The 288,358-nt window shown below is 43.8% G+C and overlaps 4 protein-coding genes and 1 pseudogene across 21 annotated transcripts; 1 reads left to right on the top strand and 4 right to left on the bottom strand.

The window, feature by feature from the left end:
* Positions 1 to 37,477: 37,477 nt before the first annotated feature.
* On the bottom strand, positions 37,478 to 102,289 carry TRMT11 (tRNA methyltransferase 11 homolog). Of its 7 annotated transcripts, none has more exons than XM_030556238.1 (15): positions 102,079 to 102,289; positions 97,949 to 98,014; positions 94,085 to 94,158; positions 90,739 to 90,820; positions 90,552 to 90,644; positions 89,232 to 89,366; positions 82,708 to 82,864; positions 79,463 to 79,543; positions 77,746 to 77,910; positions 74,816 to 74,888; positions 73,189 to 73,320; positions 57,283 to 57,403; positions 42,102 to 42,229; positions 38,072 to 38,201; positions 37,478 to 37,854 (listed from the first exon to the last, which is right to left on the bottom strand). In XM_030556238.1, exons 1-14 carry the CDS (start codon positions 102,187 to 102,189, stop codon positions 38,099 to 38,101), a joined length of 1,521 nt encoding a protein of 506 aa, XP_030412098.1. In that variant the 5' UTR covers positions 102,190 to 102,289; the 3' UTR covers positions 37,478 to 37,854; positions 38,072 to 38,098. The 7 variants fall into 7 exon arrangements, with proteins under 7 accessions (XP_030412098.1, XP_030412099.1, XP_030412100.1 ...); XM_030556239.1 differs by having other exon boundaries at positions 57,298 to 57,403; XM_030556240.1 differs by lacking the exon at positions 38,072 to 38,201.
* A 136-nt stretch (positions 102,290 to 102,425) lies between these two features.
* On the top strand, positions 102,426 to 107,802 carry LOC115648532 (actin-binding Rho-activating protein-like). 8 transcript variants are annotated; one of them, XR_003999586.1, is made up of 4 exons: positions 102,426 to 102,511; positions 103,787 to 104,002; positions 106,558 to 106,660; positions 107,201 to 107,802. XR_003999586.1 is itself a non-coding variant. In XM_030556247.1 (2 exons), the coding sequence occupies exon 2, from the start codon at positions 107,283 to 107,285 to the stop codon at positions 107,754 to 107,756; it is 474 nt and encodes a 157-aa protein (XP_030412107.1). In that variant the 5' UTR covers positions 106,555 to 106,660; positions 107,201 to 107,282; the 3' UTR covers positions 107,757 to 107,802. The 8 variants fall into 8 exon arrangements, 1 of the variants encoding a protein (XP_030412107.1); XR_003999583.1 differs by lacking the exon at positions 103,787 to 104,002; XR_003999589.1 differs by lacking the exon at positions 103,787 to 104,002 and having other exon boundaries at positions 102,457 to 102,542.
* A 14,791-nt stretch (positions 107,803 to 122,593) lies between these two features.
* Positions 122,594 to 134,945, bottom strand: HINT3 (histidine triad nucleotide binding protein 3). The gene is made up of 5 exons (XM_030556246.1): positions 134,475 to 134,945; positions 132,898 to 133,015; positions 130,263 to 130,332; positions 128,980 to 129,106; positions 122,594 to 122,679 (listed from the first exon to the last, which is right to left on the bottom strand). Exons 1-5 carry the CDS (start codon positions 134,625 to 134,627, stop codon positions 122,632 to 122,634), a joined length of 516 nt encoding a protein of 171 aa, XP_030412106.1. The 5' UTR covers positions 134,628 to 134,945; the 3' UTR covers positions 122,594 to 122,631.
* A 2,197-nt stretch (positions 134,946 to 137,142) lies between these two features.
* On the bottom strand, positions 137,143 to 142,217 carry LOC115649391 (annotated as a pseudogene).
* A 3,961-nt stretch (positions 142,218 to 146,178) lies between these two features.
* NCOA7 (nuclear receptor coactivator 7) lies at positions 146,179 to 272,994 on the bottom strand. Of its 5 annotated transcripts, none has more exons than XM_030556235.1 (15): positions 272,864 to 272,994; positions 230,810 to 231,063; positions 199,845 to 199,924; positions 198,473 to 198,580; positions 196,797 to 196,910; positions 194,458 to 194,583; positions 192,102 to 192,286; positions 188,748 to 189,793; positions 187,494 to 187,662; positions 173,665 to 173,812; positions 153,315 to 153,440; positions 152,873 to 153,025; positions 152,053 to 152,148; positions 151,229 to 151,302; positions 146,179 to 148,548 (listed from the first exon to the last, which is right to left on the bottom strand). In XM_030556235.1, exons 1-15 carry the CDS (start codon positions 272,911 to 272,913, stop codon positions 148,413 to 148,415), a joined length of 2,865 nt encoding a protein of 954 aa, XP_030412095.1. In that variant the 5' UTR covers positions 272,914 to 272,994; the 3' UTR covers positions 146,179 to 148,412. The 5 variants fall into 5 exon arrangements, with proteins under 5 accessions (XP_030412095.1, XP_030412096.1, XP_030412092.1 ...); XM_030556236.1 differs by having other exon boundaries at positions 188,748 to 189,760; XM_030556232.1 differs by lacking the exons at positions 230,810 to 231,063; positions 272,864 to 272,994 and adding an exon at positions 201,313 to 201,588.
* Between the last annotated feature and the right edge of the window lie 15,364 nt (positions 272,995 to 288,358).

Below are 288,358 nucleotides of genomic sequence, written 5' to 3'. Positions count from 1 at the left end.
CTGTTTTTAGTCCCTTAGATTCTGCTCGGTCACTCTAAAATGCTTGGAGCATATATTTGTAGTTATTTTATAAAGCATACCCTTTTATTGCACTCTCTGATTGGGAACAAGCTGCTTCTTGTTACAGGTTATTTAATATTTTCCAGTATAATATTTCTGCTTCCTCCAGTGGGTTTGTTTATAAGAGATGTTATGGTTATTTGTCGCTTTGATGATCAGAGCATTTATGCCAGAGAAGGGGGGGTTCATTGTACACAGAATCAGAGCAAATACAACAGGAGTGTGATTACTGAATTGCCTAAAAAACACCTTATTACTTAACAGACCTTGAAAAACATCAGAGAAGGAATGTGCTACCCAGCCAACAGAGACCTTCACTACTCTATCTGTAGTTGTTCACGAAAGCAATGGCCAAGATTTTCAAAAGCGATTCCAGTGCCTCCATTTTTGAGTGCCCAAGCTCAGTCACATTACAGGAGTCCAGGTTTCAGAAAATGCTGAGCATTCACCCTTTCAAAATCAGGCCCCTTTAAAGATGTCCCAAGATGGGTGCCTAAACATTGAGGTAATCAAATCACTTGTCACTTTTTAAAATCTTGGCCAAGCTGTACATCCTCCCATAAGCCATATGTATATCTTCACAACGGGAACCCAATCTGCTCTTTGAAATGCTTGGCTTCCTAAACCCAAGTAAATATATTAAGTAAGCTGCAGAATATGTACATGAGCATGCTTACATGGTAATAATGATGTTACAGTAGAATATTTGTATGATTTATTGTGCCTAGTGGGGAAAAAAGCAAGGCTAAATCTCTTCCCACCATGGGAAGAACCAACTCAGTAGAAAATGGAAACAAGGAAAAATGAACCACCACCCAGGCCCGGTTCAAACATGCAAACTTTCTAATAAAAAATCAAAACCAGATGCTGTTAAAGAAGAGTGATAATTAAAGAAGATAAATTCAAGAAATGTTTTCCAGAGAATGACTCTGCTGCACACAAATTGTTTCGGCATGGGAAAAAATTAACAAATTACTATGGCTCTCTGTTTTCAAAAGTTTCCATTAATAAGCCAGGACAGGTTCCCTGCTAATTCCCTCATGTCCAAGCTCCCTCTTTACCTCAAACAGGTTTATCTCAGCGTGCGTTAGCAGAGCAAGCCCAGGACTGAGAGCCAGGATCTCAGCTCTAATACAGATTTATGATATCGGTTTAAGTATGTCATTTAAAGGGCAATTCTGTCTTGAAAAATGACCCTGTAAAATGGCATTGTGGGGCTTCGCAGTTAGTGTCTCCTCAATGTCCCTATCAAAATGTGCCCAGCAAACTCATCTTGGGCTCTGACAGTCAAGCAGGGTTGTTTCCATCTTGTGCCTCATTGCCAATAATGAAGATGATGTAAGTCAAACTATGCCCTTGCAGATCCCTGTGCAAACTCACTTAAGGGGGAAAAAGTCCCCAGCTCCTCTGAGTGTATTGCAGGGCATATGGACTTTCTATGACCACACTGAAGCTCTAAGCTCCTGTATATAGATTCACCTGTGACCATGTTGCTCTTAAGTTTCATTTTGATTAATAAATGAGGTGATGTTTAAGTCCCTCAAACATTATTTTATTTAGTTTATTTAGATTTATTCCACACAGAAAAGTGCCTATCCAATTGCCAGAGGCATGTCCACAGCAATTACAAATATTAAATTATACTTCAAAAAAATACAGTTGAACCAGCTAGCCAAATAAATAAATGCCTTTCTTGCCTCTTAACTCCATGTTCCCCAAGCCCTTAACCCTCTGTAAATGCCTGGAAAAACAGATGGGATTTGTAGCGTGACTTAAAGGTCAATAAATCAGGGCTATTTCAGGCTGAGGAAAGTGAATTCCAAAGCTGAGGGGGCCTTCATGGAGAATATCCTATCAACAGCTCCCTCTCCTGAATGGGTACACATGCACACAGGCCCCAGATTCAGCATTGTCTCACAAGGAGAGACTGGTCTCTTGCATCTAAAGTTTTATAGATTGAAATCAGCATCTTAAACTCTACCCAGAACCCAAACAGGCAAAAACTGCAGATTGCAGACCACTGGTGTATTGTGTTTCCAGTACGATACTCAACACAATAATTTGTTAACTGCATTTTGCACTAGCTCCAATTTCCAAATAAATTTATGGCAAAGTCCCTTGTGCAGCACTTTGCAGTAGTTTAATCACAAGATGACAAAGCCATTGATGATACTAGTTAGAGTTGCAGCCAAAAAATGAATAAAAATAAAACCCACAACCTGCTAGCCAGAGACAGATGGAAAAAAGTAGTCCTGACCACAGTGTCTTCTCGATCATCTAAAGGCAGCTGTGCGTTTAATAAGACAGCCAGCCCCAAGTCATGAATTCAAAATCATGGGAGCACACGCTTTCTTATAGAGACTGACTGACTCTCTTCCAGCTCTTCTAGTTGGTTCCTCAACCTACCATTACCTCAGTCTTTTCTGACCTGATCCTGAGTCAGGTAGCTCTCATCTATCCCTAAATCTCAGCCAAAGACATTCAGCTGTAGCAGTTGGATAAGTCAAAAAAGACATCACTGTGGGTATGTAATTTATATATGAGGGAAAGCTGAGACCTAGTGTGACTGGCAAGAATGCAGTGTTACTGAAAGCCACAGACACACTAATTGGTGAGTCATTTAAAGTAAAGCCTCTTGATCATCTGACTATGCCAGCTTTTAATTTTCATATTGCTTGAAAACAACTCAGAAAATAAGACCGAACCAATAATCCATGATGGGTGATTTTTTTAAAATCCAATTTTTAGCAAATGTGGCACTCATGAAAGATGCACATATGACCTCCCTGGAGAAGGATGCTCTTATTTTATCCACAGAACAATTACAGCAAGCTTTCTCAATTCTGCCTTACTAACATGCCTCTCCCTCCCCTAGCCTGGAGCATGCACCCTTAGGACTGATGGCAGGTTAGCTTCAATGCTCATTCAGTTTGGGGCCTTTCAGCAGAGACTGCCAACCAAGATATTACTCCCTATGGTGATTTCTGCTATGTGCATACCTGTTTATTAGGATGTGGGGCAATTCATTTCAGATAGCCCATTAGCTTATTTAGATTTAGTCTATCATTGCTGAAATGAGATGGATTTGGACTAATGGATCTAGAGACCTATGGAAACTTTCCCCTGTTTCAAATCCAGTCCATGCCGGCAGTGATTGAACAGAAGCTGAACTGTCTAGCAGTTGTTCAAAGATCTTTTTGACATTTGCTCAGTGATGCTGTCAATTAGATTCCAGCTCCCAGTGGACAAGTGCTCATATCACACAATGCCATTGCAGTTAACACTAACTGGCTCCCTCATTGGGAGTCTCAGCATATAAGCCAAGAACTGAATGGACATGGAGACTGAAATATCTTCTTTACCTAGCTCTGAGCACCAGCAGCTCAGGGCTGAAGTACTTCCACAGAAATCCTACACTGACAGATTACTGGTTGCACCTCCTCTGTGTCTAAAACACAGGACTTGCAAAGAGCACTAATAAAAGTCATATTTAGAAAAAACATGTTCTCTCTCACATTTGGAAGCAGTCCTGCAAAATTGAACTGTTATGATATGGAGGAGAAAGGATCAGTAAAAGGACACAATCTTTTCCACTTTCATAAGCAAAATGTTTACTCTGAAAGTATTGAAACAAAAATCAGAAAAGCAAAGAATAAAGTTTCTTTTGACAATGTAAAATAGCATTAAGGCTTAGGTGAAAATTAGATGCACAGATATACACCGAGGTCTCAATTCACTGAGTATAGTAACATAAAAGAGCTGGAAAAAACCAACCACCAACACTAGTAAAGCTGGACCAGACTCAATTACAGACAGAAAATATAATTAAGCAAGTTATTATTAACCAGTATCTTAGCAGATGCTGACCACATTTATGATGATTTAGATAAGAATTCAACCGAGGTTCGATTTCACAGCTGTGTCCATAATGTCTTGGACCTGTTAAGCTGCCTCAGAAAAACTTCCCAGCATGTCAGAACTGGTGTCTAAATGTAGCGCTTACAGTTTCATATCCTTCTTGCTCAACTGATTGGAGAACTTTCCTTAGCTTCTTAGAAAACAGAAAACGAGTTGATCTAACTGCCAGATTTTACACTTGAAACCTGCATTTAATTATCTCTAAGGATCTTTAATATTCTGCTAACACACAAGGGAACAAAAAAAACCTCTGCTGCCAATGTGACAATGTTTTTTTCATGTGTGTATGGTTATGACTTAGCTATTGAAAACAATTCTTTGCTAGCATGAGAGAGAAGTTACCAAGGTGTCATAGACTCAGTAATTTGTACATAGAAATAAGTATTCGGGAGGCAACATGAACATCAGTGGCCCAAGCAGTTCATGATTAAAAAATGTCAACTTTTCATGATTTTTTACAGCTAATTAGCAAGATTTATATGTATCCAAAAGAAAATCCTCAGAGAAGACAAGGCTGCAGGCAGTGATTAATGATGCTCATTTTCCACTTGGAGCAGAAAACTACTGCATTTTTAGGCAATGGTACGTGGCGGAAAGGAGCAAACTCTTGCATCTCTCCATTTGTCTGTTATATAGCCTAGTCTTTTCACCCAACCCTTGAAAGAAAAAGAACCATCTTTCAACCCAGCATGGCCTTATCACAATCAATGGCACAACTCCTATAGCCTTCTGGGCCTGGATTTCACCCTAATTTTTTTATTCATCATGGTTTTGGACCAACACTATCTCCACTTCTAACCATAATGTGAACAGGGAAGGGGAGATTTGAAATCACTTTTATTAAAGGATAAAAAGACAGCTATACTAGTATAGTTCAGTTCCCAAAGATATCTTCCCTCTTTCACAAAAAAAAGTTAGACAAGACAAGACCATGACACTCCCTCAATAGATATCTATAGCACAGAAAGCCATGCTCTGCCAAAGCTGTTTCTCTTCAATAGGTGGTTGTCAACATATATATTTGAGGTGCAATCCTGGCCCCGTAGAAGTCAATGGGAGCTTTGCTATTGGTTTCAAGAGGCCAGGATTTCACCCTTTAAGTGTTAACATTAAGGGCTCAGCTGTGACTCTTAAGTATGCAGGGTTTGAAGGGGAGGAAACACAGGTCTAGAACAGTGGTATCACAATGCCTTCTGGGATGCTCAAGAGGGCATGTTCAGTAGAAGCCATTACTACACCATCTAAATACATCATGTGCTTCCCCCAACACTTGCCTCCTGGTCATAGGCCACTAGACAAGGTGATCCATGCTCCCAAATCTGAAACTCGTTTCCTCTGAGGTATGTAGTGTTTGCTGGCAGCATTAGTTGGTCTCCACCCTGTTCAGTTTTCAGTTCACCCAGGGTTCAACTGCTGCTGACAGGACCTTCCATGTTTGCAAAGGCAGCCATCATTTGGACTGTTGAGTGGAGTGGAATGTTTCAGGAGAAAAGATATTCCACTCGAGTTAATGTCCTTTCATTAAACACTGCCATTTGGTAATGGAATCAAACAACGTAACCAGCTAAATTCAGACTTGGCACACTGGTGCCACTTGGCTGAAGTCAGTGTCGTTGGTTACATTTATATCAGAGCTGACCTGGGAGCAAAATGTTTTGGTTTTCTTTTAGACTGTAAGCTGTTTGGGGCAGGGACTATGCCTCCCTCTGTGCATGGAAAGGGTCTAGAACATTTTTGATGGCACTGCAATCTAATAACCATTAATAATACATTATCTTAATATACAGGCTTAAAAAACATTTAATAGTCACAGCTGCAAAAGTCTGAATTTTCTAGCTCCACCTGTTAATATTGGAGATAATGGCAGCTCATTTTATCGATATACAGATACTGGTATCCTGGCATTATTAGCATCCTAGTACTTGTGTTGCTTTTTAATGAGCAAATGTCATCAACTCTTCTTGTCATGTTTTTTAATTCTTTCTTTGCTCCTTGACAGCGGGCTTAGCTTGGAGACGATGGGATAATTGCCACTGCAGCAATGGTTTGGCATTCAGGCTGAATACCATATAGCATTTGGTGCTTCCCTGATGCCTCAAGTATGGTCAAGTCATGGGAGACTCACATGAGAGCTGTGCCATACTATCCTATTTTCACCGGCAAAAGCTGTCCTGTTTGTTAGAGAGAATAAAAATCCCCATTCAAGGTGAAACCGTGCAACATTTCACTTTCCATGAAATAGGAATATTTTCCACAGAGCCCTAGATCTTGTCAAATGGTGGATAAAATAGTTTAGCAAATAGTCTAGGATTTTCCACCTCTAATTGTCACCCTGCTTTTCTCTGTCTCTGGTACTTCAAGTTATTGGCATGCAGCCCTGTTGTCTCTAGACCTGAAATGAGAGCAGGAGTAGCAGAGATTAATATCATCTCTCTGAACAGCCAGCTGTGACAATCATATCTGCGATAATGTGACGTATGGTAATGATATTACAGCTGCGCTGTAGAGAACCTGCAGGCTCACTACAGTGTCCTCTTGGCTCCCTCAGTGACTAGGGTGCCCAGAATTTCTAAGTGAAAAATAGGAGAGCTGTTACATAGAGGGAAGGGAGAGGAAGGTGCCCAGAAGATGGTCTTAATGGGCATCAAGGATGTGTGAATGGGAGGGTGAGAAAGGAAATGTTCAAACCCCCTTCACCTCAGATTTCTCCAGCTCTCCCCACCACTCACTTCTCTTTCCTCACCATTGCATGGATTTAACTGTGTGTGGAAAGTGGATGTTTCATTATCTTTTGCAAGAGGAGGGAAGCTCATTTGGAAGGACTGGAGATGGGCAGGGTATTGACATGGGACAGGCCTGATGAGGGGGAGGAGTTCTCTTTCAGGTGAACAGTCTTCAGCGGTTTACCAATATCCAGAACTACACACAGGGATGAGCTCTGTAAACAGGGCCACAAAAGGAAGGTGCAACCACTATTCAAGAGAGGAAACTGGACTAGAGGCCTAGGTGAGTGACCATCTTCAGAATATAGAGGCAGGCAGAACCCATCTGAGGTGCTGATGTCATGCACTCCAAAGCGGCTACTCCACCCTCCTGCAAGAATGCAGCATTCCCTGCTGCCAGTGACCACGTGCAGCTACTAGCCTATGTGAAGGGAGGGGGGGAAAGCAGAGCCTTTATAAAGGCCCTGCTTACATTACGACACCTGGGCCCACCGGCGGTGCTAGCACTCCCCCTCCAACTGGCACTCAAGGAGCTCAAACACCAGAAATCTGCTGGGCCTCCTTTACAGATGTGCAAGATATAGGAGGAATTAGATTCCCTGCACTTTCTGCTTGTTCACGTGCAATCCAGATGCCCCAGGAGCTGGACTTTAGCCCACAGGGAGTATTATTTGTAATAATATTAATAACATAAGAACATCTGGTAGCATTTCTTTTCCATACACCATTTGGCAAAAACAATAGAATTTTGGTGAAACTACAACATTTCTGTTTCCAATTCAGCTGCTGCTGACAGGACCTTCCAAGCCAACAATCCCAAGACCTAGCTTGCCCCAGCAGGTGTCACTGTCAGGCCAGGGAGCCAAAGCACAGAACAGAATAATTTAAAGTAACATGAGTTGGGTTTTTATTATCAATTATTATTTTTTTTACATAAGATTTAGAACAAAATGTTTTTTTTAAACTTGTATTGCTCTTTTCCATCCTGCACTGTAAGCAAATTACCAGATTAAGATGATGTACACTTTCTAGTTATCTCTGAGGAAAAGCAAACAAACCAACCAGCTATTTTAAAGTCAAGATAAAAATTACTGGGCCCCAAGTTTGGGAGTCTACTGAAAACGAATGTAACAAGGTCCACGTTTAAATCATTTTAGTGTGGTCCTTAATTCAAAGGCTTATCATTTGATAATGTGTCCCATAAATCTAACAACTCCAGCTACAAAGATTTTCATTTTTACACACACACACAATTAATGCAGAATATAAAAATAATTTAATATACCCAAAATATTATGTTCAGATTTTCCTTTTTGTGAAGATATGGTATGACTTAAACTGGCAAGATGTTAAAAATAAAGTTTTTGTACCAGGTGCACGTCATGTATCTAGCTGTACTGAAAGCCATTTCACAATATTGCTCATGGTTAATTTATGCCTGGCAAGTTTTTATGACATATCCACATTCATGGCAAGTCTTTCATTGCACAAGATCAATATGTGACAGTGATGAAAGCAGATAATATACTATCTACCAGACTGTTATCGGCTATAAATTTATACACCTTGATGATAAATGGACATTATTCATGAACATGTAGTTTTGATAGTGCACATTTTGAATATAAGTATTTGAGAGGTCTCCCTAATGCAAGTAAAGTCTGCACTTTATATATAGTAAATGCAAGGGGCCCTAATTGTGCCTTTGGGAGCACATATCCTGCTCCCTGGACTCAAGGTCAGGCAAAGCTGCACACCAGAACTTGTTATACTAGCAAAACAGTGCATAAAAATACAAAAAAGTTGCCTATACACTGCAACTCTAGGTCTCATACCCTGCACTTTTCCAATTACTAAAATCAGATGCTTAGAATCAAATTTAATTTTAAATGAATCCATTCCTTCTGATGCAGTTGAAACCCCTTGAACTCTATCCTGGGCCCCTCGTATTACATGTTAAATGAGACCTAAATTACACAGAAGGATCTCTTGTTTATGCAGCAGAGCTATACTGAGATATAGGGCAATGTTAATTAATTACAAAATGGTTCAATTGCCTTTGGTTTTAGTGAAGTATTTCTGAAAAAGCACAAAGTGAAAATGTCTATATTAAAGTAATATAAAAAGTCTCACTTATCCTGACAAAAGTCAGGAAATCCAGCTCGCTCTAAAATCTCCATCCTCATTCCAACCCCCAAGCCCTATCTCTTCCCAGTCCCAGAATACTTCATTTGATTTTTTTCTTTTTATTAAATGTTAGAAGTATTGTCATCTGAGAGAGGAAGCTCCATCACTTTTGTAAATATGAAACTAGAGAATTTTAAGAACATGCACTATACAGCTGATAGATTTTATGGCATTAATCATCATCAACCTGAGTAAATCAGCAAAGCTTCATTAATTTCAATGGAGCTATGCTAACTTACACCAGCTGGGAATCTGGCACTATATTCATTGGTCTTCCAAAGAAGCTGCGGAGTTCTATCATGCAAATTCCAGGCCAGATGCTGATCTCACTTGCACCTCAGGAGTAACTCCATAGGATCACTTGTGATTTTCACCATTGTAATTGAGATCAGAATCTGACTACCATATTTTGACACCCAGATTGTCCCATATTACCAGAGCAGGGCAGAATGTATGTATCACCAAACCCCTTAAGAAATAACTTTGAAAAGCTATTTGTGTTCAAGTAGAGCTTCCAAATGCAAAACGAGCTCACAGGGAAACACACACACACTTTGTAATCAGCCTGCTGCAACTTAAGAATCAGCTTTTTTTTATTCATAGAACAATGTTTGTTTCTGGTCCGAGTACATGTTTCTGAAGTGTCATCCCTGAATAAAACTGATGGTCATGAAAATGACAACAGAGCTATTGCTATAATGGAACGTTATTTATCATTTTTATGGATATGTTCTTTTAAATAATCATTAATTTTCTCTTTAATTAATGTAGAATTTTCAAACTTTTAGTTTTTGTTAAAAACTATTTCTTTAAAATATTTGTTGAGTGTGAAAACAAAACTGTTTTAATCAATCTCATTTGACTACTTCTGAGCTACAGTAATTGGCTTGTATGGCACAGAGGCCCATTGGTGGTTCAATCTTCTGAAACAACTCCTCCTATCAGGCCTTACAAACTCACTACACCTAACACATTGCTTTCATAGTAATCTATAAATCATGTCATGTAAGGTCTCAAATAAAAACTTATATCACATTGGTCATCATGAACCTTGTGAGATGTATATACAGATGCAGGTGCCGAGTATCAGGGTCATTTGTCAGGATCAAGTCCACTCACGATTTATAATATGTCCAGAGCCCTCATAGAGAACTGTAGCCATGCTTATCTGTTATAGGTGCAAAATGGCAAACAATAATATTGCCATTAACAATATAATCATTGTAAATGATTCTTACTGAAAAGGGAAGGGGATATTTCCCACCAGGAATAGTGCACCTGTCACTCGATAACTCACCAGCAGCCACCATCCTTTTGCCCTTCGACACTATGGACAGGACACACAACATGCCAGACAAGGGCATCTTTCTCTCAGGATGCTCTAGCTGATTAGATGTCAGCACTGCAATACTTAGGGCATGTTTGCGGTCTGGTCCTGCTAACAATATTCTGATGATTGTCTGGGCTTTCTACAGGCCTAACTCTCTGCCCCTTTTTCTCCACTGGATGCGGTCAGCAAAAAGATGCCTTTTTTCCTCCAAGAGGGCTAGAATTGCACCTGCTGGCATAGGCAGGTGCAATTCCACTCTACTCAGTGGAGTTGTGCCCACTTGTGCCAGCGATGAATTTGGCCCAGAATCTGAAAGCAAAAAAAAAGGAGGTTAGTTTGTGGTTATTTATAAATCTTTATTTGAATAGTTCAGCACAAAACAATTAATTTTGTTAACACAATGACCAGCGGAAAATGAGGAGGGGATAGTGTGGGAAGAAAGCAGACATGGGAAAAGAAAAGGAGTCAGAGAAACTGGGCATAAAAACCTATCTATATATATGAAAGCAGAAAGAATGAGGCAATACTGTGAACGTGCTAGGCATAACAATATCCTTAATCTTTGATGGGGCCCAGTACTGGCCAGGAAACAGTCCACTAAGTTGTTACTACTTATTCTACGACTAATGACAGTATTCAATAAATTTTACCTTATGTACTGTAAACAACTTGTAATTCCTAAAGTTCAGCTCTGGTCTCTTTAAACTTGGAATTCATCATCAGTCTCCTAGCCATATAGATTCTGGGAGCCCAGCTACCTACCTTGCCCTATTATTAGACTTTTACTGCCTGCAAAGCCAATAACTAAGCCAGCCATCCTTCAGAAGTCCTGAACTCCCTGCCTAACAGATGAATGCACACTCCTTCTACCTATTGGGTTTCTGGGAAGTGGGCGGGCAGAAGCCCGCCCACTGCTAAAGGATCCCCCCTCCCCCACCAGCCTAAGGGGAGGATCTACAGGATCTCAGAACCCAACTGATTTTGGGGGACAACTAATAAAAGAACAGAGACAGGAGTGCGGTCAAAGGGTCATAAGGGAGCCTGACGGGGACACCGAGCAGAGAACCCCCGACAGCGCCCACTGCTCCTAGAAGGTGTCAAGGGAGCCAGTGGAAGCCGCCCAGAGGAACTCTGCCCAGATGTGTGAACGCACATGCCTTCTAGTCAGGCAATCACCTTCCCCTACCCTACCTTACTGAGTAACATCTCCAGAGTCTATTGCTAAGGAACTCTGAACAAGTTCTGATAACACTGATTCTCCAACAGGCTTTTCTTTGATCTCCAGTATGTTAATATATGGTGAAAACCACCCCAAAGGTTATGTGCTGGCATTCACAAAGATGTGCAAGGTTATTGTGCAAAGACCCATATCACAAAAGCACTCTGTGTATGAAGGAAACCTTTTCACCAGGAACATACACAATTTGGCCTACACAGAACTAGCAGCATATGGAGGTTAATGCTAACATGTGCTATTACAATCTAATCAGTTTCCCAAGGTGCAGTGATTTTCTGACACAGGTACCTCAAGAATCAAAATGGAAAAGCTGATAAATATTGTACTTCCATGAATGCCTGGATCTTCATGATGTGAATTAGGTGGGGTGAATTAGGGAGTGAAATTTAAGAAAAGAAATAGAGCAGCATGCAATTGAAATTAAAACAATGGCTCCATTTGAAGATGGAGCAATCTGGTGATGCTAAATCAAACCAATAAGCCAGGTTCCTCTGCACAGAGAGCAGAACCAGAGGGATGGGGCAAAAGTAGTTTAAGTTACCTTTGACCCTGGTTTCTGGCACACCCTTGTGGTATCAGGGTTATGGGAGGAGGTTTGGCATGAAGCAATGACATCAGGTCAATGCCAGGCAGTGAATCTCCTCACCAGGAGAGAAGGATTCTGCAGGGGCTGTTTACACCAGAGCATCATAAAAGAGCTGCTGTTTGGGGTGGAATCTGGCCCAATATGTGCAAAGAGTACAGCACATTTCTATTGTCAGTGAGGCTACAGATTAAATAAAACACTGTTCAGTTTATGGCTCTGTAGCGAGATAGTCACCCCGCTCCTGCCCAGAGCGGTTAAAATAGCCCGGGGAGATGGCTGCTCCGAGAAGAGAAAAACTTAGGCTGATTGGGGAAGCAGCCTCAGCTGGGGCCATGCCCCAGTCAGGCCACAGCTGGCCCTATAAAAGGCTGTGGGCCAGGAGCTCAGTCAGAGTCTCTCTCTGGCAGTAGAGAGAGTCGGGCCTGGCTGCTTGGGAACAGAGCAAACTACCTAGAGTGGTGCAGGGCGGGGGAAGGCTAGAGGAGCTGGAAGAACTCCAGCCTGGAAAAACCCCAGGCTGAAGACCTTTGATGAAAGGCCAGGAAGGGTACTGAGGTTGAAGAGGTGCAGCCCAGGGTAGGCAGAGGCAGCAGGTCCAAACTCCACTTGCCAATGATGAGTGGCCTTTACAGACTGCAGTATTCCTCAGTGAACAGGAGGCTAGATGGTGACTGGCAGTAGCCACTGAGGTGAGATGAGGATAGGGGGTTAGGGGTTCCCTGAGGAGGGGAGACTGAGATCTGTGGGGGTACTGCCAGGGGGCAGCACCCAATATAAAAGGGCACTGGGGTCTGGGAAGGACATGGGGGCCAGCAGAGGGCACTCCAGAGCTGGAAAAGCTAATTCCCTTGGCAACCAGCAGGGGGCACCGCAGGGGTGAGTCTCACCCCATTACAGGCTCCAAAGTCAGAAGCCTGGAGAGAAGATTGGTGGTTCAATCTCAAAGTATTGCAGAATTTTTAGATACAGTCTCTGAAGGCCAGATGCATTTAATCCACAACCCCCATTTAGTGCAGAGAAATATATGATCAGTCTGAAATGGCAGGAAGGCACACACCACTTTCTGGCAGAAGTGGAAAAAACTAATAGTAAATGCTGTGATTTAGGTACCTTTTTGAAGAAGACATGAAAAACAGGTTTGCCTGTATGACCTTCAGTCAAAGGCAGCCTACACAAAAAGACTCACTAATAGAAAAGGACCTGAGGCATATAAAGGGACTCAGACCAACAACTGAAACAGGAAACATTTGAATTCTTCAGATGCTTCTGAGTACCAATGTACTGAAGTAAAATTGAAAATACAAGGTCAATTATGAATGACCTTTCTGAGCTAATTGTTGTGGTGACAGCTATCTTGCTGGTAGCTTTAACAGCTATAAGCCATGCCACATCTTGTGGTGCTCTGTCCCCCTCCAGTGGTGAGTAAGTCCCATAGAGGTTGATGAGCCTGCTAAGAAAATGGGTTCTTTCAGCTCAGGCTAGAGAGGCTCATACACGAATACCTGATGATCACTGGCGTAATTCCTGTTCATGAAGACTCACCCAAGGGCATCAGCATTACGTAGTCATAAAGAAAATGTTAGCAGGAATAGAGACATTAGTGAATGCAATTGGTAAACTCCAAGGAAAGAATAAACTCTTATTGTCTTTTGCGGTTTCATTGCCTTTGTTCTTTCAAAAATGAAGTAAAGATGCTCAAATCCTGTGCAGTTTAATGAACTATTGTCTGTTTTCTAACACTGTCAAGCAATCAAATTCTAGCCAGTGGAACAAGGGAGTTAAGTTTAATGAACAGCCAGTTATATGTCAATTCTCAATCCATTTATACAAATAAATGAGTCAATGCCAGTAGGCTGTTACAGCAGGCAATAATGCTCACAGGCCAAGCCTTGAACATTATAACTTGTTTTAACAGGAGAACAAAGGTGGACTGGAACATGTGGTACATTTAGATACCTATCAAGTATTCTGGCTGTATGAGTGTGTGTTTAAAAATCCCACCACTTCTTTTTGAAAAGGTGAGAGGTACCACATGTTCTAGTCCACCGGCGGGTGTCTGTTAATATTTATACCAAAGGGACCCTGGCTTAACACCTCCCCTAAAGTACAGCATCAAGAGTGCAGCTCCTACTGGATACTGGATTAGCATGACTGGATATGACTGGTTGCCCTCTTGTGCGGGGGAAGAATAGGGCAAAAGTCTTGGAATCTAGGCCCCACAAAAGGAGGGCCATGGACAGGGCAGTAAATCAGAGAGAATGTAGTAGGTAGCAGCTGGTGTACAGCTGATTGCTCCAGGCAAGTTATCTGGTGAGAAGGGCTTGTCTGTTTCACTTGAAAGGAATATCAAGGACACAGGAGCAATAGCAAAGATGGCCAAACTTACTGACCCTCCGATCCACATATGACAATCTTCAGAAATTTGAGAGCTGGGGCACACCCGCTGGAGGCTTCAGCTCTGCAGGAGGTGCCGGAGGACACTCGGGCTTCAGCCCTGCTGGGCAGAATCCCCTACCTCACCAACCCGCTGCAAGGCAGAAGTCCCAAACTTTCCCACCCCAAGGTGGAGAATGGGGGCGGGGGAGATGAGAGGATCCACAAGTTGCACTTTAATGGTAAAAGAGCTGCATGTGGCTCGCCAGCTGCAGTTTGGCCACCTCTGAGCTATAAGAAGATAAGAATCCTTCTGATCTAGTGAGAGAGGAGGGAAAAACCATCCCCAGAGTGGGAGAATGAGCCATCCCAGGAGGTGAAGCCCAAAATCTAGGGGATTGGGGATCTGAGTCCCATTTAACCCTAATCAGCTCTTGCTGATATGGGACCTGAAACCACATTCTTCTTACCCAGGAACAAGAGTGTTGCTGGCTGAGCTACAGTGAGAGTTGAGAAGATTGTGGAGTAGAAGAAAGAGGGAATGATACTGGATGAAATTAGCAGCACAGTGATTGGACACAGCTGATCACATAAAATTCATGTGGTGGGGGGGTTGTTAAAATAAATCTCATTTAAATAATACAAATGAAAAAGTGTGTGTGTGTGTCTTTGAATAAAGATGCATTAATATATTTTCATTAGTAAACTGATAGGCTTGTCTGCCAGTTATTGCCGTAGCAATCAGCAACCAATAGCTGAACTTTGGAAAAGTTGCCATGGAAAAGTTTCACAATTGGCTGTTTTGTCAGCACGTAACAGGAGAAGCAAGAGCTTCAGGTCAAACTGGCAGCATTGAGTCAGTCACTGTAACAAGTAACTGCTGAATACTGACAGATAAGCCATATTTCCCACCTTAACTTGTCATCGTCATCTTTCTTCATCAACATCACCTCAGTAGAGTCAGCAATTCCAAGCCAGGCTGTAACTGAGAAGGAGCAGTGCAGCTGTACCTACCTTTTGTAGTGGAAGCCACATTTGTTGAATCCTATCAGAGAGATTTACCTCCTCATTCTAATTTAGGCTTCCTCGTTGATATCACTGTGCTAGCCTTAAATATTACAATGAAACCTGCTGTAACAGCTACATGCCCGTTAATGCCCAAGCAGCTCCATGTGGTTTTATCATTATTCAGCATGCAGCAAGCTACCGTATCTCCAACAAGACCAGAGAACTATTTGAGGGCTTGTCTACGCAGAGAGTTTATGCCTGGCAAGCCAGCGTTTGACTCTCCAGGGCACTAGTTTGCCACGTGCTAACTGTATAGACCCTGCTACAGCACATGAAAAGTTCTTTAGTACCAAGTGTCATACTCCTGTTTGAAATGTGAGTACATCCATGCCCACTAGGGAACCTCTAGTGCACAGTAGCAGGGTCCCCGTTGCCAGTTAGTGAGCAGCAAGCTGGAACACTGTACAGTCACACCCTGGCTTGCTGCACACTAACGCTCCATGTAGACAAGCCCTTAGTCTAGAATTTTGTAGAAATATTCACCCAGCAACTGACCTATCTGGACAGTGATGGAATGACCCCAGGTAATTTTTTAATTGACTTCAATAGGCTTTGGGTCAGGCTTGAAAGCACTGAAGCATTTGGCTCTACAGCAAGTAAAAGGAAAGTTAGAATTACTATTTTAATAAAATCTTGTCAGAAATTCACAGAATCTCCCTAAAATAAACCCGTCTACAACCCTAGATGACTATTCTCAAACCACGTTAGCTAAGTATAGTTCAGACCTGTACTGTGGATTTTATTTATGAAATTTCAGGTTACCAAAATGCATACACCCTTCATACCAAGTTATTTTCATACTAGTGTTCTTATATTAAGTAATACTCTATTAGTATTCAGTCTTCAGCTAATTTCTCTGTGGTTATCAGTGAAATTTTGGCAAGTTTTAGAGTAGCAGCCATGTTAGTCTGTATTTGCAAAAAGAACAGGAGTACTTGTAGCGCCTTAGAGACTAACAAATTTATGCTCAAAAAAATTTGTTAGTCTCTAAGGTGCCACAAGTACTCCTGTTCTTTTTTAATGAAATTTTGTTCAGCCTTAAAGCCCATCTTTTCTGGGCAGCCAATTTTAGTTAGGTCCTTCCCTCGTCTCTATACATTATACCCTGTGCAACTCTGTTGTTACAATTAGGGTTGCACAAGGTGTTAATGGAGGTAGAATTTGGTCCAAGCAGTGGAGCTCATTTAAACGTAGACTGGACAAAACAATAGCAAATATACTGGATAAATAACAGTCCTGCACTACAGGGAAATGCACTGGATGATCTAATTGATCGTTTCCATCTTTGCCTTCTAATCTGTCACTGGCTAAGTGACTGGGAAAGGGCAGCAAAGAGACAACTAAGAGCAAGTAAAGAAAAATGGACAGGAAAAAATCATGTTTAAAAATAGGAGAAACAAAATACAGATGAATTACAATTGCCCAACATGCAAAGTACAGCCAGTCTCTATAGGCCGAAGTCAGAGATGTGTATTCTTAAGATGGCCTTACACTTGAGCTGCTTCAGGCTCCCTTCGAACCCATCTACTGATGTCATGCTGAGGATCTAGAAGGAGGCATTCATTAAAGCTATCCCAGCCCTATTTTACTTATATCTTCTTAATTCTTCTTCCAGCTTATCAGCAAGTAAGGGACACCAACTTAGACTCCCCTGTACAATTGATCGAGTGACTGTAAGCAGCTCAGAGAATCTGAGATCCCCCAAGTCTGGAAAGAGTCTGAGTTAGTGTAAGAGGGTCTAACCTACACATCACCTCTGAGTATGGGTCTGTGAATTCACCTCCTGAAGTTTGCACTAGACCCTCTTCCAACCATGTGCAGTGCAATTGTTGCCTGAAAAACCTCCATCCACACTGCCTCAGTTTCTGCTGACTTGCTATTGATGCACATGACTTCAAATTAGCCACATGATGCTTAGTGGCAACAATCTCTCTCTGAACAAATGCCAGTTTCCCCCATTAGGTAAGAGAGCCTGAAATTAGTTTGCTTCTCCCTTTTTCCTTTCTACTGATTTAGACATGCAATCCATAGGTGCTGGAACTGGAGGTGCTGCTGCACCCTCTGTCTTGAAGTGGTTCCTATCACATACAGGGTTTACAGTTTTGTTCAATGGCTCTCAGCACCCCAGGACAGTCTCTTTCGTTTCACTAGGAGACAGACTTTCTTCCCAACTTTGGCCGAGCTATAGCTATATTGCATCACTGATTTATCCAGCTAAACCCTGGCAGAAAGGATTTTATACAACAGTTTCCTTTCTGCTGTGAGAAAGGATTGCAGTGAGAGAATATGGCAGTGATTTAGAAGAGGGATAGTTATATACCACAAACAATTTAGGAAAGGTATCACATTCAAATATACGATACGCCCAGACATGCATGTCTTGCAACATTCTACTTGCCCAGGGCAAGTAATTAATTTTTTTTTGGGTGGGGGGGGAGAAGGGAGGGAAGGGAAGAGCAAGAGTTCTAGAGAAAAAGAAAGAATCATGCTCCTACTTTCCCCCAGCAACAACTCTGTTAACAAAGATCCCTACAAAAAATACACAAGGGAATTGCAAGAAACACTGTTCTCTGCCATATAATTCCCAGAGGTTTTCTTTTTCAGATCCAAGATACTTTTGGGCGGGGGGGACATAAAAAACCACCATAAATGCTGATTGCTGTTGGAAATGTAACTCCCTTGGAGCTACAATAGCTCATATCTTTTGGGAGTGCCCTCTACCAAAAGTTTCTGGTATGAGGTGGGTCAAAGGACCAGTCTGATATTAGATGTTGATTTGGAGCTCTGTGCCTCAAGTTTCATTCTTGGACATATTCCTGGTACCTGGAGGTTACCTGGTATCAGGGCGGTGTGGTTCCAACATGCAACTTTTGGGTCTAAAAAATTAATCCTGCAAAAATAGAAAAGGTGATCGCCATCAAATCACTGAATCATAGAAGAACAGAGTTGGAAGAGACCTCAGGAGGTCATCTAGTCCAACCCCCTGCTCAAAGCAGGACCAATCCCCAACTAAATCATCCCAGCCAGGGCTTTGTCAAGCCAGGCCTTAAAAACCTCTAAGGATGGAGATTACGCCACCTCCCTAGGTAACCCATTCCAGTGCTTCACCACCCTCCTAGTGAGATAGTTTTTCCTAATATCCAACCTAGACCTCCCCCCTGCAACTTGAGCCCATTGCTCCTTGTTCTGACATCTGCCACCACTGAGAACAGGCTAGCTCCATCCTCTTTGGAACCCCCCTTTAAGGTAGCTGAAGGCTGCTATCAAATCCCCCCTCACTCTTCTCTTCTGCAGACTAAATAAGACTTGTCTGCAGGGCCGGCTTTAGGCCTATTCCACCAATTCCCCCGAACTGGGTCCCGTGCCTAAGAGGGCCCCGAGCCCAATGAGAATCCTTTCCCTGGCTAGAGGCGCCTTTTTAAGTTTTACTCACCTGGAGGCGCTTTGGGTCTTCAGCGGCACTTCAGTGGTGGGTCCTTCACTCTCTCTGGGTCTTCGACGGCATTTCAGCGGTGGGTCCTTTGCTTACTCTGGGTCTTCGGCAACACTTGGGAAGTGGGTCCTTCAGTGCCGCTGAAGACTTGGAGCGAGTGAAGGACTCACCACCTAAGTGCCGTCAAAGACTCAGAAAACTGCCCCGTGAATACAAGCCCCACGAGTTTTTTCATATGTGAGTTTTTTTTAAGTCATCCCTGCAAGGGCCATGTTGAAATTGTTTGAATTGGGCCCCGCACTTCCTAAAGCCTGCCCTGCTTGTCTGGTTCCCTCATATCTCCTCAGAAGTCATGTGCTCCAGCCCCCTAATCATTTTTGTTGCCCTCTGCTGGATCCCTCCAATCTGTCCACAACCTTTCTGTAGGAGGGGGCCCCAAACTGAACACAATACTCCAGATGCGGCCTCACCCATGCCGAATATAGGGGAATAATTACTTCCCTTGATCTGCTGGCAACGCTCCTACTAATGCAGCCCAATATGCGGCTAGCCTTCTTGGCAACAAGGGCACACTGCTGACTCATATCCAGCGTCTTGTCCATGGTAATCACCAGGTCCATTTCTGCAGAATTGCCGCTTAGCCAGTCGGTCCCCAGCCTGTAGCAGTGCCTGGGATTCTTCCGTCCTAAGTGCAGGACTCTGCACTTGTATTGTTGAACCTCATCAGATTTCTTTTAGCCCTATCCTCCAATTTGTCTAGGTCATTCTGGATCCTATCCCTATCCTCAGTGTATCTACCTCTCCCCTCAGGTTAGTGTCATCTGCGAACTTGCTGAGGGTGCAATCCATCCCATCATCCAGATCATTAATGAAAATGCTGAACAAAACTGGCCCAAGGACATACTCCTGGGGCACTCCGCTTGATGCTGGCTGCCAACTAGACATTGAGCCATTGATCACTACCCAGTAAGCCCAATGATCTAGCCAGCTTTCTAGCCACCTTATAGTCCATTCATACAATCCATACTTTTTTAATTTGCTGGCAAGAATACTGTGGGAGACCATATCAAAAGCTTTGCTAAAGTCAAGATATATCACATTGACCACTTTATCCATATCCACAGAGCAAGTTATCTCATCATAGAAGGCAATCAGATTGGTCAGGCATGACTTGCCCTTGGTGAATCCATGCTTACTGTTCCTGATCACCTTCCTCTCCTCCAAGCGCTTCAGAATAGATTCCTTGGGGACCTGCTCCATGATTTTTCCAGGGACTGAGGTAGGCTGACTGGTCTGTAGTTCCCCAGATTCTTCTTCTTCCCCTTTTTAATGATAGTCACTATATTTGCATTTTTCCAACTGTTCGGGACCTCCTCCAATCGCCACGAGTTTTCAAAGATAATGGCCAGTGGCTCTGCAATCACATAAGCCAACTCCCTCAGCACTCTAGGATGCATTAGATCCAGCCCCATGGACTTGTGCTTTTTACACATCATCTGTCACTAGGTTGCCTCCCCCATTCAGTAAGGGTCCCACACTTTCCCTGACCTTCTTGTTGCTAATATGCCTGTAGAAACCTTTCTTGTAACCCTTAACATCTCTTGCTAGCTGCAATTCCAATTGTTCTTTGGCCTTTCTGATTACACTCCTGCATACTGAAACAATATTTTTATACTCTTCCTAGTCATCTATCCAAGTTTCCACTTCTTGTAAGCTTCCTTTTTGTGTTAAACCTCACCAAAGATTTCTCTGTTAAGCCAAGCTGGTTGCCTGCCATATTTGAACTTCTTTCTGCACATTGGGCTGGTTTGTTCCCGCGCCCTCAATAAGGCTTCTTTAAAATACAGCCAGCTCTCCTGGACTCCTTTCCCCCTCATATTAGCCTCCCAGGGGATCCTTCCCATTAGTTCCTCCAGGGAATCAAAGTCTGCTTTTCTGAAGCCCAGGGTCCGTATGCTGCTGCTCGCCTTTCTTCTTTTTGTCAGGATCCTGAACAGGATCACTGCTGCCCAGGTTGCCACCCATTTCTACTTCTGTCATAAACAGATAGTTAAGGGTTAATGCCTCTTTTACCTGTAAAGGGTTAAGAAGCTCAGTAAACCTGGCTGACACCTGACCAGAGGACCAATAAGGGGACAAGATACTTTCAAATCTTGGTGGGGGGGAAGTCTTTTGTTTGTGCTCTTTGTTTTAGGGGTTGTTTGTTCTTGGGCCTAAGAGGGACCAGACATCAATCCAGGCTCTCCAAATCTTTCTGAACCAGTCTCTCATGTTTCAAACTTGTAAGTAACAGCCACGGCAAGGCGTTGTTAGTCTTATTTTTTTTTTCTCAACTTGTAAATGTTCCTTTTGCTGAGAGGATTTTACCTCTGTTTGCTGTAACTTTGAAACCTAAGGCTAGAAGGGGTTCCTCTGGGCTTATGAATCTGATTACCCTGTAAAGTATTTTCCATCCTGATTTTACAGAGATGATTTTTACTTTCTTTTCTTTAATTAAAAGCCTTTTTTTTTCTTAATACCTGATTTGATTTCTCCTTGTTTTAAGATCCAAGGGGTTTGGATCTGTGTTCACCAGGGGATTGGTGAAGTCCCCACCAGGGAGGGGAAAGTTTTGGGGGGACAGGGAGTGATCCAGACACTGAAAATTCGGGTGGTGGCAGTGATGCTACCCGATCTAAGCTAGTAATTAAGCTTAGAAGTGTCCATGCAGGTCCCCACATCTGTACCCTAAAGTTCAGAGTGAGGAAGGAACCTGACACTTCCCCTACCAATTTTCCCTATTTGTGAGCAGCAGGGCAAGAGGAGCACAGCCCCTCATTGGTTTCTCCAGCACTTGCACCAGGAAGTTTTCCCCAACACTCTCCAAAAACTTTCTGATTGTCTGTGCATTGCTGTATTGCTCTCGCAGCACATGTCAGAGTAGTTGAAATACCTCATGAGAAACCAGGGCCTGTGATTCTGGAAACTTCTGTTAGTTGTCTGAAGAAAGCCTTGTCTACCTCATCTTCATGGTCTAGTAGTCTAAAGCGAGATGACCCACACACAACATCACCCTTGTTGCTCTCGCCTCTAAACTTAACCCAAAGACTCAACAGGCTTTTCTCCAGTTTCATACTGGAGCTCTGAGCAATCATACTGCTCCCTTACATACAGTGCAACTCCTCCACCTTTCTTCCCACCTGTTCTTCCTGAATAGTTTATACCCAATCCATGACAGTGCTCCAGTCTTGTGAGTTACCCCACCAAGTCTCTGTTGTTCCAATCACATCAAACTTCCTTGACTGTGCCAGGACTTCCAATTCTTCCTGCTTGTTTCCCAGGCTTGTTGCGTTCGTGTACAGGCACCTAAGACAACTAGCCAAATTGCCCTACTTTCTCAGTATGAATCAGGAGGCCTCCCCTGTTGCACTCTCCTCCTTTTGTTTCCTCACAGTATCCCCACTTCCCCCACTTACTATCAAATGTGGCTGGCTGGCTCAGTGACTCAAACCTGGCTGACCTCACAGCTAACGACCGATTGGCATTGCACAGAAGGGGAATTCCTGAAAATTCAAAGCCATTTGGCTGACCTTTTTAGAGGTCTATGATTAATGTAGACACTGAAGATAGATATGTGCTTCTGCTCCCCTCCTTTATTCTAATCCTCTTTACTTACTCTAGTATTATGGTGAATCTAACTATTTTGGTATATATATATAAACATTTAAACAGATGATCACCTTGTTACATAACCTGAGCTGCACTGGATTTGAAGACAGAGTCCATAAATCCCTTACCAATTACTTGTGACACTCATATCCCTCTAATTCTGCGGTTCTCAAAATTCCTTTCTTCAAAGAATAAGAACAAGCTATCATTATTAATAACTAGCTTTTCAGCAGTAGATCTCAAAGCACTTACAAAGAAGGTTCAGGATCGTTATCTCCATTTTACAGAACGGGAAATTGAGGCACAGAGCAGAAAGTGACTTGCCCAAGCCCAGAATAGAACTGAGGTCTCCCAAGCCTCAATGCAGTACTCTATCCACTAAGATATGCTTCCTCCCATTAGCAATACAAATGTATTTTCCTAGAGCTCTTCAGGACAAAATCTGTATCTTCTTATTAGGGATGTAAAAGGTTAAGCGGTAAGCATAGTCTTACCGGTTAACCACCTTAACCATTAACCCCCACACGTGCTGGCCGGTGGCCCCACACTGGCTGGAGTGGGCCCAGGCACACCGCCCGGCTGCAGCAGCACCGCCCGAGCAGCACTGCCTGGCCGAAGCAGGCCCAGACGCAGCACCTGTTCGGAGCAGCGTCACCCAGCAGAGTGGGCCCAACCGCACCATCTGGCTGGAGTGGTCCCAACCCAAGCCACACCAGCCAGATGGGCCCCAGCCACTTAAATGGTTAACAATTTTAAACAACATTTTTTAAATCATTTAAACAGTTAAACTTTTTAAACGGTATTACATCCCTACTTCCTATAATGTTTGTATAGCACCCAACAGGGCCCAACCCTCGTTAGGGTCTGTCATAAACAGATAGCTAAGGGTTAATGTCTCTTTCACCTGAAGCACCTGACCAGAGGACCAATCAGGAAACCAGATTTTTTCAACTTTGGGTGGAGGGAAGTTTGTGTCTGAGTCTTTGTTTTCTGTCTGCCTGCTTTCTCTGAGCTTTGGAGAAGTAGTTTCTACTTTTTAATCTTCTGTTTCTAAGTGTCAGGACAAAGATCAGATAGTAAGTTATATGGTTTCTTTTCTTTGGTATTTGCATGAATATAAGTGCTGGAGTGCTTTGATTGTATTCTTTTGAATAAGGCTGTTTATTCAATATTCTTTTAAGCAATTGACCTGTATTTCGTCACCTTAATACAGAGAGACCATTTGTATGTATTTTTTCTTTTTATATAAAGCTCTCTTTTAAGACCTGTTGGAGTTTTTCTTTACTTCAGGGAAATTGAGTCTATACTCACCAGGGAATTGGTGGGAGGAAGAAATCAGGGGGAGATCTATGTGTGTGTTGAATTTGCTAGCCTGATTTTGCATTTCCTCTGGGTGAAGAGGAAAGTGCTTTTTGTTTCCGGACTGGGAACGGAGAGGGGGAGTCACTCTGTTTGGATTCACAGAGCTTGTGTCTGTGTATCTCTCCAGGAGCACCTGGAGGGGGGAAGGGAAAAAGGATTATTTCCCTTTGTTGTGAGACTCAAGGGATTTGGGTCTTGGGGTCCCCAGGGAAGGCTTTTCAGGGGGACCAGAGTGCCCCAAAACACTCTAATTTTTTGGGTGGTGGCAGCAAGTACCAGGTCCAAGCTGGTAGCTAAGCTTGGAGGTTTTCATGCTAACCCCCATATTTTGGACGCTAAGGTCCAAATCTGGGACTAAGGTTATGATAGGGTCACTGAGTGCTACCACAGTAAAACCAATTACAGACTTCCATTGAACAATTTCTTTGCTAAATCAATTTCAAACAGCAATTTTCTTAGCCAAGGAACCAAGAATACGGTCAACAAAGAAAAAAATTATCCCAATTTTCATGCACACGCAACTGTAACAATATTCAAGCACATTTTTTATCATCAAGATCAGCTAATTCACTCTTTAAAAGTATTCTTTTTAACCAACCGTACAGCTCATGCCCCTTGGATCTGTCCAGTTGATTAGTCACATCTTAACCAATGATAACAGGCAAGACCATTTTCCATAATAAATAAAATAATTCTTTAATAGAATCCAGTTTTTATTCTGTGTATCCTTTTCTCGAATAGACACAGTATTACATACAGAGTGATGAATTAAAATTCATATGACAACCAACAGAGGATAGTAAAGAAGCTGAAGCTGGTGAGGCTCCTACCTTGTTTTGAGATTTTGCTTCTCGGACAGGAGTCAGGAAAATGAAAGGCCTTTGGGATAACTTCATTCTGTCCTTATTAATGAGCAAAAAAAAAGAGGTAGATGAACCCACAAAGAAACTAAACCAAGATGGGGCTCTGAGATTTCAAACTCTCCTTCAATTCATATAAATACAGCCCATTTCCTCTGGTTTCTCGTCCCCACTCTACCTTGCTGCTCTTTTGTACTTTATAAACAGAGATTTCACTAACCTTCTCCCACAAGAGGCATGACAATCATTAGGGCAACTGAGGTTGTCAAGGCCAGAATATGCCTAGCAGAGGCTTGGATCAGCTCTTGATGCTTACTTGGCTCCTGTAAGAGGGTGAATATTTAACTGGCTGCTTAAGGGTGTTTTTTTTTTTCTTTCCCCACTTCATCCCGTTCTCTCTGTTCTGGAGAAGAAATTATTTGGGAACTATATGGCAGAGAACAGAGTTTCTTGCAAATGCAATCCCTTTGTATATTTTTTGGGGGGATCACTGACAGCAGTAAAGCAAACCTCACACCCAGTCCCCTACAAGGCCATTGCCTCAGGGCACAATTTATTATCTGAACACAAAAGATATAAATAATGAAACTCAACTAACCAATGCTAGCTACAGTCCCCAAAGGCCAGTGGCAGATTATCGTATGGGCCAACAGGGCCTGTACCCAGGGGCCCTGGGAAATTTGGGGGCCCCACTGGCCTGGCCAGAACTCTAGTCTCGACCTCTGCTCCTCCTCTTCCCCGAGGCCCTGCCTCTAGTCCAGCCGGCAGCCTGTGGAGGTGGTATCTGGTGAGAAATGCATAGTCCCCCCAACCCCAGGCAGATCTGGCTGAGCGCTGCTCGCCCAAGCCGCATGCTGTGCTGGCCCGAGCCTCCCCACTTGCCGGACCAAGGACCACCCCAGCTGGCACTGGACTGAGGGCTCTCCACCATGCCCCGCACGGCACAGAGTTCACCCGAGCCCCTCACCCTTTCCACCTCCGTCATGGAACTGCTCTGAGACCTTTCCCCCTGAAGAGCAGCCACAGCTGGGCCTGTGGGCAGGGCTGAGATGGGCCAGAGCAGAGCTTGGGGTAGGGCTAGGCCTTGCTGCATTCCCCTGCATGTTTCTCCATGCACCCCTAGAGGGGTGTGCCCATAATTGGGTAGCACTAGCCTAGGCTGTGGTAAGAGGTGCCCAGGAAGACAGGCAGCTGTGGGGAACCCCAGACCCTGCATTTGACTTGGGCAGGGGCCAAGGTGCCCAAACGCAGTCCCCAGCCCTTGTCCCTGCCCCCAGGGCAGGTGGAGGGATCAGGGCTCCCCACAGTGGCCCAGGCTCCCTGGGTAGCTCTTACCATGGCCTGGCTTCTGGCCAGGCCAGGGGACAGGGCCTTGGGGGCAAGGGGAGAAGCAGGGGGCAAGGCCTAATGGTGGAGGGGGTGTTTTTTGTGCCCAGGACCCCAATATATCTTAATCTACCTCTGCCAAAGGCTTTTGCCTTGCCTCTGCCAGCCAGTAGAAAAGAGAATGCAGTGAAACCCCGCTATAACACGCTCCGTGATAACCTGAATTTGGATATAATAGGATCATAAGGTGGCTCTGGCCACCCCAAGCCAAAAAAAAAAAAAAAAGTGGCCAGAGTGCTGCCAAAGCAAAAAATGAAATGCGCCTTCCCCACTGCCTCTTCCCCCCGGCCCCTGATTCCCCTTTTGGCGAGAAGAGCCGTTCTCCTCCCCAGCTGCTCCTCGCACATCTCCCCTGCTCTCCCCAAGTGTTTCCCTCTCTCGCTGCATGGCTGAGAGCCCCCACTGCATGGCTGAGAGCCCCCACTGCATGGCTGAGAGCCCCCACTGCTGGAGCAGGTTGACAGCTGGGAGGGATGCTACAGAAACAGTGGCAACAACCTCTGCTCTGAATATCAGCAAGTCCTCAGTATCAAACGCTTGCAATCGGCTTTCCAGGTGGAGGGGAGTCAGCTGAGAGCCTTTGTACAGATCTCTCAAGAGCCAGCTCAGCCCAGTCTGCCAGGTCCCAAAATTCCTGTTTTCAAAGTCCAAACTCAGCCATTCTCAGGCTGGTTCTGGCTTGTTTAATAGGTTGATTAGCTTGTGCTGTCACTAATTATTGCTAACCCTTTCAGTTACTGTTATGGGCAGTTCACAACTGCAAGATGTTTTCTGCCAAGAGAAACTGAATGGCTTGAAAACTAAACTGGCTTGAAAATGGTCAATTTTCATAACCTCACTATAACACGACCCCGCATTATATCAATTGAATTTTCTTGGACCCCAATTATCCCATTATAGCGGGGTTTCACTGCTACTCCTCTGCTCTTTGGGGCCTTAGCTTCCATTTCCTTATATATCCCACCCAACATGTGAAGGCAGGGAATCCCCTTAATCCTTCTCCAGGCTACTGTTACTTCACTTTGGCACAAGTCCACGACTGTGGACCACATTTACCAAAGCCCCAGCTGAGCCAGAGCCTTGGGACTTTCAGAACACTATGCAAAACTCTTCTCTTGGTATGGTGTTTACATAACAGCTGAGGTGCTCCTCTGGAGCAGGGACTCTGAAACCAGAATGTAAGCTAATAATGGAAGGAGAATCAAGGCCTACACCTGGAAACTGAAAAGTTTATTTTTTGACATTTTCTTTATCAGTCAGAAAAGTGCAAGTAATAGTATTACAAAATCACTGAACACCAATAAAGTGATGAAGCTTACTGCTTTTTCCATACAGGGTAAATAATCCAGTGGAACATTTAGTTACTTCCATTGTTCCAGAACTGAAAGAAAGAAAAAATCCCCAGTGGTGGGAAAATGTGAAAAAATCCATTTCTGAATGTGCTTTATATACACACTTCATGAGTTCTGTGACCACATACTAGGATTTGAAGGGGATCAGGAATGTGAATGTAATTCTCAATTTGATAAAGAAATCAACAAGATAGTAAAAATTATGGGTGGTGGTGGCTGCACCTATGATTGTACAGGAGACCAAATGGAACCATTATGGACTCACTAATTATGGGGGCACCAGCCACAGCTCCCTAGTTGAGATTGAGCTGAGTTTTGCATTTGCATTTAAAGCAGTGTTACATTATGAAGAATACAGCCTATCCACCCTAAAATTACAGCACTACGTTGTTGCAAGTTCTAAATGAAGCTACATGTGGAATTGGGTATTTATGTATTAAACTCAACAAATATTCTTGACCCTGTGGTTAGTATCAGAACCTGGGCATGAACACTATTGTACACTGTAAAGTATTTTACAGTGCATTCCTCCATTCAAACTTCTTGCCTCCTCCAAATATATGACAGAACAAGCATCTGGTATCTAAAAAAAAAATTAGGGGTCCCAAACTGGCAAAATCTTAAGACAAGAAATGGTTACATTTCCTGCTCCCTGCCCAGACTGAGAAAGAGATGCAGTATTTCATAGTCCAAAAAGATTGCCATGGAGTATATTGCCTGCACTTTTTATATGGTCTATTTGGCCTTTACGGGGTATGGACTATTAAGTATTTTTCCATCTATAAGGTCTATTATTCTAACTTCATATAGCAACAGCAGATCAATAACCATTAACAGGAGTGAAGCACACACACAACACGCAAGCTACTGTAATAGCCAACGCAAGAGGTTGTCCAGATCCAGAAGTCAGTAATCTGATATTGCATTACCTCTCGTCTTTAAGATAGAAAATATCCATCATCATAGACTAGGAATTAATTTCTAGAGGAACCAAAAAAAAGGAAAACTTTGAAAATAATCTTCTATGCATATGCTGGAGATACCCTATTGGTTGTCCTCTCTTCTTGTGCTGATGAGCTGTATCCTGTGAGAAAGGCTAAGACAGACCGTCTGAAATGTTGTGACATGTTTATCTTCACCTTGTCACAGCTCTGCTGAGTGATGGAACAGGTTCTGAATGGCTTATTCTCTCTGCAGAAACTAGTGTCAACACTGCTCTAGATTTCAGAGTTGGCAAAACTTGCCCAAAGGTGATATGGAAGAGCAATAAGTCTCAAATGACATTTCAATTCTCACGTCATGCTTTCAGCAGGCGTGCCACCAATAAGGTTACGTTAAAAAATAAAAACCAATTTAGCAGACCGTTCAGAAAATTATTTTGCTCCGATCAGTGCAATGCGCTTGTAAGGTAAAAGAGGAACCCATTGTAGCCATTCACTGGAGTAATGAGAACTGTTTACCTACAAGTTCCAAAGAAATGCCATCTGCCCATTTTAGTTGCAATGTTTGTGGTGTTCAGAGGATACCTAAGCTCAGCAGATGAATTCATCTCTCCATTGTGCTTGTCTTTTTTGGGTGAGGAAGATCTTGAAGACAAGCTTTGAAGATAACCACTATAATAAAGGATTAATTCTCCTAGTCTCCTGAGTCTTGACCTGTTTGCTCTAGTTCTACACAAAACATGAGAGTAAAGAGTGTCTCCCATACCGACCACAGGTTTGAATGATGATACCAATGGTGCAGATTACAGCTTTTCAACTTTCCCTGGAGACAGTGGTTACTCATTGACCAGAAATATTTAAGTTACTTTCATTAAAAATTAGTTTGTGTGTTGCTTGTGTGACTCAATTTACATGACTTAAGAATGTGCAATATAGTGTGCATGTTTACAACATAGACCAGCATGAACTCTGCTAAATTACAGATCAGTCATTCATTCTTTCACCTGTGCTTAATACAGTCACAAGAGTCATCAGTTCCTCCCTATAAGAAGATGATTTGTACACATTACCTAATAGCATTAACTTTTGGATGAGTTTCTATAAAGCTGCTACTTTTAATGTTCACATAGCTAACATTTTGGTGAAAATTAACTACGTGAACATTAAAATGCCTCAATACAGCCAATATAAAAGGGTTTGTTTCATGCTTCTTTACAGATATGAAAGGTTGTGTTGCTCCAGTCTCTTGGCACAGAGAAAATTCTAATGGATAATGCCTGTTAGCTGGTTGTGGTCAAACCCAGAGAGGAAGGATGGTGCAGTGGTGTCATAAACAGATAAGTAAGAGTTAATAGAACAGAAGTACTTCATATCTCTTTTGCCTGTAAAGGGTTAACAAGATCAGTGAGCCTGGCTGTCACCTGACCAGAGGACCAATCAGGGGACAGGATACTTTCAAATCTTGAGGGAAGGAAGTTTTGTGTGTGCTGTTAGAATTTGATGGTTGTTCACTCTGGGGGCTCAGAGGGACCAGACGTGCAACCAGGTTTCTCTCCAGTCTCTCCGATACAGGCTCTTATAAATTCAGAATAGTAAGTGCTAGGTAGACAAGGCGAGTTAGGCTTATGTTTGTTTTCTTTAACTGCAAATGTGTATTTGGCTGGGAGGAGTTCAAATTGTATTTTGCTGAAAGGATTTTAATTTGTACTTGTATACTTAAGCTGGGAGGATGTTCCCAGTGTCTATAGCTGAAAGACCCTGTAACATATTCCATCTTAAATTTACAAAAATATTTTGTACTGTTTTTCTTTCTTTAATTAAAAGCTTTTCTTGTTTAAGAACCTGATTGGTTTTTTTTTATTCTGGTGAGATCCCAGAGGACTGGGTCTGGATCCACCAGGGAATTGGTGGGGAGAAAGGAGGGAAGGGGGAGAGAAAGGTTAATTTCTCTCTGTGTTAGGATTACTTTCTCTCTCAGGGAGAGTCTGGGAGGGGGAGAGAGAAGGAGGCGGGAAGGTGGATTTTCCTCTCTGTTTTAAGATTCAAGGAGTTTGAACCACAGTGATCTTCCAGGGTAACCCAGGGAGGGGAAGTCTGGGAGAGGCAATGGTGAGGGAAAGGGTTTACTTTCCTTGTGTTAAGATCCAGAGGGACTGGGTCTTGGGGGTCCCCGGACAAGCTTTTGGGGGGGGATCAGAGTGTACCAGGCACTGGAATTCCTGGTTGGTGGCAGCGTTACAAGTACTAAGCTGGTAATTGAGCTTAGAGGAATTCATGCTGGTACCCCATCTTTTGGACACTAAGGTTCAGAGAGGGGAATTATACCATGGCAAATCGTCTGGGCACTAGCCTGGGACCTGGAAGACCTTCAACCCTCTGCTCCACCACAGATGTCCTGCGGGGCTTTGGATGTCTCTCTGTGCCTCATTTTCCCAGCTATACAATGGGGATACCACCTCCCTCACAGGGATATTGTGAGAATAAATATATTAAAAAAGTGAGATGCTTAGATACTATTATAAGAGGGGCCATGTAAGTACATAAGATACATAGGTAAGCCCCGACACGCAATAGCATAAGGAGCTCTCTTCCACCATCTACTGGGGAAAGTTTGGCTGCAGAGAGAGCTTCATGTGCAAAAGTGACACTTTGGAAGCCACCATAACTGAACACAAACTCAGCATTGGTTGGACCAGACCCAGTGACTTAGGTGCCTTTTTGCTTTCATTGGGAGTTATGCATATCCTTCTAGGTGCCCATCTGCATTTTAGGAATCTAAATATCTTTGAAATCTGTCCCTTAAAAATTGTGGTTTAAAATTCTAAAACCACCAAATATTGTATGTGATTAAAAGAAAAAACCTGAAATTTTAGAAGTGTCACTTAGGGAAACACAAACATACCAGATCCCCATGAACCAAAAGTGTATACAGTATCATGGGAAACAATGCACCATTGTAGTCTGGGAAGGTGACAGCACTTGTGAACTAAATGGACAGCTCTCTTTCATTAGGTATACATTTCAAAGGGGCATGTGATTCTCTTGGGTGGATGAAGGAATAATCAAAAGGGAGGATTAAAAATTCTTCCATCTGTTATTCTTGTAGAGTCAAATGAACTTAAAATTCTTCATGATATTAAACTAAAATGACATAAGTAGTAAAGGCCTAGATATTTTTTTTAAACTTCACTGCTTTATCATGTAGTTCAGTTCAAGCCATCAGTACTATTACTTGTTGATTAGAATCTTATCTTGGACAAAGACCACTCAATATTGTCTTAAAGCTAAGTACAGTTCTCTGGTGGAACGGGAGTCGTGCATGCAGAACTGAATACCCTTAGTGTTTTGTGCTATATGTTCTTGTATCCTAATATGGCAATCTAGGTGTTACAAATTAGACAGACAGGTAAGGCAGCACTTTATGGCACATTTTCTATATTGGAGCCGATGGACTTCAGCCAAATCAACATGTATTACTCTTTGATTTTTCTAAGGCTGTTAAACAATGTACCTTTTAAAAAGCATGTACCGATGGGAAAGTGTTATGAAGTACTAAATGCCAAATTCAGACCTCATTATAGCCTAATAATGAAAACGCATGGGCTGTTGCAGGTGTACACAAAGATATAATCTGGCGATAATAGGGTTGCACGTCTCTCAGAATATCAGGGGTGGAAGGGACTTCAGGAGGTCATCTAGTCCACCTCCCTGCTCAAAGCAGGACCAATCCCCAACTATCTTATTGAGAGCACAATTTAGCTTAAAAAGTTCTTACAGCTGGTGATGAACCATGAGAGTGAAATAACCTAGCTGGACTGCCAGAGTCCCAGAGAGGTTGCAGAGCAAGCAGTTTGGGGAGGGGAGGAAATCTTTTAACTTGCAAACCCAGCACATTTGTTAAGGAAATTGGTGAGACAGTGACAACTATGAAGCCCCACTATGTTGAATCTCTTAAATGAGTTTCCTCTCTCCTGAAGTCATTGATTGCCCTCAGCACTGGCCTTTCCCTTTTTGTCTCCACAGTGCTACCCCCACCGCATGACACCATGGGTAGGGGAAGCAGGTCAGGCTCTCTATATTCCCCAGTCCCTTTACAGTTGCTGGGCCAGACAAAGAATGGGGAATCAGGCATCTGCTTCCTGCCTGCTCAACAGCCAGAGGAGAAAAACCACCTCTAGTGGTGGCCAGGAGAGACTCCTCCTTACAAACATATGTCCAGCAGGAAGAGAGTGTTCCAGGGAGCTGGAAAAGAGTTGCAAGGAGTCCATCTCCAGGTACAGGTTAGGCAGCTCTTCAAGCTTCCACCACTATCACTGAATGCAGTGAAGACAAAGGACATAACCTCCTATAAAGTTCCACCTGGAACGCTGAGGAGTCTTACACTAGGGTTTATTTCCTTTGCAAATATCCAAACTTCTCAACTACCACGTTTGTGAGCTGCTTTTATTTTTAATCCTTCTTGTGCACTCTAGGCAGCTCAGAAATTCTGGCTGAGCAGCTTGCAGTTCCTGCCCGTCTCTGAGAAGCTGCTCTTCTACCTTCCTGAACCTGTTTCTGTGTTCTGAGCAGCCGCAGAGCAGGGAATCCCTGCACAGACCCGCCCGGAGTAGAAGCCTTTCCCTTTCAACCGCCTTACAATTAGGTTGACCAGATAGCAAGTGTGAAAAATTGGGACAGAGGATAATAGGAGCCCATATTAAAAAGAAGTCCCAAATATCGGGACTGTCCCTATAAAATCAGGACATCTGGTCACCCTAATTACAGTGCACTGAGGTAGGGGAGGAATCTGCCTGGGAAGTGGCCAGGGTGCTGTGCCACCCTTTCCCAGGGACTAAGAGGCCCTTTCTCTGACAGAATAAGGGTCTGTGGGTTTGCATCACAGGCAGGACTTGCTGAGATTTATAGTAATGCATTTTCCCTGGCTCACCCACAGAGGACACTTAGCATGGATAAGGAATGCTGAAGAGAAACACTCTGAGCAGGGTCCTAATAAGCTTGAAAGCTTTCCTGAAAGCTCCCTTAGAGGGAAGGGGAAAGGATGTAGGCAACTTGCCAGAGGTTGATCTACCCAACTGAAAGAAATTAACTTAATCTCTGGTCACAGTACAAGTACTTGCAGCAGCTAACTCCAGAGGCAGAAAATCTGGACAGTAAGGGCAGAGGCAACAAAGCATCAGCTACCCCTGGAACTGCTGGAGGGAGCGAGGTACCCAACAGTAAGGCCTTGTTAAGATCCCTGTGGCTTAAAGAAATCATAATCCTAAAACCTCAGAGTTGCCACACTGCCTCTGGAAATTTCCACCACATGCATCTGATGAAGTGGGTATTCACCCACGAAAGCTTATGCTCCAATACATCTGTTAGTCTATAAGGTGCCACAGGACTCTGTCACTTTTTACACATTAAGAGAATCATTTTCAGAGAAGAACCATGCTTTAAAATGCAGCTTCCATGTTCATGCACACAGTAGGTAGCACAAGGTATCAAAACACCTCCCAGCATTACACAAGTTAAATCAACACCTCACCTTGCAAATCACAGGCACCATCTGCAAAGGGGGGCTAAGCAGAAGATTAAGGCTGTCCTCATTTTTGTAGTCCATGATCCTTCCACACATAGCTGGAATTCCCAAGCCTATGGAAAAGACAGAGCTAACTGTGTGATTACAAAATTATATTTTACTTATTTATTTTCCCTCTGAAGATAAGAACAATTGATGTCACTGTTGTGGGGCCTCAGCAATCTGCCGCCAAGATTTGCTGTTTGAAGCTTTCAACTATCCAGTTTAATCCAAATTAGTAGGAGCTTCAGAACAGGATTTTGGCAAAGTCACAACTGGAAAGATTTCTGTCATTAATTCTGCCAAGTATATAAGAAAATACAAAAAAGGGGGTGGGGAGAATAAAGATTCTTGGCACAAGTGTTTTCTTTTTAAATAAAAAAAACAAATGAAAATCCAGATTTAATTAAGAAATGTTTCATATTTTTGCCTACCCCATAATTATTATGAAATGGCACAAAATCTATTAGATGGTTATATAATTAAATTCAGAAAGGGAGAAATTTTCTAAATTTTAAATGGAGGAAAAATAGTTCAAGGTTTTTTTTCCCTCCAGTTCCTTTCCCCCAATAGTGATGTAGGTCTCGGTCATTTCTGGAAGGTCATTTCTTGCAGCAAACAGAAGCAGTTTATCAAGTTCAAACTGTGGCTTGTCGGGATTGCTTCCCAGAACTTCACTATTTGGAAACAAAACAACCATACAGAACTCCTAGAGCAGATAAAAACCCAACCACCTCATATCATTCAGGCAGACTCAACTGACCTACAAGTAGGCTTGGCAGATTTCCATTTCCATTTTTTAAATAATTTCAGTGGATAATAGCTATGTTTAACATAAGATCGTAAGAATGGCCATACTGGGTCAGACCAATGGTCCATCTAGCCAGTATCCTCTCTTCCAACTGTGGCCATGCTTCAGAGTAAACGAACGGAACAGGTAATCATCTAGTGATCCATCCCATCACCCATTCCCAGCTTCTGGCATACAAAGGCCAGGGACACCATCCCTGTGCATCCTGACTAATAGAGGTTAAGCATTTTTCTGCACTTATTAATTGAAATGTTTACAGTTGCACAAAATTATGGGTTTGAAGCTTTTTTCTAATTAATACTATTTTTAGTTATGGGAGATTGTGGGGAGGAAGTCAGACAATGGGAGAGGGGTTAGACAATTATTTAATGACAGTAGACATTGATCAAAAAATTAAAGCTTTATAGCCATTACAACGCAAATTGTCAACATTACATGTCAAAATATACAAACTAAATAGCCTTAAATCAGTTTAAGCATATTTCTTACTGTACCTATCTGTAAATTTCAATTAGCACCAATGGAAATATTTTTTCATCAGTGTATGTCTATGGCAAAAATTGATGTTTATCAACATTTACTGATAAAAAAATCTGATCCTTCCAAGACTATCTACAAGCCATTGTCATTATCAACTGCTTTAAAGTGACATGGCTGACCAGGTCCATTGTGTTAATAAACAAAAATGATTTATTTTCAAATAATTAATAGCAAGTTACTTTAATGCACCATAAATTTCACCAGCAGCTCTCCTTAGTGTGAGTCACCTTGAATCCTCATTGGCCAGTCATACTCCTGTCCCTCCATCTGAGACCTGTGAAGAGGGAAGACTTGAAAGGCAACACAATGCTCCCAGGCTCTTGAAATTACAGTGTTGAATTTCAGAGCTACTGGTTCAATTTCCCCTAGGAACAGGGATTGTTTAACACAAATGTCTTCTCCCTCTTTAAAAACACATGCACAAATTCCTTCATTTTGCAAACTATATTCTAGAATAAGCTAGGAGAGCAAGAGCCAAATTCAGGGAAGTATCTCCCCAAGCCTGTGAACATAGTAAGAAATAAATATAACAAGACCCAGTGGCCCAAGGAGAAGGGTTGTTTTTTTGTTTGTTTTGGGGGGAGGGAGAATGGATTTCTACCCTCTATTCCCAAACATGCAATGACAGCTTCCAATGGCAATAGGGACTACAGCAGGCTGAAGTTCTTCCAAATTCTGAGTTTGAGAATTAATTTTTTTTAATTTGATCCCTGTCTCCCCCAAATTTCATTTTTTTTTGGTCTGGCAAGGGGGATAGGGTGAGAGGTTGACCAGCTGTAGAACTTATCTAATATTATTGCCAGTTTTGAACAGCCATTAAATACTTTCAAAAACATCCTGGAATCTTTTTATCAGCTGTACTAGGGATAGATGTGGGTATCCTAAATTGTAGGGACCATGATGTTAGCTCTGACTGGGTGTATCCCCAGTCTGTGGTTTATTACCATATAGAGCGTATTGTACTTACCTAGCACCTCTCACCTCAGGATCTCAAGGCTTCTTTACAGATATTAAACCCTTACACACCCCTATGAAGTAGGCACTGAACCCAAATTACATATGAGTAAACTGGGGCCAGAGAAGTGACCTTGCTCAAGATCACACTGGTTCCTGTCAGACATAGGAACAGCACTCAGTAAAGGAGACTGCATAAATAAGGACATCTAAATGCCCTTCCAAATTACTTGGAATTACCCAAGTAATTCTGTACATGTACATAAAAGTTATTTTGATCTTTGCTAAGAATATGTAGTCACTCAAACCCACTACTCAAAGTATTCTGATAGCTGAATGAATGCATCTTGTGCTGAATTTATCCACCATATTTATTTCACAAATGCATCCACTAGATGAGGGTAGGGCAGCAAGTGCAGAAGCCTTTTGGTCCTTTTGATACAAATATCTACAGGCTTAATCCTGCTCCCAATTATGTCAATAGCAAAAACTCCATTGTCCTCAGAGGGAGCAGCATCTGACCCCATGTTTGCAATGAATCTCAGACAGAATGATGAGGAATTTGCTAAGGACAGTTACCATGGCACTGGGCAGCTGTCCTATTCTATTCAGAGAAAAAAACTTATTCTGGGACAGAATAGAATGGAAGATTATGATTGGTATTCCTATTCATTTGTCCTCAATTGCGCATTAATGGACATGTGCTTGCATTGCCATGGATACATTCCCACAGAAGTGAGGCATCAGTCCCACCAAAATACACATTTCTTAATGAAAACCAGAGATATGTTAAGTAACTCTAAGGTTGGGACACACACTAACGAAAATCAGCGTCACGCTGTTAGGAGTGGCTCATGGCCATGAGTGCATACTCAGGGCAGACTGTCAAAAACAGGGCAAACACCCCAAACTGGTGGTATGTTCTTAATTAGATTTCACCAAGCCAGTAATGAATGTGAACTCCTGGATCATTATGAGAGTCTTACCGTCTATCTTGCCCGCCAAACTGGATTTAGTGATAAATGGTCACTTACACCAAAAAAATCACACCAAATTCAGGTTGCTTCCAGTCCCAAGAGACCAAACATGCACTCCAAATCAACTAGTATCCTTGATCTTACATCAAAGACAATGCCTGTAGCCAATACTGCAATAAACCATCTAAAGGTTTATTAACAAGAAAAAAGGAATAAGTTTTTTACAGGTTTAAGCCAGCAAACATACACACAAATGAGTTACCATCTAAACCCTGAGAGTGATCTGTCAATTCAAAGTGTCTTTCAGGGTGGATCCAGGAGGCAGCCTCTCAGGATCTCCGGCTTAAGTTTACCATCTCTGGTACTTCAGAGTTCAAACAGCCAAAAAGATGGAAAAATTTCCTGTGGCTTTGCTTTATTTCCTTCATTCATTTTCCAATCCCACAGGACGAGCTTCCCTGCACATAGCATTTCCCAGGTGCAACAGAGCCATTAAGCAATCCTTTGTTTTGTGAAGTTCCTTGATGGCTCATCTGATTTTGATAGTCCTTCTAGATGGGGAGAGATGATTCCCATGCCTGAGTTCACAAGTTCAGAGCAGTTTCAAAGTTATAAAGCAAGAAACTTACATATTTTCTTATAGCATGCAATAGAGACATTACAAGTGAGATTAATGCATGCAGCAACTTACAAGCATTTCATAAAGTCTAAAGACTAAATACGTTCTTATAAGACTAATACTTATTTTGAGTAAAACTAACATACAGGTGAACAGGCTATAAATGTCAGTTCTTAGTTAATGCCTGCAGCCTGGGCAAGAACTGGCATCTGACCTGCCAGCATCACAGCCAGATCCATCTGAAGAATGGCAGATGGGCAACTCAGAGATGAACACCTACAACAGAGGAGGAGAGGAGAGGTGGTGCTCACATTACAAATACCCAAAGCTGAAGTTACCTCAAGCCACAAGTGCACTGTATCTGGGAAATGCTCAGCCCTGCCGTGGTTGGTTACGGTCAGAGCTGAGAACCACAAAAAATCCCCCCAAAGTTGTTAGCTTCAAACCAAAATGCATTTTTTTTCCAGTTTCATTTCATGTGGGGCAAGCTTTGGATGTTTTCACTCTTTTCTCTTTTTGGCTTCCAAGGGCTCCAAGTCTCATTCTCAGATTTGCTCTCATGACATGTTTACTGTCTCCACCCTCCCAAGCTCCCCAGTACTCATGTTCTTCTCCCTAAAATGCCCATCTTATGTCTTTTCCAAACCAGCCAACTCCCATGGACTTATCTCCAGCACGACAGAGGCAGGAAAAAAAAGAGCTACTACAGGTGATGTTCCTTGGCACCAGGTCAGTTCTGTTCCTGCTAGACTTGGCTCCTACTCCTCCCCAGCTGTCAGACACTCTGAGCTTCCCAGAAAGGAGGTGACAACATAGCTGTGAAGGGAACTAACCCAGCTGCAGTGTGGCCCTGCAGCCTTCTACCTGCCCAACAGAGGAGCCCTGCAGAGAGGAGACTGCTGCAGATGCCTGATGACTGAGTGCAGCAGCTGCTCACTTACTGGCAGGGGGAGGAAAGTTTGATGAGCACAACTGCATAAAAGCAATAGCCTCAGACTGAACACTTCCCCCTCCTGTCCCTCCACTGCCCTGGCAGGATCATTGTTGTTCTTGATAAGTGGTGGGGAGAGGGCATTATATAGGGTTTAGTATGTTCACTTGTGACACTCTCTCTCTCACACACACACACACATCCCTACCTCTAGCTCATAATCCACACATCACAAAAAAGTCCTGGACATAGAGGAAATAACCACCGAGGGCGTGGGGGAGTGGGGGAGAGAGACTAAGAACAGTAAGATTTCTTTCCATAATAGCTAGCACTCACTAGTTCTCTGTATGGGTCCATTCTGTGAGGACACTGGCACTTAGAGCAATGTTTCTGAACTTTTTCAGATTGGTGACCCCTTATTCAAAGGCAAAAGTTTTCACAATCCTCTTACATTTACTATAGGAGAGTTAAGAAACATGTGTCAATGATAAGGCAGGAAACTAATTGGAATCTGAGGAAGAGAGATGGGATAGAGTCAGCTTGAGTAGAGATGTCAAAAACCTCTGCTATTAATGGCTGATTCCTTCGAGGAAGGACAATCCATCCATCTATAATGGAGAGGAGACCCCAGTCCACAAACTTGAAAGGATCCCTCATTACAGAAAGCATGGCAGCTGCACCACAGCATTCACACTATCAAAACAGCAGCATCCACACATTGGGTACATAATTGGAGAGTCTACTATAGGGATGTCAGATCAGGAAAAAAATTGACCGAAGAGCTTAGATAATTGAAGCTGCTCCTAAGTGACATCAGGTAGTTGAGAGATGCTTCTTTAGCTGACTTTTTAAATTTGGTACTATTCTGAAACAGTGGATGTAACACCAGTGCCAAAATTCCACTTGTACTCTCAGTTGGAATGTGGTACTCTTCAACTACTCAAGAATGTGATGTGTGAACTGCTTGTCTAGTTCCAGGGCAACTGCACCTGTACTTCCCCTCAGTGGTCTAGCAGCACTCACTCTCAGGCCTCCAGCTCCCCAGCCATTGCCTTTCTTGGGTAGAGCCCCCATCTCACACCTTCTACCAGCATATTCCCAGGCTGCACAGTTCCCTTCACTGTGTATTCCCAGCAAGACAGGCTGCCCAAGGTGTAATTGCTACAGTTATAAGTTACCACCCAGTTTTCTCTGCAAGACTACTTTATTTTTAAGATAAAAGAACTACAGAGAAAAACGTTAAAAATAATAGAAGAACCTATGTACATGCTCATAAACTTACCAGACACCATCCCAACCCTAACATGGGGCTACTCTCTGGCAGAAGCAGTCCTTCAACACCCCACCCACAGGGTTTCCTTTGTGGTAACAAGTTCATCATAGCTTCTGCTCAGAATGAGCACCCAATCTTAGAGGGTCTCAGGACACGAGTGCTGGAACCAGCTTAAAACCAGGTTATTTATCCAAAAATCATCATCTTCTGTTAGTCCCTGGAGAATTCAATTTGAATTAGTATATGAAAACCTCTCCAGGCAGGTGGCTTTAACGGGCTGGTAACAGAGGAAGTACATTAGCAACCCCCTTCTATTAGAGAAGGCACATACTATGCAACAATAACACATACCAAATTGCATTTTAAATACAGTATCTCAAAGGTATTAACCCTAATTCAATAAGGTCTGATTTAACTCTTTATTGAGTTACCTTAATTCCATAAAATTTGCTCAGGATATTAGCAGTCTGTCACACACTAAATAGATGCTACATGTTATTCCCGAGGTAGCAGCATTCTGGGACAAGTGGAGGAGACACTAAATCAAAGCGCTCTCACATTTATGGGGCCTGATTCTCCACTGCCTCTCATCTTGTACAGCTATTTAGATCATGTCTGCCAGAAAAGCGGGGGCTGGTTGTGAATAAATCACCCCCTGTACAACACATGTTACACCAACTAAAGTGCCGGCATAGACAGTGCTAGGTCGGTCGGAGAGCTTCTGCCAGCATAACTACCGCAGATCACAGAGCGCGGGGCAGGAGTAGTTAAGCCGACAGGAGAGCTCAGTTGGAACTACATTAGACAGCTCATAGCAATGCAACTGCACTGTTGCAGCTGCACTGATGTAAAGTCTCTAATGTAGCAATGCCCTCCGAGTCAAACACAAGGGAAGGTGAATTAAGTCAATGAACCGAAGAGACGCAGACTTGTGTCTGCCTAGGTATCACTGGCTTTTTGAAGGTCACCACTATATGCAGACTATTATATGACCACAATAACCTGCAGTAAATTAAGAAATGGGGCTCTATCTAGCTGGAACAAATAGATATACCTCAGCAGGGCATTGATGAGTGTATTTGACCACCAAAAGCAAGTAAAGCCGTTAATATTCTTAATTAATGGGTCTGGTAGTTTTCAAGCAAGATATTTTAACGATGGACACAATGTAGGTTCAGCAAAGTTTTCCTGTTAAAAATACAACTTCAGTTTCAAAGAGCTGATCAGGCTTAATACCATTAAGAAACCATTACCAAATCTTTTGTTGTTGTTACTGCTTTAACTATCAGTTAGTTTCTGAACCAAAAATTGCAGACAGTTGGCTTGACCAGCAGTCAAAGTTTAGGAATGCAACAGCAAACCCAAGGTACAGATGAGCTTCAGATGCGGACAGGCTTTATGGGGTTTAATAGCCTCTCCAAGCCTTGTCAAGTCCTCAGCTCCTAGGGGTTTTTTTGTTTTTAAACATAGATGGCCCAGTACATGGCAGTAAGAATTCACATGAGAATCTGTTGCATGCAACACAATTTTAAAAAGTCACAACAAGCTCTGTTGGTTTTTATTGTGTATCAGTTACAAAAAACAAAACAAATGAAAGCAATATTGCTAATAAGCAAACCCTGATCTCTATTACGTGTTTCTAAAGCATCCAGATGTTCACAGTTTAAGAAGCCAAACAATACTACTATTTTCTGTAAAAGAATAATAATAATAATGGTTTTAGTCAATCATCATTAGTACTTGAAAGTACAAATATAAATTAAATAAGGCTCAAAACTTGTACAATAAATCTGCTATAAACAAAGCTAATTAAAAAGAACTGTTCTTAACCTATGTTGTGGTTTTCATTGTGACTTTTTTAAAATCGAAAACAGTATTTGCTTTCTGAAGCATCCAGATGTCTTTACAAAAGAAATACAATCTTCATACTTTCCTCATTTTTAATCTGTTTTATTTATTTTTTTTTTTTTACTTCTGGTTGTCTTTTTCTTCCTTGGCAATCCTCTTTGTCACACCACTGAAATACTTCTCACGAAAGGAATTGTGACCCTTGTATAGCAAAGACTGATAATCCAACAAGTGAGAATACTGGTCTTCGTCCTGTATAGCATTAAAATATAAAGATTAGTCCCAAAAGCTCATTCAAAAAATGGCAAATGAAAGTAAATAGTCAAACTAAAAGTCATTCTAAGGTTTGCTTTTTTGTTTCTTGTTCGTTTTTTAAATAGTCCAAAGATAACTCAAGTTTCAACCAGAATTTACAGGAATGTTGATATTCTTCTCCAAATTTCAATATTAAATAGAATTCAGAAATAATTTGCAATGAATAATTGATGTGAGTTTGCAGATATTCTTGGAACAGAAAAGCTAATAGATCATTTCAAGTGTATTCATTATTCAAATCTTCTTGCCCTTTTCCATTCTATTCATCAGTCTTGAACAATTTGCTATAAGTATTTGATACCCGATATTTGAAGAGTGAGCCATGCTGTTTAACTGCAATTTTTCAGATTGAAACAGCAGCACGCAGCTGTCTCCTGACCAGAGACGTGGACAGGCACTTCCACCATGATGATTACTCAGACAGCAATTTAAGGTTTGGTACCTCGAAATGTTGCTACCAGTAACACTTAATCACACAAATATTTGTGGAAAGTAAACAAAAAAGAGGCACAAGAATGGCCAGAGTGAATTTGTATAAAAATTACAGCTATTGATGGAAGGGTGGTTGGGTTTTTTGTTTCATTTTGTGCAGTATTCACTCAGCTATAATGTTAACATTTTGACTGATATCCTTATAAATTATATACATTTTATGTTAGCCAAGAATAGTTTAAGTTGGTATATATGTGTGTGTGTGTGTGTATAACAAAGCTGATGTGTTTTAATGTATAATATAGATACTTGACAGGGATTTTGAAACTTTATTACGTGCATTTTGAACAAAATCTCTTGGCCTTAAAAGCCAGTAAATGACTAAAATGCCATTTATTTTAATTTGTGTTAAAATTACACACACAGAGACACACACAAATAAATGTCATTTTAGTCATTTACTGGCTTTTAAGGCCAAGAGATTTTGTTCAAAATACACGTTATTAAGTTTCAAAATGCCTGTCAAACATTTACACTGTACATTAAAACACATCAACTTTGCTTGGGAATAAACTTGCTGGTTACTTTACACTAACCATAAATGCTAGACTGCCATTAAATTGATCATGATTGTCAGCAAGGCCTGAATTAGTAAAAGAAACCTCAAAAAAAAAAAAAAAAAAAAAGCCAAATAGTCCAGGAAAGTGTTTCTTCTGTATATACATATGAGGTTTGTGATTGTAGTTTACTTTAAAACAAAGCAGCAAGTTACACTTCTGCCCTGATCTAATATAGTATATGGAGATATACCTATTGCCTAGAACTGGAAGGGACCTTGAAAGGTCATTGAGTCCAGCCCCCTGCCTTCATTAGCAGGACTAAGTACTGATTTTTGCCCCAGATCCCTAAGTGGCCCCCTCAAGGACTGAACTCACAACCCTGGGTTTAGCAAGCCAATGCTCAAACCACTGAGCTATCCCTCCCACTGCCTTGATATAACACGAATTCGGATATAATGCGGTAAAGCAATGTTCCAGGTGGGGGGCAGGGCTGCACACTCGGGTGGATCAAAGCAAGTTCAATATAACACAGTTTCACCTATAACGCAGTAAGATTTTTTTGGCTCCCAAGGATAGCGTTACATCGAGGTAGAGGTGTATTCAGTTTATAATTTTCAGTAGAGGGTTTATCCCTCCTCCACCAGCGGCGGCTCCAGGCACTAGTGCTCCAAGCGTGTGCCTGGGGTGGCAAGCCGCAGGGGGCGCCCTGCCAGTCCCTGCGAGGGTGACAGTCAGGCAGCCTTCGGTGGCTTGCCTGAGGGAGGCCCACTGGTCCCGCGGATTTGGCAGCAGGTACACTGAAGCTGCAGGACGGATGGACCTCCCGCAGGCAAGCCACTGAAGGAAGCCTGACTGCCGTGCTTGGGGTGGCAAAAAAGCTAGAACTGCCCCTGTCCCCCACTGCTTTGAAATTAGGGTTTCTCAAGTAGATTTTGTCATATAAATGCAAACGGTAAGATGAAAATAATTTAAGGCAACATTTACACTCAACATAATAAGTCTCCAAACCTTAGTCAATACCATATGGTGACCATGATGTAGTAGATATTTGCTTTTATTAATATTAAATACCCTTATCGTAAAGTGGAACATTTTTCAACACTAGATTGTAACAAGGTTAAAATAGTCAAATTCAAAGGAGCTTCCCTCATTATGCAACTCTTTGAGATTCTAAGCCTACAAAGCAATCTGCACAATTGGAACTTTGCGATTGCAAAGAGTCCCATTGACTTCAGAGTGCATGACACTTAGAAAAACTACAATGTGTATTTTAAAAGACTGAAACTAAGATTTGTAATACTGGTTTGTGTGTATAAGTACAACTTCCCTAGTCTACTAGATACAATTAGATATAGTCCTGTATACGTGCATATAGTTTGTCTCTACCAGTAAATTCCATTAGCTCAAGCTACCAAAACCAAAAGGTATCTAAGGAAATGTAATGTGTAAAACCACAAATAGAACAGCATTAAACTCCAAGTGCTAACAAGTCTATTTAAATACAGAGAAGATAAAGAGACAGAGTAAGAGAAAGATGATATGGGTAAATCCATAACAGATTAAAGGAAGTGTCAACCCATTGATCAAACATTCGAATTATGGTTTGCTCTCTTCTTAAAGGAAAAAAAGTCAAACATTCAACTGTTCTGAATCCAATAATTTACCAATCACAATGGACATAATTCTGTAGAGAAGAACTAGAATTGGAATGATCAAAATCAAATTCATTCCTGATTTCAGACTGAGGCCATGGCTACACTTACAGCTGTACAGCGCTGGGAGTTACAGCTGTCTTCGTACAGCTGTGTAGGGAAAGAGCTGCAGTGTGGCCACATTGACAGCTACCAGTGCTGCAGTGTGGCCACATTTGCAGCGCTGTTGGGAGTGGTGCATTGTGGGCAGCTATCCCACAGAGCACCTTGTCCCATTTTGGCGCCCTGGGTTGTGGGAAGGGGACGGAAGGGTGCACGTCATTCCGCTTCCTGTCCCAACGCCCCGTGGTGCATCGCTTCACATCCCAGCAGTCACTGTTTTTTTCCGTCCACGTCTGGTGCCATTGTGAGTCTCCCAACGGTTTCTGTGCAGTGCAATTTCTGTGGGAAATGGAGCCTGAGCTGCTGAGGACTTTGCTGATGAGTGTCGCCAGCACACCATGTTTGGCAGTGGAGCTGTTCCTTCGGACTCCTCACTGTCACTTTGGAGCTGACGATGATATCGAGTCGCTTGACGTGTATGACACTAAATTGCTTGTGGCATTCACGGAAATGCTCAGCACTGTGGAATGCTGCTTTTGGGCTCGGGAAACAAGCACTGAGTGGTGGGATCACATCGTCATGGAAGTTTGGGATGACGAACAGCGGCTGCAGAACTTTCGGATGAGAAAAGCCACTTTCATGGGACTGTGTGAGGAGCTCGCCCCCACCCTGCAGCGCAAGGACGCGAGATTGAGAGCTGCCCTGCCAGTGGAGAAGCGGGTGGCTATTGCCATCTGGAAGCTGGCAACTCCAGACAGCTACCGATCGGTCGTGAATCAGTTTGGAGTGGGAAAGTCAACCGCTGGAATCGTGTTGATGCAAGTTTGCAGGGCCATTAATCGCACCCTGCTAAGAAGAACCGTGACTCTGAGGAACGTGCAGGACATTCTGGATGGCTCTGCACAAATGGGTTTCCCTAACTGTGGAGAGGCGATAGATGGGACGCATATTCCTATTCTGGCACCACCTTACCTAGCATCCGAGTACATTAATCGGAAAGGGTATTTCTCTATGGTTCTCCAGGCGCTTGTGGATCACTGTGGGCGTTTCATGACATTAACACAGGCTGGCCTGGAAAGGTGCATGATGCACGCATCTTTCGGAACAGTGGCCTGTTCAGTAAGATGCAGGCCAGGACTTTTTTCCCAGACCGCAAGATCACAGTAGGGGACATCAAAATGCCCATTGTGATCCTTGGAGACTCCGCTTACCCATTCATGCCTTGGCTCATGAAACCATATACAGGGAAGCTTGACAGGAGCAAGGACTGGTTCAATTACAGGCTGAGCCGGTGCAGAATGACTGTGCAGTGTGCTTTTGGCCGTTTAAAAGGGCGCTGGAGATCTCTGTACAGGAAGCTAGACTTGGGGGAAAGCAGCATCCCTGCGGTTATATCCGCGTGCTGTACCCTCCATAATACTTGTAAAGGGAAGGGTGAAACATTCAGTCGAATGGACCTCCGAGGTTCAACGTCTGGAGGCTGAATTTGCACAGCCAGAGAGCAGGGCTACTAGAGAGGCCCAGCACAGGGCTACAAGGATTAGGGATGCCTTGAGGGAGGAATTTGAGGCTGAAAACCAACAGTAATGTTTGGTGCCTTGCACGGGAGTGAAGTGCACTGGTTACAATGTTAGTAGGAATCCGTTTTTCCTAAAATGATTTGCATTGCCTGTTTCTTTCCTGGGCTACGGTATCTTTCACTTTCTGCAATAATAAAGACTGTTTTCAAAGCCAAGAATTCATTTATTGAAAAGAAAATAACTTTCTTGACAGACACAACAAGAGGGTGGGGTGGTGAACTGCAGTCAGAGGTTTGCATATGTCCTGTCTGGAGTGCTGTGCAATGACTGCTGTACTTCAGGAAGAAAATACTGCATGGTGATGGGGGTTGAGTGCAGAGGGTAAGGGTCGTAGTTCTCAGGGCTGGTTGGTGAACGTACAGGTGTTGGGGGCAGCTGGTGGTGGTAAGAACCTGGATGCTGGGGAAGGGGGTTTGGAGCTGACATTGAGGAACAAGGGAAAGAGCTCTGGGACCTGGGGGGGGGGGGGGACGGCATGGAAGTGCTCTGCCTGCATGGCTACGAGTGACTGGATAGAGTCCGCTTGGCGCGCCAGGATGCTTATCAGCTGCTTTGTGCTTTTCTTCTTAGCCACTCTGTTTCTCTGGCAGAGCCTGCTTTCCCTTTCTCTCCAGTCCTGCAGTTTTTTCCTCTCTCTGGCAGAGTGATCCATAACTGCGTTCAGCATGTTTTCTTTGCTTTTTTGCAGCTTCTTCCTGAGGTTTTGTAGCCTCTGGCCAGTGGATAAGGGCAGTCCAGTAGTCAAGGACACTGTTCGAAAGACAAAAATGGCAACAGTTAACACAGGCTGCACTGTTTATAATCGCACCCAGACAGTTATTCCCACACAGTGAAAGAGTTTACAGTCTTCACTTTAGCATACTTTTCCCATACCTAACAGAGCGCACCTAACCCACAGGAGGCAGGAAATGGTGAGTAAGGGGGAATGATTGCTTCAGGGATCTGCAGGGGTTTCTGTGCGTTGGGGAAAGCAAAGTACTGCAGGGGGCATCTACATTTTCCACAGGAGTTAATCCTGGAAGATATCTCGCTGCTGCGGGTCATCTGGGAAGAGCAGGAGGGTCTTCTATAGCAATGCGGATTCCCCCTGGCCCCTATGCAGCTTGCCTGTGTGCAGCAATGGTCCCCCTCCCCCTCGCGGCACAGTGGCGTGGACACGTTAGCCTTACTGGGACAAGGACCACAGTGGCTCTCCCTATAAACTTGCGCAAGTGCATTGCCCACACTCTGGCTGCAACTTTTGAAGAGATTATCGAGGCCAATTACCGCGACGTGATAGACCACATCAATGGGCTATTCCACATCTAGGCATGCATGCATGCAGCCCAACCCCCCCCCCCCCCCCACGAAACATTTCCATCCTGAAAATAAAAGCTGCGTACCAGGAACCCGTTTCTCTGCTTGTCCTTCACCAACAAGTTCCAGCTGCTGCGACTGGCTACCTTCCTCCTGGCTTGAGAAGAGCTCCTGGCGGCATGCCTCCTGGGTGTCTTCCCCCCACCACAGTACCTTCACTATCGGTTTCCTCAGCCCTTCTCCTCTCCCCCCCTTCCTCCCCCGCTCTGAAGTGTCCATCATGGTCGTCAGATTGGCAGTGGGGTCACCCCCAAGTATTGCATCCAGCTCCTTGTAAAAACGGCAGGTCGTGGGGGCAGCACCTGAGAGGCGGTTTTCCTCGCAGGCTTTGCAGCAATAGGCACTCTGCAGCTCCTTCACTTTAACCCTGCACTGCAGAGTGTCCCGGTCATGGCCCCTTTCCAGCATGGCCCTTGAGATCTGCCCATAGGTATCGTAATTCCTACGGCTGGAGCGCAGCTGTGACTGCACAGCTTCCTCATCCCAAACACTGATGAGGTCCAGCAACTCGCCATTGCTCCATGCTGGGGCTCGTTTGGCGCGTGGAGGCATGGTCACCTGGAAAGATTCACTGATTGCACTTCACACCTGGCTGAGCAAACAGGAAGGGGATTTTTAAAATTCTCGGGGCATTTAAAGGGCGAGTCACCTGAGGCCAGGGAAGTAGAGTGTGAACTGATGAGCAGAGTGGCTGAATAGGCATTCTGGGACACTTCTGAATACTCTGGAGGCCAATAACAGCGCTTTTGGTGGCCACACTGGTGGAGCAGTGCTGCATCACCAGCACTGCAATCGTTACACCCCAGGCAGAGCAGGAGTACAGCCAGCGCTGCAGCCAGGGAGATGCAGTGCTGTATGTGCCTTGGAAGTGTGGATGGTGAGTAAGTTGCAGCGCTGTAAACCCACCACCAATGCTGCAACTCTCCAGTGTAGCCAAGGCCTGAGATACTAATATTTAAAACCTATTTTAACATTTCCTTTGTTTTATTAAGACTCTAAATAGGTAGGTTGGTGCATTTAGGTTGTCTATTTCATTTTTGCCTAAAACACCACCGTGACTCTGTATAAAAAGAAAGATGACTATGTTTACACTAAGGCGCCACCACTGTTGCACAACTGTGATAAATCTTACATGAAGTATACCTTGTAAGGCAGGGGTAGGCAACCTGTGGCACACGAGCTGATTTTCAACAGCACTCACACTGCCAGGGTCCTGGCCACTGGTCCGGGGGGCTGTGCGTTTTAATTTAATTTTAAATGAAGCTTCTTAACCATTTTAAAAGCTGTATTTACTTTATATACAACAATAGTTTAGTTATATATTATAGACTTATAGAAAGAGACCTTCTAAAAACGTTAAAATGTATTACTGGCACGCAAAACCTTAAATCAGAGTGAAAAAATGAAGACTTGGCACAGCACTTCTGAAAGGCTGCCGATCCCTGTTGTAAGGTATAATTAAAAAAAGATGTAATCTGTTGAACAATGTTATCCTATTTATATCCATGTATTATCATTGTATACAAAGGTTAAGAATCTTTGCTATGTGTTTGTATCTCAAACATGTTGCGTCCCTTGGTAACACCCAGAAGACAGATTGACATCAAGACAAGCCAGCCATGTGTTGATGAGCCATTAAGGAGAATTAGCTGTTCCAGTGGGCCCCTCCTGAGGATGCCTCACAGACTGTATGAACAATGGAGGCCCAGTGACTCAACAAGACTTGTAGAGCATGTGGCTCCTGACTCCATGTTTGAGATAGTTTGTCTCCATCAGTAAATGAACTGGGGGTATAAACTGGAGACTGACCACTCCTGGCCTCTTTCCTGCTCCACATCTCTGGACTATGATTTCTAACAAAGGGAAGCTTTGAACAAGGGACTGAATACTCCCAGTCTTTTGGAAGATCCAGAGAAACTTATTGCAAGCTAACAGATTTAACATCACTGCTATTATCCTGATCTACAAACTCTGAAATCAATTGTAATGCATAGGATTAATTTTAATGTTTTAACAACTCTTCTCTTTTTTTTATTAATAAATCTTTACTTATTTTACTAAAGATTGGCAATCAGTGCTGCAGCCAACTTTCTAACAGCAGAAAACTGAACATTCTTGCCTCACTTTGCCCCTTCTCCGAGGCCCCACCCTAGCTTCACCCCTTCTTGGAGGCTCTGCCGTCCACTCACTGCATTCCCCCTCCATCCATCACTCGCTCACTTGCTCATTTTCACCAGGCTGGGGCAGGAGATTAGGGTATGGGAGGGAGTACAGGCTCTGGGCTGAGGGTGTGGGCTTTGGGGTAGTGCCAGGGAAGAGGGGGTTGGGGTGCAGGAGGAGGCTCTGGGTTGGGGCCAAGGGATTTGGAGTGTGAGAGGGGGCTTCAGGCTGGGGCAGGGGGTTGGGGTATGGCAAAGGGTGAGGGCTCCAGCTGGGGGTGTGGGCTTGGGATGAAGGGTTTGGGGTGCAGGAAGGGGCTCTGAGCTGGAATCAAGAGTTTTAGAGTGTGGGAGGGGGCTCTGAGCTGGGGTTTGGGGTATGGGCTCTGGCCTGGGGGTGCAGGCAAGGGGGTGGGTGCATGGGGGGGCTCAGGGCTGGGGAAGGTGGTTGGGGCATAGGAAGGGGCTCCAGGTGGCATTGACCGCAGGCAGCGCCCAGGAAGTTGCGACATGTCCCTCCGACTTCTAGGTGGAGAAGTGGCCAGAGAGTTCCATCCTCTGCACCTGCCTGCAGGTGCGGCCCCCACAGCTCTCATTGGCCACAGTTCTCGGCCAATGACAGCTGTGGAACCAACATTCGGGATGATGCCTGCAGGTGAGGGCAGTGCACAGAACCTCCCTGGCCACCCCTCTGCCTACGAGTTTGAGACACATGCAGGCCGCTTCCCAGGAACCACACGAAGCCTGCCTACCCCGCTGCAGCCAACTGGACTTTTAGCAGCCTGTCAACTATGCTGAGCAGAGCTGCCAGGGGTCCCTTTTCGACTGGGCGTTCTGGTCAAAAACCGGACGCCTGGCAAACCTAAATGCGGTATTTGGTAAGATCCTGAAGTACATATTGACCTGGGGTGAGTGTCTGGTTCACTAGAACTGGAAGAACCTAATAGATGTTATTTCTGGTTTTAAGAATCATTTATCACAGAAGTCTGGTTTGTCTGGATGGTGCATGAGAGGCTAGAGGGCCTGATGGGACAGTCTGTGGCTTCATAATAACTAGAATAGTAATTTGGAAGCACACATTTGTTACTGGCTTGGTGAAGTCTTATGATAGAATAAGCCACCAGTTTGGGGTGCATGCCCTGTTTTCTGGCAGTCTGACCTGAAATTGGCACCCATAGCTCTGTCCCATGCTAGGCATCATGACAACCTGTTACCTAATGACAAGCTGAATGGGTAGAATCTGAACAGTACTGATATTCTGACTTTAGCCATAAAAAAAAAAAAAAAAAAAGACAAATACATGCAAGATCTTTTGGAAATAATCTATTCTCTACTATTTTTGCTGGATGTTAGGTAATTACAATGAACAGAATATAATGGGTAACTAAAATATGCTTCTGAATAATGGCTGAAGTCAGCAGGTTTATACAAGCACTAATCCTGCAACAGTATCTCTGCCAAATCTCTAAGAGGCTCTCTCTTCATATATACCTTACAGTAAGTGCACGGGCCCCACTAGTTAATGAAATCTGCAGCACAGCAGATTTCACACAATTAAAGTGTTGGTGTCAAACCCTCTTGTACCACTGAATTGCCAGGTGCAGTTTCCAAATATTGTGCCTTTTCTTCCCCTAGCTCCCGCTCTTTAAGCAAAGCAACAGGTCAGGGACAAAAGTTGAACTTTATCATTTGAACTATCACCTTAAAGCTCCCCTTCCTCTCCCTAACATTACCTACTCCAATGCAATGACGTCTCCCATCCCTCTTTTTCCGTTTTGTTTCCCAGACCTGAAACTGAAGAGGAGGGGAAAGAATAGGAAAAGTTTTTTCATTTTATTTCCTTTGTAACCACTGCCTAAAGTTGGTATTAGAGGTAAAACATTTAACTGGTTACTCTGCACAAGCAGGTGAAGTTTGTCTAGAAGCCATTGCTTTGGGTCAGGCACCAAGAGTGGCCAATAATGAACTGTACACACTAACTTGATTAAATCTATCACTATTATATCAGTTCAGGAAAGCAAGTGATTTCCTCCTTTGTTTGTAAGAGTCAGGTTTCAACCATCCTTTAACCTACTGTCAGTTTCTGATAATGATTTCTTTCACATCGTTGGTATGGACCATGATATATTTATATTCTCCTCAGTGGCACCAATTTTCAACTAAACTGCTGTTTTTCATAAACGTTTACCCACATATGGCTTATGATGCATCCTACAATAAATGAAAGCCAGAAAGGCTGATATCAAAGTGAAAGCCACTTAGTGCTCACAATTTATTTATCATGCAACTTCACATTAGTTTTGCTTCTATAAAATAAGCTAAAAATGGTGCAATATATTTCTAGCATAACAACGCAGGTAGGGGAGGATGGAAAAGAACTGAAGTTTACAAACAGAGCTGTGTTTACATTAGATATCTGCACAGATGTTAAAGTAACGTACAAGCTTATGCTGAATCTAGTGGGCCTCAGTTCAGCCTCAGGGTAATTACTCATGTCTGTTTTTTGTTTTAAAAAATCCTCCTATCCTTATCACAGCTTCCCAGTGTTTTACATCTGGAACTGGACAGTAGCTAGAGAAACCCTTGTACAAATTTTAGACAGCTACAAACATGACTAAGTAGTTCAAACAGGACAACAGGGTCAAGTCTAGCAACTGATGCTGCTAAATACAGTAGAAAAAACTCAACTCCAATAAAGATGCCTAGAATGACCATGTGACAAGGAGGTGCTGGAAACCTTCAGCTTTGCAAATCTGTTAACACTTGGCTCCCAAGTCTTTTCATGGGCAGTCATTTGTTCAGAATGCACTTTCAGTTTAGTTCTCGTTCCCATCTTGACATGAAATTCATAGGCACATTTCTCAACTGTGGTCAACAGCCCCTCTCCTCTAGAACTCTACAGATATCAGTATTTTGTCAGGAGTGCAGATTAAAAGTTTCAGAATGAGAACAATCACCAGCAAAATAAATAGGAATTATTCTGTAAAGACACCAGACAGAATAATAGTGAAACAGAAAGTGGAAGAGAGTATATAGTCATAAAAATATTTTACAGGGTGACTCAACAAGCCCCACAAAACTAGAAGCTAGACAGTTTTATTTAAAAAGTGGAACAGACAAAAGATCCCTCCCCCTCCCCCCCCCCCCCCAAAAAAACCACCTAACTACAACAGGAATTTAAAAACAAGTCGATCTTTAAAGAATAGATATGGAGCCTCAAGAATACTTCCCGTAATAATGCTGGAAATTGTTCTGTCCCATATACATTTGTAGTTACACAGTTTCCATCTGATTCTACTTTGGAATTAGAAAAATACGAAGTATGCAACGTAAAACTGTTTGTTTCCTCCTTCCCTGTGTCACCTAAACAGTTTGCTTATGAAACTTGGAAACTAACTTGGTGCAACATCAAGCACAGTACACTTCAAATTGGCTCAACCTACAGCTAATATAAAACAAAAGACTGAACCAGTTTTATTGGACACCAACCAGATTATACACCACAAGCTTGACAGATTCTGCATCTGCTGAAGAAGCAGCCATTCATATGCCTCACCGTCAGACACACTATGGTGCTTCCAAATGCATGCCAAATTCTAAACTCTACCTCCTCATCAGCCTTGATGAGGACAGGCTCATATCCCCTATGTGGAAAAAGCTTGCTCTAATAGCGCTGGCCCTGAACAAAGAATATCACTGAGACACGAGAGGTATCCACGTCCAACTAAATCCCTCCTCAACCCTTGGAGAAACTACAAGACACTTTCATGCTGTAAAAGGTCCCCTTTATAATAATGGTTTTAGGTCCTTATCATCAAGAGTAGCAAACACGCACCTCAAAGCCCTCAAACTTTACTTCTCCCCCACTTCCTTTCCTTCTTGTTCTTTCACCTTCTTGGTTTTTGTTTCATACAGATTCATAAGATATTAACTAGCTATTATTAACCTACCTCCATTATGGCCATAACCATTTATTATGGGGAAGGAGTGAAGTAACTAATGACACCTTGGCCCAAAGTAAGCCTCAAAACGTTTCTTTTAAAATTTCCCACCCACTGTGTGCCATACTTGAGTACATTTTTGTATAGACTTTGTCCAGTTTGCTGTGTGTGTGTACATTACTGCACATTTATAAAAAAAGTCCCTTATCAGCTAAGCTATAAGAGGAATTCCTACTGACCTTAATGAGATAAAAACAATTCAAATTGTTTATTACTAGGAAGTTCTGTGGTCTTTATGCTTATGATAAAATTATGTATATGTCAATTAATATTTTTGGATAGGATTCTAGTCTACTTTGGTTTCTTAGATCACTAATTTCTTGAAATTATAAACACGACCAATTTTCAACACCCGTTCAATGGGACCCATTGCAGATGAGTGTTTTCAACAATAGGTCAATTTCTTTAGTAGAGTCAGAATTTTAGAGTGTTTATACTGTACATAAATATATACAATGTATTAATTACTGCTAGAACTTGTAACTCCTGGCAATACTGCTTGATGATTATGCAGTATAATTAAGGCTGCGAGTTTGTCACGGAGCTCACGGATTCCGTGAATTTCTGTGACCTCCATGACTTCTGCAGTGGCCGGTGCGATTGGCTCAGGGACAGCTCAGGCAGCCCCTGCGCCAGGCGCACCAGCCACTCCTGGAGCAGTCCCGGGCAGCCCCTCTCCCCTCCCAGCAGTGTTTGGGTGAGGTGGGCTCTGGGCAGCACTTACCTGGGGGCTCCCCGAAAGCCGTGACATCCCCCTCGCTCAGCTGCTAGGCAAAGGCATAGCCAGGCAGCTCTGCGCGCTGCCTCCATCCAGAATGCTGGTTCTGAAGCTTCCATTGGCCAGGAACTGTAGCCAATGGGAGCTGCAGGGTCGGTGCCTGGAAGCAGAGGCAGTGCGCAGAGCTACCTGGCCACACCTCCGCCTAGGACGGAACTGAAGTGTGGCCAGGTAGCTCTGCGCACTGCCTCTGCTTCCAGGCACCGACCCTGCAGCTCCCATTGGCTACAGTTCCTGGCCAATGGAAGCTTCAGAACCAGCATTCTGGATGGAGGCAGCGCGCAGAGCTGCCTGGCTATGCCTTTGCCTAGCAGCTGAGCGAGGGGGATGTCACTGCTTTCTGGGAGCCCCCAGATAAGTGCTACCCAGAGCCCGCCTAACCCTGTCCTGTGCCCAATCCCCTTCCCTCCCCTGACTCCAAATATGCTGCAGCTCCTGGGTGGAGGAAGGTGTGGAGGCAGGTAGAAGCCTGCAGATCCTTCCCACTCTCCCACCCCAGTGGGGGTCCTGGCTGCCCACAACAACCTGCCCACCCCCAGCACTCAGGCCCCCCCGCCTCCAACACTCGTGGAGGCTCCAGGCAGTCCACCTCCAAGTTTTAGTCATGAGTAATTTTAGTAAAAGTCAGGGACGGGTCATGGGCCATGAATTTTTGTTTACTGTCCATGACATGTCAATTTTTTTTACTAAAAATACCCGTGACTAAAACATAGCCTTAAGTATAATCTAAAAATCACAATCTTTATAAAAATGTATCATCATTCACGGACACTGTGCACTGTGGTTGAACTATCACACACACTAGAAAATTAGTTCCTAATTAAATGAAATTATACACTAGATGCTGGAGTATGAAAAAACCCTCACTTGCACAAAAGCAAGATAAATGGGCAGATCTCCAATTCTCCCTAACAACTTCTTTTCGTGTCACTTCTTTGCTTTTACTGGACACCATGTCTCTACAAAACATTTGTTTGATATGAAACAGAGTAGGAAGAATATCTAAGAGTTCCCTGTAAAAGGAACTAAACAATGTGATGCCAAACATACCCTCTATCAGGGGTCGGCAACCTCTGGCATGCCAGTTTGTTTACCTGCCACTTTGGCAGGTTTGGCCGACTGCGGCTCCCACTGGCTGTGGTTCGCCGTCCCAGGCCAATGGGGGCAGCGGGAAGTGGCGTGGGCCGAGGGATGTGCTGGCTGCACCCCCTCCCCCCACCCTCACTTGTCATTGAACTCACTTGTCACTTACTCTTCAGTATGTGATGTACAAAACACAATAGGGATAAATGACTGAAGCCTATACACAGAAGGGTGAAGAAGTGGTTTAAATTAGAACATGTAGTCCAATACTACTACTACTGTCAAACCTGTCAATATATAAAAAATAAAACTGGTATAGGGGAAGGGGAGAGAGATACATGTCCAAATTTTAAGTTATAAATGATGGTTTGTTACTGCCAAACTCAACAGCATCTGTTCTGAACAACTTATACAATTTGTTACACTATGTAAGTGCTATTTGACAATTTAAGTCATCACTTGCATTATGAAATCCAGACTGGAAGCCTGCTGGATTGCTAGTGTATACCATAATGCTGAAGCATTAATTTGCTTCAAACCATGTCCATTGTTTAAAATAATAGCTTTTTACAGCTAACTAAGAAAATACTGGAAGCGCTTGCTCACCTCCAAGACATTTTAGCTAAGAACAATGTCCTACTTACTGACATGCCTCTGCTTTCCTACCATGTCTAAGTATCTCTTCCGTAACGTTCCATTTCCAGACTGATTTTTTTGTTAGTCATCTTTAACAGTTTAAGCAACTGAAAACACATTACCTTTCCTGCATGAAGACCTGGAGATTAAATACCATTGTCAGGAGGCCCCCACATCATTGAACTAATGTCAGACTTTAGTACTGTTTATATAATGGCTTAGAACCCAATTTTCAGAGATAAGCACTCTCAATCCCCACTGAAGTCAACAGGAAATGCCCGCAGTCAGTACCTCTGAAACAATATCTTGTCCTCAAAGATCCTGCCTTCACTCATACTAACCAGTTTGCCCTGGGTGAAACATTTATCAAAGTGTTTTAAAAACAAAAAACTACCGTAAATCATTGCCGACTAAGTGAGCAACACAACAGGCTTGTGTTTTGTCTTTTAAGATGTGGCATTTTTCAAAGCCTCTAATTCATGTCATAAAAACATCTTAGCAGCAGCAGCAGCAGAATTGACAATCCAGTACTGGATACCAAAACTGGTGATGGTAATACAATAAATTCCCTTTTGCAGTTCAAACAGTAGAGCAAACCTTTCATATATTTGACAGTCGCCATTTCGCACAACACACCCAAGAACATTTTACCTCAAATTCTTTCACCTTTTCCATGGTTATCAAGCGTCTTGATGTGTGGCTGGAAAGCATCTGCTCACAGTTACTAATAAGTTTCAGGCAGGGGTGCCGGGGTATAATCTCTTCTGTATATCTGGAAGAAATAAGCAGTCAGAAAGCTGTAAACCTATGAACTGTACCATGTGCATCTGAAAAACGGTTATACAGATCTATTCGAACTGGCTTACCCTATAAGCTTCCACACATTTTATAGCCATACTAAGTTTCCAGAAACAACATTTTCACTTGTTTTCAGAAATCATAAGCATATATCCCATCTTTTTGGGACACAAATAAAAGACATGGTGCAGATGAACTAGCTGTAAATGGGAAGAATATTTCCCATAGGGCTCTCTACAAATGGGTAATTGAGCTCTTGAGGTTCTTTCCAGCTATAAATTTCCATATGTAGATACCTGCATTATGTCAAGTATCATGGGAAAATTCCTCCAAGCACCCAATCAGGAACTCTGCTTTTTAAAAGTATTTCAAAAAGCATCCAATTATAATCAACTGATTTGGGTGGTTGTATATTTACTGACGCACCCCAATAGGAGACTACTATACTTGGACTTCAATATATATTACAACACAACCTCTTTAATAACCATTGAAATCTTTCGGATTCAGAGACTGGTGTTATAAACAGAGTGGAGCATATTGGACTTCCTCTGTTAGACAGGGAAAGCCATTTTAAAAGAAAATCTGTTCTGATAGCCCTTTGACAGAGGGCAATAATACTGTCCGGCTGACAAAATGTACCAAAATTAACTCAGTTAAAAACCTCTGTACTGGTGGGTGAAGAGTAAGCTTCCACAATATTTTATGTAACTTCCATCTTGCAGAAAAACTACATTTACATCAGCCATATGAAGACTACTAATTTCCAAGAATCTACATCTCCGAAACTGCATTCCCCCCTCTTATTTTTCCAAGTGCTAAAAGCTGAATTAGGTTTTAAAGAGATTCAGGAAGCGGGTGGGGAAGAGTCATCGGACTCAATTAACAGCCTATAAATATATAATAAAGGAAAGCGTGAATATGAGGCATCTTCACTCTGCTGCTGAGTCAGTCTTTAAAAAACTAGCCCACACACATCCTTTGAAGGGCAAGGAGTACTTGGAGCACAAGGCAGATGCTCCATATTTTACCCATGACAAGGAGGCATTTCTGAACATCTACTGAAAAGTAAATAAAGGGAAAACAAAAAAATGCAAGAGCAGTTCCTACCTCCACCTACTGCCACCTATGATGGTACCTTCCCAAGTTTGTTTGTTTTACTTTTTCTATGTATCTATACACTTTCTGTGTGACTGTCAGTTAGTCTCCGTGCCTCAGTTTCCTCAACTGTAAAATGAAGATAATAGCAATCCCCTACTTCACAGGTTGTTGTAAGGATAACTACATTAAGAGACTACTCAGATACTACAGTAATGTGGCCACTCGAGACAGAATATAAGTGTATGGTTTGCATTGCTACCTGAAAAATTATGAACAATGTGACCAAAGTTGCAAGTCTTACTTCTTTCAACTGTATTAGAAAGCCTGCTACAACAGCCATAAACACTAACCTTTGCAATAATGCTAGTGCAGAGCTGGGGGCCATTAATACAGAACACTGTAGTATTTTTTAAATAAGGGGAGTTCCACCTCCTGCATAAACAAATAAGTCAAACCAAAATAGAACTAGAGTTTCTTAGGTCTATTCTAGGAATTTACATTAGTATAGCTATGTCTCTCAGGAGTTTGAAAAATCCACTCCGAGAGACAGCTACACCAACCTAACTCCTGATGTAGATGGCTCTAAGTCAACAGATGATTTCTTTTGTTGACCTAGCTACTGCTTCTGGGGAAGGTAGATTACCTATGTCAACGGGAGAAGCCTTCCTGTCAGCGTACAATGAAGTGCTACAGCAGGGAGGCTGCAACTGCTGTGGTGTTTTACACAGACATACCGAGCAGCTACAAGATTTCACAGGAAAGTGGATAATGGAACGTCAGTGACAGAAGTTCCAGGCTCCTAAATTCTTGTACTAACGCATGTCTCTTCAGCAAAGCTCAAACAGCAATAAACTTCTTGCCTCCTGAGCTGCATTTATTCTCCATTTTCTGCACTGGGCACTACTATGATGCCCAAGAACTCCTAAACTTGTTTAAATTTTTATCTGCTACCTAAACTAGCACTCCAGTACACTGTGCTTCAGTCAATTAATGGATAAAAGGGGATGGTTTTGACCTATATAAAACCCTAAATCGCTCAGGACCTTTTTATGAGACTGCCTCTCTCTTCTTGCTACACTACCACAGTTGCAATCAGCAAATGTGCTTGACCAAAAGCCCCCTTGATTTATAAAAAAGAGGGGGGCTGGCAATAGAGTTATCCGTGAGAGGCTCTAAGCTCTGAAACAAGTTTCTTCCTGGTCCAAGCTAGCTCTGATCTGTTGAACTTCAAGGCATGCTGAAAAGCACATTTATTTGTGCAGGCTGCTCCAGAGGATGGTGGGTTTGATGTATGTGGGGAAAGGGAGATGTGTTCTGTTGGCAGGTAAATGGCTATTTAGTTTTATCTTTGTTCTTTTGATTTGTGGCAGAATGCTGAGTCTTCGATAGGTGGCCTTTATTATTGTATAAATCCACAGAAAATTTTAAATTAAAAATTACAGCCAAAGTGACACTCCACGCCTTCTGGAGGACAGACAGCATGAAAAATAACTAGACTCAGAACACTTGAGCATAGGGGAAAGGGAGCTGGCAGTAGTCTCTCCCTTAGTTCCTTAAACAATGAAAGTTTCTTCTTTTTCTTGCTTCAGGAGTGGAGAACAGGCCACTTTCTCTCTTCCCCTATTGCTAGTCTGCTCATGGGAGATGGCTGCTGCAAGGCAGCAGCTTAAGCAAGCACAGTCATAGGCCAGTGTAAGAGACAGCAGTAGCCACCAACAAGATCACCCCTTCTGCGCTGCATGCAGCTCTCTGGTCAAAGCAGTGCAGGGTGCAGAGCATGCAAGACAAGGAGTGGGTGAGGCAATCTAGGCCTGAATGTCAGAAGCAGATGGCACAAAGGCAAATGCCCAGTTGGTTGATCCTAGCCTGGGTGGACAGCAACGCAGGGAGTGACAAAAATTGTGACTTTGGAAAACATAACCCCTATGAGATAGGTTTTGAGCTTGTCAAAAATAGCACTTGGGAGGTGTGATGCTAACAGACCAGCTCAAGTCAAAGGCCAATTCATTTGTTTATGAATTGTTAAAATAAGTGTTGTTAAAGAACTGTTAAAAGGTATTATAGTGTATTCAGGCCAATTTGCTTGTGTGTTAGTATAGATCAAAAGAGATGTTAATTGCATTGTTTTCAGTTGTCTATATCCTGTTTGGTATTAAACTGCATTTATATTATGTATGCCCCAGTAATTAAATGACCCTAGATCAAAGCTGTTTTAATGGAAGAGTGTATTCAGATGTTAAAATTTCATGAAAACTAATGGAATCTTACTTGTATTTTTTCACTTACCTATTTCTATCATAATGTAATGGCAGGCATTTACATTATATATCTATATATCACTATAATTAAATTACCCAAACGCAACTGGAGCCTTGGAAATGTAAATGAAGAAGAGTGCTAACTTCAAAGCGAGGGCCCTTGTGATCAACAATGGGAATTCACATATTCAGTCTGCATTTCCTACTCACTGTCAAAGGGTAAAACAACACTATTCAGATTGTTTTCTGCAGAAGAAACTATAAATATGGATTCAAGGAACAGTCCTGTGTCCATGGACTGTTTGGATTCTAACAGGGTGGAATAACTGAACAAGACAACAGACCCCAGAGTTATTCAGGAGACAGAGACATTTCGAAACTGGCAGTTTATTACACTTCTGCTATCATTTCAGACTTACAAACTTTGAGTCACCTGTTAATTTATGTTACCTACTTTAACCTCTCAGTACCTCTCATTTCTTTTTCCTAGCTAATAAGCCTGTAGATAGTTTACTATAGAATTAGCTGCCAGCATTGTCTTTGGTGTAAGACTTGCAGTACCAACTGATGGGGGGTAAGTGACTGGGCTCTCGGGATTGGTAGAAACCTGATGTGGTGTGATTTTTGGTTTTAATAACCTTTTATCATAAAGTTCAGTTTGTCTGGGTGGCAAGATGGACTGAGAGACTAAGGGGACTGTCTGTGACTCTGTGGTAAGACTGATATAATGATCCAGAGTTCACATGTGCTACTGGATTGGTGAAATCTAATTATAGAACATACCACCAGTTTGGCCCTTGTTTTCTGACAGCCTGCCCTGAGATAGGCACTCACAGTTGAGTGTCATTCCAGACAGCATGACAGGAGAAAAATATTGTTTTGATCCTTAGGAGACCTGATTACAGGAGGTAATAAATCTCATGTAACTTTTAGTCTGCAGAACGCAAATGATAAATCAGAGATTCACTTATGCACATATACCTGACAGGACACACTACCATTATTTGTACTGAAGTAGTGCGTAGAGGCTCCAGTTCTGGATCAGAACCTCATTGCACCAGGCATGGTACACATATACAACGGAGATGGGCCCTGCCTGAATAGTTTATAATTTAAGACAGACAACAGTCTTGAGGGTTTTGCTTTTTTAAGAAACAGGGAGTTTAGTAGCCTAGGCAAATATTACTACATTTCACATAATGAGACTGGCAGGGAGAGGGACGGACACTCTTGGCTAACACTGGCCCAAAGATACAAAACTAATATTTTCATCATTAATAAATTAATCTAGCTACCATGATTTATGACCACAAGCACAGAAAAGGGTCACAGACCAACTCAAACAGTAGCTGGAAGAGCAAACTCTACTACTGTTTTTCCCCACACTTCCTTTTAGTCACCCAGCTGATTGAGGTCTTTGTTACACATAATGTGATCTGAAACCCAGGTAACAACTGAAAGTACCCCATGCTCTTTAAGCTATTCCTCAGGTGCAACAAGTATTATTACCAGATCTTCATTTAAAAGCTCTATTCTAATCTTTATGTTCTCCATTTTAAATTCCTTGCCCAACCAAACTGCAGTTCTATTTCCCAAAACAGACATCAAACCAACCACTATCAGAGTTTCAGCCACAGTGTTACCAGGGTGGAGCACTTTGTGATTGTGAACAAACCAGTCCACAAAATCTGGATAATAGAAAGCTAAAGACAGATCCAAAGCACCTTCTACAATAGACTGCAACTTCAACCAACCATCTGAAAAAGCAGGAAGCTATAGGTGAGGAGGAAGATTTTGAAATTTCTTATTTAAAAAGAAAAGTGAGCTTTTATAAAATTAAGATGATACATCACAAGTCCTACCAAGTAAATGAGTTGGTTCTGAGGATCATTCCAGAGGCTCCAAATTCACTACCTCAAACTCCTCTCCCAATGCACCCTACAGCTTGAAATTTGGCAACGCCTTACAACAGGTAAAAATCAGGAAATGCATGACAGAAGAGGGCCAAAGAATTCTTAACAACTTACAAAGATAGGCACTCTGCCACACTTCTTTTAGAAGTTTCTCTTCATAACTGTGTAAAAGCCCGACAGCAAAGGAATTAAAAGAATTCAAGCCTAACAATGATTTCAATGTCAGATTGAAACAATAAACTACTTTGGAGTGTAATGTTATCTTTCAGAATGAGAGGTGTTATCACTCTGCTAGAACACCTTCTTGTCTTTTTAGCATTAATACAGACAGTTCTTTCTACAGGTAATGATTACCCTGTTAGGTAAACCCCAGAACCTTGTCAAATGAAGTATAGTAGCAATTGCTTTAACAAAAATCCATTTTACCCATTTTTCTTTTTAATTTAAAAGAAGGGGACATATGGTAACCATAAGTTATAGGTGGATAGAAAGGGAGACATTGTCAGTGAACGCCTGACAGCTCAACAGATTAGTCACTAGCTTCTCTCTCCTTGGCCCACAAATGTGCTAGCAAGTTTGTTAAAGTAAGAACCTGCACAGAGGATTAGAACAGAAAACTCAGTGTGTTAATATATTAATGTTTCACATTTCCATGGTGCATTTCGTCTGAAATTTTCACACTGCACGACAAAACATTCGTAACAGTAGGTAGTCAGCACCATTTTACACATGGGGAAACTGAGAAAGTGAGAGGTTGATTTGCTCAAGGCAAGTCAGTGGCACAGCTACAACAGAACACAGAATTCATAACTCCTAACCACCTGCTCTAACCTAAGCTTCCTGTAAGTTGTGCGGCCGTGAAGCAACCTATTTAGTACCATGAAGGAGCTCAGAAAACCCACCCAGAGACCTGCCGTGGCCGGAGAGGGGTGCCCTTCCTCCAGCCCCCACCTAGCCTGGCCCCTAACCTGCCACCAGAGAAAGGCCACTCCCCCAACCCAGCCTGAGGCCCAGACCAAGCCACAGCTGGATCGGGCCCAGCTGCACCTGGGGTAACGCAGTCCAACCCCAGAGCAGTCCAGACCCAGACAGGCCCTGGGGTGGCGCAGCCCAGACCAACCCCAGAGCGACATAGCTCTCCCACAGCCCGGACCTGCTGGGGCCAGGAGAGGGGCACCTAACCTGTAGCTCCAGCCCCAGAGCTGCCATGATGCAGAGAGGGTCCTCCCCTCCCCCCCAAGCCCAGGTGCTGCTGCATGAAGAGAGCACTGTGGGGAGTCCTCTCTCTTCACTGTAGCCCCAGAACCCCCCTGCACTCCAAACCACTCATCCGTGGCCTCACTTCAGAACCCACACCCCCAGCCATAGCCCTCCCCCCCTGCACCCCAAGCCTCTGTCCCAGCCCTGAGCCCTCTCCCACACTCCAAACCCCTCAGCCCTATCCACAGCATATGAACTTTGTTACGTGCATCAATATGACACATCACCTCCATATTGGTGCACATAACAAAATTCAGTAAGCACACTGGTGGGAAAAATTAAAGGGAACACTGACTCTATCAGTAAACACAGCTTCCATTGTTAGGGCAGCACTGCTGTTGCACAACTTCAGAAAAAGTAGGGAAAAAGTGATGCTGTGACAAACAGAATAGACATGACAATTTTAAGCAAACAGCACACTAGCACAAGCCATACATTTTAGCAATCCAGGAATTCACAAGCACACACAATGCCATCAGAGATGAGTAGTAGATATTCTGAATAATGAATTAAACACTTCCATTGGTTAAGGCATCTTTTTGTTTGCAAGAACCATATAATAAGTATACACAAAAATATTTATTCCATTATTCAAAAAGAGTGACATGCGAACTATGTGATACAGATCCACTAAGCTCACCTTTGAAGTACATTTTTGTACCACCATCACAAAGCAACTAGAGAGAGGTCGGATGTTAGACTATTTGTCTTTTCAAGTGTTAAAATTATATCTCATTGGTAATAATCACTTGACGCTGAGAGTTAGTGTTGAGATGTCACAACTTGACAAGCCACAGGGTTTTACCACTGTGGTGCAACCTTGGACAAATGTTAGTGGTTTCCAGTCCCACCACATGTGGTAGCCTGGAACTGGGGTGTCTGAAGAAAGACACTTGTGAAAATGTACAAGCTGTTGTTAGATACAAGATGTACTGATGCTGACCTAACATGTGTAAACATGCTGTATACTACCCCCTTCTATATACCTGTGAGGAACACCTCTTACAGGCTGACATGTTAGATTACATATCTGACACCTGTGAGCCCACGTATTCCATGGCTGCAAAACACACCCTTTGCCACAGATTGGCACTTAAAATATCTAAGCTCTCATATTAAAACACACACCACTTTTCCACTCCTAATTGCAAAGAAAACTTTTAAAATGTGAGCTAACGTATAATACAATACAATATTGTTCCTTGAGTTTGCAGACAGCCTGAAACAATACCTCTGAGAGACATATGATCCATTTCAGTCAACCTAAGGATGACAGCTTAAATGTCTATTTCTCCAATTAGCCATGTCATTGCTCACCATTTTAATCACAAACATTCAACTAATGTGCTTAGCCCACAATCCCAAACTGCTTCCCATATCCTCCTGGGGTTCCAAAAGCCTCAAATATCACCTACCCAGCTGCCAAACACATCCAGCTTCCACCTCCCTCCCAAACTAAATTTCCATGACACAATTCTATATTGCCCTCACAAAAAACTGAAACAAAGTGTGGGAGGGCATAAAATGAATTCCACTTAACATGGCCTATTATACTGGCAGCATTTTTGTTCATGTTGAATTCAATAAAAGACTCAATTTTTTAAATTTTAATAAGCTGGGCAAAATTTCCAGTTTGCTGCAACAGAATATCCCAGAAGTCAAAGGTTCTTTCATAAAATTTAGTTTCAGTTTGCTGTGGAGGATATAGGGCCTTGGCATTCAGAACGCAATCTCTGTTATCTTACTGACATAACAAGAGGTTTCCTTGACATACTGTAACTCCAGAGGCTCAGGAGTAACTCTGTCTAAGGCACTGGACTGACACTTAGGAGACTCACGTTCAATTCCCAGCTCTACCACATACTTCCAGTATTACCCTGGGCAAGTCAATCTCTGTTCCTCAGTTCCCATCTGAAAGTGAAGAAAATACTTCCTTTTTTCCCCACCTATGGTCTGTCCCACGGCCTGTAAAAGACGGTTACTCACCTTTGTAACTGTTGTTCTTCGAGATGTGTTGCTCACATCCATTCCAGTTAGGTGTGCGCGCCGCGCGTGCACGCTCGTCGGAAACTTTTTACCCTAGCAACTCCAGTGGGCCGGCAGGTCGCCCCCTAGAGTGGCGCCGCCATGGCGCTCGATATATACCCCTGCCGGCCCACCCGCTCCTCAGTTCCTTCTTGCCGGCTACTCCGACAGTGGGGAAGGAGGGCGGGTGTGGAATGGATGTGAGCAACACATCTCGAAGAACAACAGTTACAAAGGTGAGTAACCGTCTTTTCTTCTTCGAGTGATTGCTCACATCCATTCCAGTTAGGTGAATCCCAAGCCATACCTAGGCGGTGGGGTCGGAGTGAGAAGTCGCGGCATGGAGCACTGCAGATCCGAAGGCCGCATCCTCTCTTGACTGCTGGACCAGGGCGTAGTGGGAAGCAAAGGTGTGGACCGATGACCAGGTCGCTGCCCGACAGATTTCCTGGATGGGCACACGGGCGAGGAAAGCCAGCGACGACGCCTGCGCCCTGGTAGAATGCGCAGTCACACGGCCCGTAGGAACATGGGCCAGCTCATAGCAGGTCCTGATACAGGAAGTTACCCATGAGGATAACCTCTGCGAAGGAAGCCCCTTCATGCGGTCCGCTACTGCCACGAAAAGCTGGGGGGATTTGCGGAACGGTTTGGTCCTCTCCACATAGAACGCGAGAGCCCTACGGACGTCAAGCGAGTGGAGCTGTTGCTCCCTGCCTGAAGAGTGAGGTTTCGGGAAAAAAACCGGGAGGAATATCTCTTGGTTGACGTGGAAGGCTGAGACCACCTTAGGGAGAAAGGCAGGGTGTGGCCTCAGCTGCACCTTATTTTTATGGAAGACTGTATACGGGGTGTCTACCGTGAGAGCCCGGAGTTCCGACACCCATCTAGCTGAGGTGATAGCTACTAGAAAGGCAGTCTTCCAAGAAAGATAGAGTAGGGAGCAAGTAGCTAACGGCTCGAAGGGGGGCCCCATGAGCCAAGACAACACCAGGTTAAGATCCCAGGTCGGTGCAGGGAGTCGGACGTTAGGGTATAGACGTTCCAGCCCCTTCAGGAATCTAGTCACCGTCGGGTGAGAAAAAACGGAGCGGCCATCCCCACCCGGGTGAAAGGTGGAGATAGCCACCAGGTGGACCCGCAGGGACGATATCGCCAGGCCCTGATGTTTGAGGGACCAAATATAGTCCAAAATATTGGCCACCGAAACTTCCATCGGGCGGAGACCTTTCTCCACGCACCAACAGGAGAAACGCTTCCACTTGGCCGAATATGTCGCTCTAGTGGAAGGCTTCCTGCTGCCCAAGAGTACCTCCCGTACCGGGGTGGAGCAGCGCAACTCAGAACTGGTCAGCCACGCAGGAGCCACGCTGCTAGGTGCAGCGACTGGAGGTCCGGGTGACAGAGAGTTCCGTGTTCCTGGGTGATCAGATCCGGGTGAAGGGGCAGGGGAACTGGGTCGGCTATGGCCAGGTCCAGCAACATGGGGTACCAATGCTGTCTGGGCCACGCCAGGGCTACCATGATCACGCGGGCCCTATCACTGCGCACCTTCAGAAGGACCCTGTGGACCAGTGGGAACGGGGGGAACGCGTAGAACAAGTGGGTCATCCACGGAATAAGGAAGGCGTCCGCTATAGACCTGGGTTCCCGGCCCTGAAAAGAGCAGAACGCCTGGCATTTCCTGTTCCCCCTGGACGCGAAGAGGTCCACACGGGGACAACCCCACCTCTGGAAGATCGAGAGGGCGATGTCCGGGCGAAGGGACCACTCGTGTGAGAGGAAGGATCTGCTCAGGCGGTCCGCCAGCGTGTTCCGCACTCCGGGGAGGAAGGAAGCCGTAAGGTGAATGGAGTGGGCTATACAAAAGTCCCAGAGTCGCATCGCCTCGTGACATAGGGGAGAGGATCTGGTGCCGCCCTGCTTGTTGATATAGTACATGGTCGTCGTGTTGTCGGTAAATACCGCGACACAACGGCCCTGAAGCTGGTGATAGAACGTTTGACAAGCAAGGCGGACCGCTCTCAACTCCCGCATGTTGATGTGCAGCTTCACCTCCTGTGGGGACCACAGGCCCTGTGTTCTCAGGGTTCCCAGGTGGGCCCCCCAGCCAAGATCTGAGGCATCCATCGTTAGGGACACCGAGGGCTGGGGCGGGTGGAATGGGAGCCCCGCACACACTACGGACTGGTCTAGCCACCAGCTGAGAGAATCCAACACCCCCTGGGGGATAGTGATCAGCATGTCTAGTGGTTGCCTTGCCGGCCGGTAGTGTCCGATGAGCCACGACTGGAGGGGCCTCATGCGGAGCCGAGCGTAACCGGTCACAAATGTGCATGCTGCCATGTGGCCTAACAGGGTTAGACATGTCCGTATCGATGTCAAGGGGGCTGCCCGCAAGCGCTGAACGATCGCCGACAACGCCTGGAACCTTGGCAACGGCAGAAGGGCCCTGGCCACGGTGGAGTCCAGGGTGGCCCCAATGAACTCCACCCTCTGCGAGGGGAGCAGGGTGGACTTGCCCACGTTGATCATGAGGCCCAAGGTAGCAAACAGGCCGGTGATCCTGCGGACGTGGCTGCAAACCTGTAACTCCGACGTGCCCCGAATTAACCAATCGTCTAGGTAAGGGAACACGTGGATACGACTGCGCCGAAGATGTGCCACAACGACGGCCATGCATTTTGTGAATACCCTCGGAGCCGTAGAAAGGCCAAATGGGAGGACTGCAAATTGGTAGTGAAGTCGGCCTACCACGAATCGAAGGAATCGTCTGTGGTGTGGCCATATGGCAATATGAAAATAGGCGTCCTGCATGTCGAGGGCGGCATACCAGTCTCCCGGATCCAGGGATGGAATAATGGTCCCCAGGGACACCATGCAGAACTTCAACTTCGCTAGGTACTTGTTGAGCTCTCGCAGGTCAAGGATGGGCCTGAGGCCTCCCTTGGCCTTGGGGATCAGAAAGTAGCGGGAATAAAACCCCTTGCCTTTCTCGTTTTCCGGAACCGCCTCTATAGCTCCTTTGTCGAGGAGCGTCTGTACCTCCTGCCGAAGGAATTGCTCGTGAGAGGGGTCCCTGAAGAGGGACAAGGAAGGGGGGCGGGAGGGAGGAAATGATACAAACTGCAGGTGGTATCCCATATGCACCGTGCGTAAGACCCAGCGATCGGATGTTATTTGGGTCCACGCCTGGAGGAAAAACGAAAGGCGGTTGGAAAATGGGGGGGAAGGATCCGTGGGGGAAACTGGTACTGCGCCCTCGGGCGCACCTTCAAAACGAAGGTTTGGGCCCAGGCGGGGGCTTGGAGGAGCTTTGATTTTGCCCCCCTTGGTTCCCCGACTGTCTACGCCTTCCATTCCTGCCGCGGCGCCTATTAAGGTCCTGCCGCTGGCGGAACTGGGGGTATGGCCTACGCTGCTGCTGCTGCTGTTGCGGCCGGAAGAGTCTGCGCTGCGTCCCCGGCGTGTGCATCCCGAGGGAGCGCATACTGACCCGATTGTCTTTAAGACTTTTCAGTCTGGGGTCTGTCTTTTCTGAGAACAGGCCCTGGCCTTCGAACGGGAGGTCCTGGATGGTGTATTGGAGCTCCGGTGGAAGGCCAGAAACCTGAAGCCAGGAGATGCGGCGCATCGTTACCCCCGAGGCGAGGGTACGGGCAGCCGAGTCTGCAGCGTCCAAAGAGGCCTGTAACGAGGTTCGTGCAACCTTCTTGCCCTCGTCAAGAATCGCCGCGAATTCTTGACGAGCCTCTTGTGGCAGCAGCTCTTTAAACTTGTCCGCTGCCACCCATGAGTTAAAAGCGTAGCGGCTAAGAAGGGCTTGCTGATTTGAAACCCTGAGCTGAAGGGCCCCAGCCGAACAGACCTTGCAGCCGAGGAGGTCCATACGCCTGGCCTCCTTGGATTTGGGGGCTGGGGCTTCTTGTCCGTGGCGCTCCCTCTCGTTCACCGACTGCACCACCAGGGAACATGGTGCCGGGTGAACGTGGAGGTACTCATAGCCCTTGGAGGGGGCCATGTACTTCCTTTCGACGCCCCTCGCCGTAGGGGGGATGGAGGCCGGTGACTGCCAGATTGTATTGGCGTTGGCCTGGATCGTCCTAATGAAGGGTAGGGCGACCCTAGTGGTAGCATCGGAGGAGAGGATGCTGACGACGGGGTCCTCCATCTCAGAGACCTCCTCGGCTTGCAGGCTCAGATTCTGTGCTACTCGCCTAAGGAGGTCCTGGTGTGCCTTGAGATCTAGCGGAGGAGGGCTATTGGAGGAAGTGCCAGCCACCGCTTCGTCAGGAGAGGAGGATGAGGAGACCCCTGGCAAGAAAGTGTCCAGCGGGGGGTCCGCCTCAGCCCTCGCCTCTGGCTCAGGAGCAAGACCAGGGTCTTGCTGCTTCGATCCTTCCTCTCCATCCGGGGAGGGAGGGGGGCGAGACAACGACGCCTCTGGCACCCTGTGCTCCGCCGTTGCAGGCCTAGGAGGAAGCTGTTGGGGGCCCTGGGCTTGATGGTACGCCCAGGGTGTCCAAAACCCCCACTGCTGCGGACCCTGGTCCTGTTGCGGAGGGTCCTGGAATAGAGCCGCTTGTCTGTCGGTGCCCAGTGCATATACGCTGTCCGCTTGTGATGACACCGACGGCTGTCTAGAAGGCCATGGTGGGGCCGACCGCGGCTGGTAAGAGTCTCCGTGGTCCGGCACCGAAGATGTTCTCGGTGCCGGGGATCGGTACCGGGAGTCATACCGGCGCCGGGATCGGGACCGAGTTCTGTCTCGGTGCCGGGATCTGGACCGGTACCGGCCGCTGCTTCGGTGCCGGGATCGGGACCGGGACCTGCCACCGACGAGGTGCCGGGAGGTCGACCGGGACCTGCCACCAGCTCGGTGCCGGGAGGTCGACTGGTGCGCTGAACGACGGCGAGACTGGCTCCTAGAGTCACGGTGCCGGTATCGGCGGCTGGAACCAGACCGTGACCGTCTGGAGGTCGATCGGTGCCACGAGTACGACCGGTACCGCCGAGGGGAGCGGTGCCGGGACTGCGAGCGGCGTCGGGATCTCGAGCGACCTTGGCGTCGGGACCTCGATCGCGAGCGTGAGTCCCCAGACGGCGCCGTCATCATGGGCTTGCCCCTGGACGCTACCCGCACCGGAGGTACCGGGGGTGGCGGCTGAGTTGACTCAGTCAGGGCAATGAGATCCCGTGCCGAGGCGAAGGTCTCTGGAGTGGATGGGACCAATAGCTCAACCCCAGATCTTATGGGGGAGCTCGGCGGTACCGGAGTCGACGGACCCACCGGGCCCGGAGTCGACAGTGCCGGTAGCGCCGCGGCAGATGTCGATGCCGGGCGTTCCATTCGAGTCTGCCTGGCTGGAGTTGCAGACTTCGATGGTCTTGTTTCTACACCCGGTGCCGGGGAAGGTCGGTGCCGGGGAGTCTTTCCGGTGCCGGTGCGATCCGGTGCCGGCGTAGAGATCACGGCCTGCGAAGCTGCTGGGTCAAGTGCCGCTTCCATTAGGAGAGTCCTGAGTCTCTGGTCTCTCTCCTTCTTTGTTCTGGGCTTAAAAGCCTTGCAAATGCGGCACCTGTCCGACCTGTGCGATTCCCCCAGGCACTTTAGACACGCATCGTGAGGGTCGCTGGTTGGCATAGGCTTTTTACAGGCCGCACATTGCTTAAAGCCCAGCGAACCAGGCATGAGCCCGGTGCCGGGTGCGGCTACAGCCCAGACCGGCTAACAACTATGTACAATATTATTTACACTACAAACTAATTAACTAACTATACTTAACCACTAACTAACAACGGTAGTAACAACGGTAGTAACAAGGAGAGCTAGGGACGTGGAGGACAGCAATGCCGCGCTCCACAGTTCCAACGACCGACACGGCGGTAAGAAGGAACTGAGGAGCGGGTGGGCCGGCAGGGGTATATATCGAGCACCATGGCGGCGCCACTCTAGGGGGCGACCTGCCGGCCCACTGGAGTTGCTAGGGTAAAAAGTTTCCGACGAGCGTGCCCGTGCACACCTAAATGGAATGGATGTGAGCAATCACTCGAAGAAGAACAGAGTCCTTATTTCTCCTTGCATCTAGTCACATCCATGGCTCTGTTTCCCCCACTTTAGCAGCTGTCCCAGTCTTTCCCAGGTAGATGGACGGGGTGGAGTTTAACCCTTGGTCAATGCTTCCCCTTCCAAGAATCACCCAAGGCCAAAGCAAACTAATTTCTCTAGCTCTTCCCAGACTTAATAGTCCTTCTGCCCCGTTAGTGCAGGCTTGCTCTCCTGGGGGTACACAGTGCCTTCCTGCTGAACCGGCTACAGCTTTCAACCATGTTGATGCATGACTGCCCTTCCATACTCAGTTAAGTCATATACACTCCTCCAGGGCCCAATGATTCCTTGCCCTATTGGCAGAGGGTTCTCCGTTCTTCTCAGCCTTCTCCAGGCTTTGAGACATAACAGTCCTTTTCCTCTCATGGCAGGTTTGTCAGCTCACCCTCTCCTCGTAGTGCAGTGGAGGGACAAGAGAGGCTGGTCTTCTCCTGGGCCTCTCCCAGGCCTCATTAGCCAAGCCTCTCTGGCAGACTCCACCCCAGCTCACTCTCTTCACAGGGAACCACCTGACCCTTGGTAAGCTTGCCTAGTCCATCATAGTCATAACCCACACCTATGCAGCTGAACAGCCAGCATTTCCAGTTTCCTGCAAGTCTGCCTCTCCCCTAACTGAGCTACAGGTAGCTTCTTATAAAGCCTGGCAGTCATGATTCCTCTTGGTCACCTGACCTCTGGACTCTCCTGGAGAAGTTAATTGTCCAGAATTTCTCTCTTTAAAAGAGTCATGCCCCAATAAAAAGGCAAACTAATATTGCCTGCTCTTAAAGGGGTGTGCATTTAGCTTTGATGTTTACCTGGATTCCAGTACTCTGGTTTCCCATTCCTTTATCAGTAGCATACATTTTTGAAAAAAAAATAAAAGTTTTGATTTCTAACTGGCTGCACATGGTTCTCTCTCCTTTCAAAAACTGTTCCAAACTCTCCTCCCCTTCACCCACCCAGTTTTGATATATGAAAATCGTAGGAATCCCTCTTAAACCCCAGTAGGAAGTTCTAGAGACATCTCACCCTAGAAGAAATTATAGCTAGGTTATACTATAATTTTTATCTACTACAGACTAGATATCAAGGTATTTAGAAGAGTACATACTCAGGTTTGTAAACTGGTAGCCAGTACACCAATCTTCCTCCCATCACCAGGTACTCTGCCGCAGAGTTTAACAAGTCAAAAAAGATATCACTCAGATGATAGTTCGAGGAAATGGAGATGTGATTTTCTGTGCTAAACAATATTGAAAAAAAATACTGAACAAGTAATAGCCACAATTTTATTTTATTTTTTGAACACAGTCTGAGATTTGCAAAGCCAGGTAAGGGTATTAGATGACCAAATCCCACTTAAAATTAATGAGAAATCTGCATCCAAACTCTTTCACAGTGGCTTTTTAAATGTTAGGGATGGAATTTGCAAAGAAAACTACTCAACTAAAATCACTTTTGAAATATAAATATTTTGTACAGTGTCTTTCTTAAGCGTTATTGTAAGAATCAAAGGAGGATGAGACATTGACATGAAATCCGAAAACAGAAAATCAAGACCATGCAGCAGAAAAGGCTGTCATCCCAACAACGGAGAGATTGTCTGCCAGGACAGAGAATGCCTGCTGCAGGTGAGCACAAGAGGGGGGCAAGGGAAACTAAAAGACATGGGTAGGGCCCTACCAAATTCATGGCCATGAAAAACATGTCATGGACCGTGAAATCTGGTCTTGTGTGCGCTTTTACCCTATACTATACAGATTTCACAGGGAGATCAATGTTTCTCAAGTTGGGGATCCTGACCCAAAACGGAGTTGTGAGGGGTGGGGATGGGGGGGTCACAAGGTTATTTTAGAGGAGTTGCGGTATTGCCATCTTTACTTCTGCACTGCCTTCAGAGCTAGGAAGCCGGAGAGTGGCAGCTGTTAGCTGGGCACCTAGCTCTGAAGGCAACAGAAGCGCAGAAGTAAGGGTGGCATGCTATGGTATAGGGGTCCTGACTGAAAAAGGAGGTTGTGCTTGGGGGAGGGGTTGCAAGAGTATTGCAGGGGGGTTCCAGTACTGTTACCCTTACTTCTGTGCTGCTGCTGGTGGCAACGCTGCATTCAGAGCTGGGCAGCTGGAGAGCAGCAGCTGTTAGCCGAGAGACCAGATCTGAAGACAGAGCTGCTGCCACCAGCAGCAGCACAGAAGGATAACAGTACCGCAACCCCCTTACAATAACCTTGCAACCACCCGCCCCCCGCACACGCACAAACTCCTTTTTGGGTCAGGATCCCTATAATTACAACACCCTGAAATTTCAGATTTAAATAGCTGAAATCATGAAATTTACGATTTAAAAAATCCTATGACCATGAAATTGACCAAAATAGACCATGAATTTGGTAGGGCCCTAGACATGGTGGTTTAAAACAAAAGGTTAGCAACTTTGGACTGGATGCTGGAGCCTTCAGGGGATTAAGTAGAGCTGTTCAAGGACAGGCACGATGACGTGAAGCCATTTTGTAAATGTAAGAGAAGGAGTTTGGGACTTAGAAGCTAGAAAACTTGCTTGGCCAAAGAGGAGGATTATTTTAGGAAGACTGGCACTGACAGTCACTTTTGCAAGCTACGTAGTGACAGTGGTACTTTTTAAAATTGTTTGGTTAAAGGACAGCAATGAAGTAAGTTTCTAAAACTGTGGCTGGCCTTCCACTAACACATTGATATGTACAATGAATAAAAGGTTTACCTACCCTCTTTCTGTTGCTTTAAGTATTTCTTTTTGTGAACCAGTTCTTCTAGTAGCTTCTCGTATGCCATATGGAGCTATACAGAGTAAGTACATAATGTCGAGATCAGGAGTTCACCCTTTACACAAATAACGTCACGAAATTCTACAATAGCATACATGTGGTAGCAGTTGCAAAGAGTTTATAAGATTAACTTCTTCAAGATGTATCCATTAAAAGTTTATCTTGATCCTAAGGCTCACTTTTTTAAAGCTATTTCAAAAAGGTCTCATCAGTGAGACACTAAACAGTCAAGTGTAATAGAACACTAACCACATAAAAACTATTTAATATGGTGCTGAAGTGGGGTGGTTTGTTGTTTTTTTTAATGATTTTGTTGGCTAAAATATTTTCCTGACATTTCCAACACATGACACTGTTAATCCCCTTCCCTTGCTTCATCTTGTAATGGGGTTTAATGACCCTTTTAAGGTTAGTGGGGGCCAGAAGACCCTATACCAGGAAGTTGAACTGGAAAAGGCCCACGAAATGGCCTGGCTCTCCAGAGAGGCCAGGGGCTGATGTGGGACTGATAGAGCTCTCTCGTTGAGGTTCAGAGGTGACTGGAGGGGGAACTAGGAACCAGATGCCCTGGAATGAGAGTGAAATTGAAAACCTCAGAAAGGATTTGGGCCAATAAATTGAACCCCAGGAAGTGAAGTGTTACTCTAAGTACTCTCGACTGCAAGTATGTCATTGAGGGAACTGAGGGCAAGATACCTGCAGGGCCCCACTGTGCTGCGAAGGGGTATGCCCTGGGATGGGACCTGCCACACTGATGCTGCAGGGCAGCATTGGGAAATGGAGCTTCAGAAAAGAGATTGTTATTGTACTATAGTAGTGTCTAGGAGCCCCAGTTATAGACCAGGACCCCAGTGTGCTAGGCACTATACAAACAGAACAAAAACGTGGTCTCTGCTCCAAAGACTCTACCATCTAAGTATAAGACAATGTACGTAGCCACGGTTCTTCTTTTTATCCCTGGCTGAATGCCCAAGTAGACCCTAAAAGTCCAATTGCATTTTTCAGAAAGATATGGGTTATCTCTAGTGCCCTGGCCAACAGTCTCCTCTCTCAATCTCAGGGTAACAGGTCGTAAATGTCCAAGGTTATGTCTTAGCTCTTGCTATGGCTGTTAACTCATCTGTCTAGCTGTTTCACTACCACTATCTATTGCTTTGTAAAATACTTGGACTACTTTGGGATCAGGAGCCCTGTAGTGCAGATCGGGCCAGGCTCCCTTCTCTTTCAGCCCATTGGGAGCAGCTCTCTGGAGGAGGGTGGTATATACACTGGCTTTTCCCTCAAGACAAGGGGAAACAATGACAAGAGAAGAAAGCCAGGGCCAGAGCTCCAACCAGAAAGCTCTGGGACTGGCAGATTTGGTTAGCACAGACTTGGGTAGAGCAAAGCTTTGTGTGTGGCAGAAGAACCAGGGCTGAATATGAATTTTTGTGTCGTCATTATGAACTTTATTTTAGAGACTCTTTGATGATTGCTTGTTTGAACTATTTTGTTATTAAGGACTGAGGATTGTTTGAACTTTTCTATTATTAAACCAGCCGCAAGTGGGGATGCTGTTAGCCAGAAAAGAGAGACTTGCAGGGGGAGGAGGGGCTTAAGGGACCCACAAGAGGGGGGCTAAGAGAAGCAGGGTGTCTAAAGCGACACGTGGCCACAAGGGGGTGCTTAGTAAGCAGCCACCCCACTACAAAAGTCTGAAGAACAAACCCGTTAATGCACTTAGAAAATCTGTAACACATTTCAAAACGGTTGTAATCGTCTACATTTCAAAAAACATTTCCTAAAAATACTACACAAGTCTTTATTTTTTACACATCTCCACAAAGCTTTAAGAATGCTGTACAAACATTAATTCATCTTCAACACTTCTGTAAGCTTTCCTAATGCTCTTATTGCCATGGCATCGGGAAATGTCATCTCCATTTTACAGACATGGAAACTGAAGCACAGAGATTATGGGCTTGATTCTAATGCACATCGTGAGTAAGGGTATTACCTTGTTTGGTCAGCAGTCCTGATGAAATCAATGGAACTGGCTCCTGGAACAAGGTAATATTCCCCAGGAACAAGGACAACAGAATAGAGTCTCAACTGATTTGCTCATGATAACACAGCAAGTCAGGGCAGAGCCATAGCAGAGGTCAGGAGTTCCTGGCTCCCCATCCCATGTTTAGTCTAGTAGACTGTGCTGCCTTTTAGGTCTTCTGCTCATGACAAATAGTGTCTAATAAAGAGACTCAAAAGAGCAGAGAACCTTTTATATCTTTAACATTGCTGGTAGTCAAGTGTGCAGAAGATGCACTAGAGTTTGTCTGAAAGCATTTCAATGAGTATTTCAGGACCTTAACCGAAGGCATGATTAAAGTCGGTCAGACCCTTTCCATGGACTTCAATAATGTTTGAATCCAGGCTCAAGAGCAATGCAGCACAACTTAAAAATTGAACAGAAACGTCTATTAACATAGAAAGAAGTATGACTCAGTAAAGGTATAGGAGACGACAAGATTATTTCTGAATAGGAACCATAATACTCTTTCAGTGGAAATAAGTTAACGAATAGTTACAATGCTTTAATAAAGTGGCCCATATTTCATTAGGTATTTAACATACTCAGATTAAATGTAGTAGTAGTCAAAATGCAGCCCCAATTTCTACAATGCTGCCTATGATGTTCATCATTTCTAATGTGGAAATCACAGATTACAGCACACACTATTAGCAGAATTGTGGGCTCAGCAGGCCATTCTTATGTCAAGATGGTAGATGCAAACTTCTCCATTTTACACATATTAAGAGCCAGGTTTCAATCTTTTGGATACCACAGTTAGGCTGTTATGAATCATATATATTTAGGACATTAATCAACTTACGATCTGTAATAATTGCATCAAAAAGCATTTCCTTCCTCCATATAGGTTTTGATGCATCAGAAACAAGTGCATCAAGATAGTACTTCTCCAAACCATACTGCCGAAGGTTAGCTCTGATATTCTCATCTGGTCCTCTCCACTTCTGATTCTTCCTGCTAGCCTTGCCTGCAAGAAAATAAAAAAGGCATAGTCTAAGGCAGAGGTTTTCAACCTGTGGTCTGCAGACTATGTCTAAGATTTTCAAAGGGGTCCGCAAATGAAAAAAAGGTTGAAAACCACTGATCTAAGGCAAATCAGATGTGGCAAAAGTGTTCCGATTTTTCATTATTTATTTTAAGAGAATAATGATATCACCTAGCTCTTATATAATGCTTTTCACATTAATGCAGATCTCACAACACTTCACAGGATTCATATTTGAGTAGTTGCCTCAAATAAAAACAATTTAAGATCTCTTGTCACCGGACATGTTCTACTTATTGGGGAAAGTGGCTGTCAGATTCTTCGAAGTATCAGAAGTTATTCTAGTCAGGGCTTCTATTTCAGTTACGTTGTTCCATAATGCAAATGAGAGGGAGAATAGTTCAATTAAACTCCCCTACTTCAGAGATATTGTGAGGAAAGTTTATTAATGTTTACAAGGCACTCATGTTATGCTAACATATACCACACAAAACCCTATTCATACATCAAATTTAATCTACACAAGAATATTCCAGAATAGCAAAAATATTGTTAGAACTTTGGGTTTTGAAAGCTACTAAGAAAATAACTACTGTATGACAAAACAGGATGGTTCCACTAGTACTAGCAGTGGTCTATTTTTTTTTTAATCCCTATGGTAGACTAACAGTGGCTAACCTTTTATCCTAATTTAACACAGAAAACTAAAGGGATTCAATAAAGCCAATGGTCATTTCTTACCATGAAAGTACTTCTCCGCAATTTAACAGGAAGAGAGAACACATTGTATCTAACTTTAATATGAAGACAACTGTCTCTCATCTTGAATATTTGCAGGTTAAAAAATATACACCCGTGGCAAAGGCATAATATCTCAATGGGAACACATAGTTATAATATCGAATTCTACTCCTTCTAACTGCACTATCAATATAACTAGACAACTTTAAAAACCTCAAAAAAAGTTTAAAAGCTTTTAGTAACAAAAACTGCCAATACAAACTGGTATTAAAGCCAAAATACTTAAAATTGAGCACTAGGGAGTTCTAACCCACTGCAAAGAAAACACTCATCTCAAAGCCCAACTCTTCCTCACTCAGTCACATTTAATAAGTTTGGATGGAACCTCACTATGCTTGCCCCCACAACCCAATGACTCTGGGACATCACTGTTAGCCAAACCAATCTACCTGCTAATCTTACCACTAAACTGAACCATGTCAGGCACTGCCATGCCAGATGCCACCACTTAGTGTTGTTGGATTGGCAGTTAAACTAGTTATATGTATTAGAAAACTTTAAAATAAAATTTAAAAAATCCCATCTTTATATCTTACTGACCCTTAATATTCTGAGTACTGTCTAGCTAGACTATATCTGTAAATGAGTTAGTATATCACAGATGTTTCACAAAACAAACCCCGTGAAGAGGAATGCTCCTTTCATACCTGGATCTACTCATATCTGCTATAAAAGATACCTACATACTGAAGAGTTAGAATTATCTTGTTCAGAAAGAAAATATCCAACATACCTAATCCATGGACAGTATTATAATCTATATCAGTACCACACACATATGCTCCAAAACGTGCAGAGGATATAAGAAGGCCACCTGCAAAGAAAAGATAAGAGTCTGCTGTCATGGATATTGCTACCTGAGAGTCTGTACTGAGGAACATGAGAAATTTGAAAACACATGTGCCACTCTGGGTTACAATCAGATGGCAGTTGCCTCTTTCTATTAGAAATAATATTACTGTGAGGTCCCCTGTATGCCAACACTATTTTCCCTTTTATTCTCCTCACTGAACCTTCGTTTAACTTTGGAGGTTAATCGTATGCTCTGCTCACAAGGGTGCCCATTTCTGCAAGGCAGGCATCCACTCTCACGTACTAAAGTGCATTGCCTTAAAATGAGATGGAATGAAAACCATAAGATGTGGGCCACCTTCACAAGACGACACTGTGCAGTAGCCAAGATAATGATTTAGATAATGGAATGGAGGGTATGGTTATAAAACTTGCAGATGACACCGAGATGGGAGGGATTGCAAGCAATTTGGAGGACAGGATTAGAAATCCAAATGACCTTGACAAATTGGAGAACTGGTCTGAAATCAACAAGATTAAATGCAATATACACATGCAAAGTACTTCACATAGGAAGGAAAGAATCAAATGCACAATTACAAAATGGGAACTAACAGGCTTGGTGGTGGTACCTCTGAAAAGGATCTGGGGGTTATAATGGATCACAAAGTGAATAGGAGTCAACAATGTGATGCAACTGTGAAAAAGGCCAATATCATTCTGTGGTTTACTAACAAGAGTGTCAGGGAAGACACAGGAGGTACTTGTCCCTCTCTGCTTGACACTGGTGAGGCCTCAGCTGGAGTATTGAGTCCAATTCTGTGCACCCCACTTTAAGAAAGATATGGACAAATTTGTGAGAGTCCAGAGAAGAGAAACAAAAATGATAAAAGGTTTAGAAAACCTGAATTCTTAGGAAACAAACACTAGGCATATTTAGTCTTGCAAAAAGAAGACTGATGGGGGACCTGATAACAGTCTTCCAATATGTTAAGGGCTGCTATAAAGAGGACTGTGATCAATTGTTCCTCATGTCTACTGAAGGTAGGTCAAGAAATAACGAGCATAAACTCACCAATATGAGTAAGGGGTTCACAGTCTGATCCTTTGTGTTCATAATACAGATTTTTACTTTAACCGTAATCTGAAGAGGAGTTTCACACAGCTACATTAATCAAATGCTACCCATCACCATCTGTGTATTCTTAACACTCATTAAATATGTACGCTAAATACACCATTTCAGAGCATATAAAAAACCCTCTTACACTGATAAATTAATGAATTCAAATTAAGTAAAAATGAGGAGAAAACAAAAATTGTCCTCCACTTTTCTTTGTTAATTGGATCCGGGAAAAACAAGGTTACTCATCCTAAAGGAGTCACCCATTTCCCTTCTCGACTGTAATCCCTCAGAACAGATGGGCAGTGCCTCCAGAAAGTCAAGACAAATTTAGCTAACCCTGTTCCCAAGTGACATACCACCCAGTCCTATAAACAGAGCAAGAAAGCATACTTTGCTCATCTAATAAATTTTTTCTTGATTGCAGAAAAGGAAGAGTTAGGAAACATGAACTGACCACTCAATAAGTCTCTGGTTTTACCTCCCACCTATATCAAATAGTCACACTTTAAAACTGAATCATACAGAATACAAAATTGATGATAAAGAACGTATAATACTGTCTTCAATTTCTGTACTTCCACCATTACTACAATGAATTCTTCCCGTTCTGTCTAACCTTGCCCATCTCTCTCTCCAAGTTTGATTTCCTAAGAGAATGAATTCCCTTGCAAAGTTGCTTTATAAAACTTTATTTGTATTTAAATACAAATATTGTAATTAAATGAATCTGCCAAGAAAAGCAGAACAAAGTAAATTTCCTTGACATTCCAAAAAGCACTACCAATTGGGGGGGGAGGGGGCGGGAAGAGTAGAGACATAAGAAGTTTCTGAAGAGATTATAGTGTGGACTAAAAATCTCAGTTTGCACATGAACTATATTATATACAAAATGTGGAACCGACAAATGCTTTGTATCATTCGAAAAACACTGATGCCATAAAATCAGTGTATTTTCCAAGTCACATTTACACATAATAAAGAGAATCAGTCCCAGAACTGTGGGACCTGCTCCTCCTCATTTCTAACTTCTCAATGAGGACTTGCTGCCATTCATTCTCTGGACCCTTCCTGCCAACTAAACACTCCCTTCCCCTCCCCTCTACATTAGCAGAGATATCTTTAGATCATTTCTTGTTCCCCGAGTTCCTTCTGGATACCTGATCAAAGTTCACCTGGATTTCACTAAGTCACATCCACTGCCCTCCTTCATCTATATCCTTTGAAAAAATTGACGAAATTATCTTGACATAATCTACTTAAATGGTACATCCTGAAACATACGTTTTTCCATTTCGAATTTAAACAAAGTGCAGGAAAAGGTACTTGAATGTCTCACAAGTGATCCAAAAAATGGAATGAAAGCTCCCCCTACTGACTTGTCAGAAAAAGGAAAAAAAAACCTCAGCCAGAGAAAGAAGTGGACAATTTTGTCACTACATTTCCCCAGGACACAAGGAATTGCTCATTATTTCCACCCTTGAAGAATGTGTTCCCACAATTGCCATGCTAATGTGTACCTTCAAGGGTGCTCTCTGCTCTTCAATACCATCCTAACAACTCCCCTACAAAAATGTTTTAAGAATGTTGCTCCTTGTAAGTTCCTACAGTGACTTAGGAGTCTAACTTCAAATTTCACATCATTTTGGAACTTAAGTTCTATTGAAAGCCAGAGTGACTTTGGCTTCTAAACAGTTAAATAACTTCTGAAAATGGGACTTAGGCACTTTTAAAAATGTTACTCGAGGTAAATATAGAATTGGGAAGGTACTTTGTTCTACATTTTCAGCAAATCTACCCAGTCCTTCTGAAGTTATAACCACTTCCTCTACAGGACTCTGGGAAATAACCAAGCAGTTGATTTTATAATTATTCTTATTTGTACTGTGGCAGCACTCAGTCATGAACCAGGACCAGGAGCCTCAGTCGTGAACCAGGACTTCACTGTGCTAGGCACTGCACAAATAAACAAACAGTCCCTTCCCTAAAGAACTTACTTTTCACACACAATGTATATAAAGCAAGCAAAGCCCAATTTTTTTCAGCAGTAGAAAAAGAAATACCTGTTCCAACAAATGGATCAAACACAACATCATTTGCTTTTACTCTCCCATGGTTTGCCATGATGAAAGACAAGCAGGCATCCATGCTTGTGTTCCCAATAAAATGCCTCCTTTTTACACTGTATGACTCAATAAGCTCCCTTTGCCCATTCGCAATCTGTAGAAACATTTAGAAAAGGTCAATGTGATGGCCCTAGATATAATACGTAAGTAGACTAATAAACAGTCTTAATAATGTTACATCACAAACAGAATATCAGGCATTCTTCGTTGAATAGTATGCCACCTGGACTGAATCCACTGAAAATATAGAAATGAGACTTCTCTATAAAAGAACTGTCCTATTAGTAAAATTCTCAGACTTTAGGCTATTCATCAGTTACAGGGATGATGCAATTACGAACTGTTATAGTGTCAGCTGCCTTTGGGGTATCCTCTTGTGACCTGAGTTTGCTACGCAGGCCCCCACCTTCAACCTTCCTCCTTCCTTTTCAGGGCTACCCAAGGACACAAAAACTAGATCAGTCCCGCAGGTCCTTTTGGCTTTCCCTCCCCCACTCCCTCAAACAAATCAAAAAATAAAAATACAAAAACATCAAGCAATTATCTTGCTGGCCTTAGTCTCTGCCCTGAGGTATCTCCAAAAGCCATTGCCAGGCTTGCTTTCTCTGGCAGTCCCTGAAATTCTCTCAGCCCACCCCCTTCCATTTCCTGTTACTTTTTACAGGGAAATCAGCTGATCCCTGTTCAGATGTGCCTCCTTAGTAAGCAGGGTTGCCAACTTCCTACTCACACAAAACCGAACACCCTTGCCAAGGCCACACCCATGCCCGCCCCTCCTCTGAGGCCCTACCCTCACTCACTCCATCACTTCCCCCCGTTGCTCACTCTCACTTACTCTTTTTCACTGGGCTAGCTCAGGGGGTTGGGATGCGAGCGGGGGTGAGGGCTCCAACTGGGTCGTGTGGCCAGAGATGAGGGGTTTGAGTTGCAGGAGAGGGCTCTGGGCTGAGGGATGGAGCCAAGGGGTTTGGAGTATTGGGGGAGGGGTCTGGGCTGAGGCAGGGGGTTGGAGTGTAGGATGAGGCAGAGGAGATATGGGCTCTGGCCTGGGTGTGCAGGTTCTGGGGTGGGGCCAGAAATGAGGGGTTCAGGGTGTGGGAGGGGGCTCCGGGCTGGGGTTGGGATAAGGGGGATGGAGGGATAAGGGCTCCAGCTGGGGGTGCGGGCTCTGATGTGAGGCCACGGATGAGGGATTTGGGGTGCAGGGGCGGGGCCAGAGAGGTTTGGAGTGTGAGAGGGGGCTCTGGACTGGGATGGAGGTGTTTGGACGGCAGGAAGGGGATCAGGGCTCGGGTAGGGGCACTGGTGCAGGGAAGGGTTCAGGGGTGGCTCTGGGTGGCACTTACCTCAAGCAGCTCCCAGACACAGGAGCACGTCCCCCCTCCAGCACCTATGTGGAGGTGTGGACAGGCAGCTCTACATGCCGCTCTGTCCGCAGGCACCGCCCCTATAGCTCCCATTGGCCACAGTTCCCGGCCAATGCGAGCTGTGGGGGCAACACTTGAGGTGGGGGCAGTGTGCAGAGCCCCCTGGCTGCCCCTAAACATAGGAGCGAGGTGGACACATACCAGCTGCTTCCTGGGAGCCGCATGGTTCGGCGACTAGCAAAAAGCATGCCAGCCCCACTGGGTGGCGCCACCAACCAGACAGTCAACGGCCCAGTCAGCGCCAGGATTTCTTTTCAACCAGATGTCCCGATCAAAAACCGGACACTTGGTCACCTTATTAGTGAATAGGGTCAGCTGGACCCAGGCCTCTGTCCCATCACCGTACGCCTGCACTGCATCCAGGAGTGAGCCCCCAGGCTGGGTCCACTGACTTGTGCAGGTGGGGCTTGCGCTAGCACACTGCAAAATAGCTTTGTTTGGAGACCTTGCAGCTTGTGCTGAAGTCTGAGGAGGGCTCGAGAAGCCTAGCTCCAGCCCAAGTCACAATGTCTACACAGCTAATCTTCATGCCCTAGCTTGAGCACCACCAACACAAGACTGTAGATGTGGGCTGGGAGGCTTGCTCTCAGATGCAATGCAGACATATGCTATAGGGGCAAGCCATCCGGTTACACCCAGAAAATTCAGAATTAAAGCTAACCTTAAAAAAATTCAAATATATTAAAGTATTTATGTAAATGCATGGCTACACACACAAACCACTTACGGTCTACATTAAGGTCCTAGATATACTGGTTTTCTTTATAAGCTATGTTTAAGTGTTGTTAAAAGCAAACTGTCTTCAGACCAGAACTTGTTGAAAAAAATAGCATTTTAAATGAGAATTTCAACCATCATATTTCTAACACAGTTTGGACAGAACCAACCTAGGCAGAGTCAAACCACGTTAGAACACTAATCTGCCACCATAGTTTGATCTAATACAAACTGTCTGGCCAAACCATAGTAGAATCAAAAACAGGTTTCTATGTTTAAATATTCAAAGCTAGTACAGATGGGACAACAATGACTTTAGGTCTTTCACGGTGTTGCAGCATGATAGAATATGGACATGCCATTGTGACAGAACCATGGCCGTATTGTGAAAGACACTGCTGTATGAACACAAATCAAATCACTTTTAAATCACTTTTATTGTACATGGATCAGATGACCATGTCCCAGACAGTTTAAAAAACATGGCAGTACTTCCTATATAGTGTAGATAGTGACAAAGTCCGGCACTTCCAATATTCTGCTCTATGAACCTCAACTTCTGATTTATGCTGAGTCAACAACTTCTGAGATCCCAAGTTCATAGAATCATAGGACTGGAAGGGACCTCGAGAGGTCATCTATTCCAGTCCCTTGCACTACGTATTATCAGGAGTAAGAATTATCTTAAACCATCCCTGAGAGGTGTTTGGAGATTTTGAAGAGCAGGTTCAACAATGATGGAGATACCACAACTTCCCTAGGCAATTTATTCCAGAGCTTTACTTAACTGTCAGGGCAGTCAGGTAGATTTCCTAATGTCCAACCTAAACCTCCCTTGCTGCAATTTAAGCCCATTGCTTCTTGCCCTATCCTCAGAGGTTATGAAGAACATTTTTTCTCCTCCTCCTTGTAACAACCTTTTATGTACTTGAAAACTATTATGTCCCCTCTCAGTCTTTTCTTTTCCAGAACAAACCAACCCAGTTTTTTCAATCTTCCCTCACAGGTCATGTTTTCTAGACCTTTAATCATTTTTGTTGTACTTCTCTGGACTTTCTCCAATTTGTCTACATCTTTCCTGAAATGTGGCATCCAGAACTGGACAGAATACTCCAGTTGAAGACTAATCAGCGTCGAGTAGAGTGGAAGAATTACTTCCCGTGTCTTGTTTACAACACTCCTGCTAATACACCCCAGAATGATGTTTGTTTTTTTGCAACAGTGTTACACGGCTGACTCATATTTAGCTTGTGAAGTTGCAGGAATAGGACCCATGGGAAAAAGGTTGCAGGAAAACAAACTACATAGGTGTCATCCAGGGCCACTTACCAAGTCCCCGGGGCAGGTTACAACAGCCTCAGGGATGCCCTAATTTGGATCCAGCTGCCTATAGCTTCAGGAAATTGTTCAGAGATCCTGGAACAACTAGAGAGTGGTGCTTCAGCCACATACTTCCCTCCACACAACTTTACTCTGGGGGTAGTGTAGGGAGGCTGTGTAGTACTATTAAGCCAGTACTGTGCGTTGCAAAGACTTGCTCCTATGTTGGAGAACTGCCCAGTGGACAGGAGTATAGCTCCTCTGTGCTGGTAGAGCTGCCATAAAGAGGATATACAGTGGCACTAAAATTCACTGGGTCTCTCATATCTAATCTCTTCACAGAGAGTATGGCTACAATTGCATTTCAAAGCGCTGGAAGTTTCGAGTGTGGTCGCAGCGCCAGCACTGCGCGAGAGTTCTCCCAACGCTGCATGTACTCCACATCCTCTAAGGGCTTGTCTACATCAGAAAGTTGCAGCGCTGGTGAGGGAGTTACAGCGCTGCAACTTTGAGAGTGTCCACATCTGCAGGGCATCACCAGCGCTGCAACTCCCTGTTTGCAGCGCTGGCCGTACTCCCGTTTTGTCTCGGGTGTAGAGGATCCAGCGCTGGTGATCCAGCGCTGGTAATGCAATGTAGACACTCACCAGCGCTTTTCTTGACCTCCGTGGAAGGAGGAAGCCTCTGGTAATCAAGCTGGTTTCCTTTCCCGGTTTGCTCTCTCGGTCCCGGAGCCACCCAGCAAACCGCAGGGAAGGAGACCTGCTTGCTCGGGGTTCCGGGACCGAGAGAGCAAACCGGGAACCCCGCGGTTTGCTCTCTCGGTCCCGGAGCCAGCCAGCAAACCGCGGGGAAGGAGACCTGCTTGCTCGGGGTTCCGGGACCGAGAGAGCAAACCGGGAACGCCGCGGTTTGCTCTCTCGGTCCCGGAACCCCGAGCAAGCAGGTCTCCTTCCCCGCGGTTTGCTGGCTGGCTCCGGGACCGAGAGAGCAAACCGCGGCGTTCCCGGTTTGCTCTCTCGGTCCCGGAACCCCGAGCAAGCAGGTCTCCTTCCCCGCGGTTTGCTGGCTGGCTCCGGGACCGAGAGAGCAAACCGCGGGGTTCCCGGTTTGCTCTCTCGGTCCCGGAACCCCGAGCAAGCAGGTCTCCTTCCCCGCGGTTTGCTGGCTGGCTCCGGGACCGAGAGAGCAAACCGCGGCGTTCCCGGTTTGCTCTCTCGGTCCCGGAACCCCGAGCAAGCAGGTCTCCTTCCCCGCGGTTTGCTGGCTGGCTCCGGGACCGAGAGAGCAAACCGCGGCGTTCCCGGTTTGCTCTCTCGGTCCCGGAACCCCGAGCAAGCAGGTCTCCTTCCCCGCGGTTTGCTGGCTGGCTCCGGGACCGAGAGAGCAAACCGCGGCGTTCCCGGTTTGCTCTCTCGGTCCCGGAACCCCGAGCAAGCAGGTCTCCTTCCCCGCGGTTTGCTGGCTGGCTCCGGGACCGAGAGAGCAAACCGCGGCGAAGCTGGTTTCCTTTCCCGGTTTGCTCTCTCGGTCCCGGAACCCCCCTTGAAGCCGCCCAACAGCGCTGCAGTGTGGCCACATCTAACACCACTTGCAGCGCTGGTTGCTGTAAGTGTGGCCACTCTGCAGCGCTGGCCCTATACAGCTGTACTAATACAGCTGTAACAACCAGCGCTGCAAAATTTTAGATGTAGACATGGCCTAAGGGTGTAGCTTGCAGCGCTGGGAGCCGTGCTCCTAGCGCTGCAGCACTGTTTACACTGAGGGCTTGGCTACACTTGCAGGTGTGCAGCGCTGGGAGTTACAGCTGTCTTCGTACAGCTGTGTAGGGAAAGTGCTGGAGTGTGGCCACACTGACAGCTACCAGCGCTGCAGTGTGGCCACATTTGCAGCATTTACAGCGCTGTTGGGAGTGGTGCATTATGGGCAGCTATCCCAGTGTTCAAGTGGTTGCAACGTGCTTTTCAAAAGAGGGGGGTGGGGTGGAGTGTGACAGGAAGCGTGGGGGAGGGAGAGAGTGGATTTTTGGAGCAGACACTGTGACAGCTCCCTGCCTTGCAAATTCCGGCTATTTCCCCCACCCCTCTCTCAATCACTCAAATGCAGAAAGGCTTCAGATCAGATAAGCAGCTTCTCGGAGGGACTCCCTCCCCCTCCCCCTCCTCCCCTCCCCTCCCCACCCCGCTGTGCTGTTTCTCTCCTCAAGCAAACACTAGCAGCTGTAGACATTCCCCGCCTGCCTCTGCTGGGGCAAACAAGTGCTGTGTTTGTTTTTTAGATAAAATGCCACACCTGGCTGAGCAAACAAGAAGGGGATTTTTAAAATTCCTAGGGCATTTAAAGGGTGGGTCACCTGAGGCCAGGGCAGTAGAGTTCGAACTGATGAGCAGAGTGGCTGAGCAGGCATTCTGGGATACCTCCAAATACTCTGGAGGCCTACAACAGTGCTTTTGGTGGCCACACTTGACGAGCAGCGCTGCATCACCAGTGCTGCAACCGTTATACCCCAAGCAGACCAGGCGTACAGCCAGCGCTGCAGGGCTGGATGTGCCTTGCAATTGTGGATGGTTACTAAGGTGCAGCGCTGTAAACCCACCACCAGCGCTGCAACTCTCCAGTGAAGCCAAGCCCTGAGGCTTTACAGCGCTGTATCTTGCAGTGCTATGGGGGGTGTTTTTTTCACAGCCCTGAGCGCGAAAGTTGCTGAGCTGTAAAGCGCCAGTGTAGCCATGGCCAGACACCTTAATCTTTCCATTTTTGTTTGGACTGATGAATTAACCTGCCTTTTCTTACTCACAATAAGGATTCCAAAAATTCTGCATCATCATTGCATTATACTGTATATGGTGGCATGAACAACTAGTAAATTTTTAAAAAGCAGAGAATTTATCAATTTTTTTTTAAGCCTTAAATTTACTTACATTTAAGTAATGATGCTAGAATCTGGCTTTCCTGATTACCAAATTACTAAAATGTGATATAGTTTACACCACTCACCCATCTACCAAAATACAAATCAAGAGGGTCTTCTGGAACGTTGTTAGGGTCCATTCCATAATCTTCCAGAATCCAGAAGATATGTTCTGGGTTTTTTAAATTCACTTTCCCCTCAAATGGCAGAAATTCCAGAGCCTGTATAAATAGCAAAAACAAATTCCTCCTGGGGCAAATTTTTGAATAGCCAAGACAAGAAAAACAAAACATCTGTTAATAAGACATTAAAAGTTTCCAGAAAACCAGGAAGAGGACAAAGTAGACTGAGATTGCCCTCTTTAGCTTCTTTCTGATGTATAAAGATAGTTTGAATGGTTTTGGACTGAAGATAGGTCAGGAGCCATTGTGTTTATTATTACATGTGCATTGCTCACTTCTAAAAGAGATCTGCTCTGAATACTACATATGGACTTTTCAAAATAAAACATTTTCTTTGAGTCAAGCCAAAAGGTACCTGCTCTCAGTAAGGACTATAGCTACACCAAGGTCAACTTTAAAAATTCAGACATTTTTCATGTAGACACTTAATAAAAATATTCTAGCCATAAAGAGGGTGGGGAGTCATCCCAACTCCCCTGTAAGTGAGAAACAGCTGAAGGAATTTTGCTCAAAAGTTCCTTACTGCAACCCAACACCACAAAAATGAGAATCAACATTAATAGTGAAAATTTCAGCAAGATATATAAAATAGGTGGTTATAAACATTGCATAAGTACACTAGTCAGAATTTCTCTAAAAGACCATGAGAATATACAAAAATTACCATTCATTTACCAATGCTTCTTGATTAAAACACTATTCCAGTTAACGAGGAGACAGCATGGTCCAGCAGACTGGGCATAGGACCAAGAATCAGAAGACTATTTCCAGCTCTGCAGCTAACTCATTGTATCACGTTGGGCAAGCCACTTAAGTCAAAGTTTTCCAAACACAAATTCCTAAAGTAAAGGCACCTGAACATGGCCAGAGTTCCATGGGTGCTGTGTCCCGAAGTCCATTGCCTAACTTTAGCCATCCAACTTTGAACATTTTGGCCTTAAAACCTCCATGCCTCAGTTTCCCCATCTGTAAAATAGGTACACTGATACTTGTTTTTCTTCATAAAAAGGTTTTGGGTGAGATCTATTAGGAAAAGTACCAACTGTGGGATTTTCAATGGATTTAGAGTTAGGTACACAACTCCCATTCAATTTCAAACGAGATTAGGATGACTAACTCCCTTAAACCCTTTTGAAAATCCCAACATAAGCGTAAACATGTTAACACTGTAGTACTCATATGAATACATGAAGTTGAAAATAATTTTTTTTTAAATCCACTTACATCTATCCTTCTAATTTTTTTGTCTTGTGTCAGTGTTTTGTTAAATGCATGAATATGTATTTTGTATGTTGAGTTTGACTGTAGATACGGAACCTAAAATAAAGAAAAAACATCTTTTGGTTAGTACAAACTGCAGTGCTAGCCTGTGTGACTGTGAAATTAATCGCCTAGATTTTTATACACGTACCATCTTCTCCATTGGGTAGTTCTTCAGAGATGTGTACAGTTCCTCTGCAGATTTTCCCTGACCCCACAGTTCAAATACAGACCTGGAAATTCCATGATTATTAGATTGCGGTCAGTGAAGAAAATTATGCCTATAAAATAAACACCCTATTTCACACAGTCTTCTTGCTCAACATATTCAGGCCCTGATTCAGGAAATAGGGTTTGTTAATTGGGGTCTTAGTGATGCTTTCCCTCTCTTGCATCACATGCTGGAGATGCAAATTTTAGTTCCTATGTTATGGGATCCTTAAAAAATATCCTTCATTTAACATGTTAGCATGGTAGTAATTAATGCTACCAGGCATGATTCTCCAACAAAATTTCACTCACGCTTAAAATGTTCAAGAAAGAGCATTCAGGCTGAAAATCTGTTCTTTACCTATTCCAAAGTGTTTAGGTATCATTATACCTGAGCATTATACTGTGCTATAATGCCCAAGGTATAACAGGACCAGCTACCATTAGAGGTTCTGTCTCATTTTTAAGATGTTCTGTCTTATGCCATTTTGAGACAGATCCTTAGCATTACCACCAACAACTTTTTATGGATTTCCTTTGCCTTCTATACTGCTAGTTTTAAGAAAAAAAAATCTTCTTGGAAGCTATGAGAGTTGACCCCTTACCCTAACTCAGAGGTGGGCAAACTACAGCCCGCGGAACCATTCTGCCCAGCCCCTGAGCTCCTGTTCCGGGAGGCTAGCGCCGGGCTCCTCCCCTACTGTCCCTCCACCCCCGCAGCCTCAGCTCACTGCGCCGCCGGTGCAATGCTCTGGCCAGTGGGGCTGCAAGCTCCTGGGGGAGTGTAGCTCCAGATCCCGGCTTGACCCTGTGCTCTGTGCTGCACAGGCTTGGCTGGCTCCAGCAGGGCAGCACGGCTGTAGCGTTGCCAGTCACCAGTGTTCCAGGCAGTGCGGTAAGGGGGGAGCAGGGGAGAGCGTTTGGATAGAGGGCAGGGGAGTTCGGGGGGTGGTCAGGGGTGTGGATGAGGTGGGGCAGTCAGAGGGCAGGGAACAGGGGGGCTGAATGGGAGCGGGGCTTCTGGGGGCGGTCAGGGAGAAGGGGTGGTTGGATGGGGCAGGGTGGGGAGGGGATGGGACAGTCAGGAAGTAGTGGGGGTTGGATAGGGCGGTGGGGGGAAATCAGGGGCGGGAGTTCTGGGGTGGTCAGGGGACAGGGAGAAGGGGTGGTTGGATGGGGCAGTGGGCCTGGGAGGGGCAATCTGGAAGGAGAAGGGGGGTTGGATGGGCCGTGAGGGGGGCAGTTGAGGTGGAGGGTCTGGGAGCAGTCAGGGAGAAGAGGTGGTTGGATGGGGCACGGGTCCCAGGGGACAGTCAGGAAGGAGAGGGAGGGAGGGATGGGGCGGCAGGTGGCAGTTAGGGGTGGAGGGCGAGAAGCAGGGGGTTCGGATAGGGGGCAGGGGCCAGGCCACGCCTGGCTCTTAGGGGAGGCTGTGTCTCCCCAAATGGGCCCTCCATACAATTTCTGAAACCCGATACGGCCCTCAGGCCAAAAAGTTTGCCCGCCTCTGCCCTAACTCTTCCTTTTGAAGAGTTATATACACCATAGTTTGTCTTTTCTCCCATTCATATATCCTAATCCAATGGCCTCTTCATGTCAGAAAATCCCTTTTTCAGTACCAGAACTTTAATGGTACCATATATTGCTATACATTCTTATGATGCAGTTGCAGTCTATCATGTTAAGAACTCTGACAAAGTATCTAAGGATTAGTTACTGCGCAGCACCTTATTTTCAAAGATGACGGTCTAACTTCTTAAGGAAATTCTTCAAAATGCTCAAAGGTTCTAGTTTGCTCAAACTGACATGTAAATGAGCTATATTTTATTAAGCAACAACAAAAGCCACTCAGAATAAGTCATTTTATTAATATATTCAGTTCCTGAAAGTGTTATTTAAAGCTAAATTTATAATCAGCATTTTCCCTGGAAAATAAGACATTTTTGAACAGTCTGCTATTTCTTTTCACAGCATCTGTGTTTCTATCTACTGTGAAATTTTAAATTGCTCAGAGTAAGAGCTAAAGAAATGCTGACAGTATAAACAGCATTAAGCAGAACTGAATATTAATCTTTGTCTTTTGATTTAATGTTAGAGGGGTATTTTAAAAAAAGGTTTTAGGCCCACATCTCACCTATTTATCTATCTGTTGGCAAAGACCACATCATTCTTTTTTTTGTTGCTGGTGTTGGGTTTTTTTAATAGTGCTTCAGAGCATAGTACTTAATCACCTTCGCTACTAGCAACCTGGAAAACCATTAACAACCTTATACTAAAAGTAGTGTGTGGGCACAATGGGTGAAAAAAATACAATGAGCAGCTATGCCAGGTTCATTCTTTGTAAGGGATGTCCTTAATTATTCTTTTTTTCTTTCATATTAGAAATACATTTGTCGAAGGCACCCTTTATAAAAGATCACCACCACTTAGGTGAATTTTAAAAAACATTTTGCTGAGAATGCCATACCTTTCAGTTTCCTTTCCCATTGTTGTTTGAAGTAGAGCAGAATTTATCCCCAAAGGAAATACAACTATATTTTTCCATATAAAGGTGCATTTGCATGAGCACACTCATAGCCCAGCATAGATGAAAGTAAATATATGGCACAATCGACAGTCAAAAAGACATAAGGCTTTCTTTTCAGCCCCAAGACCATTGAATCTGGTCTGCAAAGTGCCATATAATGGTCACAGACTTCTGCAGTTTGAAAAGCATATAGGGCTGCATTCTCCAAAACAAGGAGACCTCATCTTAAGGGAGGATGGCACTAGCCCCCTGGAACACTTCCCCCTCCCTAGGATCCGCTGGGAAGGCTCTCTGCTGCAGCTCCACAGGCTGAGTACTCAGCATTCAGGAGTGGAAGAGTGAAGCCAAGAAGCAGCTACTCTGTACCTCTTCTTTTTTTAAATTCAGTGTACAACTCTTATCACTTACAACTGATGCAAAAATAAAAATATAGCCAAACAGATTAAAAAACTCTCTCCACTCACTCCTTCAAAAAAGTCACTAACTTAACATGACACAAAATGTCCAAACAACTTTGCTACAAGATTGTTAACGTGAAGAAATAAGTACTGTACTCTGTAATGAAGAACACAGGATAAGACTGCGAAAGAGACTTAAAATTAAAGAATAAAGACGGATTCTTTTCATAATTTCATTTCATTAATGAGTACACATTTTCGAAGTTTCAACAGTGAAATTAAAAAAAAAAATTCTATGTAAAAATATTTGCCACAGAATAGCTGAACATGTTGCATAGCTATACATGATTTGTAACTCTTACTTTGCACATACTGTCCTTTTCATTAGTCCTCTTGCCATCTCTTCTGAAGGAATATTGAGAATCCAAAATGGAGACTGAAATAAAAAGACAGTACGAGAAATCCGAGTGCTAAGAAGAGGACATCACAAGATACACTAAACAATTAAGATTACTTATCTAGAATTACAATACGCAGTGAAAGGTACAAGAACACCTTTTTCTGGTTCTGATATTAACTGCTGTATAAATACGAGGAGGTAATGTTTGAGGTCAAACAGGAGAAGCTGGAATGCACACACACACACGTGCTCTGTTTAGCATGTGTAGATAGTCCAAAATAGTCGACTGTCCACCTGTTTATTCATTCTTCCTCAAAGAATCCTGTAGAAGCATAACGTGACAGTTGTATTTACATTTAGTTATCCTTGCTTGATTTGTTTTGAGTAACTGCTAAGACTAAAATTTAATACCTTCACTTTTCTAGACACTCACACATTAGATTTAGAGAAAAAAACAAATCCAATCAGGACTCCAGCTACTGCAAAGACTAGCAATTCTCATGGCTCAACTGCTTTAGAAAGAAGCAACAGACTTCCAGTAGATGGCACTATTTCTTTTAAGATTATAGTCAGTAGCATGTATGGGAACTACCCTTCAACAGTTCTATTTTGAGTCATCACATGAAGAGGTAGAAAGCGGACATGGGTGGGCAAACTACGGCCCGCCTGCTAGCCATTTTAATCTGGCTCTCATGCTCATGCTGGGGAGTGGGGTCTGGAGTTTGCCCCGCTCCAGCCAGGGAGCAGGGATGGGGGCTGTTCCACGCGGCTCTCAGAAGTAGTGGCATGGCCTCTCTCCGTCTCCTATGAGTAGGGCAGCCAGGGGGCTCTGCTCTGCATGCTGTCCCTGCGGCTCCCATTGGCCGGGAACTACAGCCAATGGGATATGCCGGGGCAGTGCCTGCGGATGGAGCAGCATGCAAAACCGTCTGGCCACGTGTAGGAGCCAAAGAAGGGACATGCCGTTGCTTCTGGGAGCCACTTGAGGTAAGCATTACCCAGAGCCTGCACCCCGAGCCGCTCCTCATGCCCCAACCTCCTGCCACAGCACTGATCCCCCTCCCGCACTCCAAACCCCACAATACCAGCCCAGAGCACCCTTCTGTACCCTAAACCCCTCATCTCCAGTCTCCACCCCAAAGCCCGCACCCCCATCTGAAGCCTTCACCCCCCAAACACACCCCACTCCCTCGCCCCAGGTCGGAGCCTCCTCCTGCACTCTGAACTCCTCATTTCTGGCCCTACCCCGGAGCCCACACCCCCAACCAAAGCCCTCACTCCCTCCAACACCCCAACCCCAATTTTGTGAGCATTCATGGCCCACCATACAATTTCTATTACCCGAGATGCTGGCAGAACAGGCACCAACTCATGCCAAGGCCCAAGACCTCACTGAGTATTGACATATGCACAGCTGAAATCCAGTTCGGTTTACCAATGGGTTAGCATAGTTAAAATTGATATTCGTGTTACAAGAATGTGTTTAGAACTATGAAATACTTGTAGGATGTTGCATGTATTAATCCTTCTTATAATATATGTATCCCATGGTATAAAGTTATATTGAGACTTTGCAACGTAAACCTCTGTAATTATGTAACTCACCAAACAGGAAAAAAAAAAAGCATTAAATTAAAGTGCTTGCCCTGCACACAAGATGGCCCACTGAAGGCAAATGAGGTATTGTGTAACAAAGGACAGAGATTTTGTTGATTGCGTTCCTCATTCCCTCCAGGAAGGGGAGGCCTGTGTAGGAACTCATCCCATGTTTAGCTTGGATTCTAGGGTGAAAGAGGATAAAAATCCCTGACAAGGAGAAACAGGATTTCTTTATGCTGTCTTGACTCTGAGGGGCAAAGATTCCTAAACATAAGCAAGAGATCCCCATGCTGCTTGGCATGGGTCAGCCCTAAAGGATAAGCAGCTCTGTGTATTAAAAAGGTAATATAAGCTTCTGTAAGTCCAAGACTGTATCTCATTTGTGTGTGTATATTTCCTGTTTTAACCTTGTAAATAACTCATTTTTTTCCTAAGTTAATAAATCTTTAGTTAGTTTATCACAGGATTGACTACAGGTGTAGTCTTTGGTTTGAGATTTAGTACAACTGACGGGGGCAAGTGACTGGTCCTTTGGGATTGCAAGTAACCTAAATATTATTGTTATTTTTGGTTTAAAGTGACCATCTATCACGGGGCGGGCGAACATTTTGGCCCGAGAGCCACATATAGGTATGGAAATTGTATGGTGGGCAAAATTGGAGGTTGGGGTGCGGTACAGGGTGAGGGCTCTGGCTGGGGATGCGGGGTCTGGGGATGAGGGGTTGGGGCGCAGGAGGGGGTCAGGGCTGGGGAAGGGGTTTGGGGCACGGGAGGGGGTCAGAAGTGCAGGCTCTGTGCGGCACTTGCCTCAAGCTGCTCCCAGAAGCAGCGGCATGTCCTCCCTCCAGCTCCTACGCGGAAGCACGGCCAGACAGCTCTGTGTGCTGCCCCGTCCGCAGGTGCAGCCCCTGCAGTTCCCATTGGCCGCTGTTCCCAGCCAACAGGAGCTGCGGGGGTGGCCCTTGGGGCAGGGGCAGTCTGCAGAGCCCCCTGGCTGCCCCTATGCATAGGAGGCAGAGGGGAGACATGCTGCTGCTTCCAGGAGCCGCATGGAGCAGGGCAAGCCCCCAACCCCGCTCCCTGGCTGGAGCACCGGAGCGGGGCAAACCCTGGATCCTGCTCCCTGCCAGGAGCTTGAGGGCCAGATTAAAATGTCTAGAGGGCCAGATGCAGTCCCTGGGCCATAGTTTGCCCACCCCGGATCTATCACATAGCCCAGCTTGCTTGGGCGACAAGATAGACTGGAATGCCCAAGGGGACTGTCTGTGACTCCATCGTAAGTCTGTTAAAGTGCTTCAGAAGTTTACATTTATTACTGGGTTGGTGAAATCTAATTACAGAACGTACAACCACCTTAGGGTTTCTGCCCTGCTTTTTTAAAGTCTGCCCTGAGGTTGACACTCATGCTCGTAAGTCACTTCAGACTGTGTGACACCCACCATTTTCCCCCCCCGCCCAAGTCTCCTATAATACCCCACATTCAAAGCCAGAAACTCTGTGTGAACCTCCATACCTCCATGGCGGGGCTCCATGTATCCCATCTGCCAATATGAGGTACCCCCAATCTCCATCACTTGGAGATTCTGTGTGCCCCCACATAGCTCCTCCCCTTATTTCTGGGTCTCCTATTCTCCTTTTCCCTGCCAGGGGCTCTGTGTGCCCCCCACTCCTCCTATACCAGGGTCCCCCATTCTTCCCCCCATACCATTATTTTTCTGGGAAATAAGTCATTCAGAGTGTCAGCATTTAAAACTCTGTTGGGAGGATAAGTAGGAGTATTGTTATGCTGGACAGTGTTGATGGTTGCCATCAACCAGTTGTTTGATCTATAGACAATTGCAGAATGCTTGAAGCTGTGACCGTGCTAAACACAGCAGCAGCACATGCCCTCCATTTCCCCCCTTTTGGTCTTCCAAAATCAATAGGCTTCTGACAGCTGATGTTTAGAGTGTTCCCTAAAATTTTGGTATTGACTGGATGCAGATTTCAAAAGTTTTTGTGTTACATGCACACAAACACACACACAGAAATGTCATGAAATTGAACATAAGGCAGCCACAAACTCCAGCAATGACAGTTTTTGGAAAATTCTCTCTTCTCCCAAGCATCTTTGAAATTTGATCAGCTACTCACAATGAATAAAGATAATACAAAGAAAATACATGTCAAGTCAATCTATCACAAGTAGCCCACATATATATATTTCAAGTAAAATATTACAACTTACATTTATACGAATTTCTTGTTGACTGCTGAATTGTCCACCACAAAGTGAGAGCAAGGACTTTATCTCCTACAATGAAAACATTGTAGGACAAAACATTTTTTAGAAAACTGAAGTATTGTTTCCATACCATAATTTCACATACTACATCTACAATAACTTTATACTACAAACAAAATTTCAAAGAGACTTCTACAACGTTATAATAGTTCTTATGTCCAATATCAATTTATAGGAGGAGCCAACTATTGAAAATCTTAGGAGAGGAGAAAAATCTGACACTGTGGTAGCGAATGACTACTTAAATATTCCACTTTAAAAATGAGCCTTTTTTTTTTGTTTTGTTACTGCAGCCTACAAGTACCCTTTGATAGTAGTAATACATTGATCAGTAATCTAATGCACAGTGCCATTAGGTTAAAAATTATCCTAATCATTTTATCAAGCTCCAGTGTGCTTCATTTTTATACTTACCTCTCTCAGAAATTGCTAATATTTAACAAGGTCGTACACTCACTATAACTATAATTGAATTCTGGGTAATGGGTCTAGTCATAGAAAGATTCAAGTGTATTTTTAGCAAGGCAAGTCCCTCCTGAGGAAAACAACGGCAGGAGTCCACTGTTTCTGCTTCCTTCTCTGCTTACAGAGATCTTGATAACTTGCTCTGTTGGGTGCATTTTCCATAGTAACTGAAGTTAGAGACTATAAACTGAAGCAGGAAAATTATGAATCCCCAAGCAACCATTAAGTACTAAGGAACAAGAGAATACTGAACTAGAATAGGCTTTCAATCTCTGATGTCTCTGCTGTTTCTCAAGATACTTCTCTTGGAGATCTATCCATATCAATACATATCCTGAAATGATGAACTTCCCATTCATTTTCTAACAGATGACTACCTATTTCCTCACAAAATTATCCTTATAAATACATATGCCCACATTTTATTAAGGACTGAGAATTACATGGGGATGGAAGACAAAGGGAAGGAGTCATTCAGTATTACCAAATATCACTGGATAATGCTAGTCATCCACTATTTTAGTAAGTCTGCTATTATGACCCTTTTCCTCTTTTATTTTCTATAGAAAATAAGAGGATGCTAGAGTTTTCCAAAAGCAAGTTACTCGCCAGCTTGCACAAGGTGAATAAAATGCCATTAGTTGGTTCATTATGATCACTGTAGTCATGGGACCACATGGGTGCATGAGTAGATATTACATATGGGTTGGTGATGTTTCCTGACAATGTTAGGAAGGAGAGTTTATAATTACAGTAAAATCTTTGTTATCCAGCACGCTGGGGGAATAGGGGGTGCTGATAAGTCAAAAATTCCGGTTAACTTAGGGGAGGAGTTTGGGTGTCGGAGGAGGCTCAGGGCTGGAGCCCAGGAGGGCTTTTGGGGTGCCAGATCTGGGCAGTGCTCACCTCGGGCGGCTCCCCACAAGTAGCGACATGTCCCTGCTGCTCCTAGGCAGAGGCATGGCCCGCAGCTCTGTGCACTTCTCTGCCTGCAGGCGGAGCCAGAGGTCGGGATGGGGTGGGGGCAGCGCACAGTGCCTCCATGGCTGTTCCTCCACCTAGGAGCAGCAGGGACATGTCACCACTTGCAATGAACTGCCTGAGGTGAGCGCTGCCCAAATCTGGCACCCCAAAACCCCTCCCATGTCCCAAACCCCACCCCAAGCTCCCTCCTAACCCCAAACTCCCTCCCAGAGCCCACGCCCCGCAACCCCTCCCAAAATGCCAGTTTCTAGAGCTTTCCGGTTGGTAAAGTGCCGGATAACACATCTTTTACTGTATTTGTTTCCAATAGTGCCCACAGTGTGCTAGCTGCTTTCCAAACATAATTCCAAACTTAAAAGTGGCCTTCATCATCTCTGAAAATCCTACCTGGTACCGAAGTTTGAAGAGAAGAGAAGACAAGATACTCTGTGCCCTGAAACAGCCAATGAAGATATATTCAGTAGAGCTAAAAAATACACTCTTGTTTTTTCTCCTCGCTCTTTTTATATATATCTATGGGTGTGTCTACACAGGGATAAAAGACCTGTGGCATGGCCACAATGGGCCTGGATCAGCTGACTTAGGCTCGTGGGACTAAAAATCACTCTGTAAATGTCCACACTCAGGCTGGAGCCCAAGCTCTGGGACCCTCCAGCTCGAGTCTGAATTTCTACACAATGCTTTTTCAACCCCGGAATCTGAGCCCCACAAGCCTGAGTCAGCTGACACAGGCCAGCAACAGATTTTTTTATTCCTGTGTAGATACACCCTATGAGACAGTTGGGTTTGCTCTGCCTACTTAGCATGCCTAAAATTTGCCTATATAAATCTCCTTCCTTTCCCCGTCAATAATACCACCACAACCAACACCAATACAGAATTAAAATCTGCCATTCACTGAGCCCCCCTAGCCTCTCTCACACAGTCTCTCAGCCCAAGACTGTAGCAAGGACACATGGCTCTACATGGGGAAAAAAGGAGATAGAGTCACAGTCCTCCATTAAAACAAGACAGGAACTAAAGCAAAACCTCAGAAACTCAAACTTAAGAACTGACATAGTGCTGTAAACATCAGACAAAATATTGCAACACTAACAAAAATAGCCAGGAAACCCTTCAAATGGGAAGCTTAAAACAAATAACATAAGAACACTCCTTGAGACATAGCCAGGTACGCTAGTTAGCCCAACATGCACAAGTGGAGATGCCTTCAATCATACCAACTACGGAGATATTTGCAATGTCAATAACATTACCAAACTATCCTTTAGCATCCTTAATAAAAAACAGATATTGACAAAAACCAACATAATCCAGAATTAAACTGGATTCCTCATGGATTCTAATAAATGATCTAACCAGAACTTTACCCTATGGATACTTGTTAACAAACATGTAAAAAAGGCAAGTACGTTTGTTTGTTTCATATATTTGAAAGAACTTTTGACTCAACTGAGCAACCCGGACTGAAGTGTAAAGGCATATGTAAAGGTATCCATATTTCAGTCCCATCAAATGCCTGTGAAAAAATGAATATACAAACAGAAATCTTCATGCAAGCAAGGGGAATAAATAAGAGATGTAACCTTAACCCAATCATTTTCAATATATATATATTCATGACCTACCAACTCTAATGAAATAGTCCTAAACCACAGGACTACCATTAAACAACTAAGAAGTGCTTTTTTTAAAAAGCTATCTGGATGTCATACTATCAGCTATGCAAAATGGTCCCCAAAGGAACATACACCAGACAGAAAAATACTGCAAAGCATAGGATATTTGCTGACCAGCCTGTCAAAACAAAACTCTTGATTTCTGCAAAAGACTCAACACAAACTAATTTTTTATTAGAGAGAGAGAGAAAAATTGAGTATATACTAAATTATATATACTTGGGCCTCAAACTCCACTTTAGAGACTTTCAGAGTAGCCATAAAAACACCTGCTAAGACTATTCAGCAGGATAATTCAATCCAATTTACTAGATTTACTGAGCTTTTGCAACCAGTTATGCCTCTGGGGACAAGACCGCAACTGAAATGGTACATCTGTAATTCTGTAAATACTCTGTTAGTTAGAACATAAGAGCGGCCATACTGGATCAGACCAATGGTCCATCTAACCCAGTATCCATCCCCTGCCGGCCTGTCCCAGCACCTGGCAGTCAGAGGCTTAGAGACACTCAGAGCATGGGGCTGTTGTGTCCCTGATCATCTTGACTAATAGCCATTGCTGGACCTATCCTCTCCCTGTTGCTGGGTTCACGTCTACTGACTGCAGGGCAGAGCGGGGATGATTCCCTCCGCTAACCCACATACAGAAAATACACGCAAGGGCGCGGGGCCATCTCAGCCAATGGGGCACACATAGGCCAGCTCGGGGCCAGGCTAGGAAGGACGGCACAGTCCCCAAAGAGAGTCACAGCAACCCTCCTTCCCGCGACAGGGGGAAGCGAGAGCGGGGCAGGGGGAGCCGGCAATGCAGGGAGCGGGCCGGGCGGGCTGAGGTTCGCACTCCCCCTCCGCTCGCACACACCGACGGTGCTGCAGGGACGAGCTACCCCCCAGCTCCTGCCCGGCAGGAGGCACGTGCCCAGCGGGGGCGGCCCCGGCTCTCACCGGCAGCCGGAACTCCAGGTTCTCCTGCGCCAGCAGCAGCAGGTAGCTCGGCAGCAGCCCGCGCGCCATAGCCCCGCCAGAAGCCATGAAGCGCTCCGCCCAACCGCGCATGTGCCGCCCGGGGTGCGCAGGGGGGCGGGGGCTAGTGCAGGCCGAAGCGCCTCGAGGCGGGGGCGGGGCTCCTCGCTGCGGCCCGTTACGGGCTCATGTCTGCGGCCGCCGGCCGGCGTCACAACAACGGCCAGACGCGAGGGGAAGAGCCGCTCGCGCCACAACGGAAATCTGGCGGGAACTGGGGCCGCCTCCCCCTCCCGGGACGTGACGCGTCTCCTTTGACCCAACAAGGGCGCTACGGGAGCCGCGGGGGCGGGTGATAACCCGGGAGCCGCCCCCAGCTGAGGCTGCTAGGGAGCCCGGAGGCGCCGTGCAGCGGGTCTGTGACGGGGGCGGGGGGCTGTTTGCACGTGAGCGCAGCCGCGTTGGGGGGATCCCTTCTCTGGGGAGGAGCAGAGCCCGGGGGAGGGGTTGTGCGTCCCGTGCCCAGGGCAGCAGGAGGCCTGTGGAAGAGACTCTCCAGAGAGGCCGGGGGCTGCTGTGGGGTCTGACAGAGCTCGCTGGCTGGCTCGGGTGAAACGGGGAACCTCAGGAAGGAAGGGTTTGGGCCTGACGGGCCAAAGGAGGTGGCATTTCATAAGGACTCAGCTGAGCCCCAGGAAGAGGAGTGTTACTTTAAGTACTCTTGCCTGCAAGTATGTCACTGTGGGTAGGGTGTGTGCAGGGCCACGCTGTGCCATGCCCTGGGGTGGGACCCTGCCACATTGATGCTGCAGGGCAGTATTGGGAAAGGGAGCTTCAGAAAAGAGATTGTTATTGTATTGTGGTAGCATCTAGGAGCCCTAGTCATAGACCAGGACCCCAGCGTGCTAGGCACTGGACAAACAGAACAAAAAGATGCCCCACATCCTAGGGAGCCTACAATCTAAGTATAAGACAAATTATGTAGCTAAGACACCCCTTTTTTTATTCCTGGTTGGATGCCCAAGTAGGCCCTAAAGATCCAATTGCAATTTTCAAAAAAATATGGGTTATGCCTAGTGCCATGGCCAACAGCCTTCTCTCCCCATCTCAGGGAACCAGGTTGTAATGTCCAAAATGATGTTTGTGCCCCTGCTGTTAAGCTCGCCTGTGTAGTTATTTCACTACCACTATATATTGTTTTGTAAAATAGTGTAATATATTGAGTATGGAAGATGCTTTATACATATACATTGTTCTCCACTCCAGTACTGACCTACCAAGAAGGGGAAAAAAAAAGCCTGGGAATCAATTACAAGCAAGATGGTTTTGGCAGCATCTGTGGTCTATGGTAGTATTTTGGCAGTGCAGGAGACCTGACTTCCATTTCTGGTCCCGATTTCACATCCTGTGAAGTAATGTCTATCTCTCTTAAGCCCTATGTACTCTTCTGGAGAATTGTTACAAAAACTTCCCACCCATTTACCTAGCTTTCTGATTATGGTAGCTGTTTTCAGCACTAGGTGGAAGGGACTGTCTTTAAATGCTTTGGGCAGCACTACCAACTTTAATGGTATGACATACAAATGTTACAAAATAATACTACCTTAGAGTTTGGAAATGCTCTTGAGGCAAGAGGCTTTCCCCTCTGGAGGGCAGGAGTACTCATGTTGCTCACCATTGACCCCTCCAGCTGATTAAGGAGTGGCACAATCTAGATTCTATCTAGAAGATGGACTAGAAAGCATCAACTGTTTCTGAAGGGAGTTGCATCCATTTTTCCACACCAAAGAGGACAGTAGCCATTGCATAGAGTTGTGAGGATGGGAAGTGAATGGAGATGGAAAAAATGGAAAGATACTCAGGATTGTGACAGACATGAGACTTTCTTCCTGTATTTTTCTTGAAGGTTTGTTCTCCTTTGTTTTGGGTTCCCCCCTCCAATATCTAGGTGTGATTACTGTAATTCCCTACTGGCTGGTGTCCCTATTTTGCTGACTGAAAGGTTTAGCTTATCCAGATTTCACTAAGCCTTTTATTAGCACTAGACCAACTCAACACTTAACTCGTGTTTTACAGCTTTTTTTTGTTGTTGTCATATGATAGCTTTCCTTGTAGATTTTAAGATCTTGCTCATGACTTATAAGAGCTCCATGGACTGCATTCTTAATATATTTGTGTTCCGAGGTTGGAAAGAGCTGCTGTTGGCTGATGCATTACACTAGAACTTCTATGGTTACCTCGTTGGTTTCTGCAGAATTTACACTTTCACTTTAAAAATGTTTAGACCTTATAATCTCAAAGAAAATGTTCCAAATTTGAACAGAGGCAGTACTGCCTGAGTCTACAGACAAACAGCTTTGAGAGATGTCAGCTATCCCCCTTTTGTCTCAAATCTTAATGCTGAAACCTAATTTTGACACATTTTTTATCAACATTGTTAACAATTTCACTGCTAATGATTTCAGCAGAAACATCCAGCTAGTCTGGGGTTGTTGACAAAAGTTCAGGATTGCAGGAAGAGATTAGTGGAAGGTCACCACTTTTATTCAACCAATCTGACCCACTTGAATTTTTTTAGCCATTTAATCTCAGTCTTGGCATCTTGTAAGTAGGAGTCATCTGTTCCATTGCTTAAAATTAAGCTCTTTGACGAGATGATTTTCTCTTCACATGCTTTCTTTTGTCAGGAACTCTGAATACTTCACTGTATTCCAATCATACTGTTTTTCTAAACAGGGGTTAAGAGAGTGAACAAATAATCAATCTTGTTTGGGGGGGGGGGTGGATTTAAAATCTTAAACACCTCGTGCAAATAACACCAGATAAGCTTGTATATTTCTAGTGTATTTTAAAATATGAACCAACTACATGCACGTGAACACAGATACACGTCATGTTAGTATTATCTCAAAATTTTTTCACATTTTCACTGTGAATGCCAAACAAAAGCACAAGCTGAGTCTCTGTAATGAATGTGCTGCTCAATTCTGCTTGTGACTGCACATCTGATAGTTATGATTTATACATAATGTTTGATCCTGAAATAATCCAAACAATTTTACAGATTGTATAGTATATTTTTTTTATATAAACTATTTCTCTACAGTGCTATTGAAAAGTAACTGTTTTGAGGATGGAATATGACAGCCATATTAAACCAACAACATTACATAATTGATTTTAGGAGGGGAAAATAAAGAGCAATCCCTCGTTTCAGCCTATGGGGCGAATTTTAGGTAAACAGTATGTAATTATCCAAATTGGAATTTGACCAGTACACTGGAGCTAACACCCCCTTCTCCTGTAGCAAGTGCCATCGGATCTTATAATGATCATTTGAATAGGGGTGGGAGAAATCCTCAAAACACTTCTGATGAACAATGATTTAACTTATGCTGTTGTTTTTCTAAATAATTTCACAACCGTTGTGGTGTTTAAAAAAAAAAAATCCCCCACGCATAATTCCAAAACCATTTATAGTAAAAATGTTTAGTGAAGTCATTGTTTTTCCACCCAGAATTACTTCATTATGAGCATAAATTCATTATAATTGGTATTGAAGTTTACACATTACAATGCACTGGAGCAATTTGGGAATGCCATTCTTCTTTATTATTAATGGGATATTTCTATATCGGAATTCACTAGAAGCAGCACTGCAGTCTGCTCATAGACAAATTGCCACGAAATTTTAACTTTTAAGTTATAGGAGAACATACAAAACATCTTCCCATGCATTGTTATCAAACTGATCAGGTTTGTGTTACTGTAAATTAAAACAGTAATTAACCCATCCACCTGAACCCCATCTAGGGGGGAAACACCTACAGCTTTTTTTGTATTGGATGGACCTAGTATGTTAAAATTAACAGCCAAAGTATAAGGCTGGTATAAAGAAAAGACTCATACAAATGGATCCATCTCTAAGTGGGACAACTACACATGATCTTTCTATATATCAAATAATTATAGCTGCACATGAGCTGGTTCCATAGTTCTTATCCTTTTATTTTCAATGAGATCTAGGACAGCCCACGTATATAGTTTCCCACATGCAAAAGGTCTTCTGACTGCAGTGCTGCAATGCACATTTTCTTTAGCAGGCATCCCTGACTTTGCTGTACAGAACAAGCATATTAAGGGAGTGCCATCTACTATAGTCTTGCTTCAGTATTTGAAGTGCATAGTTGTAGATATCAAAATTTGTTGGAATTCCATTTCTTTTTCAGCCTGTGTAACCACTGAAATCCCTTTTAATACACTGCATCAGTGTATGGCATATCACAGATGAGGGGATAATGTTTTCTGTAAAGAATAACTAACATCAGCTTTGGGAATCTTCAAAGCATGGTTTGTGTGTCCACCTTAAGTGTATAAGTAGGAGAGAGAAAATCCCCACCCTTTAGCACTTATTGGTGGGCTGTTGCTTGATGACTGGTTTGTTTTGTTGTCTGTCAGCAGGCAGCTGCAATGACCAGGTCAACAAATATCAGAACAGATTATTTGGGTATGGTCTGTGCTACAAAGGGTGAACGCTTTATAAAAGATGCAATTGCCTGAAAAAGTAAGTAAATATTATAATGCATTTTTATTTCACAAAGGCTATACTGTATTGATTCCAAGCCTACTGGGCTATATGGTATATCTGTCTGGAAACTGAAGGAAATGTATGTCCTTAACAGACTCAAAGTTTAATTTGCTTAGTTTATAGACCTACATTATTTCAGTGACTTATTCTTTAATTAGGGTTATTTTATGTTTTTGATTGTTGTTGAGTTAGGAGCAGACATAATGACACACACAGATTTTTACTGTATACTTTGGTCTAAGCCTCCAGCCCTAACTCAGGCAAAACTCCCATAGAAATCACCAGGACTTTTGCCTGAGTAAGGACTGTTATTTTCAGTTCATGCAGTTGTACAATTGAAAGAAGTGGAGGTATGGGGGGCTTTGGATGCTACATCTGCTACAAGATGTGAATGGGTTTTTAAGAAGATGAAAAGACCCAGACACTATTTCATTTTTTATTATAATATTTTATATAAGCACTTAAGGATCTTTAGATACGTGCTATATAAATGTAAAGTGTTATTTTCCTCCACAGCTGTGAGTGCATACAGGAAGCTGCTGTTCCAGCAGTGCATTGCTTTGACTCCTGCTTGGATGTCACAAAACATTCTTGAGAAATGGAGGAAAACAAAGGGCAGAGTGCTGGAGCCACCAGAACCCAATTCACTGCTGTAGGTGACCTCAGGAGAAGCTGGCAGAGCTGGGCAGAAGATCACATTGATTATCAGAGACAGAATCCATTCAGCAATGATAGCAAGCCCGTGACTAAGTCTGTGCATCCCCAAAGAGGAGATCCCATCTATGGGAGACCGCCTGAAGGGTCTAAAACAGAGCAAAGAGGGAAAGATGCCCACACACATGTGGGAAAGGAAGTGGAAGAGCTATGCTTGATCATGAGAAATACTGGGGAGAAAGGAGATGATGGAAATGTAAGAGTGACATTCCGACAGCTGTTTGAAACATATGTGACTATTTCCAATAAATTAGTGGGAATCCTGCTGAGAGCAAGAAAATATGGGCTGGTTCAGTTTGAAGGTGAAATGCTTTGGCAAGGAAAAGACGACAATGTCATCATCACCTTACTTGAATAATACTGATGAATGTTTCCATTTAGGAAAATAAACCATCTAAATGTCAGCTTAATAAAGGTTTATACAGCACAGGGGTGGAATGGAAAACCAGTGAAGATGAAAAATATTTTGATAGGATCATAGAAGTTGGAGATAGATTAGTTGATCCATTGCATCATTTCTATCCGTGTGCCCTTTTCCTTCACAGCTTTGTCTTGTCTACTTCTAAATGTCTCAAGTGATGGCTTCTCTTACCGCTCTGCATAACTGAAGTTAAAATTCTTTACTAACTTATTACCAGTCTGCACTGGGTCTTGTAGCAGTGAGTTTAGAAATAAGCACAGAGTAAAATCTATCACTGAATGTTGTATCTTGCTAATGAACCACAGTTGAATGCTTGGAGATGAATTAATAAATTTTTTCACTTAAAAAACAAACAAACAACTGTACCTATGGTACAACTTTAATTATTTTCACATATTGAAATTGTAATAATACAGGCAGATTAGCCCTAACTTCACACAGTACTTGAAAAATTCAAAACCTACCAACTTAATGAAATACTCCTTACTTAAATGTTCTGTAATTCCAGCAATAGCATTTGGTGATTTCATAAGTTGTGTTCCACTTTATGTATTTTTGGAAGTCAAATTTTTTTGATGTGGTAGAAAAATGTCTTTGCTTTCTTTCCCACTACCTTTTTAAGTTTGTCTGCCTTTTTTTTCTTTTTTTTAAAAGTCCTGTTCTCATGCTTACTTCTGTCCCAAGAAGTTTACATGGCAGTCTCTGCTATGCCCTTTGCAGGAAATCTGGAAGGGCCCTTGTAAAGGGATTCTATCTAGGCCACCTCAGAAGGAAGGCTGCTGCCACATAACACAGGGCCTTTGAGGGCAGAAAATGTAAATTAGGCTAATGCTCATGGCACTGAATAAAGAGGATGAGTCCCTTGAAACAAAATACAGCAATGTTGTGCAACTTTTAGAAGGAAGAGCCTGGGGGGAGAGGAGATGACAGACCGTAGAGTGCCAAATAGACATCTAATCATGCAACACATAATCATATACCTCGTTTGGCAGATGCAGAAAGACAGAGTGGTTTAAACTCTATGGGTTTTCAGAATTCTTCAAAAAGGGAAAAAAGAATGGTCTTGTGGTTGAAAAATGGGAACTAATAGATATAGATTCTACTTCTGGTTCTGCTATGAAGTTTCTGGACTTTTCTACACTAGAAAAATTAGAATCTGTAATTCAAATTGATGCATGAATACCACTGGAACATGTAATATACTCAGGAGCCCTGTTTACACTACAGTTTCCCTCAATGCATTTGCATCCAGTGGTGATAACATATTCCATTTTTGACACTGTAGATTCAACTCTTTGTGTGATACTGACCAAGTGTCTTAACAGGTCTGGTGCCTCAGCTTCCTCACCTGTTAAATGAAGACTATTCCCCTGCTTTAGAGGGATGTAGAGGGTTAATTGAGTGCTTTGATAGACTCAGAAAGAGATTGGTAAGTTCAAACTACTATCATGCTATTAGAGATACTTGAAAATTTGTCAGCTTTCAAAATAGAAGTTTTGAAACAAAACTTCATTTCAGTTTGAGTTGATGCAAAGTTTGGTTTTCAATTTTCATTCCCCTTAACCCAGGGGTCCCCAACACGGTGTCCATGGGTGCCCGGAATCTAAATGCACCCACGTTCTGGCCAGCGGTCGAGCATCCACTGAAATACCACCGAATTTCTGGGGCATTTCGGCGGTGATGCCTCTCGATGATGCTGCTTGCCAAGCGATGTCAGCGAGAGGCGTCGCCGCCAAAATGCTGCAGAAATTCGGCGACATTTCGGCAGATGCTCCACTGCCGCCACGGTCCTTCATCTGGTGCCTGCCAGACGAAAAGGTTGGGGACCACTGCCCTAACATCTTCTCTCCTTTTACCACTGGAACAGGAGAGACAAAAAGCAAACTGAAAACTTTTCAGTTTCAGTTGAAACAATTGCTTGTTTTGATGAAAATCAAACTTCAAGCAATACAGAAAGCTTGAAAATTTTCATATTCGAACAGCCATTGGTCAAAACTTGTGCTTCTCAGTAGCTGTAATAGTGCATGTGTACTGTATGAAGATGAACATATAGTAGAATCAAGTTTTTTAAAATACATTTACAGCTAGTACACTTAAGTTTTAAATGCTGTAACCCCATTGATTTCTTATTACAGTAATGGATCATTCCTCCCAGGAACTGTTTTTTAGGTAGGACACGCCTTGATAGGTGACCAGTGGTACAGATCAGCATTGCTGGGGAAAAGCAAGTAACAGCCTGCCTCTTAGAAGTGGTACCCCAGTGCTCCAGCCCCATTGGGATGGCATAGAGACAGGCCAGTTAAAGTCCAATGAAATGAATGAGGAAAGGCTACTCTTGGGGAGATAGAGCGCAATTGGCTGGTCCTATCATACATACATAGGTTACTAGACAAAACTTAGTGAGGAGGTCACTGGGGATTCTAAGTGCAATAAGATGTTTCCCTGTTCACAAGTTATGTACATGAGTTCCCTAAAGCCTGGTAAATCCTTCTGAGTGATAGCAGGGGATAGTTAAGCATGTAAGAATCACCATACTAGATCAGACCATAGCTCTGAGTTCACCAGCCTGCAAAGGTGTGTGCAGGGGAGGTGGAGGTGGGGAGGACACAGAACTCGGGCACAGAACTCAAGAGGCTAGGGCAGGGAAAGTGAGCTCCTGGGCCGGAGATGACAACAACTCCGGCCCTGGGGCCACAGCAGGAGAGGCAGCTTCTCTAGCCTGGAGGGTGGAAGAGTGCCAGCTCCTCGGGCCCTGGGGGCACAGAAAGTGGCCTGCCAGAAGTGGACAAATTCTTATTCCCATACATGCCCCTGCTTGCTTGCTTTCAGTAATGGCTAATACCTTAAAAGAAGCTTGAAAGAATGGAGCTGTCCAATTTGTTCTCACGGGGTGAAAAATAAAATCCTGAGCTTGTCAGGAAACCATTAAGTATAGTGGGTAGAGCATGAGACTGGGGTGCAGACCTGGCTTCTAATCCCAGCTCTAATATTCACTAGTTGTATGTATGATGCAGACGAAATACTTAAATCTTTCTTGCCTTGGGTAACTCATCTTTGAAAAGCACTTTGAGATCTACAGCTGAAAAAGCACTACATAACTGCACATAATTCATTACCATCAGCTAAACTGATTACAACCACTCATAAGAGAGCATGTGGAATACATTAGTATACCAGGAAAATATTTACCATTTATTTTTATTGGGTTGGGTTCTGTTTTTTGATATTTTAAATTGCCACACATTCAGTAGCAAACCTTGGTTTTGATCATATTAAAATTCCTACTTTTGCTCTGCCAAGTCACTTTCTTTTCTTCCTTCCAATCCTTCCTAAAATATTAACTTTTTCTGGGTTCCCACAAGTAGTGAATAACTTAACATAAGCTACCAAAAGAAAAAAAATATTCCTTCATTTGTCTTCCAGTTGTGACCTGTCCACTCCTGTGTCTATTTAGCTGAGAGTGTAAGTTCTTTGGGACAGGCTTTATCTTGTGAAGCACTGAGCACAGAGCCAGCAGTTTAATAAATATCATCATGCAACAGCTGAACACGTGAGATGTTTTTCTTATGCAGCACCTTTTGTTAACACCAATTTAAAATAAGGTGGGCAAACTAGAAGTGTTGATCTATAATTAGCATGCTAGGAATACACCTCAAAATAACTTGAAGGATCATTGTCAACTTATATTACATTAGTGGAACTTTTTGTATTTATGATGCTAAACAGCCCTGTCACTAAGATGTGTAAGAAAATATTTCCTTTTTACTTGGTGCTATCAAATGCACTGTGTTTAAACCATATTACAGTTTAGTTGCTGGTACTTACTTTAGCATTAATCTCAAGCTCTGTTCTCAGTGCAGGGGAAAGGAAAATTTACATTAGAGCTTAAGGGTATGCCTAGACTGAAACTGGAATCTGTAAATTCCAGCTTGAGAACACAGCCATTCTAGCTATGATCAAGTTAACAGGTTAAAGCAAATAGCCACCGTGGGCTGAGGGGTTACTCTCCCAACTATGATCCAAAGAGACTGTAAGTGGGTACTCAGGCAGCTATCCCACCTGCCTCCCATTACACCTCCACCCTTTTTAGCACACTAGTTCAGTCAGAGCTAGCATTGGTATGTCATGTCAAGCTGAAATTTACACCTTCCAGCTCTAGTGTAAAATATGCTCGGTCACAGGACCTGCAAGAAAGTGGTGTTGCTGAATTGCTAGAAGAGCTTTTGATGTTCTGAGTTTGTGGCCAAAAGAGTGGTTTTATTCTCTTAGGAGCCAGGGCTAGGAAACCCCTTCACACCCTAGGCCCCTGCAGGCATTAGTAGAACTATAAACATGAGGAAAGCTGCTTCAGTCTCCAGGCTCCCACAGGGGTCCACAAAGGAACAGTGGCTGAGGCAGCTGAGACCACTTCCCAGGCTTCCATGGAGCATACCCATGAACAGAGGTAGCTAGAGTGGTGTTCATTTCTTAGGGGATGAGGGAAGCCTTTATTTCAGTGCTATTAAAGAGGGTTGGAGAAACAAGCAGGGGAGAAGAGAAGGAACAAGCCTATCCACTGTCTTACTAAAAATTAAACCCTTATAAATATCCACAAGGAGCAGGAAGCTTTAAGAAATCAGGAGACTAAAAGACTCTATCAGAAAAAAAATAATTACTTTTTTATTTGTTATTAACACTGACAATGCCCTTTTCAAGAAGCAAACTTACTACTTCCAACAGGTCCACCATGAACTTAGTCAGCCCCCAAAGGAAACAAAGTGAAAATCTACACTGAGAAGTACTTCTCCATGTCTACACTGGCAAGCTTACAGCAGCAGAGCTGTACCGATACAGCTGTGCCACTAAGATCACACGTGTAACCACATTATGCCAACAAGAGAGAGCTCTCCTGTCGACATAAAACCAGCTCAACGATTGGCGGTAGCTAGTCGACGGGAGATGCTGTCCCACCAACATACAGCTGTGCACATAAGTGCTTACACCAGCAAAACTCATGCTGCTTAGAATGTGTTTTTTCACACCCCGAGAGAGAAAAATTGTGCCGACGTGCTAGTGTAGACATGGCCTAAGAAAAGCAGTGTGAAGTTCTGTTTGTCTCAATTTCTGTAGCTCCATTTACAATTAAATGTTAACAGCCAGCCCTGTAAACAATCTAATCTCAGAATCAAGATGGCTTCTTTCATTCTTGCACATCACAAAAAGGTGTTTGCAGGCAAAATTATGCCCTTATTACACCCTTACAACCCTATTGTGTTGAGTGAGGTTTGCACACATATAACTGGCTAGAATTTACAAAATTCCATTGATGCTCAAGATGTAATAAAATCTAACTCTTGATATGAGGTGCTGATCTTTCAGGAGGTAAAAATTTATTAACTAAAATTGAATATGCAATTCTAAATATACACAGCTGAGTAAGGCTGTCCTGTTTATACATTGTCTCTTTCCAGAGTAGAGTCTCATTTTACAAGTACAGTTGGGCATACGCTGTACACTAAATTCCCAATTTAATTTTACCCTGGGAAGAATGACAGTATGGGCAAGGACACGTCTAACAGGGCAACAGTAGTGTCTCTACTGCCACACACAAACTTGACTATGACTCAGCTATAAAGGTTTAGTCTTTAGTTGGTGAAAAGGTCATTCAGTCTTTGACCTTAGTATCTACCAAAAACAGGGAGTAATTGTTAATTATGGTGTTCTTTGTGATGTAAATATCCATCCCCTATGAACTTGATTAAAACTAAATCTTGTTTGTGTAAGCCACTGAACAGCCATTAAATGGCAATGTGGTTTTGCCATACCAGCCTAGACTGAATTGGAACTAGCAACCCTGAAGTGAAACTTTCTGTGTCCCATTAACAGTTTCCAGCACCATCTGTCTCACTAGAGTTTCATTCTAAGCACTGAATGTGACCCTGTCTACATTTTCTATACCAGAGTTAAGATACTTTTCATTTTCACATTTTAGCAGCTCTGCAAAGGTATGAAACCTAAGAATAAAACAGTTAAATTCAACCATCTACCTCTGACAGAATTATAAAATATTCCAAGAAGCCTATATTAACATTTACTACTTCTGTTTTTTATTAAGCTTTTCCACAATATTTTAAAACTGGCTCATAAAAGTAGCTTGTAATGATGCATATCAGTTAAGTATAGTTACATAAATTAACTCACTACCACAATATTCATGAGCAGTATTTTTAACACTGTTTTAAAAAAAGATGTTAATATATTGGCATCCTAGTATTTTAATCAAGTCAGGATGTGTGAGTTGATTCCCTAATTATTGAAAGGAATGAGTCAAAGTCTTCCTAGCACCATTCTGAAATAAACCAGACTCCAAAGTACTGTAAGTTACAAGCCAATCCCCTGTAACAAGAGGATCAAGACACTAACACTGCATCTATATTTGGAGCTGAAGATGCATTTCCCAGCTCCGGTAGATGTACCTGTGCTAGCTTTGATCAATCTAGCATGCTAAAAATAGCAGTGTAGCCAGAGTCACACTGGCAGCAGCAAGTGGCAGCATGGGCTAGCTGCCTTGAGAAGGTAACGACTGGGTGGGATACAAGCAGGACAGCTAGCTCATGCCACAGCTCAGGCCTTCCCTCCTACCATAAATTACATTGCTATTTTTAGCATGCTAACTTAAGCAAAGCTAGCACAAGTATGTCCGGGAACCACACCCTCAGCTCCAACTGCAGAGATAGCCTAAGTGCAATGTCTCAGAGAAAAGATAGATAGAAGTAAGCTCTTTATGGCAGGGAACTTTGTTCTTTGGTCTGCATATTCTTAACACTTCAAGTACTATATACAAGTAAGGTGTTACATAAATAAACATTACAAAACATTGCATCAGTAAGGCAACAGGATCCGCGGCAAGCACTTCAAGACTTCTCAGAGAAACCTGCAGGTGCAATGGATAACCACTACCATGGCTGTTAACACGCAGATGCTAAGGGCACTGGTTTCAATTAGGTAAATGCAAAATGGTTTGGTAGAAACAAACAAGACACCAAACAAACACGGGATAAAATTATTGTCCTGAAATTTTATCTTCTTTTCAAATGATCTGAATTAATTTGGTGCTTATAAAAATGAGGGACCAACAGCACTGGCTAAAGCCAGACACAGTGCAGACAGGCCCTCTGAACACCTCCTGATGCAACTCTTTGACACCGCATCACATGAATATTTCAGATTTGGGCTTTGCCTGAGTCCCAGATATGCCAAAATCTATCAGATTATATGGTAGTTGTGTGTGGTGAGCTCAAGAACAACAAGACCCACCATCAGTGAACAATTTATCTTGTGACCTATAATAGTTAGGAGTCAAATTTAGCCATGGCATAAGTAAATCCAAGTGACATTCAGTAGAACCATATGTTAGGGCTTGTCTACCCAGTGTGTTTGTCTGCAGAGAAGGAAGTAAAATTCTAATGCACACTACCATATCGCAAACTAACTGGCCCATGTGAACCTCACTGGCACGCACTAAAACAGTGGTCCCCAACCTTTATCATCTGGCGGGTGCCGGACGACGAGACACCGAGGACCGTGGCCGGCAGACAAGCATCTGCCAAAATGCCACCGAGAAGCGGCAATGTCAAGAGGCGTCACCACTGAAATACCGCCGAAAATCAGCGTCAATGCCTCTTGATGATGCTGCTTTTCAGCAGCATTTTGGCAGCAACTCCTCTTGACGTTGCTGCTTTTCAGTGGATGCTTGTCCGTGGGCCAGTAGGCAAGCGCAGATAGATGCCCCAGCGGGAGACATGGCGCCCGCGGGCACCGCGTTGGGGACCACTGCATTAAAAGATCCCTAGTGTGTGTGAATGTAATACTGTTTGAAACAGGACTACATTCACACACACTAGGGATCTTTTAGTGCATTCCAGCAGGAGCCACACAGGCTAGTTAGTATGCAACAGAGTAATGTACACTATAATTTACCCCCCGCTCTTCTAGTGCTGACTAATGCACTGTGTAGACAAGTCCTTAATCTAGGTTCTAGTTTAAACTTGATTCCCAGAGGCAAGTGTGTTAATTCAATCCATCCAAACTCTTGACAAGACTTTTTAAATGTACAGTTAAATTATTTAGAGAATTAATATTCAAGACGATGTGAAAGTAGAATGAATTATATTGTGAAAATAGAAAGGATTAAAGAAATGCTGTCTGTATCTTTAAGACAAACTGTTGGAATGCTGCAATCCAGGTGTCAGGAATACAGACATTAACATAGAACAATTGCACCGTTTGAGGGCAATTGGTGAAGTATTAGCCTTAAATCGATAACAGTTAGTAAGGAAATAGGATATGCATGCTGTGCCCCAGGTGAATTTTCCTGTTTTGCTTTCTTTGTCCCTTTGTCTAATTCCCGCTCTTTTATCTGTATAAATAAGACTGTTTGGGCCTTGCATGGCCGCTCACATATTCTGAATGTTATTGGCAGAGCGCTGTGCTAATAAAACAGAGTGGTCTGACAAATTGTGAGTCCTGATTCTAACTTTGACAATTTGGAGGTTCCACCGAGATGGCAACCGTCTTCACTGGGGCTGTGTGATTCCTGACTGTTTTTGTAGGATGACTGTGGCAGCCGGCACCTGGGCATTTGGCCCAAGCGGTCCTCCACTAGAGCGGAAAGGCGCACAGCCAGTGAGGTCTACGCCATCGAACCTGTTGGTTCCCACTCTGTTCTGGTAGGGATCCCGGGATCTGACATCAGGAATCTGGTCAGGTAATTATTTCTGTGTTTTGTCCGGACTGAGGACTGTCCTGTCTCTGTGTCTATCTGTCCTCTTGTGGAGTGTTTGAGTCTGGGTGCCGTCTCTGTCTGGGGATCGGCCGACCAAGGGGTTCCTGTCCCCGCGGTCTGAGTGAGTGAAATCTGCACAATTGCAGCCGCACCACACCTTGGGTAAAACCCTTAGTGTGAAAGCAAGGGCAATTGAGGCAGTAGCCTGTGGGCTCCTTTTGTGTGTTGCAGCGGGCATCGCTCTGATGAACCCGAATTTCCTTCTTGTGTGATTGGTGTGTGAAAGTCCTCCTGTACTGGTAACCAGACGTCTAAGTCGGGACAGTTCCCTAAATGAACGCCGGCTCATTTTATGTATTTAGGATGGGTCCAGACTCCTGTAAAAAGGGTCAAGACTCCTGTAAATTTCTGGGAAAATGGTCTAGGCTAACTCAGGAGGATCCCAAAACTCAGTGGCCACTGTTAAAATCTTGGAACAAAGACTGAGTGGACGTCTTAAAGGACAAACTCGGCCAACCTAAAACTAAATTGGCTAAAGGAGAGGTTAATTGTTTCATGCAGTGGTGGGAAGAGGCAAATCATAGGTGGACAAAATCAAAACTGGGCTCTCTCACTTATTCAAATAATAAGTTAAAAGCTTTATTAAAAGCCTCCTCTCCCACCACTAGACCGAGCGCTCCCCTTTACCCCGTTCTCCAAACCCCGGATCGATCCAAACCCCTTCATACTCCCATCTCATTGTAAAAAGGACAAACAGTCCCTTGTTCTGTTCCCCTTTGTTGTCTGCCTCAGAAACTGATTCTTTATAGTGTCCCACTACCAATTCAGCAAGGCTGGGGGCGGGGGAGGCTCCTCAACTAGCCACCACCCTTTCTGGGCCCTTTCCTTGAACATTTCTTTCAAAATTGTGAAATGACCACAATATCATTCACAAACGGTTCATTGAAAAAAGCAGGATCGGGCCCAGACAAGCAGGCAAGCAACAGAAAAGAAACAGGTTGAAAGCCCTAAGGGAATAGTGTCAGAAGTAAAAAAAAGTAGTAAGTGCAGGCATGAACCCCTGGAACAATACTTAAAAGGGTGAAATCTAAGGTGATAAAGGTGTCATTTTGGAACATAAACAAGTGATTTAAGAAAAGAGAGTGAAAAGTTAACTATAGAGGCTGGAAAAAATTAAGCAGTTAAACTTTGTGGAAAATGTTAAAAAGGACCATGTTAGGTTTCTTTGCAGACATTCTGAAGGAAAATGGGCCCTTTTCCAGAAGAGTGCCTGTAAATAATCCATATATATATACAGCTATGTAAAAACAAAACAGTGTAAAGAAATGTTAAGAAAAAAAAATGTGTATGTATCTATGTCTGTGAAAATATGTAAAGTTCTAAGAATCTAAACCAGCACATCTGGTTTGTAAAACTACTGTTTTGTAGGTGTAAGATAAATTGATTTTGTTTTTGTTTTTAATGCCACTAAAAATTCATTTGACTCTTTAATTCAAAGTTGCAAAACTGACAGACCTTTTTGCAAGACACAGGTAATTAGTGTTGTTTGGCTTTGGAATTTAGCATTTAACCCTTAAGGGGTAACTTGATTCTTTACAAAAATTAAAATGTTTTTAAATAAAGACCAAGTCATGGCTGCAATAGGGCAGTCAAAATCAGGAGAATAGGTAAAGATTCTGGAGTCTGTTTGTTTTGTTTTTTTGTAACAATAGCAGATAAGAGTTGTAGTGAAAGAATAAGAAGTTAACAGTGACCCTCTGAAGCAACAGCAGAGGTGAGGTGCACAAAACAAAAAGAAGCAATGTTAAAAACACTGAGCCTTAAAATGACTATGTGTAATCAGACTGTCACTTTAATAAAAGTACATCAAAACTCTGAAAAAAAAACAAAACAAAGTTATACCTTATGTAAAAATTAATATGGCTAATGTTTTTGAAAAGTTATAGTATACAAAGAATGTGCATTTTCCGTAGGACATGTGCAGCGTATATTGTAAAAAAGGGATGTAAAAAAAAATGCAAATGAAACATGCTGCTGAATTAAAATCCTATTAGGGCTCCAAAAAGAGCCGCAATAGGCTGTTTTCTTTTTCAGATCCCTGTGTGTTAAAACAGAGTCTCTGAGCTCTGCTGATGGCTTTGAATCCAAAAGCCTAGCCTGTGTTTATGCAAATTACCTAACTGATAAACAAAGGTGAAAACTGCCAGCACAAACGAAGCTGCAAATAAAGAACATACCTGCTCAGCAAACAAACTGCCTACATAAAAGGCATGGTATAACAAGATACCTTTAATAAATTTGATGCTAATGTTACTGTTAATATTAAACATTAAAATAACTTTAATGTTAGTGAGTACCCCTGTAACAACTTGTAGTGTGTATGATTTTTGGAAAAATCCTTTAAAGTAATATGGTAATGATGCTTCTCAGCTATTACCTGTGAATAAACTTAAAGCTTAACACAGCAGGGAAAACATTGTTCTGCTATATAAGAGGCAAAACTTGAGGTACACCACCTCATGAATTTAATAACTAAAACAGTGAAATAATTTTTGCATAACCCTTAAAATGTAGAAGCCATTAAAACCTGGCCTGCCTATTAAAAAAAAAAAACACACAGGAAAATATGGGGGTAATTCCTCTGTTTTGCCTGCAGTCAGGAAGGGTATTTGTAAAAAAATGGAATCTTTAAGCAATAATCAATGCCACCCCAAAAGGGGCAGAAAAATGTTCTTTTTGTCTTTCATATAATCCAAAGTACTGTACAATGGGCTATGTGTATGTGTTAATTCTTGGGAAAAAGTGTTTAAAAAGTGTTAGCAACTTACCAGAAGACAAATGTAAATGTAATGTAAGTACTGTGTTTACCAATAATCACATTTACTATTTGCCACAACAACAACAACAAAAGAGTCTCCGCTTACTGTAAGCACTGATTTAGCTGAGTTCTCTATCAACCTTGGCATTAAATGGCAAACAGTTACCAATCATCTGTTAAAAGGTAAAAAGGTAACATGGCTCCTAAAAAAATAAAAACAAAAATGTGGAAAACTGAACTATTCATATTATACACGCAAATGGGGACATGTTAAAAATTGCCACTGCATAAAAGCATAACAGCTTACCATTGGTATAACATTTTCTGCATGGTCTCCCACAACTACTGGCATACTAATATTACTACCCTAATTGTTTTTGGTTTTACATTGTATGTGTTTAATTGAAATGTTTAAAATGTGCTGGTGGATAAAACAAATGTTTGCAAAGCTAAAGCCACAGGCCCAAATCATCTCCCAGTATTTTCTATTACGTGGACTAAATAAGAAGTGACATTGGCGATTAATAATCTTAGTGTCAAAAGGGGGATATGTAGGAGCAGGATTTTATAATGTCCCATAAGAATTACAGTGTCCCATAAAAATTACAGTATAATTTGATTTCATCCTGCTAGCCATCTTTTTTAAATACCAGAAAGAAATGACCCCCTGGGACTATAGGATTCTGTTTTCCCATATGCATTACAAATTGGGCCCTCTCTAACTCTTTGTTTTAAGATTTAGGTAGTAAGAGACAGGATTCTCTATTGTGTCTGTGTTAAGTAAATTAGAGAAACATTGAAGGCCTGGGTCTCAATGTAAATTGTCCTAGTTATCAATTGTAAAACTTAGCAAGGTTTAATTTGCAATGTTTTTTTTGTTCAATATAAAATACTACTGTTTGTATTCTCAAATCTATTTGTGTGAATGAGGAATGTATGCATCAGGAAAAGATAAGGTGTGAAGGCCATTGTTACAGCCAGAGTCAAGGGACGGCTGTTAAACTGTCTGGCATCTCAGAGTGGATACATGCTTCGCAGTGTAAGAATGCACAGACCCCAGTGAACCAACCACCACCTCAGGACCACGCAGAGTCAATTTTTTTTGACTCCAGAAGAAGACGTAGAGGAACAGCCTGCAATACCTTACAATCTACGCTCTCGTAAGGGTTGCCAGAAGCAGATGACTACATAAAGCAAGGCCCAAGAAGAAGCAGTAGTGAGCCGAGCGCCTGCTGCCTGGTGGACATAAAACTGTGAGTGCAGTTCCCTCAGTTGAGGTTGTCAGAACCAGAAGGGCCTTGCCTCCAACATGCAGCTCTGGTAGCGCCTGTTCTTCGGCTGCTGGTATCTTAAGGTCTGGGGTGCACACAATGACAATTCTTTTATCCAGCAGCAAGTGTGGATAGCTCAGACCCTTATTATTTCTAAATGCTGGGTCTGCAGCCACATCCCAGCCCACTCTCAAACTGGTGTTCCTGTCCTGGCTATCCCACTCAATTACCCAGACCTCACTGGAGTACCTTGTCTGTTTAACACAATATGGAACAGTAATGACACCTGGGAAGAGGCTATTGGCAGTTCCTTTACCCCACTTGGGGGAGCAATACACCAGGCAAAAAGGCTCCTAAGTAGTTAAATAATGGCAAATAAAACCAGAGAAAGTTTAAGAGCCCTGGCCAAGGAAACGGAGGCGATCGGACAGGTGGCCCTCCAGAACCGTCAGGCATTGGACATAGTGCTCGCGGCCAAAGGAGGGACCTGTGCTCTCACTGGAAAACAATGTTGTATGTTTATACAATACCAATAAGGTAATAGATCGCTATAGCCACTTAGAACAAATCGCATATCTTCCTCATGAAGAGCTGAGTTCTTTATGGAAGTGGCTAAGTAACCTGTTCAATTTCTCTGGCATAGGAAACTGGTTGTTTCAGGGAGCCCTAACTATCCTATTTGAAATCTTAGTGATTTTTGTATGCTTTCAGTTAATCTGTTGTATCCAGAATTGTGTCACCCAGATGGCTGCCCCAAAACAGAGTGCTAATATAATGATTTTGAATATCGCTGATGAACTAAGAAATAAGGAATGGTTAATTTGTGGAACTCAGTAAGGGTTGGTCATGGCGTACGCCTGACCAAAAGGAGGGATTGTGAAAGTAGAATGAATTATATTGTGAAAATAGAAAGGATTAAAGAAATGCTGTCTGTATCTTTAAGACAAACTGTTGGAATGCTGCAATCCAGGTGTCAGGAATACAGACATTAACATAGAACAATTGCACCGTTTGAGGGCAATTGGTGAAGTATTAGCCTTAAATCGATAACAGTTAGTAAGGAAATAGGATATGCATGCTGTGCCCCAGGTGAATTTTCCTGTTTTGCTTTCTTTGTCCCTTTGTCTAATTCCCGCTCTTTTATCTGTATAAATAAGACTGTTTGGGCCTTGCATGGCCGCTCACATATTCTGAATGTTATTGGCAGAGCGCTGTGCTAATAAAACAGAGTGGTCTGACAAATTGTGAGTCCTGATTCTAACTTTGACAATGAGTAACAATCTTAATCCAAGTCATATAAACATTCCTACACACATTTAAACTAAATTCTATGTTCTAAAGCATCATCATATTCTGGGCTCAATACATTATGTTTAGCACTTGCTACAGACCATTACCATGCAAGATACAGTGATGGTTTAGCACCAAAAAACAGTAGTGACTATCTTTAGCACTGTACCTACTAAGAACTAGACATCACCAGCAAGTACCACATGACTCATGCAAGTACTAAAGGAAACCTGTCCGTTTTAAACACTACTGCATTCCCCAATTTTTTTTTTAAATAAAAAAAGCTAGATTCCACTTTTAAGCATTCAACTTGGTACAGTGTACATGCTATTACTAGTTATTGTTGAAAACTTTCCCAGTTTTAATACATTCAGACCATTACTGTTTATACTCTGTTTTACTAGAACTAGTGTTTTATATATTACTCTATTTTCCAGTCAAATATTTTGCATCTATTATCAGAAAACTTGAGTATACATACATTAAGAATTAGGTAGACAATGAAAAGTTTCTTGCCCTGAAGGAACAGGCAATCAATTCAAGCTTTTCCTTTTCTTAAAAAAAAGAACAAAAACCTAACAAATAGTTGCACCAAACTGTATAATCTTAATCAGAGTTCAAAGAATAAAATCTAAATTGATTTGTGATCCAGAACTAGGCAAGGTGCTTTCAACTGGCAGCATTTTCAGTCTGCAGTCGTTCAATCAGCTGTTCAGCCTGCAGGAAAAAAGAAGCAAGATATTAACCCTATGACCGATCGATCTCCAGTTTAATAACTAGTCTTCCATAAATCCAGAATATCCCACTGAAAGAAACACATTTAGCCCTGGACTACACTTCGAGTTCAGGTCAAATTTAGCAGCATTAGATCAATTTAACCCTGCACCCATTCACATGAAGAAACCATTTTTGTTGATTTAAAGGGCTCTTAAAATCGGTTTCTGTACTCATCCCTAACAAGGGGATTAGCGCTGAAATCAACCCTGCTGGGTCGAATTTGGAGTAGTGTTGATACAATTCGATGGTATTGGCTGTCCCAGAGTGCTCCATTGTGACCGCTCTGGACACCCAATGACTGGAAGTTAGCTAATGTAATGCCAATATTTAAAAAAGGGCTCTAGAGGTGATCCCGGCAATTACAGGCCGATAAGTCTAATGTCGGTACCGGGCAAATTAGTCGAAACAATGGTTAAGAATAAAATTGTCAGACACATAGAAAAACAAACTGTTGAGCAACAGTCAACATGGTTTCTGTAAAGGGAAATTGTGTCTTAATAATCTACTAGAGTTCTTTGAAGGGGTCAACAAACATGTGGACAAGGGAGATCCAGTGGACATAGTGTACTTAGATTTCCAGAAAGCCTCTGACAAGGTCCCTCACCAAAGGCTCTTATGTAAATTAAGCTGTCATGGGATAAAAGGGAAGGTCCTTTCATGGATTCAGAGCTGGTTAAAAGACAGGGAACAAAGGGTAGGAATTAATTGTAAATTCTCAGAATGGAGAGGGGTAACTAGTGGTGTTCCCCAAGGGTCAATCCTAGGACCAATTCTATTCAATTTATTCATAAATGATCTGGAGAAAGGGGTAAACAGTGAGGTGGCAAAGTTTGCAGATGATACTAAACTACTCAATATAGTTAAGACCAAAGCAGATTGTGAAGAACTTCAAAAGATCTCACAAAACTAAGTGATTGGGCAACAAAATGGCAAATTAAATTTAATGTGGATAAATGTAAAGTAATGCACATTGGAAAAAATAACCCCAACTATACATACAATATGATGGGGGCTAATTTAGCTACAACGAGTCAGGAAAAAGATCTTGGCATCATCGTGGATAGTTCTCTGAAGATGTCCACGCAGTGCACAGAGGCAGTCAAAAAAGCAAACAGGATGTTAGGAATCATTAAAAAGAGGATAGAGAATAAGACTGAGAATATATTATTGCTCTTATATAAATCCATGGTATGCCCACATCTCGAATACTGTGTACAGATGTGGTCTCCTCACCTCAAAAAAGATATTCCAGCACTAGAAAAGGTTCAGAAAAGGGCAACTAAAATGATTAGGGGTTTGGAGAGGGTCTCATATGAGGAAAGATTAAAGAGGCTAGGCCTCTTCAGCTTGGAAAAGAGGAGACTAAGGGGGGATATGATAGAGGTATATAAAATCATGAGTAACGTGGAGAAAGTAGATAAGGAAAAGTTATTTACTTATTCCCATAATACAAGAACTAGGGGTCACCAAATGAAATTAATAGGTAGCAGGTTTAAAACAAATAAAAGGAAGTTCTTCTTCATGCAGCGCACAGTCAACTTGTGGAACTCCTTACCTGAGGAGGTTGTGAAGGCTGGGACTATAACAATGTTTAAAAGGGAACTGGATAAATTCATGGTGGATAAGTCCATAAATGGCTATTAGCCAGGAAGGGTAAAGAATGGTGTCCCTAGCCTCTGTTCATCAGAGGATGGAGAGGGATGGCAGGAGAGAGACCACTTGATTATTGCCTGTTAGCTTCACTCTCTCTGGGGCATCTGGCATTGGCCACTGTCGGTAGACAGATACTGGGCTAGATGGACCTTTGGTCTGACCCGGTACGGCTGTTCTTATGTTCTTAACTCAGATGCACTGGCCAGGTAGACAGGAAGAGCCCCACGAACTTCTGAATTTCATTTCCTGTTTGGCCAGCGTAGCGAGCTGATCAGCACAGGTGACCACGGAGTCCCAGAATCGCAAAAGAGCTCCAGCATGGACCAAATGGGAGGTACTGCATCTGATCGCTTTATGGAGAGACGAATCCATGCTATCTGAACTCCATTCCAAAAGATGAAATGCTCAAATATTTGAAAAAATCTCCAAGGGCATGAAGGACAAACGGGGACCCGCAACAGTGCCACATGAAGCCTACCAAAGAACCAGAGAGGCAAACGGCCACTCTGGGTCAGAACCCCAGACATGCCACTTCTATGAGGAGCTGCATGCCATTCTAGGAGGTGCCCCTACAACTACCCCACCGTTGTGCTTCCCTCCTTCCCCATCCACCCTCGGGCTACCTTGGCAGTTATCCCCCCATTTCTGTGATGAATTAATAAAGAATGCATGAATTTGAAATAATAATGACTTTATTGCCTCTGCAAACGGAGATCAAAGGCAGGAGGGGAGGATAGTTAGCTTACAGGGAAGTAGAGTGAACCAAGCGGGCAGGTTTTCATCAAGGAGAAACAAACAGAACTTTCACACTGTATCCTGGCCAGTCATGAAACTGGTTTTCAAAGCTTCTCTGATGCACAGCGCGTCCTGCTGTGCTCTTCTAACCACTCAGGTGTCTGGCTGCGCATAATCAGCAGCCAGGCGATTTGCCTCAACCTCCCACCCCACTATAAACATCTACCCCTTACTCTCACAGATATTGTGGAGCACACAGCAAGCAGTAATAATGATGGGAATACTGGTTTCGCTGAGGTCTAACCGAGTCAGTAAACTGCGCCAGCAAGCTTTTAAACGTCCAAAGGCACATTCTACCACCCTTATGCACTTGCTCAGCCTATAGTTGAACTGCTCCTTACTACTGTCCAGGCTTCATGAGCCATGGGAGCAAGGGATAGGTGCGACCGCATGGTGCTGCCGACTGGGAGAGCAGCCTGAGGCAGAAGCCTCCAGCTGGCATGATATTCCAGGCAGGACTGAATCTCCATTAGACGAAACTTAAAGAAGAGAATGACCTGGAGTCATTCCCATTTTTGTCCAGGTGCCCCCGACCGACCTCACCAAGGCTGGCCAGGAGCACCCACGGGACAAAGATGACGGCTAGCAGTCGTATTGTACCATTTGCCATCCGCAAGGCAAGGCAAGGGGATGCTGCTGTGTAGCACTGCAGTATCGTGTCTGCCAGCAGCACCCAGGAGACATACGTTGACAGTGAGTTGAGCGGGCTCCATGCTTGCCATGGTATGTCGTCTGCACGGGTAACCCAGGAAAAATGGCGAGAAACGATTTTTTGCCGTTGCTTTCACGGAGGGAGGGAGAGGGGCCTGATGACATGTACCTAGAACTACTTGCAACAATGTTTTTGCCCTATCAGGCGTTGGGAGCTCAAACCAGAATTCCAATGGGCGGCAGAGACTGTGGGAACTGTGGGATAGCTACCACAGTGCAATGCTTTGAAAGTCGACGCTAGCCTCGATACTGTGGACGTACCCCGCCAACTTAATGCGCTTAGTGGGGACACACACACAATTGACTGTATCAAATCAATTTCTAAAAAGATCAACTTCTATTAAATCGACCTAATTTCGTAGTGCAGACATACCCGTAGTTTAAGGTGAATATGTATCAGATACATTAAGCAGAACAGTGAGTGCTTCTTGCTTCACATGGCCAGGATGTAAACCAGAAGTTAAATCTGCTAGAGCAACAGATTCCCTAGTTTTCTCCCTCCACCACTGGAAGGTTAGTAGGTCAGCAGAAAAATGAGAAAGTTTTGAGACAATTGGGATGATGACTGGTCAAGTGTGGGTCACCCAGGCATGGTGTTTTGGAAACCTAAGAGGAGAAGTATACTTAGAAACAGCTGAGTTATGAAAGCTGGGGCACAAGGAGCTGGTACTGCTGTTGACTTCATACTTGGACACCTAGCCAAGCAAAGGTAGGGCAGCCTACGGGTGACTCATCAACATGGAAGGACAATGTGGAGGGGGCCCCAAGTGAGACATAATGTGGAATTTACTAAAGGATTTCTAGGGATATCCAAATTCCTTTAGCAGACTAAACTGGGGCACACTAGGTATTAGGCATGAGGAGCCCTAAACCTATTTTAGATGGCCCTTAAGAGCCAAGCTAGGAGCAACTCGGTTGACAATTGTAATTGGGAGCCTAGGGTATTTCTGACCTTTTCTGCCAGTCCTATTAAGTTATCCTTTTCATTTGAACATGCATCTGAGGTCTTACTGAGACTCGCTAGGTACCGGAACCTAAAAACGCAGGCCACTTAAGTGCCTCAACACTTGCCTTCAAGTCATTAATATACTTGCTAACTGTTATGGGACACCAGACCTCTAGCATGTTACCAAGCTCACCTGGTGAGGACAATTAAACAAGGTTAAATACCTATACAGTTCATTTGCTATTAAAGTTACGTAATTACATTTTGAGTTCTATAATGTAATTCTGAATCTTGATTTCCATTCTTTCAAAATCAAGTGTCAAACATTCAAGTATGTTTTCCATTTTATGTTATTTGTATTTATCTTTATAATGTCATCTCAGAAAATTAAAGGGGCCCTCTCTTGGCTTTTTATTCACCTTTACAGATCCTATGTCCCAGCAACACTCCCTTAAGCCAAAGGCAAGGCAGGGATTTTTCTAGTACTTATGTGGAGGGTCTGTCTCACTTAACAGGATAATGCTGCTGTACTAAAAGTGCAGATTTTTCTCTTTATTCAGCACAGCTGTAGCCCAGAAGCCTTCTCCACCCTGCCCTGCCAGCATGCCTCAATCCTTATAAGATAACTTCTCAAGATTAGTGAATTATTCAGTCTCCATGCTCTTACCCCTCTCAGTGGAGATTTGGCACTATTTGGTACTTTTGCTGCAACAGAAACATTTTTGTGAAGTGGACATTTGTGGACTGGACTGAGACCAGGAAAACAGCACATAAGCAATTGAACAGCAGCCATCAGATGGCAGTAACTTTTCACTCAAGCAGGACTGAACTGGTGAAATGCTATGTATCCCATTAACACCTGAGAGAGGGATAGCTCAGTGGTTTGAGCACTGGCCTGCTAAACCCAAGGTTGTGAGTTCAATCCTTGAGGGGGCCATTTAGGGATCTGAGGCAAAAATCTGTCTGGGGGTTGGTCCTGCTCTGAGCAGTGGGTTGGACTAGATGACCTCCTGAGGTCCCTGCCAATTCTGACATTCTATGAACAGTCTCTTAGGCTACCACACTGCTCACAAGTATTTTTTCTTGTTTCCAAGTTCTACTGTATTTGCATTTTTAATATAGGCCATATATTAGATCTAAAACTACACAGTAATTTGTACTACTCATATTTTAACACCACATTTGCCTTAAAAAGGAAAAGGCTGTAAACGATCAAGTAAAGCACACTGAGTTTTACCTTGACATTTGCTCAAGGAAGGTATAAGTAATCCTGAATTAAAAATTATACAAATGTCTCTCAAAATAACTGTTCAAACAGTAGTTTTAACATGGATAACTAAAGATTTTTGCATTGTATTATACATTTCAAACTAGAACCCTGCAATCCTTCCTCTGCAGTACAGGGCATTTGCGGGTTAACTAGAGTAAATAGTGGATTCTCTGTAATTTGAAGTCTTTTAATCATGATTTGAGGACTTCTGTAACTCACCCAGAGGCTACAGGTCTATTACTGGAGTGAGTGGCTGCAGTTCTGTGGCCTACAACAGGTAGGTCAGATCAGATGATCACAATGGTCCCTGATGGTCTTAAAATCTATAACCCAAACCCAGTGGGACCTGACTACAAGTGTTAGGTTAGATCTGAAAACAGTCGAAACATCTGAGGCTTGTGTTGAGTAGGCTCTAATCTCCTTCTCCCACCCATGGGGTCGGTGCACCAACAGCTGCTTGCCCTGTTCTTGCTGCCCACTGACACCTAGCTGTGCTGTGTATGAGGAGGATTGGGAATTTCTATGACTCGTTGGCACACTCACTCCACAGCACAGCAACTGTCCCAACTTCATCAGAGATGGATTGCAGGCATGGAGAAAAGCAGCGCTCACATATTGAGCCCCCAGGATGTGGGGGTAACAATAATTCAGGTTCAGAGGGAAGTGTTGGATTCAAGTTGGGCTGGGTCTGAAAGGAACTCTACCTCTGAGGCCTGGGTATGGTTTAGGTTGGCCATGGGGCACATCGGATTTGGATCAGACATTAAAATTAGGCCCGAGCAGATCACTGTTTCAAATCATTTGAAAGCTTTCACATTTTATTCTTGCAGCTGGAAACCTACCAAACCAACTGTGCTGCACTTACCGTGATAAACCAATAGGAATTGATTCTGTATATCATCCTGGACAAGAATCCCAACTGACTGGCTGGGGCCAGGACATGAAGATGTAAATGAGATATTGAGCAGAATGGAGGCCAGTGGAATCCCATCCTTGAGAAGAGTGGGGGAGGGGAAAAAATCAGCTGCATTAATTCAGACAGAGGCTAGAACATCTTGAAACTGTGTCATGGGCTGATTGTGCTGAACTGTAGATTTTTGTCTGGAATACCAGAATTACTTCACAGATCTAGCAGCAAACACAAATATTTATGTGACCAAACATTTTTATTTTTTTAATTTTCACCGCTTTTCCTGCCACAAAGTCATAAAATTGAAATGACAGAAGCTACAATGTGTGTTAAGGGGTATTTTTATTTGTTTAAGTCAAGGATTCATACAGTAACATTAATACCCCTTCCTTCACTCAGGCTGTCAAGACAACACCTCAATTTAGGGGATTATTTCTCACTTAATGTTGGCAGTTAAATTATTTTCCTATTAAGAAAAAGAAGATTTTAACATACTACCAAAAATGCATCACATCTAACAGTGAAATCAGTAATAAAGCTGTCTCCTAAATGAAAGGTACCCTCCAACTTCTTCAGCCACAAAAAGATGTGCCTATCCATTCTGGGAAACATGGTTCAAGCCCAAAGTATTTAAATATGGTTTTAATGCACTTATAATATTTGAAACACGGTTTTGCTTGCTAGCATGGCAGGGCCCCAACTCTTTTCAAATTCTTTAAAACAGCATTTGAGACTAGCATAAGCTCAACCACATTCAAACTCATCTCAAATAGAGACCCAGGGTTCCATATGGATAGGGCCAGGAAGTTCATCTCTACTTTGGACTCCAAAGCATGCTACTGGCACCTGGTCAGGGCAGCCTTTTGAAGTTAGTTTAAAGTTTTCCCCAAGGCCTGGCCATAGACAAACCTCAAACTGCAACACTATTTTGTTACATTCAACATGTTCTAGAAAACAAACAGGAAACTAATTTCATATAGAATCATGCTATATTTTACCAAACAGTCAAATCAAATTAACTCTGCACTAAAAATGTATCAGTGGAAGAACAGTTTATGGTCCCATGTTTGTGCATTCTACCAGAGAGCTCATGCTGTATTTCAAATTCTAATCAACTCCCAAGTCCATTTCTCTCAGACAATTAACAATGCCGCCCTTGCTACCACTATCAGACAAAGTACCGTTGTAAAAAAAAAGTCAGTTGTGTACTAGATATATCCAGAAAGCAAGTTATATACCTTATATCGTTCAGGTCAGTAAAATTATTTTGCTGAAGGATGTTCTTTCCAGCTTCCATCATTTTCTCCACTAAGTAGAAAAGAGGTTAAATTGAATGTAAACTCTAAATGTAATGCACTAAATGCCTCTAAATAACGAGAAATCTAAAAAAAATGGGTACTTCTCTGTAACAGCCCCAAACTCTTCCATAAAATTGTTTTGTAAAATACTGTTTTAAAATTTTAAACAATTTAGTAGCAGGGATAAATTGGAAAACTCATGGGATTGATAATTAAATACAAACCCTTCACTGATTTGTATCTAGTGCAGATTGCTAGATGTGGCTGTCTGATGATGAAAGTGAAATGCAAAGTTGGTGTCCATCCACTTTAGTGGTCAAACTTCCACCATCAAAAAACTTCCACCCATATTTTGGCACCATTTTTGGCAGCTTCAGCAAGGCCAAAAATGTATCTTCTCATGCCTAAAACCTCCAGGCCAATGCTGATGAATATTAGTGGGTCAGAATGAGGAAGTTTTCTCTGTTGCCCCCAGTGATTATCTGTTTTATAGATAGCTTCTGGACTTCAATCTCTAGGGCCTAGCATTTTTCTTAAAAGTCTGACAGCAGCAAACAGGACAAAGGCCAGCCTACCCTAGTACTCCAAGCTGCACTGGTGTTAGTGAAACAGTAAGAGATGTTAAGAAAAAATGCCAGAATACACAAGGACTAGGACTGTTAATCCAGAATCTTTCAGATTCATTTTTAAAATTCTTGGATTTTTTTTAACTTTCTTGAAGTTTTACTAGGTTGAATGAGAAACTCAGGACAAAAATTAATGTTCACGTTAACAAGAATAAACATTTCATAGTCTCTCTCTCTGATGCTTAACACACACAGCTAATCAGAACATTTCTTGAAGACTAAAGCAATCATGGAGCGTGGCCAGGATTTTTTAAACTAGAAAATCTTTGACATTTTATGAATACTACAAGCTGATTAAAAAAACCAAACCAAACTAAAAAGAGTAATCTGTTCTCACTGAAACTACACCTAGCTTTAGAAACTGTACTATCTTTCCAACATCATTAATAAACAATATCCCAATTTAGCCCAGGTAGTAAAGCTAATAATAAAATACCTTCCACATACTTATTTCTTCTCTCCATTCTCCAAAGGAAAAAAAGGTTTTATGAAAAGCACTAACAAAGATTCTCAAACAATTTAAACTACATCTGCAACTTCAAACAAGAATAGCTATATTCTTGGATTTTAGGGCTTGTATACACTGGCAAATTGACTGACATAGCTACAGTAGAATTATTAACCCAAAACAGAGTATCCACACAGAGGAGTTATATCACCATAGCCACAGCAGAATAATTATAACTATTCTGCTATAGCTATGCCTGTCAAATTCCCTGTGTAAACAAGCCCTAACATACTACTATCCAGTAATCCTCTGATACTGGGATGGAGGAAAACCAGTGATCTCTTAATAAAACAAAACAAAAAAAAATTACTTTTTAAATTTAAATCAGCCTTTTCAAATTTAATTTTTAAAGGGTTATTAAAATAATTAAATACACTTTGACAACGTATGTCAAGGCCTTTACCTAAACTTAATATAATCTTTTAAAATAACTGAAATAAATATTCAAGCAGTACATATTTGCTTCCATAGTTTTAAAGAAAAATCAAACCACTGAACTGGTGGAATACACTCATTAACTGCTAGAAGCAGGGTTTGAAAATGTTCTAAGCCAGCTTTTGACAGCATTTGACTCTTCTGCAGGTGCAGAGAGAATATTTTCTACATTTCAGTTTATTCAATTTGCTCAATTCAAGGATTAGTTCATTCAAAGTTGAGAAACCAACCAGAAGCCGAAAAAAAGCAGGAAAGCATGTTTTCTTCTTCCAATCTATGAATAAAAACTAGGCGTGAAAGGATGATACTTACTAGTTCTAAAATCCTGAAGGACATGGTGACCAGTGCCAATCAGTTCAATGCACTAACTGCAGATACTCGGTGTTTTGTTTAAGAAATCCATTTTAAATGCAAAGTTTGTTGTAATAGGCTTCTTTTAAACAAATGCAGCACAGTTAAGGTTGTTTTAGTTAAATAAAACTATTTTAAAATATTGCTTGTGCATTTTTATTGAATTTCAATTTCCTTCCAAATACAGTTTGACAAATCAGAAGTAAAATGTATCATCTAGTAAACAAGAAGTGAATCATTCACTAATTTCTAACAAAGAAATATAATAATTAAGAATCTGAATAAATGTGTGATGTCATATATTGAATAAATGTATAGATATAGTGTATCCTTCTGGTTACTATGAAGTACCAAATCATACCAATCTTTCTTTAGGAAAAGAATTCCCAAAAGTACACCTGCGAAACTAGATTTAAATCAATCACTTAAAATCAATGCTGTTTGCTGATTTAAGTCGTGATTAAAATCTGATTTAAAATCAATCTACCCTGACAGTGTTACCCATTCCCAGAATATATCTTTATCCACAAAATAAATAATGCTGAAAACTACAATGCAATTGACAATATACTGTGGCATGCATCTCTACAGGAATAAACAATGATTCACAACTGTTTTCTTTTGATTCATGCAATAGCCTTAGTTACAGTCTTACCTAGTGGTATGTGCTCTTTCTTTAGAGTCTTGCAGTTTCCCATATGCTCTATTGGCACTACTAGATAATGGTGTGGGGCCCCAGGTCTGATATCTCTAAAACAGACTAGGCCTTCAGACTAATGGAACAACAACAACATATTATTCTCTTATTAAAATTAACACATTAGAAAACAGAAGACAACATAAAATCACTTTTTCTGGACCAAGTGGCATTCACACAGTGGAGCACTCTATGGTTATTCAAATCACATTATAGTTCTATAAACTGTAGCATTAGCTTCACAAGTATTTATCTCAGTGATATACAAGATGTATATTGGAATTAGTCCACAAAAAGCAATAATGCTGGTAAATAGTTACATCATCAGCCACTCCCCATCCAGGCCTCCCCAAAGTTCAGATGCTCTCTTACTGTAAGGATACTGCTCAGAACAGTGAGAAATTTTGAGTGACTGCCTTTCTGATGAACATTTCACTAATATCTCCATCATATTAGTGTAGGAGATCTTCCAGCTTTTTAGCTATGCTGGCCCCAAACCCACAAGGAACTCTGTACAGGCAGACCCCTGTGTTTACTTAGAGTCCCATGCAGGTTCAGGACCTAAATTTGTGAATTATTGTATTAGTCCAGTACCACAACATTTAATCTACAGAATGATTATGGATAAAACTAAGAACCTGTCATTTACTGACATGGGGAAATTAAATTTTCCCTATAGAGTAAGTGAAATGATAAAGAATAAACCAGACATTTTAATTCAAATACACATTTTTAGCTACATTTACTGCCCCAAACCCCAGCCCTACCTCAAAGTTAAGATTGAAAAAAGTTTAGTTCTACCCTCATACTCTACTGTTGGACCCCACCCATCCCACTTTCTGGGCAAGGCAGGGAAGAATGATTTAAGCTAAACCAGTTTAAATATTGTTCCAAGCAGCAAGACACTAACAAGCAGCAGATGAAGATAGCCCCTGAACTGACTAGTCAGCTAGAAAAAACCGTAGATTAGGTGAGTTACAGATCATTCAACTAGAACTACTGAGATTTGGACAATCCCAGCACTGGCTCTGCAGCACAGACTGCACATCTTTATGTGCTTGTTACTGTTCAGTAATGAGGAGAATGGAGAATAATCTATAAAGTCATGAATCACCACACCTTTCGCAGTGTTTCTGCTCAGTCGAGTCTGGGGCACCCCTGCACTGCCCTTGGGAGCCCCTGGGCTCTGTTTCCCAGACCCATGAGAAAATTCTCCTTCTCTCAACTGCAGGATCAGCAGCTTCAACTGCTCTTCCCAGGGGACGGGTCAGCGAAAGAGGAGACAGACCCCAGGCTCTGCCACATTGCCCTAGCCAGGTCCCTGCCGCCCGCCCGGGCTCGCCGCCGGTTCACGCCCAAGCCCCGCGCTGTCACTGGCGGCTCTGCCGGGCGATGCCCGGACACCCCGGTTTAGACACGTTCAACTGTGTGGTTCCCAACTCCTCACAAGGCCTCCGGGCCGCAGGGCGCGGCGCGGCGCGCGGGGGCAGCGCTCAGAGGCCGGCAGGGAGGGGTCGGTGCTCGGCTCCCCTCACCTCGCAGGGCAGCAGCGCGGTGCCCGGCTCCTCCCGACGGCCGATCCTGCAGAAGACGCACTTGCCATCGTAGCCGCCGCCATCACTGCCAGGGCTCGGGTCCGCGGGGGGCTGCGCAGCCTCAGGGGCGGCGGCTCCGTCCTCCCCGGCCATCGCTCAGGGCTGCTACCGCCCGCGATCAGCACCTGCCGCCCGGAGCCCGGCGCAGCCGCCGTGTCGCCTACCACAGCGCCCCCTGCCGGCCCCAGAGAGACTCAGCCACCCCCCACCAGCAGGGCGCGGGGCACGTGACTCTGATTGTGCTCGTGAGCAGGCGGGGCAGCAGGCGCGCGCTGCTAACGGCACTGAGACCTAGAGGCGCGCGCGCGCGCGCTCAGCGGCTCCGGTCATCTCCCTCTCGTTCTCTGCGGGGGCGGGGCTACGGGCTCTCCGGGCTCGGCCGTTCTGCTCCAGCCTCGGGGGTGCTGATTCCTCTGCTGCGCGGAGCCCTGCTACCAGCGCGTCCCCCAGCCAGGCTCAGCCAAGGGCGGGCGGAGGCGAGACACTGGCAAGGAGCCTGTGCGTGGCTGGCGGCGCAGCGCTTGGGGGCGGAGAGGCGTCGCCGCGCGCGGATCCCAGCGCACGGGGAGGGCGCGCGTAGGAGCTGGAAGCTAGGGGCTGACGGGAGTGCGCTGGGCCCAGGGGTGTCTGGTAACCCCCCCCCAATGCTGTGGTTGCCGGGAGGGGGCCCCGCGCGAATGGCTCGCACAGCGCGCAGTGTCTGCGCTGTTGCAGGGCATGTTTCATACACGCGCAGGCAGCGTTTGGGAAAACCTGAGGAAGGCGGCGCCCGGGAGAGCTGGAAGGCAGGAGAGAAGGCACAACTGGAAGCGGTCCTGCGGCAAAGGAAAGGCAGAGGTAGCAGCAGGCCAGTAATGCTCTGAGCGCCAAACAATGAACCCTGCCAAACCTGGGGATTTAGACACACTGCTAAAGAGAGCAGAAGACGTGTCCACGTCCTCAGGGAAAACAGCAGAAAGGCTGAGGTACAAAGCAAGTTACAGCCTGCACGGGACGTAGCAAGGCAGTAAGAAGAGGTTCATTATATACACTAGGAATGAGAGAAAGATGAAGGAAAGTGGAGGTCTGTTACTTGGTGGGGAAGGAGAGTTAATAACTGATGCCATAAAAAAGGCTGAAGTACTTAAGGCCGATTGTGCTTCAGTCATTGCTGACAAGGGTTAATAGTGACCACATACAGAAGTGATGATCAATAAAGGGGAAGGCATGCAAGCCAAAATAAGGAAAGAACAGGCTGAATATTTAGATAAGTTAGCTGTATTCAGATCAGTAGAGCCTTTGATGAAATTCATTTTACATAAGGGAACTAAGGAAGCAATCTCAGAAACATTAGCAATAATCTTTGAGAATAGGTGAGGTCCTAGAGCAAGGGATCTCAGCAAAATTTTGGTGGCCTCAGAGTGTGGTCACCAACTCTTGCTGGTGTCCGCACTGACACTTTTTTCCTAAAATTTGTTTTTCCTAAAGTTAATAAAGTAATAAATACATCCAAATCATTGTAAATTATTTATGTAAGGTTTTGGGTTTTCTTCTGCGGACTCAAAAAAAATGTAGTTCTCTCACTTAATTACTGGACCTAACAGAATCGAAACAGAAATCAGGTTGTCATAAACAGACAGTTAAGGGTTAATGCCTCTTTTACCTGTAAAGGGGTTAAGAAGCTCAGTGAACCTGGCTGACGCCTGACCGGAGGACCAATAAGGGGACAAGATACTTTCAAATCTTGGTGGAGGGAAGTCTTTGTGCTCTTTGTTTTGGGGGTTGTTCACTCTTGGGACTAAGAGGGATCAGACATTAGTCCAGGCTCTCCAAATCTTTCTGAATCAGTCTCTCATGTTTCAAAATTGTAAGTAATAGCCCGGCAAGGCGGATTAGTTTTATTTTTGTTTTCTCAACCTGTAAATGTCTCTTTTTTTGCTGAGAGGATTTTACCTCTGCTTGCTGTAACTTTGAACCTAAGGCTAGAGGGGGTTCCTCTGGGCTATACGAATTTGATTACCCTGTAAAGTATTTTCCATCCTGATTTTACAGAGGTGATTTTTACCGTTCTTCTTTAATTAAAAGCTTTCTTTTTAAGAACCTGATGGATCTTAAAACAAGGAAAAATCAAAGGGGATTGGATCTGAATTCACCAGGGAATTGGTGAAGTCCCTCAAGGCCACCCAGGGAGGGGAGAGTTTTGAGGGGACAGGAAGTGCTCCAGACACTAAAATTTCTGGATGGTGGCAGAGTTACCAGACCTAAGCTAGTAAATAAGCTTAGAAGTGCCCATGCAGGTCCCCACATTTGTACCCTAACGTTCAGAGTGGGGAAGGAACCTTGACAAAGGTGCTTTGCACGTTCTTGTCTTTTTTATTATTCTTTTGCTTTTTTTGGTAAAAGTGGTTGTACAACAATTCTGATGTAAAATTAAAAATGTTTTGACATAATAGAAGTCCAAATAATAATAAAAAATCTGCAAATTGTTTCTGAAATAAAAAATTTCCACCTGACAAAAAAAGATTAATCCAATAATAATGACATTAACAACAAATATTATCCTATTATATTGTATGTTAGAAATACAGTGTGACAAAAGTTCTGGGTTTTACCACATTTGTTGTGTGGCTCAGATTACTTGCAATAACAACAGCTTTTTGAAAGGAACGTTTGCAGGATATTGGATCGCCTGTGAAATTAGAAGAGAAGCTTAGAAGTTAGCATCAGTGAGGCACTTTCAGTACTTGTTTATCAGGAAATGAAGTGCACTGAATGCCCTGTCACACAGCACCATAGTAGAAAACAGGGACAAGAAAAGCAAAGAAACTTTAGCTAGGGGCTTGTAGGTGTCCTCAAACAAGTACACGTTACTCCATAACTCCTGTACTGTAACATCAGGCTGACAGAAGTATGTTTTCATTCTTGAATCATTGCACATTTTCAGCGTGAGGAACTTGAGATTCCTTAAATCCAAGGAGTCAAAGGAAGCTAATCTATCTTGCAAGGCAGTTTGTAGCCAAAAAATCTGAACCAGAATTGCTGAATGGGCCAGTCACGAAGGTGTACAGCAACTCCTCACTTAACATTGTAGATATGTTCCTGAAAAATGTGATTTAAGCGAAACACTGTTGAGCAAATCCAATTTCCCCATAAGAATTAATGTAAATAGGGGGTTTAGGTTCCAGGGAAATTTTTTTCACCAGACAAAAGATTATATTATATATATATATATATATATACACACACACAGTATGTGTTTTAAACAAACAATTTAATACTGTTCACAGCTATGATGATTGTGAAGCTTGGTTGAGGTGGTGAAGTTAGAGGGTGGGATATTTCCCAGGGAATGCCTTGCTGCTAAATCAGTGGTTCTCAAACTTTTATACTGGTGACCCCTTTCACAAAGCAAGCCTCTGAGTGCGACCACCCCTCATATAAATTAAAAATACTTTTTTATATATTTAACACCATTATAAATGCTGCAGGCAAAGCAGGGTTTGGGGTAGAGGCTGACAGCTCGCGACCCCCCATGTAATAATCTCATGACCCCCTGAGAGGTCCCAACCCCCAGTTTGAGAACCCCTGAGCTAAATGATGAGCTAGCACTCAGCTGAGTCCTCAAGAGTTAACACGTTGTTAATGTAGCCCAGGGATCAGCAACCTTTCAGAAGTGGTGTGCTGAGTTTTCATTTGTTCACTCTAATTTAAGGTTCCGTGTGCCAGTAATGCATTTTTACGTTTTTAGAAGGTCTCTATAAGTCTATAATACATAAATAAATAAGTTTTTAAGAATGTTTAAGAAGCTTCATTTAAAATTAAATTAAAATGCAGAGCCCCCTGGACTGGTGGTCAGGACCTGGGCAGTGTGAGTGCCACTGAAAATCAGCTTGTGTGCCGCCTTCAGCACCCGTGCCATAGGTTGCCTACCACGATGTAGCCTCACACTCTACAAGGCATCAGGAATGGAGGGGAGGGGAGATAGCATAGCAGACAGAGACAGACAGACAGCTTGTGTACGGGAAAGAGAGAGAAATACACACTGCCCCTTTAAGTAAGCTGACCCACTCTTAAGTGCATTATCTTTTTAAGTGGATCAGGAAGTTGAGAGCAGCTGCTGCCCCAGGCTCTATCTCTCAGTCTGTTTTCCCACCCTGCTCTATATGGAGAAGGGGTAAGCAGAGGGCAGGAGCAGCACATGGCAGTGGGGGGAATGACAGCTGCAATTGCTATCCTGCTGGTAGCTGCTACACAGGGAGCTTAGGGGAACGGGGAGCTGATGGGGGGCTGCCGGTCCACCCTGGTTCCAAGCCCCCACCAGCTAGCTGCAACAGGCTGCTCTTCCTGCAAGCAGTGGACAAAGCAGGTGGCTACCAAACGGGACGTTAGAAGGGAGCATTGCACAACTTTAAAGGAGCATGTTCCCTAATTGATCAGCAACGTAACAATGAAACAATTTTAACTGGGATGACTTTAACTGAGGAGTTACTGTACTGATGGAAAAAGTTTCCCTCACTGAAACAATTTTCAAGAGGATGCTCAGGTATTTGGTTGTACCTAAGCGAACTTTTTGCTGTGTATTCCAACCGACTAAGCTCATAAAAAACTGAAAAGTCCATTCCTCTTGTAGGTGCTGGACTGTCAGTGACAGTATTGAAATAATTAATATATTTAGGATGACAATCAAATATTGTTAGCTGAGGTTTCTGAAGCTTCAGGTTCAAGGAAGCAAGCTTTGGTAAAAATTCTTTCAAAAAGAGCAGGCAACCATGCACTTCTGGATCTTGTAGTTTTCGGGACAGTTCCGGTGAAATTTTATTCAAAACCTCAACAAGCTCTTCCCAGAGCTCAAAGAGCCTCTATGCGCTGTCATTAAAACTAAGCCAGTGGACTGGGTTGTAATTCAGCAGCACTTTGTGTCTCTCTCAGCCCATTTCACACAGAGTTGCAAATCTTTATTGATACTGCTGGTGTTGACAGCATTGATCCATTTTTTCACTATGGATTCAATCTCATCCATACTTTCCATTGAAGCTTTGCTGGTAAATACTGCTTGGTAGACAAAACAAAGAAACAAAAAAAGTTTCTCAGTGCACCTTTCCTGGGAAACAGTTCAATACTCTACTCATGCAGTTGCATTGCTGCTGCCCCATCAGCTGTCGAACTGCAGAGATTGTCAAAGTTAACACGGCACTCCTACATTCTCACCTGAATACATTCAAAAATGTATTTGCCAGTAGGCCTATTTCTGAGGCAGCTGACATAAAACACCTTCAGAAAAACAATGGCAATCACAATCAAAAAGTGAATGCATATGATTAGCTCTGGATTCTTCATGACATCAAGGCTCTCATCCAAGCACAGACTATAGAAAGGACTTGCGACTTTTCCAGCTATTTCATTTTGTAGAAAATTCACCAGATCGCTTGTGCTCCTGTAATGTCTCATTGCTCAGTGGTGAGCGTTCATCAGGTTGATAAAAAACCCTGTATCCTTGATTCTCTTGCAGCACTTTGTCAAGTGCCATTAATTTTTCTTCTTTACTGCTGGTGGCAAACAACACATCATCGACATACCTTAGGACCCTCTCTCTGTCTTCCAAGAAGTCTCACATTTTTGTCACATGGCGATTGCAAATAGCTGGCACACTGTGGAATCCTTGTGGGATGGGGCAGAATGTATATTGCCAGTTCTTGAAGGTGAATGCAAATTTGTACCAGGTTGACTTGTGCAGTGGGATCAAAAAGAAAGCATTTGATGACAAGTCTAAAACTGAAAACCATCTGGCTCTGATGTTATGGTAGCCATTATTTTATTGAATTTAGCTACAACTGGAGTTAAGCGAGGGATTAATTTATTTAACTCCCTGTAATTTAAGTGAGCCTCCAGGTTTTCTGGTCAGCCTTTAAGACTGGCCATACAGGTGAACTGCAGATGCTTTCAGCATCCCTTGGTACACTAGCGCCTGGATGGTTTCAGTCAACCCTTCTGCTGCTGCTGCAGGATAGTGGTATTGGTGCTGAGGTTTCAGATTGGTGCCCTTCACGATGAGTTCAGCCTTAATTTTCGTTCATTGCAGCTTACTGCTAGCAAAGGCCTCTAAGTGTTGAATAGCCACTGCTTTAACTTCAGGTTCCCAATTTGGATTGACCAGCTTCTCCAGTGCCTTCAGTGCTGCTGCATGATGGGACACAGGTATGATTTGGCATCTTTTACCCTCTGGGTCTCGCATTAGTCATCTGTTTGGCAGATCCACTATCACCTTCATTTTTGAAAGGACATCCATTCCCAGGATGCCACTGCCATCCAGCTGTTGGATTCCAAATGTTGTCTTGATAACGAAAAGACTGATGTTGCATTCAATAGGTTCAGAGAAAGAAACTATGCTCTCTTTACCATTGAAACCTTGAAGGACCTTTACCTCCTTCACAGGTAAGTTCTTAGCTTTGGTTCAGATTGGATGCCCACTACTGAGATGGTGGCACCAGTATCATCGAGCATCCTCTGCTCAGATTATCCAAAATCTCCCCTTAGAACTACAGATGTTGTTGGTCTTCCCCATTGATCATTCCTGATTTGTGCCACCATCAGGGAAGAAAGGGGATCTTGGCCCCATCCCAGTAGACTGGGTTCTTCCTGCTGCTGCATCTGGGAGACTGCCTGGCCCTTTTTGTGCTTTACCAGACATTGTAGCAGCTCTCCAGTAGCAGCTTCTTCCACAAAAGCTTCCTTTTCTTGAGAGCTGCCCGTCTGGTCTCTTGTAACCAGAACTTTTCTTGGGAACCTCTTTCCTTTGACTACCTCTCTCAGTCACTACCACCACCTTTTTGTTGGTACCGTGCATGGGAAAAGCTTCCCGCTGAATTTTATAAGCCTTCTTTAGTTGATCTTCTATTTCCCTTAGGGAGATAGTTCTGTGGTTCCCATTGTGACCTTTAGTGCAGGGGTCAGTCCCTGCAGGCAGCACCGTCTCAATGAACTCCGGAGTGTCGCATGACGTAGCCCCAGCTATCCAGCCCAGCATTTTTTTTTTGGTTTAAGTATTTCTCAGGCCACTCGTGCTCTCTGCCTTTCGGAATAATACCGGCCTATCAGGTTCCGGTGTGGAAAACAGAACCTGAGCACACCCTCATGTAACTGGAGCGAGGTCTTCGTATCAGCAACCTGAATGTCAACAAGGAGGGAGCCAAAGTCTTCTCCTTGCATGCACTCCTTGATTAGAGCTGCTGCATCCTCCTACTTAATTCTGAGAAGGAAATTTACTTTAGTGAGCCAGTCAAGAGATATTTCTTTATTGAGGGGGCCTAAGGCTTTCCCCATTCCCCTTGCCTGCTCCAGGGTATATGGTTTTATTTCACGCCGCATTTCAGTCGACCGTGATGACTCTGGTCCATAACTGACTATGGTGGTGGTCACCAAGGCCAAAGGCAGGCTTCTTCCATCTTTGGGTCTCTCCATCTCCGGCGGTGCTGATGTCTCTGCATGACATACTGTTTTCCGAAGAACTTCTTCCTCTTGAGATTCGTCAGAGCGGCTGCTGTTTGAGCTTGACTTTTCTGGGTTCTTCCTTAGAGGGTCCTGACTCATAGCATTGAGAAGCCCCTTGGCTTGCTTTAGCTTGTGTTCAAACTTTCTGATCCTTTCTTGGCAGTAGTTGTGTTCTGCCTCCTGGTGCTGGTTTTGGCTCTGCTGGAGTTCTCTCATCAACTCTCGAATCGCTGCCTGCAATTCCTCTTGTTTAATTGTCAGTATAGAGATTTTTCCTTTCTCCTTCTTGGAGACGAGGATGCTTAATTCCTGAACTTGCAGATCTAGTCTGCCTATCTGGGTCACATACCCTTCATTCTGAGCCTCTAGCCATTCCACCCATTTTTCCAACTCAGCATCTCGGGCCTTAACCTGGTCTTTTAGCTAGGCTATTTCAATTTCCACAGTGCCCATTGAGCTCCCTACTAGCTACATATAGTCTGTATATCGAAGCGCTTTTTCTTTCCTTTTTTGTGGGCTTGGGCTTGTCCACTACAAAGCCCTCCCATTTACTACACAAGGTGGCATAAGTATCACCTCCCTTGAGCAAACTCACTGCCCAGGGGTTCTTTCCCTTTCCAAATAAATGCACACACGCATCCAGGGAATTTTTATTTATTTGTGGCAGCCATCCATTCTCCCAACATGTGTGAGTGCTCATCACTGCAGGCTGATGAAACCCCACAAGGCACTTAAGTCTTCTGCTGAAATTCCTAGGATGACAGCAGTTGCAGTACGCAGCAACGTCTGGCGTATTACCAAAAGCACAGTGCTTTTACCAATACCAGTTCAAATCCACTAAGCAGATGGGATCAGATTCTGCTCTAAGTGAGGCTTGCCTTTCAAAGCCTGCTTCAATCAACAAACAAATAACTGCTGCTTTCTGAGACTGCAGTGAATTTTCAGCTCCATCTCAGAGCTGGGCTCTTTGGCTGCAGTCCTTTTGTAGAGCTGAGTGCGTCGCTGGAGTCTACTTCACTTGCTCCAACACGTGTCCTCCTTTTAGCAGCGCACAGGACCACTCCCTGATAGCGCACAGGGTAAGTGCAATGGGGCACACAAGGCTCTACTCGAACAGTACCACTAGGCCTCTCCCCTGCAGCACACAGGCTCGCTCTCAAGGGGGTTGTAATGATGCACAAGGCCACACACACACAGCACAGAGGGCTGTCAGCACTCAAGGCTGCTTCACTGCTTCAGCACACAGGCCCGAAGCCACCCCTCCTGGACCCAAGCCAGGCAGAGGCTTGGTCCCAATAATCGAGACCTGCGACCAGTGTTCCCTCTAATTTTTCCCATACATGTGGCAATGAATTTTGTTATGTGCACCATTATAGAGGTGACAAGTGATATATCACCTCCATATTGGTGCACGTAACAAAATTAATGTGGTGGAGGTGGGGCTGAAGGGTTTGGAGTGTGGGCGGGGGCTCAGGGCTGGGGCAGACGTTTGGGGGGCGGAGCATGGGGAGTGAGCTCTAGGGTGGGTCCGGGGATGAGGGGCTTGGGGTGCAGGCTTGCCCCTGGGCTATAGCAGGGAAGAGAGGACTCACCCCAGCTCTCTCCCTGCAGCAGCATCTGGGCTAGGGGGTAGAGGCGCCTCGCCCCCGGCCACGGCCCGGCCAGGGCTGGGTTGGAGCCAGAGGAGGGGCGCCTTTCCCCCAGCCGTGGCAGGTCCAGGGCTGGGTGAGGGGCATCTCTTCACGCTGCAGCCGTAAGGGCCTGTGCGGTGCTTAATAGGCTGCTGCACGTCTGAGCAGCTTAGCAGGAACTTAGCCTGTGACCCCCTCCTAGACTCAGGCTAGGTAGAAGTCAATGGCACACAGGCCACCTCTCAGCAGGCTGTCACAGCACCCCGGCCCTACCCACTACCAATCACTACCGGTACTTGTGATCAGTGATCAAACACTGCCAGTACTTGTGGCCAGTGTTCCATCCACACAGCCTGGGCGCTGCAGTTAACAAACCGAGGAAATAAACTTAAAGCAAAATACTAAAAATCAAGCAAAGGGGGTCCTGCCACAGTCACCAAATTTATTAAAGACTTTTACTTGGACTAGACTAGATGACATAGAAGTGGGAGGGGGTACAAACCTGTGACGTCTATCATTGGTGCTTGACAGAAACCTGATGCACAGGTAAAGTGCAAACACAAACAGTTTATTTAAAACAAGGACACCAGTACTAATAACATACAAACAAACCACTCTGTCGTTAAACCAGAGGGCCTTAAGCCCAGGAACTGCAAAAGGTATACACATGGTGGGTAAAAGATGTAACAAAAGATTTAACATATCACCATATTTGCAAGAACAGAGACAGGAACATGGGATACCACAGAGGCAGGGATCGATGAGGGCACCAGGATATACCGAGATGGATCTTCAGATGGTACACTGGTAAGGCAATCTTCAGGTAAGCTGCTGTTCTCCTACACTTGTCATCTGGGTGGATGTATGTGGACACTAACCTGATAAGTGATGCCAGGTGAGTGGGAGCAATGCAATTGCAAATGGAAAACGGGCACTGGTCTGCCACTCTGATTGGCAGCAGCCGCAGGATAGGTGAACCAATTTAAATACTCTATTACAAGGCAGATTAGGATCATGTGATTTTACCTTTTCCCGCCTTGTGGAGAAAAAGGCACCAAACCTGGCAACAAGAAGGGCACCAAAAATGGAGGGACAACCACCACCCCTTGATTCCAAGATGGCTAAGTAGGGGAAAACAATAAAAACAGAAAAATTTCCTACAAAACCACCTTTGCGGCTTTCTGCTCCTGGAGCTGATGGATGCTGGCACAAGATAGAACAGCTTGGAAAATACAAGCCAATCTCTACAGAGAATCTTCCCACCAAAATCAGACAAGAAAGTAGTTTTAAAATTGAGACACTTTGAAAAAGTTCACCTCTGAAGATTATTCTAAGACATTTTCTTGCAAGATCCTAGCTTGAACAGAAACTGGGAGCTAATTTAAATGATTCCCAACACAAAAAACTGTGGTGTGCAACAGCTAAGTTTGCACAAGTACAACTAGCAACTCAAATATTAAACAACGTAGAAAATTCAGTTAAGAGGTAGCAAACACACTATATAGCAGCCAGCCAGCAAAAATGCATGGAAATTAAAATCTTAATCATCCATCACACACACTTAAGGAAACCAAAATAACCTTCAACTGTATTCCTGTAGTGATTAAAGCATACGATTCTGAAACAACTTTCCATCCATAACAGTTTCAGAATCCTAGTAACATAAAACACTTGACTATTTTACTTCTTGTTACAGTTCTGCAAATTCTGGTAACCATTAAGTTTATACAAAGATGTAAATTTATTAAAAGAGGGTATGCTCATTCTGAGACCTCTGAGTTTCTCCAGGCAGACCAATAATTTGACATGCCTGATCTTTCTGAAATTAAAGAAAAAAAATGCCCAAAAGTACCCCAAAACAACCAAAAATAAAACAGACATCGCAGAAGAGTTTCTCTAGTTTTAATTTCAGGCCTTCTTCATACACTATAAAGTAGCAAAAAAAAGCACAAGTTCCTTTGTAGATTACTTTCACGTTACTAATATTTTTAGCTTTATTTTAGTTATTTTTTGTCTGGAAATAAAAGTATTATATTTTGCAAAGTTAGATGGTAAGTTGTATGTGTGCTGCCATTTCATATCTTGAGATCTGTTGGGACTCAGGAATATCATGGCCCTTCTCAAAAACATGAAGTACTTGTAACATGGTATGTGGGCACATACAAAAGTACGAGTAAGCAATGCAGAATAAGGCTGATGAGATCCTTAAATTAACTGTTATACTATTTTCATTATTTTTTTTCCTAGCAAAAGGAAAAAGTGTTTTTTTCTTTTTTTGCACAGCTTTTCTTCTTGAAGTCCCTTCATGGGTACACTGAACCAACCCAAATTTAGAAAACAGCATACCAAAACAGATCAGCTTCCACCATCTACTCCTGTATTCTGCCTCTGCTACGATCTGTACCTTTGAAATTCTCTTCTCAAGGAGGATTCAGCTACTATTCTTACCTGAAGCATTTGTGCCTTAAGGAAGGGCTCATATTATTCCCTCATTTTTAGGAGTATTCAAGGTTTGTAAATAAATGTAAAAGGGAAAACATCCAAAATAAGCATCTGAATGCATAAACTCCTTTATTGAAATATTGTGATAGCACTGCATTACATATATTCAAGATTCATAGTTTAAAGTGTAAAGGGTCACAGAAGTTTGAATGAACAACACTGCTGAATATAGAACACAGCGTTTAGATATGCTCTGACAAATACAGAGTAATGGAATAAACTGTAGTTAAGTAAGAGAGATAGGTATGTAAAATGACAATTTTTTTGCTTGTTACTAGTAAGTGGTATGCAACTGGCCAAAATGGCAGACATTATTAGACATTCCTAGAATCTCTCAAAGCACTATGCTATTAGCAGTTTCTGAAATATCTTACAGCTAAATCCATCAGAACTTTTTTTTTTATGGATAGGCCAAGTGGAAGAAAACAGTGTTAATAGCGTATGTGCACTGTGTTACAGACTTCTTATTTTTACTGTGTCAGTTTCTAACTGCATGGATCCTCTGTGTGGACTTAAGACTGATTGATGCTTTTGGGAAAAAAAACAAAAACACAAAAAAACCCACACACTTAGCATCTAAGTTGTCCCCTTTTATTTCTGGGGGATGGGAGAAGAGGGTGAAGAGTAGTAACTAACTGGAGTTGTACTACTTCAGTGGAATATTCCGAATGTTTACAGTGCTTTTATAAGCTTGGAAGTGCAACATCAGTTCTAAAAGCTGTTTTCTTTTAAGATTAATTGGATTCAGTATGATGTAGTTACATTTTGCTTTGAACTCTAGAAACAGGACAGATTCCTTTCCTACCAGCAGAAATTACCATTTAAATAAATTTTTTTAAACAAAAACACCCACAAAGCTATGTTTTTTGACAAGGCAGAATTGGTCACATACCATAAAGAAAAAAGTATTTTATTTCCTTCAGTTACCTTTTGTATCTATCGATGTTTTCACAGCACTACCTGGATTAGAGTTCAGCTCTGCCTTTCACAAATGAAATGTCCCTCAAGAGAAAAAATTCTGGTCTGTATTTAAATGCCACTTCATTAAACCAAAAAAGAAATAATTAGTTACTTGTAAAAGCATAAGTTAGCCTGTTGGTTCAAGCCTTTTTCAGGAAGGAAACCAAATATCAAATGCCAAGAAAAACAGTTATTATATCAACATAATATGGCCTACTTGAGAAAGAACATTCCTTCCCACTTTTCACATTATATTTTCCCCCCTATTAAAGAACAAGATTTTTTTTTTTTTAAAAAAGGGTAGGGTAAGACTCATGAAACAGAGCCAGTTTTCTGTGCCACCAAACAAGTGGCTGAGAAAAACAACCCGTGTTTCTTTTCAGACATTTTCTTAGTGATGAGTATAAACATGCTGGGGCAGATCCTGAGCTGGTATGAACTGTCAAAGCTCTAATGAAGTCAATGAAGCTATGACAAGTTACACTAACTAAGAATGTGCCCTGCTGTTCCCTATACTGCCAGTAGAACACCCAATTAATAGGAAGATGGCAGCAGAGTCAATAATGAATGCCGACAGCACCCACCTCCCTCCCACCATCTGAAAGAAATCCAGAATTATGCACTCAGTGTTTCTGCCAGAAAACAAAAACCCTAAATTAGGGCAACAACAACAAAACAGAAACAAAGTTTCATTTACAAAATAAAAAAAATTATAAAACTAACGTTAGAAATCAAATGGATTTGTTGCCAACACATATGAAAACTACGTCAACAGTATTTTTCTGTCAAATTCTGAGGTTTTAAACATTAAAAGGAAAAAAAAAAACCTAATACATTTTAAACAAATGTACTATACAATAACAATAAATAAAAAAGATTTAAAAAAAAAGTTCCCTTTTAAGTGCTGTGTTCATCTATTATTTAAGATGATTATTGTTTTCATGGCAAACAGAAAGTATGTTGTAGAGTTTCTTTTTGGTTAGCACTTATATGTAATATAAATACACATGGAATGTACTATATATATTTTTTCCACAGTTACAGAAAATAAAAAAACCGTTTTAAACAAATTCATACACCATAAATGCCTTCATAAGCATCTTGTTTCCTTATTCAAGGACTGTTGGTGGGAAGAGAGTAAAAACACTAACACTTTTGTTTTCTCCATTTCTGCCTCTTAAAATTTGGTCTTAATGTTTTCGTGTAGTCGTGTTCTGCTACGATAGCAGAAAGAAAATGTTGCGTTGTGAGGCAGCCTGTGCTGGGGATTTAGCTTTCAGCATCCTCAGCGAACCCAGTCCGTAAGGCAAGCCGTATTTCACTCAAATGTCCATACTTCCACATCTTGTATTATGAAATCTTCTTTCTTGGATAAGATGTCATTATTGAAGGTGCTGCAGGAGTTGCTTCGCCCATGATACAAATCAACATCTAGCCATAAACCAAATCGACCACTAAAAAAAAAAGAAAAAAAATTGTTAAAGTTTGAGCTTTATCTGCAGCAGCTAAGCCCACATCCTTATAAGCTGGAAACAAAACAAAAACCCTGCAGCTTGGGCAAAACACAGTTACCTTTTTGTAACTGTTGTTCTTCAAGATGTGTTGTTCACATCCATTCCAATCAGGTGTGCGCACACTGAGTGCACAGTTGTCAGAAACTTTTACCTTAGCAGCTCCCACTGGGTCGGCTAGGGAGCCCCTTGGAGTGGCACCTTCATGGCGCTCAATATATGACCCTGCCAACCCAACGCCCCCTTGAGGTCCTTCTTGCCGGATACTCCAACAGACGGGAAAGAGGTGGGTATTGGAATGGATGTGAACAACACATCTCCAAGAAAAACAATTACAAGAAGATGAGTAACCGTTTTTTCTTCAAGTGCTTGTTCACGTCAATTCCAATCAGGTGACTCCCAAGCTCTCCCCCGAGGTGGGGTCGGAGGTTAAGAAATCACTGATTGGAGAACCTCCCTGCTGAAGGCGGTGTCCTCTCTAGCATGCTGGGTGATGGCATAGTGGGTGGTAAACGTGTGCACGAAAGACAAGGTTGCTGCTCTGCAGATCTGGATGGGCACCTGGGCCAGGAAAGCGGCAGATGAGGCTTGAGCTCGTGTCGAGTGGGCCGTATTAGCTGGAGCTGGGATCCTGACAAGGTTGTAGCAGGTATGGATGCAGTCCGTGATCCAGGAAGAAATGTGTTGTGAGAAGACGGGAAGTCTCTTCATCTGGTCTGCCTGAACCAACCTGCCTGCGCTGCTATGGGGCATAGCTCAGTGGTTTGAGCATTGGCTTGCTAAACCCAGGGTTGTGAGTTCAATCCTTGTGGGGGCCACTTAGGGATCTGGGGCAAAATCAGTACTTGTTCCTGCTAGTGAAGGCAGGGGGCTGGACTTGATGACCTTTCAAGGTCCCTTCCAGTTCTATGATAGTTATATCTCCATATTAAAAGAAAAAAAAAGTGGGACAGACGATTGAGGAAGTACAGAGAAGGATCTGGGATATTGATGGCGTCCCTTCAAAATCCTTGTTTGGAGCCCGACAATGGCTTGGTTGGGCCCTGACCCTGCCCTGAAGGGGGGTATGAAGGCTTGCACCTGTGATTTCTGCTCTTTCGCCTATAAAATCCTGCCTCGGTCAAGGAAGATATTGGCGTTGCAGTGGCTGGGGCTTAAAGTGCTTGCACTGGATTGCAGGGGTGTGCATCCCCAATGACTTCATGATCAACCTGGAATCTTTCAAACTGTGCAGCTTGAAGTCAGTCTGCTCCGAAAAAAAGCCCTGCGGCCTTGAAGGGAAGGTGCTGCAGGGTTTGCTGCACTTCCGGAGGTAGCTCGGACGCCTGGAGCTATGATATTCCTGAGGAATGGGTACAGGAAGCTAAATCTGTCGAGTCCGGGGACGCCTGCAGAGAGGTCCGTGCAACTGCCTTCCCTTCCTCGATGATAGCAGAGAATTCCATTCTGGAGTCCACCAGGCTCATGTCTTTGAACTTCAATATGGTGGTCCATGAACTGAAGTTGTACCTACTGAGGATAGCCTGCTGAGTGGCTATCCTCAGTTGTAGAGTGCCCGTGGCATAGACCTTTCTTCCGAAGAAGTCCATCCTTTTCGCCCCCTTGGATTTGAGGGCTGGCCCCTGCTTTCCTTCACGCTCCTTCTCATTGACTGCTGACACAACAATCAAGCATGGCTGTGCATGTGAGAATAAATACTCATATTCCTTGGAAGGGATGAAATATTTACGCTCGACACGTCTAGCAGTCGGCAGAATTGAGGCTGGGGTCCACCACAGAGTTTTTATATTGTTCTGCACCATCTTGATTAGGGATCAGCCTCCCGTGATGGACTTTCAGGAGCAAGAATGTACATCATGGGGTCCTCAGTCTCGACAACCTCCTCCACTTGCAATCCCACGTTGTGGGCGATTCGCCTGAGGAGGTCTTGGTGCACCGTGTGATCTATTGGAGGTGGCCCCAAAGTTGATGCCCTTGCTACAGTCCCTGCTCTTCCTAGCTGTGATCTTAAGGGCCAAACAGAAGGAACATTTCTGGGACATGTGGAACTCCCCCAGGCAACAGACACACTTGGGACTGCCTAGTGCTTACTGGTATAGCCTCCAAGCAAGAGAGGCAGCATCAGAAGCCTGGTGAACCAGGCATGCCCTGCCAAAAGAAGACAAGTCTCCCCCGAGGGAAAGGGGGAAAAACCACCCACAATCATCTCACCAAAACTAACTATGGTAAACACTAAGTACAACTATCTGTGCAAAACAAAGAGAAGGCCAATTACGCTCTAGATGGACATGCTAGGTGTTCCATAAGGCTGAGGCAGTAGAGAAGGAACTGAGGGTGGTTTGCATGTGCATCCCTCTATAGCCTTAGTCTCTGCCACCAGGAGGCATAGGGTGCATGCACAGGCCAAACGGACACCACTGACTAGAAATCTCTGATTATGGGCTCGGGAGGCGTATCTGCGCCTGAGGCGGAGCACCCATAGGGAAACTATTCAAAGAAGGATAAATTAATCTATTGGACTAACCAGTTTTAACTTAGCTTTCACACTTACGTGTAACAATATCCCTTCTCTCCCAAAGTGTAGTCAATTATAGGATTTCAAAACCAAAAACCACACACTTACCCTCCACCTCCAAGTTCTAGAGAGCCGATATCTCCATTGATAAAGTAGGTGTTTTCTCCAGACCACTTAAACACCTAGAAATGCAAGACCCAAATTTGATTATTGGGAATATAATAAACTAAAAAAAGTAGGCTGGGGAATTATTCTGGGTAATTTAATGTGTGCGTGTCAAGGAGAAAAAAAAATAAAGCAGCACGGTTCATATCTAAAAAAGGCACCAAATTGCTTTAAATTTGACATGTGTCCAATCAATACACCTTTCCTTTTCATAGACTTCTTTAATATCTTCAGTATTTAAAAATAAAACAGTCTATTTACATTTTAAGAGTGTCTCACAGTTGCCCCATTCTTTAGTTTCTTGTTACTATGGCCTAAGCACTATGTGAAATCGTAAACTGCTTCTGTAGTTGCCACCTCTCTGGTTTTATGAGTGTTCCATGGTTTATTCATTACATCTTCCCACACAATCAACCTAGAACCCTCTTCTTACTCTCTTGGAAGAGACTGGTCCAGCTTCTCCAGCCACTTTTGCTGAAAGTATTGCAGTTTGGTAGCACTGAATGAAGAGTTTAGTGATTAGCTGCATTCACAAGAAGTTTGTCACACACCTTCAAACTGATGCTTCTCTCTCTGACCAAGAGAGTTAGTCCAATAAAAGATATTACTCCTCCCACCTTGTCTCTCTAATATCCTGGAACCAACATGGCTACCTCAACACTGCAAAAGGTTCTCATGATAAACATGCTGTATCAGTAATGTTTTGTCAAGCATGTTTCACAAGTGGAGCTCCCCCTAGCCTTGGGTCCCCTCCCCCAACAAGTTACCTTGAAGTTTGGACTAAACGTGTAGAGGAAAGTTTCGCCTGTGCCGTAATAGTGGTCACTAAATCTGAAAGGATGTGTTGCATATGCTCCAAATATCTGTCAAAACAAAAATGGTTGTGTTATACTTGGAAGACAATTTGCAAAATTCAAAAGGAGAAAGGCCTTTCAAATATAGTTTCTGACAAATAACTGCACTGATGTTTTAGGTAATAAAGGCTAATTAGTAAAATCGGGGGGGGGGGGGCGGGGAGAGGGAAAGAATTGCTGATCTGGTGTCTGGGTTGTCCACACCCCTTTTTAGTTTTAAAAGCCACATGGCTCCAGATATGCGGATTCTAGAAGCTACTGGAGAACTTCACACCAGTCCCAAGGATGCTCTCTGCTATTTTATAGCAGATTGATAACTCTGAATTCTGCTAGTGACTGGGATGGATGCTTCGAGAACACTATTACAATTGCAAAGCATGCTCCATAGAAATTTTGAATTGCTATAGAGATTTTACCTCTTTTAGTACTAATATTTTCCTGGGTTTCAATTTAAAGATAAATATGCTAATTTAACAGTACTAAGCATAGTATAACATACATCTTGTCTTATTTTGACTCATGCTATTCCATATAATTGAATTTGGCTGAAAACTGCTGCTTTGCTAACAAGCGTATGCAACTCTTAAAATTGTATGGAATACCCATGTGAAGACTGCACTGCAAATGATAAAGATTGTAAATAGATTAAACATAATTATCATATGGTCTTCTTAAATGGGGTCACTCCAATCAAGAAGACCCCAAAATAAGTGCACTATACTCAAGTCCTAACCTGGTTGTCCATATCTTTGATGACAAGGAGGACTGGACTGTCAAGAGACGCTGATTTCCTGTACAGAGTTTTCAGGCTGGTTCCATGCTCCAATGTGCTATATGCAAGCCGCCATGGATATCCCTGCACTCTTGCTGGCAGACAGCGGGCAAGCTAGGAGCAAAGAAAAGAATGGTGTAAACATTTAATTATATAGGATTTCTCTCTCTTCATCTCAAGTCGACAGCCAGTCAAGTACTGCAATAAGCTGTGCCTGACACCTAGACACTACAGAGATAGGTATTTACAATACACTCAAAATAAAAAGCTGAAGCACTGTGGTTAGAAATTTAAATTTGCGAGTGTGTCAATATAATTTCAAATGTAATGGTTCCAGTGTCAGCAGGGAAGAAAATGAGAATGTGGGGAAGGGATCAAACCAAAACTTCATTACTAATTATACCTGTTCTATGTGCATATTCTCTAGGAGCGCACTGTGGTGCTTTAGGACAGGTAAAGAGTCATCATCATCTTCCTCATAGTAACTGCAAATGCTCTTTCGACGTTTTGCCTCTTCTACAGTGATAATCTGAGACAAGGGGACACAAGTATTATAAATTTGAGTCAACTTCTGGGTTTTCATTAACCTTAAACCTGAAAGAGTGAATTAAACTAATGAAAGTAAGTTAGTACCAGGCCCAGATCTTGTACACTGTGAAACAGCCCCAGAAAACTAGTATATCATATGCAGGACCACTCCAACGTAAGGGGATACCCCAGGGACAATGTTACATAGTGAATAAAGAAGTGTTGTTGACCCTGTCCCACAGTACCAAAATCAGGGGTCACCTGATGAAATTAAATAGGCAGAAGATTTAATACAAACAAGAGTAAGTACTTTTTCATACACCACAATTAATCTGTGGAACTCATTGCCATGGGATTTTGTGATGGCCAAAAGTATAACTGGGTTAAAAAAAAAGGAACTGGATAAATTCATGGAGGATAGGTCCACCAATGGAAATTAACCAAGATGGTCAGGGATGCAACCTCTTGCTTGGGGTAACCCTACACTCTGACTGCCATAAACTGAAAGATGGAGTAGATCACTCCAAAATTGCCCTGATCTGTACACTCTCCCTGAAGCTCTGGTACAGTCACTGTCAAAAGACAAGATACTGCTTCAGACCAATAGTCCATCTAATCCAGTATGGCAGCTCATATATTCTTATTCTATGGGTAGCACAGGAAGCATGGACATGTCTTCCTTATGGACTGACAATCCCCGGTTGCTGTATTATCCCCTTGAGGCCATTACTTGGTGGAGTAACTAAGCTATGTTGGGGAACTAGCCCGTTACATACTTAGTTGAACGTCAAAGGAGTGCAAATGCCACTTCCTCCCGAGAGGCACAATGCGCATCTGGGCCACGGGGCTTGGGATGTTCTCTCAAACATGAAGGACACAGAAGTTTCTTCATTTTCCTTCCTGCAGTTGTTCAAGCGCAGTGAACTCTTCTCAGATGCTAATACATAACACTAGTTTAAATAAAGCTTTAAGTTTCACTTCCCATTATTCAAGTATCAGAGGGGTAATGGTGTTAGTCTGGATCTGTAACAAGCGACAGAAAGTTCTGTGGCACCTTATAGACTAACAAGACGTACTGGAGCATGAGCTTTTGTGGATGAACACGCATGTGTCTGACGAAGTGGGTGTTGACCCACGAAAGCTTATGCTCCAATACGTCTGTTAGTCTGTAAGGTGCCAAAGGACTTTTTGTCATTTTTTACTTCCCATTTTTGCTAAACTAACAGCAGCCCTTTCTTGCTTATTTACCAAGAAATAAACATTTATTTATATAAACTGAAATAAAACACAACAAAGAACCAAAAAGAAAGTTACATTTGAGCAGAACCTGAAAGAAAAGCACATGCTCTGAAAGCTGCATCATACAGGCAAGCTCTCAATGAAACTGTGTGCTCAGTCAAGTATTTAGTCCCAAATTCTTTCTAGTGTAAGTTCTTTCTTGTCTATAAAATAGTCATTTTGGGAAACTGACGCTTATTTCAACAAATTTTAAGAATTTATTCCAAGGTCAAAGGTCTCATGGTATGATTTTTTTAAATACATTTTCAGTTGAAAAACTATCCAATAATTCTTTGGAAGTGTGGAGAGGGATGGGTTACTGATAGTTTTTAAATCTGAGTGTGCTACAACTTTAAAAACAACTTTGATCCATATAAAGACTCATTAGTCGGATCTGGATTCAAATGTTCTTCCTATAGTTAGAAGGAAAATACCATGCCCCCAGAACTCCATTGCCTGTTCCAATGGGGCTATAACTTTAGTGAGAACTGACTGCAGAGTCTGTGGCTTCAAATTTATCTAAACCACCCTCTCTATACAAACCTATTAGGCCATGTCTACATCTAAAATTTTGCAGCGCTGGTTGTTACAGCTGTATTAGTACAGCTGTATAGGGCCAGCGCTGCAGAGTGGCCACACTTACAGCAACCAGCGCTGCAAGTGGTGTTAGATGTGGCCACACTGCAGCGCTGTTGGGCGGCTTCAAGGGGGGTTCGGGGAACGCGAGAGCAAACCGGGAAAGGAGACCAGCTTCGCCGCGGTTTGCTCTCGCGTTCCCCGAACCACCCTGCAAACCGTAGGGAAGGAGACCTGCTTGTTCGGGGAACGCGATAGCAAACCGGGGAAGGAGACCAGCTTCGCCGCGGTTTGCTCTCGCGTTCCCGGAACCACCCAGCAAACCTCAGGGAAGGAGACCTGCTTGCTCGGGGTTCGACGAACGCGAGAGCAAGCTGGGGAAGGAGACCAGTTTGATTACCAGAGGCTTCCTCGGTGATGCTGGGATACCTGCTTATTCCACGGAGGTCAAGAAAAGCGCTGGTAAGTGTCTATACTTGATTACCAGCGCTGGATCACCAGCGCTGGATCCTCTACACCCGAGACAAAACGGGAGTACGGCCAGCGCTGCAAACAGGGAGTTGCAGCGCTGGTGGTGCCCTGCAGATGTGTACACCTCCTAAGTTGCAGCACTGTAACTCCCTCACCAGCGCTGCAACTTTCTGATGTAGACAAGCCCTCAGCCTACAATTCCCGCTCTGATGACCTGGAATAATGGCCCTAATCTTTGTGCTAAGTGCTCTACAGCCAACTCATAGGTGCAGCTTGAGGCTCTCTTTACAGTGCTATGCAAAGCCATTCCCCTCCAGCATCAATCCCCTCCCACACACACACACACACACAAAAGCTGTTGTAATTTGCAGAAGCTGCCAAGAATTTCCAAGAAGCCCTCTCCTCCTACTTTAGCCACAGGTAGAAGCTGCCGGGACAGCTATCTGCCACTAGAAGATCCCCCTATATTGGGGCAATTTTCCTCATGGCCAGCTTTGTACCAGTGTTACTCAAAGTGGCTGCATTGCAGTGTGGCATCTACTCTAATATGTTTAAAGCTGTTCAAGGCAGTGGTTCTCAACTAGGGGTATGTTCCAATCCCTGACGTTATGCAAGGGTCTTTAGGGGGTACATCAACTCATCAGGATATTTGCCTAGTTTTACAGTAGGCTACATTAAACGCACTAGCGAAGGCAGTACAGCAGAACCTCAAAAGATATGAACACCACAGTTACAGACTTACCGGTCAACTGCACACCACGTGGAACCAGAAGTAATCAATCAGGCAGCAGCAGAGACCAAAAAACAAAACAAAAAAAACCACACCACACCAGCAAATACTGTACTGCCTCAGGACTTCAGCCTTGGCTGCAGCCAAGGGGGAGTTGGGGGGTGAGGTCAAGGCTTCTGCCCCACAGGAGCATGAGGGCTCAGGGCTGCAGTCCGGTGGCTGTTCCCAGCTTCTGCCCCACGGGGTGTGTGCGTGTGTGTGTGCCAGGGCTCAGGGCTTTAGCTACAGGGGGAAGAACCTGTTTCAGCCCCAGCACTCCTCCCTCCTGTAGCTAAAGCCCCGAGCCCTGGTGCCTGCCCTCCCGGGCTGAAACTGGGAGTGGACCTGTGGGGAACCCCAAGCCCTGGCACTCTCTTGTGGGGCAGAAGCTTGGATGGGAGCTACAAAGCTGAAGCCCCAAGCCCCCAGAGAGGCTGAAACTGGGAGTGGAGCCGAAGGGCTTAAGCCCCGAGCCCCAGCACTCCTCCCAGATCTAAAGCCCTGAGCCCTGGTGCTCCCATGGGGCAGAAGTCCTGAGGGCCCCTCCCCTCTCCTCTCCTCCCCTCCTAAGCCCTGACCACCTCCCATCCCGCAGCTGCAGCCCCAACTCCCTCATGGCTGAAGTCCGTAACATTCGGTTGAGAGTTACAGAACATTTCAGATATATGAACAACCTCCATTCACGAGGTGTTCGTAACTGAGGTTCTACTGTACAAACTAAAATTTCATACAGACAATGACTTGTTAATACTGCTCTATATACACTGTACACTGAAATGTAAGTACAATATTTATATTCCAATTAGGGATGTCAAGCAATTAAAAAAATTAATCACAATTAAATCGCACTGTTAAACAGTAACAGAATACCATTTACTTAAATATTTTGGATGCTTTCTACATTTTCAAATATATTGATTTCATTTACAACATTGAGCACTGTACACTTTGTATTCTATTTATATTTATTTTTATTACAAATATTTGCACTGTAAAAAACCAAAGAAATAGTATTTTTCAATTCACCTAAGTACTGTAGTGCAATCTCTTTATAATAAAAGTTAATTCTACATTTCTAAGTTCATGTACAAAAAATAAGTGCATTCAAAAATAAAACAAATGTAAAACGTTAGCGTCTACAAGTCCACTCAGTCCTCCTCCTTGTTCAGCCAATCGCTCAGACAAACAAGTTTGTTTACATTTATGGGATGTAATGCTGTCTGCTTCTTGTTTACAAAGTGAGAACAGCTGTTTACATGGCATTGTTGTAGCTGGTGTCGCAAGAAATTTATGTGGCAGATGCGCTAAAGATTCGTACGTCCTTTCATGCTTCCACCACCATTCCAGAGGACATGTATCCATGCTGACGGGTTCTGCTCAACAATGATCCAAAGCAGTGAGGACCAATGCATGTTCATTTTCATCATCTGCGTCAGATGCCACCAGCAGAAGGTCAATTTTTTGTGTGTGTGTTCAGGTTCTGTAATTTCCGCATCTGAGTGTTGCTCTTTTAAGACTCCTAGCAGTATGCTCCACAACTCCTCTCTCTCAGATTTTGGAAGGCACTTCAGATTCTTAAATCTTGGGTTGAGTGCTGTAGCTATCCTGAGAAATCTCACACTGGTACCTTCTTTGCGTTTTGTCAAATCTGCTGTGAACGTGTTCTAACAATGAACATGTGCTCCTATAACTGCTATAACATGAAATATATGGCAGAACGAATGTAAAATAGAGCAGGGAACATAAAATTCTCCCCACCCTCTAGGAGTTCAGTCACAAATTTAATTAACACTTTTTTTTTTAAATGAGCATCATCAGCATGTCCTCTGGAATAGTGGCCGAAGCATGAAGGGGCATATCAATATTTAGCATATCTGGAATGTAAATACCTTGCAACACTGGCTACAAAAGTACCATGCGAATCCCTGTTCTCACTTTCAGGTGTCATTGTAAATAAGATGCAATAAGCAGTATCTCCTGTAAATGTAAATAACTTGTTTGTCTTAGCAATTGGCTGAAAAAGAAGTAGGACTTGTAGGCTCTGAAGTTTTACATTGTTTTGTTTTTGAGTGCAGTTATGTAACAAAATAATAAAAAAAAAAATCTATATTTGTAAGTTACACTTTCACTATAAAGAAATTGCACTACAGTACTTGTATGAGGTCAGTTGAAAAATACTATTTCTTTTGTTTGCCATTTTTACAGTGCAAATATTTGTAATAAAAAATAATATAAAAAGTGAGCACTGTACACTTTGTATTCTGTGTTGTAATAGAAATCAATATATTTGAAAATGTAGAAAAATATCCAAAAATATTTAATAAATTTCAATTGGTATTCTCTTGTTTAACAATGCGATTAATCACGATTAATTTTTTAATCAGTTTTTTTTCTTAGTTAATTGAGTGAGTTAACTGCGATTAATCATTAGCCCTAATTCCAATTGATTTATAATTATATGGTCAAACTGAGAATGGAAACAATTTATTAGTAATAATGTACTGGGACATTTTTGTATTTTTATGTCTGATTTTGTAAGCAAGTAGTTTTTAAGTGAGGTGAAACTTTGGGGTTTGGAAGACAAATCAGACTCCTGAAAGGGATACAGTAGTCTGGAAAGGTTGAGATTTACTGGTTTAAGGGATATGAATTTACTGCTTTGTCCTTTCTTCTCATTAATTGTAGTCTCCCCAGAACCAGTACTTTTTTACATTTTTATTTTTGAATATTATGAGTGACTCCTCTCCCGCTCACTGTAATCAAAGCAACCCCCCACTAAGCTTTCATAATGCCTCCAAGTTTCTCAAAGCTTTCATAATGCCTCCACGTTTCAAAAAGAAAGAACTCATACTAAGTCTACTGGACAAATATGTTTGTAGTGATGTATAACTGAATTTGCAGAGGCCAGCAGCGGCAGATATGTTTCTTCTTAACAAGTCCATCATCAATTCCTATCAGTCAGGAATAAAAGTCAAGCCTCTCCTACCACCCAAAAAAGGGACAGAAATCCAGTTCTTAAGAAGTTAAAACAGAAAGGCATTCAATAACCCTCCAAAAGTTCACCTAATTGTGTCACACGAGATTAATTAAATATCTCAATGCTGTAGTCCAGGGGTCGGCAAACTTTCAGAAGTGGTGTGCCGAATCTTCATTTATTCACTTAATTTAAGCTTTCGCATGCCAGTAATACATTTTAACTTTTTTAGAAGGTCTCTTTCTACAAGGCTATAATAAATAACTAAACTATTGTTCGGTATCAGAGGGGTAGCTGTGTTAGTCTGGATCTGTAAAAGCAGCAAAGAGTCCCATGGCACCTTATAGACTAACAGATGTATTGGAGCATGAGCTTTCGTGAGTGAATACCCATTACATACAACAACAGATGCATCCGACGAAAAGTAAATAAGGTTTTTTAAATGTTTAAGAAGCTTCATTTAACATTACATTAAAATACAGAACCCCCCAGACCGGTGGCCAGGACCCGGGCAGTGTGAGTGCCACTGAAAATCAGCTCAAGTCAGACCAAAACAGCAATGAAGAGGTCTGCATTACCAACCATTTACAGGTCAGTTCAGGTAGCATAAACATTAAAAACCACACAGAGATCTGAACTGCAAAAAGGTTTTTTAAGTACTGCCATTTTTAGGAACAAAGAAGCAAGCCCTAGCATGCAGAAATACCACGTAAAAATATATTTTAGTTTATCGGTACAGAGATAGAACATAGGACCACACCATTGTATGCAGTCCAACATACCTGCACAAAAGGCTCCTGGTCCGGTCTGACACAGTAAACAATCTGAATATCCAAAGGTATTTTTCGCACTCTCATTGTTATAGAATTTATTTTCACTATATCAAACTTCTCTTCTGTACTGCCAAAGCTGTTTCCTACACGCTAGACAAGGCAGCTACTGCTTCTGCCACGCTGTGATAATATTGCTTATACACTTCCCTGGTACAGTCTTACTTTCTGTTTCCCCAACATGAAGTATAAGTTTCACAAAGGATTATGACCAAATTAGGACTTCACTCAAAGCCATTTCCTGGTAGATCCACCTTCATGGGTAAAAGCTGTAAGGGTTTTTTTTTTTTTCTTTGAACCTTTGGAACCATTTCCAGCTATTTCCTTATTATCACCAGCACATATTTAAAATAGAACAATGAGAGTTCTTCATGACAGGAGCAGCGGTTTGTCTCCTGTGCCTTGTGGTAGGCGTTCTGCAGCTCCTTCACTTTGACTCTGCACTGCAGAGTGTCCTGGTCATGGCCCCTTTCTGTCATGCATCCTGAAATCTGTCCGTAGGTATCATAATTCCTATGGGTAGAGCGCAGCTGGGACTGAACAGCCTCCTCTCCTCAAATGCTGATGAGGTCCAGCAGCTTGGAATTGCTCTAAGCGGGGGATTGCCTGGTGCGTGGAGCAAGCATGGTCACCTGGAAAGATATGCTAAGACCACTGCACGCGTCACTGAGCAAACAGGAAGGGGACTTTCAAAATTCCCCAAGGAATATAAGGGGTAGGGCTCATGGCTGGTCACCGGAGGGCAAGGCAGTAGAGTTCAAACCGATGACCAGAGGCAAGAACAGACTGTAATTGACCAGTGTCTCTACACTGGCACCGCAGTGCGGTAGCCCTGGCACAGAAAGCTCTACGCCTCTCACTGCGGTGTTTCTTTTACAGCACTGCAACTGGGCAATTTTTGCACACTAAGTGGCTTGGCATAGCGTACGCATCTCGGGGTTACAGCACAGAAAGCTGCTTTACTGCACAGAAACTTGCCAGTGTAGAGAAGGTCTAAGTTATTCCATCATTTCCTCCTCTCTTCAGCTTCCCTCAACCTCTCTCTTTCTGTCCTTGGGTTTATTATCCCTCCCCATCACCTCTACTTACACATCATGTGCTTGAACTAACAACTTCACAGTGAAACTTACCGTATATACTTGTTCATAAGCCGAATATTTTTGGTAAAAAAATGACACATCAAAGAACGGTTGTCAGCTTATAAACGGGTCTACACCAACATTCGAGGAACTCTGTGGAATCACTGAATTGAATATCTAATGCAGGGATCGGCAACCTTTGGCATGCGGCCTGCCAGGGTAAGCACCCTGGCAGGCAGGGCTGGTTTGTTTACACCTGCCACATCCACAGGTTTGGCCAATCACGGCTCCCACTGGCTGTGGTTTGCCGCTCCAGGCCAATGGGGGCAGTGGGAAGCAGAAGCCAGGACATTCCTTGGCCCATGCTGCTTCCTGCCGCCCCCATTGGCCTGAAGCGGCAAACCGCAGCTACGGGATGCTGAGGGGACTCCATGCCTACAGATACTTCAGGTAAACAAAACATCCTGACCTGCCAGCGGCTTACCCTGATGGGCTGGGAGCCAAAGTTTTCCAACCCCTGAAATATAGGGTCAGCTTATGAAAGGGTCACACAGTTTTTGCTATTTTTACCTATCCATTTTGGGGGTCAGCTTATAAACGAACAGGCTAATGAATGAGTATACATAGTAAGAATGATTTGAAATCCACTGACTGTACACTCAGCCCTGTACAAGGCAGGGAACAAAGTCATAAGTTTCCCTTTGCAGAACTGAAATCTGTTTCTTTATACAGCATTTACGCTACAGATTATAAAGTGGAAGTTATCAACAATTACAGACAGGCGACAGTTTTCCAATATAAGCCCTACTTTCTATCCCTTTCTCTAACTTTTGAACAGAGCAACTCATTTGTTTGCAGATAGGAATGCTTAAAATAGGAAAGCTGTACAATTTTTCTAGACATGTTTGAAATTTTACTATTTAAATTCTTAAATACTAGATCAATTTTTTTTAAATTAAAATTAAAACTTGGTGCTGGAAGGCTAGCAGTTCTAAGTGCTAAACTGAGCTGTGTTCTGGAATTAACAGAAGCTGGGGATGGCAGACTTGGATAATCATGGAGGAACACTGAACAGGGGGTAGGTGTATTCTACAGGCTCCAAGGAGAAGAGGCTCCAGGCTCTGATATTCAGGGTATTTTGAAAACCAGCAGATCTCCTAAGCTCCAGTCAAGCAAGACTCCTCCTCTTACTCCTGGGGGAAGTCTGCACCAAAATATTAAAAATTCTGCACCATAAAATTAAAAATTCTGTGCACAAAATTTTAAAATTCTGCAAAATTCCATACATTTTGTCAAAATAATGCAATATAATCATGCCAGTTTCAATTACTTTGGTAATTTATTTAAACTACAATACAATGGATGGAGAATGGGAGTGGGGAGCACTGGAGGAAATCCCCAACCCCTCACCCCTTTGTCTAATAGTAATATAGCTAGGTTTGACCCTTTATTTCTAGCTATTAGTCAACAAATATATGCAGTCATATGCTCAGTGTTACATCACAGGCAACTGAAGAGCAAGTAAGGGCTGGGGCATCAAACTCACAATTTATATTGGCTACTGACCATCTCCAGAAAGGTAAGTACCAAACAGTTCATGGAGCACATTTTGATAGGAATTTTTTTCAGTCCAAAAATTTAGACCAGTTCTAATCACTAACGCACTATAAGCATTTATACAGCCATACTGTCCTTTACACCACTCGGGCAATGTGAAGGAACCTTAAAACTTTTACATCTGTTTTATGCTCCTGGGGGAATTCACAAAGACAGTGGGAACAATTCAGTAAGCAGGAAGGCTGCTACATTCTGCTCTGCCCCACACCTACCTCCTCAGAAACATCCCAAAGCCCTGCCTCTCCACGCCAAGCGTGCCACAATAGCGAGTAAGAGGGACAAAGTGTCTCTCTCCCTCTCACACACATGACTGCCCAGCCCCCAACCGCCACATCCCCTCCACTGTCCTAGTGGTGATTTACGTCTCTACCAGCTGCCCCAGGTGCCTGAACCCACCTGCCTGCGCTGCTGTGGGGGCACATAGCTCAGTGGTTTGAGCACTGACCTGCTAAACCCAGGGTTGTGAGTTCAATCCTTGAGGAGGCCACTTTGGGATCATAGGCAAAATCAGTAGTGAAGGCAGGGGGCTGGACTTGATGACCTTTCAGGGTCCCTTCCAGCTCTATGAGATAGGTATATCTCCATATATTAATGACTGCTCATGTGGGCTTCCATTTGCTTCCCCATCAGAAGTCATTTTTCTGCAGCGAAGCAAAGAAATCTGCAAGGAAAAGACGGTTACTCACCGTTATAACTGTTGTTCTTCGAGATGTGTTGCTCATATCCATTCCAGGTAGGTGTACGCGCCGCGCGTGCACGTTTGCCGGAAACTTTTTACCCTAGCAGCTCCAGTGGGCCGGCAGGTCGCCCCCTAGAGTGGCGCCACTATGGCACTAGATATATACCCCTGCCGGCCCGCCCGCTCCTCAGTTCCTTCTTGCCGGCTACTCCGACAGTGGGGAAGGAGGGCGGGTGTGGAATGGATATGAGCAACACATCTCGAAGAACAACAGTTACAACGGTGAGTAACCGTCTTTTCTTCTTCGAGTGATTGCTCATATCCATTCCATGTAGGTGATTCCCAAGCCTTACCTAGGCGGTGGGGTCGGAGTGAGAGGTCGCGGCCTGGAGCACTGCAGAGCCAAAGGCCGCATCATCTCTGGACTGCTGAACCAGGGCGTAATGGGAAGCGAATGTGTGGACCGATGACCAGGTCGCCGCCCTACAAATCTCTAGGATTGGGACGCGGGCAAGGAAAGCCAGCGATGATGCCTGTGCTCTGGTGGAGTGAGCAGTCACACGGTCCATCGGGACATGGGCCAGGTCGTAGCAGGTCCTGATGCAGGAGGTAACCCAGGAAGATATCCTCTGGGACGAAATCGGTAGCCCCCTGACCCGGTCCGCTACCGCCACGAATAACTGGGAGGACTTGCGGAATGGTTTGGTCTTGTCCACATAAAATGCTAGCGCCCGACGGACATCTAGCGAGTGGAGCTGTTGCTCCCTGCGGGACGAATGGGGCTTTGGGAAAAAGACTGGGAGGAAGATCTCTTGGTTAACGTGGAAAGCTGAGACCACCTTGGGAAGAAAGGCAGGGTGAGGCCTCAGCTGTACCTTGTCTTTATGGAAGACGGTATACGGTGGGTCCACTGTGAGGGCCCTCAGCTCTGACACTCGTCTAGCTGAGGTAATGGCCACTAGGAAGGCGGTCTTCCACGAGAGGTAGAGCAGGGAGCAAGTAGCTAATGGCTCGAATGGAGGGCCCATGAGACGAGTTAGGACCAGGCTGAGGTCCCATGAAGGGGCAGGAGGGCGGATTTGTGGATAGAGCCGCTCCAGTCCCTTCAGGAATCTCACCACCATAGGGTGGGAGAAAACAGAACATCCGTCCACTCCAGGATGAAACACGGAGATGGCCGCTAGGTGGACCCGGAGGAACGACAACGCCAGACCCCGGGTCTTGAGGGACCAGATGTAGTCTAAAATAGTGCTGACGGGAGCCTCCATAAGGCGAAGACCTTTCTCTGAACACGAGCAGGAGAAACGCTTCCACTTAGCTGAGTAAGTAGCCCTGGCGGAAGGCTTTCTACTGCCCAGAAGAACCTCCCGAACCAGGGTAGAACAGCGTAACTCGGAGCCTGTCAACCACGCAGGAGCCATGCCGTAAGGTGTAGAGACGGAAGGTCCGGGTGACAGAGCCTGCCGTGGTCCTGGGTGATCAGGTCCAGATTTAGGGGCAGGGCAACTGGGTTGGCTACTGAGAGGTCCGGCAACATGGGGTACCAATGCTGTCTGGCCCATGCTGGAGCTATGAGAATCACCCGAGCTCTGTCTCTGCGCACCTTGAGGAGAATCCTGTGTATCAGCGGAACGGGAGGGAATGCATAAAACAGGTGGGTTGTCCATGGGATCAGGAATGCATCTGCTAGAGACCCTGGCTCCCGACCCTGGAAGGAGCAGAATGCTCGACACTTCCTGTTCTGCCTGGACGCGAAGAGGTCCATCTGGGGACGACCCCACCTCTGGAAGAGTGAGAAGGCGACGTCTGGACGGAGGGACCACTCGTGCGAACGGAAGGATCTGCTCAGCCGATTCGCTAGAGTGTTCCACACTCCCGGGAGATAGGAGGCGGAAAGGTGAACCGAATGGGCTATGCAAAACTCCCAGAGGCGCATTGCCTCGAGACACAGAGGAGAGGACCTGGTGCCGCCCTGCTTGTTGATGTAAAACATGGTCGTCGTGTTGTCGGTGAACACCGCGACACAACGACCTTGAAGGAGATGGACAAACGCTTGACAAGCCAGACGGACTGCTCTCAACTCTCGTATGTTGATATGGAGGTTGATCTCTTGAGGTGTCCACAAGCCCTGAGTTCTCTGGGCACCGCAGTGTGCCCCCCAACCCAGATCTGAGGCGTCCGTAGTCAGGGATGCCGAGGGCTGGGGCGGATGGAACGGGAGCCCCGCACAGACTACGGACTGGTCCAGCCACCACCGAAGGGAGTCCAGTACCCTCTGAGGAACGGTGATGACTGTGTCCAACGAATGTCTGGCCGGCCGGTACTGCGCGATGAGCCAAGATTGAAGAGGCCTCATGCGGAGTCGGGCATATGCCGTCACGAACGTACAGGCCGCCATGTGGCCTAGAAGGGCCAGACGTGTTCGTAGAGAGGTCAGCGGGCCCGCCTGCAAGCGCAGAATGATGGCCGACAGCGACTGGAACCTGGGCAAGGGTAGCAAGGCCCTGGCCAGGGTAGACTCCAGAACGGCCCCGATGAACTCTATCCGCTGCGTGGGGAGCAGAGTAGACTTGTCCACATTGATGACGAGGCCCAAGGCAGCAAAGAGGGTGCTGATCCTGCAGAGGTGGTCGTGGACCTGCAGCTCCGATGTGCCTTGGATCAGCCAGTCGTCCAGATAGGGGAAGACGTGAATGGGGCAACGTCGAAGGTGTGCGACGATGACTGCCATGCATTTCATAAACACCCTCGGGGCCGTAGGGAGGCCAAACGGGAGGACCGCAAATTGAAAATGTTGGTGGTCGACCACAAAGCGGAGGAAACGTCTGTGCTGGGGGGCAATGGAGATGTGGAAATAAGCGTCCTGCATGTCGAGGGCGGCGTACCAGTCTCCGGGATCCAGGGATGGGATGATGGTTCCAAGGGATACCATACGGAACTTCAACTTCACCATATACTTGTTGAGTTCCCGCAGGTCGAGGATGGGCCTGAGGCCGCCCTTGGACTTGGGGATTAGAAAGTAGCGGGAATAAAACCCCTTGCCCTTCTCGTTTTCCGGAATCGCCTCTATGGCTCCCTTGACGAGGAGCGTGTGCACCTCCTGACGGAGGAATTGCTCGTGAGAGAGGTCTCTGAAGAGGGACGGGGATGGTGGGGGGGGGGAGAAAACTGCAGGCGATAACCGGCCTGCACCGTACGCAAGACCCAACAGTCCGATGTTATTCGGGTCCACGCCGGGAGGAAAAAAGAAAGACTGTTGGAAAACTGCGGGGAAGGATCCGGAAGGGAAACTGGTACTGCGCCCTCAGGTGCACCTTCAAAATGAAGGCTTAGGTCCTGGAGGGGCCTTGGCGGAGCCTTGGTTCTGCCCCGTTTGGCCACCGGACTGCCTGTGGCGGTTGTTCCTGCCGCGGCGCCTAGAGAGGTCCTGCCACGGGCGGAACTGAGGGTACGGCCGCCGCTGCTGCTGCTGGTTCTGCTGCCGGAATGGCCTGCGCTGTGTCGCAGGCGTATGCATTCCCAGCGACCGTATTATGACCCTGTTGTCCTTGAGGTCTTTTAGTCTGGGGTCTGTTTTATCGGAAAACAGGCCCTGGCCTTCAAAGGGGAGGTCCTGGATAGTATGTTGGAGCTCCGGTGGAAGGCCAGAGACCTGCAGCCAAGAAATTCGGCGCATCGTGAGCCCCGAGGCCAGGGTCCGAGCGGCCGAGTCTGCAGCATCAAGGGAGGCCTGTAGCGATGTCCTTGCTACTTTCTTGCCCTCATCCAGGATGGTGGAAAACTCCTGGCGGGTGTCCTGTGGCAAGAGCTCCACGAACTTCCCTGCCGCTACCCACGAGTTGAAGGAGTAGCAGCTGAGGAGGGCCTGCTGGTTTGAGACCCTGAGCTGTAGCGTCCCCGCCGAATAGACCTTGCGGCCCAGGAGGTCCATTCGTCTCACCTCCTTCGACTTTGGCGCTGGGGCCTCTTGACCGTGGCACTCCCTGACATTCACCGACTGGACCACCAATGAGCAGGGTGTCGGGTGAACGTAGAGGTATTCATAGCCCTTCGAGGGGGCCATGTACTTCCGTTCCACCCCTCGAGCGGTCGGAGGGATGGAGGCCGGTGACTGCCAGATGTTAGCGGCATTGGCCTGGATTGTTTTTATAAAGGGCAGGGCCACTCTGGTGGGCGCATCGGCGGAAAGGATGCTCACCACCGGGTCCTCAATTTCAGACACCTCCTCCGCTTGCAAGTCCAGGTTCTGAGCCACCCGGCGGAGGAGGTCTTGGTGCGCCCTAAGATCGAGCGGGGGAGGGCTGGAGGACGAGGTACCCGCCACTGCCTCATCCGGAGAAGACGACGAGGAAACCCCCGGCAACAGAGTGTCCATGGGGGGTTCCATGTGGGGCTGCACCTCCGTCTCTGGAGGGAGCTCTGGGTCCCAGTGACTGGACCTGCCATCTGCTTCCGGGGAGGGAGGGGGTCTAGATACCATTGCCTCCGGTGGTCTGTGTTCCCCCGTAGGGCGGGGGGTAATGTGTTGCGGACCCTGGGCTTGGGAATACGCCCATGGGGTCCAAAACCCCCACTGTTGAGGCCCTCGCTCTTGTGGTGGAGGGTCCTGGAACAGTGACGAGTGTCTGTCCTGGCCCATGGCATAGGCGCTGTCCGCCTGGGAAGACACCGAGGGCTCCCTAGAAGGCCACGGAGGCGCTGAGCCTGATTGGTATGCGTCTCTGTGCGCCGGGTCTGACGCTCCCCTCGGTGCCGAGGGTCGGTGCCGCGACCCACATCAGTGCCGGGATCGGGAACGGCGTGATGACCGGTGCCGGGATCCGGATCGGGATCGGGAGCGATGTTGGTGCCGGGAGCGGGACCGCGACCTTCGATGAGCGCGGTGCCGGGACGGCAGCGGAGACGGGACCTGCCACTGGCGCGGTGCCGGGAGGTCGAACGGGATTGGGACCTACCACCAGTTCGGTGCCGGGAGGTCGACCGAGGAGCCGAACGTCAGGGGGGAACGGCTCCTGGAGTCTCGGTGCCGGCGGTGAGAGGAGCCCGACCGGGACCGTGCAGATGGCGATCTGTGCCGCGAGTACGACTGGTACCGCCTGGGAGAACGGTGCCAGGACTCCAAGCGGCGCCCCAAGCGCGAGCGTTCACGCCTCCGGGGTGATCGGTGCCGGGACTCAGGAGACAGCGCTCGAAGCATCGGTTTACCCCTGGAGGTTACCCGTCCCGGGGGTGCCAGCTGAGGCTGCGATGGCTCCGTCATCGCGATCAAGTCCCGCACCGAGGCAAAGGTCTCCGGCGTAGACGGTACCAGTAGCTCGACCCCTGATCTTAAGGGGGAGCTAGGAGGGGCTGGACTCGACGGACCTTCCGGGCCCGGAGTCGACAGCAGCCCTGCAGGCGGTGCCGCGGCCAGGGTAGGTGCCGGGCGCTCCACTCGGGCCTGCCTCGATGGTGTTGCAGACGCCGAGGGATGTGAGTCTGCTCCTGGTGGCGGAGATGGTCGGTGCCGGGGAGTCTTGCCAGTGCCGGCGCGGTCTGGTGCCGGAATAGAATTGGCCGACTGCGCTGCCGGTGCCAGAGTCAGAGCCGCTTCCATGAGGAGAGCGCGGAGCCTCTGATCTCTCTCCTTTTTCGTGCGAGGCTTAAAGGCCTTGCAAATGCGGCACTTTTCGCTGATGTGCGATTCCCCCAGGCACTTATGGCACGCGTCGTGGGGATCGCTAGTCGGCATCGGCTTCTTGCATGCCGAGCACTGCTTGAAGCCTGGCGAGCCAGGCATGGGCCCGGTGCCGGGCGCCGGGGAGGGCAACAGCCCACCCGCGAGCGATGTTAAACAACTATATACAAGACTCTAATTAACTACTATACTAACAAACTATCTACGAATTATCTATGAACTATTTACAACTAAGACGACGAACAAGTACAGGAGAGCTAGGGACGTGGAGGACAGCAAGCTGCACTCCACAGTTCCAGCAACCGACACGGCGGTAAGAAGGAACTGAGGAGCTGGCGGGCCGGCAGGGGTATATATCTAGTGCCATAGTGGCGCCACTCTAGGGGGCGACCTGCCGGCACACTGGAGTTGCTAGGGTAAAACGTTTCCGGCAAACGTGCACACGCGGCGCGTACACCTACATGGAATGGATATGAGCAATCACTCGAAGAAGAACATGAATTCTGCGCATGCACAATGACGCAGAATTCCCACAGGAGTATCCTCTGTACACCTAGCAGTGGGAGAAGCGGGCACTAGGGATAGGGAAAGAAGCAAGTCAAGGAAAGGTGCTGGCTGGAGAATGGGAATGAGTCTGCAGTTTGGTAATGAGAACCAGCTGGAGTCTAGAATCAGACAGCTAGGAGTGGTTGGGAAACCAAGGCCAGGGACGATTTGTGGGATCTGGGAACGAGGTTATCTGAGAAGCAGAACCATATAGCTAGTGAGCAATCTCCTGGGGGGTGGGAAATCTTTGCATTCTCAGCAAAGCTTTCAGAAACATTCAAGTTTTCACTAGATCACTCACTCATGCCCGTCACCCAGTAGATAGTATACAGAAATTTTCTTGAAGCAGAAGCCTGAGATGAGATGAAATAAGAAATTAACAAAAAATAAATACAACGAATTCCAAACTAAACACTATGTTAATTTGCAAGTACATACCAGTTTATGAGATTCAATTCAGGATCAGCCCCTATGTAATATCACAGCCATGAGATATATTTATCATGAAAACTATCTTAAGTTCATCATCAAAAGCTAAGATTTAGGAGATGGTGAATGATGATAATGGAAACAAAGATTATATAAAAAACAAAATCCATACATGCTTTCTAGAGACTGAACTTGGTTAACCCGTTTAAGTTATCTGTCTAAAAGAAGTCTCTTCTCACCTAAAATGTCTTTTATAGTGCTCCCAACCAGGAAAGCTTGGGATCCTTTTTTCATGAATGTAATCATAGAATCATAGAAATGTAGGATTGGAAAGGACCTACTCCAGACCCCAGCACTAAGGCAGGACTTAGTATTATCCTTCCAGTCCAATCTCCAATGACAGAGATTCCACAGCCTCCCTAGGTAATTTAGTCCAGTGTCTAACTTCTCACAGTTAGGAAATTTTTCTTAATATCTAATGTAAGTCTCCCTTCCTGCAATTTAAGACCATTCCTGCTTGTCCTGTCCTCACTGGCTAAGGAGAACAATTTATCACCCTTCTCTTTAGAACAATCTTTTACATACTTGATGACTGTGCCCTCAGTCTTCTCTTCTCCAGACTATACAAACCCATTTTTTTTTCAATCTTTCCTTGTAGGTCATGTTTTCTAGACCTTTTATCATTTTTGTTGCCTCCTCTGGACTTTTTTCAATTTGTCCACGTCTTTCCTGAAGTTTGGTGCCCAGAACTGGACAAAGCTCTGCAGCTGAGGTCTTATTAGCACAGAGCAGAGTGGAAAAATTACTGCTTGGGTCTTGCTTACAACACTCCTGCTAATACATCTCAGAATGATGTCCCCCCCACCCAATAAATTAAAAAGGAGCAACAATTTTACATTGTTGACTCATATTTAGTTTGTGATCCACTGTAACCTCCAGATCCTTTTCTGAAGTACTCCTTCCTAGGCAGCCAATTCCCGTTCTGTACATGTGCAATTGATTATTCCTTCCTAAGTGGAGTACTTTGCATTTGTGCTTATTGGATCTCATCCTATTTATTTCAGGCCATTTCTCTAGTTAATCACATTGCCTGATTATTTCCTAAGGTGCAGGATAAGAAGACGTCCTTTTTGCCGCCTCCTTCTCATGTGCTCACATCCCATTTTTTGTACTTAGAATCAGGGTGATTCCCTGGTGTGACTTCATGCTGAATTCACATCTTTATGATGACTTCCATTGTGTTGGCTTGCAATGCTTAACTTACACACGAACTGAAGCAGGCAGGTAAATATACATCCCTCACCTGGCAGAAACACATTTTTAAGGCCTGCCTTGATTCACAGGCTTTTTTAGAAACAGAATTTTTTAAATACATATAAAACTTTTTATGTAGTATCTGTACATACATTTCACAATGATATTAATGATCAGTGGCTTTCATTAAAGATCCTACATGACATCATTTATGAATAAACAGATGAAAGCAGTGTACAAGATATAGTTTGTCAGGCTTGTTAGGTGTCATTGTTACAGTACAGTGAACTCTTTGTCAACTGATACTGAGGTGTTCTTACGGTTATAATGATGAGAATCCGAAACTAATATTACAACTTCTACCCTTAGCACAGAGGTGGGCAATCTACAGCCACCTCCATGGCGCCGCAGGCCCCGCGCCACCCCCGGAAGCAGCCAGCATGTCCTTGCGGCCCCTGGGAGAGAGGGGGGCAGGGGGTTGGGGTGGGAGGAGTGTGGCAGGAGGTTGGGGTGTGGGAGGGAGCTCAGGGCAGGGAGTTGGGCTGTGGGAGGGGACTCAGGGCAGGGGGTTGGGGTGTGGGGTGCAGGAGGGGTTCAGAGGTGCCAGCTCTGGCCTGGCACCGCTTACCTGAAGGAGCTCCGGGGTGGCAGCGAGGCTAAGACAGGCTCCCTGCCGGCCCTGGCCCCATACCACTCCTAGAAGCGGCCGGCACCACATCCCTGTGGTCCCTGGGAAGCGGGGGGCAGAGGGCTCTGTGTGCTGCCCTCGCCTGCAGGAACCTCCTCTGAAGCTCCCATTGGCCATGGTTCCCCGTTCCCGGCCAATGGAAGCTGCGGGGAGCGGTGCCTACAGCTGAGAGCAATGCACAGAGCCCTCTGCCCCCCGCTTCCCAGGGACCACAGGGATGTGGTGCCGGCCGCTTCTAGGAGTGGTATGGGGCCAGGGCCGGCAGGGAGCCTGTCTTAGCCTCGCTGCCACCCCGGAGCTCCTTCAGGTAAGCGGTGCCAGGCCAGAGCTGGCACCTCTGAACCCCTCCTGCACCCCACACCCCAACCTCCTGCCCTGAGTCCCCTCCCACAGCCCAACTCCCTGCCCTGAGCTCCCTCCCACACCCCAACCTCCTGCCACACTCCTCCCACCCCAACCCCCTGCCACACCCACACCCTTCCTGCACCGGGCCCCTTCCTGCACACCACATCCCCTTCCACAGCCCTACATTCATGGCCTTGTATGCAATTTCCCTACCCAGATGTGGCCCTCAGGCCAAAAAGTTTGCCCACCCCTGCCTTAGCACCAAATCCACAAAGTCTGTTGAACAAAAGCCATGTTCCAAAGACCAGCACTCAGACCTCCTTAACTCTGTTCCAGTAATAAAACACTCAAAATAAAGTTCACTTACGCTTCAGTTATCTGTTCAGCGCAAAGTCTTCGCCCAGAACACTAAAACTTTAATACTTTATCTTCCTTATTCTTTTTCATACAAACATTGTGAAATGTTTGGCCTTTCACACATGCATGTACAATCCACAGACCAGAGATACATCAGCAATGCTGTAAAAGTATTCATTAATGATTTAAAACAGATGCTCAAGCAAGCACTATACTAAATGATATTCTCCTCCTTGGAACTTCACTGAAGCTGACCTGTAAGTGCCTTTTTGCAACATTTGCAACTATTGTAACATTTGTAAAGTTTCAAATAAGTTCTCTCTAAAAGGCTATGAAATATGGTTTAAAAACTTGTTATGCAAATACTTCCTGCAACTATTATACATTCTATTCATTCTGCTGGAATCAGAAAGTTCCTTGCCTGGCCACTACCTTGACCACTAGAGGATGATAGGAAAGGAGAGCTGTAGGGATGAGAGTAGGTATGTTGGACAGCTACAAAGCCTGAGGACACCATAATACAAGGAGTAAGAGTCCTATCAGTAAATAAAGTACCAGAATGTTAGAAAAATTAAGAGTGTGTATTTAGATTCTCAATGGATGAGGCACATTCCCTATATCATTCTTGAATCTCTGAAAAAATAGAAGACACTTACCTCCCAGCTTTTAGTTGATGGCTCACTGAAGAAGTTGTCTATCATATCAAGCTCTTCCTTTTCCACCACTACAAAACCTTGCTCTTTGGCATCTTTTCCATATACTTCTGGTGACCACTGAACAAAAAATGTATACAGATGATCTACCCTGTGAAACAAAACAAGAGGAGACATGGTATTCAGTTTTCCACAGAACTGACATATGGTATGCAAATGTCACTCAATGGCAAAGAATGAACAACAATTCAAGTTTTTGTCTATATATTTCACACGCAAATTAATGCATTGCACATCTATAGCTCCGTACAGCATTTTGAAATTTCAGCTCATGTCACCTTTGTGTTTTTCCCACATTTTACACATGACGAAACTGAGGCATAGAGAAGCCAAGTGACTTGCCCAAAGTTACACAAAACTTGTGTGTCAGAGTCAAAGACAGAACTTCCACTTCCCAGTCTTCTTTATTCACAGAATTTAAGGCCAGAAGGAATCAATCATCATGATCATTCAGTATGACCTCCTATGTAAAACACTGGCCAAAGAACTTTTCACCCAATAATTCCCACATCAAGCTCCTTACTTATGGTTGAGCTATAGTGTTATTTTTTTCATTAGAAAGACTTCACAACAACACTGTCCTTCCTCCTTTTATCACAGTGGAAATGATCAGTTGTTGCTGGTTTTCTGAAACTGACAGTATAATAACAGCATCCCGAGGTAGGTAGAGAGCTAGCTCGTCACCGTCTTCCTTTGCTATTTATTAAACATGCCTGAAAAAATTATTGCAGTGTATAAAAATGAGCAAGTTATTCAGTGACCTATTTACACCAAAATTATTTTGTTGTGATGGTGCTAGAAATAATGCAATCAGAACACATCCTCTCACTAATACTTTCCTGTCAGTAGGGGTACCACTTGCCAGAGGCCTTTACTATTGGTGTAAGTTAAAGTCCTAACTAGAGAACATACCTATGAAGTTATAAATAATTATACTACATAGGAATATTGTCAACTAGCACGATATTTTACCAGCAGTTTTGATTACTCCTTGACAGACTGATAGTAAAATAAAAACCAAAGATGAAGGGCTCTATTTTTTCCTGGGAATTTATCAGAAGTTATTACTACAACAACAAAAATTGGTGAAAAAAATATTAATAATTCTTCTGGGTAAATATTGGGGTATATTTTTGTGGACGAAAGGACATGTGTGTGTGGGGGGAGTATTCAGTAGATTAATGCTTTAATGAATGGAACTCAATATGGTTTGCTACAGAACTAAAACAGAACTCAAAACTCAATGCCACCTCTGAGTTTAAGAAAATAGATTTCTAATCCCCAATTAAAAATTTTCATTAGAACGAACAATGTACTGTTGTAGACTTAATACTATTAGCCCTATAAATATTTACATTTAATAACTGGGCCACACCATTTGCAGTGCATACACCCAACTTCATGCTTTTCTCCTGTTTTTGATTTTCTTAAAACTTGATTACTTCCTGGTGTTCTGAAACATACTCTAAAATGGAAAGAAAATGAAAATCTTTATCAGCGTGTCAGATCTTTAAACCGTTACCTGCTAACCACTTAAAATGTGTCACGAGTGGGCATGAGATTCATTCAGATGTACATGCACTTCATATATATTATTTTGACAGATATTGATGTTTATTTTTAAGCTTTTTTTATTTTTATCAACTGAAATTTCACAGTTGCAGAGTTGTCAGACAATTATTTTATGACAGAGACATTGAGATTTAAAAACTTTAAAGTTTTATAGACAATTTGTGTATTAGCAGTTAACATCACGTGTCAAAAATATACAAAATAAATATCCTTCAAATCAATACTTTTTTACTAATCACTTGCTAAACCATTTATAACAAGCCTAATTAAATAGTCTAAATCACTGTTTTTCCCCCAACACAGTCTTACTTTGCCTAGCTATAAATTTCAATCATCATCAAAGGAAATATTTTTTCATCGATTTGTGTGTATGGTGAAATCAATATTTATCAACATTTACCAATACAAATCTCATCCATCCAAGCCTACCTAGAATTTTCTTTTTACATTACAAATCATTTTAGGATTTATGATGTATGCATGACTGATCTTGAACATTTTTATAAAACACCAAATAAGCAACATCATTAATTTCATCCTAAAGTGTGAACACTGCAATAAAACACCTGTGGTCAGGGTAGGTCAGTTGACTCAGGGGCTTAGGCTGCAGGGCTATAAAATTGCAGTGTAGATGTTTGAGCTCAGGCTGGAGCTTGGGCTCGGGGACCCTCCCCCCTTGTGGGGTCTCAGAGCGAAGGCCTGAGACCCTGTGAGAAGCGAGGCTCCCAGAGCCTGGGCTCCAGCCTGAACTTCTACACTGCAATTTTATAATCTCACTGTCTGAGCCAGCTGACCAGGGTCAGCGACAGGTGTTTAATTGCAGTGTAGACATTTTCTTAGGAGTCAGATTCTGCTGATGGCTACTCCAGTGTAAATCCAGAGTAACTGCATTTCAGATAGTGGAATTACACTGGTCAGAAGCTAGCCCTTAATCACTTAAATTATCAACTCCCAAAATCTAGACAGATTAGTCCCCAATTAGCATTTTGTGTTTAACCAAAAAATTATACCTATAAAAAGGGACACCAATAGTTGGCTGCAAATGGTCTCCCAGATCTCAGCTACATCTTGGGCCACTGGTTCACTTTGGACCCAGAGATTTGGCTGCAACTCCCCACACCCCCAAGCAGAATGAGGTGGGTTTTTGCTACATCACAGACACTTCCTTTCCCTATCTCCAGAGGGGGAACAAGCCTACTCCTCTCTTGTTCCCCCTGTCAGCACAGACACTAGCTGCACAAATCCATGTTCCACTGGCCTGTTTTTACTAAATTTAAGTTCTCATTTTAAAATTTTGTAAAAAGTGACTATGGTTGCAAAAAACAACATTCCAAAGGCAAGGCCAAATCCAGTGTAATCTTTCACAATCTGTGGACAGCCTGTAACAGTAGCCCAGAGATGTATGCAATGCATGGGGGCAGGAAAGAAGAGTGTGTGCTCATCACCACAGCAGAACTATTTAGCTAAGGTGCTTCTCCAAAGTGGTTGGATAACAGAAATTAGTGATGCAAAAAAGGGGGTGGAAAATAAAAGTTATGTGCACTACACAGACTGAGGGATGATCAACTGTAATCAGCGAGGGGAGCTTATGGAAGGCTTATTCTCTAGCTATTGAGGACTCTACTCTCTGCAAATCTGAAGCCACTTGACTAACTCAAACCGTTAACAAAATCTGCATGCTTATAAAAATATCAAGCTGTGGAGAGGAGCTTGTGACTGTCATAATGGCGGAGGAGGTAAGGCTTTTATTTCTAGTTGCAAGATTTTTTCCCATGGACAACTTCAGCAGAATGATCTTTCCCACTCCTGACTTACTCAAGAAACAGGAATGTAACAATGGTCTCTATGCTGAATGGATCAGAAAGTTTTCACATTCATTTGATCAACAGTTTTAAAATTTCTAAAGGGACAACAAAATGTCTAAGTTCCTTACAGACTCATTTTTAGCTTAACCTGTAGAAAACGGTCATAGTTGAGCTAGACATGTCCGACGTGCAATACTCTGATCCAAAGTTTGGGAAGCTAGCTAAATTTCTACTAATCCCTGTGAAGGGACTAATATGCAGAGAGCTACTGTTGTGAAAGCATGTTTGAAAGTATTTATGTTTGTGAAAAAAAATTCTATGAGAGCTAAACAAATTCACACACTGTAGACCCAAACCAGATTCTATAATGTATGTGATAACCTCAAAAACAAAGCCAGACAAGAGGATGGACTGAGAGAACCAGTACGAGCCATTAATACCAGTTTCTTAAAACATTATACTGTGCATGTACTGAAAAGTGCTTACAGCACTGTCTACTTATAAAACTATGTGGTTAGCTTTCGCTAAAATCCCATGTACATTTAATGTAAATTAGGTGCAGTCCTTCTACTAATGGTAGGCTGCACCCATGGTGCAAGAAAAGTTTTGCATCACTGACCTATTTAAGAGGCAGGCAACTGTGGAGAGGTTTTTTATTTTTTTTAATTATTATTTTGACTAAGGCCAGTTTTACTGTCTAATTCAGTCATCTCCTTTTCAAAGCAAGGTCCTTGTATTAGGCGGTCTCTACAAGAAAAGGAGATCAGTTGTTCAAAGGATGAAATGACGTCCCTTTTGAAGGTAACTGAAGAAGTGATATAAGACACATCACCTCTGCTTCAGTGCATTATAAATGTCAAAATGGAGGAATTTGCAGTTCTTACTTTCTAAAAATTATAACTGACAATTTCCTAACTCAAAAAGTGTGGCATCCAACATGGGGAAATCCTATCTTAGACCTAACTTTGCAGATAAAGAGGACGTGATCACAGAACTAAAAGTTAACGGTTGCCTAGATGCATGCAACTGTGACTGGATTACATTTGTATGTGCACAGAGATAGAGTCCGAGCCAGGAATATATATACTTAGTGCTTTACAAGGGCCACTTCACAAAAGATGAAAATTATAAGTCAGATCAGCTAGGAGAAAGAACAGAAAAATGTTAGTGATAATTGGGAACTGTTCAAGAATGTTTTACTAGATGTCCCAAAGGCAAAAAACCCAAGAAAGAAGGCTATGCTGGTTAAACAAAAAAAACCAAACCAACCCCCCGACCCATACCCTTGCTTAGAGGGGAACTGAACGCAGCAATAAAAATAAATACATAACAAATGGAAAAAAAAGGGAAACTGATAGCAGTGATTATACATTAGAGGTGAGAAACTGTAAGAAATTGACAGGGAAGCAAAAGGACACAAGACAAAATCCAGGGCCAGCAGAGTTAAGGACAACAAGGAGAGGCATACAGGAAAGAAAGGAATCCTGACAATGGTACTGGTCCATTATGTAGAACTGTCACTAATAATGCAGCAAGGTAGAAGTATTCAAAAATATCTGTGTTCTGTATTGGGTAAAAAAGCTAATGTTTTCATATCATATGAGGATGATTAAATAACTCTACATAAGTAACCTAAGGGCATGTTACACAGTAGCTACTGAAGTTAAACATCTTTAAATCAAGAGATCCAGATAACTTGCATCCAAGAGTTTTAAAAGAGCTGCCTGAGTAGTACTTTTTAAATAGGTCTTGGAACACTGGGGGAGGTTCCAGAAAACTGGAAGAAAAGCTTATGTTATGCTAATATTTAAAAGGGGGGAAACAGGACAACCCACGTAATATGCCCAACTTCAATCCTGGGAAAAATAGTGGAATGGCTGATATGGGACTCAATTAATAAAGAAGGGTAATTGAATTAATACGGAACAGCTTAGGTTTATAGAATAATATCTCAAACTAACTTGGTATAATTTTTATAAGATTTTTGATAATTAATTTAAATTAATAGCCTGATGTTATATACTTGGATTTCTCAACGGCATTTGACTTAGTACTGCACAACATGTTGTATCATTCTAGTTTCTTAATCAAAAATCAATAAGCACATATTCAATTAATTAAAAACTGGTTAATTGATAGGTCTCAAAATATAATTGTAAATAGGGACAGTCATTGAGCAGGAGCATTTATAATTGGTTCCTGCAGGAATCAATTCTTAGTCCTATGCTATTTAATATTTTAGCAATGATGTGGAAGTAAATATAAAATCTAGAGCTGGTTGAAATTCAGAAATGTGGGAAACGCCAACATTTTAAAAAAAAAAAAAGAAAAATTAGTTCAGAATCACAATGAAAATGAAATTATAAACTTTATTACAAAAAAATCAGTTGGGTTAATCAAAATGGCCTATTTTGATTTTTTAAAATATTTAACTTTCTTTTTATTATATTTTCTTTTATATTTTTATAACTTGGTAACTGGTTTTGAAATAAATAATTGGTATAAATTGGTTTGGTGGTATTCTAACTGACTATCTGTCATTTTTATTCTAACTATTTGGGAACTGGTACTGTAACTGATTAACTAAAAGGAGTTTTTAAATGAAAAATCAAAGTATTACATTTCACCTTTTTCAGAACAGAACGTTTTGGCCCTAACAAAACGCTTTGTTTCAATTTTTTTTTCCTGAAACCAAATTTCACTGACATCAACACATCCCCACAGAATGTTTAGTTTTCCATGAATCAGCACTTTCTAAGAAGAAAAACACTGTGTTGGAAAATTTTTGACCAGATCTAATAAAATCCGTCACTGATGAAATTTGTGAATGACAAAGATTGGGGAGCAGTAAATAAGGAAGAAGAGAGGTCACTGATACAGGGTGGTCCATCTTGCTTGGTAAGCTTGGCACAAGCAAATAATATGTATTACAGTACAACTAAGGCAATGTCTACACTAGAGAGCTTATAGTGGCACCGCTGTACCGATGCAGCTGCACCGCTGTAAAATCTCTGGTGTACCCGGTCTATGCTGACTGGGGAGAGCTTTCCTGTTAACATAATTAAACCATCCCCAATGAGTGGCAGTAACTATGTTGGCAGGAGAAGCTCTCCAGCCGACATAGCGCTGTGCACACTTTCTCTTATGTCAACATAACTTATACTGCCGGTTTGGGGGGGGGGGGGAGGGCTTCCATACCCCTTAGTGACATAAGTATTGCTGACGTAAGTGGTAGCGTAGTCATGGCCTAAAAGATGCAGACCATACTTGGGCCTTGTCTACACTGCAGAGTTTTGTCGGCATAAGGCAGCTTTTGGCAACAAAACAGTGGAGGCGTTCACACTGCAATGCCTGGTGACAAAATAAAACCACCTCGACAAGAGACAGAGCTTTTTGCGGCAAAGTTAATGCAACAAGATGTCAGTATAGACCAGTGATTCTCAACCTATTTATCATTGTGGGCCACACATGCAGCTTTTTATGTATTATATGGGCTGCATCCACACAATATATATACTACCTGTATGGCCTTGAGGCTGTCACGTGGGCCACATCTGTGCGCTGACTGGGCCACAAGTGGCTTGCAGGCTGCAGGTTAAGAACCACTGGTGTAGACACGGCCGTTTGTTATATCGCCAGAGCTGGCCTCCCCTAGTATCCCACAATGCCTGCCGAGCTGCCCTGCAGGCATATGCCCCTCTCAAAGCTCCAGGAAGTTCTGACAGCTGAGCATGCCTCCAGAATCCTCTCCCCCTGCACTAGGAACACAGCAGCAGGCAGTCTGCTGCTGGGGGAGGGGCGGCAGGGACTGCTGTGCTGTGCAGAGCCAGGGAGGGAGACAGGAGCTGATGGCTGCCCCCATCTAGCTATGCAGTCATGCAGCCCTCCCTTTTCAAAGCTCCAAGAAGCTTTGACATTCCTCAGTGTGGAGAGCTCACAGAGCTGCTGAGGATGTTGCTCCCAGCAGCTGGAGAATCACAGAACCATAGGCAGGCAGGCAGAGTGGGCTGCTGATGCGGGAGGGATGGTAGAAGAGACTGCTGAACTGTGCAAAGCCGGGGGCTGATATGTATGGGGGAGGTCTACACACTTGGTTTCTGTCTCTCCCCACACACACACTACCTGTCACATACTATTCCCCCCCCCCCTCCTTTGCCGCCCTTCCATTGAAAAGCAGCTGCAATCTACTAGGATGCCCTTGGAACAATGCAATTGAGAAAACCTGCATCATGTGACACTGTACCTGCCCCATGAGGCATTGCAAACCCTTCCCAAAGCACCCTGCAGCAAGTTGCACAGTGGGATAGCTTTCACAGTGCACTGCTCTCTGTGTCAATGCAAGAGCTATTAATGTGGATACGCTCTGCTGACACAAGAAGCATAGTGTGGACATGCAACAGTGGTTTAATTAAAGTGCTTTAATTAAAGCAGCATAACTTTTTCTACAAAACTCTGTCGTGAAGATGAGGCCTTACAGGATGGGCTACTCTATCATGGGAAGCAGTGACTGAAAAATACTTTAGTGTAATAGTGGATAATCAGCCGAATGCAAGCTTGCTGCGCAATGCTGTGGTTAAAAGGGCTAACATGATCATTTGGAATAGGAAATATTAAGTACAAGTAAGGATGTTATATTACCTCTGTATTTGGCACAGGTGTGATTGCTACTGGAATACTGTATTCAGTTCTGAAATCCACAATTCAAGGATTTTGAAATATTGGAGAGGGTTCAGAGAAGAACCACAAGAATGATTAAAAGGGTTAAAAAAAAAAATGCCGTATAGTGAGAGAGACTGAAGAAGTTCAATCTATTTAGCATATCAAAGAGAAGGTTAAAGCATGACTATAAGGGAACAGATCTTTGATAAAAGAGGGCTCTTTAATCTAGCAGACAAGATCCAGTATATAACAAGATCCAATGGCTGGAAACTGAAGCTAGATAAATTCAGACTAGAAATAAGGTAAAAAAAAAAAATTAACAGTGGAAGGACTTTAAGGGCTGTGGTAGATTCTCCATTACTGGAAATTTTAAAATCAAGATTGGATGTTTTCCTTGAAGATATTCTCCAGTTCCAACACGAGTTCATTCAGGGAAGTCTCATGGCTTGTGTTATAAAGGAGGTCAGACTAGACAATCACAGTGGTCCTTTCTGGCTTTAGCATCTATAAAGGATATATGAAAGTGAACATCCAAGGCACCCACTGGCTGCATAACTAGAACACACTGCAAACCTAATGTATCTTTTACTTGGTATCTTGCCTATCTGGAGTTCCAAAGGGCACTGGACATCGGTGCTGGGATCACCCAAGGAGTCCAATCCTTAACTTTATCCAGTCTGCTCCATTAATCATATGAATAATAGGAAAGGGAGGGAAATTTTGGGTCAGCCTCTCCAGAGGGCCCTAGCACCAATGTCCAGAGTCATGTCAAAATCCAAATGGATCCCTGTCACACCTCCCATGATGTACAGTCCTGGTGTATTTAACATGGGACCATGTATGATTCTAGACCATTGCTAGTTAGAATGGAATTCAACTTGTTTGAAATTATTGAAGTTGGATCTCTTGCAAGAAACCACTAATCTCCTCTCAACTGACAGAATGTCACAGTTTGTTTACAGCCAGGGTTCCCATGAACAAAAGACAAACCAGCTAGAATCTCATCTTTTAAAATCAACTGTGTTGGAAACAGAAATCGCCCGTATTCATCAAGCACCAAAACCTATCACCTCTCTTTCCTAAAGCTACGGTCTGCATCAAACATAACAAGCGAGTGCCAATGAGAGAGAGCCTGATTCCTGGATGCTGATAACAAAGCAAAAAATAAATCCATACATTTGCCTGGTGAAAGGCTACTGTAGGTAACTGACAAGGTTTACTTTTTAATATGGAAACTACTCTGAATATTGTAGTAATTAGAAAAAAAAATTAATGCAGCATGCACATGTCTGTTTTGAATTTGTAAGTGTATATTTGGCAGTTCTGGATTCAAGTCTGATATGTGCACTTTAGTCCCTGTAAAACAGAATTTAAAACAAAAATGAAGAAATTATTGAATAGTGTTTCACCTTGAATCATTTCATACTAGTCTTCCTTAATCTGTGTATCATTGTTTTTTCACCACTTTCCATACATACCTTAAACTAAAAACCATTCTACAGTTGTGTGTATTTTCCAGCACTAGATATTTTTCCTCTTAATGCCTTTAAATAAATAATTTTAAGAGTAGCTCACCAAACAGTGTAATATCCTCAAAACAACAACTGAGAATCAATTCAGAATTGTAATTCTACAGATTCACTTAGCTCCAGCAAAATATAAAGCCCTATAATACAAGCCCACTTATACTTACTCTCCAACGCTGTAAGCAACACCCATTGTGAGGTCTACCAGCAAGCGAATTAGTTACTCTCAGTCACTGTCCAAAAGCATTAGAGCTACTCTGCCAGCCAGCAGCACAAGAAGTTCCCTTATGTAGTGCAGCTGAGACTTCTTTAATGATTACATCTTCCCAGTTACATGCTGGAGACAAGGACTGCTGCGATTTTGCAATCAAAGGAGCAGCCTTGGAGTCACCGATTAACTCAACTACATCATCAGGGATAAAGGGGAGACGTATTTTTGGGACTTTCTGTAACTTGTAAGTCATGTTTTGCACAAGAAGAAATGCACTAGAAGAATTAAGACAGAAGACAAGGTGGATACATGATTCGTTACAGTTTTGTGACCCCACAGGAAGCAAATACTGGGTTCTGCATATATTTTTTTTAAAAGTTGTATTAAAAGCTATTAAAACAGTTAAAACTAAGGAATAAATTTTGTTGTGTCTCCACGACTGATGTTTCAGGTGGCTTACAGAAAACACTGAAAAACAGATTAATTCAGACAGGTATATGATGGCATGATACCAAATTTGAAAATCATGAAATAACTTTTTGCATGTGACTTTAGCACTCACGAAAAGTACCAGACTGAAAGACCCGGGTGCCTGCACTAGATATGCACACAGCAAGTACCACACTAGGAGGGGCAGTTTAAGTCCCCACTATCTCTGCAGCACTGAAATGAAGGCACCTGTGGAGCTAATTACAACAGTGGTTTAACGCACACAGCAACACTATATGGAAGTTTAGGATGGGGTGAACTCAAAGTTGAAACAATGGGGGAATTTAACTAGACAGAATGCCTGGGAGCATGGATACTGGTTTCACCACATTCTGGCTACAGTTGCTTTGTTTTTTTGTTTTTTTTTAAAGATACACTAAGATGTCACACAGGTTACTACAAGGGTGGCCAACCTATGGCTCCGGAGCCACATGCGGCTCTTTAGTAGTTAGTTGTGGCTCCTTGTATAGGCACCAACTCCAGGGCTTGAGCTACAGGCGCCAAATTTCCAATGTGCCGGAGGTGCTCACTGCTCAACCCCTGGCTCTGCCATAGGCCCTGCCCCACTCTACACCTTCCTGCGCCCTCCCCTGAGCCTGCCGTGCCCTTGCTCCTCCCCTCTCCCCCCAGCCTCCTGCACGCCACGAAACAGCTGATTGGGAGGTGCTGCAGCAGGGCTGCCAGTGGTTGGGAGGCGCAGGGAGCGGGGGGCGAGAGCTGGTGGGGGCTGCTGACGTATCACTGTGGCTCTCTGGCAATGTACATTGGTAAATTCTGGCTCCTTCTCAGGTTCAGGCTGACCACCTCTGGGTTACTATGACTGGGTTGCATGGGGGAGAATTTGGTTTCACTGGTGGCAGGTTGAGAGGGTTTGTATGTGGCTATTGAGCCTATACAGGTTGGGTTTGGGGTTTTTTTGTACATTTGGAATAAATAATTTCATCAGCACCTGAAGTTTTATAACTAGACAATGCTTTTTTTTGATCTATGGAAAGAAACAAAAACAGCCCTACATGATCTGCTGTTCACAGCTTTCCCAAGGAACCGCACAGTGAAACAGACCTGATTATGGACAGCAGTGAAACTGTCAAGGTTTTGAATAGCAGCTCTGAAAGTCACCAATCTTGTTGATTTCACTGTGAGGATCTTTGACAAAGACCAGCAGCAGAGGTATTGGAGCTGTCAGCCTGCAGACTCAGTGGCAGCAGTTCACATTTAGAATGATTTCTTTGTAATCACAAGGGCTAGAAAATTAGTTTAAAAAAATAGCTTAAATAATACATGGCCACTTCACTCACCAGAAGAGTTTTCTACTCCTCAGTGACAAGGATGCAAGTTATTTTTCTGGTCATCCTACTCAGCGTACAGACCTAGGAATATGGCCTTACACAAAATAAGCACCCACCACCTTAAAAGCAATACTGGCCTTGCATTAAGTTACAGTATCACTCAACCTCTGAAGTACTGGCTCACATTTTAATCTAGAATTTTCTTAATCTACAATTTTGTGACCCCACTGGAAGCAAGTACTGGGTTCTGCACATAGCCAGTGAATTAAAAGCTATCTTCAACTACAGCTCAAACCACTATAAATTTAACTACTACCAACATTCCAGCTGGATTAAACCTTTATCTCTGAGTCAGCAAGTTCCACACCACTGCTCTGCTTAACTAACTCTTTTCTAAAATGCACCCAGGGATCAGACATAGCTAATTTTATCTTTGTTTTTTGTATTCTGAAACTACTGGAAGATTAGGAAAATATGATCTTTAAAAAATGACTACAGCTTAAACCCCCTGACTGATATTTGCAACAGTGTGATAATTCTCTTTCCTTAATTTTTCAATCATCAATAGAACTAACTGAGCAGCTCTGCATATTATGCGAGTCCATTATAGCAATACAATTGCAGAATACTAGGGGGTGAGGGGAGGAAGAGGGTAGGAGGGTTGTATGTGGAAAGCGGCAGCAGCTGGAAAAAAGCCCTCTCAAAATATAAGTCTGAAAAAGGCCTACCATTGCAAAGATCATTTAGCAATAAGAAATGAGACTTTAGGTCACTGACTGAATTAAAGCCTTATTTCAACAAGTCTGATGAGCAAATACAGCCAGTTATGTTCTTTTGTCCATCAGTGAAAGCTAGATGTTAGTGATACAGTGAAATGCAGGTAAGCAGTTTTAGCAAACTGGTCCACATCTGTCAAGAAGAAGAAAAATTAAGAGCATGGCTTAACGGGTGATTTACTTTGAAAAATGACCTTTACAATAACTGGCATTTCGGGGTTCTGCATTTATTGCTGCTCACTGACCTACTAGCAAACTACGCTAACTTGCTGCATAAGAAGATAATTTGTGCCAACCCCACAAACTCAATCTGGGGAGTTTAAAAAAAAAAACAAAAAACAACAACACGTTGGCTTCCTTTTGGCTTGTACATCATTGTAGTTGTTAGAGATCCTGCAAACCCAATTCTGCCCTAATTTACACCAAAGAAGCCCCATTGACTTCCATCCATATTTTGACATCTACGTAACTTGTAACTGCTCAAATGGAACTGACAGGTAGAGCTTGAAATTGAACTGAAAAAATTCTATGTGTAAGCCTAAATAGATCCAGCTCATTCTCTCATATAATTGTGTTGGCTCCATGCTGCTAACAAAACTTTGGTTGGATGACACTGCCCACCTTCTAAAGCATTTGACAGACAATCAGTCTCCAAGTAGAAACTGGGAACAGATGTGAGTAAGAAGATGGCATTTTTACATAACCGCATTGAAATGCAGACCTCAGTATTGCACTCTTGAGCTCTGATGGAAGCAATACCCTTTGAAATGCCCACTTTTGACAGGATTTCTCGGCAGCTGCCACATGACTATCTTCACAAGCTACAAATTCCAGTGGAATAAATAATATTTTAACAGGTTAGAAATTCAAGTGAATCATGATGCTCTAATGAAGTCTCTGGAACTTATTCTATGGCTCTTAGAATAAGTTTAAGCAAGAAATTATTCAACTACTATACACAATATATCCTTCCAGCAGAGTAAGTTGTTCTTTTCACAGTGGTCTCCTTCAATTCAGAATACAACAAAGGCTCAGTGAAAAAGAAAAAAAATAAATCTAATTCCTGTACACAGGAATCCAACCCTCCTTTGTTGAACATTGTTTATTACAATTTATACTCTTTTAAACAACGGAAGCAGAAATAACTGAACTTCTTTGACTGTCACTCCTTCATCCCCACCTCCCAAACACCTCTCTGCTCATATGCTGCTAAGGAGGAGTACGCTTTCCTCTGCGCTTCCAGTCCCTCTTCACCCCATATACTTCCCCTGCATCCTCAAGAACATCACACAGAATCTTTACCTCCTAGCATTCCTGCTGTATTTGGGCTCTTGGGCAAACTTTGGTGTGGGATATAGGATGTCAGGATTTGCCCCTAAAATTGCTGATGTGGTTGATAATTAATGAAGAGACAAATGCGTTTTGTATCATGCACTGCAGCCTACCTTTCCCGAGGAACAGCAAACCAGTACTCCGGCTGTTTTCTCCTTTTACCATACTGCTGTGCCATGGTAGTGCTTTGAGTAACAAAGGACTTTCTCATGGGCTTGCCCACTTTGATACACAGGAACATTGGAGGGGTCTTGCTTTTCTCCTCTTTTGAAGGAAGCATATCTGAATCAGAAACAAAAGGAATGATAGGCTTCCAGTACAGTACTGGTAGCTTAGATACAGACACAAAGATCAATCTCCTTCTGGGAAGGAATATTCAACACTCTGAGTTTACCACATTCACCCTTGGAAGGCTTGAAGGCCACCGTTTCCATAAGACAGATGCCCAAGAATGGTCAGTGGCACACAGCTCTTTTCCAAAAAGGGGAGATTTAATTTCCCTCCTCTTCCCCCCACAGACACAATTTGTGACCTAGACTATGATTCTCCTCTCACCTTCAAGAGAATTCCACATTTTCCAATGTTCTCCTATATTTCATCTATAGTCACATAATAGTAGAACAAACAGAATGGTGACTCAGCAAGACTGTGCTTATACTCCTGCTCAGCAGCACATCTTGGGTGGTCCAGCAGCACAAAAAGGACTAAGAAACAGTATAAACATGTGCACGCCTGTATGCACGCACGCACACTCACTCTTTTGAGTCATTATGTTGCTATGTATCACTCTGGATTTTTACACATTAGAAGTACATTGGCAGTCTTCAGTGAAACTGCAGATCATGTCAATACATAGCAAAATAATAGTAATCTTTCAGCCACTGCGTGTCAGTCAAAACTATACATGGATGACATTTTATTGCACTTCTGGCTAAAATGTTACGAAAAATAGTTACTAAACATGGACAAAGCACGCTAGCCATATGTCAAACTTAGGAGGGTGGTGAAGCACTGGAATGGGGTACCTAGAGAGGTGGTGGAATCTCCTTCCTTGACAAAGCCCTGGCTGGGAATTGGTCCTGCTCTGAGCAGGGGGTTGGACTAGACAACCTCCAGAGGTCCCTTCCAACCCTGATATTCTATGATTCTTTGAAACTCAGTAGCCCAAACTATTAGAAGAGATTCTTTTTCTCATACATTACTTCTGGATTGAGAATTTGTATGGTCAAGTTATCGCCTGAAGATTTATATTGTAAAATACCAAACTACACTGAAAAGGAAATAAATAGGAAGATCATCCTAGCGAGCACTGAATTGATGCTGCCCAGCTCCCACAATTAACAGAATAAGCATAGACAGAGACCCACCTTCAATTGGTACTTGAATTCTCTGTAACAGCCACAATCTGATTTCTGAATTATTGTCCAATTGTGTTTCTTGACACACATTGTCCAAAGATGGTACTGATGAAGATTTCACAGACTCTTTAAGATCCTTTTCCTCTACTGCATCCAAACAGACTTCCAGTGAAGGCTCTTTCCTTTCAATGCAGCTTGAATCCCCACTTTTAACTTTAAGAAGTTTGTTAACTTGGGACTCTGAACAGCTAAGTGTGAGGTCTACGCCTGCTGCTTTATTATTTTCACCTTCACCAATTCCAGCCTCATGCAGGTTTTCAGAAGACTGTGACCCATCTTTATCTTTACTGAGGTAAAACTCAATAAGTTTGTTTTTATCTAGCTCCTTCTGAATGTCCAGTGTAGTCTCCACCTTACCTGTCGGGGAACTGGGACACTTGTTTACTTCTGGCATGACATCTTGCTTCTCGCATGATTCTGAGTCTAGATCAGCTTTGGGTTCAACATCATTCTTTGTGCCCAAGGAATCAAATGCCAGTAGGTCCTGGACTTCTGAAACAGATTTGGTTACCTGCGACCTGGCTTTCCCCAACTCCTTGGGGTCAAAAGAAAAACTCTCTGTTACTGCATCTGTTCTGTCTAATCTGGTATTTGTAAGAGATGCAGTCTCTTGGAGTTCAATGAAGTCATCATCTCCTCCTTCTATAAGGGAACGTTCTTTGGTTTTGGAGTCTGAAGCAGCTTTTTCCCCAGAAGGTTCCTTGGTATGTGCCCCTACAGCGGACCTTCCAGATGCTTCAGCAGAGGCCATGCCATTGGGAGGTTCCAGTGACTTAGCCTCCATTGAAATCGTGCTGTCAAAAGGCTTAAGAAGTTCAAAATCTGCAGATTTCTCCTTGTCCAAAGGTTTCATTGATTTGGAATCATCCCCATTTTGCTGCCTCTTTTCCTTGCTCAGGGACTTGAATTTGCTGAAAGGGTTGATATCTTTCTCAGAGGAAAGGTCTTCCCACTCTCCCGGCCTGTACAAAGGACAAAGATCCTTTGGAATGTCACTGTCAGGAGAAATGGTGGATGTAGGTGGAATGTTAAAAACAAAATGGAAACGAAACAAAATGGCAAAGAAAACAACTTAAATATGTGAAAATGATTTTAAATGACAAAACCAAACCAAAAATGGCTTCCTTGAAAATAAAACATAAGCCAGCTGAAATACATGGTATGAAAATGAAGAAACTGTGGGAAGTATAACTTTTAAAAGAGGAGTAATTCTGCAGCATCTCTCTCTTGGGGGAAGAAATGGTACATATGTAACTAACATTGTATGCATCATCAAGTATTCATAAGGCCAGCTGGTGCAAAATGGCATTGCTTTACTGAAGTCAAAGGACCTGCACTGATTTGCACCAGCTACAGATCTAGCCTTGTTTATTCTTCTTTTATAAAGGATGAGAAGTGTCTGGGACAATGCTCCAGACTCCTGCAGCATTCCTGCTTCTTTAACTAGTAGAAGTTAATTATTGAAAGTACAGAAAACCACAGAGAGAATCTCCTCTACATTTTTTAAGCACTTACACGACTTTAGAGCTGTAAGTGCCTTAAAAAGCTTAAGTTACTTGTTACTCCCCCAATGCTAAACTTGATCATTTGACTGCAGAATTTCCCCAAAAACTCTAGGGATGGGTGGAGCAACCTATCAAAGAGCCTGAAATTAGGAAAATCTTGGAAATAAGGACATATAGCTCAAGATCTTTATTTACTTTGTTATTCACACAGGTCAAGTTTAAAGAGCCTGAGAACAGATAATGAAAGCTTATATATTTTCCCATGAAGATACACTGGGATGCAAAGTATGGTATAGAGGTCTAAACAGCTAAGACAGGAAACCCTATGACTAAGGATCACATTATGCCACAGATTCTGTAACATTCAGAGACCTTTGTGACATTTTCCACTTCAGCCCTAGGGCCCCGGAGATCTGAGTTGTCGTGGGCAGGCCCTGGAGCCCCAAGCTGCCCCATTATTTTTAGTAAAAGTCACTGACAGGTTGAGGACTTCTGTGAATTTTTCTTTATTGCCTGAGACCTGTCAGTGATTTTTACTAAAAATCACAGTGACAAAATCTTAGTCTTACCTATGACTATATCACCACTATACATCTCTCCAGGGCTAGCTGCCTTTGTTCTGCATGGCTGAGATGTTATGACTAATTTTTTTGTTGGGCGGGGAGGAGGGAAGATGACACGTTTACTTAAATGTGAAACCCGGTAATCTGCATTGAGAAGACAGGTTGTTTTCTAGAACAGACCTGTGGACAGTGTTCATCATCAAGGTATAACTGACATAGTGTAAGTGAAAATACCAGGTAAGTAAACACTGCTGTGTATTAGAAGTAATTAAATGGGTTACGATCTCTTATTCCTACATAAGACGACTGATATTTTGGAGGTTTGTGGGAGGTAGTGCTGCGAACAGAAATGTTTAAAAATACCTGTTCCATTCACCAATACAGTCACAATAGCAACAGCAAGCAATCTGAACGAAAACTAATCACTAACATTCTGTAGTCACCTCCCTTCCATTAAAATAGTGGAACACTTTCTGGGGGAGCCTCAATCAGCTGTAGAAACTAACCAGCAGAAATAAATATCACAAACCTAAACATTACATATGGTGTGTCATCTTTCTCTCTGCCTTTGGACATTTTCATTGTCCTCTGTCTGTTAGGTTTTGATACCGACTACATGTGTCTCCTTTTCTGCTGTTGAAAAGTTTATTTTCCTTCATCTTTTATAGCAGTGGCTCTCAACCTTTCCAGACTACGGTATCCCTTTCAGGAGTCTCATTTGTCTTGTGCACCCCCAAGTTTCACCTCACTGGAAAAATACTTGCTCACAAAATCAGACAGAAAAATGCAAACATGTCACAGCACAGCAGTACTGAAAAATTACTTACTTTCTCATTTTTACCATGGTATATAAATATTGTACCTACATTTCAATGTACAGTATATAGAGCGGTATAAACAAGTCATTGTCTGTATGAAATTTTAGTTTGTACTGACTCCACTACTGCGTTTTATGTAGCCTGTTGTAAAATTAGGCAAATATCTAGATGAGCTGATGTACCCCCTGGAAGACATCTAGGTACCCCCAGGGCTATATCTAAACCTGGCTGAGAACCACTGTTTTATAGGACATCATACCTTTCTGCCTTTCTCCAGCTCTCTTTCCTTTAAGGCACTGTTAATGGTCTCTTCCCATGAACTTTATTACCACTCCCACCAAACCTCTCTTTTCTTGTTCTGTTTTCCCCTCCCCAGCTGATAAGATGTAAACACAATCAGGAAAGAACACTCCTTACGATGGCAGGGCATCTTTAATCTTCATGTGTGAGATATCATTGTAGAGGGCTATTGAGACAACCTCCTCCATAGGGCAGATGAGCCCATACTCTTCACAGCCATTCTCAATTACCAGAGGATCCGACTTATGTGGGTCAAACATGATGTTGTTTGGAGTCACTATCATGACACCCCCAACTACACCCTAATAAAAACAAATAAAGAGAGAGTTAACACATCAAATCTAACCACTGACCAGAGGTCACTTTAATGAATAGCTCAGTGTCAACCTTTAAGTTATTTGCCTAGTATAATACTCTCTCTCTCATGTCTCTTTATATCCCTGTGGGGCAATATTTTCTAACAGAACTCTCTGGCCCCCAACTGCACTGGGCCAGGTATTATAAAGGAGGATAAATAAAAAGAGAACTCTTTGGAACACTCAAAATGCTTAGCTGACAAGGACAGTGTTATAAAGAGGATTCAAGGTACTTAACTTTTATCCCTGGCTGCTATAAACTGGAGCTGCAGCTTGTTAATTAACTAGAAGCAAGAAAAGATTATTTTTTTTAAACCCACCAGCAACTTTTTATTTTGGCTACACCTGCCTGGTAAATCTGTGCTAGCAACTCTACCTCAACCTGCTGGCATGGATTTCTGCACACATACAGGGCCTCCCAGTAACAGGTACATGGAGATGTTGCTGTACTGACAGCAGATGAATCTAGGGTTCCACATCCCCTTTCTTGAGAGAGCCGTCTGCTACATAGAAAATCTTTTCTTGACCTATTTTACAGGCATCTAACATGGTGATTCCATTCTCCACCCTCCAATGGGACCACTGGCCAAGCTGGCAATTTATACTGCTGTGGAAACAATTTTTAACTCTTGGAAATGACTAATCCTGGGTTGGAAGAATGACTGTCCCCCACAAACGGACATGGGACTCATGGATGGGGCCTTTTAGTAACCTACAATCATGACCAAAATTGTCAGTAATACTACATTTGATCAGAAGTCATTTGACAGACAGCTGTCATAGGGCCCAAATGACCACAAGCTTAGCCTGCATAACACTGCACGCATCACTAAGAAAAAGGCTAGTCAACCAGCAAGTCATGCCGGTGCAGGCTAGGAAGCCAGAGGAAGAGATACAACAACAGATCAATACTAGGGAGCACGTGTTGCCTTTTGTTTGTGGAGCAAAGGCAAGATATACTTTTCACATCCTTCTTCTGTGTGATCTGTGTGTATAGCAGGAGGTTCTGCCATTCAGATGCACAGGTATCAAAGTCACTGTTCTCAATACAGAGAGCAGAATGCCACATATATAGGCCAAGTTTTGTATTTGGGCCAAAGGGGAAACAGGAATAGCTCAGACTCTGCTTGAAGATATATTGCCAAGACCAAAGTCCACACTGGACTGCTGAGGTGTGAAGCTGGTTTTGGCTCGTAAAGCATACGTAGGCGTCAGAGAAACTGACAATTATATAATTTGAAATGGAATCCAGTATCAAAAAAGCTTTACACAAGAAAGCACTGTGTTGTACAAGTTTCTGCACAAGACACACTAGTATTCTGCTACTTTCTACAAAAACTCCAAGTTGGTTAAATGCATATTCCACATCTGTTCAGAAATAGAAAAAGTGAGAGCCCTGAATGTAAATCATATACAAAACAATAGGACAAAAGAGAAAAAAGCTAAGTTGAAACAATTAGTATCTCAGGTGTCTCCTGTTGGCTCCAAAGAACAAGAAAACTCAAGTGTATAGACATCTTTTATAGGAGACGTAAATGAGAAACAACGAGAGTAGATAAGAAAATAAATAAGTGTAGGAAAACAGTTTTCAAACTTCAGGAGTAAGAGAACTAAGATCTGCCCTGATCTTGTGCATTTACCCCTAGAGAGAGTTCAAAGCCAGTTCAGGTCACACATATACCACAACAAACATTTGTCCATTTTATAAAGTGATCCTGTAATTTGATGGATCTTGGCAGTCTCTGTTCAGGCATTTTGTACATCGTGATTAGTGGAACTATGAAGTGCAATACTGTCTGTACAGGTGTCTTGCAAGCAGATGGGTGGGGCCCCTAAGATATCTTCAAAGGAGACCTTTCTAGTAAAAGGCTGTAAAGGACGAGGAGATGGGTGGGAAGGAAGAGCTATTCTTCCATCAAGCAGTCACTGAAATAGGTAAATGGACGTAAAGAGCAAATATGTCAGTATAGTGTGGAGTTAACAAATATAATGTCCAGAGCACTTTCTTACGTTATGCTTGGCTCCCAAACCCGCTGTTAGCCTCTGACTTACACTAACAACAAAGTTCACCCTCTAAAAGGATCTCAAATCAGACACAAGGCCCAAGCTCCACTTACCTTACCGTCTGTGAAGTAACGGCAGTTCATTTTTAAAAATTTGACAACTATTGGTTCATCTTCCTCCGAGGTAGATGACAGGACTCGCTCAATTGGTTTGAAGGCCTTTCTTGCCAAGTCAGCATCCTTTAAAAAGCAAACGCCTCAGTGCAAAACATCAGGACCAGTTTCACAGACATTTTCCTTCTCAGATTTTGAAAAGTTAAAAGACCAAGGTGCATTAACAATTTTCCTTTTGGTTTAAAGGAAGAACACAGCCAGATTTATATTTCATACTCCACCAGCATGTCTCCACATTTTGTTTATAACATTATATAAAAAAAAAATCTCCAAGTAAATGAGAGACAGGAAATTAAGATAAAAACAAAACCGCCCCCTACAAAAGTTTCTGATTAGACACCTAAGTTAACCACACTAAGGCCTAAGTTCCCTGTAAACTTCGCAGCCACGCAGTAGCCTATCTAGCGCCATGCAGGGGCTTAGGGAACCCACCTGGGAGCCTGCCTCAGCCCGGGGAGGGGCCAACTCACCCTGCAGCACAGACCTACCGCAGCCAGATCAAGCCCAGGTACAGCCCCAGGCGTGGCCGGGGTGGTGGTGTAGTTAAATCTCTGATAATTTTCACATGACTTTACATTGTGCCTCTTCATATAACCTTGCAGAGGGTCTACCCACGTGTGACCTCTGTTTCCATGAGACTTTGTACCAAAGCCTCATATAGAAATCTTGTATTAATGAGCCTTGGTACATGGAAACTTTGTATCAAAGCTTCATGTAGAAACTTTGCATTGCCCTTGGTATAATGTTATAGCCCCTAAGGATGGAATAAGATAGAACAAAAATGTCTTTTTGCTAGCAGAAGAACAAGATCTCCCTCCCCCACCAACTCCCTTAATCAATTGCCCTGTTGAATGAATGAGGTGTGAATGAGCAAGGCATAGAAGGCAGCACCTCCAAACATCCTCAACTGTTTGGGGTTGAGGGGCTGGGAGCCAGACCCAAGGGCAATAAAACCTGTCAAGTGGGCTCACTAAAGACAAACAGACATACTGAGGGCCTCGGGGGTTAGAAGCAAGCACCTTCTTTTGGAAACACCCTCTTTGCAGCATTGGAACAACACCCAGAAGAAAGCAGGACAAAGAACCAACGGACACAAACACAAATTTTGAATCCGGTATGGATTTGCATAAGAAGGAAGCTGCTATAAAGGTGAAATGTCTTGCAGAGGACCCCGGGTCTCGTCTTGTCAACATGGGAGCATGGATCTGGATCAGCAGAAGCCTGCCTCCACCCCCTCCCCCATCTAACTCACCTGGCCAGTGCAGTTAGGGGGAGCAACTAATTGGTAACAACAAGACGGAGTGTGCTTGTGTGTGTGTGAGTGCATAAGTGTGATATATATACGTATACATCATATGCATATGCTACAATGTTAATTAATACATGTATTACTAATAAATGTGGTGTTTTGCCTTATTCCCCCTGAAAAGATCCTGTGCAGTACTTTAAGTACAACAGTGTGGCCTGGGCCAGCCCCAGGCGCAGCACAGCCCGACCCTGGAGCATTCCAGTCCCAGCCGTGGCACAGCCAGCCTGCCAGGGCCGGGCACCTATCCTGCAGCCCCTGCCCCCTGAGCTCCCACAGCAGGGACAGGCACCTCTCCCCCCCAGCGCAGGTGCTGCTGTGGGGAGAGAGCACTGGGGGTGGGGACAGGAAGAGTCCTCTCCCCCCACAGTAGCCCCAGAGCACCCTCCTGCATCCTAAACCCATCATCCCCAGCTGAAGCACTCACCCCCTGCACCCAACCCTCTGTCCCCACCCAGAGCCCCTCATCTCCAGCCCCACCCCAGAGCCTTCACACCCCTTCACCTCAATCCTCTGCCTCAGCCCCCTCCCACAAAAACCGCCCGGTCCAACCCCCACCACATGGATGTTGTTATGTGCACCAATATGAATGTGATGTGTCACACCGCCATAATAACAAAATTCATTCCACACATGGGTGGGAAAAATTAGAGGGAACGCTGACTAAGGCCCAATTCTTCAATTTGATTGACATGGAAAGACCAATGAACACAGCCCCACTGACTTTAATGGGACTCCATTTTCATGGATCAGATCATAGGACTGAGGGGGGGAAAGGGGGGATTGGTTTAATTGTGTAAACACAGTACAGAAACATCTAAACTTCCAGGAACAACTGGCTCAAACCCATCAGCCGCTTTTAATGCCATTTTCTACAATGCCTCAATTGCAACCTCATCAAAAAATAACTATTTAATAGAATTTAGCCTGAGTTTCAAAGAAACAGTGTTCCGTAAACACAAGATTTACTTACAGGAAGTTTATCATATTCAGCATCTGATGATGAAGGAGAAACAGGTGCACCAGGACTGGAAGACGCTAACCTAGAAGCACTGGAATAGTGGTCAGTATCTGGGACATAGAGAACCTGCACAAAGATTACATTAAATATAAATAACTTATTTGAAAAGAGTTACATATAGAAGAAAAAGAGAGACATATGTAATATAAACATAAACACTATGGCCCTGATTCTGCAATGAGATCCATGCAGGAGTCCCAGCAAAGACAATCTGGTATTGACCACACACATCTCACTGCAAAACACATTCCGGAATAACTTCTATTTCTAAAATTCTATTTGTCAGTCAGCGGGGTTCCATATGAATCTCACTGCATGATCAGGGTCTATATTTTGTTTTTTGAGAAAGGCAGTAGCATACACCAGTTTTGAAAGAATGATAACCTCCCTTACCTTGTAAACTACAACCTAATTACAAGATGAACTAATACAGAAATCATCACAGTATAGTTTACAGAAGTTAATGCAGCAGATGCCTGTTATAAAGGCAAAAATTGGACCCAAAAAAAGAAGCCACTGGAGGAAGAAACAAATGTAAATTTTAGAGCTAGAAGTTACAGGAAATTATGTTTTACAATAAGATGTCTCTTTTCCAAACCATATTTATGTCAGAGGGAAAAACTCATCTGAATTAAAGAGAAAATATGTAATAGAACACTGTCAGGTACCTTGGAAACTTTTTATTAATAAAAATAAATCTAATGTCAACAATTTTTTTTAATAAAAAAATTAAGCCATGTTTTATTTGGATTTTCACTCTTACAGACTTTCAAGCGTTTAGTAGCATAAGACCCTAAAAATAAAGCTGCAGAGTCATTTGTCAATGTCAAAGCCCAAAGAAGTGCAGAAAGAAATACACTTCAATGGTCAAAAGGAAAAATTAAAACTACATAAACTTTTTAAACCCACAGTATTATTTATGAGTACAGACATTTACAAAAAACATTTATTTTTCTTTAAATAATAAAAACTTAAGGCGTCCCTGTACTTGAATTCACTCTGCTGCTGAGTGACCACAGGCAAATCACTTTACCTCTGTGCCTTGGTTTCCCCAAATGATACTTGCTTACTTTATAAGTTGCTTTGAGATCTACTAATGAAATGTACTTTATAAGAGCTAGATATTATCATCACTAGAGCTGGCCAAAACTCAGGATTTCTGGTTAGCGAGAAATTTCAGAATTTCGAGAACGGGCTTTGTTCTGACTCAGAATGAAATCAATTTTTCAAGATTTCTTGCAAATCAGAAATTCTGGTGTTTTCAAATCTAACTATGCTCCCAGGACAGCAGCTGCTCACTGTTAGCAGTGGTGAAGCTGACAAGGATGTCAATTTCACTCAGCAGCTGCTGGGGGTTCCCAGAATCTAGGGTTCTTGGGCAGACCTGCCATGCAGATTGCCTCTGGGACAAGGAACCCAGGGTTTCTTATTCCTGGGCCAGCTGGCTTCCTGGGCTGCCTGATTCTCAAGTAGACCTAGACTAATTCTTGCAACCATCTGAGCTATACTGCCCATCACCATCATATATGTCTGCCTAACAGACTCATTAAGTTGCAGGGGGAGGGGAGAGTCTTTAAACACATAGCAAAGAATCACAATTTCTCAGTATTTAAAACTTAAAAAATTACCTGCCCTGGAACAATTGTATGTGTGAACAGCCTATTGAGTTCCACAAGTCGGTTTGGAGTGATGTTAAATTTCAATGCTATGCTGTTTAGGGTGTCCTGACTTCCAGCCTGAAGAAAGAAAACTGGATGTTTAAGATATAGCAATAATCAAGTACAGAATCAGTATAATAGTTTATTTAAACTTTATCGGGTAGACCAGTTGCAGGGTATGGACTTGGTGATCTAAAATATTTTCTATCGGTCTACTTTTTGGGACATGACATAGTTAATTATAAGACAACATCTACTAAGTTAGCAGCACTTTTTCCACTCTATAAAACAGAGAAAAAAGAACAGTTACAAACCCTCTCTCACTGCTTCATCAAACTTAGTTAAATAATGTATCATTATAACTTAGCTCCTTCCAGTTATAACTGGTTAGGAGAGACGAGGAGGGGGGCACATTGTGCACACATTATATATATATTTGACATTCATTACTCTTTCATCCATTCTAGCAGTTAAGATTCAAGCCTATTCTCAGCAGGCCTGGTGGAAACACAGCATACTAGCACATGAGAGCGTCATGTTAAGAGTTCTTTCCCTTCCTGAATCTGTAGGGAAAAGGGATATCACAATATGTCCCTGGCACCTTTCAGAAAGCTTTCTCCCAAAACATAACTAATCACTTCTGATACAGAGGCAGTGTATATCAGTGGCATTCCAAAAAGGAAACACTGGCATCTCATGACCAGGGTACAAACATATTCCTGCTAGAGGGCCTAGGCAACACTTAACGGGACAGAACTATGAATATGTCTACACTACCTGCTGGATCGGCGGGTAGCGTTCAATCTATCGGGGATTGATTTATCGCATGTAGTGTAGACGCGATAAATCGATCCCCGATCACTCTCCCATCGCCTGCTGAACTCCAGCCAGAGGTGGAAGCAAAGTCGAGGGGGGAGCCATGGCCGTTGATCCAGCGCTGTGAGGACCAAAGTAAGTAATTTTAATTTGATGTAAGATACGTCAACTTCAGCTACGCTATTCTCATAGCTGAAGTTGTGTATCTTATATCGATTTCTTCCCTCTCCCCCACCAGTGTAGGCCAGGCCTATTTCTCAGAGGAAGAGGACAGGTATTACATGGCCACCCTATGGAAATGGAAATACACAAGACAGGCAGCTGGGAGAGGGTGGGTGATGCCTAAGTTGGACGATGGTTGTGGGGTTGAGACCAATTTCCCTTCCTACACGTAGAATATTTGGAGGATATTTTTTAAAATAATTAAAGGGTTTCTATATTAGTTTGGTTTCTTTAGATTCTCATTAACTTCGACAACCTCATTTTAAACATTAACAAACGACCTAACTGTGCACCCAGTACTTACAGTATATTCTATAGTTCCAAGGGGTTTCTGAGTAACCATTTTCTTCTCTTTCTTTTCATTGGTTTTGTTTTGATTGTCATCTGAGGAACAAACAAGTCATTTAAATTAACCAAGTATCAAACCGTTCACCTGTCAACATTTTTCAAGTGAGGATACTTACAGTACATATGGGACATAACTATGGTTTGATCACATACAACAGTGACACTGCAAAAAAGAGACACTGTAGTTGTCAAGCCCTGAAAAGTATTATATGGCCACCAAGACTAAATCAATACTGTACTAGGTTCTGATTACAATTGTAAAGCCTTTTAAAGTCAACTTATACTCTACTGTATCCCTGTAAAAAATCTTTGTGGATCCTTCCCTTAGTTAATGAAGAACAATTTACTTCTGGGGTAAAGCACATGACTACACGACTTGGGTGATCTCCAGATAAAAAGAGCTAGCACGTGGTCGTATTCAGTAACTCTTCATCAGCAGGTTTATGAAAAATCAGATTAAAATGGAGACCTAACCAATAATACTTAATATTTTAAATACTATTTTCATCCTCAAAATATTTTACAAGCTAAGGCGCTTGTAGACACGAGTTAATGGAGCTATTCAGGTGTGTGTATGTAAAACTTTGCAGGATAAGAGCTTAATTCATTAGAATTCTCAAATTCAGTGTTAGGTAGGTAGGTACAGCAAGTATTATTATCCTTAATTTTGCAGAGAGTTTAAGTACCATGCCCAAAATATGAGCGAGACAACAGGTATCTGTCAGTCAGTTGCATGCCCACAGCTCTTACTGACGACAAGGATAACTGAGTAAAGGTGCTGGAGGATAAATCAATGGGACTGACTAGGTTGATTGATCCCTTTGGAGGACTGAAATTTGATTTTGAAAACAAGTATTTTTTTCTTAACTACATGGTTTATTTCTTTGGAAAAATAAAGTTACTGCTCAATTACTTGGAAATAGTCATGCAAACACTGCAGCTACATAAGAGATAAACCACCGTTTTCTAAATATACACAGCTAAATGATTAGATAATTGTATTGATTGTAAAGGTACTGTCAGCAGCATGTCTTTTCTTGCTAATCTATACTCATGAGCAAGTGCTAAAACCAAAACATGGTAAACACAGCATGAATAAATCGGCCGCTAAAAAACAAAAAGACCGTAATGATTTATCTGATGCATCTGGGAGTTTTGGATGTGAAGAAACAAGCCACATCATCGGCACACAACATGGGTATTAATTTTCACATTATGCCATTACTACAAAATAATCTCTGTACATGCTTAATGGAAACCAGCAACACACATTTAGCAGCAAAGATACAATTATCTGCTATTAGAGATAGCAAATACACCCACTCACGTAAGATTTCAAATTGATTCAGCCCCTTAACCTCCTCCCCCATATTCTAACAAGTAAAGTGACCAGCGGAAGGAAACAGGAATCAAAGACTGCATACCTAGCAAAAGGTAAGGCTGTCTGTAGTCAACACACCAGGAGAAATGCTTGTGAACAGAAAGACTGTGCATAACCTCTAGCGGGTTGTTCAAACTGCTTGGATCACAGGCCACAACTTCAGGTAAGGACTCACAGCTGTCTCCATTTGCCGAATTGTACCCAGAAGACAAAGTCTCATCGCTTTCAACACTGCTGCATTCTTGCGGAAATTTGCATACAGCTCTTTTGTCTGTGGCAGCCGCAGCAGCGGGAGAAGGGCAGATGTTGCAACATTCACCTGGATCGTGGACACAACAACACTCCACTGCAAACATCTCCGGGCGGGGAATGAGGGCAAATTACCTAATCACACGCAATGTGTCTGATAAGAAACGTGGTGGCTCATACCCTGCGAAGAAACGGTGACTTCTGAAAAGCACAGGGATCCTGCTGTTCTGTTGCTTGTCCTGCAATCTTCTAGAAAGGACACGTCTCTTTTCTTTCCCCGCCTCCTCCTCCCAAGGCAGCTCGGTTGGCTCCAGGCGGGACAGGCAGATCCAGCAGAGCTTCTTGCTGCTCTGAGCTGTGGGGGTCTCTCCCTTGCAATGAACCCTCTCCCCTACAGACGGAGGCCTCTCTCCAGCAGTACGTGCTTGTTGCTCGAGGAACTAACGCCATGAAAAGAAGCTGCTGCTGCTGCCCACCCTCGTCCCTTCTCCGAGCAGCATGAGAAGCGCTGGCCGGGGGCAGGGCAGCTGAGCTCTCCCAGTGCTCACTGGGGAGGGGCTTGCTCTGCGCAGTCCAGTTTCAACCAGACTAGAGCAGGAGCAGAGCGAGTGCTGGCCTACACGTACCACCCCCAGCCCCAGGATTGCAGGTTCTGTCTCGAACAAAAGTAAAAGGGCCCTCCCTGGTCTTACACATGCAGCACGTACAGCCCCAGGCCCTGCAATAAAGCACAGGAAGGAGCAGGGTCAGTAGTGGGACATGGAGCACTTTGTCTCCCTCTCCACTCAGCAGCCACTTGTGCAGGTAGTCTGACACTATTCTTCACAAATCAGTTTTAACAACACTAGCAGCCGTTTTTACCAACCCACTAAAATAAATTCCTGCTTTGTGATCTAACCCCACAAAGAGGCCTAAACATTAAAAGTTTAAGCCTGTTTAACAATATCTTTAAGGTAATCAGTGGCTGATTTATTTGTTCCATCCTGCTTTGTGATTTGGAGAATAGGTAACCAAATACTGCAAAGCTGGACTTCTGGTACTTTATATTACTATTTTAGAAGGCTTGTGAAATTTAACCTTGTAGGAGGGAAAAGACCAAAGAAACGTAGCACAATAGCATTAACTTCAAAAAGAGAAACTATACAAAAAAGAGCAGGCTAGTTAAACAAATTAAAAGAAACACTCATAAGAGTTAAATGCCTGCAAGCTGCATAGAAACTCTTTAAAAACACCATAATAGAGGCTCCAGCTAAATATATCCCCCTCCGCTCCAAGTACCCAAAATGCATGGTAGCTTTGGCTTGTGTGACTGTTTATGTATTTACTTAGTAGGGTTCCAAACAGCTTTCTGATGCAATACAGAAAAGTGAGCTAGATACTTGTTTTTAATTTAAAAAGCCTAAATAATGCAAACAGTATGGAAGCTTTGCAAAAGTTCACAAAATCAGTTTAGGTTAAATATAAATTCTAACTGAGGCAAAAGAGAGACTGTCAAAATTAATTATACCCAATTTTTCAATAACTATTTTAATTGCATCTAGCACCTTTGCCAACACATATGTTCATCTTTCCAAGTGCAAGAGAAATAGCATACACGAAAATAGACCTTATATAAAATTATTTTATTTTAAATAAGTTTTAAATTTAATCACCTTTATAGTCACCTTTCTTCTATAAGATGGAAATTTCCAAAGAGATAAGTTGCATGACTTATATGACCCAGTACTTAAAATATAAAGATTGCCAAATAGTCTTGTTTACAAGAAATGATGGAACGTATGTTATAAACTGTCTGAGGCCTTGGCTACACTCACACTTTACAGCGCTGCAACTGGGGTGTGAAAAAACACCCCCCTGAGCGCTGCAAGATACAGCGCTGTAAAGCGTCAGTGTAATCAGGGCAGCAGCGCTGGGAGCGCGGCTCCCAGCACTGCACGCTACACCCGTAAGGGATGTGGTTTACATGCAGCGCTCTCCCCCAGCGCTGCCGCTCTGACTACACTCACACTTCAAAGTGCTGCCGCGGCAGCGCTTTGAAATTCCAAATGTAGCCATACCCTGAGTTTCTTCTTAATGTTGCTAGTGAATTCACATTGAGTTGCTGGTATGTGTTTGTTAGGGCTTTTGTAACCAGTTGTTTTTACAGAATTTGAGGATACACTCCCTAAGGTGATCATAGCATTTTAGGCCTGAAAGGGACTTTGAGAGGTCCTCTAGTCCAGTCCCCTGCACTCACGGCAGGACTAAGTATTATGACAGATACCTGTTGACTCTGTCATATTTTGGGCATGTTACTTAAACTCTCTGCAAAGAATAAGGATAATAATACTTGCCGTACCTACCTACCGAACACGGAAGTTCTAGGTCTTTGTTACCGAGGTAATTCCATGTTAACTTCCTCAAAAGTGGTCGTTTGTCTTTTTCATTTTGATATTTTCAGGGCATGTGGCATAGAACACTGAATATTTTTTTTAAAGCTGCTGGTTTGAGCAGGACTCTTCCAGAAAATGACATGAGCCCAGGATGACATAAAACAAATCTTATTGGGCCATGTTATCAGAATTGAAGGCAGGGCTGGCTCCAGGCACCAGCTCAGCAAGCAGGTGCTTGAGGTGGCCGAGGGGAAAGGGCGGCACATCGGGCTCTTTGGTGGCAATTCGGCGGAAGATCCCTCGGTCCCCCTCGGGGGGAAGGACCTGCCGCCGAAGGAGAAAGTGGCGCGGTGGAGCTGCTGCCAATTGCGATCACGGCTTTTTTTTTCTCTCTTTTTTTTCGCCGCTTGGGGTGGCAAAAACCCTCGAGCCAGCCCTGATTGAAGGTAGTTTTCACAACTGATGTGCCTGAAGACCCTCGGGGGAAGGTGCTGCATGGCAGAATAAGCTATAGTCACCACCCATCAAAATTAAGGAGAAAGCTGAGACCATCACTTTTTTGAGATAAATGAAGACTGATGGTTCAGAACCCCAGGACTAATTACCTCCAGGGAAAGAAATCATGACATCAATAAACGGGCTACACCAACTTTTGGCCAGTCTCCCAGCACCTGAAAAGCCCTCTACTGTGAAGTACTGTGCCAGCTATAACACCATCTACTTCCTTGACTGCAGCTATAGCTCCTGACCCCTGAAAGTCCAGAAGACTGCAAGTGCAGAAGAGTTTGCAAATTCCCTGTTATCTTTTTCCTTTTGTTTTCATTATCTGGGGGCATCCCAACCTTTTCATTAGTTTAGGATGTGAAGGTCTGGTTGTGTGTGGATGTGTGCCTGAGTGCCTGTAACGCCCTCACAGGGAAGGCATCAGAAAGAAAGATTCCCTCCTCCCCTGGTTCAAAACAACACTAACTGCTACCTCTTAAAAGATATTTAGTAATGTGTATTCCGTATTCCATGTAAGCATCCTAGGAAACTTAAGACTGTCAGCTGAAAATTGTTGAGTAAGATTTGTCAAACTTCTGCTTACCAGAGTGTTCTGCTAAAAGTCTATAATCCTGACTGGGCGATTGGAGGCAGGAGAGAAGTTTGGAAATCAGCTTAGACATTAAACAATAGTTTGGCTTAAATATTAAAATAGCCAACCCCCTCCAAGCCCTGATTTGAATAACAGCCTCCTCCTTAGACTGTCAGTAAGGATTGATTGTGAGCCCCAGCACTGTTAACTTTTTTGGGACACTTCTTGGGATCCAGAGAAGAGGGATGCCATGAAACAGAGAGCTATGACCGAGTTTTCTGAGGGCTTGTCTACATCACAAAGTTGCAGCGCTGGTGAGGGGGTTACAGCGCTGCAACTTAGGAGGTGTACACATCTGCAGGGCATCACCAGCGCTGCAACTCCCTGTTTGCAGTGCTGGCCGTACTCCCGTTTTGTCTCAGGTGTAGAGGATCCAGCGCTGGTGATCCAGCGCTGGTAATCAAGGGTAGACACTTACCAGCGCTTTTCTTGACCTCCGTGGAATAAGCAGGTATCCCAGCATACCTGAGGAAGCCTCTGGTAATCAAGCTGGTCTCCTTCCCCCGTTTGCTCTCGCGTTCCCCGAACCCCGAGCAAGCAGGTCTCCTTCCCTGCGGTTTGCAGGGTGGTTCGGGGAACGCGAGAGCAAACCGCGGCGAAGCTGGTCTCCTTCCCCGGTTTGCTCTTGCGTTCCCCGAGCAAGCAGGTCTCCTTCCCTACGGTTTGCAGGGTGGTTCGGGGAACGTGAGAGCAAACTGCGGCGAAGCTGGTCTCCTTCCCCGGTTTGCTCTCGCGTTCCCCGAACAAGCAGGTCTCCTTCCCTGCGGTTTGCAGGGGGGGTTCGGGGAACGCGAGAGCAAACCGCGGCGAAGCTGGTCTCCTTCCCCGGTTTGCTCTCGCGTTCCCCGAACCTCCGTGCAAGCAGGTCTCCATCCCTGCGGTTTGCAGGGAGGTTCGGGGAACGCGAGAGCAAACCGCGGCGAAGCTGGTCTCCTTCCCCGGTTTGCTCTCGCGTTCCCCGAACCCCCCTTGAAGCCGCCCAACAGCGCTGCAGTGTGGCCACATCTAACACCACTTGCAGCGCTGGTTGCTGTAAGTGTGGCCACTCTGCAGCGCTGGCCTTATACAGCTGTACTAATACAGCTGTAACAACCAGCGCTGCAAAATTTTAGATGTAGACATACCCTGAGTAGTGGAGGAGAGAGATAAACACAGCCATTCCCATCCAGGCATGGACTTGAAGGACACCATTCAGGTCATGGTCAGCCCTATTAACTAACAGATAGTAAATCTAATAAACACAGAAAATACTTTGTGTAACTATGACCAATAGTAACAGACCTCTTTTGTAATAGGCATATTTATTAGTCTTCACTGGTTGCCTGTCCATAGTATGTAATATGGAAATTTGGAATATGGACATTAAAAAAAATTGCTAGAAGAAAACCAGGATCCTTGCTTTTGAAGAATTCATTTGCTCCTGCTACTTATTCCCTACCTAAAATGACAATCCCTCAATTGTGATTTCATAATCAGTTTTGATGACAGAAAAAGTATTAAGACATCAGGTACGGAATTAAATAACAGGAACAGATGAACATTTAAAGATTCAGTTTTCATGCTACTGTCCTTAATAATAAAATTGGGAATTGGCAGAGAGAGCAAAGACTAGAAAGAAGAGTGAAGCTATCTAGGCAAAACAGTCTCTAAACAGATTTTCAAAGTTTTCCACCAGGCATCAACAGGGCTGCAAGTACTATATCGGGTGTGATGGAATGGGTGGGGAATTCTTCCTTATTGTGGGCTTCATGCATCTTCTCCCCTGTCTACCTGGGAAGGGGCTGGGCTAGCACAGCCAGAGGCACTGCAAACCCTAAAGAAGGCATGGCTGAGTGTGGTGGGGCCATGCTCATATCGCCCCTTGTACATCTGCTGGAGGTTCGTGGTGATGGGAGCCCATACTGCACCTCTAAAAGAGGTGTGAAAACTGCTTCTTACCAAAGGCATGATCCATGCCTCAGTGCCCTCATGCTGGCAGTGTGCCCTCCCGCAACTTCATCTATCATCTCAACTCTGGCTCTGAAAGCCATAAAAAAGGGGCCCATATCTTTGTGCTTCTAAACATATTTCAAAAACAAATGTGAAATCTTTAGCCATATTTTCTTTGTTTAGGGCTATTTATTTTTACCCTGCAAATACAGTAACTAAGTCGAGATAAAATCCTTAGAACAACGTCCCACCCACTTCATTTGACAGTTTTTTGCTATTTAATTATTGCACTTCCACTGGTGGAAAATATTGGTATGTAGGCATGAGCTATTACTGTACCTTGCGTACACAGCTTAAAAAAATTAACCTTTCATCTGAAAACCTGAGGTTGTTTTAAAGAAATCCAACTAACCTAAATCCCGGGGGGACCTACCAGTGTCACTTTAGTGCACTTGTAACCACACTTATATGTTTAACTTCACAGAGGTCACAAATTGAACTGTGCACAAAAATATTTTTATATATATGTTTTTCATTTCCCCCATCACCACTACCCTCATTTCTCCCTGAAGGAACCAAAGTTTTCTTCTCTGCGCATGAATTGAGGACAATAACACTTGTGTCCTGTTTGCTCCAGCAGAGGTCCCAGGCACCTAGTAAATATCAGATGGTGGAGTTCAGCCAGGCAGTTTCTAGGCAACTTCTTCATCCCATGGTAGTATGGGCAATCACTCTTTTTTGAGTCAAATAGTATTTCAGGCTCAAATAAAAAAGGCAACCAGCATCTGTCCTTTGAACTTGGACATTTGCTTAGTGCTGAGATGATACATTCATGTTCTCAGGTTTTTCTGTAGTGCCTATTTGCCCAAAAGCTGGTGGCTCAAACATCTGAGAATTCTAAGATGTTAATACCATTTGTTAATTTGTGGTATGTGCTGAATAGCATTTGCAGGAAGGGGGAAATTGGGCGTGGAGAGGGAGCCATCCACAAATCCAACACACATTGACAGTAGCAAAATAACAAGAAGCAAAATAAAAGTATATAGAAAATGATTATTAATAAAGAACAATGAGAATGAATGTTCAGAGGAAAAAAAAGCAGTAAGAGAGATCAGCTAAAAAAAAAAAAGATTGTAGCAAAGAACTACTGACTCCTTTATGCCTCTATCTCTGAATTTATACATAATTCCTGAGTTACCTGGAAGATTATTCTGTTTTTTCTTTTCTGTGCTGTGAGATCCTTAAAAATGTGCAAGGTCACTTTTTGATGGTATTTTGGTAAGTGAGAATGAGTGCTAAATGAAAATGATACTAAAAGAGCAACTATCATCCTGGTAGACTTGTGGAATTATAGTAGAATATTACTCCAGCAACTGAGTAAATATTTGTGTAAATGGAGAAAAAGCCAATAAAATGCTGAGCTGTATACACAGAAGTATCATATCTGGGTGCTGTAATGTACTATAAACAGTACTTTCTATGGGTCTGTTCCTGCTCCCAATGAGAGCTAGACCAGTTTCTATATAGCTTTGTCTGTACTCAGTTTTTCTGCAGAAAATCTCCCACCTTTGCTATCACCCATTCAACATTCTGGACAGTGGTACTTAGTGCTCAAAGCCTTCAAGGATTGATTTTAATCAAGAAAAGTTAAAGGCATTAGATAATGATAGCTTAGCTAAACTACAAATAAGGAATGGATGCATGATTGCAGTCCACAAGTATTTGAAGAGCATGAACACACAGGGGCAAGATGAAATGATCCAACTATAACACTAGAGGTAATGGGATAAAACAGAGTTAACAGCTGAATCTCAGGAAACATTCCTTATCAGTGAGCTCCTGTTTAGAATATGAAACTGCACAGTCTCCATGAGGATGTGGTACAATAGCCATCCTGTGAGTCATCCTAAAAGAGACTCAGAATTTAAGAATATAGAAAGTAGGGAGCAATCCTGCTTCAGCCAAGGTAAGCGTGTGGGAGACATGCGAAAGGGGGAAGATGCATAAGATGACATAACATGTCTTTTCTATCTCTAGGTTCTAGGATGTCATAGTAGGTTAAAGCGATACTGGCATGTGGAGGGGGTGATTTCATTGTATGTCTGTGGGGGTATCATCATACCTACTGTTGGCTGTTTCAAGTGGAAGTGGGAGGGTTTATTTATGAATTCTTTCAGCACCTTTATTTTTTTTTCTAGACCCCTGTAATTTAAGTGTCTTCTGCCGCCACTTCTCTCCCCCGCACCCTGTCCCCATCTTGATTCCTGTATGTTTCTTCTCTGTCACCTTGTTCTTTCCGCTCTCTCTTGCAGAGGGTAGCTGAGGCTGTGTGTGGGCTGGGGAGTAGATCAGGGTGCAGGCAGGGGTAGCTAGGGGCTATACACGGGCACAGGTTAGCTCAGGGTGCAGGCAGGAGGTAGCTAGAGGCTTTGTGCAGGCAGGGGGTAGCTATGGGTTATGTACAGGCAGGGGAGTAGCTAGGGAATGCATGGACAGGGGAGTAGCTCAGGGTGCAGGCAAGGGGGTACTCAGGTTGAAGGATAGTTAGGGGCTATGTGCCAGGAGGGTGTGTGGCAGCTGCTCCCGGAGGGCTCTGCTGGCTCTGGAGCAGGGTCCCCCCATCAGGGTGGCTCTTACTGGCAGAGCTGAGGAGCAGCCGCAACCCCAGCCACCAGCAGCAGATGTGGCAATGCCACAGCTGCCCACCCCATGGCACTACCAACCAGAGAAGCAGCTGGCCCACACTGCCTGGCTCTGGCTTCCCACCTACAATGTGGCCGGAGGGGGGCTGAGGGAGAGGAGGAGGTCTGTGGGGGTGGAGCTGTCCCTGGACTACCCCATTCTGGGTAAAGCAGTGCAGTTTGGGGGGCCAACACCCTTGTGCCTCCCCAACTCTGCCCATGGGCTCAGGGCTTCTGTCCATGGGGAGCGCTGGGGCTTGGGACTTCAGTCACACATGGCTCCCAGCTTCAGTGTGGGAGGACAGGCAGACTGGGGCTCCCGGCTTCAGCCCTGTGCTGCTCCCAGCTTCAGGGGGTGCTTCCAGAGCAGGGCTGCTGACTTCAGCCCCAAGCCACTCCCAGGGCTCCCGGTTTCAGCCCCATGGGGGGAACCAGGGCTTAGGGCACCTGGTTTCAGCCATAGGGCTCTGCAGTCCCCCTGAAAGAGCTCATGGCCCCTCAGGGGGCCACAGACCCCCGGTTGAGAACCACTGGACAGGGTCATTTGAGAAAGTACTTGGTTTTGAGGCAAAACCTTAGCAGAACATCTAATCCTATTTTAATAGCCTTTTACATCTAATGAAAGTATTTTTTCATTAGCAGAGCACTTTATAAAAATTGAAGTAATTAATCTTCTGCACTTCTCTGCGGGAGATAACTGAGGCCTGGTCTACACTACATGGTTATATCAATGCAAGGCACCCTAGTTGTGCATGTGTCTCCCACCGCTGTGAGCTCTGACATAGTAACATCACCTTCCCAAGCGGCGTAGAGCCATGGCCAATGTACTTAAGTCCATGATGTGCAAGTGTAAACACTGCTTTAGTTATGTCAAACCTAACTGTCCTCCAGCGTCTCCCACTAACGTACTCTGGTCACCATTTTGAACTCCACTGCCCAGTGGTCACGCAGACCAGAAGTCCCTGTCCACCCTTTAAAGCCTCACAACATTTTGAAATTCCTTTTCTTGATGGCCTGGCTTGATGGGCACACCTAGGTTGTGCAGAGGAAGAGGAGAGGCATGGGGGACAGACAATCAGGGGATCCAGCTGTGCCGCAAGCCAGGACCAGTTTTTGACTCCATTGCAGTCCAGGCAGTCGAACCTGATGCAGGGGAAGGAACCTTGGGTAAATGTGTAGATACATTTTCAGATGGCACTCCCAAAGCAGCAGGACACATCTTTTGACTTTTCATGACTTTACTCATGCTAGAAGAGGAAGTGGTACAATCAAGAAAGGCAGAGTTGCTATACCTCTACCCTGATATAACGCTGTCCTCGGGAGCCAAAAAATCTTACTGCGTTATAGGTGAAACCGTGTTATATCGAACTTGCTTTGATCCACTGGAGTGCGCAGCCCTGCCCCCCCGGAGCGCTGCTTTACTGCATTATAACCCAATTAGTGTTACATCAGGTCGCATTATATCAGGGTAGAGGTATACCTGCTTTTCATTCTCCTCTAGAGTTGGGCGGGGGGGGAACAAGCAGGTCAGTTTGTTTATGTACACAGGGATGTCCCTTGAATCTCCTGAGAGAACTTGATGAAACTTTCATGGAGATACTCTGCAGTCCTCTGCTGAAGGTGTCTACGGAGGTCTGCTTTCTTTCTTCCTCTGTGGTAGGACACTTTTCTGTGCCACTCAGTGATACTTGAAGCAGGTATCATTGCAGTAAACAAGTTAGTAACCTATGGCTCAGGCATTTTGGGATGCCAGCAGCTCCTGTGCTCTCCATGCCTTTGTGACCCTCAGGAGTGCGATATCAGCTAAAATCACCACCATATGTGGAAAACGGGGCCAGTATTCAGTGCCATTGCTCTCAATTATTAGACTCATACAATCAAGCAATTCCCTCCTCATTTCTCCTATCCTTGGTGGGCCATACTCACCATGGCTAATGCCATGACTGCCACCGTGCACAAGCAATCCCAAGCAGAAGTGAGACTGTAGTGCTTAATACTTGACGGGAGCGAGGGGAGTGACTTCAAAATCTTAAGTTTTACTTTCTGTAGTGAATGCACTGACAGTGATACCCCTTTGTTTCATCTTCAGCTGCTACCACTGCGGCCTTCACCACCACACAACGCCTGAGCCAGATAAGGAAGAAAAAGATGAGGACTTGGGAAAACCTCTTCAGCAAGATTCTGCAAGCCAGTGCTGCATCAGACCATGAGCATGAACACTGCAATCAGCATGAAGAAGGAAAGAGTGGTGAGGAGACAGGAGTCCCAGCAGGAAAAGGAGAGAGAGATGCACCAGGACACAATGGGGCTTCTCAAGCAATAAGCACAGATGCTGTAGACTCTGATGGACCTGCAGATTCAACAACCCAGTGCTTGCCTCCCTCTGCAGCCCACTGAGAACTGAATATTGGGATCTCTGTATACATTCCACATGGCATCAGGGGTCACTGCACTACCCCTACCACTCCACTCCAGGGAACATTAAAGACAATCACATCTTCACATACACTAACCTCTGAAAGCCATGATTGGTGTACATGTTACTAAAATGGACATAATGTTTTTTCCCCCTCATAAGTTCTGTTCTCTTAATTTATTAGGTTTTTAGGGTATTTGTTTGAAAAAAACCCTGTGATTTTAATTTATTTTGTTACAGAATAAAATTCTATTTGGAGCATAATCATTTTTATTAGTACACAACATACGCTGCTGAGCACTCAGCAGTTCTGAAAATACGTACCTCTTACTCCACAATGTCACACAGCTAATAGGATCATTCACAAACAAAATTAATAGGTGCATTGACAATGTTACATTCCTACATCTACAGCAATCACCACACAATTCCTACCAGGCTACAAAAGCGCAAGGCCAAGTAGAGTACACTACAACACACACTACTGTGGCTTGCTGTTAAAATGGTCTTTCAAAGCCTTCCTGAGCCTTTGAGTTCTTCTAATAGCCCTTGTTCAAATTCAGCAGACAGCCACTCCACCTCCACCCTGGTGGAAAGATTTCCCCCTTTGCTTTACATACATTATGACAGACACAGCAGGCAGCGATAACCATTGGGATATTTTTCCCACTGAGTTCCAATATTGTGAGTAAACAATTCCAGCAACCCTTCAAACAATCAAAAGCACATTCTTTGGTGCTGTCAAGATGGCTGGTACATGGCATCATGAGTAAAGGGTAGATTGGGTCCGCCAGGATCACTATTGGCATTTCAACATTCCCAATGGTAATCTGACAATTGGGAAATAAGACTCTGCTTGCAATTTTCTGAACAGTCCTGTGTTCTTAAAGATGCAAGTGTCATGCACCTTTCCTGAGCAGCCCACACTGATATCAGTGAAGCATCCCCAGTGATCCACCAATGCTTGCATAACCACAGAAAAGTAGCCCTTTCTGTTGATGTACTCTGTGGCAAGGTGGTCTAATGTGAAAATAGGTATATGCCCTCTATCGCTCCACCACAGTTTAGGTGCCCCTTTGCTGCAAATCCATCCACTACTTCCTGCACGTTGCTCAAATAACATCCAGCTGGATGTGATTAATGGCCCTGCACACTTGCATCACAACAGCCCCCACGGTGGATTTCCTGACTCCAAATTGATTCTTGACTGACCAGTAGCCATCTGGCGTTGAAAGAGTCTACAGTGCGATAGCCTTTTGCTTCTCCACTGTCAGAGCAGCTCTCATTTTGGTGTTCCTGCCCTGGAGGACTGGGGCAAACTTGGTGTTAGGGTGTCCAGATGTCCCGATTTTGGGGGCTTTTTCTTATATAGACTCCTATTACCCCCATCTCCTGTCCCGATTTTTCACACTTGCTATCTGGTCATCCTACTTGGCGTACAGATCTAGGAATATGGCCTTGCACATCTGAAAGTTCTGCAGCCACTTCTAGTCATCCCAAACCTGCATTATGGTGCGATCCCACCAGTCAGTGCTTGTTTTTCACCCAGGAGCGGTGCTCCACCACCTGCAGCTGCTCTGTGTATGCCACCAACAGCCATGAATTGGTTCTCGCTATGTCCAACAGCAATCTGTCCTCCAAGAATTGTCATGTTCCCCACTCATTCAGTTCTTGCAGCTCTTCAAATATTCCAGGAATGTGCGCCCTGTGCTTCCAACGCTCATAACAATAGTGCAGAGCTGTACAGGTTCCATGTTTCTGTCAGAGATGGTGGACAGTGAGGAGGGCAGAGTAGGTTTGTAGGATTTTGAAAAAAAAAAAAGTGAAAATTATAGGATACAGGTACCCTTATGGGATGGAGACAGTTGCAAACAGGGAAGTTGACCCCAGGTTTCCAGTCACCCCTGCATGACTTGTTTTGGCCCTATTATGTAAAAAACAGTGTGCTGGATGGTGATGAGTTGCACATCACATGGGATTCCTACCCATGGTGTATTGCACTCTATAAGCACTTATGGTGAGGAAATGCACTGCTAGTACAAGGAGCCAAGTATGCACATGCATAAATGATATATCAACTATGGCGGCTGTATGCCAACGTAACTTGTGTAGATATGTTTGTAGTGTAGACATGGCCTAAGTATGAACCCCATTTTACTGATCGGGAAGCTAAAGCAGGGAGTAAAAGTCTTGTCCACACCAGCCTACTTTTGGCAAACATTTCGCACCGTTGCTACAATTAGTACAGGTGAAAGCATGAGCACTAGCTGAAATAAGCTTTTGAAGATGTAGATGTTTAAGCCCACTTTATCGAACCTGCTCAGAGCAGGTGTAACTGAAATGGCATTGGGAATGCCAGTTGCTGTTGCATATTGGATAAAAATTTTAAAAGCACCTAGGCTCTTAAGTCACTTGAATGTCAGTAAAATTCAGGTTCCTAGGTGCCCAAGTTTCTTTTGAAAATGAAACTTAGGAGTCTAAGGCACTTAGGTGCTTTTGAAAATTGTACTCCTTTGTCTACTCTACCACTGGATGCAATGGTCGGAATACTCAAGATTCACTGGTGTGAACAATATTGGAAAATGTTTGTCAAAACCCAAGCATACAGAAGGTCTCAATCCTGCACTTGTGCATGTGCTTAATTTTAAGTGCCTGAATAGTGTCATCAAGATCATTAGGACAGCTCAGGTGCTTAAATTTAAGCAGGCTTAAGTGACTTGCCCAAAAACATAGAAATAAGAGCTGAGATTAGAACTCAAGATGGCTTTGTCTAACACTGTTTAAGATTCAAAGGTCTTACTTTGCTAACTAGGCAATGTAGAGAATTCGCTCACTAGCATCCACTCATGTCCCAGAGAGGAACCTTTTTATGAGACCACACACTGGAAGTCAGTTTCATACTGTGTGGTTTTCAGAGACAGCATTACTCCCAGAATACAGCAACCTTGAGGTGGGGAGGCAAAGGGGGAAAAAATACATGAACTAAAAGATTAATATTAGAAAATAATAGTTATAGAACAATAGAAAAACCTTGGCGTATAAAAGGGAAAACGAACAGGCAATTCTAAATTAAAGATATTTAAAGCATTTTTAAAGCAATTGTAAAAGTTAACCTAAAACTCTTGAGTTCAAAGGGACACATGAAAAAAGCATCTTAAGTAAAAGCCTGTTGAAGTGGAGGAAAACATTTACCGGATGAACCAAACCCAACTGTCCCCTACATGCAAATACCTCACAGAACAGGAAAGAAAACAGGCATCAAGAACTGCTCGGTTTGAGGTTGGGGGATTTAATGCAGTTTAAAAGCCATAGACAATTGACTGCATTGGGAAAGTACAATTTCATCCATTTTCCTATCCATTAGATCACAGAGCTAGTAAAGATGTAACTATATGGGCGTCTTACTAATGCAGAAAAGTATCATAGTGCAATTATGTAGGTATGCACAGCCTCTCAGCTTCAAATTACTCTGAACTCAGCCCTTGGGGAGATGTGTGGCATAGCTTTCTTGTGCTCTGGGTTTTCCTCATTCAATACTACTGTTCATACGCTTGCCAATTTCACTTTGGATCAATATAAAAAAACTGCAGTCACCACACACAGAGATAGTGCTATCTAGCTCCCACTTCAGCTACAAACTTCAAGTGAAAACCACCACCCATGTAAAGCAACTGAACAGATTGCTCCTGCTTACTCCTGCTGGCATACCAGGCTGAAAGGCTCAGAGAGAGAAATTTCAGATGGAACAGTCAGGAAATTCCAAAGTTAAAGTTTCTTGTGGCTGAGGTAACTTACTGTGTTGCCTCTGAGCGTATTTTATAGTGTACACATAAGAATAGGAACAGTAACATATGAAGTTATATAATCAAACACCACCAAAATAAGAATATCACATTTGTCCAACGAGGCTGAGTTTGTGAAGTTGTACAAAACAGTCATTTCCCAACTTCCTGCCTTTGGGGGCTTAATATTTTAGCCGTAGCTTTGCATTTAATTTCCCCTCTGTGGGACCCTCCCTGCAAAAAGCAGCTCTCTGGCTTTAGCTTCTGCCCTCCCCTTTGCTAGCCAATTCACTCCTGAGTCCTCTCCCTCCCTCCCTCCCGCTAGTTCAGAAGACAGTGGTCAACAAACGTGGACAAGGGGGATCCAGTGGATATAGTGTACTTGGTTTTTCAGAAAACTCTTAACAAAGTCCATCACCAAAAGGTCTTAACCAAAGTAAGCCATCATAGGATAAGAGGGAAGGTCCTCTCCTGGATCAGTAGTTGGTTGAAAGTCAGGAGACAAAGAATAGGAATAAATGGTCAGTTTTCAGAATGGAGAGAGATAAATAGCAGGGTCCCCCAAAGATCTATATGGAGACCAGTGCTATTCAAAATATTCATAAATGATCTCCAAAAAGGGGCAAACAGTGAGGTAGCAAAGTTTGCAGACGATACTAAGTTACCAAAAATAGTTAAGTCCAAAACTGACTGCAAAGGGTTACACAGGGATCTCACTACAGTGGGTGACTGGGGAACAAAATGGCAGATGAAATTCAAGGTTGATAAATGCAAAGTAATGCACATTGGAAAACATAATCCCAACTATTGGTACAAAATGAGGTTGTCTAAATTAGCTGTTACCACTCAAGAAAGATCTTGGAGTTACCATGAATAATTCTCTGAAAACATCTGCTCCATGTACAGCAGTCAGTCAAAAAAGCTAACAGAATGTTAAGAGTCATTAGGAAAGGGATAGTTAAGCAGACAGAAAATATCCCAGTGCCACTATTTAAATTCATTCTACACTCTCACCTTCTGGGAGCCCCATCTCAAAAAAGATGCATTAGAATTGAAAAAAGTACAAAGAAGGACAACAAAAACAATGAGGAGAGATTAAAAAGACTGTGACTGTCAGTTCAGAAAAGAGATGACTAAGGAGCAATGTGATAGAGGACTATAAAATCATGAATGGTGTGGAGAAAGTGAATAAGGAAGTATTTACCCCTTCACATAACACAAAAGCCAGAGGTCACCCAATGAAGTTAATAGACAGCAGTGTTAAAACAACCAAAAGGAACTACTTCTTCACATAATGCACAGTCAACCTATCAAACTCATTGTTCTGAAGGCCAAAGTACAACTGGGTTTAAAAAAGAATTAGATAAATTCATGGATGATAGGTCCCTCAGTGGCTATTAGCTAAGATGGTCAGGAACGCAATCCCATGCTCTGGGTGTCCCTAAACCTCAGATTGCCAGAAACTGGGACCAGACAACAGGGGATGGATCACTTGATAGTGCCCTGTTCTGTTCATTCCCTCTGAAGCATCTGGCACCAGTCACTGTCAGAAGGCAGATTACTGGCCTAGACCATTGGTCTGACCCAATATGGCCATGCTGATCTCTCTAGCTGGGTGAGACACATGTGAAAAGTAGGGCAGGCTTCTTTTCCCTCTGTGATTAAACACAAACTTCCTCTTGGTCCAGCCTTCATCTATCATCATTAAGGCTAAGATTTTGTCACGGACATTTTTAGTAAAAGTCAGCAACAGGTCAAAGTCAGGGACAGGTCACAGACAATGAAGAAAAATTCACGGAAGCCTGTGACCTGTCCCTGACTTTTACTAAAAATATCCTTGACAAAATGCAGAGCGTGGCTGCAGGGTCCCCAGACCACCTGCAGAGGTTGGGCAGCTGCAGGGGCTGCTCTAAGCTCTGGGGGCCCCCACCACCTGTGGGGGCTCAGAGTTCTGGGGTACTCCCACCACCCGCAGCAGCTGGGAGCTTTGAAGGACCTCCGGTGCCCGCGGCGGCTCAGAACTCCAGATGCCCCACTGCCCTTGGCAGCTCAGAGCTCTGGGGTACCCTCATCAGATTCGGGGTATCCCCGCCCCCTACAGTGGCCAGAAGCTGTGGCCCCACTACCCACGGCAGCTCGGAGCTGTAGAGGGCCCCACTGCCCGCAGTGGCTGGGAGCTGTGGGGGGGCCACTGCTGCCAGACACTATGGCCCCATCGCCCACAGTGGCTGAGAGCTCCAGGGGGCCCCTGGCTCCCATGGCCATGGGGAGCTGCAGGTTCCCCCCCCCACAACAGGCAGACCATGCAGCTTCTGGCCAACAAGGCTGAAATCATGGAGGTAGCTGGAAGTCACGGATTCTGTGACTTCAACGACCTCTGTGAAAAAATCATAGCCTTCATCATCATTTAAAAAACAGTATATTTGCAGTTCATAAAAGAATAATAAAGTGACCTCCTGCGGACTGTCAACAAGAATGCCATACATCAGCCCAATAGTTTGAAAGATTGGGTGATAAAAAGCATTTCACATTAAGGTGGAAGAAGGACTGATAGGACTCAAACTCTGCAGTCCCAAAATAGCTGGGTGCTTCTGCTAAAGTAATCAGCAGTCACATACTTAACAATGTTCGATATTTAAAATATTAGAATTTTAGGGGTCACGTTTCACTGAGCAGGGCCCATCCCCGCCTCTTAGAGCATTTGCTTCAGTTTGTCTCTCTGTAGATTTAGGAAGACATTGAACCACATTATTTTATACCTATTCTGACTTGCTGTGATTTACAGAATCAAAATGTTCTAAGCCTTGATCTGATGGACAGTACACTGATATTCTTTATTCGTTATATTTGTTATTTAAGTCTTGATGAGCTTAATTATGTACGTATAAAATATTAGGCTGCTTAACAAACCAGCCAAGAACCCAAGAAACCACCTAGAGTGAAGAAGTAATTAGTGTACTGAAAGACCTGCTGTTAGGGGACGTTTACCCAGACATCACAAAAGAAAGTGTATGCTTTTTGAAAGACAACAAGATGTTAACAGTATGTAAGATGAACTGGTTTTTATATAAAAGCTTATCTATATCTTAAAATAATTAGTTTTAAATAATTGTTTGAAATAGGCAGTTTTTTTGAAATGTTCATTGTAATCCTTGATTATTTGCAGGGAATTATGAGGTTGTGAATTAGAAACCTAAATATGATGTGAACAACGTGTGAATGAACAGATGATGTCAATGTCCAGTATATTGTTAAGGATTTTTAGCACTTCAGGATTTTCAGGAACTATAAAACAGAGACACTCAGGTTACGCAACACACTGATTCTGGATGCAACCTGATGTGAGTCACAGCACACTCACAAAGGCTAGGACTCTAGAAAACTGTCAGTTTAGGAGCTGGGAACAAAGCTTTTCCAGGATATAAAGCAATCTTCTTGCTTAACTTATACTGTAATTTCTACTTACTTTTATACTTATACTGATATTAATGTGAGTCCCATCACATCCATTTGTCACAGTACTTAAATATTAATTCCATCACCTCTATTTTTCACAGTATTTAGTCTAACTGCTTGTGAGTTCAATCCCTGAGGGGGCCATTTGGGGATTGGCCCTGCTTTGAGCAGGGGTTTGGACTAGATGATCTCCTGAGGTCCCTTCCAACACTAATAATCTATGATTGTGCTTGAAAGATGGGGCAAAGAAGCTGGCATAGGCTAGTGGGATCATAGGGTGAGATGCAAGGCCATGAGGGTGTTCAGTCTGTTTACACAGAGGAATGAAAATTATGCTTCAGTATCTTGTGGGTCAATGTTCTCTAAATCTTACGACATTTAGCATTGTTTGTGGTTTTGCCAATCTGAGAAAGAATGAGCGACTGTTGTAAGGGTTGCTTATGTTTTAAAATACTAAAACATTTACATCCAATCTGCTTTTAACAGAAAGCAAATCAGCCAAAACCATATGCAAATTCTTCAGTACATTTATATGTGCATGGAGCTTTTAGTTACATTTATTAATACTCATACCTGCAAATGTAAAAATCCATTCAACGAAGGGAAAACCCTAGACCTCTCCATAGGCATAGGGCCCCAGTAGGCAGCTGAACTGCTAGGGTTCCATTGTGCGGAGGAGGAGGTGTGACATAGAGAGACTTAGGCCTTGTCTACACTGCCACTTTACAGTGCTGAAACTGTCTCACTCAGGGGTGTGAAAAAACACATCCCTGAGCGCTGAAGTTTCAGTGCTGTAAAGCGCCAGTGTAGACAGTGCACCAGCTGTGGGAGCCGCATTCCCAGTGCTGGTAAATACTCCCCTGGTGGGGGGTGGATTTTTTGTAGTGCTGGTGCCGCAGCAGCACTTTAACATTGCTAGTGAAGACATACCCTTACACAGGATATGGATGTAAATCTCTTAGTGTTTTAAAACATAAGCAACCCTTACAACAGTCGCTCATTCTTTCTCAGATAGGCAAAACCACAAACAAAGCTAAATGTCATAAGATTTAGAGAACATTGATCCACAAGATACTGAAGCATAATTTCCATTCCTCTGTGTAAACAGACTGAGCACTCTCACGGCCTTGCATCTCACCCTATGATCACACTAGCCTATGCCAGCTTCTCTGCCTCATCTTTTAAGCACAATATGAACAGTTAGACTAAATACTGTGAAAAATAGAGGTGATGGAATTCATATTTAAGTACTGTGACAAATGGATGTGATGGGACTCACATTAATATCAGTATAAGTATAAAAGTAAATAGAAATTACAGTATAAGCTAGTGAAGACATACCCTTACACAGAGTATGCACGCATCCAGTGCCCAGTCCTGCCGGCTCCCAGAATGTTGTCACAGAGAGATCTGAGGGTGAGGCAGGAAGGCTAAGGATCTGCCTCTTTATGGATCCATCATTCCCTACATAATGAGGGTGTAGGATTGCAGTAGCAGCCACTGAACAGCTCTGTTGCTACACTGCAGCCTTGGGTGGAGGATGATTCCTTCATCTCCAGCCCCTTCTAGAAACCTCCGCTACCCCCAGTCCAGCTAGTTGGGCTACATGCTAGGGAACAATTTGCCCCACTAGGGCTTGATTTTCAGAGGTGCTGAGTATCTGCAACTTCCACTGGCTACAATTAAGGATGGTGAGTGCTCAGTACTTCAGAAAGTCAGGTAGTCAAGGGGTGGCATAAGGGTGGCAGAATCAAACCTTTTATGGTTAGATCTGCTGTAGAAAGCAGGTGCTATGCCAGGGGCAGTTTACTTGGGTTTTGTTTTTTTAAATGTACCTCACCTTTTTCAGGTCAAATTACGAGAAGCACTTTATTAAATTATGCCCTCAGCTTCTTATCGGTGTTAAATAAAATCATATATTTTAAACAAAGAGGTTTCGAATACCAAATGATACCACCACATTAGCACAGTAACGCTTCAGTTTTAGGTCTACTCTTGTGACAAATGAAGTAGGGGAGGAGCTCCCTTTTACAGACACCCAGCCAGCCAGTTAGCTAAAAAGTCCCTTTTGGTGGCTGCATGCTTTACCTGTAAAGGGTTAAAAAGCACCCAGGTAAAGAAAAGGGAATGGGCACCTGATCAAAAGAGCCAATGGGAAGGCTAGAACTTTTTAAAATGGGGAAAAAAGCTTTCCTTTTGTCTCTCTGTTGTTCTCTCTGGGCTCAAGGGATGGGGGAAGCTGGAATGCTGTGTAAAGATTGAACCAGGTATTAAAATTCATCGTTCATACCTAGAAGAATTCATACCTAGACGCGATTAGTGTTATTTCTTTTATTTTCTATAAGGCTTGTGGACTACTAAGCTGAACCCCCAAGAAAGCTAGTTTGGGCGCTTAATTTTTGGAATTGCTCTTTTAAAATCTAGCAAAAGCTTAAGTTCCAGATGTATTTTCTTTCTTTTCGTTTTTAATAAAATTTACCTTTTTTTAAGAACCTGATTGGTTTTTTGTCTTAAAAGGTGTGTGCATATGTGTTTCAATTAGCTGGTGGCAACAGCTGTGTTTCCCTTTTGTTGTTTTCTTTCTTGGCTTCCCCAAGGGAGGGGTAGAAAAGCCGAGGGGCCTCAGGGAAAACTTTCCAAGTGAGTTTTTCCAGGATTTGCAAGAGGCAGTTTTTCACTTGAGAGGTGACAGCATTTACCAAGCCAAGGTCAGAGAAAAGCTGTAACCTTGGGAGTTTAATATAAGCCTGGATTGGCCAGTATTAATTTTTAAAATCCTTGTGGGCCCCCACCTTCAGCACTAAAAGTGCCAGAGTGGGGAATCAGCCTTTACAACTCTAAATTGAAAATTCCACAATAAAATGTCATTTTTATCCTGAGCTCTGACATTACTATACATTTTTTTTTAATTTGCGCATCCCAGTTCAGAAGAGTGTCTTAATAGGATTATGTCTATTTAATAAGACTGTCACCAATAAAATACATATTTGAAGTGTATCCCCAATGTACCATGCAGTATTATCTATTATGTATTTAAGTTGTCTAACCTTTTCATTAACAAAATTATTCCAGATTATGAGTTTGACAGTGGGATAGTCTTGGTATTAGGGAGCTACCTTCTGCTGGTCCCATGTAATCAGTGCAGATTTGGCTGTGATATGAGCTATTGAACACTGTCATTTCCCTTCTGTGTTTTACTTACTACAGCTTGTTCTCGGCCTGCTGCCAAAAACTCTGAACATTCTATTAACACTGCACGTGCACTACCCTTCAGGTGGCCTCAGAGCACCTTTAGATACGAGGCAGACAAAATGAATCTTCCTCCTGTTTTCCCCCATTAAAATACCCTTTGGCTTAGGGGAATATACATGTGCATTACAATAAGATCTTTAATTACATGATCACACATAATTTTTCCCACAAGATCCTGCCTCATTCACTTTACTGGATGGACCTGCTATAGTGATGAATCAGGGTTGTGTAATGAAGGAGGCCCCTCTGGCATCTCGCCACATTTACTGAAAAAGATGGAAGGTGTGTAGTGAATGGGACAGGGGATTATAAGAAGAGAATGGATGGCCTTGTGGTTAAGGAAAGTTAAATGCCACCCTGCAGAATTGGATTTGATCCATGCCTTAGCATTCCTATCTGATGCTAAACCAAACTTTTGACAAAAGTTGGCCCCTAATTATGTGTTCCCCAGTTTCGGGGTGCCCAAATTAAGACACCTTATTTTCAGACATATGAAGCACTCATAACCAGCTTTAGTCAATGGTCAGCCTATCTGGTCATGAGACAGAATGTGGTGTGGAGGAATGAACACAGGGTGGTGAGTCAGGAGGTTCCGAGTCTGAATCCTGGCTTTTGCCGTCAACTCAGTGTATGGCTTCAGAAAATCATGTTACCTTTCTGTTTCAGTTTCCCCTCTGTAGAATGGGGCAGTACACTAAGGGTACCCTGAGGGTATACCTACACTGCACTTGGGAGCATGCTTGCCACTGCGGATAGACAGGCCTGTAGGAGCTCTGCTGGAATAGTGTTCTAAACATTGTCAGCATGTGTGTAGCACAGGCAGTGGATAGGGCTAGCTGCTCAAGTGTGTAGCCAGAGGATCCGGAAGGGTTTGTATGTAGGCAGCTGGCTCGAACTGCTGCCAGTGCTACCCTGGCTACAGTGTTATTTTTAGTGTGCTAGCCTGAAGTGGCACACTACTCCAGCTGGAAGTAGTGTGGGTCTACAGACACCAACTGGGAAGCGGAAGCACGCTCCCAGCTGCAGTGTAGATGTACTCCAGGGCTCCCGTCCTAGTGCCAGACTCTCCCCTTAGCAGATATGCCTGCCTGGACTCAAGGAGGCTGCTCGGGAAGATTACTCCTAGGGAGAATTCTGCGTGACTGTGAGCCCGCAGAAAACACCCTACCCCCTGAATTCCTGTGCTACCCTGCAGAAAACAGCAAGGTCTTCAATATACTAAGTATACTACTAAGTCACACAGACTAGGGCATGATCCTGAAGGGGCTGCTATGAGTAGCAGTCGCAGAAGCAGCCTTGGAAAAACCACCACTGAAAAAGACTATGGGGCAGCAAACGTAAATCATGCTGTCGAGCCATTGCAGAGCAAAGTAGTTAGCCACTGCTGAAGTCTACTGACTAAGGGACTACTGCTAAAAGGAGGCTTAGTAGTAGGAATTTCTAGAAGAGGTCACTGCCAGGAATCACAGCAGAGGAGGCAAGAAGGTACTGCATGAAGTCTAGAGGAGAGGGTGGATCCCAAAGGTCAAGGAGGGAAGGGGCAAAATCAGGAGCGAAGTGACAGTGTCTCCACTAACACTGAGAGCAGAGACAGACAGAAGTTGCCTAAAGGCTGAGATGCCAAGAAAATGGGGGTTGAAGATTCAAAGCAAGTTTTTATAGGGTTAGATTTCAATGTCAAAGAGAAAGATTTTATAAGTCTATTTCAGAGCTATAGGTCCAGATTGGAGGCTGCTAACTTGCATGAGAAATAGCAAGAGGAGGATAAATAATCAGGAAGGACTACCTGGCAGTGTAATCTATTAAACCAGGGGTGGCCAACCTGTGGCTCCAGAGCCACATGCGGCTCTTCAGAAGTTAACATGCGGCTCCTTGTATAGGCACCGCCTCCAGGGCTGGAGCTACAGGCACCAACCTTCCAATGAGCCAGGGGATGTTCACTGCTCAACCCCTGGCTCTGCCACAGGCCCTGCACCCACTCCTCCCCCTCCCCGATCCTGCCGTGCCCTCGCTCCTCATAAGAACATAAGTGATCTCTCTCCTGCCATCCATTACCACCCTCTAACAAACAGAGCCTAAGGTCATCGTTCCTTACCCATCCTGGCTAATAGCCATTAATGGACTTAACCTCCATTAATTTATCCAGTTCTCTTTTAAACCTTGTTATAGTCCTAGCCTTCACCACCTCCTCAGGCAAGGAGTTCCACAGGTTGTCTGTGCGCTGTGTGAAGAACTTCCTCTTATTTGTTGTAAACCTGCTGCCCATTAATTTCATTTGGTGGCCTCTAGTTCTTACATTATAGGAACAAGTAAATAATATTTCCTTATTCACTTTCTCCACATCACTCATGATTTTATATACCTCTATCATATCCCCCCTTAGTCTCCTCTTTTCTGAGCTGAAAAGTCCTAGCCTCTTTAATCTCTCCTCATATCAGACCCCTTCCAAACCCCTACTCACTTTAGTTGCCCTTCTCTGAATCTTTTCTAATGCCAGTATACCTTTTTTGAGATGAAGAGACCACATCTCTATGCAGTATTGAAGATGTGGGCCTACCATGGATTTATATAAGGGCTATAAGATATTCTCCATCTTATTCTCTATCCCCTTTTTAATGATTCCTAACATCCTGTTTGCTTTTTTGACTGCTCTGCACACTGTGTGGACATCTTCAGACAACTATCCACAATGACTCAAAGATCTTTTTCCTGATTAGTTGTAGCTAAATTAGTCCCCATCATATTGTATGTGTAGTTGGGATTATTTTTCCCAATGTGCATTACTTTGCATTTATCCACATGAAATTTCATTTGCCATTTTGTTCCCCAATCACTTAGTTTTGTGAGATCTTTTTGAAGTTCTTCACAGTCTGCTTTGGTCTTAACTATCTTGAGCAATTTAGTATCATTTGCAAATTTTCTTCCCTCCCCCCTTCCTGGCATGCCAGGAAACAGCTGATTGGGAGGTGCAGGAAGGGAGGGGGAGGCTCTGATCAATGCAGGTGGGCCAGACGTGCTGGGAGTGGGGGGAGGGGGGAGCTGATGGGAGGCTGCTGACATACTACTGTGGCTCTTTGGCAATGTACATTGGTAAATTCTGGCTCCTTCTCAGGCTCAGGTTGGCCACCCCTGTAATAAACTGAGCAATCTTCTTTCCAAGGATGTGGTGGCAGCTCCCTAGCCTGGGACATTTAATAATAAACCAATCAAAACACTAGAAAATGTACTGTGGGGAACAACCCTGCACTGGGAGAGGTCTTAGGTAAACTAAGAGAAACTTTTCATTTCCACTTTCTGATTCTTTCCTACAGAATCAAAAGGTGCAGCAGCTATTCCTTTTTGGTTCTGATACGTCACCTACTGGCCTCTAACAGTAACAACAATATAACATCATATATCTTCTTCATATATACTACTCTAAGATTTCTCATTCCCATGTCATATTTGGAACCTCTTCCGAAGATAGAAAATGTCAAAATCAATTCCTTCTAAGAACCATCTCCTCCTCGAAATCGAACAGAAAAAAAACAGTGCCTAGTTAATATGCATCTCCACTCCCTTAAAAAGCTGCATTATACTCATCCTAGTGTAAGAAGTGGCATTCGTTGAGACAGTGAAATTGTGCTGACTGAAAATATTACATATTACACAAATCTATTAAGGGGACTGACATACAAAGTGAAAGAATGAGAAAGTCACTGTCGGTATTTACAAATTAACATAAACATGCAGATTTACATGTTTGCAATGAAGATTCATGGAGTCTAAGTAATGATTTATAGTGAGATGTGGTGCTCCTCCCCCTTCTTCCCAATAGCAATAAATAAAGAAGGCTTTATGACCCTGTAAACCATGAAAGGGAGATTATTAAGAGGACAAATTTCTGATAGACTGACAGACTTGACCTTTCTAGACTCAAAGCACTTGTGATAAAACTTCCATTAAGCCATGTTATATATTATGCATCCACAATCATATTAGCACACAGATGAGGCAAACTGCAGTGCTGTTAATACATCTAATACATTTCTTTCTTTTCCACAGAAGCACAAAGGAGTACTGGAAAAACAAACTATTACTGAGAGAGAATCTCAGAAGTACCACTCAGAAACCATTAAATGTTAAAAGTCTAAAGTGTAGAGTTAAATTATACGGATATTCCTCAAGCTAGCAGCAACAACAAACAACCAACAACAAAACATACAAATGTACCCAACACTAGATATATGGATAGGCAGAAGAATAAGTGAGAGTGAGGTTATTGGGTTTAGTCAAAGCACTGCAGGGCCTGTCTAGAGAATACTGGTCAAAACTACTTTAGATTGAATGAAATATGGCACAAACACTCTCCATTAGCCTGCTTGTTAAGGAAGTCCTCTGATACTTCAAATAAGCATGTGAATTGTTTGCAGGATATGTTTGTACATATTATTGACTGGGCAGAAAGTATCCCCTTATTGGTAGGGCCCTGTGTATTCTGCCTCTGCAGAATTTCTGAATACACCCCTTTGTATAGAACTGCACTCTGGGATCTAATTAGCTTTTTAATTAATTAATTAAGGTTTATAGCCCTTATGGTTGTGGAGATTACTTTGAAAATGTTAACTAACGTAAGGGCATATCTACACTTAAAACGCTGCAGTGATGCATCTGCACTGGTGCAAATGCACCACTGTAGCACTTCAGTGAAATGCTACTATGCAGATGGGAGAGCTTCTTCTGTTGGTATAGTTAATACATCTCCCTGAGAAGCGGTAGCTATGTCAACAGGAGAAGCCTTCCCGTCGACATAGCAGGATGTGGATTTTTCACACCCCAGAACAACATAGTAATACCGATGTAAGTTTATAGTGTAGACCTGGCCTCAGTGATTTGTCTGCTTGAGTTTGCAGAGCTTAAAACAAACTCAGAGATATGAGCTGCCTCTCCGTTCAATTGATTAAATCTGTAACTTTAAGATGATAATTTCAATGTCAACATTGCTATCTACTACCTCATGCTGATCATTAGCAGCAACATCTAGCCATTGCGCTTGTCTCACAATCTCAATCTTCCCATGCCTCCCAACTTCCCCTCCAACAACTTCTACAACCCGAATTGGTAAAAATCTTTGGTATTCTGAAACTGTGAAGCTAGTGTAAAATACACCTAATTTAGTATGAGGATTAATAATAAAGGGACAACTGTAGGGATTATATTAGTCATTTTTATATTTAATCTGATAACACATTTGAAAATTGAGTTTTATCTGAAGCTGCCCAAAGTTTTCCGCAGAGTGCTGCAGAATCCAGAGATCCTGAATTTGGGCGTGGCAGAGAAACAGCTTTTCAGGTCACTTTTCAAGATACACCAGTCCATTTTAAATATCTCATCACATATGAGACAAATTTTGTTAATATAAATTCAATCTCTGCATTCTCAGTTTACTCAGATTGAGATACTAAAAGCTCTCCTTATAAAGGCTCAGGGGGCATATTTTTTGCTGGAAAGAACCAACTTGCAAAGACACTCTTAAGAGAAAATGATGGCACGGAATGTGACCACAGAAGAGCCTTGAAGGAGTACAGGTGTACAGGGAGAGAGGAGGGGAGCATCATGATGTTTACATTCCTAGCAACTTCATTTTTGTGTTTGTCATGTTTTTCCAAGGAAGTTCCAATGGTTCTTCAATGTTTCACAAAAACTCTGAAACACTAAAACAAATTCCAGCCATTTCACATAACTCAGAACTTCTCCAGATTGTCATTCTCTATTAAAAATGATCTTTTAGAGAAAGGGTTAAGATTTCATCTAAATCATTTTAAGTAGAAACACTTTTAATAACCACAGTATTTACTTTGGTCTTTCAATTATTTGTCAGTTATAAATACTTGCAAAAAGGTTTGCCAGAACAACTAAACAGAAGTAACTTAACAGATTTATTCTTCAGTCCAAACACTTCAGTGTTCTTATACTTCAGTGTTCTTATACTAACGATGCTATTGCAAATAGATTGTTGATCTGAGGCAGTACTCAAGATAAACTGAAGTACCATTTTTTTTTAAACTTCTAAATTGTTGATCTCTTTGGGTACAGCTCTGCCAATGCTTTACACACAAGGAATTTTGCTTAAATGAGTGAAGTTACCAACAAGCAAAAGAGTTTACAGGATAGGGTCTTTTTAAAAAAAATAAAATAAAAAAATAAGTCACAAATTACCACAGAAGAGCTTGGGTTAATGTACAACAGAGATTCTAAAACTGTTGACTAATCTGCACATGCTGCTCACAAGGCGCTAGCTCCTTTTTGGTTTCTGATTCTTTTATTACAATGTAGGATATTCAGAGTGAAGTGGGTTTTCATGAATGTGCAGGGCACAAATTGTAACAATATATCATGTAACACAAAAGGCGGTCATGTCTTTATGATATAAAATGTACAATATTCTTTTTTTTAGAGACAGCTTTGTGACAGCAAGTCCTCACAAAACAGGACTGCTGTGATGCCATGTACTGGCACCATAAATTAACCATTAGTTAATGGTTACTTTTTCTATCAAATTCCCACTACAACATTTGGAAGACAAAATATATTATCAGAAATCATAAATCGTATCTGAAATATATTTGTCCTGTGACTACAGGAGTGTTAACAGGACACTTCACTTTAAACGGTCCCTTAGAATATGTGCTACTTACACTAAACTATCTGTTCAATCTTGTGTTTAGCTGTGACACTCTTAGTGCCTTTCCCAATCCTGAGGAAGAGCTCTGTGTAGTTCGAAAGCTTGTCTCTCTCATCAACAGAAGTTAGTCCAATAAAAGACATTACCTCACCCACCTTGTCTTTGAAATGATTTAGGTAGGGTGGTCATACGTCCCATTTTGACCTGGACAGTCCCCTTTTTAACCTCTGTCCCAGACGTCATGACTTTTTTGCAAAACTGGGCATTTGTCTCATTTGCTCTTGCCCTAAGGGGGTGCAGAGGAACGTTTGGGCAATAGCAAGTGGGACAAATGCCAAGTTTTGCCAAAAAAGTTGTAACATCCGTGACTTCAGCTTGGGAGAGCAACACCACCAGGTGGTTCAGGCCAGCCCACTGCAGTGGGGCTCAGGCAAGCAGCAACACCAGGTGACGCGGGTCTGGCCCAAGCCGCCTGGCATTGCTGCTTAGCCAGTGTCCCGTTTTCAGTTTAGGGAAATATGGGCACCCTAGATTTAGGGCATGTAACAAAATGTAATCCAGACTAACTGACTAGACGCTACATATGGACTCTGATCTTGCAAACACTTAGATGCGAGCTTAACTTAGAGGCACAAGCTAAACTTTATTTCAATAGGATTATTCACGTGTAAAATTAATAAGTGATTGTGAGACCATGGACTTTTTAAAAATCATTTATCAATGTCTCAGTGCCATATCTTCGAGACTGTGGGTGGATTGTTTTAAACACTTATTTCATGGCATTGCAAATAGAACAGGACTTAAATTTAAAAGCAACACACTTCTAAATTGATATATATTCGGTTGTCAGTATGCAAAAAACACAACAAAAACTGAAAAACAATATTGAATATACACCATCAATTTAAAAAATACAAACCACATGTCTAAAAATGTTTAAGCCTATTATATAGTTACAAACACCACCTAATATTTCCACAACTGAAAAGGACAAAAATTATTTCTATCTTTTCATTTGTTTACTTCATAATACTGACAGTACATTGTCTACAGTCATTTTCTTCTGTTTGCGTGGGCACTTCACGCAGAAACAGGGAAAAGAAAAAAAAAATTTTTTAATTAAGAAACCAGTGATTGAAACACCACAAAAGCTGGCAGAAGGGAACTAGGTATGTCTGTATTATGAACTAGGGGTGTGGTTTCCCAGCTCACATGACAGCTCTCATCGAGCAAGCTCAAGTATACATAGCAGTGTAACAGTGGTAGCACTGGTTGGTATGTAGTCAGCACAGCTCAGCCGTGCCTCCACTGCCACTACCCGTGCTACTGTGGCTACACTACTACTTATACTCATGCTATCTCAGTGACAGCTCATGTGAATATCCGTAAGTGAGTAGAGGAATCACACCCCTAGCTCATAGTGCAGACATAGCCTTGGGGACAGGCGTAGTACCTGAAACTATTTTAACTTAATTTTTAGATTTTACAAGATTTCAAGTTAACAATCCCTTTAAGGAATACCTAAGTCAATCACATGAAAAAAAGATATTAAGAACTACCAAAACAATACTGTGTCAAAATACTGTAGTGCTAACATCACTCACCAGTATTATAGTATCTTTTCAGCTCTGTGCGCCTGATATCTTTTAGTTGATTATATTTTTTCTTTTTCTTCTCTTCTTCAGTGACACACTCCTCCTTTTCCTCAGCAAGTTTGCAGTTGTCTTCAGAACTGATTTGCTCCAAAATGACCTTACTGCCATCATCCTTCCCAACATGAGTTCTGGAAGCAGTGGTTCCACGAGAATTAGAAGTGACTGTCTCAGCATTTTGTTTGGCTTGCTTTTTCTTTTTCAACCTAGATAAAATATAAATTACAAAAAAAAGAGAGTGAGATGTGGTCTCTTACTGTGAACTGATTAACTGAGTTGGCCAATCTTGTTTCTGCAAATGAATTTATTATATGGTAACTCACTACAATCACACACACACACACTCACAAAACAGCATTCTCTTTTCTCTACACAGTGTGACAAAGTTCATCCTCTACTTTTGTGGGTCCTGCGCTTATTGGCAGATTTGCTCACCTCAGTGATCTTCCCCACAGTCTGGATCAACTCCTCCTGTGTCTGAGCAGGAGTTCAGAGGTCTGGGGGGAATCCGGGCCCGCCCTCTACTCTGGGTTCCAGCCCAGGGCCCTGTGGATTGCAGCTGTCTATAGTGCCTCTTGTAACAGCTGCAGGACAGCTACAACTCCCTGGGCTGCTTCCCCACGGCCTCCTCCAAACACCTTCTTTATCCTCACCACAGGACCTTCCTCCTGGTATCTGATAACGTTTGTACTCCTTAGTCCTCCAGCAGCACACCCTCTCACTCTCAGCTCCTTATGCCTCTTGTTCCCAGCTCCTCACACGCACTTCCTCTCTTCTGGCTCGTCCTCACCTGACTGGAGTGAGCTCCTTTTTAAACCTAGGTGCCCTGATTAGCCTGCCTTGATTGGCTGCAGGTGATCTAATCAGCCTGTCTGCCTTAATTGGTTCTAGCAGGTTCCTGATTACTCTAGTGCAGCCCCTGCTCTGGTCACTCAGAGAATAGAAAACTACTCATTCAGTGACCAGTATATTTGCCCTCTACCAGACTCCTGTACCCCACTGGTCTGGGTCTGTCACATATCTCTCCCCCCTGCTCAACACCAAGGAGTTGGGCAGCTTAGGAAGCCAGACAATGCACACATGACAAGCCATCAGCATTGCTGTGATGGCTCCCTGCTCTATGTTGCACATGGAACTGGAAAGGCTGGAGGGATAAGAGCCACCTGGTCACCCTTGTGTTCTTCTCCTTGTTCCGCTGCATCCACTGGAGAGGGGCATGATCGGTCACGATGACAAATCTGCACCCGAGCAAGTAGTAGCGCAGTGCTTCCATGGCCCATTTTACGGCGAGGCACTCTCTCTCCACCACTGCATATTTTTGTTCCCTTGGAAGGAGTTTCCTACTGAGGTAGAGAATTGGGTGTTCCTCCTCCCCGATATTCTGTGATAGAACAGCCCCCAACCCTACTTCCGATGCATCTGTCTGCAGGATAAATTCCTTGGTGAAATCAGGGGCTATCAGTACAGGGTTACTGCAGAGGGCAGTCTGTAGGTCTATGAATGCTTCCTCTGCTGCGTCAGACCATCTCACCAGATCAGGTCCACGGACTTTCACTAGGTCTGTCAGGGGGCTTGCCCTTGTGGCAAAGTGGGGGATAAATCGTCGGTAACACCCCACTACACCTAGGAATGCCCAGACGAGTTTCTTGCAACATGGTCAGGGCCAATTTTGGATGGCCTCCAACTTGTTCACTTGGGGTTTTACCAGACCTTTTCCCACAATGTAGCCAAGATATTTGGCCTCTGTAAACTCTACAGCGCACTTGGCAGGGTTTGCTGTAAGGCCAGTTCGCCTGAAGGTATCAAGGACTGCCTCCACCTTCTCTAGGTGGGTTTCCCAGTCTGGGGTATGAATGACCACATCGTCCAAGTAGGCAGCAACATAACTGTTATGCGGGAGTAATAGCCTGTCCATGAGGTGCTGGAAAGTAGCTGGGGCCCCATGTAGTCCAAAAGGGAGGACACTATATTGAAAAAGACCCTCTGGTATAGAGAACGCAGTCTTTTCCTTTGCGTCTTCCGCAAGGGGAATCTGCCAGTACCCCTTTGTCAAGTCTAGAGTAGTCAAATACTGGGCATTACCCAGACGGTCCACTAGCTCATCTATGCGAGGTATGGGGTACGCGTCAAACTGGGATACTTCGTTTAGTCGCCAGAAGTTGTTTCAAAACCTTGTGGTGCCATCAGGTTTGGGCACCAGCATGACTGTGCTGGACCACTGACTGCGGGATTCTTCAATGATCCCCAACTCCAGCATTTTTTTTATTTCTGCTTTGATTTCCTCCCTTTTGGATGCTGGCACCTGATCGGGCCTCATTGTTGTTCTGGCCCAAGGGTTCGTGACAATGTGATGATATGCCTCGGTTGTTTGACCCGGTTTTGTCAGGAACACATCTTGGTTCCAGAAGATCATCTCAGACACCTCATATTTCTGGTCTGGTGTTAAATCAGGAGACATTTTCACCTGTTTGGAAGGCTTGTTTTCCTGGGTTAGGTCTTTTTGGACAGTTATGCACGCCTCTTGTGCATGCCAGGGTTTCAGAAGGTTGATGTGATAAATCTGTTCTTGTTTTCGGTGTCCTGGCTGCCGCACCTTGTAGGTTACTTCCCCCATGGGTTCAACCACCTCATAGGGTCTCTGCCATTGGGCCAGAAGCTTGCTTTCTGCCGTGGATACCAACACCATCACCCGATCCCCTGGTTGGAACTGTCGGACTTTTGCCTGGTGATTGTAATGGGTTCTCTGGGCCTCCTGTGCCTTTTCCAAATGACCCAGGCTATCCGGTCTCGCATCTGTATTACATGTTCTATTATATTTCTCCCCTCATTGGGTTCCTCTTCCCAGATCTCTTTGGCGATATCTAGTATGCCATGGGGAGACGCCTGTATAATAACTCGAAGGGGGAAAACCCAGTTGAGGCCTGAGGTACCTCCCAGATAGCGAATATAAGATAGGGTAGTAGGGTATCCCAATCCTTCTCATCCCGACTTACCACCTTCTGTATCATAGCCTTGAGGGTTCGGTTAAACCTTTCTACCAACCCATCAGTCTGCGGATGGTAGACTGAAGTTCTCAGAGTATGTATATAGAACAGCGTACAGAGGTCCTTCATTAGCTTTGACATAAATGGGGTTCCTTGGTCTGTTAATATCTCCTTTGGTAGCCCCACTTGGGCAAAGATCCTCATCAGCTCTTTGGCTATCGTTTTAGAGGCTGTGTTCCACAGGGGGAAGGCCTCTGGGTAGCGAGTAGCATAGTCCAAAACAACAAGTATACATTAGTGGCCCCGAGCCATCTTCTCCAGGGTCCACTAGGTCCATGGCTATTCACTCAAAGGGGACTTCTATGATGGGAAGGCATACTAAAGGTGCCCTCAGGTGGGGACGGGGACTGTGCAGCTGACACTCCAGGCAGGACGCACAGTACCTTCGCACTTCTTCATGTACTCCGGGCCAGAACAACTGTTGTAGGACTCGTGCCAGGGTCTTATCTACCCCCAAATGCCCCCCAAAAAGATGACTATGAGCATGACTTAATACAGCGTTCTGGTGTTTTTGAGGTACTAGGATCTGCTGTACCTTCTGCCCCTGTACTGGTGCAACCCAGTATAAGAGATTCTTCTTCATTATGAAGTAGGGTCCTGGTTCCTGGGTTCTCTCTTCCACAGGGACCCCATCTATTTCAGTCACCTCCTTCCTAATGTTGTCGTACCTTGGGTCTTCAGCCTGGTCCCGTCCAAAATTTCCTCTCTTGGGGCTAATCTGCCCAAGATCTAGGGGCCCAGTCTCCGTTGCCTCTATTGGTTCAGAAGCGTTAGGGTGGGGGTCAGACTCGGGTGCTTCTCCCTCCTGGGTGGCCTCCTTTTCAGCTGCTTGGGTCCGCCTACCTACGAGAGCGACCCTCTGGCTTTGAGTCAGTATTCGGATTCCCAAGGCCTTAGCTCCTCTCCTTTCCCTTTTTGACTTTCTACCCTGTCTGGGAATGGAAAATAAATCTGGGGATATTTCAGAGAAGACTGGGGGCTGACAGTCTACTGTGGATGCCTCACTAACTTCAGGGTTCCCCTTTTCCTCCAATCCTCCTACTGGGAATAAGTTTCCAAACCCTGGGAAGTCCCTCCCTATGAGCACTGGGGATGGGAGTTTAGGAACTACACCTGCTGCTATCTCAGTGTTCCTCTGAATCTCAAGTTTTACTGGGATAGTGGGGTAATAACCAACTGTCCCATGGACGCATGTTATCCCCGTACGCTTAGCCCACAGCAGCTGACTACACTTGACAAGCTTCCTCGAGACAAGCATGATAGCACTCCCCAAATCAACCAGTGCTGTGGTCTCTACCCCATTTAGTTTCACTGGTCTGTTGTACATATGTGGGGTTAGTGAGATCCCCACAAGGTGGATTAGGTAGCATGGGTCTGCCCAGTTCCCCAGGTTACACTGCATCGGCTCCTCAGCATTGGGGCACTGTGCAGCTATATGTCCCCACTCCTCGCAGGCATAACATCTGTATGGAGCCCTAGGCATCCCCGGTCTCTTGGTTTGGGCAATCTAACATCATGATCCTCTTCTCCCTCCATGCTCCGACTCTTTGTGACCTCTGGTGGGCCTTCAGCCCCTCTCTTTTTCCACCTGGGCCCTCTTGATGGCCCAGTCACCCGAGCTCTAGGACTTTGGTGCGGCTAGTTTAACCCGGGGTGCCTCTTCCTTAACTGGTCGGGTCAGCTCCCTAGCCGTCCTTCGCCTCTCTACCAGTGCAACAACCTCATCATAGGTGGAGGGTTCGTTCTGGCTTACCCAAGAACGAAGGTCTGGCAGTAGTCCCCTCATGTACCAGTCAATGACCAGAAACTCTAGTATCTCTTCCAGACTCCGGGACTCTGTTAGCAACCACTTTCGTGAGAGATGGATGAGGTCATACAATTGGGACCGCGGGGTTTTGTTTTCCTGGTACCTCCACTCATGATACCATTGGGCCAGCACTGCGGTCATTACCCTAGATCTGGCTAGGAGCTCTGCTTTCAGCTGAGGGTAGTCTGCTGCAGCCTCTTTAGGCAGATCATAGTAAGCCTTCTGGGCCTCCCCACATAGGAATGGGGCAAGGATGCCAGACCACTGATCTCGAGGCCAGGCCTCCCGTAGGGCTCTCCTCTCAAAGGCCAGAAGGTATGCCTCTACATCATCCTCCCGCGTCATTTTCTGCAGCCAATGGCTGGCCCGTATGATCTGCATCCCATCATGGTCAGGGTTCAGCTCTGTAAGGGTCTTTACCTGGTTTACCAGTTCCCGCAACATAGCCCAGTCTTGAGAAGCCTGGTCCATCAGCAGGCGATTAGTCTCTTGCTGCAGCCGCACTGCCTCCTGTTGGGCAGCTGCCTGGACATGGGTAGTTTCCTGCTAGGCCGCCGTAGCTTGTATCAATGCCCGTACTAGTCATCCACTGTGGTGGGAAAAAAAATAAACCCTCTTTTTTTTTTTTAAATCACTCTCCTTCTTCTGCCGCGCTGTGCACACCAAATCCCACCTCTGACACCAGTTGTGACAAAGTTCCTCCTCTGCCTTGGTGGGTCCCACACTTATTGGCAGATTTGCTCACCTCAGTGATCTTCCCCACAGTCTGGATCAACTCCTCCTCTGTCTGATCAGGAGTTGGGAGGTTTGGGGGGAATCCGGGCCCGCCCTCTACTCCAGGTTCCAGCTCAGGGCCCTGTGGATTGCAGCTATCTATAGTGCCTCTTGTAACAGCTGCAGGACAGCTACAGCTCCCTGGGCTACTTCCCCATGGCCTCCTCCAAACATCTTCTTTGTCCTCACCACAGGACCTTCCTCCTGGTGTCTGATAGTGCTTGTACTCCTTAGTCCTCCAGCAGTACACCTTCTCACTCTCAGCTCCTTGTGCCTCTTGCTCCCAGCTCCTCACACGCACTTCCTCTCTTCTGGCTCCTCCTCACCTGACTGGAGCGAGCTCCTTTTTAAACCCAAGTGCTCTGATTAGCTGCCTTGATTGGCTGCAGGTGTTCTAATCAGCCTGTCTGCCTTAATTGGTTCTAGTGGGTTCCTGATTACTCCAGTGCAGCCCCTGCTCTGGTCACTCAGGGAACAGAAAACTACTCATTCAGTGACCAGTATATTTGCCCTCCTCCAGACTCCTGTACCCCACTGGTCTGGGTCTAACACAACAGTTATAAGGAGTAGGGGGAAAACAAAGCATGGAGTAATGTTTTCTAGATGAGATATGGGATCAAATCAAAACTATTCCAGGTCTAAATGTATTATAACACAACAGCTAAAGTTATAATTTCATAGTTGACTGCCTCTGCTTTATGAGCTAGCTTGTTTTGATATAAACTTGTTATTTATTTACATTTTGTTCAAGGTTATTTATCAGCAGCCACCCATATTCTGTTCTATAAAGGTTTTTATACCACCCTCGCCACCACAGTTTCTGATTGCCTATTGCATTAAGCAATATAACTACGGGTCTGTCAGGACTGTTCATACAGGGCAATGTTCTCAAGCTGTCATAGTTTCTACAAGAGAAATCTTAATGCCCTGCCTGTAACTCTCTACAAAATCTTTTATCATAAGAGATTTTTTTTTTCAAAAATGCCTTAAAATATACCCAAAGTGAGAGATATGTGGCAGGTGTTACAACTACTGTTCCAGTCGCCATCTTTGGCACTCAATTTCAGTAAGAACAGTGCTTAACTGAGAGATCATCACAAAGATTATCAATGGTAATGTAATCCTTACAACAACCCTCTGTTACCACTGGTTTACAAATCACTGACACAAACAGTACAAACAGAAAAACAACTAACCTCAAATGAACCTTCCCTCTAGTGCATTAATAGCTTTTCAGTTATGGGGATACTAAGGAGGATGCTATATGTTGTTCTCTGCGGCTGATAACAGTCATTATGTATGTGCATTGAGAGAAGATAGCCATAAAGCTACAACTATTAAGGATCCATTACAGTTATGAAAATGTTTCATGAGCTTGCACAAATGGAATAGAATGGGAAGGAAAAACTCAACATACATACAAATATCAGCTATGTTAGTCTGTATCCACAAAAACAACAAGGAGTCCAGTGACACCTTAAAGACTAACAGATTTATTTGGGCATAAGCTTGCGTGGGTAAAAAACCTCACTTCTTCAGATGCATGGAGTGAAAGTTACAGATGCAGGCATTATATAATGACAAGATCTAAATCTGGTGCAAAGGCAGCAGTACGCTATGATCAGATTGCAGATATATGGCTATACAGTACTCAGTCCTTGGGTAAACTTGTGGAAAGCTACTGTCTATGCTGAAACTGCAACCTCTTACATCATGGTTGATCTTGGCTACAGACTCTTAGTGACTTGCATTGTCTGCTATGGAGAAGGTGATGAGCTTTATCCGTGTGTGTAAGATTGCATCACTTTTAGGGAGACCTGAATCATCTGGTTCAGTAGAAAGTAAAACTAACAACAGCCTACTAATGACCCATCTACAATTCAAATTCACCAGGGCCTTAGTTTTCAGATTCGCAGTTTATTTATTTTTATCAAAACCAGATGAGTAATTTTTGAACTGCATATGTGCAGTCTCAAAACTAAGAACGGTAAATTACAGAAGATTCCTAACATACACCCACCAACTAACTTTATGAAACCCTCAACATGTACACTGATCCTCAGAAACAGAGTTTCATATAAAGGACACTATAAACAGATTCCTCCAATTGATACTTTTGTTTATAATATTCTTGTGTCCTTATTTAGATAAACTGTAGTTAAGAAAAAGAAAAAAAGACATAAACCAAAGATTATCAGGCCTGTTCTACAGGCGGCAGCAAAGGCAAAAGCAGTAGCATGAATACAGAGGTGATGTGTATTTTTACCACCACATGTAATCCTGAGTCCTGAGCACTGTACTATAAGTGCATGATTCGTACCAGTTTGGCACATAACTTCCTTTGCAAATGGGATAGTTTAAGAAAGACACTGTAAGATTAAAAATAATGGCCAAAATTTCCAAAAATGACTAGTCTTCTTACTGAATGCGGAGCGTGCCAAGCCAATGTGCGGCAGCCTCATCAGCAAAGCATAGAGCCTTCAGACCACCATCAAATCTGGGCAGAAGGCAGTGATTTGGGGTGAGTCACATTTTGAATTCCCAAACTTTGACACCTTAGAAGTGCTTGCTTTCAGACAGTGCTGAAAAGCAGAGACTTTTAAGGTGTCTCAAGCTTGGCATCTAAAAACTGAGGCACTACAAATCATGAGTCATTTTTTAAAATCCTGGTCTATATATTTAAAAAAAAACAACAACAAATCCCTTTGCCTGGGCTAGCAACACTACCTAGCATTATACACAACAGATTATTTTAAAAATCTCACTTTCTTTTTTTCCTCTATGATTTTGTTTACTATTTGCATTTCTCTCAGCCTGGCCAATGAAAAACGCTATACAAGTGCTACGTATTATTATTATGCACCAGCACAGTGCAGCAGAATGTGTTTGCAACTCTCACCGTTACAGGCCTAGCTTCACTTTTGACCCCTCTCTAGTCCCTTTGGGTATGTCTACACAGCAACTAGACAGGTATGGCTGGCCCATGCCAGCCAACTCGGGCTCATGGGGCAGGGCAGTTTCACTGCTTTGTAGACTTCTGAGTTCAAGATGGAGCCTGAGTTCAGGGACCCTTCCCCGCTCACAAAGTCTTAGAGCCCAGGTTTCGGCTTAAGCCCAGAAACCTATACAGCAATGAAACAGCCCCCCACCCTGAGCTCCACAAGCCTGAGTTGGCTGGCATGGGCCAGCTGCAGGTGTCTAGTGCTAGTGTAGACATGTCACTAGAGTGCATGCATTCAGGTGAGTAGCCCTGAGACTTCGCTTCACTCAAGGTGGAATCCTTCAGTTCTCCCACTCAATGCTCAGCAGGTCTGACTGGGACCAGCTACCTTTGGTTCTTCCCATTGGGAGCAGTGGTGAACACAGTGACCTAACAGAGCCTTTTCAAAACAAAATTATTGTTTAATCTCATCAGGAGGAACAAGGCCTAATCAGAGAAAAGAGTGTGTAACACAATAAAAAGTCTATATGCAGGTCTATGTTACCTAAAGAATAAGTGTAGTTTATCCCAAACACTTCAACCTCTTGGGATTGGAGTTTAGTCTGCTCCCCAGCAGCTTGCTGCCTACTCTCCCCAGTCCTTCAGAGACTATCATAAAATCATACAATATCGGGGTTGGAAAGGAACTCAGGAGGTCATCTAGTCCAACCCCCTGCTCAAAGCAGGACCAACACCAACTAAATCAGGGGTTCTTAAACTGGGGGCTAGGACTCCTCAGGAGTTTGTGAGGTTATTATCTGGGGGTCGTGAGCTGTCAGCCTCCACCCCAAACCCCACTTTGCCTCCAGCATTTATAATGGCGTTAAATGGATTAAAAAGTGTTTTTAATTTATTAGTGGGGGTCGCACTCACAGGCTTGCTATGTGAAAGGGGTCACCAGTACGAAAGTTGGAGAACCACTGAACTAAATCATCCAAGCCAGGGCTACCTTTTCATCCATGCAAAAATCTTTGTTCCAGTTCTTCCTATGTAGAGTTGGATCTCTCTGTGGATACAGGCTGGGACCCGGCCCACCCTGCCAAACCAGACTGTTGAGCTGAGCATGGTTAGAGGTAACACCTGCATTGTCCTTTAAGTATCGGTAAATGGGAGACTATCTGAAGCTACTGTCCTTTTCCTGGGTACATGCCACTAACTCACACTGCCCTTGTAATCAGACAGCAAACACAAGAACCATCAATAAGATGGAACATATAATATTCAATAAATATTACAGATCACTCCCATGTCCTTCACAGCAACCACTCTGGGGAAAATTTATTTAACAGAAAATGTTTCCTTTGGAATAATTTGATAGAAACATTTTTACCATTTTCAACTTTGCAGAACTTTCTTTTTTTTTGTGTGTGAAAAAACAAAACTTGGGGCCAGATTTGAACTCCAGAATCCAATCCAGAAAGCTACTCTTGAAACACATTGAGTATGAGCACTGTACAGCAGGTTTCTGTGGTTAAACAACAGACTTTGGACACAGCAGTACATGACTTTTCTGGTGAATCAATAAATTGCTATTACAGGAGATACCTGGTTAGCCACATCACACTAATGGATAACCTATCATGTTGCATTGGGCAGGCTGGGAGAAGAGAAAAGATGCCACTCAGCAGACAAAAAGAGTTTTCGCTATGTGTATTTCCATGACAACAGAACCCACATCACTCAGATGAGCATCTTTCACAGCTTTCTTTGGGCTGGGCCACACTACGGGGGGAAATCGATCTTAGATACGCAACTTCAGCTACGTGAATAACGTAGCTGAAGTCGAATATCTAAGATCGGATTACTCACCCGTCCTCACCGCGCGGGATCGATGTTCGCGGCTCTCCCTGTCGATTCTGCAACTCCGTTGGGGTTGATGGAGTTCCGGAATCAATATAAGCGCACTCGGGGATCGATATATCGCGTCTAGATGAGACGCAATATATCAATCCCTGAGCAATCGATTTTAACCCGCTGATACGGCGGGTAGTCTGGACGTAGCCTTTGTATTTAAGCACCAAGAAAAGTATTTCATAGAAGGCAGTCCTGACATACAACAAAACTATTTTATTTACTTACTTACAGGCATCTCTGTAGTGCTCCCGCACCATGGGCATTTGCACATCGTGGCATTTGAGTAACAATTGATATTCTATTTCCCACGTCTATCTAAATGCATAACTTAATGAATTTCAAGCCAAAGCCTCCAGTCTCCGTTGGTTTCCACCAATTTTGATGAGGGGGCCTGGATAAATTCCCACTAAAATAAGGGAAAGATTCATATTGATTCCTGCATGAGTTAGCTATGGTTAATTTGCTAGGGGCACGGGGGGGGAACCTTATAAACAGTGATAGGGGAGCAGAAAAACCCTTACAATTACATTTTTGATATTATATTATATATCTATACATAATAAAAACAGAAACTCTCTTCCATTTTCACTCTCCATACATATCAATTAACAAACAAATAAAAAATCAGCCAGTCAGAAACAAACCTCTCTTAAAGCCCTCAGACAGATATGGAAAGAAAAATTAGGCACAAACTGCTTTGTTCCCCAGCACAGATACAGCAAAGCAGGATTAAAAAAAACTTCAAATATTCTTGCTGGAAGGTTGCAATGTAATATTACTTTTATTACTAGAATCCAGAACAATAACACACAGTAACCAAAATCAGAGAGAGAGAAAACAAAGAGGCACAACTCACTCCAACTTACTATATAGGCCAGTGGTAGGCAATCTATGGCACATGTGCAGAAGGCAGCACATGAGCTGATTTTCAGCGGTACTCACGCTGCCCGGGTCCAGGCCACTGGTCCGGGGAGCTCTGCATTTTAATTTAATTTTAAATTAAGCTTCCTAACCATTTTTAAAACTTGATTTACTTTATACACAACCATAGTTTAGTTATATATTATAGACTTATAGAAAGAGACCTTCTACAAACATTAAAATGTATTACTGGCACGTGAAACCTTAAATTAGAGTGAATAAATGAAGACTCAGCACACACTTCTGAAAGGTTGCCGACCCCTGATATAGGCTGTTTGTTGGCAGACTGAGTGCTGCTAGGCCAAGATCTCACATGTCCCTGCAGAGCCCCTAGCCCACAAGCGGAACCAGAAAAAAACCTTGATATTTATAGTGTCAGCTTACAATTTTAACACAGCTCTTAGTAAATCACACAAACCTTCCCTCTTCATTTCACTTTTAATGGACATCCTTTTCCCATTGGGAACAGTTTCACAATGTGCGTCCTGTAAAAGTTTCCTTGGCAACTGGTATACAATCAGCGTAACATCCTGTGGCACATGCACATTATGCTCCACAGATGGGGTCACTTACAGCAGTAAGGTGTTTTGTTTTGTTTTTTAATTAAGCCAATAGGCATTTAAAATCACTTTAAAAGGATCTTTATCTGTTTGTGCCCCCACATGGAGACATGAGATTAATATAATAAGAATATTATCTTAATTATTTTGTATCACCTCACAACAATATAATTAAAAGAATACTCATCCTAACTATATTAATCTCACCTCACCACAATATTAATGTTAATTCTCCTCTCTAAGAGGAGTCCCTCATAAACTTTACACTATCCAAATATATTGCACAGAATTATTCTATTAGAAGCCTACATTAGATTTCACTAGACAGACACTTCCCAAGCTTTCCTCTCCAGCCTGCCGAACATCTCCCCTCCATTCAGCTCAGTGCCACCGCAGCTCAACCAGCTCTGGGCACAGCTACCCTCTCATTGGATCTGATGTAATCTGATGAATAAGTGATTTCAGGCTAAATAAATTATAGCTGCTTGCAAAGCTAAGGGAAGTCAGATGCTTTGCCAAAGCATCACGCCTTGCTCCAGACTTCCATTGCAGAGCCAGCAATCTTTCTTTTCAGATCAAAACTGGTGCAAACAATTCATCTTGGATGAAATGTCTTCATAACCCATGTATCAGCCACCCTGCAGGAAAAGAGCTCTCTGAAATGGCAACAAGTGCCCACACTGTTACACATCCTGCAGCAGAAACAGAAAAGTCAAGAAGCTTGGTATCCCTATGCTTAAACTGACTCAAGGCAAACCTGGGGGCCAGCACACTATTTTGTACTTTATTTAAAATAATGAACATGTTCAACTACCACTGAAACACATCTATAACGATAATCTCTACTAGCTCTTTCAATTTTCAAAACAACCCTTATTGTAATTCAATTAAACAAACTCAATTATCTATTAAAATGACAAAATACACTAACTATGTAAGAATACATTAGCAGCATAGGTCATTATAGGAAATTCCCTCCTCTTTAGTGGAAATTAATTACTAATCTGCAGAAACAGTCTTCACATAATTTGATTTTTTTTTAATTATTTTGATGGATCCTGTTTGTTTTTAAGCTTTTTTGATATTTATACATTTAAATGTTTACAGTTGCATGGAATTGGGAAGATGTCAGACAACAAGGGTGTCAGAAAATAATTATTTAATAAGAGTAAACACAGATTCAAAAATTTCAAGCTTTATAACCATTAAAATACAAATTGTCAACATCACATGTCAAAATACACAAAGCAAATATCCTTAAATCAAATACTAATAAGTTCTCAAGCACTATTTTTCTTACTTTGCCTATCTGTACATTTTGATTATCATCTATGGAAAGACCTTATCAGTTTGTGTGTGTAACGTAAACATCGACATTTATCAATAAAAATCTAATCCTTCCACGCCTAAGTAAACAGCAGATTCAGATTTCACACAGTCACTCATCATCATCATCAAAAAGGCAGCATGATCCAATGGATATGGCACTGCACTCATGATACCTCAGTTATGACTGATCAAGTCACTGCACCTCTGGACTTCAGTTTCCTCATCTGTGAAATGGTGCTACGGATATTTACCTTCCTTTGTAAAGAGCTTTGAGAGCTATAAACTGAAAAAAGATGTATAAGAGCTCCTAATTATTACTTTAGTAAGACTGAAGAACCTAAAAACTCAGTATATGTATAAAAACTCTAACAATCTATTTGGAAACTTATAAGATAACCCAACTTTTGGCTATGTATACATAGCAGCTGGCGGTGTGTGATTCCCAGCTTGCGTAGCCATACATGCGCTAGCTATGCTCCAGCTAGCATGCTAAAAATCATTGAGTGGCTACAGTGGCACAGACAGAAGCTCAGACTAGGCATCTATAAGTACACACATAGTACCTCAGATGGGATGGACTTGGGCAGCTAGCCCAAGTCACCTCGCATGCTACTACGAGCATATTGATATTTTCATCACATGAGCACAAGCAGAGCTAATGCATATACATCTACCATAGCTGGGAGTCATACCTCCCAGCTGCACTGTTGACACACCTTTTCTGTTTACCTTGCTGTGGCCACAAGAAAAGCCCGTGGCAGAGGCCATGCATTTGAGAAATGCTGCTCTAGACACTAGTGTCACACTTCAGGCCAACTGCTCCTGCATTCTCCCATCGTGGTCCACCAAAGGCACCCATTTTAGGCTCCTGGCTGCTTAGCCAGCGTCACCTCTCTTGGGTGGAGACCCATGTCTTTTCCTTCTTACTGTTTTTCCAGATTGTACAGTTTCCAGGAGGCCAGACTTCCTAAAAGGCTAGTGCCTGCTCTTTGCTTTCTTTCCAGAGACTGTGCCGAGGATGTTGCCCACAGTTATAAGTTACCACACAGCTCTTTATAAACAAGCACATTTATTTTTAAGGTGAAACATATTAAAACAACAAAAGAACCTATACGCGTGCTAAAAATCTTATCAGAGGTTGTCCCAGCTCCAGCCTCAGGATGTGGTAGCTGTTAGTTCTTTAAAACCCACAACTAGGTTTTCCCCATGGCTACAAGTTTGTAAGGGTCTTGGATTTAGAACCAGAACACAGGCTAGCAGAGTAGCCAGTTTCTTTATATGGCTATTGATTGTTACCTTTGATAGCAGGTAATTAGCAGACAAAGACCCTTTCCTTAGGGCATAAATTTTAAAAGGTTGAGATTTTGCATAACCAAAAGGTGGGGAAAAAATGTAGTCTTTTTAAAGTTATTTTACAGGAAATTCACTTAACACTTATTGTTCCAAAAGTCCATTTTTGTCTGGTACATTTTTAATATAGTTCTTTGAACTTTCAGGCCTTACTCCCTCCACCCCATCGCCCCTGCTAGAGAGGTTGCATGCAATCCCAGTCCACAATCCACAATAATACATAAACTTTGCATTTAACACAGAGGACACCAAATATATTTTAATTCAGTGTAATAAGTTTTTCCGAGGATATGCGGGAAACTGCTATATTTGTTATTTAGCATAATACCACCAAATATTTAAGACTCACTATTATCATGAAGCCTATGATAGTAGTGGGTCTTAAATATTTGGTGGTGTTATGCTATTATGTCTTTTCTGATTTTTGACATAAAAACCTAAAACTGTCACCAGCTTTTCACCTAAAAAGAAATCATAAAAATGTCACTTGACATTAAAATTTTCTATGCAAACATTCATTCTGGGAAAAAAACAATTTTCCAAGAAAATATGTCACAATTAAATTTGTTTTGACCACCTCTGAAAAAGCAGGAAGAAAATAGGGCCATAGCAGTGGCAGTGTTCTGCACTAGTACATAATATATATTTGCTTTCCTTTCCTGCATAAATTACTCACACGCGTAACCATTTGCAGGATCAGAACCATATTCTGCATTTTTTAGAAATCTTATTAGGGTTGTCTAGCTGTGCTTTTGGCAGCATTAATACTATGAAAGCTACCCATGGTAACAAAAACATTGCTCATTCTGAAACAAGTTGAGATGTGATAAGCAACCCATATTTTGTTTAGAAAGAATGAAAAACTGCTACTTTTAATAACCATATTGGATACACACAAAAATCTGAGAAATTTTCAAAATTAGTCGGAAGTGTTGTGATTTAATATCATTAACATATGAGTTAAGTAATCAAAGCCATTTTATGCAAATACCTGTTACAAGCAAGTTGCACTAAAAAGTCTTGTATTTTTTTTTAATCTTATTTTAAAAAAAAGTTTTCATTTGGACAATGACTGGCAGGGGCGGCTCCAGGCACCAGTGTTATACCAATTATATTAGACCAGTAAAAACCAGCAGGATCTTATTAAAGGGGACAAGACAAAGATGCCACATTTATTATGATAACAATTTATGACTAATAACTAATATCTTAATTCTTATACACACACACTACACTATACCCCCCCACACACACACACACACCACACACATCACACTATACCTAATACCTATACACACACACACACACACATTCATCAGGTGTTCTGCAGCTGCTGCATAGTTACCAGTCCTGAAGATAGCTTAAGTTCATGGCTTGATTTTGCAGCTTGGGTTCATACCTTGTGGCAGCTAACTGGCCAGGAAAGCTGTGCACAAGGCTGAGCTGGATCTCTGTTGGGCAGGCACCGATATTCTTCCATGTTGGCAGCAGAATGTTACCCAGAGTCTCTCATCTCACCCTTCTTTTTTATAGGCTTTTAGTTTGGATTCAAAGTCTAGGTCTTGCTGTGTCACGCTGCCTCTGGGTTTAGATTGATCACCCATCAATTGCAGGCGTGACTTTCAGCCTTGGACCTGGCTTTGATCTTCCTTCTGTTGTTCTGTTGTCCTTTTCTTTTTAGGGTCGATGCTTCTTACTTTTGTTTAGGGCTGTTGTCTAGGTCTTCAGCCGTTGGTATTTGAACTTTATCTCATCAGGACAGGCTGGGGCTGGAGGTTGATTCCACCATTCATACATACCTCATTCACACATCTAAACTAAACTGAGGGCTTGTCTACATCAGAAAGTTGCAGCGCTGGTGAGGGAGTTACAGCGCTGCAACTTTGAAGGTGTACACATCTGCAGGGCATCACCAGCGCTGCAATTCCCAGTTTGCAGCGCTGGCCGTATTCCCGTTTTGTCTCGGGTGTAGAGGATCCAGCGCTGGTGATCCAGCGCTGGTAATCCAATGTAGACACTTACCAGCGCTTTTCTTGACCTCCGTGGAAGGAGCAAGCCTCCGGTAATCAAGCTGGTCTCCTTCCCCGGCTTGCTCTCGCGTTCCCGGAACCCCGAGCAAGCAGGTCTCCTTCCCCGCGGTTTGCAGGGTGGTTCGGGGAACGCGAGAGCAAACCGCGGCGAAGCTGGTCTCCTTTCCCGGTTTGCTCTCTAGTTCCCGGAACCCCGAGCAAGCAGGTCTCCTTCCCTGCGGTTTGCAGGGTGGTTCGGGGAACGCGAGAGCAAACCGCGGCGAAGCTGGTCTCCTTTCCCGGTTTGCTCTCTCGTTCCCGGAACCCCGAGCAAGCAGGTCTCCTTCCCTGCAGTTTGCAGGGGGGTTCGGGGAACGCGAGAGCAAACCGCGGCGAAGCTGGTCTCCTTTCCCGGTTTGCTCTCTCGTTCCCGGAACCCCGAGCAAGCAGGTCTCCTTCCCTGCGGTTTGCAGGGTGGTTCGGGGAACGCGAGAGCAAACCGCGGCGAAGCTGGTCTCCTTTCCCGGTTTGCTCTCGCGTTCCCCGAACAAGCAGGTCTCCTTCCCTATGGTTTGCAGGGTGGTTCGGGGAACGCGAGAGCAAACCGCGGCGAAGCTGGTCTCCTTTCCCGGTTTGCTCTCTCGTTCCCCGAACCCCCGAGCAAGCAGGTCTCCTTCCCCGCGGTTTGCAGGGGGTTCGGGGAACGCGAGAGCAAACCGCGGCGAAGCTGGTCTCCTTTTCCGGTGTGCTCTCTAGTTCCCGGAACCCCGAGCAAGCAGGTCTCCTTCCCTGCGGTTTGCAGGGTGGTTTGGGGAACGCGAGAGCAAACCGCGGCGAAGCTGGTCTCCTTTCCCGGTTTGCTCTCTCGTTCCCGGAACCCCGAGCAAGCAGGTCTCCTTCCCTGTGGTTTGCTGGGGGGTTCGGGGAACGCGAGAGCAAACCGCGGCGAAGCTGGTCTCCTTTCCCGGTTTGCTCTCTCGTTCCCGGAACCCCGAGCAAGCAGGTCTCCTTCCCTGCGGTTTGCAGGGTGGTTCGGGGAACGCGAGAGCAAACCGCGGCGAAGCTGGTCTCCTTTCCCAGTTTGCTCTCTCGTTCCCGGAACCCCGAGCAAGCAGGTCTCCTTCCCTGCGGTTTGCAGGGGGGTTCGGGGAACGCGAGAGCAAACCGCGGCGAAGCTGGTCTCCTTTCCCGGTTTGCTCTCTCGTTCCCGGAACCCCGAGCAAGCAGGTCTCCTTCCCTGCGGTTTGCAGGGTGGTTCGGGGAACGCGAGAGCAAACCGCGGCGAAGCTGGTCTCCTATCCCGGTTTGCTCTCGCGTTCCCCGAACAAGCAGGTCTCCTTCCCTGCGGTTTGCAGAGTGGTTCGGGGAACGCGAGAGCAAACCGCGGCGAAGCTGGTCTCCTTTCCCGGTTTGCTCTCGCGTTCCCCGAGCCCCCGAGCAAGCAGGTCTCCTTCCCTGCGGTTTGCAGGGTGGTTCGGGGAACGCGAGAGCAAACCGCAGCGAAGCTGGTCTCCTTTCCCGGTTTGCTCTCGCGTTCCCCGAACCCCCCTTGAAGCCGCCCAACAGCGCTGCAGTGTGGCCACATCTAACACCACTTGCAGCGCTGGTTGCTGTAAGTGTGGCCACTCTGCAGCGCTGGCCCTATACAGCTGTACTAATACAGCTGTAACAACCAGCGCTGCAAAATTTTAGATGTAGACATGGCCTAATAAGATTACAGCAGGGTTTGCAAAAATGAAGGTTGGAGGAAGCTTTTACAAAATGGAGTGAGTGTTTTAAAATGGGGTTTGAATTACAATATGGAACAGAAGTTACAGTATAGGCAAGTGTAGTGAATGGTGAACAGAAGTTAACAATTGAAAACAATTTCATTTATCAGTTCTACATTGTCCCCCTTTTGACCCTTCAATCCAGGGGCATTGAATGGGTCACACTTTATGTAATTGTTTTAAGGCAGAACCAACATAACAGTTAGGATTACTAATAGGACAATGAGGGGATGAAAAATTATATTTAGAACTGCTGACCAGGTGGACTGCTTCTACAACACTTTGCCCCTTTAGTTATGACCATTACAGTAGTTGTTGACATTGTAGGGCAAGGTGATCTGTTGCAAACAAACCAAATAATTATCACACACAGCAAATAAGATTTTGTAGGAGGACCACAGTTGTCATGCAAGGTTAAGCTGATTTGGACTTAAACTAACATTTTGTTGCTAAAATGTTGCAGAATCTCCTATTTTTAACAGTTGTTTTCAAGAGGTTTCTGGGGACCTGAAAGATGGGACCTTACAATTATGGAACAAGGTCTAACAGGTTATGAGAGCCCAAGAACTACCCTCTAGGGCTTGGGGGAGTAGAACAAGAGTGCATGGAGGAAAGTGTGGAATTAACAATATAAGCAAATGTAACTAACAATACAAATGTATCAATAACAAAAATTAACAGCAAAATGACTATTAGATAACCTAACAAAAAATAAACCTGATGCACTGGGGACCAAAGTTTTTTGGACACAAGTGGTGATTGCTAAGTTGGATGGACTGGGGGGAAGTAGAGAGAGGAAAAGACATTTGTCCTGTCTAGTGTAGTATTTCTTTCTTTCTGGACCCAATGCTAGCACAGGACACCACTAGAGACAGACACAGAACATGCAACACAACACACTGAAAACACACCACTAGAGACAGACACAGAACTTGCAACACAGAACACTGAACACAGACTTTATTGCGACACTATAACCATGGTATTTTATAACTCTTCAGCTGGTACCAGCTCTCCTGATATTCTGGTTCAGAGCCTGAAAAATAGAAGCTTAGAAACAAATTAGCACAGTGCTCCCACATGGCAGACCTTGCTCAGTCTTTGCCACAGTGTGTTTAGTACTTGGGGCTGCACAAATGCTAATTAGGTGGTTCATTTTTTTGTGACTTTAGATTTTTTTTTTTTCCATTTTAAAATTTCCAGCCACTTTGCCATGGCCTGGAGGTCTGAGGCAGAAGCAGGCACTGTTGTTACTGTTGCAATGACATTTTGGCTCTGGGAGGAGGAATCTACCCAAATATTCCCCTTTCCACTCTCCAGAGGGGTCCCAAAAGTCTGCCCCTTCTGGGGTCTCAAATGTTCCTTTTTTTTTTTTCTTCTTTTAGTTGGAATAGTTTCTCTTTTAGAGATATATATTTTTTTCTTTTTACAGGCTGTTAGGTGGAGGTAGCTGTCATTACAAGCCTCCCACAGCAGCCAGATCCCTGCAGCGTCTCTTTAGGTTGTATTTGGGGGTTTACATATGAGGATATATTATATTATATTATATGAGGATATATTATATATAAGCTATCCTCTGGATCCAAAATGGTGCAGATATCTGCAAGGGCTTGTTCAGTCTAAGGACTGTGCCCATATCTCTGAAGGATTTGTTTAGAAGGCATTATCTCTTTAATAAAAGGTGAGGTAGAAGCTACTTTTGACTCCATTCCTCCCTCTGAGACTGTTTTCCCTTGCCTTTTCTTAAACATTTTTAATTTTGTTCAGCAAGCAGCACTGCTGGCCCCTGAGACCCTCCTGCTGCCCCTGATTTTTCTTTCTTTCTTTCTGCTACCTCTTCGGAGGCCAGCAGGTTTTGTTAACAAAATATATATATTTTTTTTCTACTACCTCTTCGGAGGCCAGCAGGTTTTGTTAACAATTTTATGTTTTCTGCTACCTACGCGGAGGCCAGCAGATTTTGTTAACAATTTTATGTTTTTCTGCTACCTACGCGGAGGCCAGCAGGTTTTGTTAACAATTTTGGCCATGTCTACATCTAAAATTTTGCAGCGCTGGTTGTTACAGCTGTATTAGTACAGCTGTATAGGGCCAGCGCTGCAGAGTGGCCACACTTACAGCAACCAGCGCTGCAAGTGGTGTTAGATGTGGCCACACTGCAGCGCTGTTGGGCGGCTTCAAGAGGGGTTCGGGGAACGAGAGAGCAAACCGGGAAAGGAGACCAGCTTCGCCGCGGTTTGCTCTCGCGTTCCCCGAACCACCCTGCAAACCGCAGGGAAGGAGACCTGCTTGCTCGGGGGTTCGGGGAACGAGAGAGCAAACCGGGAAAGGAGACCAGCTTCGCCGCGGTTTGCTCTCGCATTCCCCGAACCACCCTGCAAACCGCAGGGAAGGAGACCTGCTTGCTCGGGGGTTCGGGGAACGAGAGAGCAAGCTGGGGAAGGAGACCAGTTTGATTACCAGAGGCTTCCTCAGGTATGCTGGGATACCTGCTTATTCCACGGAGGTCAAGAAAAGCGCTGGTAAGTGTCTACATTGGATTACCAGCGCTGGATCACAAGCGCTGGATCCTCTACACCCGAGACAAAACGGGAGTACGGCCAGCGCTGCAAACTGGGAGTTGCAGCGCTGGTGGTGCCCTGCAGATGTGTACACCTCCTAAGTTGCAGCGCTGTAACTCCCTCACCAGCGCTGCAACTTTCTGATGTAGACAAGCCCTTTATGTTTTCTGCTACCTACGCGGAGGCCAGCAGGTTTTGTTAACAATTTTAAGAGCTCTTTATTTTCCTGCTACCCACACGGGGGCCAGCAGGTTTTGGTTAACCAAGAATAGAACCATGCTCTGTAGAGCTGGTTGTGTGCACACAGATTGGTTTACAATAAGTGAGGCAAAAATACCAATAATCCCCCTTTCGCTATTCTCCACCAAAATGTTGTACCAATTATATTAGACCAGTAAAAACCAGCAGGATCTTATTAAAGAGGACAAGACAAAGATGCCACATTTATTATGATAACAATTTATGACTAATAACTAATATCTTAATTCTTATACACACACACACATTATACCTAATACCTATACACACACATTCACATTATACCTAATATCTATACACACACACACACACACACACACACACACACACACACATTCATACACACACCCACATTCATCAGGTGTTCTGCAGCTGCTGCATAGTTACCAGTCCTGAAGATAGCTTAAGTTCATGGCTTGATTTTGCAGCTTGGGTTCGTAGCTTGTGGCAGCTAACTGACCAGGAAAGCCGGGAACAAGGCCGAGCTGGATCTCTGTTGGGCAGGCACCGATGTTCTTCCATGTTGGCAGCAGAATGTTACCCAGAGTCTCTCATCTCACCCTTCTTTTTTATAGGCTTTTAGTTTGGATTCAAAGTCTATAGGTCTTGCTGTGTCACGCTGCCTCTGGGTTTAGATTGATCACCCATCAATTGCAGGTGTGACTTTCAGCCTTGAACTTGGCTTTGATCTTCCTTCTGTTGTTCTGTTGTCCTTTTCTTTCTAGGGTGGATGCTTCTTACTTTGTTTAGGGCTATTGTCTAGGTCTTCAGCCCTTGGTATTTGAACTTTATCTCATCAGGACAGGCTGGGGCTGGAGGTTGATTCCGTCATTCATACATATCTCATTCACACATCTAAACTAAACTAATAAGATTACAGCAGGGTTTGCAAAAATGAAGGTTGGAGGAAGCTTTTACAAAATGGAGTGAGTGTTTTAAAATGGGGTTTGAATTACAATATGGAACAGAAGTTACAGTGCAGGCAAGTGTAGTGAATGGTGAACAGAAGTTAACAATTGAAAACAATTTCATTTATCAGTTCTACACCAGCATGCCAAGCGCATGCCTGCGGGTCGCCGCGAGGGCGGCAGGCTGGGTGCCTTCGGCAGCGTGCCTGCGGAGGGTCCACTGGTCCTGCGGCTTTGGCGGACCTCCCGCAGACATGCCACTGAATCTGCAGGACCGGGGACCCCCCACAGACAAGCCGCGGAAGGCAGCCTGCCTGCTGTGCTTGAGGCGGCAAAATACCTAGAGTCGCCCCTGGTGACTGGGTGTGCTCCAAATTCCAGCCTAAAGAAGAAAACCCACCCAACTACCAGAATGGATAAGAAGGCAAACATTTAGGTATTGTGAAGGTGCCAAGTGAGCTTGGTTCTTTATAAGTAGAGTGACCATAAGTCCCGTTTTTAAGCCCTGTCCCAACTGTCCTGACTTTTCTGGCAAAACTGGACATTTGTCCCATTTGCAGTGGGGTGCGACCCCTAGCAGGGTGCGGAAAACGTATGGGGCAGGAGTGCCAAGCAGCAACACCAGCCCCACACAGGAGGGATGGCTTGGGAGAACGGCTTGCTCAGGCCCGCCCTATGGGTGGGCGAGCAACAGGGGGGCATCAGGACGGTCCCGCGCTGGGGGGAGCTTGGACCAAACCTGCGGGGGAAGGGGGACCTCAGGCTGGTCCCACACAGGTAGGAGGCAGGGAGGGCTCTGGCCAGCCGCACAGGGGGCGGTGGGGGACTATGGGAGGCCTCGGGCTAGCCCGTGGGGTGTCCCATTTTCCCTCTTGAAAGAGACAATCTCTGTGTTTGTAATCTAAATAGACAAACACACGACACACTGGGGCACCCAGAAGGCTAATATTAATTTAAGGCTTTCTGGGGTGTAAATCTATCCCACACTTGCAAGCTGGGGTGTAACTCTGTCCCACGTTAGCCTGCCATGCACTAAGTGCCGGTGTGGATGCTGCTGCCACATGCTAAAAGTTTCCTACTGCACTTTAATGTCTCCTGCTTAAAAACAGGAATAGATTAAAGCAGGGGTTGGGCAACCTCTCAGAAGTGGTGTGCCAAGTCTTCATTTATTCACTCTAATTTAAGGTTTCACGTGCCAGTAATACAGTTTAATGTTTTTTAGAAGGTCTCTCTCTACAAGTCTATATATAATATAACAAACTAGTGTTGTATTTGTCTGAGACCAATGCAGGTTCGAGTAAGTTTTTCGAGTGAGGAAAATCAAAATGTAAGAGATTGTAATTCAAAACCAAGTGGTTTTTTATTAATGGGGAATGAGCTGCAACTTGGGCTGGTGAGGAGCGCTTTTACCAACTAACAATACTATTAGAATGAGAATATTTACACAACTTGAAACAATCTATTTACAACCAACAACAGGAAACCACATGATCTGTGATTAACTGCTCACCAGAAATTAGAGCAGATACACCAAACTGAGTAAACTATATACATGAACCAAATATTGTAAAATATATCAATACAACAATTTAACTTTCATATACTATATACATAACTTGGTACTAAGTAAAAGAGGGGGAAAAGGAAGAAGCTAAGCAGACAGAGTATTTACAGCAATTAGAATGCATATACCACACTTCAGGCGCAGCTGACCAGCAGCACAGACACTAAGGGCATGACGAACTGGCGGGAAATAATCTGTAACGACACGACCCGAGCCGGCTAAATCCGCAGGAGACCCTTCTGGCTGAAAGAGTGATCAGGTCTTCCAGCTAACATGCGGATACTCCTGCAGATTTTGGTGCAAGACATGGTTTTATTTGAAGGCTCTTACTCGTGTCAGCATCTGATTGGTCCCTAGCTCCTTCGCCTTCCAGGTTCCAAGCTGGAGCCCTCCACGTAAACAGGATCTGCACACGGCACACTACCCTTATGCACACGGCACGCTGGTATTTTTGCACAAGGCACTAGCGTGACCCCTAGGTGATCAGGCAAAAAGAGCGGGAAAATGCACATGGCACTATAATGTAGCACACCGCACTACGGTGTTGCACATGGTACCAATGTGACCTTTTGACCGACAATTGGCCAAACAGACGCCCTGTTTGAGCATAGGCTTAGGGCTGCGACAGTATTGTAAAATAAACAAGGTTTTCAAAATGTTTAAGAAGCTTCATTTAAAATTAAATTAAAATGTTGATCTTACGCCACCAGCCCGCTCAGCCCACTGCTGGTCTGGGGTTCTGTTCACTTAGGCTAGGAGTGGGCTGAGTGGGGCCTGCGGCGAGGACCCCAGCTGGGAAGGGTCTGGCAGCCAGAACCCCAGACCAGCAGCAGGCTGTTCAGGGCCAGCAACAGGGACCCCAGACTGGCTGTGGGCTGAGCGGCTCAGCCCACTGCCGCTCACGGGTTCCATCCTCTGGCTCCTGCCAGCCGGGATCCCGGCTGCTGGACCCACTCAGCCTGCTGCTGGTCTGGGGTCCCGGCCCTGCCCACATACAGTGGGTACCTACCTTCTCCCTGGTTCTGGCCATTCTCTTCCTCTCTCTGCACTGAGCTGAAGGTGGGAGTGCATTGAGCACAGGGCTGGGGGTGAAAGCTCTGGCCAGGAGCTAGAATGAAAGAGGAGGCTCAGGGTTGGGATAGGAGGTTTGAGTGTGGGGGCACTTACCTCATAGACTCATAGGTCAGAAGGGACCAATGTGATCATCTAGTCTGACCTCCTGCACAAGGCAGGCCACAGAACCCCACCCATCCACTTTTATACAACTCCTAATCCAGGACTGAGTTATTGAAATCCTCAAAACTGGTTTGAAGACCTCAAACTGCAGAGAATCCACCAGCAAGCGACCCATGCCCCACGCTGCAGAGGAAGGCGAAAAACCTCCAGGGCCCCTGCCAATCCGCCCTGGAGGAAAATTCCTTCCCGACCCCAAATATGGCGATCAGCTAAACCTTGAGCATGTGGGCAAGACTCACCAGCAGCACCCAAGAAGGAATTCTCTGCAGTAACTCAGTTCCCATCCCATCCAACATCTCCCCGCAGACCACTGAGCAGACTTATCTGGTGATAATCCAAGATCAGTTGCCCAAATTAAACTATCCTATCCTAACATCCCCTCCATATACTTATCCAGCTTAGTCTTGAAGCTAGATAAGTCTTTTGCCCCCACTACTTCCCTCGGAAGGCTGTTCCAAAACTTCACTCCCCTAATGGTTAGAAACCTTCGTCTAATTTCAAGTCTAAACTTCCTAATATCCAGTTTGTACCCATTCGTCCTCGTGCCTACATTAGAACTAAACTTAAATAATTCCTCTCCCTCCCTAACGTTAACCCCCCTGATATATTTATATAGAGCAAGCATATCCCCCCCGCAGCCTTCTTTTGGCCAGGCTAAACAAGCCAAGCTCTTTGAGTCTCCTTTCATAAGGCAGTTTTTCCATTCCTCGGATCATCCTAGTAGCCCGTCTCTGGACCTGTTCCAGTTTGAATTCATCCTTCTTGAACATGGGACACCAGAACTGCACACAATATTCCAGATGGGGTCTCACCAGCGCCTTATATAACGGTACTAACACCTCCTTATCCTTGCTGGAAATACTTCGCCTAATGCATCCTAAATTCGCATTTGCTTTTTTAACAGCCGTATCACATTGGCGGCTCATAGTCATCCTGCTATCGATCAATACCCCAAGGTCCTTCTCCTCCTCCGTCACTTCCAACTGATGCGTCCCCAACGTATATCTAAAATTCTTATTATTAATCCCTAAGTGCATGACCTTGCACTTCTCACTATTGTATTTCATCCTATTACTCTTACTCCAGTTTACAAGGTGGTCCAGATCTTCCTGAATAGTATCCCTGTCCTTCTCCGTGTTAGCAATACCCCCCAACTTTGTGTCATCCGCAAACTTTATTAGCACATTCCCGCTCTTTGTGCCAAGGTCAGTAATAAAAAGGTTAAACAAGATCGGTCCCAAAACCGATCCTTGAGGGACTCCACTAGTAACCTCCTTCCAGCCTGACAGTTCACCCTTCAATACGACCCGCTGGAGTCTCCCCTTTAACCAGTTCCTTATCCACCTTACAACTTTCATATTCATCCCCATCTTTTCCAATTTAACTAACAGTTCCCCATGCGGAACCGTGTCAAACGCCTTACTGAAATCGAGGTAAATTAGATCTACCGCATTTCCTTTATCTAAGTAATCCGTCACCTTCTCAAAGAAGGAGATCAAATTGGTTTGGCACGATCTACCTTTAGTAAATCCATGTTGCAATTCGTCCCAATTACCATTGACCTCTATGTCCTTAACTACTTTCTCCCTCAAAATTTTTTCCAAGACCTTACATACTACAGATGTCAAGCTAACAGGCCTATAATTACCCGGATCACTTTTATTCCCTTTCTTAAAAATAGGGACTACGTTAGCAATCCTCCAGTCGTACGGCACAACCCCCGAGTTTATCGACTGCTTAAAACTTCTCGCTAACGGGCTCGCAATTTCACGGGCCAGTTCCATTTGGTGCGAGGGGTTCAGGTGGGAATGTGACTCCTGTTTGGTGCTCAGGGTGGGGGTGGGGATGTGCGGGGCACATGGGATGTAGGGGGGCTGGGGATGTGGAGGGTGTAAGAGTCAGGGCAGAGGGCTGGGGGCATGTGAGGGGGTGCAGGTGTCAGGGTAGGGGGGCTGGGTATGTGTAGGGGTGCCAGAGTCAAGGCTGGGGTTATGGGGGGTGTGTGTGAAGGAGTCAACAGAGGGCCAGGTGATACAGGGCTCAGGGCAGGGGCGTGGGGGGAGGGTGTGGGGGTGCAGGGCTCAGGGCAGAGGGCTGGGTGACTGCTACCCCAGGACCCTCCTTGCTCCCTGTTCCCTGACTACCCTGACCCTATCCACCCCCCAAACAGATCCCAGGACTCCCATGCCACATCCAACCCCCCCCGCTCCCTAACTGTCCCCACCCCTAACCACCCCCCCCCGGGATCCCACCCCTACATCCAACCCACCCTGCTCCCTGTCCCCTGACTGCCCCCACCCCTTACCCAACCCCCCCCAGCCCCCTTACCATGAGGCTCCTCATTCATCCAGAGCCCTGCCGCCGCCGCCCCGTGTGCAGCCCAGCCCCACCCCACCCTTCAGAGAGATGTGCATGCAACAGCAGGGTTCCGGATGAGCGGGGAGCGTCTTTACCTCTCCAAGTCTGCCCTGTGGGAGCACGCAGCCCCAGCCCCTAGAGCACTGCACGCGTGGCAACAGGGCTCTGAGGGAAGGTGGGGCAGGGGCCGGCGGCTTGCTGCACTTGGCCAGCGCTCCGGCCTGGGACCACGGATCCCGCGGCTTGCCGCGTCGGCAGGATTTTTAATGGCATGCAGAGTCCCAGCAGGCAGCCGCGTGCCATTAAAAATTGATTTGCGTGTCATCTTTGGCACGCGTGCCATAGGTTGCCGACCCCTGGATTAAAGCATACCAGGGAACTGTTGTTGTGCAGCAGCAGACACCACGCAAGTATTGTGTGGGGTAGACTTATACTCCAGCTTGCCATGAACTAAATGTTTGTGTAGACAAGCCCTTTGGGTGATTCTCTCCTATCCAATTCAAGGGCAAAACTCTCACTAACTTCAATAGTGCAGCTTCAAGATCCTACAGCATATTCCTAAATCCTATTGCATCAATGGGATTTAATCACATGCTTAAATGTAAGTACATGCTTAAGCATTTCCTAATGTAGGGTCTTTATTATTATTATTTTAATCATTCATAATTATACAAATATAACAGTCAAATTTTAAGACGTTAGCCAACCACTAATTAGTGGCTGTGGGGGCTAAGGGGAAAGAAATACCTTCCTCCCTGGGCATGCTACTGCATAATTGTTCATGCAATGCAGAAACAGGACTTTTAAGTCTTAGGGCTTGGCTACACTGGAGAGTTGCAGCGCTGCTGAGGGGGTTACAGCGCTGCAACTCAGGATGTGGCCACACTTGCAAAGCACAGCCAGCGCTGCAACTCCCTGGTTGCAGCGCTGGATGTACAACTGGTCTGCCTCGGGTGTAGCGAATCCAGCGCTGGTGATGCAGCGCTGGTCAGCAAGTGTGGACACCACCAGCGCTTTTATTGGCCTCCGGGGTATAAGGAGGTATCCCAGAATTCCTGTCCACAACAAACCAGAAGAATGGCTGAACTCCGATCTCCCCGTAGCTACTTGCTAAAAAACAAACACAGCTGCTCTTTGCTCCAAAGAGCGAACCAGCGAAGGCAGGAGAATTGCTTTGGAATGTTCAAAGCTGTTTGCTTGAGGAGAGAGGGGGGAGGGGTAATGTTGAGCAACTGTTTATGTGGTCTGATGGCTATTTAGGAGTGCATAATTAGCATTTAGTGAATAAGAGACAGGTGGGGGAAAGGTCAAAACTTTTAAAATGATTGAAGGTAGGCACTATGTATCTTCCAGTCCTTAGAACTTGCAAGGCAGGGAGCTGAGAACAGTGTCAGCTCCAAAAATCCATTCTCTCTGTCTCCCCCACGCTCCCTGTCACACTCCACACCATCCCTCTCTTTTGAAAAGCACGTTGCAGCCACTTGAATGCTGGGATAGCTGCCCACAATGCACCACTCCCAACAGCGCTGCAAGTGCTGCAAATGTGGCCACACTGCAGCGCTGGTAGCTGTCAGTGTGGCCACACTGCAGCGCTGGCCCTACACAGCTGTACAAACACAGCTGTAACTACCAGCGCTGCAGAACTGTAAGCGTAGCCATGGCCTTACACTGAAACATCTGGCATGGGCCACTGTCAGAAACAGGATACCACACTAGATGGACCAATGGCAATCCCTAGTGAAGGGTGTGTAAAATTTTTAGGACAGCAAATTTACTGGCAAAGGATAATATTTTTGGAACAGATATACATTTCCACAGGAAGTATTTCAGTTTCCTACCAAAACAGGTTATTCTTGCATGCACATAATTTACTGTTGCAGACCAGTTTGATGCAATCTCTGTTGGGTGAGATTTACAGGCATATTGTCGTGCTTGTCAGGAACAGTCCTGTTTTTTGGGATTTTTTCTTATAGAGGCATCTATTACCCCCACCCCCTGTCCCATTTTTTCACAGTTGCTATCTGGTCACCTACCATTATCATGTGCGAAAATGGCCTTAAAGATTTTATTCCAAAATAAGAGATCTTTCTATCTGTCTGTTTTATTAGACTAAAAAAAAATCAGATATGGATTTCCCTCTTTTTCCCTATATTCTTTTGGCATTCTTTAGCAGACTGGGAACGACCAGAGGCTGAAGCCTGAGCTGCAGTGATTCAAGACCCCAGCTGAGGGGAGATAAAGATCTTGAGTTAATTTAATTTACTGTGGGAGCACAGGAAAGTTTGTTTAAGGTCAACATTCCCCCCACCACCACCACCACCATCCCCTTTCAATTGAATGCCAGGGCAGGGGCGGCTCTAGGTATTTTGCCACCTCAAGCACGCCAGGCAGGCTGCCTTCGGCGGCTTGCCTGTGGGAGGTCCCTGGTCCCGCGGATTCAGCGGCACACTTGCGGGAGGACCGCCGAAGCCGTGGGACCAGCAGACCATCCGCAGGCATGCCGCCGAAGGCAACCTGCCTGCCGCCCTCGCAACGACCGTCAGAGCACTCCCAGTGGCTTGCCACCCCAGGCACGCACTTGCCGTGCTAGTGCCTCGAGCCGCCCTTGGCCAGAGAAGCTGCAGCTCAAGTTTTAGGGTTCTGCAATGTCACATTCACAGTCCTCCTAAAGTTTACAAAGTCCTCCAGGAAAAAAACGGGAAGTCAGGACCTGATCATTCTAACGTGTGAAGAAAAATCAAACATAGAACTGTATGTTGATTTTATATATCACAAAGAGCAGTAAAAGATATACATGATTTGGTGATTTGGCTTGGTTTACAATTCATTCTTCATGCCTCTTCTTATTAGGTTGCCATCATAGCACTACCAAAGCTTGTATGCCACTGCAAATATTGTTAGGTAAATTGTGGCTTCGCAAAATATTTGATTGAATGAGAAGCTAACAACAAAAAACAGAAGAAACAAGCCAAAAAAAACCCCCCACATCCCTACCACAACTCTGTACTACTAAATGCTTGTTTATTAAATTGCATTTCTCAATGCTAAGATTTAAACAGCTTCATCTTGAATTTAAATTTCATGGAGGTCAACAGAGTTGTTTGTGGAGTTCCCTACTGTAATTTGGCTGCACCTAGTTTTCTGTAAAGAAGTTAACAGGACAATAGTACACTGGGAAGGCTATTTTCAAAACTGAAAATATGAAACTGTAGTATTTTAAAATTAAAATCTTAGATTCTGCAAAGTACAGACAGAGCCTAAAACTGAGGAATCAAAACAGGTCTTGCCCTATTGTTTTCTGGTGCCCTCCCTTATTTTCCTGAGGGCCACTAAGATGTACTGCTATTTAACTATCCCAATGACAGGATCAGTTAAATTGTGCAATATTACACAACCTTAAGAGATCTCCAGGGACAGCTCCAAGACCCTTCCTATGGTGCAGGAAAATGAAGACATAATATATTATGACTACAATACCACCAACTCTTATCAGAACAGTACAGACTTCTGCATCAAAGCTGCATTATGCACACTGTTTACACATTAAAGGAGGGACAAGTTCGGTTTTTTCTAATGCTTTCTTTTTAAAGACAGATAAAAGTCACCAAAGTTCCACCTTACAAAGGCAAATAGAAGGTCATTGTACACTTACTGCATAACAAGTTAGTACTTCACATATTTTTCAGGATAAACAATTTGTGAAAATCAGCTATGAAATCTCTAATGTACCACAGTATGTTTTGAAATTAAGTAATCACACACTTTTTACTCTGTATGTTTATAATGGTGCCCCAACAGAATTCAAAATACTCTTCATTCTAACTTTCTTCCTTCTTCCCTTTGCTAAAATCTCTGTACTAAGGCGGACTATTCCCTGGTCTCTCTTCCTTCACTCCTCTCTCACTGTGCATGGTGACTAGACATACAGCACGGAGAAGCTCCTCTCTTCCAGAAAATGGCCCAAATGACCTAAATAAATACTCCCACTCTCCCCGCATCTAGTAACAATATTTGTTCTACACTCTTATAAGGTACCTACTCATATGAATAAATACATTTGTTAGTCTCTAAGGTTCCACAAGTACTCCTGTTCTTTTGCGGATACAGACTAACACGGCTGCTACTCTGAAACCTACTCAGTGAAAGCACAGATATCAGTATAAACTCACTCAGGCCATGTCTACATCTAAAACTTTACAGCGCTGGTTGTTATAGCTGTATTAGTACAGCTGTATAGGGCCAGCGCTGCAGAGTGGCCACACCTACTGCTAGCAGCGCTGCAAGTGCTGTTAGATGTGGCCACACTGCAGCGCTGTTGGGAGTGATGCATTGTGGGCGGCTATCCCACAGGGCACCTCGTCCCAAAGCGGCGCTGGGGCTTGTGGGAAGGGGAAGGAAGTGTGACTGTCCTTCTGCTTCCTGTTCCTGTTCCTGTTCCAACGGCCAGCGTTGCTTTGGTACACATGCGGAGCACTGTGGCAGCATTGTGACTCTAAAGCGGTTTTTCTGCATTATCTTTCAAGAATGGATCCTCAGGTACTGAATACCTTACTAATGACTATTGCCAGCACATCTCGCCTTACTGTTGATCTAATCCTTAGGCTGCTAAATGTGCGTGTGACTGACATTGAGGAGTGGGACGATGGTACTGAATCGCATCAATATGCAGACAGTACAGTGCTAGTGGCAATAACAGACATGCTCTGCTCCGTGGAGCGGCGCGTTTGGGCTCGGGAAACCAGCACTCAGTGGTGGGATCACATCGTCCTGCAGTCATGGGATGACGAGCAGTGGCTGCAGAACTTTCGTATGAGGAAAGCCACTTTCATGGCACTTTGTGATGATCTCGCCCCCAACCTGCGGCGCATGAACACGAGATTTAGAGATGCCCTTTCTGTGGAGAAGCGGGTGGCTATTGCAATCTGGAAGCTGGCAACTCCAGACTGTTTCCGATCGGTGGCGAACCAGTTCGGAGTGGGAAAGTCCACCGTTGGAATGGTGCTGATGCAAGTTTGCAGGGCCATTAATCGAACACTGACAAGAAAAACCGTGACTCTTGGGAACGTGCAGGACATTTTAGATGGCTTTGCAGAAATGGGCTTCCCTAACTGTGGAGGGGCAGTAGATGGGACGCATATTCCTATTATCTCTCCACCCCACCTGGCATCGGAGTATATTAATCGCAAGGGGTACTTCTCTGTGGTTCTGCAAGCGCTTGTGGATCACCGTGGGCATTTCACTGACATTTACTCTGGATGGCCTGGAAAGGTGCACGATGCACGCATATTTAGGAACAGTGCCCTGTTCAGGAGGCTTAGGGCCGGGACCTTTTTCCCAGATCACAAGATAACAGTAGGGGAAGTGGAAATGCCCATTGTGATTCTGGGAGACCCCGCTTACCCATTAATGCCATGGCTCATGAAACCATACACGGGGAAGCTTGACAGGAGCAAGGAACGGTTCAACTACAGGTTGAGCCGCTGTAGAATGACTGTGGAGCGTGCTTTTGGCCGTTTGAAAGCCCGCTGGCGCAGTCTGTTCGGGAAGCTAGATTTGATGGAAAGCAGCATTACCGCTGTTATATGCGCGTGCTGCACCCTCCATAATATTTGTGAAGGGAAGGGTGAAAGGTTCAGTGAGGAATGGACCTCCGAGGTTAGACGTTTGGAGAATGAGTTTGCTCAGCCAGAGAGCAGGGCTAACAGGGAGGCCCAGGAAAGGGCTTCAAGGATTAGGGATGCTATAAGGGAGCAATTTGATGCTGAGAGCCAGCAGTAATGATTGGTGCATGTGTTGTGCTTTGCTTTACATTGCTGTGTATAATTAACCATTTCTATCACCAATAAAACATAGGGAAAGAAATACAAACGAAATCCTTTTATTTGTCATACAGTAAAAAACAGGAAAGGGGGTATGGGTAGTTCACCGTACATTCAGATGTTTTAATATTTCCTATTTTACTCAATTGTAACCGTCTGATGCAAGTCACCGTTGCTTTGCTGCAGAATGATTGGGGTGGAGTGCACTGGGTAAGAATTAAACATATCTTGGTTACTAGGTGACCTAATAGGTGTTGGGGGCAGCTGATGATAATAAGGAACTGGGTGCTGCATAAAGCTATTTTGAGGATACACAGGGGGACAAGTAACAGTGCTTTGGGAAGGCTGTGGGATATCACGGTTTATATTTGTCTGCATGGCTACAAGAGACTCAAAAGACTTGGTTTGGCGAGACAGGAGTCTCATCATCTGCCTGGCTATTCTTTTGGCAGACAATTCCTGTCTCCTGCTTTCAGTCAGCCTCCATTCCTGTAAACTCTGCCTCCATTCCTGTACACTTTTTCTCCACTCCTCAGTCTTCCTACTTTCCCTGTTGTAGTGGTTCAGAACGGTCTTGATCAGCTCCTCTTTTGATTTCCTAGGATTGCGCCTCAAATTCTGCAATCTACGTGAGGCTGGTGACACAGCTGCATTACTCGAGTTGCCTAGAAAAAATAGAGACAGAGACATGTAAAACACAGGGCATCATTGTTTATTATCAACTTTTGAAGGACACTGTAAACTGTAGGTAGCATCCCTCTCACATACCTCACATAACACTGTAGACTTCAAGAAAGCTAAGACATGTCTAGCAGTGGGGTGAGTACTTTTGCTTAAAATTCTCCCATGTTAGTGGGATGTCTTGGTTCCTGCTTGGAAGGGGGGCCGGGTGAGTAAAAAGCACCCCGCAGGACTCGTTTCCCGCTTGGAAGGGGGGGTGGGGGACGGACAGAGCACACAGCAGAGCAGGTTTCACGTTTGGAAGGGGGGGTGGGGGACGGACAGAGCACACAGCAGGGCAGGTTTCCAGCTTGGAAGGGGGGATCGGCGAGGAAGAAGCACCCCGCAGGACACGTTTCCCGCTTGGAAGGGGGGGTGGGGGACGGACAGAGCACACAGCAGAGCAGGTTTCACGTTTGGAAGGGGGGGTGGGGGACGGACAGAGCACACAGCAGGGCAGGTTTCCAGCTTGGAAGGGGGGATCGGCGAGGAAGAAGCACCCCGCTGGACACGTTTCCCGCTTGGACGGGGGGGTGGGGGACGGACAGAGCACACAGCAGGGCAGGTTTCCAGCTTGGAAGGGGGGATCGGCGAGGAAGAAGCACCCCGCTGGACACGTTTCCCGCTTGGAAGGGGGGGTGGGGGACGGACAGAGCACACAGCAGGGCAGGTTTCCAGCTTGGAAGGGGGGATCGGCGAGGAAGAAGCACCCCGCTGGACACGTTTCCCGCTTGGAAGGGGGTGTGGGGGACGGACAGAGCACACAGCAGGGCAGGTTTCCAGCTTGGAAGGGGGGATCGGCGAGGAAGAAGCACCCCGCAGGACACGTTTCCCGCTTGGAAGGGGGGGGGGGGGACGGACAGAGCACACAGCAGAGCAGGTTTCACGTTTGGAAGGGGGGGTGGGGGACGGACAGAGCACACAGCAGGGCAGGTTTCCAGCTTGGAAGGGGGGATCGGCGAGGAAGAAGCACCCCGCTGGACACGTTTCCCGCTTGGAAGGGGGGGTGGGGGACGGACAGAGCACACAGCAGGGCAGGTTTCCAGCTTGGAAGGGGGGATCGGCGAGGAAGAAGCACCCCGCTGGACACGTTTCCCGCTTGGAAGGGGGGTGGGGGACGGACAGAGCACACAGCAGGGCAGGTTTCCAGCTTGGAAGGGGGGATCGGCGAGGAAGAAGCACCCCGCTGGACACGTTTCCCGCTTGGAAGGGGGGGTGGGGGACGGACAGAGCACACAGCAGGGCAGGTTTCCAGCTTGGAAGGGGGGGATCGGCGAGGAAGAAGCACCCCGCAGGACACGTTTCCCGCTTGGAAGGGGGGGTGGGGGACGGACAGAGCACACAGCAGGGCAGGTTTCCAGCTTGGAAGGGGGGATCGGCGAGGAAGAAGCACCCCGCAGGACACGTTTCCCGCTTGGAAGGGGGGGTGGGGGACGGACAGAGCACACAGCAGGGCAGGTGAGGAAGAAGCACTCCGTCTGGATGCCTACGTGCTGGGAAGGGCGGGGGGGGGGTTTTGGTGGATTGGGGCAGAGGAAACAGAGCGCCTTGCGCTGGGGAGCCGTGCTTCTAGGTACCTGCCCTCAATTATCCCTAAACTATCCACAGGCTTTCATAATGCCAGACATATCACTGCTGCGTGTTACCAAGGAAGAGCGGGAGGGTCTTCTACAGGAATGCGGATACCGCCCTGGCCCCTATGCAGCTCGCCTGTGTGCAGCCATGGTCCCCCCACCCCTCGCTGCACAGTGGATCGGACGAGTTAGCCTGAACGGGACAGGGACCACGGTGGCTCTACCTATAAACTTGTTAAAGCACATTGCACAAGATCTAGCTGCAACTTTTCAAGAGATTACTCAGGCAGATTACACAGATGTCATAGATCAAATCAATAGGCTATTCCACGTTTAGGCATGCATGCAGTCAGCCATAACGAGAATCCTGCTAGCACAAAGCATTGCAATCTACTTACCACGAGCACGATCCTCAGCTTCCTCATCAACGTCCGCTTCCAGCTGCTGGGACTGGCTAGTCTCCTCAGGGCTAGAGAAGAGCTCCTGGCTGCCTGTGTCCTGAGACTCCGGGGTGTCCCCCTCAACGCCAGTAGTATCACTGTATTCATCCTCTACACCATCCCCCACGTCTCCCTGCTCTGAACTCTCCATCGTGCTTCTAGGATTCACGGTGGGGTCACACCCAAGAATGGCATCCAGCTCCTTGTAAAACCTGCAGGTTGTGGGGGCTGCTCCTGAGCGTCGGTTTCCCTCACGGGCTTTGCAGTATGCACTCCTCAACTCCTTAATTTTTACTCTGCATTGCAAGGCGTCCCGTTCGTAGCCCCTTCTCATCATGGACTGCGATATCTGACCATAGGTATCGTAGTTTCTCCTTCTAGAGCGCAGCTGTGTTTGAACAGCCTCATCTCCCCACACACTAATTAGATCCTGCAGCTCTGCATTGGTCCATGCTGGGGCTCGTTTGTTGCGTGGAGGCATGGTCGCTGAATGATTGATTGATTAATTGCTCTCCACGCCTGACTGAGCAAACAGGAAGGTGATTTTTGAAATTTCCCGGGGCATTTAAAGGAGGGGTCAGGTGAGCACAGGGCAGAGGAGTTTTCTTGATTACCAGAGAGATATCCTCAGGTATGCTGGGATACCTGCTTATTCCACGGAGGTCAAGAAAAGCGCTGGTGAGTGTCTACATTGCATTACCAGCGCTGGATCACCAGCGCTGGATCCTCTACACCCGAGACAAAACGGGAGTACGGCCAGCGCTGCAAACAGGGAGTTGCAGCGCTGGTGATGCCCTGCAGATGTGGACACTCTCAAAGTTGCAGCGCTGTAACTCCCTCACCAGCGCTGCAACTTTCTGATGTAGACAAGCCCTAAGACTGCACAAATCACTGTTGTTGCTTGGTCTGCCCTGAAGAAAAACGTGTATGTTGGGAACATTGTCCTGTGATGATTGCACAATTAGTGTTTAGGTAGTTCTTACACATACTCTTATCCTGCCTTAAACAAAGGATATCACAGAAATACAAAGAGCTCCATGCTGGTAATGTAAAACGTCACCTATAGTTCAGAAATCACAAGGACACAGTTCCCAAGCTAAGTGCTGCCTCAATACCTCCTAAAACCTTCACATTCCATATCTACTTCCATAACAGATTTTTTTTATGCAGTAATTAGATAACTGCAAACTGTCACACTTTTCAGATTTACACATACAATAAAAGCTATTCTTAATAAATGCAACAGCAGCATGAAGTGAGCAATGAACTGCAGATACCACCGATCCACACTAGAGGATCTTCTCAGTTTAGCAAAGCCCCTAACAAAAATCTAAGAATTTCTTATACTGTTTGTGCAGTTATAGACATTCTTCAATGTCTGAAAGCTAAAGCCATTGTGCAAGGGATTCAAAATATTATAATTAGATTTCATTAAAAAACCACCCTAAAAAGTTATATAAAACTTAATATAGTTACATAAAAGCTCTGGAGAGATGTATTGCTATAAGGCATGCTAGCAGGCAGAAAACCAGCTACAATCATTGACATTTCTGCTCCCCATAATATCACAAAGGTCTAAGTCTCACAAGTTCCTTTATGGTATCTCTTAGGCCAGGTCTACACTAGGAAATCAGGTAGGCATAACGACATTGCTCAGAGGTTTGAAAAATCCACACCCTTGAGTGTTCCATTTAAACTGACCTAACCCCCAGTTTAGACAGCACTAAATCACATAGCTACCGCCTCTTGGGGAGGTGGTGTACCTACGCTGACAGAAGAAGCCTGTCAAGTGTAGACCTGCCCTTAGCCTCCAGAGCTTTATCCACCACTACATGGAGAAATCTTCAGTTATAGGGCAGATTACATGGGTTATAAATATTCATAAATCTGAACCAGTTACACACCGCTACCTCGATACAACGACACCCAATGTAACACGAATTTGGATGTAACATGGTAAAGCAGCGCTCGGGGGGAAAGGGGGGGCTGCGCACTCCGGTGGATCAAAGCAAGTTCAATATAACATGGTTTCACCTATCATGCGGTAAGATTTTTTGGCTCCCAAGGACAGTCTTATATCGAGGTAGAGGTGTATATCCGTAGTTATTTTTTTGAGAATGAAGCTTCTTTGGCATACATGCCATTAGTCATGACAATGGGACTAAAATATAATACTGTTTATAGTCTAAATAGCAGGATGCTGAGCTAACACTTACATCCCTGCAATATAAGCTAAAACATTTTCATTATATAAGTAAGCTGATAAAAGACAATATTTCCCCCACAGTAATTTATAAATTCCAACTTCTGCTATATGTTGGCTTTGAGACTATTCATACTGCAAGGATGAACCACCTAGTCACTATGCCTTAACAACATGTGAAAACTTTCCCTTCTGAAAACACATAAAAGACTGGGGACAAACAGATGATAAAAAATATCCAAGCTTGATATACCTGTGTAGATGCATTCTATACAGTCAGTTTCTGAGTTTTTCCAAGCAAAGGTGTTAATGCTAGAGGGTGAATATGAAACTCTAACCACTGATTTAATATTTCTCAAATATTTTAATTACATTGTTGGATACTATTATAAAATAGAACTATCTAAATAATCAACTCTTTCTTTACTTACAGATTCATAGATTCCAAGGCCAGAAGGGACCATTGTAATAATCTAATCTGGATAACACGGGCCACAGAATTTCCCCAAAATAATTCCTTTTGAATTAAGCAAATCTTTTAGAAAAACATCTAAACTTGATTTTAAAATTACCAGTGACAGAGAATCCACCATGACCCTTGGTAAATTCTTCTAATGGTTAATTACCCTCACTGTTAAAAATGATCACCTTACTTCCAGTCCGAATTTGTCTAGTTTCAACTTTCAGCCATTGGATTGTGTTATACCTTTCTCTGGTAGACTGATGAGCACTTTATCAAATATTTTGTTCCCCATGCACGTATTGACTGTGATCAAGTCACCCTTTAACCTTTTCTTTGTTAAACTAAAGCTGACTGAGCTCCTTTAATCTATCACTATAAGTAAGGCTAAGATTTTATCATGGATATTTTTAGTCAATGTCAGGGACAGGTCACGGGCAATTAAGAAAAATTCATGGAAGCCCCTGACCTGTCCCTGACTTTGACTAAAAATATCCATGATAAAATGGGAAGGGGCTGGGCAGCTCTGGGGTGGCTGAGTGCTCTGGGGCCTCCACTACCCATAGGGAGTTAGAGCTCCAGGTCCTCCCGTTCCTCTGTGGTGGCGGGGAGCTGCAGAGTCCCCTCGCCCATCCCCAGTGGCGGGGAGCTGCAAGGATCACCCTGCCACTGTCACCACCATGGCTGGGGACCATGGGGGTCCCCCTGTTTCCTACGAGGTACCTGTCACCCGCAGCGGCCAGGAGCTGTGGGTACCCCTCCTGTCCACAGTGGGTGGGAGCTGTGGGGTACCCCATGGCTGCTCAGAGCTTGGGGGCCAGCTGCCTCAGGCAGCAGGGGCATCTCACAGCTCCCTGCCCTGTGGGAGGGAGCGAAATCCTTAAGCTCCCAGCCACCAGGGCTGAAGTCACGGAGATCTTTGGAAATCACGGATTCCATAACTTCCGCAACCTCCATGACAAAATTGCAGCCTTAACTATAAGGCATGTTTTCTAATACAGTAAAAGCTGTTTTATCTGGCACTTCACTAACCGGAAACAGGGCCGGCTCCGGGCACCAGCTTATCAAGCAGGTGCTTGGGGCAGCCACTCCAGAGCAGGGCAGCACTTTTAGGTATTCAGCGGCAGTTCGGCGGAGGGTCCCTCACTCCTGCTCAGAGCGAAGGACCTCCCGCTGAATTGCAGCAGACTGCGATGGCGGCTTTTTTTTTTTTTTTTTTCTGTTTGGGGCAGCAAAACCCCTGGAGCTGGCCCTGACCGGAAAGCTCTATAAACCAGCATTTCTGATCTTCATTGAAATTCCAGTTTATAGTCCAGTTGGTGCAGGGCAGCAGGGGGTTGGGGCATGGGAAGCAATGTGATGCGCAGGCTCTCGGAGGGAGTTTGGGTGCAGGAGGGGGTTTGGGGCATGAGAGAGTGTGCCAGATCCAAGGGTCACTCACCTGGGGCAGCTCCCCGCAAGCAGCTACCTGTCCTGGCTGCTCCTAGGTGGAGGTGCAGCAGGCAGCTCTGCGCACTGACCTCCCCCTGCCTTTAGTGCAAGCTCCACAACTCCCATTGGCTGAGAGCTGCAGCCAATGAGAGCTAAGGGGGCGGCATCTGTGGATGGAGGCAGTGCGCATAGCCTCCTTCCGCGCCTAATGAACCCCAAATCATTTTCATCCTTATCCTGGTTTAAAAACCCCTGTGGGGACTCTCTTATTTTGGTTGAAGAGTGGCTTATTTCAGATTAGTTTACACCATGTCCCCAGTCAATTTAGGCTATTTCTTTCTGTAGAGAACTTACAACTGCCATTTCTTGTCAATCTTCTCCAAGTTCTCCTCAGTGTCACCGTTCCTCTCAGTAGAGGAATGGAACTTGTAACTCCCTCCACAGCCGTCCCATGCATCAACCAGGATTTGGGAGAACAGAAGCTAGTGTAACTATTACCCTAACAATCACTGCCTCTTGCAAACAAAGAGGATTGTGGCATGTGGAACACACAAAGCCTTCATTAATTTAAGGGGTCCTGAGAGTAGTTCCAGACTTTGGGAGAGGAAGAAGAGAACTACTGCCATAGTCACCACTTAGATACTTTTCAAAGCTGAAGCTCTCAAATTATCACTACTATGAACTTCCACATTACTATTACGTCTACATTCTTACACCCTTTTTCCCACTCCTGTTATTAGGGAGGGGACCTACTTTACTAGAAGTCCACAAAACACCTACCACAGTTTTGGTGCAGTTGGTTAACAACAATTAGGCTTGGCAGAATTTGATTTTTATTTTTTTATAATTTCAACAGATAATGTCAATGTTTGTTTTAAGTATTTTTTTATTTTTATCAATTTAAAGTTGCGCAGAATTGTGTATTTAAGCATTTGTTCCTGATTTTTATTCATTTAAATTTTCAGAGTTGCGGGAAATTATCAGGAGAGGTCAGACAATAATTATTTAATGTCAGTAGATGCTGAGGTTCAAAAAGGTAAAACTTCATAGACATTAAAACACAAACTGTCAACAGCCAATGTCAAAATATACACGATAAATATCCCTAAATCAAGCTCTAGTATGAATTTTCTTATTAGCATTTTTCTTACTACGCCTATCTGTAAATTTTGATTATTATTGACAGAAATATTTGTTGATCAGTTTCTGTACAGTGAAACAGACATTTACTGATAACAATCTAATCCTTCCAACCCTAACAATAATTAAGTACAGACTGGAGAGGGAAACTGGAAAGGCACCTTTGTGGTGTATTTTCCTTCCCAGTAATGTTACAGCAGCTATTTTTATATCTCTGTTTGAAAGCAGAGTGAAGACTTTTTCTAACTGAGCTTTGGCACTTTTTCTCCCATACAGCTCATCATGGATGACTATTTATAAAATGTTTATTATATTAACAAAGAATTAATTTCCCAGCAACTCATTTTTATCCTTAAAAATCACATGCCATGGCTCCCAGATAATAAAAGTAGTTGGCAAAAATATAATGCTGTCTTTATAAATAGTAATCTAATCCAACTACTAGGGTAGTTTATAAGTATTAGCATAGAACATCATCTCATCTTGGTCTCCCATAATTTACCAACCTTCCCACTATGAGAATGTACTGCTGAATCATTGTCTCTTTAGGAATCTGAAGCTAACAAACTTCTGTTGTGTTGCAGATTTACAGTCATTGCAGGTTTATCCAGTTCACCTTAAACAGGAGCCAGGCAAGTTGCTGATATGAGATTCAGAGAATATTGCAACTAAGTTCAGTAACAGCTCTGTACCGTAAGTAACATTTGTAATTGGTATTGCAGCACTGCCTCCATTACCGAGAAACAGCAGGAAAAGGACAACAAATCATTACTCAAACTCAAGGGGAAAATGCAGATAGAAATCCAGCTCCCACTGATGCACCGTGGATTCATAATGTACTAGATTATAATTTTAAAATGTGAAACACAAGCCTATTACCAATGGCAAAGTCCACAGGTACATTTTTATCAGCACTGAAATACTAATGCACACTTACCGGGCAAAATAGCCTTGTCTCCGCTCTTTCTTCTCCTCCTTAGTCTCCATGGTATACAATGAAAAGTGCCAGGTGAGTGTTTGGGGTGTGTTTCTCTTTTTCGCAGTGCCTCATACCCATGTATAGTTCCCTGTATTTATCATTTAAAAACAAAAAGGAAGTTCATAAATCAAAATGTCAATAACTTCTGCAGCAATTTACAGTGCGGAGATAACATACATAGCCCCATGACAAATGGCAGTAAACTTTAACCAGTGAAAACACGTCACATGATACAGACCTATTGTACCAAAAACACAAGACTACGAATATGATTGGGCAAGTCACTGCAGAAAAATCATATCTGAGATTTGTTTGTTTTTGTTCTTTTTTTTTCTGAGGGAGAATCAGAGGGAATCTGAAGAGAATTTGATATGAAAATCAGTGACATAATTTACAGTGGCATACTACAGGGATTATTTCAAAGTGCTGTGACAAAGTCTTAAGAGCCTGTAAATATTTTATCCTTTACAGATTTGTAAATTGGTTGTATATACCAAAAAAGCCCACCTGTCTTTTGTTTCCCAGTTATGACCCTAATGATCTCAAACTGCCTAGAAATCCTATAATATGAGAAGCAAAACCTGAAATTATAATTTAAATTGCATTTACTGAAAAATGCTGACAAAAGCAACAAACCGGAAAGTTTGAGTAGGTACCCACTGACAATTCAGCTTGAAATAGTAAAAAGCAATCTCTTTTCTCTTTAACAGCACAGGTATTGTTTTTCATTCCTCATTAATACAAAAATACAGAAAATCACAAATAACGATGGTACAGGTTGAACCTCTCTAGTCCAGCATCCTCGGGACCTGACCGGAGCTGAACCAAAGAATTTGCTGAACCACGGGAAGTCAATGCAGAGTTCCAGTGGGTCTCCATAGGAGTGGGAAGTAGGGGTTTGGGAGGTGCTGCAGCACCCCCAGGCTTTACGCCCAACGTAGCCCCCCGCCCAGGGGCCCCACTGCCACCCAGGCTCCCAGCCACCTGCCCCCTGCCTGGGGGCTCCAATGTCGGCCCCAGATCCCAGCCGCCAGCCCCTCGCCCGGGGTCCTAGCCACTAACCCCAGGTCCTCTCCCTCCCTCCCTCCCAGAGCTTGAATGCCACAAATCAGCTGTTCACGGCGCTCCAGAAGCGCTGAGAGGAAGGAGGAGGCGTTGGGGTCACCTGCGCACAAGAGGCACAGGGGGAGAGTGGCAGAGGGGAGATCTTGGCACCAGTGGATGCTCTGCACTCACTGATTTTTCCCCATGGGTGCTCCAGACCTGGAACACCCATGGAATCAGCACCTATGCCGGACTATGGATGTTGCCGGACTAGGGAGTGACGGATTAGAGAGGTTCAACCTGTATGCTGCTTGCAGATGAATTGTAGCCACCTTGAACAAGGAACCAGTGACTTTCTGGGCTATATGAGAAATGAAAAATATACCTGAAGAAAGTCAAAGTAACATCAAAAGTTTTAAACTATTGCAGATTAACATATCAGTTTTGGCTAGATATCTGTTTATTGCATTATGCATTGGATCACAGCTTCTTTACACAATGCAGGACCAAGGAACTTTTAAGCCAGAGAGTAGGATTTTCAAATGGGTTCTGCACTAGAGCTGGGCAAAATATTAATTGGAGCAGGGATTCAAACACAGGTGTCCTCCCCGCCCCCTAACTGCCAGGCTATAGAGTCAATGAATATTTAATTATTTACACAAAATGGAACCGCTTCTATGAAAGAGGTTCAGAGACACCTATCCCAGACTAGCCAACAAATAGCTTGGAGGTTAGGGCATTCCCTGGTGACATAGGAGACCTGGTTTTAAATCCCTACTCCGGACTTTGAAAGTGAACCTAGGTCTCCTGCATCAAAACTGAGTGCCCTAATCACTAACTATTAGATATGAGGGGAGGCCTACACTGCTACTCAGCACTGGGCTAACACTGCTCCCGCTGAAGTCAATGATAGGCTAATGCCATGCGCTTTTGAAAATCCCATCCAAAGCATCTCTGGAGCAACTCTTTTCCAAGAGGCTATTCTGATGGACACATGCTCATTTTTGCACACACACATACATAGATGGAAGTAGTAATTTAATTGGGAGTAACTTTCCTACACACTAGATTAGATTTTAAGGCCAGAAGGTACCATTAGATCACCTAAATAGTCTGATTTCCAGTATAACACAGGCCGTAGAATATCATCCAGTTACTCCTGCATTGAGCCCAATAACTTGGGTTTATAGCTAAAGCACATCTTCTACCAAGAGATGGAGAATCCATCATTGGCCTTAGTGATGGAAGACATACAAATGATCTCCCATGCAAGCAACAGAAAATTTACCCCTTAGCATAATCTATTCCCACCAGTTTTGTTTCTGCATTAAAATCACACTCCTCAAACTAGTAGGCATCTAAAAGAGGTCAACTTGACTGAAATACCAAAGAAGAAGAAATTTGGTAGTGTGTAATATTATATTCTATCAAAAAATTTGGAATAATTTTCCCATCCCCATATAATGAGCACTGAACATCATCAGCCCATGTTCCTCAACATGTACTGCATCAAAATGCACCTTCTATTCTTACAAACTCTTTGTGGTTAACTGAACATATTCCAAATTAAAATCTTCTTTCTATACAGTTATCTTATGCAGCGGTCATCACTGCAGTCTGCTAACAGGAATCATCATAAACCCTAAATTGAATTAGATAGATTAGACAGATTTACCATTTTAAAAAATGCTGGAAAATCCCAATCAAGTGCTCTGCAAACTAAAATGATGCAAAGTCTTCACTAGGATACTAGGAGGGTCTATGTGACAGTAGCATAGGAAAAACACCATAACATGCCATTCTGTCCCAGATACTTAGGGCCCAATTATGCAAGATGCTGAGTGTCTCCTGAAAAATTAGGAGCACCCTTACATCCAGCCACTTTGGAAGGCCCTGAACAGCTTTCAGAACCAAGTCCTCAATACTTAGATGTTTAAATGTAAGGCAATAACAGTCACTTTTTTTGCTTGTGCTATATTTGGAGTCAAAAGCCTGCACTTGGAGTTTAAGTGCCACCTATCCAGTAAATTTCAAGAAGTTCAAGTGCAGAAGGAGCCTATTCTTCTTCTCTAACTTTGACCACACATCAGGCAGTAAAACCAAAAACATTCTGTGCAGAGTGTCACATAGCAAAGCTACGCATGAGAATGCAAGTCCACAGGCTACAATTTGCTTCCCATTTCAGCTCCATACAACACAAACAAAAGCAGCAGAATCTATCCCTTCGGGCAACTTCAAAATCAAGAGTAAATACAACAGAAGTGCAGTATTCTATTCAGGATAAATGAACTACCCAGAAAATGGGAACATAATATATAATGTGGAAGTGAAGTGAGGGCATTCAGATAAAATTGAGGAATTCTTAAAAGAGAAGTAAAGTGTCTGTTCTTTTTTGTCTTATTGTACTGAGAGGGAAATAATGAGCTCATCTCAAACATTGTTAAGAATTGCCCCGATCAGTGAAAGTTCACATATAACTGACTTCACACTGTTTAATTTCTTCTTCTATTGTTTTGTTTAGTTTTAAATCTTAGCTCACTTTCTCTGAAAGAAATTTGAGTAATTCCAGACAAAATATTAATGCATCTTAAAGGTATGTTATAAGGTTAACATTTGTAGTTAAAAAATTTTCTTCTTGATATTACTATAGAAACAGATATTAAAATGCATATTTTTAAAAAATCCAATTTAGTTTTCACCATTTATGCCCAGAGTTTTAGTGTTTCACTTGAACAAGGAAAACTAACTAGGCAAGAGGTTCTGAAACTTTTTAATAGCACGGATCACATCACAATAGCGATAGCGTCTTATGGATCATCTCCCATCATGACCACATAACAATCTACAGTAATTACTACCAAAAAGTAATAGTTGGGAAAGAAAAGCTTCCATTTCTGGTTCTCATGCACTAGTTCAATGCTGCAATGCTTTGGTTACAAACACTAAAGGGGTATATTTAGTGCTAAATAATACAAATTTTTACTTGAAATTTAAAAACATCTGAAAATTCTTTAATAAATTTTTATAACTTTTATTAAATAAAGAAACCCCATATTTTTCATGGATAGTGTCCCTCCAATACTGTCAGAAAAGAGATTAGATTAATTTAGGTTAGGACAGATATTTAAAAATCCACCTCTTGTAGTAACCTTTTCTGTACTACAGATAAAGATTGGATCATGAAGCTTCTATGGAGGTCCAAAGATAGTATTTTTATTAGGGAGAAAAATACTCATATTCCCAAATACTGCCAGCATGGCCCAGGCTCAAAAACACAGGTATGACAGAGTTGAATTTGTCTTTATAGATATTTCAGGTTCAGTATTATTTCCTACTAAAATGAACTTTCCAAAAGATGGGGGAAAGTTTCTATTTAATGACTCTGATGATGCTAGGGTATTTTTGCTTTGTTTTGGTTTGGTTTGTTTTTTGGACACAATTTTCTAAAGAGGAAAGATCTGGTTGAATGATCTTATACACTGGATCTCAAGATGAATTATTGCTAAACTCCATGTTGAGAACAATTAAATCAGTATTAAATAACATAGCCAAATAAAATATATACCAATACGAAATATTTAAAACTATACTATAAATTTGAGTTAGTTATGTGTTTAGCCTTCTTGCTTTCTATTTATTTTCGTAATACCTAAATAGTCCTCTAACCCTTTTCATTGACAACTTTTAACTGGGTCGTAGGGACTCTTATTTTCTTCCTTTTCACCTCTCAATCTATCATGATGAACTGACTGATTTTAACAACAAATTAATTAAACATTAAGAACATGTTGTTATTTGTGTTCCAAGTCATTTGTTTTCTTTAAATAAGTCTGTTTGGTGCACACCACTGTAACAGCCTATTATTACTTTTTGACTGGCTCTGCGGCAGCAGTTCTCAAGCATCAAGTACTATTTCCTTGAACTGTGCACAGTGCTGATAGTATATTAGTACACAGATGAGCATGAAACAGATTCTGGTATTTTGATATGACATTCAGTTTATCTGGTGCTTGTCACTGTGTGCAACAAGTTTAAGAATCACGCATACAAAAAGTGTCACCATACACAGACATCCCACAGAGGAACTGTGAAAATCTAAGGCCACGTCTACACTACAAAGTTAAGTTGACTTTATGTAAATTGACATCAGCCTCCGATTTAAGCAAGTCGATCTTGCGTGTTCCACACTATGCTCATTGTGTCAGCGGAGTGCATCCTCATGAGCAGGGCTTGCATCAACACACAGAGCATTGCACTGTGGGTAGCTATCCCACACAGCACATAGCAGAGTGGAATTTTGGGTGGGACTCGCAGTGTCTTCTGGGACCAAAACATTGGCATGGGTGGTTATGGGAACATGGCGTTAGCTTCCGATGATGCACTTACCTATCTCCCTCCCTGAAATCAATGGCAAACAAACCAACCCTTTTTTGCGCCTTTTTTCATAAACCTGGATTACCCACACGGACGCCATAGCATGATAAGCATGGACCCCGCTCAGCTGTACGCTGTTGTTTTGAGCATTACAAACACCTCACACCTTGTCCTGCAGTATTTACACAGCTGATACAGGAGCTGCCGCATGGAACAATGTGATGCCATGCAAGCAGCCCTGTTGGAAGACACAGAGCAGAGCACATCGCAGTTGCTGGTGACAGTCATGCATCACCTTGACACAGCTGAGCGCTGTTTCTGGGCCTGGGAAACAAGCACTGACTGGTGGGACTGCATCGTTATGCAGCTATGGGATGATGAGCAGTGTCTGCAGAACTTTTGAATGCATAAGGCCACTTTCCAGGAACTGCGTGAAGAGCTTTCCCCAGCCCTAAAGCACAGCAATACTAAAATGAGAGCTGCTCTGACAGTGGAGAAGTGAGTGGCGATAGCTCTGTGGAAGCTTGCAGTGCCAGACTGCTACTGGTCAGTGGGGCATCAATTTCAGACTGGGTAAATCTACCGTGGGATCTATTGTGATCCAAGTTTGCAGGGCCATCAAAAGACTACTGTAAAGAAGGGTAGTGACTCTGGGAAACGTGCAGGACATAGTGGATGGTTTTGCTGCAATGGGATTCCATAACTGCAGCGGGGCGATAGACAGAACACATATCCCTAGCTTGGCACCAGACCACCTTGCCAAAGAGTACATAAACCAAAAGGGGTACTTCTCAATGGCGTTGCAAGTGCTGGTGGATCACAGGGGCCATTTCACCAAAATCAACATGGGATGGTCGGGAAAGGTGCACGACACACACATCTTTAGGAACACAAGTCTGTTCAGAAAGATGTAAGCAGGGACTTTCTTTCCAGACTGCAAAATAACCACTGATGATGTTGAAATGCCACTCGTGATTCTGGAGACCCAGTCCCTATCCCTTGCTCCCATGGCTCATGAAGCCGTACACAGGCAGCCTGGACAGCAGTAAGGACTGGTTCAGCCATAGGCTGACTAAGTGCAGAATGAAGGTGGAATGTGCCTTTGGATGTTTAAAAGATTGCTGGTGTTGTTTGCTTACTCGGTTAGACCTTAGTGGAAGCAAGCTCCCTATTGCTATTGCAGCCTGCTCTGTGCTTCATAATCTCTGTGAAACAAAGGGAGAAAAGTTTCTGCTGGAGTGGGTGGTTGAGGCAGATCGCCTGGCAGCCAATTTTGAGCAGCAAGACATCAGGGCAATAATAAGAGCACATCAAGGGGCTCTGCGTCTTTGTGAGGCTTTGAAAACCAGTTTCAGCAATAAGCCAGAATAATGTGACCCTTATCTGTGTTGTTCCTTACCGAACTGTCCCCTCCATTGCATTTTCTCTCCTGTAAACTCCACCCCCACCAACCATCACGTGTTGAATGAATAAAGAGTCTTTTCTCCTCGATCCGTTACGTTTTATTATGCACACAAACACACAGAGACAGCAAAGTAAAGTAAGATAACCTGGGGCAAAGGGCTGATAACACTGGGAGGGTGCGGGGGCAGAAACAAGGGAAGTTTGCTTGTAAGTGCACTGCAATAACAATCAAAGGTGTGGGAATTGGGCACCTTCATAATCCGCAGAATCCCTTCCTGTGTGGCACGCTGTTCCCTACATGCTCTCCTGTCCTCCCTGTCCATGTCCTCGGACAGTGTAATCCTCCATGCTCTGAGCTCCATCTTGTCACTCTCAGAGGCGCGCATTAACTCACTGAACATGTTCTACCGAGTCTTCTTTTTCCACCTTCTAATCTGGGAAAGTCTCTGTCTCGGTGTGGAGGATGCGCCAATATCAGCTGCAAGGAATGCAAAGCACAAAGGTGGCATTGAAAGTGCATACATTGTTTCTGGTGCAAGGTTAATTTTTTTTAGTAAAAAAACACCCCTCAATACACTTCACTGCAAGCCACAACATAATCACAACCACTGACTATTGCAAGAGTTGGTTTGCTGCTCCAGGTTAGAACTTGAGAAAAGCCCCTTTTCCCCTACCAACCTGCATGGTGCTTGAGGACAGGCACCAGCGTAAAGCCTTCTCCAAACAGACTGTTTTTTACGAAGGCAGCAGCAAGGGATTGGGGGGGGGGGGGCCTGGACACAAACAGGAAGCCACCCACCCGCCCCCAACCCCCTGGGGTTTTTTTGGTTTTTTTTTATAATGCAGCTTGCAATACATGGTGATCCCTTCCAACCATAACCATGGTATGTTTGGGAAAGTGTGGCTGTGTGACACAGATTTCACCAAACAGGGGGAAGATTACTTATTGAATTGTTTGCAGTTTACAGGCTAGCACTGAAAACTTCCCCTGTTTCCCGTAGGTGACCCTACGCAATATCACTCTCCTGAGGGTAACAAAGTCAGCAAAGGAGCAGATTCTGCAAGTGTCTGAGTACAGACCTGGTCCTTATGCTCCAATGCTGTGTGCTGCAATGATGCCAGCAGAGTTTAAACTGGAGTGGTGTGGGAAAGTGTCCTACCAGGATGAAATAAGGCAGCCCTTTCCAGAAACTTTCTGCAAAAGATTGCAGAGTACCTCCATGAAAGCTTCCTAGAGATCTTCATGGAGGATTCCTGGGCCATCCCTGTGCACATAAACAGTCTTTTTTGGCGAGCACCCTCTGTATAGCTGGACTGGCCATCGATTCCCTCTACACCTATGTTTTTGTTCAGATTAAACATAAAAAAAAGATAGCATGTAACCTCTATGGTTTGATTGGAAATGTGTACTCACCAGAGGTGCCTTCCCCGGCATCACACGCCGTTGCCAACTGGTCCTGTGTAGGGATGGGCTCCAAGGTTAAAAACAGTTCTTGGCTGGCAGCGAAGAATAGATCTTTCGCTTGCCTGCCACGCATTCTCCTCCTCCTCAACAAAATCCTCCTCATTGTTGCTCAAGGCCACACAGGGCTCCTGGGAGGTATTCACGGAGAATTTTGGGGTAGTGGTGGGATCAACACCAAGAATTGCATGCAGCTTCTCATAAAAGTGGCATGATTGCGGACAGAACTAGAATGACTGTTCACCTCCCTTGTCTCCTGGTACACTTGCCAAAGCTCCTTTATTTTCACACGGCACTGTTGCATGTCCCTGGTGTATCCCTTCTCCCCCATCATGCCCCGTGAAATCTTGGCATAAATGTCAGCATTTTATCTGCTGGATCGGAGCTTTGTTGGCACAGACTCTTCTTACCACACAGCAATAAGATCCACCACCTCCTGTGTACTCCATGGTGGAGCGTATTTGCGGCCTTGAGTCTCCAAGATCAGCTGTATTGGTGGGCTCTACACTCAGATCAAACGGGAAATGAAAACTCAAAAGATCCTCGGGCTTTAATAGGGGAGCAGCTGTTTCCTCTATACCTGGCTGACATGCAGTGGAGTTGAAATGCTCTCCAGAGTACTCACAGGCGAGCACTGTGGGACACCTTCTGGAGGCTAATTCATTCAAATTAAAAAATGCAGTGTCTACACTATCCCATGTCAACTCGTGGATGTCAAATCAACCGCTATGCCCCTCACAGAGGTGGAGTACAGAAGTCGACTTTGCAGGCCACTTAGGTCAGCGGAAGGGATTCGGTAGTCTAGAAACACATTATTAGATTGACTTAACATGGCTTATGTCAACCTAAGTTTGTAGTGGACCAGGCCTAACGCATACAAGAGCTAGCACTTTTCTCTTGTCCATGTCCCCCATTACTGTAATATGTACATGTTTCACAATCTTTGTTGCATGTTTCCTTACAAAATTCCTGAGAGATAGGAAAGTGCTATTATTTCCATTTTACAGATGGAGAACAGAGGAACATGGAGACTAAATGACTTGCTGATGTCATTCAGGAAGTCTATAGCAAAGCAGGAAACTGAACTCAGGTCTCCAAAGTCCCAGGTTAGCATGCTAACCACTGGACCATCCTTCTCTCTCTAGGTTCTCCAACAAACAACAGAAGACATAGGAGGTCTGAGTCTACATTTCAACAGCTTTCTGAATTTCTAGCACAGAATAACCATTATATTATTAACTAGAGGACAGATACATTTGATTGCTTCCTATTATTTGTTAGGAGGCCTGAATCAGGGCTCTACTGTATCAGTTATTGCACACACATGTAATATAGAAGAGAGATTCCCTGCTCCAAAGAGCTTACAATCTAAACATATGGTTCTGTTTGAATCTGCTTCCTTGGAGAGGACTATATTTGAAATGTAAGAAAACATGCAGGGTTTTATTTGTTTTAATATCAATTTGACACATATAAGGACACAGTGATAGCAGCAAGGACATTGCCAATAAAACAGCCAGAAAATAGGTAGCAAAAAGGACTCAACATCATAAAAATGAAGTAGTAGTAGTAGTGTGGGGGGGGGGGGCTGTGGTGGGTTCTTAAGGAAAAAATATATATAGCACTTTGAGAATGATCTTGAAATATGGATCAGAGTGAAAAAGAGAAGAGTTCAGCAAGCTAAAGAAATGCAAGTCAAAGTATTTACTCCATTTTACTAATTAGGGACCTGATCCTGCAACTGGCTTCAAGAGGGCAGATCTCTGTGCCCACATGGAACCTAGTAAAGTCAATGGGCTCTATGCGGGTGCAAGGATCCACTTACACAGTTTCACAATTGTGATATAAGCAGTTTATTCAATACAGATTTATTGTGAAGCAAGTAAGTTTGGAATGTGAGGATTCTGATTTGTTATCAAGTCATGGAAATGAGAATAAAGTTTACATGCTGTGGGTTACTGGGCTGAAGTACATATATTATCAAGTCTTTAAAGAAATACTCATTTTAACATGCCTTTCCATTTATTCAAATACTACAACAAGCAGGTGTATTTTAACACTATACCTGCAAATTGAAAGGAGATGCTAATTTTCATTAAGTTATTCAACAATGACTGGACCAGTCAGGTTTACTTTGAATTACTGTCATGATCAACTAGTTCATTTCATTTGCTGCAATCATAAAAACCCAAGTAGAAGAACAACACTGCAGTGTCTCAGGATAAAAAGGCAACAGAAATGCATAGCCAGCAAAGATTACAGTAAGCCACAGTTTATTTAGTTCTTTCTTCAGGTAGAATGCTGCAACTACAAATAAGACTGGAGGCTTATAAGTAAGCTCCAGCACAGCCATATAATTTAGCCTGAGCTACATTTTATTAAATTAGATTTAACTGCTTTGAACAATAAATGCAGAAGTTATTAGAAGGTTACCTTAAGAAAACCAGGGAATTTTTACCCTCAATTACGTAATCAAGGTACTAATTACCATGTGGATTTTAAAGAAATTTCCAAAACAAAAATATGAATAAGCTCTTTGTCTTTGCAAAAACTCATGGTCCAATCAGCTTACTAGCCAGTTTAGACTACACAGGAAAGCTTCCTCATTGTGGTGAGATTGAGTCTGCTCATGCAATCCTTGCTCATGAGAGTAATCCTTACTTATGCAAACAGTTCCAATGATTTCAATGTTTGGGCGAGTAAGAGTTGAAGCAGCAGGGCCTAGTGCTTCTTGCACTGATACTGCACTTTTAAAATCTAATAAAGAGGTTTTCAATCTGTGGTCCACAGACTATGTCTAAGGGGTCTGCAAAAGATCACCATTATCATAGAACAGTGGTTTTCAAACTGGAGTCTGCAGACTATGTCCAAGATTTCCAAAGCGATCCATACCTCCATTCAAAAATATTTAATAGGTTTGCAAATGAAAAAAGGTTGAAAACCACTGATTTAATATAACTCGAAAAGACACAGAGATATAAAAGACTTGAAAATGAATAAATGGAAAAGATTTCTGTGGGGATTTTATTCAAAATAAACCTAGCTGGGTATCAGACCAATGCAGACTTGTATTTCTAAGGCTAAATAAAGACAGAGATTTTCTATGGTAACTCCATCTTGTGGGACTGCTATACCTTCTACTGAAAACCAGAATAAAAAATATGTCGACACTGTTTATAATCCAAAGACATGATCCTGCTTCCAGTGGACTCAGCAGAAAAACTCCTATTGACTTAATTGGGAGTAGGATTGTGCCTCAAACCAAATCACTATGTTTCCTCACAGAACATGAGTAAGGGAAATAAAAATGCAAGGAATTCCATGTTGTGAGTAACAATGGTATTTGTCAAAGATAAAAACATCTTGATTTGGTCTCCTGTGCCCTTAATACTTGGCAACCAAACGCCATCAAGTTATTTTCCACGTGGTGCAATACATCATGACGTGCAATTCAGTTATTTCAATTAGAAAAAAAACCCTGGAAAATAACATGGTAATTCATTAATATGGGGTAAGTTGTATAATATTGAAGGTTAAAAGTAGCTCTCAACAGACTAAATTGTAAGGGTTTTGGCAAGTCTTATTGTACAAGTTCATTCCCATATAGGTTTCAAGGGAATCTTCACTCCCTTGCATCCTGTGTAGACAAGCCCTCGGTAGTAATGCAGCTAGACCTTTCATTCTTCCATTGAATACTATCTAGAGATGGTCAAAGTTTTTGTTCAATATTGAATATGTTCATGAAAAATTGTTTTTCAAAACATGTCATGACATTATCAAAAATAATTTATCATTTGCCATTTTCAAGATAAGTTTAGTGATTTTTTTAAAATGTAATTTAAAAACCCACTCTGTGACTAACCTGACACATTCTTAAGTATTAAATATTTTAAAAACAATAGAAGATAAATGAAAAATTCCAATTAAAAATGTTTTTAATTTCCTACTATACACCTATTTTTCAACCAATCCAAGTGATGTATTTTACAACCTATTGTACTCAATTGTGCAATTCTAAAATTCTCTTGTCTTTTTTTTTCCTCCTTCTTAGATACAAGGAAAGGAATCCAATTAAAAAAATCTAAAGTAATGCAATACACGTTTCATATTTGATCACACAAGTTAGGAGAACCAAATTTAAGGTTTCCATAGCAACATTATTTCTGCCACATTGGACAGTAACTGAAAATACTATATAAGTATAATGTGGGAGACTTACCATTGCTATGGAAACCTTAATTTTGTATTTCTGAACTTGTTGAAGTTGCATTAGAGTGTTTTTAATACTGTATCACATAACCCTTGCTGCTCAACAGATGCTCAGATGCAGCAGTGCTGGATGCATTACACTCAAATACTAGAGAGTGAATCATATCATTTACACGCTGTGCACTCTGACACTACTCTTAAAAAAAAAAAAGAAAGACTTCTAATTATTTCCCTCCTTTTTGCAAAATTCCTCTGTGTATTATAGCCAATAATAAAACACATTTAGTTCTCTTGCCTTTCTTCATGAATCCATTCTCTCTAAAGCCTTTATTAGCCTAGCAGTTTTCCCCTCTATCTTTCCATAGTAGAGGGCTGGAAATTGCATGTAGTATTCTAGGAGTGGACCTGTGCTGTGTATAAAGAAGAAACATCTCCCTACTTGGAAACTTCATTCACCTAGTTATATAATATATTGTATGACTGCATTTGCTTTAATAACTATAGTATTACACTGAATACTAATTCCTTTAAGAATAGATATAACTAGGTCTTTTCCACTTTACTGCTGTCTAGCCACTTGTACACTGCTGCAAACTGCATTATATTACTCCTCTGAATAAGTGTTTGGGGGGCCACAGTTCTGCTATGATATTTCTTTGTAGCTGAGGAAGACAAACAACCATAAATGCTTTTGAAAGCTGCTCTTGTACTCATGCCAGAAAAAGCATGAAGAGGGACTGCAGGCCTAAAAAACAAATAGGATATTTACATCTGAGTCAGTGGGTTATCATACTTTTTCTCCCCTATTGCTTCCCCCTTCGGCATTCCCTCTCATTTTCTGTGAGCTACAGAGTAAAGTTCTTACATTGAGAAGAAATCCTGCAAATCTCTACATGGTTTATTTTTTAATATCTTGTCTTCAAAAACAGTCCTAATTTTAACTTTTTAAAAAGCATCTGAAGGGTGACCTGAGTCAGCTGACTCAGGTCGCAGTGTAGATATACCCATAGGAGCTAAACCCAACTGAGTGGTCTGCCAAAGGTATAAGCACCCTGAGGCCAACAAGGAATTCCATTTGGAAGGAAAAGATTAAAGTTGGAAGCAAGCATTTGAGGCCAGTTTATGGGCAATACATATGCAACTCCACTGGAACTAAATAAAGTGCCATTATCAATCACATTGGCAAAAGAATCAATTAGTGTTGGAGTTTAGCCAATGCAAGCAGTATGAAATTGTTCTATCATGAAAGAACAAAAAGTGTTAGGTACAATAGAAGCAGGAAGCTTACTAGTCAGTCACTTGGGCCATTGGATGATCGACGTGCTAAAGGAACACTCGGAAAACAAGGCCATTGCAGAGAAGCTAAATGAATTCTTTGCATTGGTCTTCTCTGCAGAGGATGTGGAGGAGATCCCCACACCTGAGTGATTATTTGTAGGTGATAAATCTGAGGAAGTGTCCCAGATTGAGGTGCCAACAGATGAGATTTGAAATAAACTGATGAACTAAACAATAAGAAGTCACCGGGATCAGATGATATTCACTGAAGAGTTCTAAAATACGAGATTGTAGAACTATTAACTTTGGTATGTAAACTATCGCTTAACTCAGCCTCTGCACCAGGTCACTGGAGATTAACTAATATAACATCTATTTTTAAAAAAGGCTCCAGAGACAATCCTGGCAATTACAGACCAGTAAGCTTAACTTCAGTACCAGTCAAACTGGTTGAAACTACAGTAAGGAACACAGTTATCAGAGACATAAACAAACACGATATGTTTGTAAACGGAAATCAACCCTCACCAATCTTATTGGCATTCTTTGAGTGAGCCAACAAGCATGTGAACAAGGGTGATCCAGTCAATATAGTGTACTTGGACTTTCAGAAAGCCTTTGATGAGGTCCCCCACTAAAGGCTTTTAAGTAAACTATGCAGTCATGGGATAAGAAGGACGGCCCTCTCATGAGTTAGTAAATGATTAAGAGAGAAAACAAAGAGTAGGGGAAAATGGCCAATTTTCCCAACAGAGATAGTAATAAGTGGGGTCCCCCAAGGATCCGTACTGGGACCTGTGCTATTCAACATATTCATAAATGATCTGGAAAAAGGGGAAGAACAGTGAGGTGGCAACATTTGCAGACAATACAAAATTACCAAAGATAGTTAGGTTCAAAACTGACTGCAAAGTGTTACAAAAGGATCTCACTAAACTGGGTGAAAAATGACAGATGAAATTCAATGCTGGTAAATGCAAAGTAACGCACATTGGAAAACATAATCCCAACTATATACAAAATGAGAGGTGCACAAGTTAGCTGTTACCATTCAAGAAATACGTTGGAGACATTGTGGATAGTTCTCTGAAACCATCCACTCAATGGGCAACGGCTGGCAGAAAAGCTAACAGAATGTTAGGAACCATTAGAAAAGAGATAGATAAGAAGACAGAAAATATCTTAATACAGCTATATAAATCCATGGTATACCCACACCTTGAATAGTGTGTGCAGTTCTCATTGCCTCATCTCAAAAAAGATATATAAGAATTGGAAAAGTTGCAGAGGATAATGAAAATGATTAGGGGAAAATCAAAAGAATGGGACTGTTGAGGTTAGAAAAAATGACTATGGGGTGGGGATAGGACAGAGGTCTATAAAATCATGAATGATATGGAGGAAATGAATTGGATAGAAATTTACCGTATATACTCAATCATAAGCTGGTATCCAAGACAGATAAGTAAAAATGTGACCTGTTCATAAGCTGACCCTATAATTCAGGGGTCGGCAAACTTTGGCTCCCGGGCCATCAGGATAAGCTGCTGGCGGGCCGAGATGGTTTGTTTACCTCAAGTGTCCGTAGGCACGGAGGTAAACCTAAGTAAACAAAGTGTCCTGAAGCACCAGCTGCTTACCCTGACAGGCCAGGCCAGTAACTGGTGGGGAAATTGGGGGGG

This window comes from Gopherus evgoodei, chromosome 3 (assembly GCF_007399415.2).
Source record: "Gopherus evgoodei ecotype Sinaloan lineage chromosome 3, rGopEvg1_v1.p, whole genome shotgun sequence".
In the NCBI taxonomy this organism is placed as follows: Eukaryota; Metazoa; Chordata; order Testudines; family Testudinidae; genus Gopherus; species Gopherus evgoodei.
The sequence above is the reverse complement of the archived record's forward strand: the minus strand, read 5'-3'. Positions and strand labels throughout refer to the sequence as shown.

Excerpts from the sequence above, each read along its gene's own strand:
- NCOA7 (XM_030556235.1), bottom strand. The coding sequence starts at position 272,913 with ATGGAGACTAAGGAGGAGAAGAAAGAGCGGAGACAAGGCTATTTTGCC. Across the intron at positions 198,581-199,844 it reads TTGGAACTATAGAATATACT|GCTGGAAGTCAGGACACCCT; the intron begins GTAAGTACTGGG and ends TTCTTTCTTCAG. Across the intron at positions 152,149-152,872 it reads TCAAAGATATGGACAACCAG|ATATTTGGAGCATATGCAAC; the intron begins GTTAGGACTTGA and ends TTGTTTTGACAG.
- HINT3 (XM_030556246.1), bottom strand. The coding sequence starts at position 134,627 with ATGGCCGGGGAGGACGGAGCCGCCGCCCCTGAGGCTGCGCAGCCCCCC. Across the intron at positions 130,333-132,897 it reads GAAAGAGCACATACCACTAG|TGGAGAAAATGATGGAAGCT; the intron begins GTAAGACTGTAA and ends TTTTCTACTTAG. Across the intron at positions 122,680-128,979 it reads ATTCCTATTGGTTTATCACG|GCTGAACAGCTGATTGAACG; the intron begins GTAAGTGCAGCA and ends TTTTTCCTGCAG.
- LOC115648532 (XM_030556247.1), top strand. The coding sequence starts at position 107,283 with ATGGAGGAAAACAAAGGGCAGAGTGCTGGAGCCACCAGAACCCAATTC.
- TRMT11 (XM_030556238.1), bottom strand. The coding sequence starts at position 102,189 with ATGCGCGGTTGGGCGGAGCGCTTCATGGCTTCTGGCGGGGCTATGGCG. Across the intron at positions 79,544-82,707 it reads TGATCCATTTGTTGGAACAG|GTGGCCTTCTTATATCCTCT; the intron begins GTATTTCTTTTT and ends TTTTCTTTGCAG. Across the intron at positions 38,202-42,101 it reads GAAGAAAAAGACAACCAGAA|GTGTTCATCTCTGAGTTGCC; the intron begins GTAAAAAAAAAA and ends CCTCTGTTGTAG.